The 248,655-nt window shown below is 41.4% G+C and overlaps 5 protein-coding genes across 14 annotated transcripts; 3 read left to right on the top strand and 2 right to left on the bottom strand.

The window, feature by feature from the left end:
• Positions 1-39,681: 39,681 nt before the first annotated feature.
• ZBTB11 (zinc finger and BTB domain containing 11) lies at positions 39,682-69,140 on the bottom strand. Its single transcript, XM_030801820.1, has 11 exons — positions 67,140-69,140; positions 62,213-62,448; positions 61,357-61,588; positions 55,182-56,026; positions 54,756-54,932; positions 50,024-50,269; positions 46,345-46,489; positions 44,932-45,049; positions 43,020-43,178; positions 42,735-42,910; positions 39,682-41,910 (listed from the first exon to the last, which is right to left on the bottom strand). The coding sequence occupies exons 1-11, from the start codon at positions 67,447-67,449 to the stop codon at positions 41,393-41,395; spliced, it is 3,162 nt and encodes a 1,053-aa protein (XP_030657680.1). The 5' UTR covers positions 67,450-69,140; the 3' UTR covers positions 39,682-41,392.
• A 2,235-nt stretch (positions 69,141-71,375) lies between these two features.
• RPL24 (ribosomal protein L24) lies at positions 71,376-77,027 on the bottom strand. Its single transcript, XM_003261750.4, has 6 exons — positions 76,921-77,027; positions 76,731-76,806; positions 76,079-76,189; positions 73,020-73,156; positions 72,678-72,741; positions 71,376-71,500 (listed from the first exon to the last, which is right to left on the bottom strand). The coding sequence occupies exons 1-6, from the start codon at positions 76,923-76,925 to the stop codon at positions 71,420-71,422; spliced, it is 474 nt and encodes a 157-aa protein (XP_003261798.1). The 5' UTR covers positions 76,926-77,027; the 3' UTR covers positions 71,376-71,419.
• Positions 77,028-102,684: 25,657 nt separating this feature from the next.
• CEP97 (centrosomal protein 97) lies at positions 102,685-143,068 on the top strand. 5 transcript variants are annotated; one of them, XM_003261756.3, is made up of 11 exons: positions 102,685-103,464; positions 105,335-105,477; positions 106,118-106,276; positions 107,560-107,661; positions 110,482-110,595; positions 111,143-111,309; positions 128,029-128,193; positions 129,645-129,778; positions 130,213-130,987; positions 135,027-135,102; positions 137,388-143,068. In XM_003261756.3, exons 1-11 carry the CDS (start codon positions 103,422-103,424, stop codon positions 138,090-138,092), a joined length of 2,583 nt encoding a protein of 860 aa, XP_003261804.1. In that variant the 5' UTR covers positions 102,685-103,421; the 3' UTR covers positions 138,093-143,068. The 5 variants fall into 5 exon arrangements, with proteins under 5 accessions (XP_003261804.1, XP_012356449.1, XP_030657705.1 ...); XM_012500995.2 differs by having other exon boundaries at positions 130,390-130,987; positions 137,388-143,066; XM_030801845.1 differs by having other exon boundaries at positions 102,685-105,477; positions 130,390-130,987; positions 137,388-140,270.
• An 11,289-nt stretch (positions 143,069-154,357) lies between these two features.
• NXPE3 (neurexophilin and PC-esterase domain family member 3) lies at positions 154,358-203,160 on the top strand. 6 transcript variants are annotated; one of them, XM_003261757.4, is made up of 8 exons: positions 154,358-154,497; positions 157,287-157,467; positions 157,832-157,949; positions 160,570-160,857; positions 175,640-176,394; positions 181,456-181,529; positions 191,178-191,384; positions 195,771-203,160. In XM_003261757.4, the coding sequence occupies exons 4-8, from the start codon at positions 160,765-160,767 to the stop codon at positions 196,319-196,321; spliced, it is 1,680 nt and encodes a 559-aa protein (XP_003261805.1). In that variant the 5' UTR covers positions 154,358-154,497; positions 157,287-157,467; positions 157,832-157,949; positions 160,570-160,764; the 3' UTR covers positions 196,322-203,160. The 6 variants fall into 6 exon arrangements, with proteins under 6 accessions (XP_003261805.1, XP_030657540.1, XP_030657538.1 ...); XM_030801678.1 differs by having other exon boundaries at positions 154,430-154,771; XM_030801677.1 differs by having other exon boundaries at positions 154,430-155,113.
• Positions 203,161-224,099: 20,939 nt separating this feature from the next.
• On the top strand, positions 224,100-235,815 carry NFKBIZ (NFKB inhibitor zeta). Its single transcript, XM_003261759.4, has 12 exons — positions 224,100-224,638; positions 226,818-226,957; positions 227,509-227,539; positions 227,658-227,761; positions 227,863-228,635; positions 229,351-229,456; positions 229,835-229,981; positions 230,168-230,231; positions 230,521-230,690; positions 231,861-231,971; positions 232,103-232,270; positions 234,103-235,815. The coding sequence occupies exons 1-12, from the start codon at positions 224,350-224,352 to the stop codon at positions 234,154-234,156; spliced, it is 2,157 nt and encodes a 718-aa protein (XP_003261807.1). The 5' UTR covers positions 224,100-224,349; the 3' UTR covers positions 234,157-235,815.
• Positions 235,816-248,655: the final 12,840 nt, after the last annotated feature.

The raw sequence follows: 248,655 nt of genomic DNA, 5'->3' as shown, positions 1-248,655 counted from the left end.
GGTGTTGTTTATCCATTCATCCACTGTATTAGTCCATTCTTGTACTGCTATAAAGAAATACCTGATACTGGGGAATTTACAAAGAAAAGAAGTTTAATTGGGTCACGGTTCCACAGGCTGTAGAGGAAGCATGGCTGGGGAGGCCTCAGGAAACTTACAATTATGGCCGAGGACAAAGGGGAAGCAGGCACGTCTTACATGGGCAGAGTAGGAGGAAGAGAGAGAAGAGAATGTTGCTACAACAACCAGATTTCGTGAGAACTCACTATCATGAGAAAAGCAGTGGGGAAATCTGCCCCATGATCTAAGCACCTCCCACCTGGCCCCTCCTCCAACATTGGGGATTACAATTTGACATGAGATTTGGGCAGGGACCCAAGTCCAAATCATATCAACCACTCTATGCCTTTTTTTTTTTTGAGACAGTCTCATGCTGTCACCCAGGCTGGAGTGCATTGGCACAATCTTGGCTCACTGCAACATCCTCCTCCCAGGTTCAAGCAATTCTCATGCCCCTGATTAGTGGGGATCACAGGCATTTGCCACCACACCCGGCTAATTTTTGTAGTTTTAGTAGAGACAGGGTTTCACCATGTTGGCCAGGCTGGTCTCAAGCTCCTGACCTCAAGTGATCCACCAGCCTCAGCCTCCTGAAGTGCTGGGATTACAGGCATGAGCCACCACACCCAGCCTCTATGCCTTTTAATTGAAGAACATTTACACTTGTTATTACTGATAGGTAAGAACTTACTAGCCACTTTGTTTTTGCTTTTCTGGTTGTTTTGAAACTCCTCTTTTCTGTTCTTATTGCCTTCCTTTGTGGTTGAGTTATTATCTCTGACAGTATGTTTTAATTTACTGCATTTTTTATTTTTGAGACAATGTCTCGTTTTGTTGCCCAGGCTGGAGTGCAGTGGCGCGATCTTGGCTCACTGCAACCTCTGCCTCCCAGGTTCAAGCCATTCTCCTGCCTCAGCCTCCCAAGTAACTGGTGTCACAGGTGCGTGCCACCACACCCAGTTAATTTTGTCTTTGTTTTTTTTATTTGAGACAGGGTCTTGCTCTGTCGCCAGGTGAAGTGTAGTGGCATGATCTCGGCTCATTGCAACCTCCACCTCCTGAGTTAAAGCGATTCTCCTGCTTCAGCCTCACAAGTAGCTGGGACTACAGGCACGCACCACCATGCCCAGCTAATTTTTGTATTTTTAGTAGAGATGGGATTTCACTGTGTTGGCCAGGATGATCTCGATCTCTTGACCTCATGATCTGCCCACCTTGGCCTCCCAAAGTGCTGGGATTAAAGGCGTAAGCCACCACGCCTGGCCCAATTTTTGTATTTTTAGTAGAGATGGGGTTTCATCATGTTAGCCAGGCTGGTCTTGAACTCCTGACCTCAGGTGATCCACCCACCTCAGCCTCCCAAAGTGCTTGGATTACAAGCGTGAGCCACAATGCCTGACCTACTACATTTATTTAGCGAATTTATTATTATTTTTTGCACTATGGTTACCATGAGGCTTATAAAAACGTCTTACGGTGGGGCACAGTGGCTCACGACTGTAATCCCAGCACTTTGGGAGGCCGAGACAGGTGGATCATCTGAGGTCAGGAGTTCAAGACCAACCTGGCCAACATGGCAAAACCCTGTCTCTACTAAAAATACAAAAACTGGCCAGGCATGGTGGTAGGTGCAGTAATCCCAGCTACTTGGAAGGCTGAGGCAGGAGAATTGTTTGAACCCGGGAGGTGGAGAGGTTGCAGTGACTTGAGATCGCACCTCTGTACTCCAGCCTCGGTGACAGAGTGAGACTCCATCTCCAAAAAAAAAAAAAGAGTGGATTATTGGAGTTTACAGCTATTTTTGTTGAATTCTCTATTTTTCTCTTCATTTCTCTTCATTGCTCCATGTACTTTGGCACTTTTTTTTTCAATAATACCTACTTTTTTATTATTATACTTAAAGTTCTCAGGTATATGTGCACAATGTGCAGGTTTGTTACATAGGTATACATGTGCCATGTTCGTTTGCTGCACCCATCAACTCGTCATTTACATTAGGTATGTCTCCTAATGCTATCCCTCCCCCAGCCCCCAACCCCCGACAGGCCCTGGTGTGTGATGTTCCCCGTCCTGAGTCCATGTGTTCTCATTGTTCAGTTCCCACCTATGAGTGAGAACATGCGGTGTTTGGTTTTCTGTCCTTGTGATAGTTTGCTGAGAATGATGGTTTCCAGCTTCATCCATGCCCTTGCTAAGGACATGAACTCATTCTTTTGTATGGCTGCATAGTATTCCATGGTGTATATGTGCCACATTTTCTTTATCCAGTCTATCATTGATGGGCATTTGGGTTGGTTTCAAGTCTTTGCTATTGTGAATAGTGCTGCAGTAAACATATGTGGTCTTTATAGTAGCGTAATTTATAATCCTTTGGGTATATACCCAGTAATGGGATCACTGGGTCAAATGGTATTTCTAGTTCTAGGTCCTTGAGGAATCGCCACTGTCTTCCACAATGTTTGAAACTAATTTACGCTCCCACCAACAGTGTAAAAGTGTTTGTATTTCTCCAAATCCTCTTCAGCATCTGTTGTTTCCTGACTTTTTAATGATGGCCATTCTAACTGGTGTGAGATGGTATCTCCTTGTGGTTTTGATTTGCATTTCTCTGATGGCCAGTGATGATGAGCATTTTTTCATGTGTTTTTTGGCTGCATAAATGTCTTCTTTTGAGAAGTGTCTGTTCATATCCTTCGCCCAGTTTTTGATGGGGTTCTTTGTTTTTTTCTGCCCAGTTTGAGCTTCCCAGCCCCTTTGTTTACCTACTCAAGGCTCAGCAATGGCAGACGCCCCTCCCCCAGCCAGGCTGCAGCCCGGCAGGTCAATCTCAGACTGCTGAGTTAGCAGTGAGCAAGGCTCTGTGGACATGGGATCCGCCAAGCAAGGCATGGGAGGGAATCTCCTGGTCTGCTGGTTGCTAAGACCATGGGAAAAGTGCAGTATTTGGGTGTGAGTGTACTGTTTTTCCAGGTACAGACTGTCATGGCTTCCCTTGGCTAGGAAAGAGAAATCCCCCAACCCCTTGCACTTCCCAAGTGAGGCAATGCCCCACCCTGCTTTGGCTCACCCTCCATGGGCTGCACCCACAGTCCAGCCAGTCCCAATGAGATGAACCAGGTACCTCAGTTGGAAATGCAGAAATCACCCATCTTCTGTGTCAATCTCCCTGGGAGCTGCAGACCAGAGCTGTTCCTATTCGGCCATCTTGGTCTCTTGTGGCACTCTATTCTTAGTGCATATATGTTTTTAATTGTTATGTCTTCCTGAGGAATTTAACATTTTATCATTATAAAATGTTTTTATCTCTAGTAACATTTTTTGTTTTAAAGACTATACTGTTTGACAGTTAGTATAGCCACTCCAGATTTCTTGTGGTTACTTTTTGCATGATATATCTTTTTCCATCCTTTTAATCTATTTTTATCTTTGAATCTAAATTGTGTCTCCTGTAGACAGCATATACTTGGGTCACTTGTTTTGTTTTTATCCGGCCTGACAATCTCTGCCTTTTGATTGGATTGTTTAATCCATTCACTTTATTTATTTATTTGAGATGGAATTTCACTCTTGTTGCCCAGGCTGGAATGTAATGGTGCAATCTCGGCTCACTGCAACCTCTATCTCGTGGGTTCAAGTGATTCTCCTGCCTCAGCCTCCTGAGTAGCTGGGATTACAGACACCTGCCACCACACCCAGCTAATTTTTTGTATTTTTAGTAGAGACGGGGTTTCACCATGTTGGCCAGGCTGGTCTTGATCACCTCAGGTGATCCACCTGCCTTGGCCTCCCAAAGTGCTGGGATTACAGGCATGAGCCACCATGCCCAGCCAATCTATTCACATTTAATGTTTTATTTATATAGTTGTATTTTTGTCTATTTTATTTTTTGTTATCTGTATGTCTCATGTCTTTTTTTGTTTCTCTGTTACTGCTTTTTATTGAGTGGATATTTTCTAATGTAGCATTTAAATTTAATCATTTTTTACTTCTTTTTTGAGTATTTTTTTTTTGTGATTGCACTAGGGTCTACCATAAATTTTTTTTAACCCCAACATAACATGAACATGCAACCTTCTGATCAAAATCAGTGTCAGATTTATACTTGCTTAATTTTTTATATATAGAAAGGTTATTTTTCTTATAGCTCTATTCCCTTTTCCTCACTTTTGTATTATTATTATTATTATTTGAGACAGAGTTTTGCTCTGTCACCCAGACTGGAGTGCAGTGGTACGATCTTCATTCTCTACAACCTTTGCCTGCTGGGTTCAAGAAATTCTCCTGCCTTAGCCTCTGGAGTAGCTAAGATTACAGGCACCTGCCACCACACCCAGCTAATTTTTGTATTTTTAGTATAGATGGGGTTTCACCATATTGGCCAGGCTGGTCTCAAACTCCTGACCTCAGGTGATCCACCCACCTCAGCCTCTGAAAGTGCTGGGATTATAGGCATGAGTCACTGCGCCCAGCCTGTAGTATTATTATTAAATGTATTATATCTATTAATGATACAACCCCAACAATATAGTATTATAATTATTACTTTACCATTACCATTTCCTTAGCCCAATATAGGTTTGCTGTCACTCACCTCTTTGTGCAGTTATTATATTACACATATTACATTATATGTATTATTGGCTCACCTGCACATTATATACACATTATTTTATACAATGCATGTTAAATTCGTTAAGAGAAGAAAGGAGAATGATTATACATTTAACCTGTCTGTTATAATTTCATTACTACTTTTACCTGTGCTTTTTTTTTTAATGTGGATTTGAATAATCATCTGTGGTGATTGCTTTCAGCCTGAAGAATTTCCTTTAGTATTTCATTAACACAGATCTGCTAACAACTTTTCACAGCATTTGTCTATCTGGTAGTCTTTATGTTATCTTATTTTTGAAAAATACCTTGCTGGATATAGGACTTCTCATAGACACTGTTTTGTTTTTTCCTTTGAGCATTTTGAATATGTAATCCTACTACTTTCTGCCCTTCATTGTTTCTGCTGAGAAGCCATCTGTTAATCTTATTGGGATTTCCCTGTAAGTGATGACTTGTCTTTCTCTTGCTTCTTTTAGAATTTGATTCTCTTTTTTTTTTTTTTTTTTTGAGATGGAGTCTCGCTCTGTCACCCAGGCTGGAGTGCAGTGGCGCGATCTTGGCTCACTGCAAGCTCCACCTCCCGGGTTCATACCATTCCCCCACTTCAGCCTCCCGAGTAACTGGGACTACGAGCACGTGCCGCCACACCCAGCTAATTTTTTGTATTTTTAATAGAGACGGGGTTTCACCATATTAGCCAGGATGGTCTCAATCTCCTGACCTCATGATCCACCCACCTTGGCCTCCCAAAGTTCTGGGATTACAGGCGTGAGCCACGGTGCCTGGACTAGAATTTTATTCTTATCTTTGCATTTCAGCATTTTTACCATGATGTCTTCTGGCATTTCTTTGTGTTTATCCTTTTTGGAGTTTGTTGAGCTTTTTGGATGTATAAGTTATTATTTTAAAATAAATTTTGCAAGTTTTCCGTTATTATTTTTACAAATATATTTTTCTGCCTTTTTTTCTCCCCTCCCTCTGGTATTCCTGTTATGCACATACAGTGATGTGCTGCATAATGACATGTTGGCCAACAATGGACCACATAAATGATGGTGGTCTCATAAGATTATAATGGAGTTGAAAAATGTCTAGCACCCAGTGATATCGCAATCATTGTAATGTCATAGCACAATGAATTATTCACGTTTGTGCTGATGCTAGTGTATGCTGCACTGCCACACCTATAAAAGTATAGCAATACAGGCTAGCTGCGGTGGCTCACGCCTGTAATCCCAGCACTTTGGGAGGCCGAGGCAGGTGGCTCACAAAGTCAGACTGGCCAAGATGGTGAAACCCCATCTCTACTAAAAATACAAAAAAAAAATTAGCCGGGTGCTGTGGCAGACACCTGTAATCACAGCTACTTGAGAGGCTAAGGCAGGAGAATCGCTTGAACCTGGGAGGCGGAGATTGCAGTGAGCTGAGATCGTGCCATTGCACTCTAGCCTGGGCAACAGAGCAAGACTCTGTCTCAAAAATAATAATAATAATATAAAAAAAATTAGCTGGGCATGGTGGTGGGTGCCTGTAATCCCAGCTACTCGGGAGGCAGAGGCAGGAGAATCACTTGAACCCGGGAAGCGGGGGTTGCAGTGAGCTGAGATCACACCACTGCACCCCAGCCTGGGCGACAGAACGAGACTCTGTCTCAAAAAAAACACAAATGGCTGGGTGCAGTGGCTTACACCTGTAATCCCAACACTTTGGGAGGCCGAGGCGGGTGGATCATGAGGTCAGGAGATCGAGACCATCCTGGCTAACACGGTGAAACCCTGTCTCTACTAAAAATACAAAAAATTAGCCAGATGTGGTGGCGGGCGCCTGTAATCTCAGCTACTCGGGAGGCTGAGGCAGGAGAATGGCCAGAACCCAGGAGGCGGAGCTTGCAGTGAGCCAAGATCGCACCACTGCACTCCAGCCTGGGCGACGGAGCAAGACTGTGTCTCAAAAATAAAAATAAAAATTACAGCAATACAATTATGTATAATTCATAATACTTGATAATAAATGACTATATTACTAGCTTATTTATTTACCATACTATTCTTTTTATTGTTGTTTTAGAGTGTACTCCCACTCATTAAAAAAATTAATTGTAATACCAGCCTCAGGTAGGTCCTTCAGGAAGTATTTCAGAAGGCATTTTTTTTTTAACATAGGAGATGACAGCTCCATGCCTGTCATTGTCCCTGAAAACCTTCCAATGAGAAAATATGTGGGGATGGAAGAGAGTGATGTTGATGATCTTGATCCCGCATTGGCCTAGGCTAATCTGTGTGTTTGTGTCTTCGTTTTTTTTTTTTGGTTTTTTTTTTTGAGACAGTCTCAAACCATTGCCCAGGCTGGAGTGCAGTGGCACGATCTCAGCTCACTGCAACGTCTGCCTCCCGGGTTCAAGTGATTCTCCCACCTCAGCCTCCTGAATACCTGGGATTACAGGTGCCAGTCACCACACTTGGCTAATTTTTTGTGTTTTTTTAGTAGAGACAGGGTTTCACTATGTTTGTTGGCCAGGCTGGTCTTGAACTCCTCACCTTGTGATCCACCCACTCAGCCTCCCAAAGTGCTGGGATTATAGGCATGAACCACCGTGCCTTGCCATGTCTTAGTTTTTGTTTGTTTGTTTAAGATGGAGTCTCGCTCAGCTGCCCAGGCTGGAGTACAGTGGCGCTATCTCGGCTCACTGCAACCTCTGCCCCCCAGGTTCAAGCGGTTCTCCTGCCTCAGCCTCCTAAGTATCTGGGACTACAGGTGCACGCCACCACACCCAGCTAATTTTTGTATTTTTAATAGAGACGGGGTTTCACTATGTTGGCCAGGATTGTCTGTATCTGTTGACCTCGTGATCCGCCCACCTCGGCCTCCCAAAGTGCTGGGATTATAGGCTTGAGCCACTGCGCCTGGCCCGTGTCTTAATTTTTAACCAAAAAAAGTTTAAAAAGTAAAACAAAGAAAAGTATAAAATTTCAAAAATAGGAAAAAGCTTATAGAATAAGGCTATAAAGAAGGAAAATATTTTTATACAGTTGTATAAGGTGTTTGTTTGTTTGTTTTAGACAGGGTCTTGCTCTGTCACCCAGGCTGGAGTGCAGTGGCACTATCTTGGCTCACTGCAGCCTCCACCTCCCGGGTTCAAGCGATTCTCTTGCCTCAGCTTCCCAAGTAGCTGGGACTACAGGCATGTGCCACCATGCCTGGCTGATTTTTTTTTTTTTTTTGGTAGAGACAGGGTTTCACCGTGTTAGCCAGGATGGTCTCCATCTCCTGACCTCGTGATCCGCCCACCTCCTCGGACTCCCAAAGTGCTGGGATTACAGGTGTGAGCCACCGTGCCCAGCTATGTGTTTATGTTTTAAGCTAAGTGTTATTACAAAGAATTTAAAAGTTTGAAAAATTAGTTTATAAAGTGAAGAAAACTGTAGTAAGCTAAGTTTATTATTGAAGAAAAGCAATTTTTAATAAATTAGTGAAGGCCTGGTGTGGTGGCTCACACCTCTAATATTAGCACTTTGGGAAGCTGAGGCAGGAGGATTGCTTGAGGCCAGTAGTTCAAGATCAGCCTGGGTGATATAGTGAGACACCATCTCTATTTATCAAAAAATAAATAAATAAATAAATTTAGTGTAGCCTAAATTTTATATATTTATATAAGACTTGCTTCTTTGCATGTCTTTAATTTTTATTGGAAACTGGACATTTTGGATAATATAATATTTATTGTAGCAACTCTGAGTGCTGGTCCCCTATCTTTCTCCCTCCAAGGTCTGGTTATCTTTATCTGCTTGTTCATGTGTCTAGTGACTGGCTGTGTTATTTTAGTGAAGTCTGTTTCCCCTTCCACGGTCTAAGGTGCAGCACTGAGTATGTTCACAGTCAACTTGAGATGATAGTGATTTCCGGAAACCTTCTTCCCTTTTCGCTGATCACCCCCAGCTGTTAAACTCTTCTCATTGATGGCTAATTGCTCAGTTGTTTTGAATAATACTAAGGGCATAAACAAATTGCTCTACAAACTAATTCATGGAGAGTTTCTGAGGTCAGTGTTTGATATTTATGCTGACTCTGGGAGGGCTTCTCCCAGGTTTTTGTTTTGTTTTGTTTTGTTTTTGTTTTTTTGAGATCGAGTTTCGCTCTGGTCGCCCAGGCTCGAGTGCAATGGCGCGATCTCAGCTCACTGCAACCTCTGCCTCACGGGTTCAACCGATTCTTCTGCCTCAGCCTCCCAAGTAGCTGGGACTACAGGCATGCTCCACCACGCCCGACTAATTTTGTATTTTTAGTAGAGACAGGGTTTCTCCATGTTGGTCAGGCTGGTCTCAAACTACCGACCTCAGGTGATCCGCCCACCTCAGCCTCCCAAAGTGTTGGGATTACAGGCGTGAGCCACTGCGCCCGACCTCTTTTCTCCTCTTTTAAAAAGCTGATAGAAGTCAGGTGCAGTGACTCATGCCTGTAATCCCAGCACTTTGGGAGGCTGAGGCGGGCAGTCACGAGGTCAGGAGATCGAGACCATCCTGGCCAACATGGTGAAACCCCATCTCTACTAAAAATACAAAAAATTAGCTGGGCATGGTGACTCGTGCCTGTAATCCCAGCTACTCGGGAGGCTGAGGCAGGAGAATCACTTGAACCAGGGAGTTGGAGGTTGCAGTGAGCCAAGGTCATGCTGCTGCACTCCAGCCTGGCAACAGAGCTAGACTCTGTCAAAAGAAAAAAAAAAAAAAAGCTAATACATAGGTCAGAAAGAATTATTTTTTTCTTTAGATGAATCAAGTATCCTGGCAAAGCCATCAAGGAATTTTTCATCCCTGAAATTATGACTTTTATTTCTAGCATTTCCATTGAATACTTCTTTATAGTTTCCATTGTTCTGCAGAAAATGTCCATGTGCTCAAGTAGGCTGGAAACCTTTTACACTGGATCCTTTAACATATTAACCATAATTATTCTAAAGTCCTGGTCAGAGTTTTTCAGTAACTGGTTCATCTCTCTGTCTGGTTCTATTAACTTCTTTGTCTCAGAATCAAAATTATTATTTTCTTTTTATTTATTTATTTATTTAAATTAGAGATGGAGTCTTGCTATGTTGACCAGGCTGATCTTGAACTCCTGGCCTTGAGTTATCCACCCATCTCGGCCTCTCAAAGTGCAGGGATTACAGGCATTAGCCACCATGCCTGGCCATTATTATTTCTTTCTTTCCCACTTTTATTTTAGGCTCAGGGGGTACATGTCCAGGTTTGTTACATGGATAAATTGCAGTCATGGAGGTTCGGTGTACAGATTATTTCATCACTCAGGTAATGAGTATAGTACTCGATAGGTAGTTTTTCTGTGAGTTTTTTGTTTTTGTTTTTTTTGAGATGGAGTCGTTTTCTGTCACCCAGGCTGGAGTGCAATGGCACAGTCTTGGCTCACTGCAACCACCCCCTCCCGAGTTCAAGCGATTCTCCTGCCTCAGCTTCCCAAGTAGCTGGGATTACAGGCACCCACTACCACGCCCAGCTAATTTTTGTATTTTTAGTAGAGGCGAAGTTTCACCATGTTGGCCAGGCTGGTCTCGAACTCCTGACCTCAGGTGATCCACCCACCTCAGCCTCCCAAAGTGCTGGGATTACAGGCATGAGCCACTACGCCAGGCCTGATAGGTAGTTTTTTAATTCTTACCCTCTTCCCAACCTCCACCCTCAAGTAGGCCTCGGTGTTACTGTCTCCTCCTTGGTGTCCATGTGTACTCAATATTTAGGTCCCACTTATAAGTGAGAACATGCGATATTTGGTTTTCTGTTCCTGTGTTAATTCGCTGGGGATGATGGCCTCCAGTTCCATCTGTATTGCTGCAAAGGCCAAGATTTTGTTCTTTTTTACAGCTGCATAGTGTTCCGTGGTGTATATGTATGACATTTTATTTCATTTTTACTCAGGGTCTCACTCTTTCACCCAGACTAGAGTGCATTGGTGAGATCACGGCTCACTGCAGCCTCAACCTCCCAGTTTCAAGTGATCCTCCCATCTCAGCCTCCCTAGTAACTAGGACCACAGGTGTGCGCCGTCATACCTACCTAATTTTAATTTTTTTTGTAAAGACAGGGTCCCACTATATTGCCCAGGCTGGTCTCAAACTCCTGGCCTCAAACGATCCTCCTGCTTTAGCCTCTCAAAGTGTTGGGATTATAGGCATGAGCCACCATGCCCAGATGACATTTTCTTTATCCAGTCCATCATTGATGGGCATCTAGGTTGATTTCATGTCTTTGCTATTGTGAATAGTGCTGCAATGAACATACATGTATATGCATTTCTATGGTTGAATGATTTATATTTTTTGGGTGTATACTCAGTAATAGGATTGCTGGATCAAATGGTAGTTTTGATCCAGAACTGTTTTTTTTTTTTTTTTTGAGACAGAGTCTCGCTCTGTCACCCAGGCTGGAGTGCGGTGGCGCGATCTCGGCTCACTGCAAGCTCCGCCTCCCGGGTTCACGCCATTCTCCTGCCTCAGCCTCTCCGAGTAGCTGGGACTACAGGCACCCGCCACCACACCAGGCTAATTTTTTTTGTATTTTTAGTAGAGACGGAGTTTCACTGTGGTCTCGATCTCCTGACCTCGTGATCCGCCCGCCTCGGCCTCCCAAAGTGCTGGGATTACAAGCGTGAGCCACGGCGCCCGGCCAGAACTGTTTTAATTTCTTTGAGAAATCTCTCAACTGCTTTCCACAGTGGCTGAACTAATTTACATTTCCACTAGCATTGTATAAGCATTCCCTTTTCTCTGCAGCCTCTTGCCAGCGTGTTATTTTTTGACTTTTTTTTTTTTTTAACTTTTATTTTAGGTTCAGGGCTACATGTCATGTGCAGATTTGTTATCCCTTTTTTTTTCAGACAAGGTCTCATCACTCTGTCGCCCAGGCTGGAGTGCAGTGGTGCAATCACAGCTCGCTTCAGCCTTGACCTCCTGGACTCAGGTGATCCTTCCACCTCAGCCTCCTGAGTTGCAGGGCCTAAAGGTTCATGCCACCATGCTCAGCTAATTTTTGTATTTTTTGTAGGGACAAGGTTTCACCATGTTGCCCAGGCTGGTCTTGAATTTCTGGGCTCAAGCAATTCACCTGCCTTGGCCTCCCAAAGTTCTGGGATTTCCTACCTGAAGGCGGGAAAGTCCTTGTTTGGCTGGGTCTGGGCCTTTTACGGACTCAGAATGTGGAGTGCAAGCTTGATTGGCATGAGCCACTGTGCCTGGCCTAGACTTTTTAATAATAGTCATCGTGACTGGTGTTGATGCAGTGCAGATGAGCCCCAAAATTGGGGCTTAGCCCAGGAGGGTGTGTGGCTTTGCCCAGGAAAGAATTCAAGGGTGAGCTGGTGGTGTTGGCAACTTTTATTGAAGTGGCAGAGGACAGCAGCAGCCGAGGTTCTGCTTCTTGTGGAGCAGGGCTACCCCCCAGGCAGTGTGCCCAGAGGAACAACTCCGAGGCAGTTCTGCAGTCATATTTATAACCATATTTTAAATCTAATTTTATTTTATTTTATGTTTAATTTTTCAAATTTTATAAAATAGAGACAGGGTGTAGCTGTGTTGACCAGGCTGGTCTTGAATTCCTGGCCTCAAGTGATCCTCCCACCTGGGCCTCCAGAAGTGCAGAGATTACAGGTGTGAGCCGCCATGCCCAGCCTTTACCCACTTTTAATTATATGGAAATTAAGGGGCAGATTATGCAGACATTTTTAGAAAAGGGGTGGTAACTTCCAGGTCACAGGGTCATTGCCATGCAAATGAGTGGTAACTTCTGGGTGTTGCCATGGTAATGGTAAACTGACATGGCACACTGGTGGGCATGTCTTATGGAAAGCTGCTTCCTCCCAGTCCCTGTTTTAGTTAGTCCTCAATTTGTTCTGGTGTCTGAGCCTCACCTCTGGAGTCAAGTCCCGCTTCCTACCTCAGTGTGACATAGAAACTCATTGTGGTTTTCAGATATCCTTAATATGTTTATGTATTTTATCTTCAGTTTAGGCAGCCAATCCTTATTGCCTCCAATCCTTATACTTCCCACATGGATACCCCCAACTCGATCTCTGCCACTCCAATCCAGACCAGCCCTCTACATGAATGCTATGTTTCGACACCAATTGTCTGACACGAACTGGGTGTCCTATGATTTAGTTCTGCCATTACCTGGAGTTAATGCAGACTCCACAAATTGAGGGTCTTTTCCACAAAACTGCTCCTGACTTCTGATGCCAGTGCAAGTCTTAGATATCCCAAAGCTACCTGTGCTTCTGACCACAGGTTTGGTAATTCACTAGAATGACTTACAGAATTCATTAAAAACACTACTTTTTTTTTTTTTTTTTTTTTTTTAATGACGTGGGGTCATTATTTTGCCCAGTCTTCTCTCAAACTCTTGGGCTCAAACAATCCTCCCACCTCAGCCTAGTAGCTGGGATTACAGATGTGCACCACTGCACCAGGCTACAAAAGTATTGTACTGTCCAGCCGCAGTGGCTTATGTCTGTAATCCCAGCACTTTGGGAGGCCGTGGTGGGCAGATCACGAGGTCAGGAGATTGAAACCATCCTGGCTAACATGGTGAAATTCCGTCTCTACTAAAAATACAACAAATGTGCCCATAGTCCCAGCTACTCAGGAGGGTGAGGCAGGAGAATCACTTGAATTTGGGAGGTGGAGGTTGCAGTGAGTTGAGATCGGGCCACTGCACTCCAGCCTAGGTGACAGAGTGAGACTCTGTCTCAAAAAAAAAAAAAAAAGTATTGTACTTAAAGTTTTATTATAAAGGATTCAGCTGAAGAACAGCCAAGTGAAAGAGATGCATAAGGCAAGGTGCGACAGGGAGGAGCACAGCTTCTGTCCTTGTGGAGTCACAGTGTGTCAGTACTGGCATGGGATTGGGGACCTCTGGCCAGTGATGCCCACTCAGGCCTCACTCGGCCACCCTACCTGCTGCAGGAGATGGCCCACCCACTCAGCCCACCCAGGCTGACTCTGGCTTGCACTCCAGTTCCCGAGTTCTTGTCCTGTGCCCAAGAAGAATGAGGATGCTCTGACAATCAAAGAGTGAGCAAGGCAAAGAATTTTACTGAGTGACGAAACAGCTTTCAGCAGAAAGGGAATGTCGGGGTGGTCCCCCTACCTGAAGGCAGGAAAGTCCCCCATGTGGCTGGATCCAGGGCCTTTTATGGACTCAGAATGATGAGTGTGTGCTGATTGGTTTGTGAGTATGCAAAAAAGGTTAAAGCAAAGACACTACTTAAAGGTGGCCATGACAGTGTAGAAAACCAATTAGGAAAAGGTAGGTATATGTAAAATAGGTGAAGGGTAGGGATCAATCAGAAGAAAGCATGCGAAATGGGAAGACAAGTTCTTAATCTGGTCTGAGGATTTAACTTGTAGCTTGGCTTTCAGGATTTAAACTATCTTTGGCTTGGAGATGGGGTTTCACTGGGGACCCGCCCCTGTCTGCCTAGCCATTTGACTGCCTTTTGTCACTATCAGTACCTCATATGTTCACCAACCAGGAAGTTCTCCTCTGATCCTTTTTTATCTTTTTTTTTTTTTTTTTGAGACAGAGTTTCATTCTTATTGCCCAGGCTGGAGTGCAGTGGCGTGATCTCAGCTCACCTCAACCTCCACCTCCCAGGTTCAAGCAATTCTCCTGCCTCAGCCTCCTGAGTAGCTGGGATAACAGGTATGCACCACCATGCCTGGCTAATTTTGTATTTTTAGCAGAGACAGGGTTTCTCCATGTTGGTCAGGCTGGTCTCAAACTCCCAACCTCAGGTGATCCGCCCACCTCAGCCTCCCAAAGTGCTGGGATTACAGGCATGAGCCACTGCACCCGGCCTTGATCCTCTTTAAGAGTTTTTCTAGAGGTTTCATTATGTGGCCACCTTTGATTTAATCTATGGTCATGATTGACCTCAATGTCCAGCCCCTACCTCCCCAGGAGGTCAGGGGGTGGGACTGAAATTTTCAATGTTTAGAAGGTTGGCTTTTCCTAAGATAAGCCCCCACTGTAGGGGCCATACCATGAGTCACCTGTTTGGCATAAACTCAGGTATCATCAATGAGAGAAAGGGGCTCATTGTGAATAACAAAAGACAGTTGGATCACTTAGGAAATTCCAAGGCTTTTAAAGCAGGGACAAAGATCAGATTTTTTAAAAAATTGTATTACAGATGTCCTCTTCTTCTGACTCAGGCTTTGATAACCCATGCTGTCCAGCCCTCCTACATAAGATAGACATCATCCTTACTTTACCTCAGTTTCAGAAACTCACTGTAGCCCACAGAATGCCTACTTCATTGTTTCATGGCTAATGGATTTAGGACTGTTCTGGAAAAGAAGATAACTTGACATTCAAAATATCTATTAAATTCATCACATTAATACAATGAGATGATAAAATTTATTTTATTATTTAAATCTGGGAGCCACCATGCCCAGCTAGTTTTTTTGTATTTTTGTAGAGATGAGGTTCTGCCATGTTTCCCAGGCTGGTCTTGAACTCCTGAGCTCAAGCAATCTGCCTGCCTTGGCCTCCCAAATTGATGAGATTACAGGCATGAGCCACCATGCCTGGCCTAATTTTTAAATTTTTTGTAGAGACAGGGTCTCACTATATTGGCCAAGCTGGTCTTGAACTCCTGGGCTGAAACGATCCTCCCATCTAGGTCTCCCAAATTGCTAGGATCGCAGGCATGAGCCACTGCGCCCAGCCTTGATAAATTTATGATAAACTTCAGCATGTACTTTTTTTTTAAATTTTTTTTTTGTAGAGACAGGGTCTTACTATGTTGCCCAGACTGGTCTTGAACTCCTCGGCTCAAGCAATCTGCCCGCTTTGGCCTCCCAAACTGTTGGTATTATAGGCGTGAGCCACTGCACCTGCCTACACTTATAATTTTAAAATATCCTCTCAGAAAGCTTAGAGACTTTTTTCATGTGACAAGAGATGTCTACAAAAACCCACAGCAAAACATTCTAAGTGGTAAAATGTTGAAAATTTTCACTCTGAAATTGGAAAAAAGACAAAATGACAATTATCACATCTATTTAATATTGTACTGGAAAATCCTATACAGAGAAAGATGGCAAGCTACAACAGGAATAGGAAGGCAATATAAAATTTCATTATTTGCAGATGACACAATTGGATATGTAAAAAATTCAAGCAATTTGAATAAGATAACTAAACAAGGTTGTTGTATAAAAGGTATTATTTCTCATCTCAGAGAAAATGTTAAACATTTCACCACTTAAGATCGTTTGAGTTAATACCGAATAAACTCCCCATATATACATATTCCCTTAGTTCTGTCTCTTTAGAAAACCCTGACTAATACAGAAGTCAAGCAGTGTCTGCCTGTGAGCTGACAAGTCTGAGTGTATCCTGGCCCAGTTGATCCGTCCTTTAACAAGCACAAGGTGAACCTGCCAGCCTGGGACTCAGGCTCCACAGGGCTTTGCTCTGCCTTCATCTTGGTTTGCCCACTCTGGAATCAGAGCTGGGACTTCTTCCTGCTGCCATTGTGAAGAAGTAGGCTCAGCCCAGCCCCCATGTAGGAGGTAGGATAAAAAACACCAACCCTGGAAGAAATACAGAGTCATCCTCCAGTTCTAGTCCCCAGATTAAATGAAACCAGAAATATTTCCTACGGTTGCCCGCTCCTCCTCTGCGATCTCTCCATCCCTGACTTTAGCATCAGTAATGTCAGAGATATGTCGTGACCTCTGTGGATATGATAATCTGGTGAAGACATGGGTGTTTTTCCACCATGAAAATATGTTTTTGAGGGGGCAGGGGTTGGGGATATGGCCATAGTAACTGTGTGTGTGGGTGTGTGTGTGTGCACCTCCAGTACTTCATATGTCTCTTCATATTTATTATTATGACTGAATGGGCAAAGCCTTCTAATGATTGTGCCTGTTTACAGGTAAATGTTTTCATTGTTGCTTTTCTGAAAACAAACAAACAAACAAACAAAAAAAACATTTCACCACTTAAAAAGGTTTGCAGAAAAAAAAAATCTTGTCAGCTTAGCTGACAATAAAAAAAAAAAAAAAAAAGAATGTTCTCAATCTGTCACCCAGGCTAGAGAGGAGTGGGCACAATCATGGCTCACTACAGCCTCAATCTCACGGCTTCAAGCAGTTTTCCCATCTCAGCCCCCTAAGTAGGTGGAACTACAGCTGTGCCCCGCAATGCCCGGCTATTTTTTTTTGTTGTTGTTTTAATATAGGGATGGGGTCTCCCTTTGCTGTCCAGGCTGGTCTTGAACTCCTGGGCTCAAGCAATCTTCTTGCCTCAGCCTCCCAAAGTGCCAAGAGTACAGGCATGAGCTACCACAGCCAGCCCAGACTTCTTTTAATAGATGAAGAAAGTTCTCTTCATATACTAAATTGTTTTGTCTTGATATATATATGATAATTGAAAAATAAAATTTAAAAGACAAACCTTAGGGAAGTTTTCAACTTTCCCTCTACTATAAAGTTGCAATAATTTAATATTTGTAAAGTTTTTGTAAAGTTTTAATATCTGTAAAGTTTCAATAATTTGAGTCTGGCCAGATGCAATGGCTCACGCCTGTAATCACAGCGCTGTGGGAGGCCTAGGCAGGCAGATTACCTGAGGTCAAGAGTTCAAGACCAGCCTGGTCAACATACTGAAACCCTGTCTCTACTAAAAATACAAAAATTTGCTGGGTGTGGTGGCGCTCACCTGTAATTCCAGCTACTTGGGAGGCTGAGGCACAAGAATCACTTGAATCTGGGAGATGAAAGTTGCAGTGAGCAAGATTGCTCCGCTGCACTCCAGCCTGGGGGACAGAATGAGACTCTGTCTCAAAATAATAACAACAATAATAATAGTAATTTGAGTTTGTGAAATACACTGACGGTGGACAAATTAGCAGGAGAAAAGGTATACGAGTTTTTAAAAGCCAGTCAAATTTAACAGTGACGAGTTTGTATACCAGTTTTAGTGGCACTAATGTTAATAAGTTCTGATAATCCACTGCCATTGGACAAGTGGCATGCAAATTTATGTATTTATTTATTTTATTGAGATGGAGTCTTGCTCTATCGCCCAGGCTGGAGTGGAGTGGCGCAATCTCAGCTCACTGCAAGCTCTGCCCCCCAGGTTCAAGTGATTCTCCTGCGTCAGCCTCCCAAGTAGCTGGGACTGCAGGCCTATGCCACCACGCCCAGCTAATTTTTTGTATTTTTAGTAGAGACAGGGTTTCGCTGTGTTAGCCAGGATGGTCTTGACCTCCTGACCTCATGATCTTCCCACCTCGGCCTCCCAAAATGTTGGGATTACAGGCGTGAGCTACCATGCCCAGCCGTGGCATGCAAATTTATTACATGCATGTGTACAGGAGTCCCACAAATCATGAGACATAAAGAAGGACCAGATGACTTAAGTTGTTCTAGTGTCATAACCTACAGGAAGAAATAGAGGCTTGGGGGCCAGGTGTGGTGGCTCATGCCTGTAATCCCAACACTTTGGGACGCCGAGGTAGGTGGATTACTTGAGGTCAGGAGTTCAAGACCAGCCTGGCCAACATGGTGAAACTCCGTCTCTACAAAAATACAAAAAAAATTAACTGGGCCTGTTGGCAGGCACCTGTAATCCCAGCTACTAGGGAGGCTGAGGCAGGAGAATCGCTTGAACCCAGGAGGCAGAGGTTGCAGTAAGCTGAGATTGTGCCACTGCACTCCAGCCTGGACGACAGTGACACTCTGTCTCAAAAGAAAAAAAAAAAGGAAAAATAGAAATAGGGGCTTGGGATTTCTGGGGAGAAGCAATGACAGGTTATGGGATGTTGAGGGGAACAAAGGCTATTTTATTATACAGGTAATGTCTCTTAGGTAGCAGTCCTCTATTATACAGGTAATGTCTCTTAGGCAGCAGTCCTCAGAATAGGTGGTGTTGACCTTTAGTCTTGCCGTGAGTTAATTTTCCCTATGCATGAGATTATTTGGGGGTTGGGGGTGGTGCTCACGGCAGTTGCATTTCTTCTGGAGGAACTTCCCTTAGTCAGATAAGGAAACTTCAGAGAAAGCCCCTTCCTGTGCTTAGGGAGGTAAAGAGGAGGAAGGACAGGGGAGCTGGAGGTCAAAGAGACCTTGATTCTTCTTTAGTTCAAAGCACTCAGCACACCCAAAGCACTGTATTTTGGGGCATATTATTATTTTTTGAGACGGAGTCTCACTTTGTCATCCAGGCTGGAGTGCAGTGGCATGATCTTGGCTCATTGCAACCTCTGTCTCCCAGGTTCAAACGATTATCCTGCCTCAGCCTCCTGAGTAGCTGGAACTACAAGTGCGTGCCACCACATCCAGCTAATTTTTTAAAATTTTTAGTAGAGACAGGGTTTCACCATGTTGGCCAGGCTGGTCTCGAACTCCTGACTTCAGGTGATCCACCTGCCTCAGCCTCCCAAAGTGCTGCGATTACAGGTGTGAGCCACCATGCCCAGCCTTATTTTCTGAGCCACAACAATACAACTCACAATTACATAAAAATGTAACTAAAAATAAATCTAACAAAAAATGTACACCTACAGACTATAAAACACTGTAAGACAAATTTAAAATAACCTAAATAAGTGGAGAAATATACAATATTCACATAAAACATTATACACAAAAATTCAGTATTATAAAGATATTGAGGACTAAACTCTAATTTTTTATATTGCCCAAGTTCCTGTCTAAGGGGTCTGGGGAGTCATGCCTACAAATCAAATTCTCATCAGATGGGTTGTATTTAACCCTATATGTCATGATTTTTTTTTTTTTTTTTTTTTTTTGAGACAGAGTCTCGCTCTGTCGCCCAGGCTGGAGTGCAGTGGCACAATCTTGGCTCACTGCAAGCTCCGCCTCCCGGGTTCACGCTATTCTCCTGCCTCAGCCTCTCCGAGTAGCTGGGACTACAGGCGCCTGCCACCACGCTCGGCTAATTTTTTTTTTGTATTTTTAGTAGAGACGGGGTTTCACCGTGGTCTCGATCTCCTGACCTCGTGATCTGCCCGCCTCGGCCTCCCAAAGTGCTAGGATTACAAGCGTGAGCCACCGTGCCCGGCCTATATGTCATGATTTACTTTCCAGCCTGACTCTGGCATAACATTACGAGACAGGAAGAAAATCAAAATATACCCCCAAACATATTTCTTTGCCATATTTTGAAATGGCCCTATAAAACTGTTCTTTGTGGGGGAAAATTTGCATCTGTAAAGAATCTCTATTAATATAGCTAGATCTTTTTCTTCCAGACCCTCCCAATCCTAAAGAGATTAGCTAAGGTCTGAATAGGAAACATTTGTCATCTATTGTCTCTAAGGGCAGCCACTATAAGACTTCAAAAGAACTTTGGTCTCCACAATTTTTATCTTAATTGAACATTCCCTTTCTATGAATCCCAGGTCTTTAGACAAACTCAACCAATTGTCAGCCAGAAAGTTTAAATTCATATATCGCCTGGAAGCCTCTGCTTTGAGTTGTCCTGTCTTTCTGGACCAAACCAATGTATTTCTTAAATGTGTTTGATTGATGTCTCATGCCTCTCTAAAATGTAAAAAACCAAGCTGCACCCCGACCACCTTGGGCACATGTTCTCAGGACCTCCTGAGGGCTGTGTCATGGGCCATGGTCGTTCATATTTGGCTCAGAATAAATATTTTCAAATATTTTACAGAGTTCGACTCTTTTCATCAACAATATCAATTCTCCCCAAATTGATTTATAGTGTCAATGCAATTCCAGTGAAAACCAAGCAGGTTTTTGCTATGAAAATTGAAAAGTAGGCCAGGTGTAGTGGCTCATGCCTGTAATCCCAGCACTTTGGGAGGCCAAGGTGAGCGGATCACCTGAGGTCAGGAGTTTGAGACCAGACTAGACAATATGTTGAAACCCTGTCGCTACTAAAAATACAAAAATTAGGTGGGTATGGTGCTGGGTTCTTGTAAACTCAGCTACTCAGGAGGCTGAGGCAGGAGAATCTTGAGGCAGAGACTGCAGTGAGCTGAGATCTCACCATTGCACTCCAGCCTGGGCGACAATAGTGAAACTCCATCTTAAAAAAAAAAAAGAAAGAAAGAAAAATTGACAATGTGATTCTAAAATTCACATGGAAAGAATATCCAAGACAAACTGCAATAAGAACAATGTGGGAGGACTTACTCTACCAGATGTCAAAATCATCATAAACCTACATTAATTAAGACAATGTGTTATTGGTGCAAGGATACAAAAATAGAGCAAAGAAGCAGAATAGAGAGTCTGGAATGAAACCCACATGTGTATGTACCCTAGCTTCATGACAAAGATGACATTGCTGAACAGTGATGAAATGTCAGTACATTTAAAAAATTATGTATGCACAATTGGGAATCTATACTCAAAAAAAGAAGCTTGGTCTCTAGCTCTATTCAAGATGGATTATAGATCTAAATATAAAAAGTAAGGCCAGGTGCAGTGGCTCACACCTGTAATACCAGCACTTTCGGAGGCTGAGGTGGGAGGATAGCTAGAAATCAGGAGCTCAAGACCGGCCTAGACAACAAAAAGAGATTCCCGTCTCTATGGAAAAAAGAAAAAAAAAAAAAAATAAGCCAGCATTGGTGGTGCCTATAGTCCCCACCTACTCAGAAGGCTGAAGTGAGAGGATCCCTTGAGTCCAGAAGTTCAAGGCTGCAGTGAGCTATGACTGAGTCACTGCACTCCATCCGGGGTGACAGAGCAAGAGCCCATCTCAAAAAAAAAAAAAGGTAAAATCATAAAATGTATATTTATTTTTATTTTTCATTTTTTTGAGACAGTCTTGCTCTGTCACCCAGGCTGGAGTGCAGTGGCATGACTTCGGCTCACTGCAACCTCCACCTCCCGAGTTCAAGCAATTCTCCTGCGGGCCTCCTGAGTAGCTGGGATTACAGGCATGCACCACTGTAATACCCTACCTTGTTTTATCCTGAATTGATTCTCCCTTAGCTAAGAGAGCCAGACAGACTCCATCTTGGTTCCTTCACTTGCAGCCCCTTACCCACCCCCTTCCTCAAGGACTTAACTTGTGCAGGCTGACTCCCAGCACATCCAAGAATGCAATTAACTGATAAGATACTGTGGTAAGCTATATCCGCAGTTCCCAGGAATTCGCCCGGTTAATAGCACCCAGAGCCCCCGCGTTTGTGTCCAGCTGATAACGCCCAAAGCCCCGCGTCTATCACCTTGTGATAGACTTAAAGCCCCTGCACCTGGAACTGTTTACTTTCCTGTAACCCTTTATTCTTTTAACTTTTTGCCTACTTTCTGTAAGATTGTTTTCACTAGACCCCCCCCCCCCCCCCCGCGGCTTTCTAAACCAAAGTATAAAAGAAAATCTAGCCCCTTCTTCAGGACCCAGTGAATTTTGAGCACTAACCGTCTCTCATTCGCTGGCTAATAAAGGACTCCTGAATTCGTCTCAGAGTGTGGCGTTTCTCTATAACTCACTCGGTTACAACATTTGGAGGCCCCAGCGAGATTTATCGCCACCAGGTGAGTGCCAGACTCACTCCTGGCTACCCCGGAAAGACGGGAGGCTTATAGCGGAGGCGCCACCTGAGACGTTCCAGGGCCCCATAGGCCCCCGTCTTCTAGAGGGGAACGGATCGACTGCTGGTGTGTGCCCACCAAAATCAACTTCTGAATCCTCCATTTCTGGTCCCAGGAAGGTAAGTCAGATCTCACTCTGTTTCTCTGGGAGGGAAGCGGCCCTGACAAGGGAGTCCCTCTGACTCTGTCCATATTCCAGGATGCTGGAGGAAAGAGTCCTGGTTTCTGGTTTCCGTCTGATTCTGTTTCTCTGGGAGGGGAGCGGCCCTGAACGAGGGTTTCCCTCTGACTCCTCCCATATTCCAGGACGCTGGAGGACAGAGTCCTGGTTTCTGTCTGATTCTGTTTCTCTGAGAGGGAAGGGACCCTGAACGAGGGCGTCCCTCTAACTCTGTTCATATTCTAGGATGCTGAAGGACAGAGTCCTGGTTTCTGTCAGGCTTCTCTGTAAGGCTAGTCAGTCTCTTTCTTTCTCTCTCCCTGTCTTCTCCTCTCGTTCAGGTCTCCAGGAGACCTCTGTTTTAGAACAGAAATAAGAATTGTAATAAACTGGCCGGGCGTGGTGGCTCAGGCTGGTAATCCCAGCACTTTGGGAGGCCGACGCGGGCGGATCACGAGGTCAGGAGATCGAGACCACGGTGAAACCCCGTCTCTACTAAAAATACAAAAAAAAATTAGCCGGGCGTGGTGGCGGGCACCTGTAGTCCCAGCTACTCGGAGAGGCTGAAGCAGGAGAATAGCGTGAACCCGGGAGGCGGAGCTTGCAGTGAGCCGAGATTGCGCCACTGCACTCCAGCCTGGGCGACAGAGCGAGACTCCGTCTCCAAAAAAAAAAAAAAAGAATTGTAATAAACTCTGTGTGAGTGAGTGTGTGAATGGGGAGTTCACGGGCTTGTGCTTGAATTTCCAGTTTGTAGCCCCACGGCGAAAGCTACGGAGTTTGAGAGGGCCCTCACCTGCAGTTCCGTGGTGACCTCATAAGGCTTAAGACAGCATCGGGCATAGTTCAATCCGAGCTGGGGGTTTATACTGGCCTGCCAATGCCAAGAGGAGCCTAAGTCCCCTCTGGAGGAGCGGCCAGGTGGGCATCTGACTGATCCCATCACAGGACCCCCTCCCCTTGTCTGTCTATAAAACTTGTCATAATTGTTTATATACCCCAGTGTCTCTTGTCCTGTCTGGTGTCTATCTAAGTTTCGTATGTCAGGTCATCAATACTGCCCAAGACGACTGGGCAAGGACTTCTTCAAAGTCCTGAGTACAGATTTTCTAACACAGGAGGTCAAATTTCTCATCAGTCGTTTGGGCTGGCCTTCCCGGTCCTGCCTTTTCTGTCAGAAACAAATCAGGTGTTGTTACAGGGAGGGATGTGGGAAACATTCGCCCATTTGGGATTTCTGGCACCATACAGATTGCTGGCATTTAGATTGCCATACCCCACGCCCCAACGACCAATCCATCTTCCTCTTAGACCCGTGGTGGATCCAAAATAGCCACCCTGCTGACCTCCTTGCTTACCTTTTCTGTCATCCCATAACTTTTCCTGTGCCCTTAAATAAGGCACTGTGCAGAGAAACCTACGCCCCTACTGCTGTACTCCATCTGGACTCTTATTTTACCCTCCGTGGCTACTCTCCAAACTTGGGAAGATCCGAGTGGACCTTTTCCTCCTCATCCCCATCCTTTACCCTGCACATCTCGTTTTCCTGTGTTGCAGCAAGTCCAGCGTCTGGAAGACTTGGCCCTGTCCTCCCTCTTTAAACCCTTAAAAGAAAGGGCCAAGTTTGAACTTTTTGCCTTCGAGTCGTGGAGACACCAAAGATATTTAGGCTATAGGTCAAAGAGGAGGGGGGGATCACATAGGTCCCACTGACCTCGGACCCGCGTCTTTTCCTCTCCCTAGATCTTGAAGTGTAAAAAACTGACCTTATGTGGCAAGAAGTGTTGGCTATAGTTGTTTTCCTACTTCTTCTGGTTATGATACTTCTGTTCTTCTGATACTACAGCCCTCCAGGTCGTGAATTTCTCTGTCCATGCTGGGTTTAATATTTCTGCTCAAACCTTGTTAAATTGCCTCCAGAATGGGAAACTCTCCTTCCCGACCTTGTAAAGGTTGGAGCCCTCTCCAATGTATGTTGCAAAATTTCTCTCTGGGCTTTTCAGATGATTACGGAGTCCACCCTAAAAAAAGGCAAACTCTGGACACTCTGTAAGTAGAATGGCCAAAGTTTGGATCCGGGTGGCCCCCAGAAGGGTCACTAAACCTCACAGCTGTTCAGGCTGTATGGAGGGTCATTGCTGGAACTCCTGGTCACCCCGATCAGTTTCCCTACATTGATCAATGGCTGAGCTTGGTCCGGAGCCCTCCCCCTGGGCTCTGCTCATGCGCCATTTGTAATCCAACCTCCAAGATCCTTTTAAGCCAGACCACACTTTTGTCCTGATCCTCAGCTCCCTTGGCTCCTCCTGTATTGCCTCCCTCCGAAGAAGAGGAGTTTTCCTCACACAGTTCCGCCTCCTTATAACCCTCCTGCTCCCTCAGAATCTTCCCTAGTCTCCTCGATTACATCCCCTGTGGGCTCTCCGCCTATAGCATCCCGAGACAGCCTTGGCAGGAGAAGGTAGCGCCCTTCCTCCCATTGAGGCACAAATCTCTCTGGGTGATGAGTGCTCAGCCCCGTTCTTAGTTTATGTCCCTTTCTCTACTTTTGACCTGTACAACTGGAAAGCTCATAATCCCCCCTTCTCTGAAAAGCCCCAGGTTTTGACCTCACTGATGGAGTCCGTGCTCTGGACTCACCAGCCCACCTGGGATGATTGTCAGCAACTCCTTTTAATCCTTTTCACCTCTGAAGAGAGGGATCCTATCTGAAGAGAAGCCAGAAAGTATTTCCTTACATCAGCCGGTAGACCAGAGGGGGAAGCCCAAAACCTCCTTGAGGAGGTTTTTCCCTCTACCTGGCCTGATTGGGATCCAAACTCCTCAGGTGGGAGGAGAGCTTTGGATGATTTTCACCCGTATCGCCTTGTGGGCATCAAGGGAGCTGCTCAAAAACCCATGAATCTGTCTAATACAACTGAAGTTGTCCAGGGGCCTGATGAGTCACCTGGAGCGTTTTTAGAATACCTCCAGTAGGCCTATCGAACTTACACCCCTTTTGACCCGGCGGCTCCCGAGAATAGCTGTGCTATTAATTTGGCATTTGTGGCTCAGGCAGCCCCTGATATTAACAGAAAACTGCAAAAACTGGAGGGATTTGCTGGAATGAACATTAGCCAGCTTTTAGAAGTAGCCCAGAAAGTTTGTGACAATCGAGAGTTTGAAAAACAAAAACAAGTAGCTCAGGCAGCTGAAAGGGCTCCTGATAAAGCACCCAAAAGACAAGCGAAAATCTTAGTGGCAGCCATCCAGGAAGCCAGAAAGGAAGGGCCCCCATTACAAAGCACTAGCCAGGGGACCCTGGTCCACACCAGAGAGGCCAGAAAAGTGAGCAGGTTTCCCTACAAAGAGACCAATGTGCTTATTGCAAGCAGACTGGACACTGGAAGAAGGAATGCCCATTAAAGCCAGAGGAAAAACCAGAAAAGAAAAAGGTCCTCACCCTCCCTGCAGCGGAGGAGTCTGATGACTGACGGGACTGGGGCTCCCTCTCTCTTGGCCCCTGGGAGCCCATGATGAGCGCTACAGTGGGGGGCCAGCCTGTACATTTCCTAATAGATACCGGGGCGGAACACTCGGTACTGCAGACACCTTTAGGCAGTGTCTCTAATAAAAGAGTGGCTGTACAGGGGGCCACCAGAGCTATTCAGGAATATCCTGTCACCCACTCACGAGAAGTGAGTTTGGGACAGAAAAGAGTAACCCACTCGTTTCTTGTAGTCCCAGAGTGCCCCTTTCCCCTTCTCGGACGAGACCTGCTCCATAAGTTATAGGCTTCTATCTCTTTCTCAGCCCAGCAGGCTGACCTCACATTAGGGGGACACAACGCCCCCTACTGCCCAACTCCTGCTAACTACCCCTCTGTCAGAGGAATATCTTTTGGTTTCACCATCACAACCCCTGGAGAATAAATCTAATTCTCTCCTATTGGATCTACAGACTCTCTTTTCTCGAGTCTGGGCCGAGTCAAACCCCCCGGGACTAGCAAAGCATCATCTGCCGGTAGTTGTAGAACTCCTGGCCACTGCCCTGCCAGTCCAGGTAAAACAGTATCCTATGAGTCAGTGGGCTAGAGAGGGGATCAATCTCCATATTCAGTGACTGTTACAAGCTGGCATACTCACACCATGTCAGTCCGCCTGGAATACTCCATTTTTGCCAGTCCAGAAACCCGGAACACATGATTACCGACCGGTGCAGGACTTGAGGGAAGTTAACAAGTGGACAGTTACTGTCCGTCCAACTGTCCCTAACCCTTATACTCTACTCAGCCTGCTCCCACCAGAACATACAGTATACACTGTCCTTGACTTAAAGGATGCCTTCTTGCTATTCCTCTGGCCCCCAAAAGCCAACCTATCTTTGCTTTTGAATGGACAGATCCTGGCTCAGGACACACCACCCAATTGACCTGGACTCGGTTACCTCAAGGTTTTAAAAATTGCGCCACCCTTTTTGGGGAAGCCCTCCAACAAGATCTTCTACCATTCTGAGCCAGTCACCCTGACTGTACTCTTCTTCAGTACGTGGATGACCTTTTACTGGCTACTGAAACTACTGACAGCTGCCTGCGACATATTAGGGACCTACTTTACCTCCTTCAGGAGCTCGGGTATCGGGTCTCGGCCAAGAAGGCCCAGCTTTGTCTTCCCAGAGTGTCCTACCTGGGGTATGAGATAAAGGAAAAAGGGCACTCACCGGTGCTCGGAAGGGAGCCATCCTGCAAATCCCCACTCCCACCACCAAGAGACAGGTGGGTGAATTCCTGGGGTCTGTGGGATACTATCACCTATGGATATTGGGGTTCACGGAAATTGCCAAGCCCCTGTACACCGCTACCGGATGGAATGGCCCACTAGTTTGGACTAACACTGAAGAACAGGCTTTTCAAAACCTAAAGAAAGAATTAACTGAGGCCCCTGCCCTAGCCCTCCCAAATATCTCAAAACCATTCCACCTTTTTTTCATGAAAGCCAAGGAGTCGCTAAAGGGGTACTCACTCAAACTTTGGGGCCATGGAAACGCCCAGTGGCCTGTTTGTCTAAAAGACTGGACCCTGTGGCATCTGGGTGGCCAACTTGTCTGGGAGCTGTAGCAGCCACAGCAAGCCTGGTTCAGGAGGCTGATAAACTGACTCTAGGTGAAAATTTAACCCTTACGGCTCCTCATGCCGTAGAGACTTTGCTGCGAAGTGCTTCTGGCAAATGGATGTCAAATGCTCGCATTTTGCAGTATCAGAGTTTACTGTTAGATCAGCCTCATTTAACTTTCTCTCCCACAATGTGTTTAAATCCAGCTACTTTGCTCCCAGATCCAGACTTCACCACACCTGTCCCTGACTGCCAAGAACTGTTAGAGACTACAGAAACTGGCCGACCTGATCTCCAAGATGTGCCTTTAAAGGAGGTGGACGCCACCGTGTTTACAGACAGTAGCAGCTTCCTTGAGCAGGGAGTTCAAAAGGCTGGTGCGGCCATCACTATGGAGACAGATATACTGTGGGCCCAGGCACTACCAGCAGGTACCTCGGCAAAGAGGGCTAAGTTGGTTGCCCTCGCTCAGGCCCTCTGATGGGGTAAGGACAAAGGTATTAACATTTACACAAAAGCAGGTATGCTTTTGCTGCTGTGCATGTGGACGGAGCCGTCTACCAAGAGCGTGGGCTACTCACCTCAGCAGGAAAGACTGTCAAGAACAAAGAAGAAATTTTAGCCCTGCTTGAAGCCGTTTGGCTCCCTCAGCAGGTGGCTGTAATTCACTGCAAAGGACATCAAAGACAGGACATGGCCATTGCTCGTGGTAACCAAAGAGCACACTCTGCAGCTCGGGAGGCAGCCCGGCTTCCAGTCGTGCCTCTGACCCTACTGCCTGCAGTGTCCTTTCCACAACCTGACTCACCAGATCACCCAGAATACTCCACAGAGGAAGAAAGACGGGCTTCCGATTTTCAGGCCAGTAAAAATCAGGAAGGTTGGTGGATTCTTCCTGATTCCAGAATCTTCATGCCCCGAGCCCTCGGGAAAACTGTAATCAGTTGTCTGCATTCTACCACCTGTTTGGGAGGAGTAAAACGGGCCCAGCTTCTGAGGAGCCATTTCAAGATCCCCCACCTTCAGGACTTAGCTAACCAAGCAGCTCTTCGGTGTACGGCTTGTGCTCAGGTAAACACCAAGCAGCGTCCTAAACCCAGCCCAGGCCACTGTATCCGGGGAGACTCACCAGGAGAAAGATGGGAAATTGACTTTACAGAGATAAAACCGCACCAGGCAGGGTACAAATACCTCCTGGTGCTAGTAGACACCTTCTCCGGATGGACCGAGGCATTTGCCACCAGAAACGAGACTGCCACCACAGTAGTTAGGCTTTTACTCAATGAGATCATCCCTCGACATGGGCTGCCTGCTGCCATAGGGTCTGATAACGGACCCGCCTTCACCTCGTCCATGGCTCAGTCAGTCAGTAAGGCACTAAACATTCAATGGAAGCTCCCTTGTGCCTATCGACCCCAGAGCTCTGGGCAGGTAGAACGCATGAACCGCACCCTAAAAAGTACTCTTACAAAATTATTCCTAGAAACTGGTGAAAACTGGGTAAAGCTCCTTCCTCTAGCCCTTCTTAGAGTAAGATGCACTCCTTACGTGGCTGGGTTTTCACCTTTTGAAATCATTTATGGGAGGGCTCTGCCTATCTTGCCTAAGCTAAGGGATACCCATTTAGCAGAAATCTCACAAGCTCATTTATTACAGTACCTGCAGTCTCTCCAACAGGTAACAAGACATCATCCAGCCACTTGTCCGGGGAGCTCATCCCAATCCATTTCCTGACTAGATGGGGCCCTGCCACTCTTTCCAGCCAGGTGACCTGGTGTACGTTAAAAAGTTCCAGAAAGAAGGACTCACTCCTGCCTAGAAAGGACCTCATACCGTCATCCTCACCACGCCGAAGGCTCTGAAATTGGATGGCATTCTGGCTTGGATTCATCACTCTCGCATCAAAAAGGCTAACAGAGCCCAACAAGAAACATAGGTCCCCAAGCCTGGGCCAGGCCCCTTAAAACTGCACCTAAGTCGAGTGAAGCCATCAGATTAATTCTTTTTATTTACCTCTATTGTCTGTTTCCGCCTATTATGTCCTCTGCTCCATCCTACCCTTTCCTCCTCACTTCTTTCATGATGGGACGTGCGTTTGCAAACACTACTTGGAAGGCAGGAACTTCCAAGGAAGTCTCTTTTGCAGTTGATTTATGTGCTCTGTTCCCAGAGCCTGCCCGTACCCACGAAGAACAACGCAATCTGCCGGTCATGGGAGCAGGGAGCGTCGGCCTTGCTGCGGGATTTGGACACTCCGGAAGCCAGACTGGATGTGGAAGCTCCAAAGGTGCAGAAAAAGGACTCCAGAACGTTGACTTTTACCTCTGTCCTGGAAATCACCCTGACTCTAGTTGTCAAGATTCTTACCAGTTTTTCTGCCCTGACTGGACATGTGTAACTTTGGCCACCTACTCTGGGGGATCAAGCCGATCTTCTACCCTTTCCATAGCTTGTGCTTCCTGATCTAAACTGTGTACTAAGAGAAATTGTAATCCCCTTACTAGAACTGTCCATAACCCTAATTTAGCTCAATGGTATTACGGCATGTCATGGGGATTAAGGCTTTATATCCCAGGATTTGATGTCGGAACTATGTTCACCATCCAGAAGAAAATCCTGGTCTCATGGAGCCCTCCTAAGCCAGTCGGGCCTCAGACTGCTTTAGGTGACCTATGTTCCCAAAACACCCAGACAGGGTCGATTTAACTGTCCCTCCACCATTCCTGGTTCCCAAACCTCAGCTGCAACGATAGCACCTGCAACCCAGCCTGATGTCCATTCTGGGCGGGTTATATCACCTCCTCAATCTCACCCAGCCTAAACTAGCCCAAGATTGTTGGTTGTGCCTAAAGAACAAACCCCCATATTATGTTGGATTAGGAGTAGAAGCCACGCTTAAAATTGACTTTCTTGTCATACATGCCCCCTGCCCTCACATTAGGAGACGTGTCTGGAAATGCTTCTTGTTTAATTAGCGCCAGATATAACTTATCTGCTTCTCCCTTTCAGGCTACCTGTAATCAGTCTCTACTTACTTCCTTAAGTGCCTCAGTCTCCTACTAGGCACCTAACAATACCTGGTTAGCCTACGCTTCAGGTCTCACATGCTGCATCAATGGGACTGAACCAGGACCTCTCCTGTGTATGTTGGTTCATGTGCTCCCCCAGGTCTACGTGTATAGTGGGCCAGAAGCACAACTTCTCATCGCTCCCCCTGAATTACATTCCAGGTTTCGCCTAGCAGCCCCACTCCTCGTACCCCTTCTGGCCAGCCTTAGTATAGCCGGATCAGCAGCCATTGGCACGGCTTCCCTGGTTCAGGGAGAAACTGGGCTAATGTCCCTATCTCAACAAATGGATGCTGATTTAAGCAATCTCCAATCAGCCATAAATATACTACATACCCAAGTAGAGTCTCTAGCTGAAGTAGCTCTTCAAAACCGCTGAGGCTTAGATCGCTATTTCTCTCCCAAGGAGGGTTATGCGCCACTCTGGGAGAGAGTTGTTGCTTCTATGCCAATCAGTCTGGGGTCATAAAAGATACTCTCCAAAAAGTTCGAGAGAATCTAGATAGATGCCAACAGGAACGGGAAAGTAACACCCCTGGTACCAAAGCATGTTTAACTGGAATCCGTGGCTAACCACTCTAATCACTGGGTTAGCTGGAACCCTTCTCCTCCTATTGTTAGGCTTAGTCTTTGGGCCTTATATATTAAATTGGTTTCTTAACTTTATAAAGCAACGCATAGCTTCTGTCAAGCTTATGTATCTTAAAACCCAATATAATCCCCTTGTTATAACTGAGGAATCAATGATTTGATTCCCCAAAAACACAAGTGGGGAATATGATATCCTACCTTGTGTTAACCTGAATTGATTCTCCCTTAGCTAAGAGAGCCAGACAGACTCCATCTTGGCTCCTTCACTTGCAGCCCCTTACCCACCCACTTCCTCAAGGACTTAACTTGTGCAGGCTGACTCCCAGCACATCCAAGAATGCAAGGAACTGATAAGATACTGTGGTAAGCTATATCCGCAGTTCCCAGGAATTCGCCTGGTTAATAGCACCCCAGGCCCCCGCGTTTGTGTCCAGTTGATAACGCCCAAAGCCCCGCGTCTATCACCTTGTGATAGACTTAAAGTGCCTGCACCTGGAACTGTTTACTTTCCTGTAACCGTTTATCGTTTTAACTTTTTGCCTACTTTACTTCTGTAAGATTGTTTTCACTAGACCCCCCCCTCCCCTTTCTAAACCAAAGTATAAAAGAAAATCTAGCCCCTTCGGGACCGAGAGAACTTTGAGCACTAGCCGTCTCTCGGTTGACAGCTAATAAAGGACTCCTGAATTCGTCTCAGAGTGTGGCGTTTCTCTGTAACTCACTCGGTTACAACACCACCACGTATGGCTAATTTTTGTATTTTTAGTAGAGATGGGGTTTCACCATGTTGGCCAGGCTGGTCTTAAACTCCTGACCTCAAGTGATCTGCCTGCCCCGGCCTCCCAAAATGCTGGGATTACAGGCATGAGGCTCTGCGCCTGGCATAATTTTTTTTTTTTTTTTTGAGGTGGAGTCTCACTCTGTCACCCACGCTGGACTACAGTGGTGTGATCCAACTCACCACAACCTCTGCCTCCCAGATTCAAGTGATTCTCCTGCCTCAGCCTCCCAAGTAGCTGCAACTACAGGTGCATGCCACCATGCCCGGCTAATTTTTGTATTTTTAGTAGAGATGGGATTTCACTATGTTGGCCAGGCTGGTCTCAAACTCCCAACCTTGTGATCCACCCGCCTTGGCCTCCCAAAGTGCTGGGATTACAGGTATGAACCACCGTGCCTGGCCCATAAAATTTTTAAAAAATAAGGTAATGTAATGATCTTCTGACAGGGAAAGTCTCTAAAAAGACAGATTTATAAACTGGGTGACATTAAAGTTAAGGACATTCATAAAAAGATACCATTAAGAGAATGAAAAGTCAAGCTCCGAAGTGGGAGGTGGAATTTGCAAAACATAAATGACAAAGAGTTTGCATTCAGAAAGAGAAAAAGATACAAAATCCCATTGGAAATTGGATATGATATTAAGAAATAATTACTTCACAAAAAGGATATCTGAATGGCCAATATGGTTTAGGTCTGTGTCTCCACCCAAATCTCATGTCAAATTGTTTTCCGCAGTGTCGGAGGTGGGGCCTGGTGGGACTTGATTGGAGTATGGGGGTGGATTTCCTCCTTTGGTACTATTCTCCTGACAAGAGTTCTCACAAGATCCCATTGTCTAAAAGTGTGTGGCACCTCTTCCCTCTCTCTCTTCCTCCTGCTCCGGCCATGTAAGATGTGACTACTTCTTCTTTGACTTCCACCATGATTGTAAGTTTGCTGAGGTCTCCCCAGCCATGCTTTCTGTACAGCCTTTGGAATTGTGAGCCAAATAAACCTCTTTTTACAATAAATTACCTAGTCTCAGATTTTTTTTTTTGAGACGGAGTCTTGGTCTGTCACCCAAGCTGGAGTGCAGTGGCGTGATCTCAGCTCGTGGCAACCTCCGCCTACCGGGTTCAAGCAATTCTCCCACCTCAGCCTCCCAAGTAGCTGAGATTACAGGCACGGCTAATTTTTGTATTTTTAGTAGAGATGAGGTTTCACTATGTTGGCCAGGCTAGTCTTGAACTCCTGACCTCAGGTGATCTGCCTGCCTCAGCCTCCCAAAGTGCTGGGATAACAGGCGCCACTACACCCAGCCTGAACATACTGTCTTACAAAAGTTGAACATTTGTAACCATCTGACTGGTTCTTTCTGTGCACTGCAAAAACAAAATAAATTCATTGCCTTGTAGTAAAGAGTTTAATTGATACGAGGCCAGTCATGCCACCACCTGGGAGACTGAGTTACTACTTCAATCAATCTCCTTGAAGGCTCATAGGTTAGAGATTTTTCAAAGGTAGTTCGGGGAAAGGGGTAGAGGTTTCTAAGCTATGGGTGCTTGCTGCTGATTTGTTAGTTCAGAGATGAAATCACAGGGAGTTGAAGTTGTCCTCTTGCCCTGAGTCACTTCTGGCTGGGGCCACAGGATCGTTGGTGGGTCCAGGTGAAGCTACTTGGGTAAGACATGTAAAAAACCTGAAAAGATATCTTGAAAGGCCAATCTTAGGTTCTACGTAGTGATGTTATCTTCAGGAGTAACTGAGGAAGTTGCATATCTTGTGACCTCTGGAATAACAGCTGGCATTCGCTTTTGTCCACACCTTAGCAGAATTCAGGCTCATCCATCCTCCTAACCTGGTGGTCTCTCATTAGCCTTACAAAGGCAGTTGTTTAGGGAAAGGGTGATTATCATTTAAACTATCTTAAACCCAGGAATAATTAGGACAGCTTGAAGGCTAAAGACAAGAGGGAAGTTGGCTAAATCAGATCTCCCAGACTACCATAATTTTCTCACGGGTATAATCTTTTGCCAAAGCAATTTCACAGTCACAAATCCAAATGACTCAGAAATTCCACTCTTAGTTATGTACCCAACAGAAATGCATGCACATATATACCAAGAGACATGACAAGGGTAAAAATGTTGTTTGCAGCATTCTTCTTGACAGCCCAAAGCTAGAAATAACCCAAATGCCCATCAGTGATGTCAGAGGTGTTAGAACCAGAGTGACTCCATCTTGAATAGGGGCTGGGTAAAATAAGTCTGAGACCTACTGGGCTGCATGCCCAGGAGATTAAGCATTCTTGGTCACAGGATGAGATAGAAGGTTGGCACAAGATACAGGTCATAAAAACTTTGCTGATAAAACAGGATGTGGTGAAGAGGCCGGCTAAAACACACCAAAACCAAGATGGTGCTGAAAGTGACCTCTGACCATCCTCACTGCTCATTATATGCTAATTATAATGTGTTATGCTAAAAAGACACTCCCACTGGTGCCATGACAGTTTACAAATGCCATGGCAATGTCAGGAAGTTACCCTATGTGGTCTAAAAAGTGGAGGAACTCTGTTCCGGGAATTGCCCACCTCTTTCCTGAAAAACCCATGAATAATCTACCCCTTGTTTAGCATATAATCAAGAAATAGCTAGAAGTATACTCAGTGGAGCAGCCCATAACACTGCTCTGCCTATGGCATAGCCATTCTTTTATTCTTTTATTTTCTTGTTTCTTTTTTGAGACAGAGTCTTGATCTGTTGCTCAGGCTAGAGTGCTGTGGCAAGGTCTTGGCTCACTGCAACCTCCGCCTCCCAGGTTCAAGTGATTCTCCTGTCTCAGCCTCCCAAGTAGCTGGGATTACAGGCACGTGCCACCATGCCCAGCTAATTTTTGTATTTTTAGTAGAGACGGGGTTTCACCATGTTGGCCAGGCTGGTCTGGAACTCCTGACCTCATGATTCGCCTGCCTCGGCCTCCCAAAGCGCTGGGGGTTACAGGCGTGAGCCACCGCACGGCCTTATTCCTTTATTTTCTTAATAAACTTGCTTTCACTATACTCTATGGACTCACTCTGAATTCGAAATCTTGTGCGAGGTCAAAGGACCCTCTCCTGGGGTCTGGATTGGGACTACTTTCCAGTAAAATGCTAGTATAACTTGTGATATATTCAAAGTAATAATTTTATAGCACAGCACATAGAACAGACACAATTTTTTTTTTTTTTTGAAACGGACTCTCCCTCTGTTGTCCAGGCTAGAGTGCAGTGGCGCCATCTCAGCTCACTGCAACCTCCACCCCCCGGGTTCAAGCGATTCGCCTGCCTCAGCTTCCTGAGTAGCTGGGAATTATAAGCATGTGCTACCATGCCCAGCCAATTTTTTTTTTTTTTTGAAGCAGAGTCTTGCTCTGTCGCCCAGCCTTGAGTGCAGTGGCACAATCTCAGCTCACTGCAACCTCTGCTTTCTGGGTTCAAGCAATTTTCCTGCCTCAGCCTCCCTAGTAGCTGGGATTATAGGCATCCACCACCACCCTCAGCTTTTTTTTTTTTTTTTTTTTTTTTTTGTATTTTTAGTAGAGACGGGGTTTTGCCATGTTGGCCAGACGGGTCTCGAACTCCTGACCTCAAGTGATCTGCCCACCACAGGGTCCCAAAGTGCTGGGATTACAGGCGTGAGCCACTGCACCTGGCTCAATAAGAATTTTAAATGAACATATGAATAAAATCAGCAAAGTAAGCTGAATGGAAATGGGAAGCAGAAATAAGCATCTATGAAGAAACGTGGAAATTCTGGCATAAAAATATAATTTTTGAAATAAAGAATTCAATAGATATTGAATAAAAACAGTTAAAAATCAGGTCAAGGGACTCTCATAGGTTATCAGGAAGGGAGAAGATGGAGAGAATGACAGACAAAGGTACAGAGAATAAAAAAAGAACTGCCAAAATATGTTCAATGCAAAGGAAGACTGCTAAAATACGACATCCCAAGAAAAAAGAGAGTAACTAGACGGTAAAAATATTTTTAAAAACAACACAACATGGTTTTCAGTATTTGGCAGACTAAGACACCTGAAAATTTCTGCTTAATAACATCCTTTGAAAGTCAAAGTACTTACTTTGTAAGAAAGGGAATGTCCTAGGGCTCCAAATATGAAACTGAATTGAATCTGCAGTAGCCTCTAGTAGATGAGATTGCCAGGCTCAAAGGGATTGGCTTTGGACAGCCAAACGGTGACAAGAGATCAGGATTTGGGTACACAAAAATAGAAACTGATAGCTCTACACAAAGCTGGGACCAATGAAGAGCTTTACTTTCAGCAAAAACACAAACCAGAAAAAAATCCATTCACCACCCCAGAGAGAAAAGGATATTGTCTCATGCTGAGCTTCAGGTGGGCCAAAAGCGTCCCCTGAAGATTTTTTTTTTTTTTTTTTTTTTTTTTTTGAGATGGAGTTTCGCCCTTGTTGCCCAGGCTGGAGTGCAATGGCATAATCTTGTCTCACTGCAACCTCCGCCTCCCAGGTTCAAGCCACTTTCCTGCCTCAGCCTCCTGAGTAGCTGGGATTATAGGCATGCACCACCATGCCTGGCTAATTTTGTATTTTAGTAGAGACAGGGTTTCTTCATGTTGGTCAGGCTGGTCTCGAACTCCTGACTTCAGGTGATCCGGCCACCTCAGCCTCCCAAAGTGCTGGGATTACAGGCGTAAGCCATGGCACCCTGAAGATTTACACAAAATAGCTTTGTTCTAATACTGGTTTAGAGTTCAAATTTACAATTATTCACCTGGGAAACAATATGCTGAGAAGTTAATGGAAATATAGTACCTAGGCACTGATACTCCTGCAGAAACCTCACAGAAGAAAACAAATTGGTCTGGAAGGAACTATCTTCAACCTAGATAGGTGGCATAAGATTCCCTAAAATAAGGTCAGTAGTCCATTTGGGCTGCTATAACAAAATAGCATAAACTGCATAATTTATAAATAACAAATTTATTTTGTCACAGTTCCGGAGGCTGGGAAGTTCAAGGCTCCGCTAGGCTCAGTGTTTGACGAGGGCTGCTCTCTGCTTCCAAAATGGAGCCTCGTTGCTGTGTTCGCACATGGCACAAGGCCATAAGGCAAAAGCTAGTAGCTTCCCGCCCTTTTGCAAGACACTAATATATTCATGAGGGCAAGGCCCTCATGATTCAATCACCTCCCAAAGTCATACCTCAATACTGCTGCATTAGGGATTAAGTTTCAACATGAATTCTGTAAGATACAAACATTTCAACCATAGCAGGCCCTATAGGAGTTGAACTCATACTCATATAAAACTCCTTGAAGGGCTGGGCACAGTGGCTCACACCTGTAATCCCAACACTTTAGGAGGCTGAGGTGGGTGGATCACTTGAGCAAGGAGTTCCAGACCAGCCTCCGTAACATGGTGAAACCCCATGTCTACTAGAAATACAAAAAATTAGCTGGATGTGGTGGCATACACCTGTAGTCCCAGCTACTCTGGGCGCTGAGGTGGGAGGATCACCTGAGCCCAGGAAGTCAAGGCTGCAGTGAACAATGATAGTGCCACTGCACTCCAGCCTGGGTGACAGGAGTGAGACCCTGTCCAACCCCCACCCACAAAAAAATCTAATAGCAGCAGTATTAAACTTCAAAACTTCAGATGGCTGGTAAGATTGCAGTGGTATTTATAACTCATTGGTCACAACCAGTTACAGATTTCTTTGTTCCTTCTCCATTCCCACTGCTTCACTTGACTAGCCAAAAAAAACCAAAACAAAATGAAATCTTCAAATAATAGACTACAAAATAAGTATGGCGTATTTTAAGTGATTAAAGAAATTATGTATCTTTGCTCCACACATTTCAACAACTAGTTCTGATAAATTTATAGGATTGGGGGAAGCAAAGGCTAACTTTTACTGCATATGTGCCAAGCATTGGATGTAAAACCTGTTAGGAACCTCCGAAAAGATTAGATTTGAAAGAAAGAATCAGGAACAGAAAGCATCATCAGCCCAAAAAGCATCATTGGCCCAGTGTAGTGGCTCACACCTGTAAGCCCAGCACTCTGGAAGGCTTAGGTGGGAGGATCAGTTGAGCCTAGGAGTTTGAGACCAGCCTAGGCAACATGGTGAGACCCCATCTCTACAAAAAAAGAAATTATCTAGCTGGGCATGGTGGTACACACCTGTGGTCCCCACTACCTGGGAGGCTGAGGCAGCAGTGCTTGAGCCCAGGAGGTCAAGGCTGTAGAGAGCCGTGTTTGCACCACTGCACTCTAGCCTGGGCAACAGAGACCCTGTCTCAAACAACAAACAACAAAAAATCATGCCCACACTAGTTTATACCAATGCTATAAAAACAACAACAGGGGGCAGAAAAAAAGCCTGAAGGTTTGGATTAGCTCTAAATCCAACAGTTTAAGTAACTTGGGTAATTATGCAAACCCCCATTGGCTTTTAGTAAAACGAACATATTAAAACCTGTCAGAGCATTACTTAATTCATTTCAATTGACAATACATGCATTTCAGGGAGTAACAACAGTGATTCAAATTGCTTCGTAGCAGTAGCATAACAAGTAGCCAAAAGTGCTTAAGCCCTCCTTATTTGATCGGGAGACACCCATTGTTTTTGGAAGTCATCTCATGACGGCAATATGCTTTATGTTTCTAAAAAGGAATTGTTATAAATTAACAATGCCCTCTTGGTAACATTAAAACTGCACTGAATTTTTGGAACCTTCTTAACATTTGTTTCTACATGGAATTTATATAATTTACAAATTTAAATTATTCAAAGCTGATGGTTGATGGCACAATATATAATCCTGTGACAAGATTATGAAATGGAAGAGTTCCCTGATATCCTCGCAGGACACGCGACAGGGGTGTGGCTCATCTGTTCAGCCAAACCCCTTACAGGAGGGGAACCACACAGTCGGGCAAGTGCAGGAGCCAGATTGAGTGCTTTTGGGCTCTGGCCCCACAGTAGCATCTGGTAGGGGGTGCCTGCAACTCCCAAAGCCCCAGTGGGCATGTTACAGTGCTCCTTTAGCTCTGCTGTCTACAGATGGCTTAAGTGTTAACTAGCTCAGTGCCCTCTTGGTACCTGGGTTCTTGTCCAGCGTCCAGGAAGAATCAGGTCACATGGACAAACTGAAGGATGGTAAATGTGGGGGATTTTATTGCTGGATAAAGGTGGCTCTCAGCGGGATGGATGGGGAGCTGGAAAGGGGATGGAGTGGGAAGATGATCTTCTCCTGGAGTTCAGCTGTCCCATGGCTGATCTCCTCTCTGACCGCCCTCAGCTAAACTCCTCTGGACGTTTAGACGCTCCTCTCTTCTCTGCCGCACCACTCTTCTGCTCATGGAGCCTGCGGTTTAGGGTTTATATGGGTACAGGATAGGGGGGCATGGTGGGCCAAAAAGCAACATTTGGGCATGAAAACAGGAATGCCTGTTCTCATTTAGGGCCATGGGTTTCCAGGCTTTTGCTGGGGAACTGCCCTCTTCTACCCATTATTTCCCTGCCTCTTGTCCATATCAATTATATTTAAGAGTAAGAAGTTTTAATATTGTGTTCCTCCAATTGTTACTTTTTAGTGTTTGATTTCCTTTCCCTTTAAAAATAAATTAACTTACTTAGTAACACATCAAGTAACAACTGATTTATGAACTGAAAATAGTAACAAGCTCAACTCCAAAGTTCATGCTTTTCAACAAGATTCAACATCTTTTATTTACATGTTTATGACATACATTAATGGTCATACACAATTTTTAAACTAAATCTAGTAACAACAGAGGATGGAACATAGAAGACACAATTCCAAATTTTAGTCCGGTTGAAATGCTTTTTCACTAACTGAAAGATAAGATAAATGAGCAGCCATTATAAAGTTATGGGCTGTATGTCAATTCACGTCTTAAAATTGAAAGTCAGCCACACAGCTGTTAAAACAATCGGAAATTTGCAAATGCAAACATATAATGCATGCACAGCTATCACATTTATTCTTTATCCTTAAAGCCATTTTTAAAGTAAACTGGGAGAGGCATCTTAGTAATATATGTACATCAAGGCACATTCTTTTCTTGTGCTTTATGAATGATTTACATGTGGTCTGCTTATATCTTAATTTTATACTTTATAACAGCTTCTAATACCTAAAAGCTTAATTTTTAACAATTATACTTTGAGTGGTAGTTTCCCAGAGAGAAATGTGGCATCTCTCATGGTTATTTTCAAAGTCAGAAAATTGGATAGCTTGAGGAGGTGGGATTTAAAAATCAAACATAGGAACTAATATAACTTAGTTTTCGTAACCTTTAAAAATAATTTATCTTCAACAATTTGGTGGAACTGTAATCAAATTCTTCAAGTATGATACTATAAGGGCTGCAATGAATAATTTTCAACATTCTGAAATTACCTGACAATTACATGGTATCCACAGGGCTGCTGTGAATGTCTATATTGCTATCCGATTTCTCAACTGCAGTTTTTCAACCAAATTAAATAATTAAACATGATACAAAAGCTGAAAACATACCAAACCTAGCTTGTTTGTTCATTAACTTGTTCATTCTTTGCAAATAATGAGAATTTTTTTTCCATTACTTGTCCTGTGTTATCAAGGAAAATTTTCCCATCAACAGTGTTTAATAACTGTTCTTTTCTCATGGTCAATTTACTTGCCTTGAAGAAATAGTATAGTAAAGTTTTAATAAGCATTTCATGCATTTTAATGGCATTTTAAAAATTAGCTATTCATTTATGGGTTCCTCATATAGATAAATATATTGTGCAAACTTGATTACAACATGTAACTCATTAAGTGCTTTAAAATAGAATAAAGAATCCCTGACCTAAAAGGGGATAAAATAAATAGTAAGTCAAGAATCACAGATCTAAAGCATTTTAAAAACGTAATACACCTATGCATCCTATTGAAATGCTTTATATTAGAATTTTCTTTTTAATCCATAAACAGGGCAAATAAATCACAGAATCTCTATATTTTGAGAATAAAACAGAAGAAAAGCCAACTGGTGCAGCCTTTTAAATGCAAAATGTATAATAAAGTAATGTCAAAATGCAAATGAAACTGTACAGTTTTAAATTCAGTAATTTATAAACATTAATTCATAAAAGGTATATCATGATAAACCACTGCCGTCAAAATATTAGGTTGGTACAAAAGTAATTGCACCAACCTAATAGATCTGTTTTCAATTTCTTTACACTAAATGGACTTTTCTATAGAACCCATTGGCCAGACAAAACGTTTGGAAATGTTACAGCCCAGAGCTTTGATATGTAAACTCCAAGCAGACAGTCACATAGAATTGTAAACAAATGTTCTGTGAGTTCAGTGTACAAGAGATGTCACTTCTTTTTATCTTCATTAACATACTCATTCTCCTTCTGAAATATGTGCTACCTCTACTTTAACAGTTTGAATAGCTTCTGCAACTTCAGATAGCTTCTGTCCTTGCTGTTGTGCTAATACATAATTAACCACTTGCATAATACTTTGGTCAGAAAGTGTAGATACTGATGGATACTCTTCAGTAGCTGCAACAGCTTCCAGAGCTTCCATAGTTTCTCCTGTCACTACCACAGTCTCAAGTTCTTGAGGACCACTGCTTTCTTGTTCCTGCATGCCTGCTGTTAAGATGCTAACAGCATGTGCCACTTGAGTTCCTTGGTTATGAAACTGAAGGGTGTCTTTTTCCAGCATAATTTTGCAAGGCACATAGTCTCTGTGGAATTTAGTCATATGTTTACGGAGTGTTCGAGCATCTATGTAGGCTTCGCTACATACAGGACAGACATAGGGCCGTTCACCGGTATGTGTTCTGACATGGCGTTTCAGAGATCGGGCATCAGCCCAAGCTACTCCACATGTTAAGCACTCAAATGGCTTAACTCCTAAAAAAAAAAAAAGCATGTGTAGTGAGGTGCAAGCACCAAAATATACTTAAACTGCCTACCAAACTTCCTTTTATTAAAAAGTACAGTAGCTCATAAGCCTTTCTATCTGGACTGTGGCAATCTTTTATTTAGGACTTTCCTTAGAATAAAGAAGATTCTTTGCCAGGCACGGTGGCTCACACCTGTAATCCCAGCACTTTGGGAGGCCAAGGCAGGTGGATCACCTGAGGTCAGCAGTTTGAGACTAGCCTGACTAACATGGTGAAACCCCATCTCTACTAAAAATACAAAAATTAGCCAGGCATAGTGGAGCATGCCTGTAATCCCAGCTACTCAGGAGGCTGAGGCATGACAATCACTTGAACCTGGGAGGCGGAGGTTACAGTAAGCCAGGATCGCGTCACTGCACTCCAGCCTGGGTGACAGAGCAAGACTCTGTCTCAAAAAAAAAAAAACAAATAATAATAATAAACAAGATTCTGAACTATAAATCTCTCTAAAGATCTTCCTGTGGACAGATGTGATTGAGACAAATTTTAGTTTCTGTGCATAATCTCATTTATTCTTTCATTCCTTCAAAGCAGAGGCTTCAAATAGTTTAGTTCAGCATAACAATGTGGATACAGAATTAAGTTCACTAAAAAAGGAATCTATTTATATACACAATAATTAGGTACTCAGGTTCAGGATCACCTCTGTCATTTGAATAAAGATATGAAATTAATCTCTTACCAAGGAAAGTGAAAGAGCTGGTAAAGGGAGAATCACTACTGGACTCGCTTTTATCCTATAAGGATCCATATAGTACAACGTATAGTTACCTTCATGGTTGTTCATGTGTCTCCTGTACTCTCTTAGCTGAGTGAATTTTCTTCCACATTTTTCACACACCCGTTCCAGGTTTTGCTTTGCTCTTCCTTTTTTCCCATGAGTAGCTTTCTTTACATGCCTTCTGAACAAAGCTTTTTCATAAAATTCTTTGCCACATATATTACACCTAAAATAGGGGAAAATACCCAATTATTTTGTCCAAAGTAGTAGTAGCCATAACAATCAGAGTACACACATGTATTAATTAAGTTCAGCTCCTTCTCAAATTTACTCACCTATAAGGCTCAGTGACAGAATGAGACTTCACATGGGAATACCAATCTTTCTTCCAACTATAGCACTTATCACAAAATTGGCACTGGAATGGCTTCACACCAAGATGTTTGTTCATGTGCTGGCGAAGATCTCTAGCTTCAAAGAAACTTTTTTCACATCTGCAATAAAGTTCAGTTACCCAATTGGATAATCTTATTCCTTTAAAACAAGTTTCCAAGAACTCAGTAACTATTTTTAGTTTTTTAGAACTCCAAAAGATGATCTCAACTTAAAAGAATTCCCTAATTTTCCAATCTTGCATAAAGGCTACAGGGTTTTAGGTTCTTTTCATCTTAAGACTACTAGAAATGTTTTAGAAAGAATCATGCATAGTTCCCAAAGGTTATTACAGAGGAAATTTACCATTCTCTCTCTCCTAAATTACCCCACTTTGAGATCCCTATTTCAACCCTCTCATTCTTAGTCCATGTGTTGAGGGTAGGCTTTACCTTTGACCCTAGGGATAGAGCAAATGACTTGGGCCTAAATTAATCACAACAAAGCATTCCCTTGGCCATAGTGATTGACTCAGGGATGACTGACTTAACTTGATATAACTGGAGTTAACCCTCAGGGCTTTGATGGAACTACCAGAAAAGAAGTTTGACAATTTGGAATTTGAGAGGATGTGAGACTGAAACCACTGCCATTGTCTTGCCCATATGGTGCCTCAGAGAAAACAAGTGCTAATGAATTTGAATCCAGTTTACATTAAACCACCCAGACTCCTAGACTTTATATTTAATTCAAGCCTGTTTGGGTTGGGTGTACTCTCATTAATAACTAAAAATGTATTGATAACAAACTATCTTTGTTTCAAAATAAGACTAATTAGAGTAACATCAACAAATATGCCAAGTAGGAAGCTCCAAAAGCCCATCTCTCCAAGAAAGCAGAGGACAAACTGGCAAACTGTTAGAATCAACCTTACCAGGAACTCTAAAAACTAATGAAAAGCTTATAGTGACCAGGCAAACGTTTAACAAAGAAAAAAAATTGTTGAATCTCTGTAAGAGAGCTTTCTGATGTACCCCTGAACCTAAAAGGTAAAAGAAAAGCAAGAGAGCTTCCTGGCTTTTTGTTTCCTAAGAGACAGGGTCTTGCTATGCTGCCTGCCCAGACTAGTTTTGAACTCCTGGACTTAAGCAATCCTCCCACCTGTCTCCCGGAGTGCTGGAATTACAGGCATGAGCCACTGTGCCTACCCTAAAATGACTTTTTTTTTTTTTTTGAGGCGGAGTCTCACTCTGTCGCCCAGGATGGAGTGCAGTGGTGTGATCTTGGCTCACTGCAACCTCCCACCTCCAGAGTTCAAGTGATTCTCCTGCCTCACCCTCCCAAGTAGCTGGGACTACAGTTGTGAACCACCACGACTGGCTGATTTTTGTATTCTTAGTAGAGACGGGGTTTTGCCACGTTGGCCAGGCTGGTCTCAAACTTCTGACTTCAGATGATCTGCCCGCCTTGGCCTCCCAAAGTGCTGGGATTACAGGCTTGAGCTGTTGTGCCTGGCCCGATTAATTTTACGTTATATGAATTTTACCTCGATTATAACAGAGATTTTAGGAGGATCTGGAAAATGAAGAGGAGGGGGGAAAAGAAACTGGCTGGCAGTGAGACTCTTTTTTCCCACAGTCCCCACTTCCAGGCAGTACATTTGAAAATCTTACATCACTTTAAATGAGTGATTTGTATGGTAAATAATTTACATCTCAAAGATGTTAAAAATAGTAACTCTTAGGCAAGAAAAAAAGGACATTAAAATCAAGAGTAAACTGAAGTTACAGTTTAATATTATCTTCAAACATTTTTTTGAAAACTGAGTAAAAACATAATTAAATTAACTGAATGTCTCACATACTGAATACTTACTGAGTACAATGATAGCCTCGAACCTCAGGCTTTGGTTGGTGTTTCTTGAAGTGCTTGCTGAGTCCAGAGCCCCTATGAAAAGACTTTCCACAAACTGAGCAAAGGTACTTGGACTCTCCTATTAGAAAAAATTAAAACCCTGTCACATATTCAGCAATCAGCCCTGTTTTAACAGAATTCTTTTTTTTTTTTTTTTTTTTTTTGAGATGGCATCTCACTCTGTTGCCCAGGCTGGATGGAGTGCAGTGGCGTGATCTCGGCTCATCGCAAATTCCGCCTCCCAGGTTCAAGTGATTCTCCTGCCTCAGCTTCCCGAGTAGCTGGGACTACAGGCACGTGCCACCACGCCCAGCTGATTTTTTGTATTTTTAGTAGAGACGGGTTTCACCATGTTAGCCAGGATCGTCTCAATGTCATGACCTCGTGATCTGCCTGCCTTGGCCTCCCAAAGTGCTGGGATTACAGGCGTGAGCCACCACGCCTGGCCTTTAATATACAGAATTCTTTATGTCATATTTTACAATTTACTTTACCAAGGGGACATGGAAGCTATAACATTTGGCAGACATCTAAGAATAACAATAAACCATGTCAAAATCCCCATTTCCTGTCAACAACTATAGTACTATCAGAGGGTATGACCCAAGGAATGTGATACAGTTGTATGATCTATGGATTGTAATAGTACTAGAGTTGAATACAAGTTGCAGCAGGTATCTACCCTACATTGGCTATTCCCACATTTTTGCTTTAAAACATCTAAAAATAAGTATGTATGGACAAAAAATATAAGCCAACTACTATGTTGACAATTATGTCTGCCTACCATTTAACTTTTTAAAAGCATGATCATTTCTTTATGCCTGGATTTAAATTATGCATGATTTTGACACTTAGCACACATTTTTCTACACTGAGGGAAACAATGAACATTCTATACATAAACATAGCTGTAAAACCAGATTTAAGAAAACGCTTTTTTTTTTTTTTGAGACAGAGTCTTGCTCTGTCACCAGGCTGGAGTGCAGTGGCGCAATCTCGGCTCACTGCAACCTCCGCCTCCCGGGTTCATGCCATTCTCCTGCCTCAGCCTCCCAAGTAGCTGGGACTACAGGCACCCGCCACCATGCCTGGCTAATGTTTTGTATTTTTAGTAAAGACGGGGTTTCACCATGTTAGCCAGGATGGTCTTGATCTCCTGACCTTGTGATCCGCCCGCCTCGGCCTCCCAAAGTGCTGGGATTACAGGTGTGAGCCACCGCACCCAGCCTACACTTTTAATTTAAAATACTGTCTCAATACAAAATTGAGCACACATGACTATCAGTTTATCAATATAATTTCTGGTATAATTAAAGCATAATCATTAATAGTTTATGAAATGTAACTATGTCAATATAAATTTCTCATTACCTGTGTGAATACTCATATGTTCTTGAAGACTCCGTTTGGTAACAAATGACTTAACACATAGTTCACACTGGAACTGCTTCTGTGATTGATGAAGACTCTGATGTAATTTTAGACCATGCTTATAGATAAAAGTCTTTCCACAGACCTAAGATAGAACAGGAGTGATTAAGTCAATAAAACAAAAAGGGAGATTGTTTCTGAATGAGGACAGAGAAAATGAATATATTATTTTAAATAAATATTTAAATTATTTAACTTATAATAAAACATAATGACAAAGTAAAAGTTGAAACCAACTTGAAAGTTGACCCCTCTTCTGATTCAGTATTCAACAAATATTGTTATCTTTCTTAAATCCATGTGATCACCAGAGATTCCCAAAACAGTAAAAATCAGACAAACCTCACGCTATCCTTGAGACTGGTAAATAGTATACCTTACATTAAGAGACATGGAAGCTTAATCAAGAACAATATACCATTTCCTGCTACACCAACTAGAACAGTGCTTTTCAAACTGTGATGAAGAACTAATTATTTTTTTTCCTTTTCCACAATCCACTAAGATAAATTTTTGTTAAACACAAAAATTTTTGTTAAAAATGATGTGACAATGCCAAATTGCTATGACAGTTTCCACATGCTTACTCTCTATTTCTGTACTTATCATCCACAGACCACACATTCTGAGTAGTGCCACATGGGAAGACCAGAGGCCCAACTAATATTTGGTATTTAAATTTATGGCCAGGTGTGGTAGTTCATGCCTGTAATCCCAGCACTTTGGGAGGCCGAGACAGGCAGATCATTTGAGGTCAGGACTTCGTGACCAGCCTGGTCAACATGGTGAAACCCTGTCTCTACTTAAAAAAAAAAAAAATACAAAAATTAGCCAGGTGTGGTGACAGGCATCTGTAATCCCAACTACTCGGGAGGCTGAGGTAGGAGAATCACTTGAACCCAGGAGGCGGAGGTTGCAGTGAGCCAAGATCACGCTACTGCACTCCAGCCTCAATGACAGAGCAAGAATCTGTCTCAAAAAAAAACAAAAAAACAAAAAAACATAAATTTACAAATAAAGTGATCCTTAGGACTTGGCTTCAAAATAACTGGCGGAGCTGGGCACAGTGACTCATGCCTGTAATCCCAACACTTTGGGAGGCTGAGGTGGTTGGATTGTCTGAGCTCAGGAGTTCGAGACTAGCCTGGGCAACATGGTGAAACTCCGTCTCTACCAAAATACAAAAAATTAGCCGGGTGTGGTGGCATGCGCCTGTAGTTCCAGCTACTCGGGAGGCTGAGGCAAGAGAATTGCTTGAACCCGGGAGGTGGAGGTTGCAGTGAGCTGAGATCGCACCACTGCACTCCAGCCTGGGCAACAGAGCCTCCAAAAAACAAAAAAACAAAAACCTGGTGGGGTGGGGGTGGGGGTGGGAGTAGGGTAGTGAATAAGAGTATACATAAAACACATGTACCACGAGCTGGTAACTACTGAAGTTGAGTGAAGGGTACATGAGAGTTCAACCCATTCTCTTCTAAAATAATAAAAAGGTACAAAAAAGAGAAATACAAAAAAATCTCACTCGAGGCCAGGCACAGTGGCTTATGCCTATAATCCCAGCACTTTGGGAGGCCCAGGTGGGAGAACAACTTGAGACCAGGAGTTCAAGACCAGCCTGGGCAATATAGCAAGACCTATAAAAGGCAGGGTCTCTATAAAAACTTAAAAAAAAAAAAATTTAGGTGGGTGTGGTGGCATGCACCTGAAGTCCTAGCTACTCGGGTGGCTGATGCAGGAGGATTGCTTGAAACCAGGAGTTCGAGCTTACTGTGAGTTAAGACAATGCCACTGTACTCCAGTCTGGATAATAAGAAAGACCCTGTCTTTAAAAAATCTCACTGATACATGAAAAAGATACTTGCACATGCATGTTTACAACAGCACAATTCAGTTGCAAAAATATGAAACCAGCCCCAATGCCCATAAATCAATGAGCAGATAAAGAAAATGTGGTATATATATACCATGGAATACCACTCAGTCATAAAAATGAACAAAATAATGGCATTTGCAGCAACCTGGATGGAACTGGAGACCACTACTCTTTTAAAAATTAATTAATTTTTTTTTTTTTTGAGACGGAGTTTCACTCTGTCGCCCAGGCTAGAGTGCAGTGGTGCGGTCTCGGCTCACTGCAACCTCTGCCTCCTAGGTTCAAGCGATTCTCCTGCCTCAGCCTCCAGAGTAGCTGGGATTATAGGTGTGTGCCACCATGCCTGGCTAATTTTTTGTATTTTTAGTAGAGACAGGGTTTCACCATGTTAGCCAGGATGGTCTCGATCTCCTGACCTTGTGATCCGCCTGCCTCAGCCTCCCAAAGTGCTGGGATTACAGGCGTGAGCCACTGTACCTGACCAATTAATTAATTTTTTTGAGATGGAATTTTGCTCTTGTTGTCCAGGCTGGAATGCAGTGGTGCCACCTTGACTCACTGCAACCACCACCTCCCAGGTTCAAATGATTGGAGACCACTACTCTAAATGAAGTAACTTAGGAATGGAAAACCAAACATCATATGTTCTCACTCACAATTGGGAGCTAAGCTATGAATGATACAACGGACTTTGGGGACTTTCGGGAAAGGGTGAGTTGGGGGTGAGGCATAAAAGACTACACCCTGGGTATAGTGTATACTGCTCAAGTAACGGGTACACCAAAATTTCAGAAAACACTACTAAAAAACGTACCCATGTAAACAAACACCACCTTTTCCCCAAAAACTATTAAAATACAGAAAGAAAAAAAATCTCATTGGTTCCAAAACTGTTTTTTAATAAAAATACTGAGTCAGGCCTGGCATAGTGGCTCACACCTATAATTCCAGTACTTTGGGAGCCTGAGGTAGGAAGACTACTTGAGCCCAGGAGTTTGAGGCCAGCCTGGGCAACACAGTTAGGCCCCATCTCTACAAAATTTAAAAAAATCAGCCAGGCGTGGTGGTGCACATCTGTAGTCCCAGCTACTTGGGAGGCTAAGGTGGGAGGATGGTTTAATCCTCTGGGAGATGAAGGCTGCAGTGAGCCGTGATCATGCTACTACATTCCAGCCTGAGAGATAGAACAAGACTTCGTCTCAAAACAGACAAAAAAAACCCAAACTGAGTCATACTCATATATAAGGCTACAGGTGCTACTAGAAATTTTTCACTGTTCAAAATAGCCCAAAGCTGGCTAATCAGAGGATTCATTTCCCTTGAGTCATATTTTGGCATTTAGGTACTCTCAATCCTTAGCTCTAGAGAAGAACACAGCTTAGGCAGGACTTTTACGGACCACAGAGATTTGTTTAAGCCATGGGTTCCTTTCTAGTCCTGGTTGGTCCAGTTGAAGGTTAAGGAACGACTGGGGTGATAAATTGGTTATTTTTCACCCTATACATCCTCTGGACCCTAGTAAGTTTTCACAAACATCTTAAATAGATTCAAATTACAACTTCAGAGAGCAAATTAAAAAACACAATAGGGAATCACCTTTGATCTAGGCAATAAAGAAGTCATAAATTTACCTGACATTTTACAAATATGAGAGTGACTTGAGAATACATATCCCACCAGTCTCTTTGGCACCCATAGTTAAGTTCTAATGTTCTTTAAATAGCAAAATAAACGCTTTAGCTTTACCTGGCATGCATGTGGCTTTACACCTGTGTGCTTTAACATATGTATTCGGAGAGAATATAATTTAGGTAATGTTCTTCCACATATGGAACATATAAATTCCCGCTTGGTTCTGCCCTTCTCAGATGATGTTCCCGATGCTTCATTAGATGTGGAATTGGACGAGGATGAAGAGGGTGCATCTTTTCTGGTATGACGAATAAGATGTGCTCGCAAAGAGGCACTGTACTGAAACTGTTTTTTACACAACTAAAAGAAAAATAAAATTCTCTCTAAATGTATTTCCATTACAAAATGTTAACTGAAACTCAACTCATATTTGGACTTTGTTTTTGTTACAATTATATAAATCAATAAACACACACACTATGTAAAAAACAATAGGTACTAGATTGTAAAGATAAAAGGGATAAGACTCAATCCCTATTCTACAGAGGCTAAAGTCTAACAACAGCACAAGATTTATATCAACAAGGTTAGGCTTGAAATGGGTCTTTCAGGAATGGTAAAACAAAGACAGAAGAATTCTCTCATTAGTATGAGTACTAATAGTTATCAGGTGGAACAGGAGTAGAAGCTGGAAATAGAAAGGTAAGGCTGTGATTGATGGTCCTTGGATTTTATCTCATAGTTGAAGACTCAAGAAAGTTTTGTTCTTTTTAAAATCAAAGTTATATATGCTTACCCTCTGCAAAACCTATTTTTTAAAACAATAAGTAAAACTGGTCTCCTGGCCAACCATCTCCACCATATTTTGCTTCTAGAGTTATCTCTGACTTTATTTTTAAGTGCAGCTGTGCTTGGATGACTCTCTCTTGATGCTTCTCTTTGTAACTCTATGTAACACACATAATGGAAGTTGATTTGCATTTTTACTCCTCTACTCCCTACTTAGATATGTAAATGATTTCCATTACCCCTCTTTATCAATATAGTTATATCATATTCTTGAGTAGACCAATTTCAAGGCTTACATTTCTAGGATGTAAATATTATTACCACTGGGCCACATACAGTACACTGTAATTCTTTTTCCTTTCTTGCTTTTTGTTTTATTTCTCTTTGCACTTACTAATTTGCCAAACCCTGCCCCCAACTGCACTGGGAGGAGATTTAAAACCCATCACCTTTTTGGAAATCTCTGTCAAATCATTATGTCCTGGGCTGGGTGTTGTGGCTTATGCCTGGAACCCCAGCATTTGGGAGCCTGAAGAGGGCGGATCACTTGAGTCCAGGAGTTTGAGACCAGCCTGGGCAACATGGTAAAACCCTGTCTCTACAAAAAAAATACAAAAATTAGCAGAGCATTGTGGTGCATGCCTGTGGTCCCAGCTATTTGGGAGGCTAAGACAGGAGGATTGTTTGAGCCTGGGAGGTGGAGGCTGCGGTGAGCTGTGATAGTGCCATTGCACTCCAGCCTGGGATGCAGAGCAAGACCCTGTCTCAAAAAAAAAAAAAAAAAAAAAAAAAAAAAAAAAAAAATTCATTATGTCCTGGGCTAACTGTTCCCTATGCCTGACACATAGCTTCATCCTGGGATCCCCTTCACTATTGTCTTGATGAATCCCTTGGACTCTGTTGAACTGGATGCCATGTTTTCCATTTAACATGTCTTGCTCATTTTAGTGAAACATGTCTGTCAACAGCTTCCTAAGAAAATTTGGGAAGTAATAATTTTGAGACCTGGCATGTCTGAAAATACTCTTATTCTACCATCATAAATAATTAAAAGTTTGACTGACTGGCTGTAAGAATTCAAGCCAGAAATCATTTCTCTTTAGATTTTAAACAAATGGTGGCTTTGTCTTCTAGTTTCTGTTGTTGAAAAACCTAAAGCCATTCTGATCCTTATCCTTTTTATGAGACTGACAATGTTATTGTTTGTCCTCTGGCAACTTATTTCTGTCCACTGATTCTGAAATTTTATAATGTACTTTAATATAGTTTTATTTTCATCCACTGTTCTGGGCATTCAGTGTACTCCTTTAACACAGAAACTTCTATCCTTAGGTTCTGAAATTTTTCTTTATATTGTTTTCCATGTTCTGTTTGAAAATAATACTTGTATACTGAGTATCTTAGACCAATTCTATTATTTTCTTTCACTCCCATTTCTAACTTGTCTTTTTGCTTTATTTTCTGGGAGATTTCATCAGTTATATTTTCCAACTTTTCTGAGATTTTTTATATGGTACTATATATTTTATTCCTAAAATACTCTTTAGTTATTTTAATGTGCCCTTTATATTAATAAAAATTTTTTTAGACTTTTTTTTTTTTACACTAGTCAAGTGCAGTAGTGAGAAGGTGGTAAAGAGTAGAACAAGGAGTTCGATCTGTAACTGTGAACAGTCAATTGAGATAACTAACTTCGGGCCAGCCAATATGACATTAAAAATTTTTTTTTTGTAGAGACAGGGTCTCGCTATATTGCCTGGTCTTGAACTGCTGGGCTCAAGTGATCCTCCCATCTCTGCCTCTCAAAGTGTTGGAGTGTTGGGATTACAGGTATAGGCCACCACGCTCAGCCTCAATGTGCCCTTTTAAAAACATAGTACCGCTGGGCGCAGTGGCTCATGCCTGTAATCCCAGCACTTTGGGAGGCTGAGGCAGGCAGATCACCTGAGGTCAGGAGTTCGAGACCAGCCTGACCAACACGCAGAAACCCCATCTCTACTAAAAATACAAAATTAGCCAGGTATGGTGGCCCATGCCTGTAATCCCAGCTACTTGGGAGGCTGAGGCAGAATTGCTTCAACCCGGGAAGCAGAGATCGTGCCACTGCACTCCAGCCTGGGCAACAAGAACAAAACTCCGTCTCGAGAAAAAAACAAACCAAAAAAACCACAGTACCTGGTTGTTTTGTAAATGTAATTTTTCATTTATCTCTTATATAAATCATACGTTCTTCAGTTTTTTTCATTTTAGTTTTCTCGCTAGTCTTGGATTCCTCAAAATTGTCTTTTTTTTTTTGGAGACAGGGTCTCACTTTGTCACACAGGCTGGGGTGCAGTAGGGCAATCTTGGCTCCCTGTAGCCTTGACCTCCTGGGTTCAAGCCATCCTCCTGCCTTAGCCCCCCACAAGTAGCTGGGACTACAGGTGTGTGCCACCATGCCCAGTTAATTTTTTTTTTTTTTTTTTTTTTTTTTTTTCTGAGACAGAGTCTCGCTCTGTTGCCCAGGCTGGAGTGCAGTGGCGCAATCTCGATCTCGGCTCACTGCAAGCTCCGCCTCCCAGGTTCAAGCCATTGTCCTGCCTCAGCCTCCCAAGTAGCTGGAACTACAAGTGCTCACCACCATGCCTGGCTAATTTTTTGTATTTTTAGTAGAGACGGGGTTTCACCATGTTAGCCAGGATAGTCTCTATCTCCTGACCTCGTGATCCACCCGCCTCGGCCTCCCAAAGTGCTGGGATTACAGGTGTGAGCCACCGCACCCGGCCAATTTTTGTATTTTTGTAGAGACAGGGTTTCACCATGTTGCCCAGGCTGGTCTTGAAATCTTGAGCTCAAGCAATCTGCCTGCCTTGGCCTCCTAAAATGTTACGATTATAGGTGTGAGCCACTGTGCCCAGCCAAAGTTGTTTTTCTTGAAATCTTTTGTCATGAGTCAATAATCCCTAATATCTGTTCATATTTCAGAATAAGACATTAAAAAATTCACTGGAATTTCCATGTAAGCGGGGAGGGGATTGTTGTCAACCATGAGCTTTTGTCAGTAGTTGTCTTTTGTTATTGGGCTTCAGATTTTTCATCTCTGAGAAATCTTTCTGCTTTACGGTTAAGGGTCTAGATGCCTATATCCTGGGACTTGAGTAAAGAAAGACCTTGGGCTGGGCATGGTAGCTCACGCCTGGTATCCCCTACCTTGGGGAGGCAGAGGCAGGCGGATCCTTAGAGCTCAGGAGTTTGAGACCAGCCTGGCCAACATGGTGAAACCCTGTATATACTAAAAATACAAAAAAATTAGCCAGGCATAGTGGCTGGTGCCTGTAGTCCCACCTACTCAGGAGGCTGAGGCAGGAGAATCGCCTGAACCTGGGAGGTGGAGGATGCAGTGAGCCAAGATTGCACCACTGCACTCTAGCCTGGGTGACAGAACGACTGTCTCAAAAAAAAAAAAAAAAAAAAAGAACTTAATATTCAGTATGCTTTTACTCTTCCCTGTTTTGAGTACAGTACATTTAGCTTCACTGTACATAGTACTACCCAGTGGAGTTATGGTTTTATCCTTTCCAGGGAGTAGAAGATGGATCTTTGGCTAAAGGGACAGGGGTAGTGATTTAATTGCTTCTGCTTTCAAGGTAGCTAGCACTACTAATTCCTGAGACATTTTGGTGGTTCTACAATTCAATTTGGGTTGATTCTTAGCTTTCCCCACTAAAAACCTGGAAGTGAACCCTTTCAAATCTGCTGAATAAGTTACTCCATCTATTTATTCGTATCCAGAATTTAGTTGTTTCAAGATTTCCTGTTCTCTCTGCCTTTTTATGAGTTACATTTTTAAAATGATCTTTTTACAGTTGTCTTACTACGGTATCAGGAGGAAGCAGAGATAAGGCTAAGTCACTGAGTATTTTTGGGAGGCAAGTAAATGACATGCACATTTAAATCAGAAGATGACTCTTATAGCCATATAAGACATAGAATACAAGCGAAAAGATAACCAAGCAGTAAGTTGGATTCTATATATTATGAATTAGAGTTATCTTCAATTAGCTTTCCAAATACTTACTGGACATTTATAATCTCTAGCTCTTTCATGTTTCAGTTTGTGCATTATAAGGGCGTATCGCCTCTGAAAAACCATTCCACATTCCCCACATTTATGAGATGCTTCTTCTGTGTTCTCTTTAGCATCTCTTTTTGGCTGTTTCATCTTTTTTCCTCTTTGAACTAACTTCTGAGCCACCTAATAAGGGATAGAAATCACAATCTAAGTAAATCTACTCAATTTTAATTTTTGAAGTCATGTTGTAAATTTCTAACAAAAAGATTTCAAATTCACATTATCTTATTAATACTGGCATTTAAAACATTAAGTTGCTACCTTGTACCCATCTCACCTCCCAAATAATTTTCACTATAGCCGTAAGTTCATCAATACAATGCTTTCAACCTAAAGCTAAAACTACACAGGTCAACCCTTCTTACATCATACCTGTTGAACTGCTGACTTGGGAACGGCTTTCCGTTTCTGCAGCTTTTTCTCCATTCCCTTGTGTAGTCGAATATATGCCCCTTCATTAACAGAACGTTGTCGAAGCCTGCTTCTGTAAGTATCATCATCAGGGCCAAAGTCTGTCTTTGCTGTTGATGCAACTAGATTTTCCTGATCTTTTAAAGGTTGGTCAATGTTCTGCCTATGTTTTGGAATGTCTTCGGCACAAATATCCTCAGCTGATATATCATTTCCCATACCACTACTCTCTGGCGAGCTACTAATTACATTCTCTTTTGAAAGTTTAGGGTGTATATTAAAAACTGTGTTATTTTCTCTGTTGTTTGAAGTTTCCAGTTCTGTCTGGTTGTTTTTTGTTATTAAATCAACAGACTCCATTTCAGGATGGGAATCAGCTATACATCCTACCGATGACAGGGCAGCTTCAGCCTCTGAAGAAACCTGGGGCTCAGGCTGTCGTCCTACCTCTCCATTCTGCTCCGCTTCTGGCAATTCTCCATTTACCAGTAGTACAATTTCACAATCCCCAAGTTCAGTAGATAAACTTGTTGTGGTTCCCTCACTGCTAGCCACAGGAGGTGCTGTACCTCCATTCTGTACTCGTAAGTCCTGGGTGGATGCAACTGTTTGTACTTCACCCTTCTTATATACTGTTAGCTGCTTCTCTTCCATTAGCTTATGTACACTTTCACAAATCTCTAAGACTTCTGACATGAAAAGATGACGAGCTAAGATGGCTACATCAGCCATGCTACAGAAATCAAAACTTAGTACAGAAGTATAGGCAAATTCCAGTAAAGGAAGGAAGCTGGCCTTACAAAAACCTGTATGAATACAAAGAAGGTAAAGACAAAAAAGTCAATTACCAATGAAACAATACAGAATTATGACAATACAAAATATAATTCAAAGGCAAATATGACCATTTGTTCTGTAACTAATCATCCCTGGATTTGCATTTTGTTCTGGTTTCTTATTAAGCCTTGACTAACTCATTTGTATGAGCTAAGCCTCAGTACCTAATATAGAAAATAGTATGACTTACTACCTCAAGAGTTGCTGTAAGGCAGTCATTTTCAAACTGTACTCCTCAGAACCCTGGGGATTCCTCAAATTCCCCTCAAGAAACAGCTGCTGGAGGATGGAGGGTTAAAAAAAAAAAGACGAAGACAGGCGAGTGGCAGGGTTCAACCAACTTGTCCCCTAATCGCACTTTAGTAAATATAGCTGTACTTCCAAGTAATAGTGGTCCATATAAAAACGTGATTGAACAAAGTATTCTATGACTAAAAGTAAAGTAAAAAAAACAATACCCAAGGGAGAGGTTAGCAACATTTTTCTGTTAAGAGTAAGATAATAAACATTGCAGGCCATGAGATGTCTGCTAAAACTGCTCAGCTTTGCCACTGTAGCTGCAAAGCAGATGTACACCAATGGACGCAGCTGTGTTCCAATACAATCTTCTTTACAAAAGGGGAAGGAGGGGAAGAGTGGTCCTTGGGCTACCAGGTGTAAGGAATGAAATAATTACTATACACGTGAGGTATTACATTCTTCTGTGGGAAAACAAGGTCAGTTTCTTTTCTAAAATTCTCAGTGATTCACTTTCAAAGCCATTTTTAATTAATATTCACATGAATCAAAAATCAGAAAAAAGATTACACAGTGATAATTCCATAACCAGAATGATTAAGAATTTGTATAGCTCTCCAGAATTTCGTTATACCGCCAAGCCAATATTTTTATTTATTTATTTATTTATTTTTTGAGATGGAGTCTCGCTCTGTGGCCAGGCTGCAGTGCAGTGGCGAAATCTTGGCTCACTGCAACCTCCCGACTCCCAGGTTCAAGCAATTCTCCTGTCTCAGCCTCCTGAGTAGCTGGGACTACAGGCACATGCCACCACGCCCAGCTAATTTTTGTATTTTTAGTAGAGACGGGGTTTCACCATATTGGCCAGGATGGTCTTGATCTCCTGACCTTGTGATACGCCTACCTCGGCCTCCCAAAAGTGCTGGGATTACAAGCATGAGCCACCGTACCCGGCCTTCTTTTTTTATTTAGGTACTTTGAGACAGGCCCTTGCTCTGTCATCCAGGCTGAAGTGCAGTGGATTGATCATGGCTCACTGTAACCTTGACCTCCCAGGCTCAAGTAGTCCTTCTGCTTCAGCCACCTGAGTAGCAGGGCAGGCGTACACCTGGTTATTTTTATATTCTGAAGAGATGGAGGTCTCTCCATGTTGTCTCAGCTGATCTTGACCTCCTGGCCTGAAGGGATACTCCTGCCTCGGCATCTCAAAGTCCTTGGATTACAGGTGTGAGCCACCACACCTAGACGGAGGCAATTATTCTAATTCCACCTTCTCACACTAGGTGTCATATTACACATACTTTTCTGCACTTCGCTTTTCTCATGCAATAATTTATCTTAGAGATTTTTAAATATACAATTGAGAGCCATATTTGCTGTAATTTTCAGTTCTGACTCAAGGTATGTAAAGTGTGGTACTTTATGCAAAAGAACCTATGAAGGATGAACAAACATAAAGAGAAGCCTTAAACTGTGAGATGTTAGGACATAGGCTGAAAAAAACTGAGGGGACTCCCCATTGACATTATCATTATGGTGAATTCAGCCACTCCTAGGAAAGCTAATTCCTTTTTTTTTTTTTTGAGACAGAGTTTCGATCTCGTTGCCCAGGCTGCAGTGCAATGGCGCGATCTTGGCTCACTGCAACCTCTGCCTTCCATTTGTTGGCAGAAATGTAAATTAGTACACCAGGATGAAAAACACTATGGAAGTGCCCCAAAAAACTAAAAATATAACTACTATATGATCCAGCAATCCCACTACTGGGTATCTACCCAAAGAAAAGAAATTATATCAAAGAGATACCTGCACCCCATGTTTATTGCAACACTACTCATAACAGCCAAGAAATGAAATCAACCTACATGTTCATCAACAGATGAATGGAAAAAATGTGGTAAATACACACAATGGAATACTATTCAGCCATAAAAAAGAATGAAATCCTGTCATTTGCAGCAACATGATAAACCTGGAGGACATTATGCTAAGTAAGTCAAGGAAAGAAAGATAAATACCAAATGTCCTCACTCATATGGGGGAGCTAAAAAAAAAACTTAGATCATCCAAGTAGAGAGAAGAGTTACGGTTATTAGAAGATGGGCAGGGTGACAGGAAGGGAGTATAGGAGGAGGTTGATTGATACAAAATTACAGCTAGATAGATAGAAGGAACAACTTCTAGTGTTCTATAGCACTGCAGGGTATATAGTTAACAACAGTTTATGGTATATGTTAAAAAAGCTACAAGAGGCCTGGCATGGTGGCTCACCCCCTGTAATCTCAGTGCTTTCAGAGACTGAGGCTGGAAGAGTCCAGGAGTTCAAGGCCAGCCTGGGCAACAAAGTGAGACTCCATCTCTATAAACAAACAAATGAAAAAATTAGTTGGACAAGGTGGTGTGCATCTGTGGTCCCACCTACACGGGAGGCTGAAGCAGGAAAATTGCTTGAGCCCAAAAATTGCTTGAGCCCAAAAATTGCTTGAGCTCATGACTGCACCACTGCACTCTAGCCTAGGGTGACAGAATGAGACTCTGTCAAAAAAAAAAAAAAGGGGGCTGAAAGAATTTTGAATGTTTTCAACACAAAGGTAAATGTTTGAGGTGATAGGTATTTCCTAATTACCCTCATTTGATCATTACTAATTGTATACATGCACCAAAATATCATTTTGTACACCATAAATATGTACAACTATTACATGTCAACTAAAAATAAAAGGAGAGAGCCTCTCTGAAACTATTCTGTTTCAGGGACTATCCGAAAATAAATAAAAGGGAAAAATCATTAAGAGGGCAAATTTTTTTTTTTTTACAATTCAAAAACTTTATAAAAATATCCTCTCTCTCAAATGAAATGGACAATTATAACAGAAGGAAAAATTATGGTGGGGACTTCAACATCTAGGGGTATGGCAGACCAAGATACCGTAAATGACAAACTTAAGATAAAATTATTTTTGTGGTTAAGACAGGGTCTTGCTCTGTTGCCCAGGCTGGAGCACAGTGGTGTGGTCTTGGCTCACTGCAACCTCCGCCTCCTGGGGTCAAGTGATCCTCCTACCTCAGCCTCCAAAGTAGCTGGGACTACAGGCATGTGACACCATGCCTGGCGAATTTTTGTAAATTTTGGTAGCCACAGGGCTTCACCATGTTGTCCAGGATGGTCTCGAACTTCTGAGCTCAAGCAATCCACCTGCCTCAAAGCTTTGAAAAGCTTTGGGATTATCGGTGTGAGCCATTGTGCCCGCCTTATCTACTTAATATTTAAATCAAACATATTTTTAAAATAATGTCTATTTCACCTATGATTGGCTTACATAATATTTGCTGAACAATATACAAAAATATGCATATGGAATGAAGATTAAATGATGTATTATGTTGGAATATTAGCATGCTGTGCCATAGTTTTTTTCAGGCAGACATTTCATTTGCTATAAACTGCTGAGAAACCAGAAAAGAGCAACACTCATGCTTTCAGATGCATGAAATATAGGGAAAAAATTCCAAAGCAAACACATCAAAAGAATAACTTGTGATGGGTTTTTATATTCAGATGGCTCAGTGTAAGACGTATTTTGTTCTTTGAGTCACAAAACCCAGAAAAAAAAAACAAATACCACTAATCTAGAATGTAATGCCAACTCTAAGCTCCAAAAAGTTTTTGCTCATATGTACACCCCACGAGCCTAGGCTAGTTCTTTGTATGCAGTGGATGCTTAATAAATATTTATTTATATAGAGAAAGCTATTAGTGCTTTTTTTTTTTTTTTTTTTGTCTGAGATGGAGTTTTGCTCTTGTCGCCCAGGCTGGAGTGCAATGGCGTGATCTCAGCTCACCGCAACCTCTACCTCCCAGGTTCAAGAGATTCTCCTGCCTCAGCCTCCCGAGTAGCTGGGATTACAGGCATGCGCCACCATGCCCAACTAATTTTGCATTTTTAGTAGAGACAGGGTTTCTCCGTGTTGGTCAGGCTGGTCTTGAACCCATAACCTCAGGTGATCCGCCTGCCTCAGCCTCCCAAAGTGCTGGGATTACAGGCATGAGCCACTGTGCCCGGCCATTATTATTGCTTTCTATAAACATAAAGCCACTGCTAAGGAAAAATGTATCTTCCCAGAAGAGGTTAAGACTAAAAACAATAAAGCATAAAAGGATCAGTGGTTAAATAATTAAGAATTTACATACCTGGATAAAGTCACTTTTTTGTTTCAAAAAGGAAAAAATATTTCAAAGTGATTTAAGTAATTCAAAAGTTACAGCAAGTTTTATATTAGAAAATGTATAAATAATGCTATTTTAATTCTTCCTAAATTTTCATTTGTTGACTCATAAGCCAATATATAAATTCTAGTGAAGCCAAAAGAAAGTCGAACTATTTATTTACAACAATAATATGATACAAACAAAACACAAACCTGGAATTTTGACTTTTCTATATTGATAATTCGATTATTGAACTTAATAAACTCTAAGGATTAATCTTTAATAAACAAAAGACTTATAAAATACTCTATAATTACATGTCCCACAAAGTAAGACATAAAAAGTCAATTTTTATTTACTTTTTATTTTTAGAGGCAGGGTCTTGTTATATTGCCCAGTCTGGAGAGCAGTGGGTATTCACAGGTACAATGACACACCACAGCCTGGAACTCCTGACCTTAAGCGATCCTCACATCCCAGCCTCCCGAGCAGGTGGGACTACAGGCGTGCACTACCACACCTAGCTTAAACAATCAATTTTTAAATAACATATTCATTTAATGTAATAATTTTGTTGCACTTATGGATTTCACTCAAACTGTTTTTAACGGTTTAAATCCCAGAAATTCTTTTTCTGCTATAATTGTCCTACTTAAGACATAGTATGACACCCTTTTCCATAACTCTACCACAGAAATCTTGCTAAAAAGAACCTTTTCACTACAGATTAGCCTACTGCTGTCAGTGGGCTTCTCTTACTTTGGCATAAAGTCTGTGTGTGGAAGACACACATATCTCCCTCTTCTAGAATGTCATTACAAACAAAAAGCAAGAGTAATAGGAAAGCCTTACCAGAAAGATCCACCACAGCCTCATGACTGGAAACAGCTCCTTTCTCAATAAAAAGATCTCGAAAATACTCGCTATTTGCTGACAAAACAGATTTATGAGCTTTGTACTCTTCTCCTTCAATTAACAAAGTAACATCACAGAACTGGTTGGAAAGTCTCTGTTCGTTCAGCTGTTTTAAGACAGCCTGACAATGTTTTGGAGAAGAACGTTTTACCACTCCTTTGGTGTCAACCTGTCAAAATAAGTTTGAGAGCAGGAGTAATATATTACCTGTATTTTTTTACCCTTAACAAACTTTAAAACAAGACACATTACATATTACCTTTTTACCAGGTATGAATAATTTGATATTTTCTTTGTTACCTATCTATTTAAATTAAAAGATATGTTGTCCTATCCTATCTTCTGCCATGTTCATTCTACCTCACCTAATGAAAATCTGTATCTCACTTCTGGCTGCCTCTTCTTACTGATCAGAAATATGATGATGTATGAAACTGATGCAGGTGAAAAACCAAGACCTAGTCAGATTAATTTTACCTTGGGGCGTAAACCCAGAGACTGCTTCCAGAAATGTAAATCTGTCTACTTGTACCAATATATCATCATAAAAGAAGGGGGGGAGGATAATTAACAACAAACCAACTGGTAATTATTAATAAGTTCATTCTGAAAAAATAACAGGAACATTTATGATAAATGAAGAGGCAGTTCAGCTTATATAACAACACAGTACATCGCCATTTTGTCTTGTTCAATAAGCAGTCTTAGTGGTTTAAGAAAAATAAGTCACCAAGGCTACAAATACTAGTACACTAGTTACAAATCTTAAAGCTGACTGGAGAGTACCACTTACAAACACAAGTTCATGTTTGGATACTGGCTTCTTTTTTGCAGGCTTGGACGCTGTAGTTGGAGATGAAGTAAAGTTGCTCAGGTCATCTTCTGATTCATTACTTTCTTCTCCAGATTCAAGGTCTAGTCCCAATTCTTCCAACATTTCTGAAACATCTGATATTGGACGGGATCGATCTAGTTTCTCCTGGCATTTGCTACACTGTTTAATGTAATCTTTGACTTGCTTCAATATACCTACAATGAAAATATTAACAAGTCAAATTTAATACTGTTAACTGAAAACAAAAGAATATATTATTTAGTCTGTGTACATAAACATGTTTCAGTACATATGTGCAGACATTCATATCCCATAAAATATGTAGAGTTTATTAAAATGCAAAATATGCTTTTTTTCCAAAAAATATAGGTTATAAATGATGTTCTGATGCTTGTTTCTCCAATCATAAGATGACTAGCTCCACCCATTTTCATGTGAGTTGCAATGTTTTCATGCAAGAGAAACTATATGAAACTGCCAATATTCACCTGTTTTTGACCTACACAAATTAAGAATTTAGGGCATGATGGCGCACGCCTGTAATCCCAGCTACTCTGGAGGCTGAGGCGGGAGACTCACTTATAACCTGGGAGGCGGAGGTTGCAGTGAGCTGAGATTGTGCCACTGCACTCCAGCCTGGGCGACAGAGCGAGACTCTGTCTCAAAACAAAACCAAACAAATTAACAATTTAATATGGCTCAAGCTAATACTTCTCCACTCCAGTGACATTAGGCTTGACCATGTGATTTGATTTGCACACATGTGATGTGTACCATATCTGAACAGAACCTTAAGAGGTACTGAGTATTTTGCACCAGTTCCCTGATCTTTGTCCCCTCTCACAAATAGCATCTCCCAGAGGGATGTTGTTCTTAAACCTGAATTTCAGATGAAAAAAGGTGAAACCAATCTGTAGCCTGGAACAGGACTACTACAAAACTTGTAATGAAAGTTTAAGATAAATCTTTTGTTTTTGAAAGTTATGAGATTTTAGGGTTGTGTGAAATAATAGCATATACAATCTAACAAAAGTTGATTATATAAAAGCTACTCACAAAAGATTTTGGATTTCAACTTCCAGCTCCTGGCATGCTGGAGTGGGGGTGAGGGGGCAGGGATAAGGCTTTATGTATATATTCACATATACACACACCCCACTATCATCCTTGCAAGAGAACAATTAATTCCCATTCTATACAAGAGAAAAATAAAGCTCTAAGAGGTATGTAACTTGTCCAAAGTCACATCTAGTAAAATAGGGCAGAGCTAGGCCTCCAGAAGTCATGGGATTTTTGGTATATTATTCTACTTAAACGAGAGCATGCTTGTCCATTCCTAGGGCAGAAAGTTACCCCCAAATCTTCAAATAAGTACAAATGAAAAGCTTATTAGGTAAAATGATAGAGGTATAGAGAATATTCCTGAAAAGCGTTTTGAAATGCCGAATTATACAAACCTCCTTACACATTTTTTTTTTTTTTTTTGAGATGGAGTCTCTTTCTGTTGCCCAGGCTGGAGTGCAGTGGTGGGATCTCGGCTCACTGCAACCTCCACCTCCTAGGTTCAAGCGATTCTCCCACCTCAGCCTCCTGAGTAGCTGGGATTACAGGCGCCCGCCACCACACCCGGCTGATTTTTTGTATTTTTAGTAGAGATGGGGTTTCACTATTTTGGCCAGGCTGGTCTCAAACTCCTGACGTCAAGTGATCTGCCCGCCTTGGCCTCCCAAAGTGCTGGGATTACTGGCATGAGCCACCTTGCCTGGCCACCAAGTTCCTTATACTTTCAATCTTCAAATAGTATTCAAGCAATATTTTCCAAATTGTATTATGTCCCACACTGATTATAAAAGTATACACTGAAGTCATAAATTCAGAAAAATTTTAGCTATATACAATTGACATTATCATATTAGAACCTCTGACTCCTACGGTGAAGAAACCTGTTTGACCTAAGACTGCCAAATTTACTGATTCACAGAGTTTTTTTTTTTTTTTTTTTTCCAGAACATAAACAATGGGGCTTGGGGCGTGGCTCACGCACTTTGGGAGGCTGAGGTGGGCGGACCATTTGAGGTAAGGAGTAAGCCTGGCCAACAGAGCAAAACCCCGTCTCTACTAAAAATATAAAAATTAGCTAGGTGTGGAGGCATGCGCCTGTAGTCCCAGCTACTCCAGAGGCTGAGGCACCAGAATCACATAAGCCTGGGAGGCGAAGGCTACAGTGAGCCGAGATCGCACCACTGTGCTCCGGCCTGGGTGACAGAACAAGACTCTGTCTCAAAAAGAAAAAAAAAAAAAAAGAAAGAAAAGAAAAAAGAAAAAGGAAAGAAACAATGGGTTCGAGTTAAATACGACTTTATCAAAAAAGCATTTATATGAGTGTAGATTTAGAGACCAAAAGAGGTTGTATTGGCCGGGCGCTGTGGCTTACACCTGTAATCCCAGCACTTTGGGAGGTCGAGGTGAGCAGATCACCTGAGGTCAGTAGTTCGAGCCCAGCCTGGCCAACATGGTGAAATCCTGTCGCTACTAAAAATAGAAAAATTAGCTGGGCTTCGTGGCGGGCACCTGTAATCCCAGCTACTCTGGAGACTGACGCACGAGAATCGTTTGAACCCGGGAGGCGGAGCTGCAGTGAGCCGATATCGCGCCATTGCACTCCAGCCTGGGCAACAGAGTGACTCTATCTCAATAAATAAATAAATAAATAAACAAACATCGTCTCAGGTTTTTGCCTTTTAAGACACTGCATACTAAAAAAAAAAAAAACTGGATTAGAATCACTCACAGATAATGAACTTAGAAAAAGAAAAATTCTGAACACAAAATACCACATAACACTGGGTTAAGAAAAGTATGAGATCAGGCTGGGCGCGGTGGCTCATGCCTGTAATCCCAGCACTGTGGGAGGCCGAGGCGGGCGGACCAGGAGGTCAGGAGATCGAGACCATCCTGGCCAACATGGTGAAACCCCATCTCTACTAAAAATACAAAAAATTAGCCGGGCGCGGTGGCGGGCGCCTGTAGTCCCAGCTACTCGCCGGGGCTGAGGCAGGAGAATAGCGTAAACCCGGGAGGCGGAGCTTGCAGTGAGCCGAGATTGCCCCACTGCGCTCCGGCCTGGGTGCTCAAAAAAGAAAAAAAAAAAAAAAAGAAAAGTGTGAGATCACAAAGGTCAGCTGTGTGACTTCTGTTGTGTTATTTAACATCCTAGTGCTTTCAGTTTTTTCATCTGTAAAACAGATAGAGGCTGAAATGGGAGGATCATCTGAGCCTAGGAGGTCGAGGCTACAGTGAGCTGTGATCGTGTCACTGCACCAAGCAAGCCCCCCTACACTCTGTCTCCAAAAAACGGAGATAAGTATTAAGGTTTTATGAAGGTTAAATAAATGCCAAGTACTAATGACTACATCCTGCATATATAAGCTTGATCAGTGTTACCTATAGTTACAATTATCTTTAACAAATCCTTAAGTATTAAATCTGAGACATTTGTTCAACTAACTAATGTCTACCCAAACCCATCCAAACAAAATGCACTGATTACTTCATTACCTCATAATTTAACTTTCGCATTTGTCTGTCCTTATAGGAATTTAATTCAGATATTGGTTTAAAGTGGAAAATAATTGAAGAATTTGATTACCCAATAGTTCGTAAACGAATAAACTTGATGACGTTTATAAACCGAAAAGAACCTTAGGAACTATTCAGTAATTTCTTTATTCACAGACGAAGTAACCAACACTTGAATGAATTAACTTTTCCGTAGCCATATGCAGAGTGACAGCACTGTTCCTAACAAAATTTCTTAAATGGGACTGTAAACTATTGCTAATTCTGACAGTTTGAATATTAATTAACTGTGGAGAGTGAAGATGGTTAAGAAGCCAAGGGCACTTGCTCTCCTCCCCTACAACTGGTTCCCAAGGAGTCAAGTTAACTTTAGAGCTATATTTTTGACAATCAAAAAGTCACAGTAATCATACCTTTTCTGCGTTTATACAATGCTACACAGTTCCCAAACGCGTTTTTCACATCATTAAGGGAAAGATTATTAAAACATTCAGAGTTACGAATATCAAGCTGGGCGCCGTGGCTCATGCCTGAAATCCCAACACTTTGGGAGGCCGAGGCGGGAGGATCGCTTGAGGCCAGATGGAGACCAACCTGGGGAACGTGGCAAGACCCGTGTCTACTCAAACAAACAACCCCTATCCCCCCGCAAAACCAAACAAACAAAGAGTATCTGATATCTTTTACATTTAATTCTTGTTCTTAAAAAAAAAACGCTCAAGGCGATTTGTCAATCACTCATCACTTCTGCAAATAATTGTATTATTCCTTATTCACGCGGTAGCGGCAAAATTTGAGGAACACTAGCGAATGTGTCCAGAGCAGCTCATACTCGCTCGCCAAAACCCAAGCGCAGCACTAAAGAAACGGGAGACCCGGCTTCGGGTGACTCGTCCCTTCCTCCAAACGTCAGCACAGGTGAAAACGTGCACCCCGCAGCCTCCACTGCCGCGAGCCAAACGCCACCTCCGGAGGGCCGGGGCCTCAGCCTCAAGGGGCCGCCCAAGGAGGCGGACCTGGCGCAGCCCAGGCGTCCGGCCCCTCCCCGCGGATGGCCCGGCCTCCGGGGAAGCCCCCTTGGTCCCACCCAGGGCCAGGGCCCGCCCCCAGCTTCGCCGGCCTCCTTCCTGTGGGAAGTGCGGCTCCTTTCGCGTCCCCCACCCTCTCGGCTCCGCCTGGCAGCAGCTCCGCCGCCCAGAGGCGTCCGAGACCCTCCGACTCGTGGGTGCGCAAACAGGCCTCGCCAGCGAGCCTTGCCCAGGCAACGAGTCGCCAGCCCGCCCCCTCGCCGCGGGCCAGGTCTCACCTCGCCACCAGTACGTCTTGGACAGGTAGTGCCAGGTCTGATGCCGGGTGTGGTGAGTGCCGCCGGGACCCAGGTGCGCCGCCTCGATGAGGTCCCGGCGTCTCTCCGGCTGCAGCACCACCTCCAGCTCCGCGAAGGTCTTGCGGTGCCGCTGCCGCCGCTGGTAATACAGAGTCCCGCCGCGCACCACGTAGCAGGCGGCAGCTTTTCGGATTTTACGCTTGACATTGCCCTCGGTGCCCGGCGCGTACGGCTCGCGCTCGTTCGTCAGGTAACGCAGGATGGCCCGGTAGCTTTCCTCGCTTGACATCGCGGACCGCGGCTCCCTGAGGGCGCCTGTCAGGCACAGGTGAGGAAAACGGCGCACTACCTACGGGCGGCTGCAGGAGGAGCGGCGGCACCGTAGGGAGAAACGGCTGCGCCTTTGGCGAGCGCTCTTCGACGGCTCCCTTAGTCCGAAGGAAAAGCGGACGAGTTGGTAACCAGGGGGAACTGCACTTCCCCAGCGCGCGGGATCCGCTGGCGACTGACAAAATGGCTGCTGCACCACCGGTAGTGACGCAAGCCAAGGGCGGGGACTGAGCCCTGATTGGAGCGCACTCGTTTTCTGGCTTGATGGAGCCGATCCAGTGACGTCAGGACTGCGGGTGGACATTTTGGAAGTGGGTAGACCCTTCATTGTAGTTCGAAGGGTCTTTAGGCAGACATCTTAAGTCCTGGCAGTTTCTCTTTTCATTTTTCCCTTTTCCACGGTTTCTAAGGAGCCACGTGTAGGGGGAGCTGGTGGACAGTTGTGAGTTCATCCGAGACATTCAAAGGGGTAAAGGAGTTCGTTTTTACGTTTACCTTGAGACTCCCGACATCATAAAAGCATATTTTCAGGCTTTTGGAAAAATATTAGTCTCTTGACACGGGACCAGAGACAGCGCATTCACATGGAAATTTAGATTCCAGTTAACAGTTATAAAATTTTCAGTGCCTCCCTCAGTGATGAGTTATCGCTTCTAAACTTGCACCTACTAGCTCCAGACTACTCAAGGAAGAGTCGAGACTTTTCTGGAATGATCAGCATATATAGTCAATCTTATTGCGAGTGGAAAAGGGGGTCGGTAACACTGTTTTAAAGCTTTATTTACATATATTTTTACACAAACGTAGGGGAAAAGGTTCTCCATTTTGCACCAAATATATATAAGGGCACAAAAAGGGGAGCGGACTTGAGCTGCGTCTCCTAGTGCGTGCTGAGGATGCTAATACAGATTATTTAGCTGGTAATCCCGGAGCAGCGACCCGGGGCAGCGATCCCGGTCACCCTTTCCTGGGACGAATCTGCAGCGCTCACAGGAGCCCAGGGCTGACATTCCTCCTCGGGGACTGGGGTTGGACACTGTTGCCGCTTTGCTAAAGCCAGAACATTTCAGGCCGAGGGCTCCAGCTGCAGACACGGCCTAGTACACTTATCCACCAGGGGATCTGTAGTCTCTGGGTGAGGCCCTTTGACGCTTGTAGAAGTAGCTGAGGGGCAGACGGTTGAATACAATAGGCTCGAAAACAATCATACACCCAGCCTCTGGTGTTAGGGGCGTGTTTTTATGTGTGTGCACACGCAGTAATTCCCAGATGGCCCGGACATCCTTGAAAGATTCCAGGTGAGGGGACATGAGCTCTCAAGGCCCAGAAAAAAAAAACTATCAGGCTTGGGATCTACTTAGTTGCTGAGTTTGCCACTGTAGCTCAAAGGAGGAATTTAAAAATGGAGATGCACCTCTTCCCTCATGGGGTGGGGCAGTGGGAGCAGAAGACCAAAATGCACCATCTGCGCACCCAGGAAGCTCGTCTACGTGTCCAGGCCAGCCCCACTCTCCTGTCATACTGTCTTTAAATATTTTGGCCGGGCGCGGTGACTCACGCCTGTAATCCCAGCACTTTGGGAGGCCGAGACGGGCAAATCACCAGGTCACGAGATTGAGACCACCCTGGCTAACACGGTGAAACCCTGTCTCTACTAAAAATATGAAAATTAGCTGGGCATGGTGGCACGCGCCTGAAGTCCCACCTACTTGGGAGGCTGAGGCAGGAGAATCGCTTGAACCCGGGAAGCGGAGGTTGAAGCGAGCCGAGATTGTGCCACTGCATTCCAGCCTGGTTGACAGAGGGAGACTCCGTCTCAAAAAAAATAAAAAAACTAAACATTTTAAGTTAATTGGTATTTAATATTAAACATTTAATATATTAAGTGAATACATTCAAATCTGTAAACAATACAGCTAGGATGTAGAAGAGTTAAAAGAATCCCTCCACTCGGTTCTTGCCCAAACACCATCCGTAAGCACTGAGAAGCCTACTGATGCACGCATTATCGTTTGGGCCACTAGAAACAAACGTTTTAATAAAATGCTTTCCCAGTGGTCAAATTGTCTTCCTGAGTAAAGCTAAACTTGCTGTAGTGAGAACAGGTAGTGTTTATTTCTAGCTTCTTCTGGGTCCCAGGTTACCTAAGACTCAAGGGTAATGACAATAGGCAGCTCCACTTTATTAAAAGCCAACATTTAGCCCAGAAAAGCAATACTTTAAGGGGACATTTTATTCTCCAAAAATTAGCAAGCATAGCTTTACATTCAAGTTGGGTATAATGACTTTATTTTTCCAGTAATTCCCTAAATAAAACATTATTACAAAAAAATGACTCTTCCCCATGCCAAATCTTAACATTTTGCTTTTATGAGCAAAAGCCTGTATTTTACGTATTTCTTATAATTTAGTTTACATTTTCAGGTTCTCAAAAGGACTTACTCATTTTACCTGTAACACTTGGACGTCTGAATGTAATATGCACTAGAAAAAAAAAATTCTATCACCTTGGATAGGATAGTGATGGAGGAAAATGTTGACATTGACTATATACCCTCACCTAATATTCTGTGTAAAATCATGTTTCCCTAAAGAGGACTGTGATTTGTCCACTTGTATCCTTGCAACTTGGCACAGGTTGGCAGGTAAAAATGACCTTTTTGTAGAAGTAGAAGCCTATTCTTCACATGCAAATTTTGATTTCTATTTTATCACATCTTAAATATATAAATCTCAGGCTGGGCATGGTGGTGCACGCCTGTAATCCCAGCACTTTGGGAGGCTGAGGCAGGCAGATCACCTGAGGTCGGGAGTTCGAGACCAGCCTGACCAACGTGAAGAAACCCTGTCTCTACTAAAAATACAAAATTAGCTGGGCATGGTGGCACGTGCCTGTAATCCCAGCTACTCGGGAGGCTGAGGCAGGAGAATCGCTTGAACCCAGGAGGCAGAAGCTGCGGTGAGCCGAGATCGTGCCATTGCACCCCAGCCTGGGCAACAAGAGAGACTCCATCTCAAAATCTCTTGAATATGTTTATTCAGACATTTTTGTAATTTCACACAGCTCTGGCAAACCCCCAGCTCAACAAACTACTCTGGGAATTTAGCTAAGGATACTCTTTATTCAAGCAGCAGTGCTTTTCATTTAGACATTACTTTCTGAAAGCAAGAGTGGATTAATACAGCTGATAGTTTTTAGCACCTTCAGCTATTAGCAAATGGTAGGCGAGATACCAATGACAACAAGGAAACCAATATAAACTAAATTTGTCTATCATGGGAAAAGGTAATTTAACAAGAAAATCATTTAAAAAGTACTTTTGTTTTTTGATATAGGGTCTTGCTGTTACCCAGGCTAGAGTGCAGTGGCACGATTTTAGCTCACTGCAGCCCCGACCTCCCTGGCTCAAGCGATCCTCTACCTTCCACACTCCCAGCTTCCCAGCTGGGACTATATACACTCTCCACCATGCCTGGCTCACTTTTGTATGTTTTTGTAGAGATGGGGTCACTCAGGTTGGTCTTGAACTCCTGAGCTCAAGTGATCACCTGGCTTTGGTCTTAGAAATGCTGGGATTACAGGCGTGAGCCACTGCACCAGCAACATCCTAATACAGCAATGTAACCAAAAAGTTAAGGCAATGAAGTTTTTATAATGTGCCCTATACACCCTAGCCAAGCCAAGGTAGCATCTGACCATACTCATCTTCTTACAACATTTTGCTTAACCTCTCTCCAAGGAAGAAGCTTACTTTATAGGATGCATTATTCCTGAGCAATAGACTTTTTAATAAAATACCTATGTCTTACATTCTTTACTAGTTCACCTGTGACCATGTAAAGTCCAACATGCCTGTTATAAGAAAAAAAAGATCCAGCACAACCTAGAGTTATAATCCAATCTTTATTTAAAAATCTAATCTGCCAGTTTAGCGTTTTCCACCAACTCGGGGAGCTGAAACTTTCACAGGCTTCACAATCTTTTGCTTAGGTGCTGCCTTTGTAGGTGCCTGTAAAAAGATAACGTGATATTACTCCACAAAACTTTTGTTACCCTATTATTACCCATCTCTCACATCCAGACTGTTTATGTAGGTTACATCACTTTCTTAGTAATTTAACTGCATTCCTAATGCCAATCTTTTAATGTGACTCCCCTTAAATATTTAAAGCCCATCTTTACAATGAAAGACAAAGATACCATGACAGATTGGAGGAAATAAAGAGACACAACCAAGTGCAGTGTAGGATCCTGAAATGCATCCTAACAGAAACTCACAGAAAAGTTCTCAGTTAACAGCACAGCTTTTCTCAATGTTATCAATGTAGATAACCACAGTAACTTTCAAAACCAGGCAGGGTGCAGGGGCTCATCCCAACACTTTGGGGCACTAAAGCAGGTGGATCACTTGAGCTCAGGAGTTTGAGGCCAGCCTGGGCAACATGGCGAAACCATCTCAACTAAAATACCTATTAGCTGGGCGTGGTAGCGCTTGCCTGTAGTCCCAGCTACTTAAGGGACTGAGTCAGGAGGATCACTTGAGCCCAGGAGGTTGAGGCTGCAGCAAGCCGTGACTGTGCCACTGCACTCCAGCTGGGCTACAGAGTGAGACCCTGTGTTGAAGGAAAAAAAAATAAAAAGCCAACCTTTATTTTTCCCAATTCCTAACAGTAACAGATGCTTTGGCTTATGGAGAGGACCACCTCTCTGGAGACCTGAACCACTGGCCAAGTAATTGGTTACAAACATCATTTCCAAATGAGTCTTGCATTCAATACTTTAAAACTGTGAAACTTTCATTTATCACAATTTAGACTGAAAATAAATTTTCCAGCTGTGCTCAGTGGCTCACACTTGTAATCCCAGCACTTTGGGAGGCTGAGGTGGGCAGATCACCTGAGGTCAAGAGTTCAAGACCAGCCTGTCCAACATGGTGAAACTCTAGTCTCTACTTTAAAAAAAAAAAAAAAAAAAAAATTAGCCAGGCGTGATGGCGCACACCCAGCTACTCGGGAGGCTGAGGCAGGAGTATCACTTGAACCCGGGAGGCAGAGGTTGCAGTGAGCCGAGATCAGATCATGCCACTGCACTCCATCCTGGGCAACAGAGCAAGACTCCGTCTCAAAAAAAGAAAAAGAAATGTTCCTGTGGTATTGTTCAAGAAAGTAAAGAAACCCCATAATTACCTTAGCAGCAGCCATTGCTGTCTTTTTAGATGCTTGCTTAGCCTTTTTTGCTTCCTTAGCAGCCCTGTGGGGTAAAAATAACTTAAGGCAAAAGCACTTTACTCCTTAGTGGTACAACTTCTTATTAGAGTTAGACTGTACTGGACAAGTACAATGACCATGTTCCTTCCTGCCCCACCTCCATTTATTTGTAGACTAAATCCAAAAAGTTTGTCAATAATTTTCATTAACCACCAAATCAGCTTAACATATATTAGACTATATGGTAACTTTAATTACTGAAGACCCAAACTTAAAATCCATCCCAATAAGTAAAATGCTCATAATGAAAGCATTCGTCACCTAATAGCTTGTTCTCGTTGAGCCTTTCTAACTTCAGGTTTCTGATTCCTCTTGGCCATTATATCAGCAAGAGATGCACCAGTAATGGCCCTCTGGAATTTGACTGCTCGGCGGGTTCTTTTCTTTTGAATTTCTTCCTGCAAAACAAAGATGGGGGGCACACTTAGGAACCTTCCTTCAAGAATTTAGAGGGAGGAAAAATTAAGTTTTTAAGACAGGGCAAATAAAGTATTTTAAGATTCATATTCAACAAAAAATAATTCATATGATTATTTGAAATAAAACATGTTTTCCACTTATGGATTAAGCCCTCTATTACAAATCCTAGCCATTTTTTTTTACTACCTTAAAAAGACACACAAAAAATTGAACTCTGAGGAAAATGGTTATTCCATTAAATGCACAGCAGTATAAATGAAGACTGTTTATACTTTTAATAATTTACTTATTGAAAAAATTATCAAATTCAGCTATTTTAACTCAAAGGACTGTCACTAGGAGAAATAAATTAGACAATGATTTGACAGGAGAGCCACCAAATGTTAGGTAGGATTTGTCTAAGAAGGTATTGTGGAATCTAACGCTTTCTGTAGATTATTGGAAACCTATACTACAGTATTTATAAGAAAAAGATCTTGCAGAGCACCTTTAAGTCCAAGAACAAAGTATATTTGAAAAGTTGTTTATTAAGGCACTGACATGCAAAATTATCTTAAAAGCTTTTAACAAAAATAAGGCACATTGGTGGTTTAGACATCCTAATTTTAAACTTTTTGGAAAGATGAAATCTTACTGTTTCTACAGTAAAATGGCAGTTTTTCTACAGTAAATGGCAGTATTTACCTGTTTAATATTTTTGTCTCAAACCAACACTTAAACATTGTTTTCATTGTGGTAAAAATGTAACGTTGACAATTTTAACCTTTTGGTTTTTCATTTTTCTTTTCTTTTCTTTCTTTTTTTTTTTTTTTTTTTTTAAAGACTGAGCCTTGCTCTGTTGCCCAGGCTGGAGTGCAATGGCATGATCTTGGCTCACTGCAACCTCCGCCTCCACCTCTGGGGTTCAAGCAATTCTGCCTCAGCCTCCTGAGTAGCTGGGATCACAGGTACCCGCCACCACACCCAGCTAATTTTTGTATTCTTAGTAGAAACCAGGTTTCACCATGTTGCCCAGGCTGGTCTCTAACTCCTGAGCTCAGGCAATCCGTCCGCCTTGGCCTCCCCAAGTGCTAGAATTACAGGTGTAAGCCACCATCCCCAGCGTTTTCTATTTTTTTAAGTAGAAACTGGGGTCTTTGCTACTATACTGCCAGGTTGGTTTCAAACTCCTGGGCTCAAGCTCAAGGGATCCTCTTGCCTGGGCCTCCCAAAGTGCTGGAATTACAGGCATAAGGCACTGTACTAGGCCCATTTTAACTTTTTTTTTTTTTTTTTTTTTTTTTTTTGAGACAGAGCCTCACCCCGTCACCCAGGCTGGAGTGCAGTGGTGCAATCTCAGCTCACTGCAACCTCCACCTCCTGGGTTCAAGCTATTCTCCTGCCTCAGCCTCCCAAGTAGCTGGGACTACAGGCGCCTGCCACCACACCCGGCTAATTTTTTTCTATTTTTAGTAGAGACGGGGTTTCATTCTGTGGGCCAGGCTGCTCTTGAACTCCTGACCTCATGATCCGCTCGTCTCGGCCTCCCAAAGTGCTGGGATTACAGGTGTGTGAGCCACCATGCCCAGCCTCATTGTAACTTTTAAAATTATAATTTAGCTTTGCAGGATGGCTCACGCCTGTAATGCCAGTACTTTGGGTGGCCAAGGCAGGAGGATTACTTGAGCCCAAGAATCTGAGACGAAATTGATCAACACCGCAAAGATTTCTGTCTCCTCAAAATATATTTAAAAAATAGCTGGGCCATGGTGGCATGTGCCTGTGGACCACGGGGTAGGCTGAGGTGGGAGGATCACTTGAGCCCAGAAGGTTGAGGTGGAGTGAGCTGTGATCCTGCCATTGCTCTCCAGCCTGGGCAACAGAGAACCCGTCTCAAAAAAAAAAAAAAAAAAAAAAAGTATAGTGGCCTTATGTACATTCATAGTGCTGTGTAGCTATCACCATTATCCATCTAAATAACTTTTTTTTTTTTTTTTAAAGGTCTCCTATGTTGCCTCAATCCTCCCACCTTGGCCTCCAGAGGAGCCAGAGTACAGCTGCTGCCACCAAGCCCGGATTTGCTATGACATTGATTGATGTACAAGTTATACAGTCCCTGCAGTCCCCCCTTCCAACTGTTTTAGGGTATAACTTAGAAGTGGAACTGCTGGGATAATTTTTATGTTTACCTTTTTGAGAAAACACCAAATGGTTTTTCACAGCTGCTGCATATTTAGCAATGCACAAAGGTTCCAATTTCTCCCCATCCTCACCAACACCTGTAATTCCTTTTTTTTCCTGAATAGTCACCCTAATAAGTGTGTCATACCCACTTTTAGGTTTCTCAATCCTCTGAACTTTCAATATATTTTATGTCTGATGGCATTTATTTCTCACAATACCTATAAGTCTTTCATTCAGAGGGTGCTCAGTAAGTATTCCCAAGCCTCCTGAATACTAGTCTTACCATAGCACTCAAAACTTTTTCTCATGTATAACCCAGCTAAAAGGACACTTAACAAGGACCAGAAAAACCATTGTCTTGAGAACGAACTAGTATGGTGGACTGGTTCATAGTCCACTGGCTATGTTAGGACTAATCCTGTAAATATTGCAATTAAAACCAAATTGTGGTAACTTCTCAATTTCCTCCCACTGGAAAACTAAGGCTTTCCACCCGGCCCTATAAAACAAAGGTGTTTAACGTAATTTATCTGACTTTAAAATTTCAACTCGGTATTGCTGCTAGCCTTAGATATATAGAGACAGTTTATAATATCTTTTTCATTTCGCTGATGCTTTACAGTTTAAGAGCTCTTTCGCATACAGTCTGATTTAATTTTACAGAGCAGAAAACCAACGTTCAGAGAGCTTAAACAACTTAAGAGATAGCCCCCAACCTCAAGACGTATTCCACTTACCGACTGTCCCTTTTTGTGCTTCCTTCTGTAGAGGACAGTCCAGTTTATCTGCCGAGGATTCCTCTTGGAAAGGAACGCCGACTCGCATTTCGCATTAAGAAACTGGAAAACCTAGAGTGACAAATGCAAAGGAATTGCTATTTAAACAAAGTATAAGAGGCTGAGTGAGCTTGGAATCCTTAGATCAATATGCTAGTTCTGGCTTATCATTTTACAAAACTGAGGCCCACGAGGACCAAAAGGCTGTCACATAACTGGCAGGTAACTGTGTCACACTATGAAGGTCCTTGCGTTTAGTCTTTTCTCGAGAGCAGGAAATCTAGCTCATAGCAAAGGACAGTGTGGTACGTCCTTCTGGGAAACATTCTGCTGTTGTCCGTCCCGGGATTCCAAGGGGTACCTGGGTACCTCAGTTATTTCCCTTACACCGGGACATCAGTTACATAAACCCCTCCTGATGTCCGACCTGGCTCACAGTAAATAACGCTGGTTCACTTAGAGGTTTCTGGTCCTAACGACCAGTCCACAGAGCGTCCACGAAGACTTCCAGAGGCCAATGGTGATGTGGGGAATAAACCCGCCTAAACCGAATTCGACCAGCCTTTCCTCCTCGGAGTACAAGAAGCTAGGTGAAGCCGACGCCGCTTTTTACCTTCCCGTCGGTCCTGGCGTAGCGCCTCCCGTGTCCGGGGTAGATCTTGTAACCGCTAAAACTGCACAGCTCGACCCTGCAACAAAAAGTGAAAGTCCATCAGGGAGGGTGGCTACAGCCATGCCAGGGACGACAGAGAGGCGTTCTGCCCGAGGATGTAAGCCGATTGGGAACCACGGGTCGTGCTTACTTCATGGCGACAGCTCCACGGAAAGAGAAAAGATGGCGAAAAGAAAGAGAGAATTATGGGAAGAGACCTTATAAGGTCGTGACCAGGATTGGGGGCCGGAAATCTCCTCCCCCAATATCCTTCGATGTTCCTGGCGCTCCTTGATGACGTAATCATCGCGAGGCGAAAGATCTCTTTTTCCGTGACAACTGATTTTCTCTGGCGGAATTCTTCCAGAGGCTGCTGGAGGATTCTCGGGCCCAGAGGGCGTGCCAAAAAGGCAGGCAGACGGTTGGTTTATGAGTCATTCTGTCTCTCTCTCTCTCTCTCTCTTTTTTTTTTCTTGAGACGGAGTTTCGCTCTTGTTACCCAGGCTGGGGTGCAATGGCGCGATCTCGGCTCACAGCAACTTCCGCCTCCCAGGTTCAAGCGATTCTCCTGCGTCACCCTCCCTAGTAGCTGGGATTACAGGCATGTGCCACCACGTCCGGCTAATTTTGTATTTTTAGTAGAGACGGAGTTTCTCCATGTTGGTCAGGCTGGTCTCGAACTCCTGACCTCAGGTGATCCGCCCTCCTCGGCCTCCCAAAATGTTGGGATTACAGGCGTGAGCTACTGCGCCCGGCCCATTCTGTCTCTCCTACAGCCAAGTATTCTAGAGCTATCTTCCGGCTGCGGGGAATGTGAACTGAAGAGAAAGGTGTCCTCTCTTCTCATGAAGAGACCCAAAGACGAATGCCCCGCAGGTAAAACAAGTCACATTTTGCCTTCCCTGTTGGCCCATTTCCTCAACCAAACAAATTAATAGTTTAACAATTTATAAGAAAGTAATGACAACCGAACCGTTTCTCAGGCTGTGCGAATCGAACAGTGCACGTTGGCGCTTTGCATTAATTATAATTAACATTCTTTGAGCGCTTTCTCTGTGCCGGGAATTATGCCAAAGGCTTTGCAAACACGAGCTCATTCAGTTTCCAAAATTCCTATTAAGTTACCCGCCTAAGAACTACAATTCGGAGTTGCTGCCTAGTGAAGTTGAGGGGGTCGGTGGAGCCCCGCTGGGAGGCCAAGGGCTCAATCTGTTGAGCCCTCCTATGATGCTACATATTTCATCGTATGACGAGGAGTGGCCACAGGCAATTCATGAATTCTGTGGGAGGCTGCAGTATATGACTAGGAAACTAATGATTGATTTCTGCTTTCTATGTATGCAACTCATCCTAAAAAGGTTTTATAAGATAGCTGGTTGAAGATATTTGGAATGTCTAACAAGTTGGCTGACTAATATTATGAAAACTGTACAATTGTGTTGGAACTAGTCTTTTTTTTTTTTTTTTTTTCTTGAGACAGTTTCGCTGTTTCACCCAGGCTGGAGTGAAGTGGCGCGGTGTCGGCTCACTGCAACCTCCGCCCCCCGGGTTCAAACGATTCTCCTGCCTCAGCCTCCCCAGTAGCTGGGATTACAGGCGCCTGCCACCACACTCGGCTAATTTTTGTATTTTTAGTAGAGATGGGGTTTCACCATGTTGTCCAGGCTGGTCCCAAACTTTTTTTTTTTTTTTTTTTTTTTTTTTTTTGAGACGGAGTCTCACTCTGTCGCCCAGGCTGGAGTGCAGTGGCGCAATCTCGGCTCACTGCAAGCTCCGCCTCCCGGGTTCAAGCCATATCTTCTGCCTCAGCCTCTCCGAGTAGCTGGGACTACAGGCGCCCGCCACCACGCCTGGCTAATTTTTTGTATTTTTTTAGTAGAGACGGGGTTTCACCGTGGTCTCGATCTCCTGACCTCGTGATCCGCCCGCCTCGGCCTCCCAAAGTGCTGGGATTACAAGCATGAGCCACCGCGCCCGGCCGGTCCCAAAGTCTTGACCTCAGGTGATCCACTCGGTCTCCCAAAGTGCTAGGATTACAGGCGTGAGCCACTGCGCCCGGCCCGTAACCAGTCTTAAGAATGATGTTAGGTGGCCAGACGTGGCGGCTCACGCCTGTAATCCTGGCACTTTGGGAGGCCGAGGTGGGCAGATCACCTGAGGTCAGGAGTTCCAGCCCAGCCTGGCCAAAATGGCGAAACCCCTTCTCTACTAAAAATACAAAAATTAGCTGGGCGTGGTGGCGCACGCCTGTAATCCCAGCTCCTTGGGAGGCTGAGGCAGGAGAATCGCTTGAACCCGGGAGGCAGAGGTTGCATTTAGCCAAGATCGTGCCACTGCACTCCAGCCTGGGCAAGAAGAGCAAAACTCCGTATCAGGAAAAAAAAAAAAAAAAAAAAAAAGGCGGCCGGGTGCAGCGGCTCAAGTCTGTAATCCCAGCACTGTGAGAGGCCGAGGTGGGCGGATCACGAGGTCAGGAGTGTGAGACCAGCCTGGGTAACACAGTGAAACCCCGCCTCTACTAAAAATACAAAAATTAGCCGAGTGTGGTGGCGCGTGCCTGTAGTCCCACCTACTCGGGAGGCTGAGGCAGGAGAATCGCTTGAACCCAGGAAGTGGAGGTTGCAGTGAGCCGAGATCGCACCACTGCACTCCAGCCTGGGCGACAGAGCAAGACTGCGTCTCAAAACAAACAAACAACAACAATAAGAAAAACAAAACATCTTTCACAAATAGTCCTGGCTTCTACAAGATCCAAGGCACAGCTGAGTTTAGGCAGCCAGTGGAACCAAGATCCACCTGAAAGAATGCAGTCCTTTTTGCTCCACAGAACCTCAGAATTTATAGTCCCTTCCCAATGTTTTAGAAAGATTTTGTTTTATTGTTCTTTAAAATTATGTTTGGCCTGACTGGTTCTGTGGAAGAAATGCAGGAAACTGGACCTTAGGGATTTTGGCTGTATTTCACTCTTTACTGGAGGGCCTTCTTGAGTTGGTATGTCAGGATTCCTTGTAACACACTCCCATAACCAACAAATTGTGCTCCAAATGCTCTTAGTATAGGGAGAAATTTTGCAGAGAGAGACCTCTAAATGAATTTATATTATACAGTGTCATAAAGTAGAGCTTCTGACACTATCCAGAAATTATTGCTGACTTTATCCATGCTTTCTCTTTTGTCATAGGCAAAAGGTTCAGCTACACTCTATTCTCTTTTTATTCATTTATGGAGCAATACTGAACCAAACTTGGTGCCCTTTTCAGCCTCTGTCCCTCTGAGAACAGTGTGTGCTTCCCTTCAGTTTCTTCACCCATTTGTACATATTTCCCTGTTATATTAGTTTCCTGTAGTTGCTGTAAGAAATTACTATGGGCTTGGTAACAACACAGATACATATTTTCTCACAGTTCTGGAGGAAGTAAGTTCAAAATCAGTATCACTAGGCTGAAATCAAGGTATCTCTGTGCCCTCTGGATCAAGGATTTAAGGGAGAACATGTTCCTTGCTCTTCCAATTTCCACTCATCTAAACCACTCTTGAATTCCTAACCCATAGAAACTGTTAGATCATAAATGTGTGTTGTTTTAAACTATGTTTTGGGGAGTAATTTGTTAATATAGAAATAGGTAATATAGGAGGTAAGGAAAAATTGACAATGAGGACTTGGTGAGTGGTGGTATCATTTGTCAAGAGTGGATAGATAAGAGGAAGGGAGTATGTTTGTCAGGGAAAGGGTTAATTTTTTTTTTTTTTTGAGACTTGTTGCCCAGGCTGGAGTGCAATGGCATGATCTTGGCTTACCACAACTTCCGCCTCCTGGGTTCAAGTGATTCTCCTGCCTCAGCCTCCCGAGTAGCTGGGATTACAGGCATGCGCCACCACGCCCAGCTAATTTTGTATTGTTAGTAGAGATGGGGTTTCACCATGTTGGTCAGGCTGATCTCGAACTCCTGACCTCAGGTGATCCACCCGCCTTGGCCTCCCAAAGTGCTGGGATTATAGGCATGAACCGCTGCGCTCAGCCCGAAAGGGTTAATTTTGAAAAGGCTGAATTCAAGATGCTGATAGGTATATTAAGGTACAACTGTGTAGTGGGAAGTTAAACATGTTCAGAAGAGTGTTTGTAATATGATTTATTTTATTTTTTAATTTTTTTTGAGATAGGGTCTCACTTTGTCTCCCAGGCTGAAGTACAGTGGATGATCAGGGTTCACTGCAGTCTCTACTTCCTGGGCTCAAGTGATCATCCCACCTCAGCCCCGTGAATAGCTGGGACTATAGGCGTTTGCCACAATGGCCAGCTAATTTTTTGTATTTTTAGTGGAGATGGGGTTTCACCATGTTGCCCAGGCAGGTCTTGAACTGGACTGAAGCGAGCAGCCCACCTCAGCCTTCCAAAGTGCTGGGATTACAAGCGTGAGCCACCATGCCTAGCCAAGGATATATTTTAGTAGTAATGAACTTATGGTGACAGAATATGTGGGATAATATCTCCTACTGTCACAAGCTGGCTTCTCTGGAAACAGTTACTGAGACTGACTTTGGGGTTCAAGATATTTGTTACAGATCAAGTCTTGTGAAAGGCAGTGGGAGAAAACAGTGTTAGGCAGAGCAAGAAGTTGCATACGTTATAGGCCCAACTAAACCTCAGTCAGGCTGTGTGCGGTGGCTTATGCCTGTTAATTCCAGCACTTTGGGAGGCCGAGGCGGGAGGATTGCTTGAGCACAGGAGTTTGAGGCTGAAGTGAGCTATGATCACGCCACTGCAATCAATCAATCAGTAAACCTCAGTCAACCCTGCCAGGAGCTATGGAACAATTATTGTTTGTTGGAGTGTTCTGTGTTGGACTAAATGGTGAAGGCTCTTTATACTTCTACCTTACTCAGTCACCACATGGGGGCTGCCCCAGAGAGGTCATGACCTCAAGTGAGGAGGTACTCAGCAGCTGAGCCAGGCCCTACTGATAGCTGGAGGATGCTGCTGCCCATGCTGCCCACTGTGAGGCAGCAAGCCCTTGCTTGAAGGGGGATCTGGATAGTATGTTTCTGTGTCTACCACCCCTAGAAATGGTGCCTGGAGTGAGTCATCAAAAAAAGAATCAGATAGCTGGGTGTAGTGGCGGGTGCCTATAATCCCAGCTACTCAGGAGACTGTGGCAGGAGAATGACTTAAACCAGGGAGTTGGAGGTTGCAGTGAGGTCACACGACTGCACTCCAGACTGGGTGACAGAGTGAGACACCATCTCAAAAAAAAAAAAAAGAAAAAGAAAAAGAAAAAGAATCAGGAAATACTAATATTTAAAGAATAGGTGAATGGAGGAAAATAATCAATTGAAGGAGGCTGAGCAGATGAGGTCAAAGAAGATAGAGATCCATAACAGTAACCTCATAGAAGTTTATGGAAGCATTTTGACAGTGCTAAAAGCCACAAAGTTCAAGTAAGACAGTTTCAGAGATGTATAAACATGAATGCCTTTGCAGTGACTTAAGTGTGATTCTGGTGTTTCCTTCTAAAAATACTGCCTTCTCAGGTGTGGGAAGGATTCTATCTTTTTAGACTTTACCATCATAGTTCTCTGCAGGCTTGCAATCCTGAATCAGGCTTGACTTCAGAAAGTGCTTTAAAAGGGAGGCTGGATGTGGTGGCTCATGCCTGTAATCCCAGCACTTTGGGAGGCCAAGATGGGTGGATCACCTGAGGTCAGGAGTTCAAGACAAGCCTGGCCAACATGGTGAAACCCCATCTCTACTAAAAATTCAAAAAAATTAGCAAGGCGTGGTGGCGGGTGCCTGTAATCTCAGCTACTTGGGAAGCTGAGGCAGGAGAATCACTTGAACCCAGGAGGCGGAGGTTGCAGTGAGCCAAGATCGGCCACTGAACTCCAGGCTGGGTGACAAGAGTGAGACTCCATCTCAAAAATAAATAAATAAATAAATCTAAATCTAATCAAGCCTTTATATCTAACTACTACATTAACTTTCCTTGTAGGAAATACAGGGGACAGAGGAACATGTGAAATGACCCCAGAGGGATGCAGTTGGCAAAATCTAGTGTGTGAGAAACAGAATAACTAAATTTTTCCAACAACATGTGAATTGAAAGGAGAGAGAGATATTAAAACATAGAGACAAGGGGTGGGTACAGTGGCTCATGCCTGTAATGAGGGATCCAGGGGCCATAGGTGATTTGACGCACCCACATGGCCCACCAGCTGTTGAGTTCCGCCTCCAGCCAGCCACTGGACCAACATGCAGTGCCCTGGCTGGGGGCAGGAAAGTCTAACAAACCATTTCATTCCACTGTCCTCCTGGCCAAACCCACAGAGGACAGGTAACCAACACCCCTTGGATGTGTTTTGTACTTGGATCTGGGGTGGGCATCAAATCACTTGCAGAATGTATGATGGTGCTGCCAGCTTGGGGGAAGGAGGAGGGCAGCAGTAGTATTGGAGGGGAGGGGAAAGATAGGCCATTGTCAGGGAACTGCATACTCAACCTGTGGAGGCAGCTGGGGAAGCAGCAGAAAGCGGGACTGCACATTAGCGGAGACACCAAGCCCTAGGCACATGCTCTGTTATTCTCTTGTACTACTTCACTGATAAAACACAAAATTAAAGATAGAATTAGACTTTCAAGACAGCAACAGCAGAAAATTAAACCCCAAGTATGGGACCCTCCTTAGCACAGTGCCCTATGCAACTGCACTGGTCACACAACTTGAAGCTGGCTCTGCCTTTAGACTACAAGAAATTTGGGCAGGGTGTTGCAGTTCATGCCTGTAATCCCAGCACTTTGAGAGGACAAGGCCAGAGGATAGCTTGAGGCCAGAAATTTGAGACCAGACTGGTCAACCTAGAGAGACCCTGTTTCTACAAAATCTAAAAAAAAAATTAGCTGGGTATGGTGGTGCATGCCTGTAGTCCCAGCTACTTGGGAGGCTGAGGTGGGAGGATCGCTTGAGCTCAGGAGTTTGAGGCTGCAGTGAGATGTGATTGTACCACTGCACTCCAGCCTGGGTGACACAGCGAGATCCTGTCTCAGAAAAAAAAAAAAAAAAATTTTAGTGACTTTGTTAACCAGTTACAATGTATGGATTTTATTTAAGCCCTGCTAAAATAAGCTGGACAGACCTGGGGTAATTAGAGTACTTACTGAATTTTTGTTATTAAGATTTACTGTTAATTTTTTAGGTTTTATGATTGTACTGTGGTTATTTTTTAGTTATTTTTTCAAGGTACATACTAAGTATATTTACAGATGAAATAACATGTCTGAGTCGGGCATGATGGCTCACGCTTGTAATGTCAGCACTTTGGGAGGCTGAGGTGGCTGGATCACTTCAGGTCAGGAGTTCGAGACCAGCCTGACCAACATGGTGAATCCCCGTCTCTACTAAAAAAATACAAAATTAGCCAGGTGTGATGATGCATACCTGTAATCTCAGCTACTTGGGAGGCTGGGGCAGGAGAATTGCTTGAACCCAGGAGGTGGAGGTTGCAGTGAGCCGTGATCACGCCATTGTACTCCAGCCTGGGCAACAAGCGAAACTCCGTCTCAAAAAAAAAAAAAAAAAAAAAAGAAACAACATACCTGAGATTTGCCTTAAAATAATCTGAAGGCAGAGTTAGTGGGTGTGATAATTAATATTAGATATCAAATTGATTGGATTGACAGATGCCTAGATGCTGAATCATTGTTACTAGGTATGTCTGTGAGGGTGTTTCCGGAGGAGATTGACTTGTGAGTCAGTGGACTGAGAGGGAAAGGCTCACCCTGAAGGTGGGCAGGCACCATCCAATCAGCTGGCCCAACTAGGACAAAGCAGGCAGAAGAAGGGGGATACTCAGCTCATACTGCTTTCTTTCTCTTGCTCCCTTCTCGAGTGGGATGCCATCTTGCTTCTGCCCTTGCACATCATACTCCAGGTTCTTTGGGTTTTGGACTCTGGAACTTGCACCAGCAGCCTCTCAGGGATTCTCAGGCCTTCAGCCACAGATTGGGGACTACACTTTTGTCTTTCCTAGTTCTAAGGCTTTTGGACTGGAATGAACCCACCAGCTTTTCTGGTTCTCCAGTTTGTGGACACCCTGTTAGACTTCTTCACCTTTGTGATTGTGTAAGCCAATTCCCCCTAATAAAATCTATCTATCTATCTATCTATCTATCTATCTATCTATCTATCTATCATCTATCTATCTATCTATCTCCTATTGGTTCTGTCCCTCTGGAGAACCCTCACTAATACTGTGTGTAAGTCATTTATGAAAAATGATTCATGGGTAGGGTAGCTCATTCCTGTAATCCCAGTGCTTTGGGAGGCTGAGGTGGGAGAACTGCTTGAAGCCAGGAGTTCAAGACCAGCCTGGGCAACATGGTGAGACCCATCTCTACAAAAAATTTTAAAAATTAGCTGGGCATGGTGGTACACTCATGTAGTCCTAGGCATTTGGGAGGCTGAGGTGGGAGGATTGCTTGAGCCCAAGAACTGCGGGCTGCTCTGGAGCTATGATCATACACTCTAGCTTAGACAACAGAATGAGACCTTGTCTCTAAAAATAAATAAATAAATAAATAAATAAATAAATAAATAAAGGGCTAGGCATGGTGGCTCACACCTGTAATCCTAGCACTTTGGGAGGCCGAGGCGGGCGGATCACTTGAGGTCAGGAGTTTGAGACCAGCATGGCCAACAGGGTGAAACCTCATCTCTACTAAAAGTACAAAAATTAGCTGGGCATGGTGGCACACGCCTGTCATCCCAGCTACTTGGGAGGCTAAGGCAGGAGAATTGCTTGAACCGGTGGGTGGAGGTTGCAGTGAGCCGAAATCGCACCATTGCACTCCAGCCTGGGCAACAAGAGTGAAACTCTGTCTCAAAAAAAAAAAAAAAAAAAAAAAAAAGAAAGATGGTGGCCAGAATTGGGTAATGGTTGAAGCTGGATATTAGGTACCAGGGTTCATCAAAATAGTCTCTATATTATTATATACTTTTAAATTACTTTTCCATGATGAAAAGTTTCAAACAATTATTATGTATCTTGGGATTAATTTATGTCCCACAATTCAGTCCTGAAAAATAAAGTAAGCACCAATTGTATTACTTTGTAATTAAAAAAATACTTTACGGGGGAAAAAAATCCCTGTACTTTATACAAGGAATGCTTATAGCAGCTGTATTCATAATAGACAAATACAGGGAACAGCTTAGGTGTCCGTCAATAGGTGAATATATAGGCAAACTATAATACATATCAATGTACTACTACTTAACAATAAAGTAGAATGAACTGTTGATTTACACAACATGGATGAGTCTCAGACATTATATTAATTGAAAGACTTACATTTAAAGTACATACCATATGATTCCATATATATCAAGTTCTACATCACGCAAAATAACCTATGGTGGGGGAAAAAATCAGAACACTGGTTGCCTCTATATGGGAGGGGAAGGACTAACTGGAAGGGGGTAGGAGGGAACTTTCCATGTGAATAATAATTTTCTATATCCTTTTTTTTTTCAGAAGGAGTTTCGCTCTTGTTGCCCAAGCTGGAGTGCAATGGTGCAGTCGTGACTCACTGCAACCTCTGTCCCCCAGGTTCAAGTGATTGTCCTGCCTCAGCCTCCCAAGTTGCTGGGATAACAGGTGCCAACCACCATGCCTGGTTAATTTTTGTATTTTTAGTAGGGACTGGGTTTCACCATATTGGCCAGGCTGGTCTCAAACTCCTAGCCTCATGTGATCCACCAGCCTCGGCCTCTCGAAGTGCTGGGATTACAGGTGTGAGCCACTGCGCCCAGCCAGTTTTCTATATCTTGATGAGCTTTCGTTTAATAATACAGTTTGTCAAACTCAGGGGATGCTAATTTAAGATTTGAAAATTTCAGTGTATGTAAATTTTACTTCAGCAGAAAGGAAACTAAATAAATATTGAACACTAGTTAATGAAATACATGCTGAAGTATTCAGGGAGCGATGTACTTGTCCACTAAAAAACATCATGGGCCCAGTGCGGTGCCTCACACTTCTAATCCCAGCAGTTTGGGAGGCTGAGGTGGGTGGATGGCTTGAGTCCAGGAGTTGGGAGACCAGCCTGAGGAACATGATGAAACCTTATCTCTACAAAAAATACAAAAATTAGCCAGGTGTGGTGGTACATACCTATAGTCCCAGCTACTTGGGAGGCTGAGGTGGGAGGATGGCTTGAGCCCAGAAGAGGAGGTTGCAGTGAGCCAAGATGGCAAGATCGTGCCACTGCACTCCAGCCTGGGTGACAGAGCCAGACCCTGTGTCAAAAAAAAAAACCAAAAACCCATAATAGACTGATGGATGGATAGAGGGATACAAAAATTAGCTGAGTGTGGGCTGGGCACGGTGGCTCATGCCTGTAATGCCAGCACTTTGGGAGGCCGAGGCAGGTGGATCACGAGGTCAGGAGATCGAGACCATCCTGGCTAACATGTGAAACCCCATCGCTACTAAAAATACAAAAAATTAGCCAGGCGTGGTGGCGGGTTCCTGTAGTCCCAGCTACTCTGGAGGCTGATGCAGGAGAATGGTGTGAACCTGGGAGGCGGAGCTTGCGGAGCCGAGATCGCGCCACTGCACTCCAGCCTGGGCAACAGAACGAGACTCCGTCTCAAAAAAAAAAATTAGCTGTGTGTGATGGTGTGCTCCCTGTCGTCCTAGCTACTTAGGAGCCTGATTTGGGAGGATCACTTCAGCCCAGGAGGCAGAAGTTGCAGTGAGCCTTAATCACACCACTGCACTCCAGCCTGGGTGATAGAGCCAGACCCTGTCTCCCCGATCGCCCCCAAAAAATAGAATCAAAGTGTAGGTAAATGAATGTTCACTGCACAATTGTTTGAATTTTTATGTACGTTTTAAATTTTTCCTATTATTTAGGGAAAATAAAGGGAGACATCTTCTGGAAGAAATTGGTATTACTGATTGGCTCAGAAAGGCAAGTGCAAGAAAACATTTTTTTTTTTTTTTTGGTTTGTTTTTGTTGTTGTTTTGAGACAGCATCTCCCTCTGTTGCCCAGGCTGGAGTGCAGTGGAGAGATCACAGGTCATTGCAGCGTCAAATTCTTGGGCTCAAGTGATCCTCCCACCTCAGCCTCTCAAGTAGCTGGGACTACAGGCATGTGCCTGGCTAATTATTTTTATTTTTTGTAGAGGTGAGGGTTTAGCTTTGTTGCTCAGGCTGGTTTCGAACTCCTGGCTTCAAGCGATCCTCCCACCTCAGCCTCCCAGTGTTGGGATTACAGATGTCAGCCACTGTGCCTGGCCAAAATATGGTTTAAAAACATGATTTGGTATGGAATGATTGCTTATTTTTTACATACCCCATTGGTTCTTTCTCTTATGCCCAAGCTGAAAATCTTTCTTCTCTTCCACTGTCTAACTTCTTACTTAGATTTTACTTTCTGCAGAATAAGAATCAGTAAACTTTTTCTGTAAAGGGCCAGAGGGTAAATATTTTAGGCTCTATGGGCTAAGGGGCAAAATTGAAGATATTGTGTAGATACTTGTAGAAAAACAGGGAAAACTAATTTCCACAACATTTTCACTGACGAAATTCAAAATATAATAATATCGAGTACAAGTTTTTGTAAATCAGGTATGCTAATCAGAAAAATGAAATTCTTTTTGTGGGGAGATGGAGAATAACATTTTTCTTAATTAGGTTTCAAAGTTCTTATTCCCTATCAAAATCTGTTGCAAATGTCATCTGTCAATCATGATCTGTAATGAAATTTTACAGATTTTATCTTTGAAAAATATATTTTCATACATACAGGCACTGCCCAATATGATGTCAATCCAAGGACATATGATTTAAATTAAGTATCTTATACTCTTGGAAAACAATTACAGAAACACATTATTCTCTTTATATCTGCCTTTTAGCATGTCAGATGAATCATTTCTAACTGATGGTTAGGTGGAAGCTCCTCAATTGCACAGTTAAATGGATTTTGAAATATGGAAATTTCCTTTGTGTTTGTGTTTGCAGAGATCCGTAAAACACCACTAAAACTGTAGTTTGAGCTTGAAAAATATAACCACTGCAAACTTGTGTGAGGATAGAGAGCTTGCTTTTCGTTTTAACTTGTGACTCAAATAATGTTAGTTGTCAAAATGACTTCATCATAATAAGTTTTGCATGTCAGTACTGTTTATTAGGATGCATCATCAAATGATCAAAATTAGCAAACTAGCAAAAATGAATTTCAAAGTCATTCAGTCAGTGGTGTAAAATAAATAAAATCCTGAGCCCTCTACCAACTTCATGAACATACCCTCATGGCCAAGGGGACCCCAGAAAAACCTTTAAAACAGAGTTCCTGATCATAACAGGACAGGAAGTCAGACATGCCTGATTACACTCCCTCCCTTTTGGAGTTTAGACACAACAACCGAACAGCATTGATGTTAAAGAAGAGATCCCAAGACCGACAGAATGGACTTTTTGTGGCAATAAGATATCAAATGATACACAAGACCCAAGGCCATGCCAGGTAAGGGTTAACTCATATACCCCCTACACTTAAAGAATAAACTGGGTTCTAACTGCCCCAGGGTTTTTCTTTTTCTCTAACAGCTAAACCATCACTGGCCTAGAGATAAGCAATATTAAAACAACTGTAGCTCACCGTCAGACACTGAATAACTGATCCCCGTTCCACCAGCTTTGATTGGATAAGAGACTGATTTCAGTAACTTTCTCCTGATAGGAAGACTGCCAACCACGGACTGATTCTGGCAGGCTTGCAGAGGCTGCACACTTGCATGACTTCGTGTCTTGAAAAGAGCTTTTGATGTATAGGACCTAATTATAATACATTTAAGTATTAAATATCCACTCCAAAGTGAACATCGGTCATATATTACATGCATGTTTGTTCAATACCTGTGTGTCAGGATCACCTTTATGAATATTCAGAGTTTCTCCAGTAACCTGTTGAATGTGTATGTTTAACCAAACTGTTCAGCATAAAGCTCCTACCCCAACCACTCCTCCTTTGAAGTGCCCGTCTCTAGTCTCTATGGAGGCTATTCTTCTCAGCCTATGGGATGGACACCTTGCAGGCTGTAAACCTTTTTTTTTTTTTTGAGACGGAGTTTTGTTCTTGTTGCCCGGGCTGCAGTGCAATGGCACAATCTCAGCTCACTGCAACCTCCTCTTCCCAGTTTCAAGCGATTCTCCTGCCTCAGCCTTCCATGTAGCTGGGATTACAGGCGCCCGCCACCATGCCCAGCTAATTTTTTTTTTTTTTTTTTTTTTTTTGTATTTTTAGTAGAGATGGGATTTCACCATGTTGGCCAGGCTGGTCTGGAACTCCTGACCTCAGGTGATCCACCCGCTTTGGCCTCCCAAAGTGCTGGGATTACAGGTGTGAGCCACCACACCTGGCTGGCTGTAAGCCTTTATAAGACATAAAATCTTCTTTCCAAATTTATAGGTCTCATGATTTGTAAAGGTAACAGTGGTTAAGAGAAATTCTTTTCATTTAGAAAAATTTCAATCTTGGCTTTAAAAAAACATGACAATAAAATGTTATCACTGCTAAGTCATCAAATGCTATGTGGCAGGGCAAGGTAGGATATTCTGCTATTTTGACCAAAAATTCACGGACTAACAACAGTTAAGTCCATGAGGATGAATGAATTTTATCACTGATACTGCAGATTCAATAATACCTGTACGTGGTAAGTTCAAATGTTTTCCACAAACTGTTTTTCAATAATCAAATGATGTTATAACTATAGGATTTAAACACCTTACATTTTCATAAGCATTGTAAATCTGTCAAACTAAGCCTTTCTCTTTTTATATCATCAGTTGCAATATAGCAAAGAAATTCTACTTCAGGTGTACTTAATTAGTGTTTTTTCACCTTCTTTAAAAATATTCTCATCTGTTTCATGCAGCTGTTTCTGGAGCTAATTCTTCAGTCCATTCAATACTCCTTGAATATATAGGAACAAATGAGCAACATCAATAACACCTATCAATTCAGTACAAGCTAAGGAAAACCATTCAAAATCACTTGCGTAGCTTTTTTTTTTTCTAATTAAAAAAAAATTTTTTTTAGAGATGGGATCTCTGTTGTTGCCTAGGCTGGATTTGAACTCCTGGGCTGACTCAGTTCCCTGAGTAGCTAGGACTACAGGGATAGGCCACCTCATGTGGCTAACTTGCCTTGTTTTACTATTGATGTTGTTTCCTGTGTCCTTAACACTTTAAGCAGCTGTTCTTAATGGTTTTAAGCAAGTTTCTTTTTCTTTTTTTAATTTAAAAATTTAAAAAAATTTTTTAATCAACATTTTTTTAAATTTAAAAAAATTTATTAATTCTTTTTAATAGACAGGGTCTTGCTATGTTGTCTAGGCTGGTCTTGAACTTCTGGTCTCAAGTGATCCTCCTGCGTTGGTCTCCCAAAGTGCTGAGATTACAGGCATGAGTCACTGCATCTGGCCAAGTTTATTTTTTCTGCATGCATTTCTTCAGCCACTTCAATCAAACATTTAATTAACATGCTATAATGAATGACTTTTCTTGCTAGGCTAACAAATGAGGCACTTGGAAACTTTAGTTGCAGCCTCACTTTCATTTTTTTGTGAGGAAATTCTGTGTTGACATAGTCTTTAATTTCTTTTTACCTTTTCTAACTGATTTTCTGTAATTTGGGAATATTATGATGACTGCTTATTCTAAGAATATTAACATATAGCATTCTTTTAGCACATAAATAGTTTCATTTGCATAATAAGCACCAGGCTTTGCCATCGAATTTGATAAAATAATCCATGCTTCAGGGTACCTTAGAGATGGGATATTTTAAGTCCAATTCTCTCTGTCTCATTTTTTTCTTTTTAGAAACAAGGCCTGGAGTTACCCATGCTGGAGTGCAGTGGTGTGACTGTAGCTCCCTGCAGCCTCGAACTCCTGGCCTCAATTGATCCTGCCACCTTACCTTCTGAGTAACTGGGACTACAGTGTGTGCCACCACACCTATCATTTTTTTTTTTTTGACATGAGAGGTATATGCTGGTAATAAAAATAAAATTTTGGGGTATGGCAATATGCATGCTACTCAAAATGCTGCCAAGTTACAAAGTGTAACTATGATTTGTAATGGATAGCAGCAGTGGCAAGTGATAAGAATGGTCTCTTGTCATGACTACTCTGTTATAATGTAAAAGCAGCCATAGACAGTAGATAAATGAGTAAGTATGGCTGTATTCCAATAAAGTTTTACTCATGGACACTGAAATATGAATTTCATATGATTTTGTGTCACAAAATATTAAATTTTTTTTCTAGCCATTAAAAATGTACAAAGCATAATTAGCTGTGGACTGTACAAAAGCAGGAAGCAGGTTGGACATGCTTTCGGGCCATAGTTGGCCAACTCCTGCTAGAGAACATTTATACGTAGCAGCCTTTTGAGTAGTTTTCTTCATTTGAGGTCATGAAAAGGAATTAGTATTGGCAGGGCACGGTGGCTCACGCCTGTAATCCCAGCACTTTGGGAGGCAAAGGCGGGCAGATCACCTGAGGTCAGGAGTTCGAGACCAGCCTGACCAACATGGTGAAACCCCATTTCTACAAAAAATTAGCCGGGTGTGGTGGCACATGTCTGTAATCCCAGCTACTGGGGAGGCTGAGGCAGGAGAATAGCTTGAACCCAGGATGCAGAGGTTGCAGTGAGCTGAGATCGTGCATTGCACTCCAGGCCTGTGCAACAGGAGCGAAACTGTCTCAAAAAAAAAAAGAAGAAAAGGAATTAGTATTTTAAAAGAGATTATTCATAATCCTTCTGTGCTGTAGGTTTCGTATTGTAGTTAAATACAAAACTCAGTGATTTCAAAGTTTTAAAAATCCAATTTCTAAAGATAAAAGCACATTTGCATTTCACAGCATACTCAGTATATCAATATACATTACATACATATTTCTGTGTTTGATATTATCTTCTCTTCACTGGAAAGGTAAAATTTTTTGGTTTGTTTTGAGAAGGAGTCTCGCTCTGTTGCCCAGGCTGGAGTGCAGCGGCGCGATCTCGGCTCACTGCAACCTCCGCCTCCAAGGTTCAAGTGATTCTCCTGCCTCAGCCTCCTGAGTAGCTGGGATTACAGGCGTGTGCCACCACACCCGGCTGATTTTTGTATTTTTAGTAGAGATGGGGTTTCAGCATGTTGGCCAGGCTAGTCTTGAACTCCTGACCTCAGGTGATCCACCCACCTCGGCCTCCCAAAGTGCTGGGATTACAGGCATGAACCACTGTGCCCAGCCAGAACTGGCTCACATTATTGTAGAGGTTGGCAAATTCAAAAACTTCAGGATGGACCAGCAGGCTAGAGACCCACACAAGAGCCAATGCTTTGATTCAAATCTGAAGGGCTGTCTGTTGCAGAATTCCTTTTGGCTCAGGAGAGGTCAGTCTTCTACTCAGTTCAACTGATTGGATGAGGCACACCCACATTATCGCAAGACCACCCTCACAGAGACATTCAGAATAACGTTTGACCTCATATATGGACACTGTGGCCCAGCCAAGTTCACCCATAAATTTACCATCATAGCTCCTCATTAAAAAAAAAAGGGCTGGGCTAGCGGTGGCTTACGCCTGTAATCCCAGTACTGTGGGAGGCCAAGGTGGGTGGATCACCTAAGATTGGGAGTTCGAAACCAGCCTGACCAACATGGAGAAACCACATCTCTACTAAAAGTACAAAATTAGCTGGGCATGGTGGTGCATGTCTGTAATCCCAGCTACTTGGGAGGCTGGGGCAGGATAATCACTTGAACCCGGGAGGCAGAGGTTGTGGTGGGTGAGATCACACCATTGCACTGCAGCCTGGCAACAGGGCAACAAGAGCAAAACTCTGTCTCAAAAGAAAAGAAAAAAAATCGCCCAAGCGTGATAGCTCACACCTGTAATCCCAGCACTTTAGGAGACTGAGGCAGGAGGATTGCTTGAGGCCAGGAGTTAAAGACCCGCCTGGGCAACATAGTGAGACCCTGTTTCTGTAAAAATAATAAATTAAAAAATGAAAACAATTTTAATTAAAAAAAGGAGTCAAGTCAAAGTTGGGAGGAAAGAGCAAAACTACCACTCTTACAATGTTCCGAAGCTTCTAAGCACTAGAAATCTTCCAGGTAGAAATTAAAGTTAGAATTTAAAAAATACATTGTTCTGTAAAAAATAAAGAACTTATTCACTTAATTTTCTTTTTTGTTTTTCTTTTCTGTTTTTTTGAGACAGAGTTTCGTTCTGTCGCCCAGGCTGGAGTGCAATAGCGAAATCTCGGCTCACTCCCCTCCCACACCCCGCGCCGGGTTCAAGCGATTCTCCTGTCTCAGCCTCCCAAATAGCTGTGATTTTATTTTATTTTATTGAGGGAGGGTCTTTCTCTGTTGCCCAGGCTGGAGTGCAGTGGCCCGATCTCAGCTTACTGCAGCCTCAACTTCCTGGGCTCAAGCAATCCTCCCACCTGCCTCCTGAGTGGCTGGGGCTACAGGCACACACCACCATGTCCAGCTAGTTTTTGTATTTTTACTAGAGACGGAGTTTTGCCATGTTGCCCAGGCTTGCATTCTTATTTTTAAGTAAGTCTTCGAAATCCAGTGTGTATTTTACACTTATAGCACATCTCATTTAGGACTAGCCACATTTCCAATGCTCAGTAGCCAAATATGGATATTAGCTGCCATATTAGACAATGCATCTCTAAGGGGTGAGATTATCACAACTTTCGCTTTGTATTTTACATATTATTTTGTTTTCCTGAATGTTAAAAAAACCATATATTGCTCAATCAGAAACCATAATAAAATAAAAAGTCAATTGCTCTGAAGTCAGAAAGAATTATGCTTTTGAGTAGGTGTTACACAATAGTAAAAACCAAACAGTAGAAAAGGCTATATACTGACAGTTTTATGTGTGTTCTCTGTGCACTTGTCTAGAAGATGGGCCACAACTTTTGTAGATTATGGTCTTTCAGAAGAGTCAGTAAACCAAAAAGAAATTTAAAACCAAAGTCAAAGAATTTCAACAACAAAATTCCACAGTATTTAGACAGAGGGTTAATTACTTTGCCATGTTATAATGAGGTTCTATCCAGGCTTCTTGCCAGGAATTAGTGCTAGACAAATAGGAAGCTCTTTGAGGGAGAGAAAAACAACACAGGTTGGGGGACCAGTGAATAATTGCTTCCACTACCCTTCTAGAGGTAAACTACCAACCTATCATCCCTGAAACCAATGAGAGTTCAGGAGGATGGACAGAACTTTTTTTTAAATTTTGAGACAGGATCTCACTCTGTCACCAAGGCTGAACTGCAATGGCATGATCACAGCCCATTGCAGCCTCAAACTCCGGCCTGAGCAATCCTCCCACCACAGCCTCCCCAGTAGCTGGGCCCACAGGCTCGTGCCACCATACTCGGCGAATTCATTTTAATTTTTGCAGAGACAGGATCTCTCTATATTGCGCAGGCTGGCCTTGAATTCCTGGGCTTAAACGATCCCCTGCCTCGGCCTCCGAAAGTGCTGGAATTATAGGCATGGGCCACCACATCCTGCCTAGTCAGAACATGCTTAAAGCAGGAATCTTAAAAAGAATGCAATGTCAGCTGGGCACGGTGGCTCATGCCTGTAGTGCTAGCACCTTGGGAGGCCGAGGCGGGCAGATCACCTGAGGCTAGGAATTCGAGACCAGCCCGGCCAACATGGTGAAGCCCCATCTCTACTGAAAATACAAAAAAATAGCTGGGAGTGGTGGCTCGCACCTGTAGTCCCAGCTACTTTGGAGGCTGAAAGGAGGATCGCTTGAGCCTGGGAAGCGGAGGTTGCAGTGAGCCGAGATCGTGCCACTGCACTCCAGCCTGGGCGACAGAGGGAGACTGTCTCAAAAAAAAAAAAAAAAAAAGAATGCAATGTCAGGGCCAGAAAAATGAAAAATTAACTAACTCAAGATGAGATTCTAAAATATTCATTTTATTTTCCCCCTTGGATATCAGCTAAATATGAGGAAAAAAAGAGGTGGAAGTATAAATTAATTTCAAGAATATTTTTCAGGTTATTTAGGTAAATAAATAATAAAGTAAACCAGAAGAAGTTGTGTTTTGTTTAAAAGAGTAGTAAAGAAGTCCTTGACGTTTCTATTTCATCTCTTTTGAAGTTTTTCTGAAAGGCAGTAGAACTTTTATAAAAATGATTCATTATATTCTCAATTGAAAATTTAGGGGCTGGGCGCAGTGGCTCATGCCTGTAATCCCAGGACTTTGGGAGGTTGAGGCAGGCAGATAACTTGAGGTCAGGAGTTAGAGACCAGCCTGGCCAACATGGTGAAACCCCGTCTCTACTAAAAATACAAAAATTAGCCGCGCGCGGTGGCTCACGCTTGTAATCCCAGCACTTTGGGAGGCCGAGGCGGGCGGATCACGAGGTCAGGAGATCGAGACCACGGAGAAACCCCGTCTCTACTAAAAACAAAAAAAATTAGCCGGGCGTGGTGGTGGGCGCCTGTAGTCCCAGCTACTCGGAGAGGCTGGGGCAGGAGAATGGCGTGAACTCGGAAGGCGGAGCTTGCAGTGAGCCGAGATTGCGCCACTGCACTCCAGCCTGGGCGACAGAACGAGACTCCGTCTCAAAAAAAAAAAAACACACACACAAAAAAACAAAAATTAGCTGGGTGTGGTGGCGCACAGCCTGTAATCCCAGCTACTCGGGAGGCTGAGGCAAGAGAATGGCTTGAACCTGCGGGGTGGGGACAGAGGTTGCAGTGAGCCGAGATTGCGCCATTGTACTCTAGCCTGGGCAACAAGAGTGAAACTCCATCACAAAAAAAAAAAAAAAAAAGAAAGAAAAAAAATTAAAAGAATGCAAAATATCTCATTTTTACATTGTTTATATGTTGAAATGCTAATATAAATAAATATATTTGTCTTTTTAAAATATGGCTGTTAGCTAACTTAAAATTTCATATGAGGTACACCTATTTCTATTGGACTGTGCCACCTTAGTAACAATTTAAAAATCAGTACCTTTTGCCGGGCACAGTGGCTCACGCCTGTAATCCCAGCACTTTGGGAGGCCGAGGTGGGAGGATCACCTGAGGTTGGGAGTTCAAGACCAGCCTGACCAACATGGTGAAACCCCATCTCTACTGAAAATACAAAATTAGTCGGGCGTATTGTATGCCTGTAATCCCAGCTACTCGCAAGGCAGAGGCAGGAGAATCGTTTGAACCTGGGAGGCAGAGGTTGTGGTGAGCCGAGATCACGCCATTGCACTCCAGCCTGTGCAACAAGACCGAAACTCTGTCTCAACAACAACAACAACAAAAAATCAATATCTTTTATTGAGTATTTACCACGTGTTAGGCACTATTTGGATTTCTAACGTGATTTAATTTATTAGATTATCACAATAGTGATATGGATTGGGAATTATTAATATTACCATTTTTCACAGGGCAGACCACAGAGTTTAAATTACAAGTCAAGATTATGCTGCTGGCAAGTGACAATAATGGGATTCTTCCATGGTCTAGCTTTGGAGCCTGGTGCTCCTTCAGTATGCTAAACAGGCTCTGTGTCTGGGGTCGCCATGGTTCAGACTTTGTTAAATTTTTTCACACATTACTGATATATAATTTTTTTAAAAAACTAGAATCATAGTATACTTATGTATTGCAATTTGCTGGAAAATTAAAAAAGACAAAAAACCTTACACCTTGGTTATCTTCCAATTAACCAGGTGTGCTAGTTGGTACCCAGCAAAACATCACCATTCCCATTCTGACTCAAACATAACTGTTCACAAGCATTTCTTATATTGTGGTTTCTTTCTATTGTCATGGATTTTGGGCTCTAGTTTCTCTGGGGCCTTTTGTTAGCCACAGACACTGCAGTGATAATTTTTTGTCTGCTGCCATTATGAAAAGCTGATTTAAAAAAAATTATTATTTTTAGAGAGAAGGTCTTGCTACTTCTAGTACCATTCAGTTTTTCCTAATCATTTGCAGGACAAGAATGAAGATGAGATTTAATCTATGATCGGAGAAGCAGAAGTTGTAGCTTCATGCTATGTGATTCAGGCCACATAGGCATATTCCTCTCAAGGCTGAAAATATTTTAAACTTCCAACAGTTTTAAGTTTAAATTATTTAATTTCACATCATGTTGCGTAGGACATAGTGCAGGGGCTATTCACAGGCATGATCATAGGGCTGTACAGCCTCAAACTCCTGGGCTCAGGTGTTCTTCTTGCTTCAGCCTCCAGAGGAGCTGGGACTATGGTTGCATGCCACTGCACCCGGCTTGCAAAACTGATTTTTATTTTCTTTTAAAATGTAGTATTTTGAATAGGCAAAACATTAATATGATTTTAAAATATGTAAATACATTCAGTGAAAAATTTCTCCCCAGCTCTGTTCCTCATCAATCCCTCTGTCCTGTTTCCATTTCACCCTTCCCTTAGGCAACTACATAGTTAATAGTTTTCTTGTGGCTCCTTCCAGAATTCTTTCTAAACACAAATATGAATATATACATGTCTATAAACATATTCATTAAGGCTGTAATTATGAAAATACAATGTGCATTTGGCCAGGTGTGGTGGCTCACACCTGTAATCCTAGCACTTTGAGAGGCTGAAGCAGGAGGATTGCTTGAGCCCAGAAGTTTGAGACCGGCCTGGGCAACATAGTGAGACCTCATGTCTATTAAAAAGTTAAGAAATTTAAAAAAATGCAGCTAATAATATTTTTAAATCAGTCATTGGAAAGTTTATTTCTTTTGTTTATTGTTTGTTTTTGAGACAGAGTCTCGCTCTGTTACCCGGGCTGGAGTGCAGTGGCAGGATCTCAGCTCACTGCAAACTGCCTCTCGGGTTCAAGCGATTCTCTTGCTTCAGCCTCCCGAGTAGCTGGGATTACAGGCGCCTACCACTATGCTCGGCTGATTTTTGTATTTTTCGTAGAGACAGGATTTCACCATGTTGGCCAGGCTAGTCTCAAACTTCTGACCTCCGGTGATCCATCCACCTCGGCCTTCCAATGTGTTGAGATTACAGGTATGAGCCACTGCGCCTCGCCGAAAAGTTTAATATGTAGTTGAACATGGATTCAAAATTATGGCTGGGCATGGGGTGGCTCATGCCTGTAATCCCAGCTACTTAAGAGGCTGAGGCTGGAGAATTGCTTGAACCCGGGAGCCGGAGGTTGCGGTGAGCTGAGATCACGCCACTGCACTCCAGTCTGGGTGACAGAGTGAGACCCTGTCTCAACAAAACAAAACAAAACAACAGAACAGAACACAACAAAACGTTACCCGGGCATGGTGGTGGGCACCTGTAGGCAGAGGTTGCAGTGAGCTGAGATTGCGCCACTGCACTCCAGCCTGGGGTATGGAGCAAGACTCCATCTCAAAAAACAAACAAAACCAAAATTCTGTCTGTCCTTTTTAGGTTGCTGGAAATTAACAAAATAAACATAAATGCAAATAAAAATATGACACCAGTTGAATTTGAATTTTGGATAAACAACACTTTTTTATGTATAGCTATGTCCTAAATATTGCATGTAAGTATTGCATAAGATGTAAATTGCAACATGAATACTTGGGACATACTTATACTAAAACATTCTTCATTGTTATCTGAAATTCAAGTTTAACTGGGTGTCCTATATTGTTTCCAACAACTGTAACATAACCTCTTGGCATCTACTTGTAGGAATTTTGTGAAATTTAGAGCCAATATATGTAAACTAGTTATCACAAAGCCTACCACATAGCAGGAGATAAACAATAATAATAATAACTAATAATGAGGAAAGTTAATCTCATTTGGGGCATCTGGATAACCTGTGAATATTGGCAATCTCTCTTTCCATGCCATAGGTCATAGATAAGGAAGCAGGACCGGAAGAGTCTACACATGAATATTAATCAAGGAAGGAGATATTTACAATTTTATGCACCTAAACCTTTGCATGAAGATTTTTTATTGTTAAACAGGCATGGTGGCCGCCTATAATCCCAGCACTTTGGGAGGCCAAGGCAGGAGGATTGCAACATGGTGAGACCTCTACAAAAAAAAAAAAACAAAAACAAAATTAGCCAGGTGTGGTGGTGTGCACCTGTAGTCTCAGCTACTCAAGAAGGCTGAAGTGGGAGGATTGTTTAAGCCCAGGAGGTCGAGGCTGCAGTGAGCCAGGACTGCACCACTGCACTCGAGTCTGGGCAACAAAGCAAGACCCTGTGTCAAAAAAAAAGATTTTTTTATTGTTAAAATACTCGCATATTTTCCAAATCTTTACAGTGTCAAAATTCTTTACATTAGTAACTTCTTCATTTTAAAACTTGAAAGAAAACTTCAAAGTTATATTTACTTCTTTCAAATATGATTTCAATCCTAATTAGAAAACCACCTTCATTTTCTCAAGGTAAATTGCACCATCCACAAATGTTCCAGTTTCTTGTCTACCTAGTCTCTTAACTTTGTGTTATCTAAACTTGTTTATAATACTCTACTGAAACCGCTGTTGAAGGTTACCAGGCCCTATTACAACAATCTCCTTCCTGCCTTCTTTGTTTCAGTTCTATTATTCCTTTCAATTCATCCTTGTTATATGAGTTTAACCTTTCTACAACACAAGTATCATTATATCAATCCCTCACTCAAAAACACCAAACGAAAACGAGTGGGATGAAAGGTGGGAGGTAGGGTGAAGCCAGATTATGGTGGCCCTTGCAAGCTGAACTTCAAGTGAGAAGTTTTTGAGAGGGGAATAACATGCTAAAAGGCATTGTTTTACTTAGATCATGCCAGTAACTGTGGGCAGATGAATTAGAGATGGCAAAGATCGGGGTAATCAGCGGTCGTAGGGATTAAGTATACTGTGCTGATAGGAAAGTCTTTCTCATAGGGCCTGGGCTTGCCAGAGAAACATTACCTTACCGAGAGGTTCATAGTTTTAATTAGTAGAATCCTAATTTGGTTTGAGCTTAGAGGGTTTAACATATATACAAAATGAGGCAGTTTAAAGTATAGCAATTTGATTTTAGGCGTAAAAGCTATTATTTGAAGCACAAAAGAGTTTCTGTGCAGTAATTTTAAAGGATTGCTGAGTCACTTGGGCATGTGAGACCTTGCCCAGGAACATCTGGCTACTTACTTTAAAAGCCGTGACTATACTTAGCTGCATATAAAAAGTCCTTTGGTCCTTTCCTCTGGATTCCAGGGCAGATGAACCAGGCAAACAATGTTTCAGCTATTGCTGTAAACTTGCAGGAACCTCTGCTTCTTAAGTACCTTTTAAGCTTCCAGGACCTCCCTACCAAGTAATTACCTTGCTAAATTGTAAAGAACTGTAAACCCTTTCTCCCAGATCCCTATGGCCTATTCCAGGGAATAAGGGTTAGCAGAGGCAGTATTCAGGCTTGCTTTGTTCTTTTTCTTTTTGTTTCTTTTGTTCTTTTCGTTCTTTTTCTTTTCTCTTTCTTTCCTTCCTTCCTTTTTTTTTTGACAGAGTTTTGCTCTTGTTGCCCAGGCTGGCACGATCTCGGCTCACTGCAACCACTGCCTCCTAGATTCAAGAGATTCTCCTGCCTCAGCCTCCCAAGTAGTTGGGATTACAGGCATGTGCAACTATGCCTGGCTAATTTTGTATTTTTAGTAGAGATGGGGTTTCGCCATGTTGACCAGGCTGGTTTTGAACCCCTGACCTCAGGTGATCCTCCTGCCTCGGCCTCCCAAAGTGCTGGGATTACAGGCGTGAGCCACTGCGCCCGGCCTTTGTTCTTACACATATAGTAAGATTGTATTCTCTAGGTAAGGAGTTTCTTGGTTAAAAGGAAAAAAATCCTAGTCTTAATTGCCCTTTAGAACTAGGAAATTTGTCTTTAGACCAAAACAGCAGGAAACAAGAATCGAAAGGAGTTAAAACAAGTGTAGAGAGATAAGAGAACCCAGGAAAGAGGGAATGCTCAGAGAATTCAGTGCCTGGAAATCTAGAAGCATGAATTACTAGATTTTCCCAACCAAAAATGATGAGACTTTGCAGATTGCTGTTTCAGAAAGAGGGGAGTTCAGAATAAAGGTTGTAAGAGGAAATGGGAGAGCTGGTAGTAGAAAGCAGAAGTTTTTTGTATACTCTGTTTTGTTTCTCACTTCCTGTGAGCACAACTTCGTTACCACCTGCAGCCTGTGCTGTCTTTTCACCTTTTACTTTTGAACAGTTCAGTCTACCCATCAAAAGATGGGTACATTTACTTCCTGCAAGTCTTCACTGAAGATTTCAGATTCTATTTCTTTCTCCATTCCCTGAAATATTAGTGAGTTCAGTCACAATCACACCATTTAGCATATAATAGTTGTATCAAAAGAAGGCTCGTCGCCGTTGCTCACGCCTGTAATCCCAGCACTTTGCGGGGCTGAGGCAGAAGGATCACTTGAGCTCAGGAGTTCAAGGCCAGCCTGGGCAAAAAAAATTGTCTCTAAAAAAAAAAGAAAAAAGAAAAAAGTGTGAGCCTAGGCAATGTAATTCTTGAATTTGGAGACTATATAAAAATATATTTATATAAGAAATCTATATTTATATAAAATATATAACATAAATATATAAAATATAAATATATAAAATATATAATATTATATATAATATCTATATAAAATATATAATATTATATATAATATCTATATAAAATATATATATTTTTTGAGACATAGTTTTGCTCTTGTTGCCCAGGCTGGAGTGCAATGGCACGATATCGGCTCACTGCAACCTCTGCCTCCCGGGTTCAAGAGATTCTCCTGCCTCAGCCTCCCAAGTACCTGGGATTACAGGCATGCGCCGCCACGCCAGGCTAATTTTTTTGTATTTTTACTACAGACGGGGTTTCTTCATGTTGGCCAGGCGGGTCTCAAATTCCCGACCTCAGGTGATCAGCCTGCCTTGACCTCCCAAAGTGCTGGGATTACAGGCGTGAGCCACTGCGCCTGGCCTGGAGATTATATTTTAAAGTTATTTTGAATACTCCCTGGAAAAGTTCTTGTTCATACTTATACCCCTAAGTCAAAAGATTTGTCAAATATTCAAGAACAATCAATCACTTAAAAATACTGTATAAAAGTTTCTATTTCGGCATACTTTACTTTTACTTAACTAAATTTTCAAATAAAATGTAGCCACTTTTATGATCTCAACAAGATCGGTCATTCCTATAGCGGAGTTGAAAACTTTCAACTTATTCACAATTATCAGAAGAATGGGGCAGCCCCCACAGAGACTCCCAGCAATGAGTTGTAAAATTCAGTCTGCATTAAGTAGCTTCCTTACAATCATCCCGATGGTAAAAGTGTCAAATTTCGCAAACACCTGGACAAGGAAGTGAAATGATCATCTAATAACGCAGTTGACTCATCTGTCAAGCGAGTGGGCCAGGGTCCCTGAGCTCACTACCCTCAGATTCTAACTCCAGCTTCACATCATTAGGCGTAAGCAGCCAATTGGGCCGTCTGGGAGCCGTGCATCCTGGGAGTTATAGTTTCCGGCTCCCTCCTTCAGACTACAAGCTCCACAGAGCCGCGGGAGGACGGTTAGCTGGTATTATTAGCAAGCAGCAAATATGGCGGTGGCGCGCGTGGACGCGGCTTTGCCTCTCGGAGAAGGTAAGGCGATCCCTACCCCTGAGTCCTAAGGTTTACTTCATGGAGCTGAATTAAATAGTGGAGAGCAGAAAGCGTAGGTTTAGATGTGCGGTTCTGGACCAGCTCTTTGGATGCGGATCTGTGGTCGTCGCGGAGGCGTGCTACCCTCTGGGAGTTGTAGTTCACCTGCTGTGCCCAGCTCTCCGGCGTCGCGGTGAGGGCCGAGCGGGGGACTACAGCCCCCAGAAGCCTTCGCGCGGCCTGGCGCCCTGGCTCCCGCGCTCCCAATGCTGAGGAGGCGGTGGATTTCGGAATGCGATGACCTTTCTTGACCATTTACTTTGAGTCCTGGGTGCCTAAGCGAAATGTTCGGGATCTCCCTCTTTCGCTTCACACATCCCCCTCTCTTCTTGGTTCCTGGAACGATCAGAAAACCTTCCCTCAGAGACCGCTGCCTAGTCTGGCTTTGAACCCTTCCTCGGAGGTGGCCAGTGGCCGTGATAAAATCTAAGGGATGTTCCAGAGCCCTCAGTTCTGTACTCCTTGTTCTTGCACACGGGTCCTAGGATCGATTTTGGTCGCTGCCCAGTAGAGCACAGGACTGTGGGTGCTTCTGTGGCCTGAAGATACCTACCTCTTTGGGGCGCCGGACGCGAGCTCCTTTTGTTTTGGTTACAGCTCCGAGGCTTGGCAGCAGTCAGTCCTCTAAATCGGAGACAGGGCCCAGGGGTCGAAGCCCTTCTTCATGGCTTAGGCCAGGAGTGCATTTTATGGGAGCCGTAAATTCTTGGGGGGAGAGTTGGTGGATGGTTCTCAGACCTCTCTGTCGACCCCTTGGAATTGTGTACAAAGGCTGTGCACTTTTATGAGACAGCACACCCCTTAAATCAAATTTTCAGAGGGACTCACGACTCCTCTCATGCTAAGAGCCATTAGACAACGGGAAAACGTTGAAATCCTCCAGGAGAGCAATCTGGCATAATTATTTCCTGCAGTAGTCCTAATCTGGGTGTAAATTTGAAATTGGCCCTTTCTCTGGCCCCGCCCTCTCTGGAGATCGGCTTTTCTTAAACCACACCTCTCAAGCCCACTAGGGCTACTTAACTGTTAACAGCAGTTAACATTTCCAGAGCACTTTGTATGACCCAGACGATGTTCTAAGTCTTTTTTTTTTTTTTTTTTTTTTACATTATCTCATTTTCTCTGTAGAACTACATTTATAAGGCAGGCATTATCCCCACTTTACAGAGTAGAAAAGTGAGCCCAAAAGAAATCAATAATTTGCCTAATATACCACAATGGTTAACTGGTGGAGCCAGGGTTTGAACGTCTGTGTTATACTAAAGTGCTTTATTGAGTGCCCTGTGGCAGGAACGGGGCTAAGTACTATTCACATGGTTTCTCTTTTAATTCTCATATCAAGCTAGCGAAATGGGTGTATTATCCTATTTTATGGGAGAATTAGTTGAACTATACTTTGATTTTCAAAATCACAGTTTGGGCACTTTAGGATATATTGGTAGTTAGGCTGTAAGCTGGTGGATCGCAGTCAAAAGTTTAGTAACATTTAAACAATAGTATCATTACTTAGGCACAACAAATGGAAGTAATCGTTCATATTTAAATGTGAAGATTTCCAAAGTATTTCTTAGCAACTTGAGGAGAATATCACACATCTAGTTTTAATTTGATATTTCTGAAGAAAAATGAGTAATTCAATCTGGTCATTTAGAACTCAAGATTGCTTTAATTTTACAATGTTGATATTTATTATGCTCTACTGTTTTTTAACTTGAAATGGTATAGAGATTTTATAATTCCACCCCTATGCTCAGCTGTTGTACATGTTTTATTTTATTTGTGTTTTCTAACATTTCCGTTTCTTTTCAAGGATCAGTGGTCAATTGGTCAGGGCAGGGACTACAGAAATTAGGTCCAAATTTACCCTGTGAAGCTGATATTCACACTTTGATTCTGGATAAAAATCAGATTATTAAATTGGAAAATCTGGAGAAATGCAAACGATTAATACAGGTAGGTATTGCAATCTGGGAAATAGTTACATAGGATCAATTTATTATTAAACAAAACAATAAAATGACCTGACAAAAAGTAACTGTGCAGGCCTAGAAAGCAGTCATTGTTGCCTTAAATTTTTACATGACAGTTTCTTCTGAAGATGAACATACATGTACTACATTGAGAGTAGATTAGAAAAAAAAAAAAGCATTGTTAAGAAAAGGAAGCATTTTATGTTGGCAAAATACTGTGTTACTAAGGTAACCTTTTACCTCATGATGGGGTAAAGAGTTCATTCATTCCTTCATTCAAGAAATGGTTACTGAGTCCCTCTTGTATGTCTGGCACTGTATTAAGTTTTAACTGAGTTTAACACTATTCTTGTGGAACTTACATTCTCAAGTTGTTACTGTGTTAAAAATGTCTTAGTAGTTGGAGGAGGTCTGATCACTCAGCTTTATCTGTATTTTCTATTGCCCAGGAACAATAACAAAAAACTGATAGTCATACTGTAGAATATTTAGACAATATATGTGAAATGTACAAAAGGAGTTTGTGAGTGTTTGGCTGTCTAAATAAACCTTTTAAATCACTTTAATGTGAAATATTTTATATATATTATTCCTAAAAATAACAATATGTTTCCTTTTTACAGTTATCAGTGGCTAATAATCGGCTGGTTCGGATGATGGGTGTGGCCAAGCTGACGTTGCTTCGTGTATTAAATTTGCCTCATAATAGCATTGGCTGTGTGGAAGGGCTAAAGGAACTAGTACATCTGGAATGGCTGAATTTGGCAGGAAATAATCTTAAGGTGAATGGTTTATTTTTGTTTACAAAACTATTCTGCATAAAAAAAATTCAAGCAGTGTAGAAATAAGTCAAATTAAAAAGTGAAAGTACCCACCCACTCTCCAGGGATAATCTCTGTTAAAATAAACTAAAAATAAATCTCATTTTGAAACATATAATATGACATAATATTCTTTTAAATGTGAACAAAGAATCTATATTGTACTTAGAAAAAAGTAGATCAAACCATAGAGTGTTTAGGAGGGAGACTATATCATGCTGAATTAAGCTTTAAGTAAATGTTTAATGCTGTAAGTGAGAATATACAGTTTTAAAAGTTAGGAGATCTGAATTCTAGTCCTACTTCCACTACTTAGTAACTATGTAATTTTGGGTAAATTAATACATATTTCTGTGTCTTATTTTTTGGCATGCTAGCTGAGAGGACTAGATTTACCAATAGTTGCCTTTTATTGAGCCATTAATGTATATGAGCTACTGTTCTAAGCATTTATCTGTATTAACTTATTCAATCTCATGGCAGCCTGTGAAGTAGATATAGACATTATGCGTGTTATAAAGGTGAAGAAACTGAAGCACAGAGAAGTAACTTGCTCAAGGTCACACATCTAGGAAGTCTCAGGGCCAGAATGTAAATCCAGGCTGTTCGGTTTTAATCTGAACTTGTAAACTCTGTTCTATACCACTGTCATATATTATTACTGTGGTTTCTGTTGTTTTTTTTTTTCGACGGAGTTTTGCTCTTATTGCCCAGGCTGGAGTGCAGTGGCACGATCTTGGCTCACTGCAACCTCTGCCTCCTGGGTTTAAGCGATTCTCCTGCCTCAGCCTCAAGAGTAACTGGAATTACAGGCGCCCGCCCACCATGCCTGGCCAATTTTTTGTAGTTTTTTAGTAGAGACAGGGTTTCGCCATGTTGGCCAGGCTGGTCTTGAACTCCTGACTTCAGGCTGTCCACTCACCTTGGCCTCCCAAAGTGCTGGGATTACATGTGTGAGCCATAGCGCCTGGCCATTACTATGGTTTCTTCAAGCTGTAAAGATCTTGGATGGTATGAACTACTTGGTAGCCCTCTACTCATAGAGAGATAATGAAAATGTACATTTACAACCTGACAATCTACTAAATTCTGTTAGTACTGCCCCTTTTCTCTTGCTAAGTTCTTCTACTCTGCTTCTGATAATAAGAGGAGGCAAGACACTCTTTCAGCTGCAAAGAACTAGGGAATAATTTTATTTTTTGATTTTGTTTTCATTAAATAATGTGATGCTTTTCTTGTGATAGGCCATGGAACAGATCAATAGCTGCACAGCTCTACAGCATCTCGATTTATCAGACAATAACATATCCCAGATAGGTGATCTATCTAAATTGGTATCTCTGAAAGTAAGTATGTTTTCTTTGTCATTTGTGAAGTTTTATAGCAAAATACCAAGAGAAAGTAATCTTATTGACCTAAAGTTAGCCTGTGGTGTATGAGCAGATTGCTTTCTTTATGATAAGAATTATGGGCTGGGTATGGTGGGTCATGCCTGTAATCCCAGCACTTTGAGAGGCTGAGGCAAGTGGATGGCTTGAGCTCAGAAGTTCAAGACCAGCCTGGGCAACGTGGCAAAGCCCCATCTCTACTAAAAATACCAAAAATTAGTGGGGCATAGTGGTGTGAACCTGTAGTCCCAGCTACTCAGCTAAAGCAGGATTAGTTGAACCCAGGAGGTGGAGGTTGCAGTGACCCGAGACTGGGTTACTGCACTCTAGCCTGGGCAACAGAGTGAGACTCAGTCTCAAAAAAAAAAAAAAAAAAAAAAGGAATTATGTTAGAATACCAGAAATTAAGTATGAAACTTTTTGTTGTTCGTTCTATAACTCATTTATTTGATGTGAAACTGGTCATTGTAGTTAAGGTTTATTTACTATTCTCTGAACATGATGGAATTCCCTCTATGCCCAACCAACCAATGCTAGTAGCTTCAGTTATTACGTAGTACATAATCTTTGGTGTGGTTGAGATTAATCATTCCTGAATTTGAGTCTGTCTTTATTTTTTTTTGAGACAGAGTCTTGCTCTGTCACCCAGGCTGGAGTGTAGTAGTACAATCTCACTCGACCTCCCAGGCTCAAGTGATCCTCTCACCTCAGTGTCCCGAGTAGCTAGGACCATAGGCATGTGTACATCACCACACCCAGCTAATTTTTTGAGTGTTTGTAGAGATGAGATCTTTCTCTTTTCTTTTTTTTTTTTAGATGGAGTTTTGCTCTGTCACCCAAGCTGGAGTGCAGTAGTGCAATCTTGGCTCACTGCAACCTCTGCCTCCTGTGTTCAAGTGATACTTCTGTCTCAGCCTCCCGAGTAGCTGGGATTATAGGCGCCCACCACCACACCTGGCTAATTTTTTGTATTTTTAGTAGAGACAGGGTTTCACCACGTTGGCCCGGCTGATTTTGAACTCCTGACCTCACATGATCCTCCTGCCTTGGCCTCCCAAAGTGTTGGGATTACAAGCATGAGCCAGTGCACCAGAGATGAGCTCTTACTATGTTGTGTAGACTGGTCTCAAACTCCTGGACTTTAGCAGTCCTCCTGCCTCAGTCTCTCAAAGTGCTAGATTTACAGGCATGAGCCACTGACCTGGCCGAGTCTGTTTTTTTGTTTTGTTTTGTTTTGTTTTTTTGAGACAGAGTTTTGCTCTGTTGGCCAGGCTGGAGTGCAGTGGCGCAATCTCGGCTCACTGCATCCTCTGCCTCCCAGGTTCAAGTGATCCTCCTGCCTCAGCCTCCCGAGTAGCTGGGACTACAGGTGCATGCCACCACGCCCAGCTAATTTTTGTATTTTTAGTAGAGATGGCATTTCACCATGTTGGCCAGGCTGGTCTCGAACTCCTGACCTTGTGATCCACCCGCCTTGGCCTCCCAAAGTGTTGGGATTACAGGCATGAGCCACCGCGCCGGGTCCCAAGTCTGTTTTTTTTTTTGACATTCAGAATTGCTGTTTTTAGAGTAATAGGTATTAGTTAATTGTCAAAATTAATTTCACTTAGAAAAAAACATGTAGCATATAGCACTTTTTATGGAGGGGAATGTATCACGCAGTCAAATAAGTAACAGTTGAAATCACAGTCTTGAAAAACATGTAGAACATTTTAAATATTGTTGCCTCATTGGATATTATTACCATCAGATATATTCATTAAACCCTAGAAGCAGTATCTTAGTTCACTTTTTCCCAGATCTTCAGCAGAAATCATTTTTAGCAATAATTATTCTAAACAATTTGATGTAGCCAAATGCTGTCCTAATAGATGCTAAGAGAATTCAAATGAACCAAAGATGATTGAATTTTTTTTTTTTTTTTTTGCTGGAATAGAAGCCTATTTATCTGATCAGAATCCTGGGTGTTCAGTTTTGGGTTTATTCTTGGTTGTTGCTGACTTAATGTGAGTCAGCTTTATCTGCAAGTAACACATTCTACCTCCCTTTATTTTTTAGTTACCTAGAGAATACAGTTGCAATTATGGATGTAGGTTATCACTCCCTCTTTTGGAAAATTTGCTTTATATGTGGTTGTTTTAATTACTTTTTTTTAAAATTTGAGACACCAGAGTCTTGCTGTCACCCAGGCTCGAGTGCAGTGGTGCAGTCATGGCTTACTGTAGCCTCGACCTCCTGGGCTCAAGCGATCCCCCTACCTCAGCCTCCCCAGTAGCTGGAACTACAGGTGCACCCCATCATGCCTGGCTAATTTTTTGATTTTTAGTAGAGGTCAGGTCTCACTATGTTGCCCAGGCTGGTCTCAAACCCCTGGGCTCAAGCAATCCTCCCTCCCTGGCCTCCCAAAATGCTGGGATTACAGGCATGAGCCACCACACGTGGCCTCTATTTTGATATTTTAAAAGAAAATGAACAAGTGTGTTAGAAATTGCTCAGTGTCTTGTAACTTAAATCTCACAGCATGCTTAGTTGCTATGCCAAGCATGTGTTTTTGGACAAGTCTTTAAAATATTGTGAGCTTAGGATGTTGGTATGAAAACAGAGAGTTGGACCAGAAGATCATCGAGGACCCTTGTAGCATTAACAGTCTTTGATTTGTGTGTGTTGAGAAATATAATAGATTCCTTTATTCTTATATGTACCATTTTGGTGTTGTCACAATAGGCCAATTTATTTGTAATCTTTTCATTTGTAATTCATACTGTTTTTACTTTCAAGACCCTGCTTTTACATGGAAACATCATCACCTCTCTTAGAATGGCACCTGCTTACCTACCCAGAAGTCTTGCTATACTTTCTTTGGCAGAAAATGAAATCCGAGACTTAAATGAGGTAAAATTTGAGGGCATTTTGTGAGATTCAGGAAGCTGGAAATCCTAGGAAAGACACAGGAGAGGGTTGTGAGCTTACTTTTATACTGTGAGCATCTTGGAAGAAACTGCCATTCAGATGAAATGCTTGGCTCTAGATGATCATTATTTTTCTTTCCATTTTTCCTTAGTGTCAGTGGGTCATTAAGGTCTAATTTGCTTTGTAAAGCTGTAATTGTGATTCCACTGGGAGGCGATTGGTGGTAGAGGGACATCTACGTTATAAGGGTTTATAAGACTCCCTGTCCACCTTTCCTGGCTGCTGTGATGTTTTCAAAATAGGGTTATTTCTGCTAGGAAACAGTGCTGATACTTGCCAGGGGATTTTGTGCAGCAGGGACAGATGGCTATACTGTTGAAATTTTGGAAGTCAATGGACACTTGTCACTTTTCAGAACAAGAGGGAAATTATCACATTCTCAAATGCTGCCAAAGATGTGTAATCAGTGGAAACCTTGTGCTTGACACTGAATAGTCCTTTTGTTCAACAAAGATATCTTTTGTTCCAGATCTCTTTTTTGGCATCCTTAACTGAATTGGAACAGTTGTCGATTATGAACAATCCTTGTGTGATGGCAACACCATCCATCCCAGGATTTGACTATCGGCCGTACATCGTCAGCTGGTGCTTAAACCTCAGAGTCCTAGATGGATATGTGATTTCTCAGAAGGAAAGGTAAACATGCGCTCTTTAACATCACAAATGTTACTGAAAAGACCATTTCTAGTTTACTACAGATTAATAGAGTATTTCTTAAAATGTGCATTTAGAAATCAAGAGTATTAGTGCAGTCATATAGCAGACTATGTGCTGGTCATTTAGGATTTTCTGTCATTTCTAAAAAAGGATAAGAAATAAATATTGGCCTGGTGCAGTGGCTCATGCCTGTAATCCTTGCGCTTTGGAAAGCCGAGGCAGGGGATCGCTTGAGCCCAGGAGTCTGAGACCAGCCTGGGCAATATAGGGAGACCGCATCTCTAAAAAAAAAAAAAAAAAAAATTAGCTGGGCGTGGTGGTACATACCTGTAGTCCTAGCTACTTAGGAAGCTGAGGTGGGAGGATTGCTTGAGCCCAGGAATTTAAGGTTACAGTGAGCTATGGTTGTGTCATTGCATTCTACCTTGGGTGACAGAGTGAGACTCTGTCTCTGAAAAAAAAAAAAAAAAAAAAAAAGAAATCTTGGCCCCAGAGGTTGGAGCTAGTAGTCTTAGTGCCCTACGTACAACAATTTGATTTCTAAAAGTTCTTTTTTTAATCAGTTGTTTGGAGCTTGGAAGACTTTTGCTTAGAAACCATCACGTTATAGATGCTGTGTAGGATCTCAGATCAGTCTCACAAAAGCTTGTAATATATTAATCTATCACATATACAAGGGCCGTATTTTTTATTCATTTTATTTTCTATTTATCATCCAGCCCCAAATGTCATGTAAGGGCAGTATTAGTAATATCTTACAATTCTCCAAATACTCATTATAATGATAATTTTGGGAAAATGCAGAGTTTTAATTTGGAACTAGTAGCAGATGTGGTGATTGGTCCTCCTCTTTTTTTTATTTTATTTTTTTTGAGACCGAGTTTCACTCTTGTTGCCCAGGCTGGAGTGCAGTGGCGTGATCTCTGCTCATCACAACCTCTACCTTCTGGGTTCAAGCTATTCTTCTGCCTCAGCCTCCCAAGTAGCTGGAATTACAGGCATGTGCCACCATGCCCAGCTAATTTTGTATTTTTAGTAGAGACAGGGTTTCTCCATGTCGTTTAGGCTGGTCTCAAACTCCTGACCTCAAGTGATCCGCCTGCCTCAGCCTCCCAAAGTGTTGGGATTACAGGCATGAGCCAATGCACCTGGCCAGGTTCTCCCCTTCTTATACCTGTGAAGCAGCAGAAGCAAGAATTCCCCCACCTGTCGATCATTAATAGTTTCTGTGGCTTGGAGCTGGGATCCCTGCAGAATGGAGTCTTCTGGACCGTGGTACATGATCAGTGGAATGAGAGCTTTAGGGGAGGTAAGGAACTACGATATGGGAAGGAGGGAGTGGAATTGGGATAGTGAGAGTTGAGATGACTTTATTCTGTCTACTGTGCTTCATTTAACTTTTTTCTCTCAGTACATACACACATGCATTATGGACTCAACACATACATTCTCCCTCGCCTTTTTTTGTTCTTCTCTACTACAGACAGTAGTTACTTCAGCAGTTTCCTGATGGGAGGATGGGTGGTAGAATACAGACAGCGTCTCCCTTCTGTCTCTCTGCTGTTTTGTATAGTTTCTGAGTAAAGCAGGGGGCCGTGAGGAATGGCAGCCAAGAGCTAGATAGTGGTGGTGGTGGCGTAGGGTGAGGGACATACGTCAGGTCTAGTTTGCCTACAGGAAAGGGTGGCTTTTCTTTTTCCTGTTGTGAATGTTGCTCTGAGAATAAACCTTATTTTGTTTCAAACTGTGACTGGTTCTAGATTTGGAATATGGGTTTACTTGGATAATCCTCTCTACAGTTGTTGACTTTTTCTATGGGAGTAGGGCTGGCAACATTTTCATGTCTGAGAGGCAGCATGGTGATGTGGGCAGAGATAAAGGTTTGGTGTAAAGAGAGACCCACAAAGGGAGATGAGACCTGGTTATGAGAAACAGGGGAAGGCTTCACTTTTTTCTCTGCTATCTATTAGCTGTGTGGCCTTGTCAAGTTCCTTAGGGCTTTTCTGAGCCTAAGTTTCCTCATCTGTAAAATGTGAATAGTGGTACTACCTAGCTTTCATGGATAGTAGGATTAAGGATGATGTATAGAACATAGGACTGGTCATATAGTAGGTGCTTAATAAATGATATTATTATATAGGGATAGAGACTAAAGGTTGAAGAGTTTGTTGAAACTAAAGAGAGTGTTAAGACAAAATATTTGTTGATTGGATAAATAATGATAAAAAAGTCTGTGTTTCTGTACTGTGGAAATGGTTTTATTCCAAGTGACTTTAAGGTGAATCTGAATATTTTTTGAGCTTTCTCCTAATGCTTTGCAAACATTTAATTTCAGAGACTTCAGGAGATAGGGAAGAGTGGGCTCCCACCTGGGGTAGCCTCTCTCTCTGGGGTTGTCCTACACTTAAGTGTGGGGGGGTGGCTGGCAAGATGGCTGAATAGCAACAGCTCTGGTCTGCAGCTCCCAGTGAGATTAGCGCAGAAGGCGGGTGATTTCTACATTTCCACCTGAGGTACCTGGCTCATCTCATTGGGACTAGTTAGACAGTGGGTGCAGCCCACGGAGGGTGAGCAGAAGCAGGGTGCGGCGTTGCCTCACCTGGGAAGCGCAAGGGGTCAGGGAACTCCCTCCCCTAGCCGGGGGAAGCCGTGAGGGACTGTGCTGGGAGGAACAGTGTACTCTGGCCCAGATACTACGCTTTTCCCATGGTCTTCGCAACCCCACACACCAGGAGATTCCCTCCGGTGCCTATGCCACCAGGGCCCTGGGTTTCAAGCACAAAAGTGGGCGGCCGTTGGGCAGACACCAAGCTGGCTGTAGGAGTTTTTTTTCATATCCCAGTGGCGCCTGGAACACCAGTGAGACAGAACTGTTCACTCCTCTGGAAAGGGGGCTGAAGCCAGCAAGCCAAGTGGTCTAGCGCAGAGGATCCCACCCCTACAGAGCCCAGCAAGCTAAGATACACAGGGTTGAAATTCTTGCTGCCAGTACGGCAGTGTGAAGTCGACCTGGGATGCTCGAGCTTGCAGGGGGAGGGACATCTGCCTTTACCGAGGCGCGAATAGGTGGTTTTCCCCTCACAGTGTAAACAAAACCTCCCACAAGTTCAAACTGGGCAGAGCCCACCACAGCTCAGCAAAGCTGCTGTAGCCAGACTGCTTCTCTAGATTCCTCCTCTCTGGGCAGGACATCTCTGAAAGAAAGGCAGCAGCCCCAATCAGGGGGCTTATAGATAAAACTCCCCATCTCCCAGGGACAGAGCACCTGGGGGAAGGGGCAGCTGTGGACACAGCTTCAGCAGGCTTAAACGTTCCTGCCTCCTGGCTCTGAAGAGAGTGGCGGATCTCCCAACACAGCCCTTGAGCTCTGCTAAGGGACAGACTGTCTCCTCAAGTGGGTCCCTGATCCCCATGCCTCCTGAGTGGGAGACATCTCCCAGCAACAGTTGACAGACACCAGCTCCGGCTGGCATTTGGTGAGTGCCCCTCTAGGATGAAGCTTCCAGGGGAAGGAACAGGCAGCAATCTTTGCTGTTCTGCAGCCTCTGCTGGTAATACCCAGGAAAACAGGTAGTGGATGTCCAGCAAACTCTAGCAGACCTGCAGCAGAGGGGCATGACTTAGAAGGAAAACTAACAAACAGAAAGGAATAGCATCAACATCAACAAAAAGGACGTCCACACAGAAACCCCATCCAAAGGTCACCAACATCAAAGACCAATGGTAGATAAATCCACGAAGATGGGAAAAACCAGTGCAAAAAGGCTGAAAATTCCAAAAACCAGAGCGCTTCTTCTCCCGCAAAGGATCACAACTCCCAGCAAAAGAACAAAACTGGACAGAGAATGAGTTTCACAAATTGACAGAAGTAGGCTTCAGAATAATAACAAACTCTGTTGAGCTAAAGGAGCATGTTCTAACCTAATGCAAGGAAGCTAAGAACCTTGAAAAAAGGTTAGAGGAATTGCTAACTAGAAAAACCAGTATAGAGAAGAACATAAATGACCTGATGGAGCTGCAAAACACAGCACGAGAACTTTGTGAAGCATACACAAGTATCAATAGTCGAATTGATGAAGAGGAAGAAAGGATATCAGAGATTGAAGATCAACTTAATGAAATAAACCATGAAGACAAGATTAGAGAAAAAAGAATGAAAAGGGATGAACAAAGCCTCCAAGAAATATGGGATTATGTGAAAAGACCAAACCTACGTTTGATTGGTGTACCTGAAAATGACAGGGAGAATGGAACCAAGTTAGAAAACACTCTTCAGGATATTATCCAGGAGAACGTCCCCAACCTAGCAAGACAGGCCAACATTCAAATTCAGGAAATAAAGAGAACACCACAAAGATACTCCTCGAGAAGAGCAACCCCAAGACACATAATTGCCAGATTTGCCAAGGTCGAAATGAAGGAAAAAATGTTAAGGGCAACCAGTGAGTAAAGTCAGGTTACAAAGGGAAGCCCATCAGACTTAACAGCAGATCTCTCTGCAGAAACCCCACAAGCCAGAGAGAGTGGGGGCATATTCAACATTTTTTTTTTTTTTTTTTTTTTTTTTTTTTTTTTTTTTTTTTTTTTTTTTTGAGAGGAGTCTGCTCTGTCACCCAGGCTGAGCAGTGCGCATCCCGGCTCCTGCAGCTCCCCCCGAGTTCACCCATCCTCCGCCTCAGCCTCCCAAGTAGGGGACTAGGCCCGCTACCCCCGGCTAATTTTTGTATTTTTTTTTAGTAGAGACGGGTTCACGTGTTAGCCAGGATGTCTCGATCCTGACTCGTGATCCACCGCTCGGCCCCAAGTGCTGGATTACACGTACCCCGCCCCTCAACATTCTTAAAGAGAAGAATTTTCAACCCAGAATTTCATATCCAGCCAAACTAAGCTTCATAAGTGAAGGAGAAATAAAATCCTTTACACACAAGCAAAGGCTGAGAGATTTTGTTACCACCAGGCCTGCCTTACAAGAACCACTGAAGGAAGCACTACACGTGGAAAGGAAAAACCGGTACCAGCCACTGCAAAAACATACCAAATTGTAAAGATCATCAACACTACGAAGAAACTGCATCAACTAACGAGCGAAATAACCAGCTAGCATCAAAATGACAGGATCAAATTCACGTATAACAATATTAACCTTAAATGTAAATGGGCTATTAGCCCCAATTAAAAGACATAGACTGGCAAATTGGATAAAGAATCAAGAACCATTGGTGTGCTGCACTCAGGAGATGCATCTCACATGTAAAGACACACATAGATTCAAAGGGATGGAGGAATATTTACCAAACAAATGGAAAGCAAAAAAAAAAAAAAAAAAAAAAAAAAAAAAGCGGGGGTTACAATTGTAGTCTCTGATAAAACAGACTTTAAACCAACATATATCAAAAAGACAAAGAAGGACATTACATAATGGTAAAGGGATCAATGGAACAAGAAGAGCTAACTAGCCTAAATATATTTGCACCCAATACAGGAGCACCCAGATTCATAAAGCAAGTTCTTGGAGACCTACAAAGAGACTTAGACTCCCACACAATAATAGTGGGAGACTTTAACACCCCACTGTCAAAATTAGATCAATGAGAGAAAATTAACAAGGGTATTTAGGACTTGAAGTCAGCTTTGGACCAAGCAGACCTAATAGATATCTACTGAACTCTCCACACCAAATCAACAGAATATACATTCTTTTCAACACCACATCACACTTATTCTAAAATTGACCACATAATTGGAAATAAAACACTCCTCAGCAAATGCAAAAGAACAGAAATCATAACAGTCTCTCAGACCACAGTGCAATCAAATTAGAACTCAAGATTAAGAAACTTAAAACCGCACAACTGCATGGAAACTGAACAACCTCCTCCTGAATAACTACTGGGTACATAACGAAATTATGGCAGAAATAAATAAGTTTTTTGAAACCAATGAGAACAAAGACACAATATCCCAGAATCTCTGGTACACATTTAAAGCAGTGTGTAGAGGGAAATTTATGGCACCAAATGCCCACAGGAGAAAGCAGGAAAGATCTGAAATCAACACCGTAACATCACAATTAAAAGAACTAGAGAAGGAAGAACAAACAAATTCAAAACTAGCAGAAAACAGGAAATAACAAAGATCAGAGCAGAACTGAAGGAGATAGAGACATGAAAAACCCTTCAAAAAATCAATGAATTCAGGAGCTGGTTTTTTGAAAAGATCAACAAAATAGACTGCTAGCCAGACTAATAAGAAAAGAGAGAAGAATCAAATAGACACAATAAAAAATGACAAAGAACATATCACCATTGATCCCACAGAAATACAAACTACCATCAGAGAATAAATACCTCTACACAAATAAACTAGAAAATCTAGAAGAAATCGATACATTTCTGGACACATACACCCACCCAAGACTAAACCAGGAAGAAGGCAGAGCCCTGAATAGACCAATAACAAGTTCTGATATTGAGGCAGTAATTAATAGCCTACCAACCAAAAGAAGCCCAGGACCAGACGGATTCACAGCTGAATTCTACCAGAGATACAAAGAAGAGCTGGTACTATTCCTTCTGAAACTATTCCAAACAAGAGAAAAAGAGGGACTCCTCCCTAACTTATTTATGAGGTCAGCAACATCCTGATACCAAAACCTGGCAGAGACACACACAAAAAAGAAAATTTCAGGCCAATATCCCTGATGAACCTTAATGCAAAAGTCCTCAATAAAATACTGGCTAACCGAATCCAGCAGCACATCAAAAAGCTTATCCACCACGATCAAGTTGGCTTCATCCCTGGGATGCAAGGCTGGTTCATCATAGGCAAATCAATAATCGTAATCCATCACATAAACAGAACCAATGATAAAAACCACATGATTATCTCAATAGATGCAGGAAAGGCCTTCGATAAAATTCAACACCCCTGGCGGGGTGCAGTGGCTCATGCCTGTAATCCCAGCACTTTGGGAGGCCGAGGTGGGTGGATCACGAGGTCAGGCGTTAAAGACTAGCCTGGCCAAAATGGTAAAACCCCGTCTCTACTAAAAATATAAAAATTAGCCAGAGGTGGTGGTGGGCACTTGTAATCCCAGTTAGGAGGCTGAGGCAGAGAATTGCTTGAACCCGGGAGACGTAGGTTGCAGTGAGCTGAGATCACGCCACTGCACTCCAGCCCGGGCGACAGAGCAAGACTCCATCTAAAAAAAAAAAAAAAAAAAAATCAACACCCCCTTCATGCTAAAAACTCTCAATAAACTAGGTATTGATGGAACATATCTCAAAATAATAAGAGCTATTTATGACAGACCCACAGCTAATATCATACTGAATGGGCAAAAGCTGGAAGCATTCCCTTTGAAAACTGGCATAAGACAGGGATGCCCTCTCTTACCACTCCTGTTCAACATAGTATTGGAAGTTTTGGCTAAGGCAGTCAGGCAAGAGAAAGAAATAAAGGGTATTCAGACAGGAAGAGAGGAAGTCAAATTGTCTCTGTTTGCAGATGACATGATTGTATATTTGGAAAACCCCATCATTCCAGCCCAAAATCTCCTTAAGCTGATAAGCAACTTCAGCAAAGTCTCAGGATACAAAATCAGGGTGCAAAAATCACAAGCATTCCTATACAACAATAATAGAGAGCCAAATCATGAGTGAACTTCCATTCACAATTGCTACAAAGAGACTAAAATACCTAGGAATACAACTTACAAGGGATGTGAAGGACCTCTTCAAGGAGAACTACAAACCAGTGCTCAAGGAAATAAGAGAGGACACAAACAAATGGAAAAACATTCCATGCTCATGCACAAGAAGAATCAATATTGTGAAAATGGCCATACTGCCCAAAGTAATGTATAGATTCAGTGCTGTCCCCATCAAGCTACCATTGACTTTCTTTTTTTTTTTTTTTGAGACAGAGTTTCACTCTTATTGCCCAGGCTGGAGTGCAATGGCATGATCTCGGCTCACTGTACTCCACCTCCCGGGTTCAAGCGATTCTCCTGCCTCAGCCTCCCTAGTAGCTGGGATTACAGGCATGTGCCACCACGCCTGGCTAATTTTGTATTTTTAGTAGAGATGGGGTTTCTCCATGTTGGTCAGGCTGGTCTTGAACTCCCTACCTCAGGTGATCTGCCCGCCTCGGCCTCCCAAAGTGTGGGGATTACAGGCATGAGCCAACGCACCTGGTCGCATTGACTTTCTTCACAGAATTAGAAAAAAATACTTGAAATTGCGTGTGGAACCAAGAAAGAGCCTGTATAGCCAAGACAATCCTAAGCAAAAAGAACAAAGCTGGAGGTATCACACCACCTGACTTCAAACTACACTACAAAGCTACAGTAACCAAAACAGTATAGTACTGGTACCAAAACAGTTATATAGACCAATGGAACAGAACAGAGGCCTCAGAAATAACACCACACATCTACAACCCTCTGATCTTTGACAAACCTGACAAAAACAAGCAAAGGGGAAAGGATTCCTTATTGAATAAATGGTGTTGGGAAAACTGGCTAGCCATATGCAGAAAACTGAAATTGTACCCCTTCCTTACACCTTATACAAAAATTAACCCAAGATGGATTAAAGACTTAAATGTAAGACCTAAAACTGTAAAAACCCTAAAAGAAAACCAAGACAATTCCATTCAGGACATAGGCATGGGCAAAGACTTCATGACTAAAACATCAAAAGCAATGGCAACAAACGCCAAAATTGACAAATGGGATCTAATTAAACTAAAGAGCTTCTGCACAGCAAAAGAAACTGTCATCAGAGTGAACAGGCAATCTACAGAATGGGAGAAAATTTTTGCAATCTATCCATCTGTCAAAGGGCCAATATCCAGAATCTACAAAGAACTTAAACAAATTTACAAGAAAAAACCCCATCAAAAAGTGGGCAAAGGATATGAACAGACATTTCTCAAAAGAAGACATTTATGTGGCCAGCAATCGTATGAAAAAAAGCTCATCATCACTGGTCATTAGAGAAATGCAAATCAAAACCACAATGAGATACCATCTCATACCAGTTAGAATGGTGATCATTAAAAAGTCAGGAAACAGGCTGGGTGTGGTGGCTTACGCCTGTAATCCCAGCACTTTGGGAGTCCCAGGCAGGTGGATCATGAGGTCAGAAGTTCGAGAGCAGCCTGACCAACATGGTGAAACCCCGTCTCTACTAAAAATAGAAAAAAATTAGCTGGGTGTGGTGGCGCGCACCTGTAATCCCAGCTACTCAGGGGGCTGAGGCAGGAGAGTCACTTGAGCCCAGGAGGTGGAGGTTGCAGTGAGCCGAGATTGTGCCATTGCAGCACTCCAGCCTGGGTGACTGAGTGAGACTCTGTCTCAAAAAAAAAAAGTCAGGAAACAACAGATGCTAGAGAGGATGTTAAGAAATAGGAACACTTTTACACTGTTGGTGGGAGTGTAAGTTCAATTATTGTGGAAGACAGTGTGGCAATTCCTCAAGGATCTAGAACCAGAAATACCATTTGACCCAGCAATCTCATTACCGAGTATATACCCAAAGGATTATAAATCATTCTACTATAAGGACACATGCACATGTATGTTTATTGTGGCACTTTTCACAATAGCAAAGACTTGGAACCAACCCAAATGCCCATCAGTGATAGAGTGGATAAAGAAAATGTGGCACATATTCACAATGGAATACTATGGAGCTATAAAAATGGATCAGTTCATGTCCTTTGCAGAGACATGGATGAAGCTGGAAACTATCATTCTTAGCAAACTAACACAGGAACAGAAAACCAAACACTGCATGTTCTCAGTCATAAGTGGGAGTTGAACAATGAGAACACATAGACACAGGGAGGGGAACATCACACACCAGGGCCTGTTGGGTGGGGGGCTAGGGGAGTGATAGCATTAGGAGAAATACTTAATGTAGATGATGAGTTGATGGGTGCAGCAAACCACCATGGCATGTGTATACCTATGTAACAAACCTGCACATGCTGCACATGTATCCCAGAACTTAAAGTATAAAAAAAAAAAAAAAAGTGTGGGAAGAAGGAAGAGATGGGAGGGTAGCTCAATAGCAAATTTTTTTCCAGACACATTTTTAAGAATTGTAGAAGTACAGAGTGAGACTCCGTCTCAAAAAAAAAAAAAAAATTGTAAAAGTATCACATAATTAAGATATAGTTTTAAAATAATATTTTAAAATATCCTTATAATCACTTCAGAGAACAGGAAGAGAGCATGGCCGCACATGGTGGCTCACACTTGTAGTCCCATTACTTGGGAGGCCAAGGTGGGTGGATTGCTTGAGCCCAGGAGTTTGAGACCAGTCTGGGCAATATGGTGAAACCCTGTCTCTACAAAAAAATACAAAAAATTTGCTGGGTGTGGTGGTGTGTGCCTGTAGTCCCAGCTACTCAGGAGGCTGAAGTGGGAGGATTGCTTGAGCCAGGGAGGCGGATGTTGCAGTGAGATGAAATTGCACCACTGCACTCCAGCCTGGGCAACAAAGTGGAAAAAAAAAATACAACCAGCATCCAGAGATCCCCTTTGTTTCCCTCTGGTGGTAACTCCCCTCCTCACTAGAAGTAACTATTATGGTAACTTTTTAATAATTCAGAAAGATTTTTTTTTCCTGGTTATTATGGCATCTTCAACCAGCTTCTGCTAGAATATATATTTTGAAGACAGAGTGTCGCTGTGTTTCCCAGGCTAGAGTGTGGTGGCGTGATCATAGCTCATTGCAACCTCCGCCTCCTATGCTGAAGGGACCATCCTGTCTCAGCCTTCCAAGTAGCTGGGACTATAGGCACACACCACTGTGCCCAGCTCATTTTAAAATTTTTAGTTTAGATAAGGTTTTGCTATGTTGCCCGGGCTGGTCTTGAATTCCTGGGCTAGAGCAGTCCTCTTACCTCAGCCTCCCAAAATGCTGGGATTATACATTTGAGCTACTGCACCCAGCTAGAATAACCAGAATTAAAAGACTGATGGCCGGGTGCGGTGGCTCATACCTGTAATCCTAGCACTTTGGGAGGCTGAGGCGGGAGGATCACTGAGGTTGGGAGTTCGAGACCAGCCTGACCAACATAGAGAAACCCCGCTCTATTAAAAATACAAAAAAATTAGCTGGGTATGGTTGCACATGCCTGTAATCCCAGCTACTCGGGAGGCTGAGGCAGGAGAATCACTTGAAACCGAGAGGCAGAGATTACAGTGAGCTGAGATCGTGCCATTGCACTCTAGCCTGGGCAACAAGAGTGAAACTCCATCTCAAAAAAAAAAAAAAAAGACTGATAATACTAAGGGTATGGTGCAATTGGAAAGCTCATAAACCACTCTAGGGAACTATAAATGGTACAACTACTTTGAAAAACTAGAAGTATCTACTGGAGCTAAATGTACATATATACTCTGTTACCCAGCAATTTTACTTCACATGTATACTGTATAGAAATAGCTACTTAGGTCTTCCAAAAGACATGTACATGCATGTTCACAGCAGCCCTATTCATAATAGCATGTCAGCCTATACAAGAATGGATAGAGTTCTCAAAAAAAAAGAAAAAAAAAAGCGTCGGCACATTGGTTCACACCTGTAATCCTAGCACTTTGGGAGGCCAAGGTGGTGGATCACCTGAGGCCAGAAGTTCAAGACCAGCCTGACCAACATGGTGAAACCCCGTCTCTACTAAAAATACAAAATTAGCTGGGTGTGGTAGCACATGCCTGTAATTCTAGCTACTTGGGAGGCTGAGGCAGGAAAATCACTTGAACCCAGGCAGCAGAGGTTGCAGTGAGCTGAGATTGCACCATTGCACTCCAGCCTGGGCAACAAGAGCAAAACTCTGTCTCAAAAAAAAAAAAAAAAAAAAAAAGGATAGAGTTACACTCAAACTAGGAACCTAGATGGTTGGTGCTGTGCTAGAGACAAAATGCTGTTGCAGTTGTAGTCTGTCAACAGTGCTCCCATGCTTTAAAACAACTCTGGAAGTATTGTGTTCAGGAAGGAGGCATTATTCTAAGGGAGAGCTATTACCTTAAAAATTGGTATTTAGCCTGAGCAGTGTTGAAAATATTTTCCTGGTCAACATTGAGAATTGCCCTGAAGGACAGGAAGGAATTTTCAGTTTTTAAAGTCTGCCCATTCTGGTTGTTACTTGCTAAGAACACCCAGGTTAAAGTTCTCCATTATGAAATGTATCCTAGATTCTTTGATAACATCAGGTAGCTAGATCTTGATTTGAGTGTATGTGTTACCCAAAAGAGTAACTTGAGCAGTAACCAAACCTTGTGGTGCTTTGGCTGAGCCATTTCTCAGAGTTAAGCATACCTGTGGAAAGACGAGCATCTTTGTGTGGCACCTCAGTGTTTGGAGTTCTTTCTGAATGTGCTTAGATCTCTGTTTTGCTACTGACAGGAACTTGCACAAAGCTATAACTCTGTTGCTTAGTTAGAGATCTTATGGGAGCAGAACCTTGGAGAAAGTTAATATTCCTTTTTAAAATTATTTAAGTTGAAATTCCTAGTGCTAGATATTTTTCTTTTTAATTTTTAGAGATGGGGTCTCGCATTGTCTAGGCTGGAATGCAGTGACAGGGTCACAGCTTACTGCAGCCTCAACCTCCCAGGCTCAAATGATTCTTCTGCTTCAGCCTCCCTAGTAGCTGGGAATAGATGCATGCCACCAAAAAAAATTAGCCTGACTAATTTTTTAAACTTTTTTGTAGGGAAGAGTTCTTGCTATGTTGCCCAGTCAGGTCTGGAACTCCTGGGCTCATTGGATCCTCCCGCCTCAGCCTCCCAAAGTGCTGGGATTACAGATATGAGCCACTGCACCTAGCCAGTATCCTTTTTTTTAAAGGGATATTTCAAATATATAGAAAGTTAGAGAGAATAACATAATGAACATCTATGTACCCACCATGCAGCTTCAACAATTGTCAATATTTTGCCAGTCTTGTTTCATTCCACATTTTTTGTTGGAGTATTTTAAAAGCAAATATCAGATATCCTTTTATTCAGTACTCCTTTTTTTTTTTTTTTTTTTTTGAGACGGAATCTCGCTGTGTCGCCCAGGTTGGAGTGCAGTGGCATGATCTCAGCTCACTGCAAGCTCTGCCTCCCGGGTTCTGGCCATTCTCCTGCCTCAGCCTCCCAAGTAGCTGGGACTATAGGCGCCCGCCACCACACCCGGCTAATTTTTTGTATTTTTAGTAGAGACGGGGTTTCACCATGTTAGCCAGGAATGGTCTCGATCTCCTGACCTTGTGATCCGCCCCGCCTTGGCCTCCCAGAGTGTTGGGATTACAGGCGTGTAGTAGCTGGTATTACATTTTTTGTTTTTAAAGAGACAGAGCAAGTTGTTTTAAGTTCCCTTTCTTTTTTTTTTTTTTTTTTTTTTTTGAGACGGAGTCTCGCTCTGTCACCCAGGCTGGAGTGCAGTGGCGCGATCTCGGCTCACTGCAAGCTCCGCCTCCCGGGTTCACGCCATTCTCCTGCCTCAGCCTCTCCGAGTAGCTGGGACTACAGGCGCCTGCCACCACGCCCGGCTAATTTTTTTTTTTTTTTTTTTTAATATTTTTAGTAGAGATGGGGTTTCACCCTGGTCTCGATCTCATGACCTCGTGATCCACCCGCCTCGGCCTCCCAAAGTGCTGGGATTACAAGCGTGAGCCACCGCGCCCGGCCTAAGTTCCCTTTCTTAATAGTTATTACTTCTCTTGTTTTAAGTAAACAGTTCCTTCACTTTCAAGAGTGGAATCATACTCCAATGACTTGAAATTAATATGTGAGAGGCCAGGCATGGTGGCTTATGCCTGTAATCTTAGTGCCTGGGAAGGTCAACATAGGAGGATCACTTGAAGTCAGCAGTTCAAGACCAGACTGGGCAACATAGTGAGTCCCCATCTCTAAAAAAAAATAAAAAATGAAAAAATTAGCTGGGTATGGTGGTGCATACCTGTAGCTTCAGCTACTTGGGAGGCTGAGGTGGGAGGACTGAGTGAGCCCAGCAGTTTGAGGCTGCAGTGAGCCATAATAGTGCCATTGCACTCCAGCCTGGGTGGCAGAGAGACCTTGTCTCAAAAAAAAAAAAAAGATTAATATGTTAGAGCTGAATGAGTCTTAATTTTGCTTTTTTTTTTTAATTGAAAATGGTATTTTAATTGACAGGGAGTTTTTTTTTTGTTTTTTTTTTTTTTTTTTTACCAAGGATTTAATATAATTTGTGTAGGGATATGTTTATTGATGAATTCATGTGAAGCAAAGTGGAAAATCAGATCTTATAGCAGTTGACGATCTACATTTTGTGTTTTTTTTTTTTCACAAAAACTTAAACTGTGGGATATTCAAGCTTGAGCTCTTTCCTCTAGCCTCTTAGTTTCACTTTTCTGTCTTCCCAAAGTACAGATCATCTATAACTTAGAAATATTGCTTGCTGGGAAATATTAAAGTTGGTGATTGTCTTCTACTCTGGAACTATTTTTGTACAACCTTTCAACATGCCATTTGTTTGTCAGGAGAATGTATGGAAACTTAGAGCAGATTTCATGAAGATTCTCAATGATTTTGATTTAGTCCACAGGGATGTTTCCATGGAAGGAATACTTCTTTTTTTTTTTGAGATGGAGTCTCACTCTATTGCCCAGGCTGGAGTGCAGTGGCGTGATCTCGGCTTACTGCAAGCTCCACCTCCCAGGTTCACACCCTTCTCCTGCCTCAGTCTCCCGACTAACTGGGACTACAGGTGCATGCTGCCACGCCTGGCTAATTTTTTGTATTTTTAGTAGAGAAGGGGTTTCACTGTGTTAGCCAGGATGGTCTCAATCTCCTGACCTCGTGATCTGCCCACCTCGGCCTCCCAAAGTGCTGGGATTACAGGTGTGAGCCACTGCACCCGGCCCATGGAAGGAATACTTCTAATTATTTTTATTAAATAAACTAAACTGTTTTTTTTTTTTTTTTTTTTTTTTTTTTTTTAAGAAACAGAATCTTGCTTTGTTGTCCAGGCTGGCTTCAAACTCCTGGGCTCAAGCAGTCCTCCCACCTCGGCCCCACAAAGCGCTGGGATTACAAGCATAAGCCACCGCATCCGGCCCTTGCTTCATCTTGTACCTTCACTCACTCTCCCTTCTTCTATACTATTTTGAAGCCGATCTCAGATTACATATCATTTCACCTGTTAGTATTTCAGTCTATGTCTCTAAAAGAGAAGAACTCTTAAAGAAACAACCACAATGCTATTATCACATCTTAAAAAAAAATTAACAAAGTGCCCTAATATCAGATATTCAGTGCTTACATTTTCAATCCTTATAAATGAATTTTGTATCTTAGAAACAGAATTCAAATAATTACGGCCTTATGTCACAGTTGGTTGATATATTTCTTAAGTTTCTTTCTTCCTCTGTTTAGTGTCTTAAAGCAGTGGTATCTTACTATGGCATGCTCTGTAGGTTTGCTGTGCTGACTGAGCGGTTCTTTCTTGGGGCCTCCTGGGCTTGCACTCAGATCACAGATGGGGCTAGAGTCATCTGAAGGCTTAACTTGGCTAGATGTCCAAGATGACTCTCTTGAATGTCTCAATCTATCTGTCTCTCTTCTCTTTTATTTTCTTTGCTTTCTTTTCTCTCTTTCTCTCCCTTTCTTTTCTTTTTTTCTTTTGGTTGTAGTTGAAGAAGTCAGAATATTTGTCCTATAGAGTTTCCCATTATCTGCTCATTTTACCAACTGCATCCCTGTGTCCTTTGACATATTCCTCTCCCTTCTGTATTTTCTGTAAATTGGATATGGATGTTTGTTCAGATTCAGGTTTGATTTTTTTTTTTTTTTTTTGAGGGGAGGACTATAAGGTTGGTGCAAAAGTAATTGCAGTTTTTACTTAGTGGGTTCTGTTGGGAGGCATACAGTGTCTAGTTTTCTCTTGTGTTATTAGTAGCTATTAATGATCAATGCCTAAATCTGCTAATTCATTAAGGGTTGCAAAATGGTGAAATTCTAACTCTATCACTCTTTTTTTTATTAGTTGGAATACTATGAAGTAACTATCTGGTTATGCATTGGCATAGTTTGTATAGAAAAGATAGAATTAATGGTAAGGAGTTAGTGGTTCACTAGTATCCTCCAACTGTGACCAGTTCACTTTTGTTTTTGTTTTTGTTTTTTTTTATGGAGATGAGGGTCTTGCTATGTTGCCCAGGCTAGAGTGCAGTGACTGTTGACAGGTATGATTATAGTGCACTATAGCCTCAAACACCTGACCTCAAGTGATCCTCCTACCCCAACCTCCTGAGTAGCTGAGATTACACATGCCACCATGCCCGGCTAGTTTTTTTTTCTTTTAACTGTTATTATGAACTAATGGATTTAAATGCAGTTCATCTATTTAGGCATTTCAGTGTGACAGAATGAATGGAGAGAATACTCATTGCTTCCTTGAAAATGATTTAAAAATATTTGGCACCATTAGTCCAAGCTCAATGGAAGTGCCCCTAAGCAAGAAAAAGGGTTTGAAACATTATTAGAATGAGGAATATGAGTCAGAATGATAGATTTAAAAAAAAATTGAATGAATTTTATTTATGAAAAGCATCCAGTGGTGCTATAAAGGTAAGTTAAGAAGGAAGATCATTGTTGCCTGACCATGTGTATTGACTATTCTCATGCCATCTCCTCTTTTTTATGTTCCTCAATTCCAGTTTGAAAGCTGAATGGCTCTATAGTCAAGGCAAGGGGAGAGCATATCGGCCTGGCCAGCACATCCAGCTTGTCCAATATCTGGCTACAGTCTGCCCCCTCACTTCTACGCTAGGTCTTCAAACTGCAGAGGATGCCAAACTAGAGAAGATTTTGAGCAAACAGAGGTGAGCCCATTTATTTCTAACAACTGATGAATTCACAAGTTAAAATACCTCTGAGTCTTTGCTATGGTGATAGTAAGCCTGAGGCAAGTGCTGCGGCCCACATTTCTGGACACTCAGTCCCCTTGTCACTGCAGCAGTTCCTTCAGGGAAGCTGAATTGTGCACTGCAAACAGCCAAACAATATGGTATGGAGGAATAGAGGGGGTTTTTTTGTTTTAAAGACAGGGTCTTGGTCTCTTGGTCACTGCAGCTGCAACTACAGGTGCATGCCACCATGGTTGGCTAATTTTTTGTAGAGATGAGGTCTCACTTTGTTACTCAGGCTGATTTTAAACTCTTGGCTTCAAGCAGTTCTCCTGCTTCGGCCTCCTAAAGTGCTAGGATAATAGGTATGAGCTACTACACCAGGAAACGGGATAGGATTTTTTAAAAATATATTTGTTCTTTTTTTTTTTTTTTTCCCTTAAGACATAGTGTCACTCTGTTGTCCAGGCTGGAGTGCTGTGGCGTGATCTTGGCTCACTGCAACCTCCACCTCCCAGTTCAAACGATTCTCAGGTCTCAGCCTCCTGAGTAGCTGGGATTACAGGCATGCGCCACCACACCTAGCTAATATTTTATTTTTAGTAGAGATGGGTTTTTGCCATGTTAGCCAGGCTGGTCTTGAACTCCTAACCTCAGGTGATCTGCCCGCCTTGGCCTCCCAAAGTGCTGGGATTACAGTCATTAGCTACTGCATCCGCCACCCCTCCCCCCCTTTTTTTTTTTTTTGAGGCAGGGGCTCACTTTGTCACCAGGTTGGAGTGCAGTGGTGTGATCTCAGCTCCCTGCATCCTCAGTCTCCTGGCCTCAAATGATCCTCCCTCTTCAGACCCCCTGCTGTCTGTGCCTGTAGCTGCGACTACAGGCACGCACCACCATGCCCCGGCTAATTTTTTATATTTTTTGTAGAGATGGGGTTTCATCATGTTGCCCAGGCTGATCTTGAACTCCTGAGTTCCAGTGATCCACCTGCCTTGGCCTCCCAAAGTGCTGGGATTACAGGTGTGTGACACTGTGCCCGACCTATTTGTTCTTTAATGTAGGTGTTTCTTGTGGATTTTTGAATACTTAAGAGGTATATCTGCCTTCAAAGGGTACAGTAAAAAAAAGAGAAAAAGTATTGCCAGAAGCATTTAATATTTACTTTCTTTATCAGAGATCCTGCCTTTAAATGTTTTTGTATGTGTGTATGTGTGCAAGTAGGGTGTCTGTCTTTGCAATTACAAAATAAGCTTCTTAACTGTCTTTATCCAGTGCTTTCAAATGAGGATTTATAATTTGGCAGTAATTAAAAGTACCTACTTTGAGAACTTGTAAACTTCTGCCTTTTTGACATTGTTACCTAGGAAGCAGAAAATCTTTCTCTTTTTGGTTTGTGTTAAATCAGACCAGATGTTATTGATTTTTAGGTTTCACCAGAGGCAGTTGATGAACCAAAGCCAAAATGAAGAGTTGTCTCCTCTTGTTCCTGTTGAAACAAGGGCATCCCTTATTCCTGAGCATTCAAGCCCTGTTCAAGATTGCCAGATATCCCAGGAAAGTGGTAAGAAATTAATTTATCTCTGATCCCTTTACTCCAAGTTGTTTAATTTGTCGGGTATCATAAAGCAGAAAAAGGTGCATATTTTCATAATTTTTTGTTAGTTTGCTAACTTCAGTAATCATTTAGATCTTATACATATCTATGTATATACACACTTATATATGTATGTATATTATAACTGCTATATTTCTAATTTTAAGAAACATTTCAAGGACTACTACCTTTTGAATAGACATGATGCTTTGATTATTATGATTATCACAAGAATTCATTTTCTTAAAAATGTTTGGTTCGATGTTTTAGGCATATTGGAAGAAGTCACTGAGGGGATTTTTTTGCATTTTACTCTATTTCAAGGAATAGATTTCATTAAAGGGACATAACTAAAATGTAAATATTTAGTGGTTTAAATGATACTCTGTTGATTCTTCTAGAACCCATCATTCAAGTCAATTCTTGGGTTGGGATAAACAGTAATGATGATCAGTTATTTGCGGTTAAGAATAATTTTCCAGCCTCTGTACACACTACGAGATATTCTCGAAATGATCTGCACCTGGAAGACATACAGACGGATGAGGACAAGTTAAACTGTAGTCTTCTCTCTTCAGAGTCTACTTTTATGCCAGTTGCATCAGGACTATCTCCACTATCACCTACAGTTGAGCTGAGGCTGCAGGGCATTAACTTGGGCCTAGAAGATGATGGTGTTGCAGATGAATCTGTGAAAGGGCTGGAAAGCCAGATGTTGGATAAGGAAGAGGAAAAGCCTTTATGGGCTGCAAATGAGAATTCTGTTCAAATGATGAGAAGTGAAATCAATACAGAGGTAAATGAGAAAGCTGGGCTATTACCTTGTCCTGAGCCAACAATAATCAGCACTATCTTGAAGGATGATAACCACAGTCTTACATTTTTTCCTGAGTCAGCTGAACAGAAACAACCAGACATAAAGAAACCAGAAAATACACAACCAGAAAATAAAGAAACTTCAGAGAAACTTCCCATGATTTTAACCCAGAGATCTGTTGCTTTGGGACAAGACAAAGTTGCCCTTCAGAAGTTAAATGATGCAGCCACCAAGCTTCAGGCCTGTTGGCGGGGATTTTATGCCAGAAACTACAACCCTCAAGCCAAAGATGTGCGTTACGAAATCCGGCTACGCAGAATGCAAGAGCACATTGTCTGCTTAACTGATGAAATAAGGAGGTGGGTCAGAAGTCCTTTTGATGCACTGTTTTGTTGGTTTGAGGGTGTTAGATTCTTACAGTTGATTCAGAACACTGTGCTTCTGTGATTATAACACTTTTCACACAATGTAGCCACTGTTGGTTTGGTTGTCTCCTACAGTGTACCGAAAGCATCTGGAGAGCAGACACTATCTGCTCTATCTCCTCATCTCCATCCCCAGCAAAGCACTTGATACATAGATGCAGTGTAGTGATAAATGTTCAATGAACATGAGCTTTATAGGGATCTGTAATTCTAAACATAGAAAGGTACAGAAAACATTGAAAAACCAAGTATAAAAATGATAAGATGATGAAGTCTACATGGAATTCAGTACATGAAATAAGAATTAAAGAAAATAGCAGGGATTCAGAAGGGGCTAAAATTCTATAGGACTACAATAGGAATTATTTCTTAATCCCATGGCTCATATGTTTTACTGACTGCTAACCCAGGAAAGTTAGGATTTCATTAATATTGCAACTGGTAATACTTACTGGTATTGTCAGGTAGAAGAGGAAGAGGCAGCAAAGGATACTGAGAAGGGACAGCCAGAGTGGTAGGAAAACTAGGAGAGTTCCACCTTCAACAGGAGAAAGTGTTTCAGGAGAGATGAGAGGTGCCATAAAGAGGACAGAGGCATTAGACTTGGCAGTTGGAGGCTATTGGTGACTGTGTTGGTGATTCTCCAGACTATCCTCCGGTTGGATGATTTGCTAAAAGGACTCACAGAACTCGGGAAAATACTATTCTGTTCATCATTATGGTTCATTACAGCAAAAGGATACAGATTAGAATCAGTAAAGAAAAAAGATGCCTAGGGCAGAGTCTAGGAGAGATGAGGTGCAAGCTTCCAGTTGTTCTCTTTCAGTGGAGTTGTACAGACAGGGCTTAATTCTCTCAGCAATGATGTATAACACATATGAAGTATTGCCAACTGGCGAAAGTTACCTCATCTTTGGTGTCCAGGGTTTTTATTGTGGGCCAGTCACATAGGTATTGAGTACCCATGTAACTGATCTTAACTATTTGGACCTCAGGCCACATAGAGGTCACACTGATACTCCATGTGCCAGGACCCCAGGCAAACAAAACAGATGTTGACTAGAAATCATTGATTGCCTAAACTATCTGATGTGGACCAAGACCCCAGGGGTATAAAGATACTCCTTTTCAGTCAGGATATTCCAAGGGCTTGGAGATTATCTCCAAGGAGTCAGTCAAGGGCCAGTCTTATCTTTGCAATGTACAGTGTTTGAACATCCCTGTCCTGCTGAGTTAACTCTTTACTGCACAATGACCTTCCCAAGAGCAGCTTCAGTGGTGTAGAGGGACAAAGGCCATTTTGGAATGGGTTGAATAGTGAATGAGAGGTAAAGAGTTTGAAGGATGAGTGTAGCCAATTCTTGGAAAGAGTTGTTTTGAGGTAAACAAGAGAAAAGAGAGTTAAGTGGTGTCTGGAGGAGAATCTAGATTAAAGGAATATTCTCTTTTGGAGATGAGAGATATAGTTTGTTCATGTGTTGATGGAATGAATAAATAAGGAGGGAAAAACTGATGGTGCAGCAAAAAAAAAAAAAAAGGAAGAGCAGGATTGCAGTTCTTGAGAAGGTAAGAGAGGAAGAAATGTAGTGTCGAAGTAGAGGAAGTGGCCTGAGATGGGAGCAGGAGCAGGTAAGGTGGTAGGTTTGATGGTGGGAGATGGGAAAAAGTCCTATCTGATGCTGCTTCTTTTTCAATAATGTATAAGATGTGGTCAACGCCTGAAAATGAGGAGGGGGTGAAGGAGGTGTAAGGAGAGAAGTATGAGGTGTGAGGTAGTCATCTTAAACATGACCTTATGAGGAAAATGGAGGAGGGTTGCTGGACAATGTGAGAAAATGCTTAAAAGTGCAAAACAATAGGTCAGGTTGTATGATTTTCATCAGCAATTCTTAGCTGTTCTGTTCTGATTCAGGCATGGTTAATTTGGTTCAGCCAGGAATGATTTTTTTTCCTAGGTGATATTGTAGAGAGAGAGGGGGAAGGGCAAGAGAGCTGAAGATATTTGAGAGGGAGTAATAATGATAGATCTTAGATTTTATATATTTTTTGAGACGGGGTCTTGCCCTGTTGCTGAGGCTGGAGTGTAGTGGCGTGATCATAGCTCACTGTAACCTTGAACTCCTGGGTTCAAGTGATTCTCCCACTTGAGGCTCCCAAGTAGCTGGGACTATAGGCATGCACCACCATGCCCAGCTAATTAAAAAAAAATTTTTTTAAAGAGATGAAGTCTATGTTGCCCAGGCTGGTCTTGAACTCCTGGCCTCAAGCAATCCTCCTGCCTTAGCCTCCTAAAGTTCTGGGATTACAGATGTGAATTACCTTGCTGATTGGAATTTTATTTTTATTTTTTATTTAAAAAATTTTTTTTGAGATGGAGTCTCCCTCTTGTCACCCAGGCTGGAGTGCAATGGCATGATCTCGGCTTATTGCAACCTCTGCCTCCCAGGTTAAGGTGATCCTCCTGCCTCAGCCTCCCAAGTAGCTGGGATCACAGGCACCCGCCACATGCCTGGCTAATTTTTTTTTTTGCAGTTTTAGTAGAGACAGGGTTTCACCAGGTAGGCCAGGCTAGTCTCAAACTCCTGACCTCAGGTGATCCGCCTGCCTGGGCCTCCCAAAGTGCTGGGATTACAGGTGTGAGCCACTGTGCCCAGCCTGGCTGGAATTTTAAATGAGGTAAAAGGGAAGTGAAGGCAGGAGGGAAGGATCATTGGACTGGAGGTCTAGACTGTTGCAGTAGGGTACTACAGCAAGTGAACTGGGAGGATAGGAAGTAGTGGTTGGTGTTGGGTGCTTAGAACCATGTCTGAAAGTGGTATAGTCAAAATGATTTGGTTTAGGGTGAAACTATGAGAATGGGTGACTGACATGGGGTGGATTATTTTTAGATTATCCATGTGAATGTTGAGGTCTCCAAAAATGATGACAGGTATGGGGCAAAGAGAAAGCGTGGTGCTGAGACTTCAGTGAATGGGACCAGATGGTGGGAGGTCAGTACTTGACAAAGAATTTTGGAAAATTTAGCAGGATGGCAGTAGTTAAAGGAGGGAGATGAAGAATCATTTGAAAACAACAGTGAGAAGCAATCTTTCAACCCTGATGTGTGAGAGGGAAAAATAGCGTCCACTTCAGAGGGCTATAGTGCTCTCAGAAGTGGGTCTGCTTTGGACAAGGAAAAGTTCAGAGAGAGATGGATATATAAGGGAGTTTGCTGATTGTAATTCAGGAGTTCTGGATGGCACAGGAGAAAGGCTTGGGGGACTAGAGAAAGTGGAGAATTGGGTCAGAGGTGTGGAACAAAATGGTGTTGACAGTTTGGGTGATAATGGATCACTAAAGGAGGAGCCTTAGGTTTGTGATAGGCCTAAGTATGGAGAGAACAGCAGTGACCCCAGAGCTAAGACTTGAATGAATGAATGAATGAGGAATAATGGATGGGAGGTCTCTTGTTAGCAAGGCGTAGGTCAGAGACCTGGGCAAACAGAATAGTAAAGTTTGATGGGATTAGTCTTTAGGAGAGGGTGTTTCAAGTTGTGATCATGAGTACTTAAGTGTGACCCTTAATTGTTTTGGAGGCTTTGGATAGCCACTCCTTTTTTGCACTTTCTGTTCCTTTGGTTTGTTTGGCTGAGAAATTGAAGCCTGACGAAGAGCCATTTAACATTTTATTTTATTTCTTACTACTGGAAATACTTTGTTGAACTAATACCTGTATTTCAGTCATATCTCCTTTGGCTTCTACTTTGAGTCACAGTTCAAAATTAAGGTTTATGATGTCACTTATAAAACTGTTCCATTTTGTTTCTGAGGTTAAAAAAATAAAAATAAGGTTTTAATTTGGATATTCTAAAAGTGGGAAAGACAACTATTAGATTATTAATCTCTTTACAATGCATGTGTTTATGAGTTGTAACAGGAAGTCTGAGTCAAAGCACCCTTCCTTATGTCAATAATGTGTTTTGAATTATTGTAGATTACGAAAAGAAAGAGATGAAGAACGTATTAAAAAATTTGTACAAGAAGAAGCTTTCAGATTCCTTTGGAACCAGGTAAAACTCCCTCCTGCTGATTTACCTCATATATGATCAAATAAAAATTCTATATTCATTGAGATAATCATAGAGTACTCAGGTGTATTAAGCACTCTTGTTCAAGATTAAGGGTATGGCTTGTGTTCTTCACCACTAACTGTGAACTAGGACAGTGAATTTTGTTGCATTTTATTTAATCTGAAGAAAAATATTCCGACAATTTTGACAAGAAAAGCAAAATAGTATAAAGCAGGAGGAAACTGGCTTAACTGAAGGCTGTTAGAGCTTTCCAATAGATACAACAACCCCAGTTTGAAGTTTCATGTAGCTATCGATCTATCTTTTGGGAATATTTGAATGAATGGTGATTAAGATGGTATATGACTACAATATGCATGTCCTAAAAAGTATACATAACTGTATAGGAGAGTATTTGAATCCTATAATAGCACACTTTAGGGACAATTTAGGCAGTTGGTTTTACTAGCATTGTATCACATCAAATACTTCTTGATGATAATTCCTTGAAAATATTTTAATAAAATTTTCATTTCTTCTTTTTTATAGAAATGGGGTCTTGCCATATTGCCCAGGCTGGTGTCAAACTTCTGGGCTCAAGCAATCTTCCCTCCTCAGCCTCCCAAAGTGAGCCACATCACCTGGCCAAATTTGTTATAATAGGATTTGACCTATAAAATGAAAAAATAATTATTGATTTGTAAAGTTTTGTAGTTACCAACAATAGAGGAATGGTTAAATTATAGAATAATAATACTGTGGAATACCATGGAACAGTTAAAAAGAATAAGGTAATAGTATTCACCAACATGGAAAGATCTCCAAAATAATACTGTTTAGTAAAAAAAAGCAGCACTAGCGCATTACAGCCTTGAACTCCTCAAGTGATCCTTCTGCTGTAGCCTCCCAAGCAGTTGGGACTGTAGGCACACACCAGTGTGCTCAGCTTCCCTGTGTGTTTGAAAATACTACCTAGAAAAAAGTCTGGAAGGATATGCATCAAGTTGCTGTCAGTAATTACCTTGGAGGGGGGTTAAAGGGAAACTAAAAACTGTACATACTGCTTTCCTGTTTGCAGTTTTTACAGTAAAATTTTGGAATTTTTGTTATACTTTAGAAATGTAGAGGTTAGATTATCAAGAATTTGGTATGTTTTTAGGTATTCTAGAAAGTTGCATATACTATATTGTTAGCTAATACTTAAAAACTCTAATCTCTACCTGGGTATCTGAAATGAGACTTATTTTACAAGATCTACTTATATCAAGGGCTCTAACCTGTCTTATTGAATAGATCTCAGTATATCTTGAATACATTATTGACCCCTTAGTCAGCTAGGCATGTACTGTTGTGCATTATTGACCCCTTAGTCAGCTAGACATGTACTGTTGTGCTTCTTGCTGTTTTTCTAGTAGAAGCAAGAGAATTGCTTTGGCCCATTCCCACTCCTGGTGAGGGCCTTTTGTTACCAGGGACGTGTACCATTTGTGCCAGTCTGGTTTTAGGCTTGGGATGCTATGGAAAAGATAAAGGGAGTCAGCAGTTTCTAGCTCCAGTTCTGCCATTTGCCAGCTTCATGACTGCTGGAGAAAATAGCTCAAAGGAAAATTGTAAAATAGATAGGTGGCTTGTGCCCATAATCCCAGCACTTGGGAGGCCAAGGCAGGAGGAGTGCTTGAGCCCAGGAGTTCAAGACCATCCTGGGCAACAAAGTGAGACCCAATCGCTACAAAAAAAATTTTTTAAATTAGCCAGATGGACGGACACGGTGGCTCACACCTGTAATGCCAGCACTTTGGGAGGCTGAGGTGGGCTGACTACCTGAGGTCAGGAGTTTGAGACCAGCCTGACCAACATGGGGAAACCCTGTCTCTACTAAAAATAGAAAATTAGCTGGGTATGGTGGTGGGCACCTGTAATCCCAGCTACTTGGGAAGCTGAGGCAGGAGAATTGCTTGAACTTGGGAGGTGGAGGTTGCGGTGAGCCGAGATTGTGCCATTGCACTCCAGCCTGGGTAACAAGAGCGAAACTCCATCTCAAAAAAAAAAAAAAAAAAAAAAAAAAAAAAATTAGCCAGACATGGTGGTGGGCATCTGGAGTCCTAGCTGCTTAGGAGGCAGAGGTGGGGTGGGAGGATCACTTGAGCCCAGGAGGTTGATGTTGCAGTGAGCCGTGATTGTGCTGCTCCACTCCAGCCTGGGTGACAGAGCAAGACCCTGTCTCAAAAACAAACAAAAAAAGACACTTTTAATTTTATAATACAAATGTACTCTCTGGTTTATAGGTAAGGTCTCTACAGGTTTGGCAACAGACGGTGGACCAGCGTCTAAGTTCCTGGCATACTGATGTTCCTCCTATATCAAGTACTCTTGCGCCATCGAAACCTCCATTATTTACCCAAAGCCAGGAGTCCTCTTCTGATCAAAATGCTGATTGTTTCATTGCTTCTGATGTAGCTCCTCAAGAGAAATCATTACCAGAATTTCCAGACTCTGGTTTTCATTCCTCTCTAACAGAACAAGTTCATTCTTTGCCGCATTCTTTGGATTTTGAGAAAAGTTCCACAGAAGGCAGTGAAAGCTCTATAATGGGGAATTCCATTGACACAGTCAGATATGGCAAAGAATCAGATTTAGGGGATGTTAGTGAAGAACATGGTGAATGGAATAAGGAAAGCTCAAATAACGAGCAGGACAATAGTCTGCTTGAACAGTATTTAACATCAGTTCAACAGCTGGAAGATGCTGATGAGAGGACCAATTTCGATAAAGAGATAAGAGATAGTAAACTTCACATTGCTTGTTTCCCATTACAGTTAGATACCTTGTCTGACGGTGCTTCTGTAGATGAGAGTCATGGCATATCTCCTCCTTTGCAAGGTGAAATTAGCCAGACACAAGAGAATGCTAAATTAAATGCAGAAGTTCAAGGGCAGCAGCCAGAATGTGATTCTACATTTCAGCTATTGCATGTTGGTGTTACTGTGTAGCATATTGTGGTCTTTTGGGAGGCAGATATCCACTTAACTTTTCTTAAAAATATTCAGTTGCCTTTTTTTTTTTTTTGGAGGGGAGTACTCCCTACCCCTAATTTTGTTACTATTTATGTAGAATTTGTATTCATGTCTCATATTTTTCAGATTCTAGATATTGAGCTGAGTTTTCATTTTGATTTTGTTAGCTTTTTACTTAGCTGTAAGGTACCAAACTATTTATATTGAAAGCTATATGCACTTATTTCTTAACTGAATTGCATCAGCAATGTTCCTGTTTCTTTCATGTACTCATTTACTTTAAAAAATAAGCTAGAATATATTAAAGAAAATAGAAAAAATTACCTTAAATATATAAATAAGAGAATTTTGGCCCTTCTTTGTCTGCGAAAATTAATTATATAGTAAGGAATGAAATTTGATAAAGCAAATATAAATGAGAAATATGAGGATTGTGAATTATTGAAATTTGCCAGTCTCCCTCGTGTAAAATGTTTTTTTAGAGCCTTTTTTCCTCCTTTCAGAGTCAAGGAAAGCCTTTCTATAAGCAAATTAAGGAAGAAAAGGTAGGATTATAAGATTTCTCAATGGGGATGATTAAATTGTCTCGTGGAAAACTTCAGTTAATGTCACGCATCAGTTTTAACATATGAAGTAAAGTGTTCTATCCAGGATTAAAGTCAAGTTTACTTAGGCAACATAAGAATATTTCACTTAGATATGAAGAAAGGAAACACTAGTCTCCATATACTTGAAATACTGTCATGGCAAATATTTATCCTTTCATTAAGTGCTTTTTCACCCTATAGATAAGCATTTATGTGCCAACATGTTGTCGGAAATTAATGTATGTTCATCTCCTCTGTTCCTGCTTATATTTACTTGTGTATTTCAACAGAAGGTCCATGGCCATTCACTTCAATTTTGACCTCTGTCCCATAGTGAAGAACATTTAAAGTAATACTAATGGTCGAATATAAATGACTTTTTAGGAACTGCTTTTTGTCTAACCTGAGAAAGTGCCACATTTGGAAGACAATTTAGTGATGGTGAAGAAATAATAAACCTCACTTTACTTGTTAAAAGGGATATATATATATACGTCTGCAACTTCAGGGAGAAATAAGATTGTGTTTGAATATTGTAGGTAGATGCATTTGTAATTAAGGATAATATCATTGAACAACATGTATTTGGTTTCCCTCAACTTACAGACATACAGCTATTTAAAACTATGGCAATACTTAAGTGTTCTCTAAATTTAGGTGCTAAATATCTATCATTCTGTTGTAGTCATTAGGTGCCCTTCTCTGAAGTTATATAAAATAAAAGCATCTGATCCTTCAAGGATAAAGTTGAGGATCACGTGGTACGTGGCGTTTTTTGTTGTTGTTTTTTAAAGAGATGGAGTCTGGCTCTGTTGGTGTAGTGCCATGATCATAGTTCACTATAACCTTGAACTCCTGGCTCAAGTGATCTCCCACTTCAGCCTCCTGAGTATCTGGGATTATAAGCAGGAGCCACTGCTCCCAGCTCATGGTATTTGTTGATAGTCATAACATTTTTCCTGTATGGTAAGATATATTTTTCTCAGTTTATAAATACGTAGCACTCAGGTTGAGACGACTTGGATTTTATTCTTAGAAATCCAGAATCCCTTGAAAAGGAAATATTTTCTGTTTCTTATAAATAAAACAGTAATCTTACTTTCAGAAGGATTTTCCTTAGTGAAACATGTGTAACATTGAATGCATGTTAAATAAAAATGGAATTTCTAACTTTTTTCAATAGTGCTAATTATCTTTTCTGAATGATTTTGAATGTCTTCTTAAATATACCCTATTTTTCTATTTTACAGTTAAGTGCCTCACTTGCTGTCCATAGTTAGACAAAGAAAAACCAATTTGCACTGCACTAGTACCAAAATACTACTTTATACATTAGTTTTTCATAAAAGCTGCTGGAATGTCATGATTCAGTATTACCTAAATAGATTTCTGCTAAAACCCTCTCCCTCCTGTCTTTTTTAAGTTATGGCAAAACACAACTAAATTCATTTGATCATCAGCACTTGTTAGCAGGATTTCCTTTTTTACCTTTGCCTTGTTTCTCTAGCCCACAAATAGTACTCAGCATACTTTCATTAAAAATTTGGCACAATATGATAATTATTAATATTCTGTTCTTCGTCTGTGTTTTATTTAACTTTTACTAGTGTTTAGAAGTGCAAGAATATTAAATAGTCCCTTAACTGTACATATTATCTTGAATGTAGATAAAATGAAAATATTGTAAATTAGAATGTAGGAAAACTAGCATAGACTTAATATATTTTAATGGGTTTATATTATACTTTAAAAGTAATTTATATAATTAAAATATTTGGTTTTAACTCTACGGGCTATTCTTTGGTTGGCTGAAGAGGGAATGGGTCTAGTAAGGTTTGGAAAGTTGAGCTTTGAACATGCTCTTTGTGTTTTTTTCCTAACAAGGAGAGGTTTAGTTCAGCTGTGCTATTTTAGTACACATCAGTTCTCTTGATTTATGGAAGATTCAGTTTATCAATTAAGAATTCCTGCAGAAGCACAGAATCATACCATGTAAGACTTGGAAGGAAGCTTAAGAGATTTCTGTTCGAATCTCTTTGTTTCAAAGATGAAACTAAAGCACAGCATGTTAAATGAGTTGTCTAAGTTATAGCTAGTTAGTAGTAAATAAACTGTGAAAACCTATATGCTACTGTAGTCCAAAATTTTATTATGTCCTCTTAATCTTTACATTTAGTGAGTCAGTAAAGAAATCTCTGCATATTTCTCATTCTCTTTGAAAGAGGAAAAAAACTTCTAAGAGAGCTACAACTCTATCACTCATGACAGAGTTGCTTGTAGAAAATAACTAATTCCTTCAGAACCTTGAGTGAATTTTCTCCAAGAAATGTGACTTGATTAAAATGGTTTCAAAAGAGCAATAGTGGAAATTAAAGTTTTAGAAAAGATACCTGGTGTGGTGGTTGACGACTGTAATCCCACTGCTTTGGGAGGCCGAGGCCGGCGGATCACTTGAGGCCAGGAGTTCAAGACCAGCCTGGATAACATAGCAAGACCCCCTTCTCTACAAAAAAAATTTTTTCTGGAAAGAGTAAGTACATTTTAGAGTCCCTTTATTTTATGACAGGCAGTATGACAGGTTGCTGAGGTATATAAAATTTTCTAGAGAAATGCTGAGTTTGATGACATTTTATCTTCAGTTTTGTAGAACAACAGATGTTAAAATGTTAACTTTCCTGGTGTGCAGAAAGCTGTAATCACAACAGTTGATAATATGCAATTTAGTTTGATTTTATAGGTTTAATTATAAAAGGCTTCACAATATGCATGTTTTAGGAAAATGTTCATTTATTTAGTCATATAATTGTTTGTATATATGTAAATAACTTTATTCTGGAATAATGTGGGTGCCATCTTGAGTGTTTGTTTTTGTTTTGGATTATTTTTTGTATACAAACACCATAATACTGTATTTTCCTGTTATCTACTTAAGTCTAGTTCTACTTTTTACCAATAATTTCAGGAAAATACAAGCTTGAGATATTATACTATCTCCCTTGGTATTTTTTTGTGTGCAAAGTCTTAGAATTGGATTTATAACATTGATAATAAAAATATAAAACGTTTTTCCTCAAGAATTAAGACAGTAAAAAGAAAAAATAGAATGAATATGATCATTTCCCCATCATAAAGGAAAGAAGAGACTTCATTTTTTTTTTTTTTTGAGCTAGAGTTTCACTGTTGTCACCCAGGCTGGTCTCAGCTCACTGCAACCTCCACTTCCTGGATACAAGCGATTCTCCTGCCTCAGCTTCCTGTGTAGCTGGGATTACAGGTGTGCAACCACAAGGCTCGGCTAATTTTTTTGTATGTTTAGTAGAGATGGGGTTTCACCATGTTGGCCAGGCTGGTCTCAAACTCCTGACCTCAAGTGATCCACCCGCCTCGGCCTCCGAAAGTGCTGAGATTACAGGTGTGAGCCACTGCGCCCAGCCAAGACTTCATTGTTTAATGTATATTTTTATTTTTTCCAAACACCAGCTCGAATCAGAGTATATTTTTATTTTGCCACATACCTTTAAAAGGTATTTATTGTGTCATAATGTTTTAAATGTTAAATATATGATATCCTCATTCATGAAGTGAAGCAGAAAGGGTCTGTAAGGAACATTCTAAACATTTTTAATAATATTGCTTTTACTGATCAAGCTTGTTGTGCCATATTAAAATTAAAAGTCAAATCAACAAAGCAGTCTTCACAGCCTTGGAAAGAAATAGATAACTGTCTTCTTAAAATGAGGTGCTTTTTATCTGTGGATGAATGGAAATCATACTGAATTTTAATTCTTATTTATTTTAGTGGATAGCAGGAATCACTCTGTAGTAGTTTTGTTCATTTTCTTTTCTTTTTTTTTTTTTGAGACAGTCTCGCTCTGTCACCAGGCTGGAGTGCAGTGGCGTGATCTTGGCTCACTGCAGCCTCCACCTCCCGGTTCAAGTGATTCTCCTGCCTCATCCTCCCGAGTAGCTAAGACCACAGGCACACGCCACCATGCCCAGCTAATTTTTATATTTTTAGTAGAGATGGTGTTTCACCATGTTGGCCAGGGATCTCAATCTCTTGACCTCGTGATCCACCCACTTTGGCCTCCCAAAGTGCTGGGATTACAGGCGTGAGCCACTGCACCTGGCCTTGTTCATCTTCTAATTAAATCTCTTTGAATGTTTTGTAATAATTTTAATGTTGACAAGAGTTTAAAAATAATTTGATTTTGGACTGTATTTAGATTTCTCTTTAATTTTGTTGTAGAAATAGTATGATTTAAAGTGGTTATGATCTGTTTTATGAAGGCTTACTATTTTATATTGTACTTATTTAATTTGTATTCGAGTCTCTAATTTTAAATAAAAGGTTTATACATTTGAGTGCTTCATCTGTTTATTTTAGTGATTAGTAGTAATTATTATTCACTGTACTTGTAATTAATGGATAAAGTTCAGAATAAATTGCAAATAGAACCCTACTAAGCAATGTCCAGAGTATTCTCATTATGTAAGTGAATTTACAATAAAACAGCTCTTGCCTTATGAAAATGGATATGAAGTGGAAGGAATGCTAATTCAGTTTTATTCAGTATAGATTTCATTACCTCTAGATACTCACTAGAATTCTCTAGACAGAGAAGAGCGGACATCCTTCAAAGAGCATAGATGACATTGTCCGGGACTAGTGAAGATAGTAAGTGTTGTGGGGTAAGTTGAGTAGAAGCCCTCTCATTTGACACTATTGGAACCTGTAGTTGGTGAGTAAAAAAATTACAGCAGGGAATCATAAAAGATTATACGTATATGATATAGATATGTATCTATACATCATAAACTTTAAAATATTTTTTATTGAAATAGAATTGGCATAAAGTGGACATTTAAAGGCATAATTATTTATTTTTAATTTTTATTTCCTTTTTTAAAATTCTTAAGGCATATTTAAAGTTGCATATTTAAAGTGGACAATTTGGCCGGGCTTGATGGCTCATGCCTGTAATCCCAGCGCTTTGGGAAGCCGAAGCGGGTGGATTACTTGAGGTCAAGAGTTCGAGACCAGCCTGGCCAACATGGCGAAACCCCATCTTTACTAAAAATACAAAAAAATTAGCTGGGCATTGGTGGTGGGTGCCTGTGATCCCAGCTACTCGGGAGGCTGAGGTAGGAGAATCACTTGAACCCAGGAGGCGGAGGTTGCAGTGAACCAAGATTGCACCATTGTACTCCAGCCTGGGTGACAGAACGAGACTCCGTTTCAAAAAAAAAAAAAAGTAAAAAAAAATAAAGTGGGCCGGGCACCGTGGCTCACGCCTGTAATCCCAGCACTTTGGGAGGCCAAGGTGGGCGGATCACGAGGTCAGGAGATCAAGACCATCCTGGCTAACACTGTGAAACCCTGTCTCTACTAAAAATACAAAACATTAGCTGGGCATGGTGGCGGGCGCCTGTAGTCCCAGCTACTCGGGAGGCTGAGGCAGGAGAATGGCGTGAACCCAGGAGGCGGAGCTTGCAGTGAACCAAGATCACGCCACTGCAGTCCAGCCTGGGCGACAGAGCGAGACTCTGTCTCAAAAAAAAAAAGAAAAATAAAAATAAAGCAGACAATTTGATAAATTTTGACACATTGTGCCCATAATACATCACAACAATCAAGATGGCAAACGTATCTATTCCAAGAGATTCCTCATCCCCTTCATGACACGTCCTATTTTACCTGGTTTCTTTTACTCAGCATGATTATTTGAGATTCGTCTGATTGCTTTCTGAGTAGCATTTCATTGTATGTATTTGCCAATATTTGTTTATCCATTAATCTGCTGATGGACATTTGGGTTATTGGTACATTTTGGCTATTCGAACTGAAGCTGGTGTGAGCATTTGTGACTAAGTCTTTGTATGAACATGTGTTTTCATTTATTTTGGGTAACCACCTAAGAGTGGAATGATTGGATCTTACAGGAGGTATATGTCTTAACTTTTTAAGAAACTGCCAAGCCAGTTTTGTTTTCCAAAGTGGTTGTAGCATTTTGCATTCCCACTAGCAGTATATGATGGTTCTGGTTTTTTTACATCCTCACTAACATTTGGTATGGTCAGTCTTTTTAATTTTGTCCATTCTAGTGGATACATAGTAGTATTTCAGTGTGTTTAATTTACATTTCCCTAATGACTAACGATGTTCAGTATCTTTTAATTTATTTGCTGTGTGTATATCTTTGGTTAAGTGTCCCTAAATTTGAAGTATTCAAAAAATTTACCCATTTAAAAAAAATGGGGACCAGGCACAGTGCGTCACACCTGTAATCCCAGCACTTTGGGAGGCTGAGGCAGGCGGATCACTTGAGGTCAGGAGTTTGAGACTAGCCTGGCCAACATGATGAAACCCCGTCTCTACTAAAAATACAAAAATTAGCTGGGCGTGGTGGTGTACACCTGTAATCCCAGCTACTCTAGAGGCAGAGACAGGAGAATCGTCTGAACCCGTGAGGTGGAGGTTGCAATGAGCCAAGATCGCACCACTGTACTCTAGCCTGGGCAACAGAGTGAGACTCCGTGTAAAAAAAAAAAAAAAAATTAAATTGGGTTGTCTTATTTTGAGTTGTGAGAATTATTTAGGCCGGGCACGGTGGCTCATGCCTATAATCCCAGCACTTTGGGAGGCCAAAGCGGGCGTATCACGAGGTCAGGAGATCGAGACCATCCTGGCTAACACTGTGAAACCCCGTCTCTACTAAAAATACAAAAAATTAGCCAGGTGTGGTGGCATGTGCCTGTAGTCCCAGCTACTCAGGAGGCTGAGGCAGGAGAATCGCTTGAACCCAGGAGGTGGAGGTTGCAGTGAGCCAAGATCACACCATTGCACTCCAGCCTGGGCGACAGAGGACAGAGCAAGACTTGGTCTCAGAAAAAAAAAAAAAAAGATTTATATAGTCTAGGCACAAGTCCTTGAACAAATATAAAATATTTTGTCTCAGTCTGTGGGTTGCCTTTTCATGTTCATGATCATGGTTTTTGAAGAGAAAAGGGTTAAGATTTTGATGAAGTCTAATATGTTGATTTTTAAATAGTTTGTGCTTTTGGTGTTGTGTTTAAGAAATCTTTGCCAAACCCAAGGCCACAAAGATATTCTAAGTTTTTTTCTAGAGGTTTTGTAGTTCTGGCTCTTACACTGAAACCTATGATCCATTTCATGTTAAATTTTTACACGGTACGAGATGAAGTTTATGGTTTCTTTATTTTTTACATATGATTATCCAGGTATCCAGCATCATTTGTTGAAAAAGATTGTCCTTTCCCCATTTAACTGCCTTGTCGTCTTTGCAAAAATCAACTGGCCATATATGTATGAATCTATTTCTGGATTGTCTTCTGTTCCAGTGGTTTATTTGTTTATATTTCAATACTACACTGTCTTCATTACTGTAGCTTTATACTAAGTCTTGAAATCAGGTAGTGTTTGAGTCCTTTGTTTTTTTCTAATGTTGTTTTCTTTGAGTATAGATGCTCTGCAGTTCTGTGTCTAAATTTTACCTATAATGCACCATTTCCATTTTTAGTTTCTCTAAAATAGAGTAAGAATTTAAAAACATGTATAAAGCCATCAGAATGCAGAATACTTCTAGGTTTTTATAATTTCTCCATCTGATTTTTGACACATTTCTTGCCCATACCTAACTCAATTGCAGTTTTTTTTACCTTTTTAAGCAATTCACTTTTGAGTCTTTCTGAAACACTCAACTTTGTTTTCCTTGAATATTTTTTCTTTTTACACTAGATTTCAAAGGTTCACATAATAAGTGCTTAGATTGCCAGGCGCGGTGGCTCACGCCTGTAATCCCAGCACTTTGGGAGGCCGAGGCGGGCAGATCACGAGGTCAGGAGATCGAGACCATCCTGGCTAACACAGTGAAACCCCATCTACTAAAAATACAAAAAATTAGCCGGGCGTGGTTGCAGGCGCCTGTAGTCCCAGCTACTCGGGAGGTTGAGGCAGGAGAATGGCCTGAACCCGGGAGGCGGAGCTTGCAGTGAGCTAAGATTGCGCCCCTGCACTCCAGCCTGGGTGACAGAGCGAGACTCCGTCTCAAAAAAAAAAAAAAAAAAGTGCTTAGATTATATTATGATAATCACATTATAACTGGAATAAACTGGTTTAGAAACAAATGCGACTCAAATTGGTGGGAGTGGAAGTCCATATTCTGGAGAGGGAGTAGGATAGCAAAGCTTTTCTTGTATTGTTTCATCTATCTTTGAAGGAAAAGAAAACCTTTTTGCCCCTCAAACAATTGAAGCTGATTCCCAGTTTGGTGATGAAGTGGATGTTGGTGCTTCATCAGATAGTATCTGAATTAGCAAGAGTATTGGTTCCCAAACTTTCTGGTAATCATAATCTGGGGAGTACATATTGTATGATCCTGTTTTTATGAAATTCTGGAAAAAGCAACACTATAGGGAGAGAAAATAGATAAGTGTTGTCAGAGATTGAGGAAGAGATTGACTATAAAGGGCTTGCATGTGGGAATTTTTAGGGTGAAACTATTTTGTATGGCACTGTGATGGTGGATACGTATGTCTACAAACTTGTCAAAATCCGTAGAACAATACATCACAAAGTCTGAACTTTTTTCAAGTTTTGCCAAAAAATAAATCTCTACCAAGGATGTCAAGGGGATCTCAGAATAGAATGTGGACTATGACAAATGACAACAACTGTATTAGAAATTTATGACATAACCTCACTGAGCTAGAGACAAAAAGAACTGTATAGGAACACTGTACTCTGGTTGGTAAATGTTTCTTACAGGGGTACAGGTTGTCTATTCTGTAACTGCATCTATACAAGGCTTAAACAAATAAGTAAATATGGATAATCATGGCTAGGTATCTCACTGTTAGAAAAATAAATTACAAATATGCAAAGGAGAAATGCAGGAATGAACCCTGTGGTGCTGGATTGGAGTTGGAGATATCACTATGAACTCATGTCTACATAGGTAGTTATGGAAGTAAATGTAGACATGTATGTCTATATTAATATAAATGTATGTATAAAGATACAGTGCATATGTTTATACATGGGTTAGTATACACATGTACATTTTTAGCTCTGTACAGGCCTAGAAAGAATGATCCTTCAGTAGCAACAAGCATACATAGCACTCATTTCTTGGTCTCTACAATTCTTCAATAAAAGGGAACAAGGCTCTTTGGAGAAATGGTTGATTCCAGTGGTGAGACAAAGAAAAAAAAATGATCCCAGAACATCTTAAGTGTCAGAAAGTGAGGAAGTGATAAGCAAACAAATGATCAAGCATGTAAAAAAAACACATGAACCAACCTGAAAGAGGTCCCAATGGCAAAAGCTGAAACAATTTGAGCAGCAAAATAATAACAGATTATAAATCAAGGAATAAAATAAATATCGATGAGTGCACCCTGATGTAAATTATTGAATAAATAGCTGGAGAAGAAGGGGCAACTCTTTCATTTTTTTTCTAAGTTTTTAGTCCTTTCAGAGAGGGTACAGAAGGACAACTCTTAGAGAAGACTTCCAAATAATGCAGAAAGAATGAAGGAAATAGGAAAATCACCATTAGAAAACCACTATAATAATTGCTACAACAGAAATCCACTGATGAATGCCAAAATTAGAGGGCAAAACTGTAAGAAGAGATAGAATATTTGTGTAGCTTCAAAATATCTTCCCTTAAATATATTTTGATTATTATAGTGGTTTAAACATGTACCCAAAAGTTCACTGATACTCCTTCCTTCATAAGATAAAGCTTAATTTCCCTCTCCTGAGTGTGAGCTGGATTTAGTGACTTGCTACTAACAGATGGAGTATGGAAAAAGAAAATTAGCAGCTCTATTGCGGAGAAACATAGCATATAACATCTCAATCAAATGATCAAGGTTAACATCACCAGTAATAAATCATGTCACATGTTCCTTAATCTGAGGCAGTGAAGACATTTCATTCTGGTATTCTTCCCCTAAGTCTAACCATGAGTAAACAAACACCAGGCAAATCCAAGTTGAGGGATAGTCTACAAAATGCCTGATCAATATATATATATATTTTTTTGAGATGTCTCACTCTTTCTCCCAGGCTGGAGTGCGGTGGCGCAGTCTCGGCTCACTGCAACCTCCATCTTCCAGGTTCAAGCGATTCTCCTGCCTCAGCCTCCTGAGTAGCTAGGACTACAGGCGTGTGCCACTATGCCTTGCTAACTTTTGTATTTTTAGTAGATATGAGGTTTTGCCGTATTGGCCAGGCTGCTCTCGAACTCCTGACCTCATGATGCACCTGCCTCGGCCTCCCAAAGTTCTCACGCCTGTAATTCCAGCACTTTGGGAGGCCCAGGCAGGTGGATCACTTGAGGCCAGGAGTTTGAGACCAACCTGGCCAACGTAGTAAAAAACCCCATCTCTACTAAAAATTAAAAAAATTAGCTGGGCGTGGTGGTGCACGCCTGTAATCCTAGCTACTCTCAAGGCTGAGGCAGAAGAATCGCTTGAACCCGGGAGGCGGAGGTTGCGGTGAGCCAAGATTGTGCCACCTCACTCCAGCCTGAGCAACAGAGCAAGACTCCATCTCAAAAAAAAAAAAAAGCTACTGATGTTATTTTGATTATCAGTGGAATTTGATTTGAGGACTACTGAACTGGAGAAATCAAGAGTGGAGGAAAAAAAATCGATCTCATTTTTCCCAAAACTATGCATGTGAGATTAGCTATCATTAATTATAACTTTTTTTTTTTTTTTGAGGCAGAGTTTCACTCTTGTCCAGGCTGGAGTGCAATGGCGTGCTCTCGGCTCACTGCAACCTCCGCCACCCGAGTTCAAGCGATTCTCCTGTCTCAGCTTCCTGAGTAGCTGGGATTACAGGTGCCTGCCACTACACCTGGATAATTTTTTGTATCTTTAGTAGAGACAGTGTTTCACCATGTTGGCCAGGCTGGTCTCAAACTCCTGACCTCAGGTGATCCACTTGCCTCAGCCTCCCAAAGTGTTGGGATTACAGGCGAGAGCACTGTGCCCAGCCAATTATGACTTTTAAAAGGAAAATATATCCATTAATTTGAGAGCATGGACCAACGCAGTAGTGACAGCAACTACCTCTCTCCTTTTTAGTCTCTTACCCTTGGCAGCCTCCTCCAATTGTTCATGGTGTTTTGGAACAGAGTGGTTGGTACCTAATGTGACAGTGGTCACTTAATTTTCAGTAGGTAGATGGCCTTGGGGCCCAAATTTCAGTGACTTGTTCAAAGGGAGGAAGCAAAGGAACTGAATGAGGAACTGACTTGGGCTCAGGAGTATGCATGTAGGCCTCTGTGAAAACATCTGAATGAACACAGAGTCCACTATGGTCAAGAAATATAAAAATACTTAATGAGCTTGTGCCTCAAGCTTCTGCCATCAGGGACAGGTTTATTTGCTTTTATTTGTCTACTCTTAAGATCTATGCTTTGTTTTGCTTCGAGAATCAAGTTTAGCATTAATAAACACTAGTGTCTAAACCACTTTTTCAGATGGGGCAGAAATGACCAGTTCCTTTGGTTTCATATCATCATATAAACTTTTTTTTTTTTGAGATAGGGCCTCGCTCTGTCACCCAGGCTGGAGTGCAGTGGCACAATCACAGCTTACTATAGCCTCAACCTCTCAGGCTCAAGCTATCCTTCCACCTCAGCCTCCTAAGTAGCTGGGACTACAAGCATGCACCACCATGCCTGGTAAATTTTTTTTTTTTTTTTTTTGAGATGCAGTCTTGCCCAGGCTGGAGTGCAGTGGCACGATCTCAGCTCCTGGGTTCCAGTGATTTGCCTGTCTCAGCCTCCTGAATAGCTGGGATTGCAGGCGTGCACCACCATGCCCAGCTAATTTTTATATTTTTAGTAGAGACAGGGTTTCATCATGTTGGCCAGGCTGGTCTCAAACTTCTGACCTCAGGTGATCCTCCCACCTCGGCCTCCCAAAGTGCTGGGATAACAGGTGTGAGCCACCATGCCTGGCCCTGGTTAATTTTTGTATTTTTTGTAGAGATGGGGTTTCACTACGTTGCCCAGGCTGGTCTCAAACTCCTAAGCTCAAGCCATCTGCCTCCCTCTGCAGCGGAACAATTTAGGAATCAGAGAGACCGAGGGGTTGAGGCAGATACTTATTGTTTATTATTTAGGTGCACCAGCCCAGTCAGATTAACATCCAAAAAGACTGAGCCCCAAACAAAGAGTCCGGTTACCTTTTAAGCATTTTGTGGGGCGGGGGGAGATCTGTGCACTGGGAAGCATATTACAGAAGTGAGAAACAAAGACAGTTATTCAATTGAGACATGCATTACATCATTTCTTACTTTTTAAGGAACAGCATGTTTTACGACTTGAGCTTATCTGCCTAGTGACCTTGCAGCTGCACAGCTAGAGAAGCAGAGTCTTCACAATGCCTGGGAAAAGGGGAGATAAGGCTCACTGGCCACAGAAAAACAGGCAGTTAATTTTTAAAGGACTCCACTTGTTTCTCTTTCTCAGGGGGAATTGGGTTTTCTTACATACAAATGAGTTTTTGATTACACATTCTTTAATTTCTTTTAATTCCTGTTTCACCTCGGCCTCCCAAAGTACTGGGATTACAGGTGTGAACCATCATGCTGGGCTGTGAGATGATCATAAATGAACATTCAGTGGTGTTGCCCCCAATTTACACTAGAGGAAATGAGTGCAGAGAAGTTAAGTAATTTGCCTAGGATGGCACTACTAGCAAGAAGCAAAGCTATGGTCCAGACCCAGGGGGCCTAGGATCCAAAGTGCATACTCTTTGCGTGACAGTATTCTTCATTGAATGTGCTGAGTTGGGAGTGTGGGGACTTTGCAGTGGGAAATCTTTTGAGAAACTGGTAGTGATGGATGGGCTTCTCTGGTCGGGGCTGCTCTTATTTGTGGTTATGACTGTAAAATATAGGTAAGATCACTCAAATGCCTCAGGGTTATGAGTGCTTGGGGGAGAATGGGGTCAATGAGGTCCAAAACCATGACCTAGAAGTCATCTTGTCCTAAGTATTTTACCACTTGTAAGACAGCCAAGCTGTACGTGAGGTGGGGGATCCTACTGGGAGATAAAGCATAATCAGAGCAGAGGTCTAGTATATGGGGCTCTTCTTCGATAGCAGAAGAAAGCTACCTTTTATGTCCTCAAAAGATCCCAGAGTGCTGTATTTCCTTGAGGAAGAAGGAGTATCAGATGATTACTACAATGGTTACTAGTTTACAGTCCCACCAACAGTGTAAAAGTGTTCCTACTTCTCCACATCCTCTCCAGCACCTGTTGTTTCCTGACTTTTTAATGATGGCCATTCTAACTGGTGTTAGACGGTGTCTCATTGTGGTTTTGATTTGCATTTCTCTGATGGCCAGTGATGATGAGCATTTTTTCATGTGTCTGTTGGCTGCATAAATGAACACTTGGACACAGGAAGGGGAACATCACACACCGGGGCCTGTTGTGGGGTGGGGGAAGGGGGAGGGAAAGCATTAGGATATATACCTAATGTAAATGACGAGTTAATGGGTGCAGCACACCAACATGACACATGTATACATAAATAACAAACCTGCACGTTGTGCACATGTACCCTAGAACTTAAAGTATACATATTAAAAAAAAAGATCATTACTACAGAAGAGATCTTCCACCCTGTGGCAGAACTTCCTTTTTTTTTTTTTCATTCTTAATTTTTTTTTTTATTATTATACTTTAGGTTTTAGGGTACATGTGCACAATGTGCAGGTTTGTTACATGTGTAACCATATGCCATGTTGATTTCCTGCACCCATTAAGTCGTCATTTAGTATTAGGTATATCTCCTAATACTGTCCCTCCCCCCTCCCCCCACCCCACAACAGTCCCCGGAGTGTGATGTTCCCCTTCCTGTGTCCATGGGTTCTAATTGTTCAATTCCCACCTATGAGTGAGAACATGCGGTGTTTGGTTTTTTGTCCTTGCGATAGTTTACTGAGAATGATGTTTTCCAGTTTCATCCATGTCCTTACAAAGGACATGAACTCATCATTTTTTATGGCTGCATAGTATTCCATAGTGTATATGTGCCACATTTTCTTAATCCAGTCTATCATTGTTGGACATTTGGGTTGGTTCCAACTCTTTGCTATTGTGAATAGTGCCACAATAAACATACGTGTGCATGTGTCTTTATAGCAGCATGATTTATAGTCCTTTGGGTATATACCCAGTAATGGAATGGCTGGGTCAAATGGTATTTCTAGTTCTAGATCCCTGAGGAATCGCCACACTGACTTCCACAATGGTTGAACTAGTTTACAGTCCCACCAACAGTGTAAAAGTGTTCCTATTTCTCCCCATCCTCTCCAGCACCTGTTGTTTCCTGATTTTTTAATGATGGCCATTCTAACTGGTGTGAGATGGTATCTCACCGTGGTTTTGATTTGCATTTCTCTGATGGCCACCGCTCCTATTCAACATAGTTCTGGAAGTTCTGGCCAGAGCAATCAGGCAGGAGAAGGAAATAAAGGGTATTCAATTAGGAAAAGAGGAAGTCAAATTGTCCCTGTTTGCAGATGACATGATTGTATATCTAGAAAACCCCATTGTCTCAGCCCAAAATCTCCTTAAGCTGATTAGCAACTTCAGCAAAGTCTCAGGATACAAAATCAATGTACAAAAATCAGAAGCATTCTTGTACACTAATCAGAGACAAAGAGAGAGCCAAATCATGAGTGAACTCCCATTCACAATTGCTTCAAAGAGAATAAAATACCTAGGAATCCAGAACTTCCTTTTATCCCATTCACGGATCTGGTTGCCCATGATGCAGGCCTGCCATGAAAACATCTGAATGAGCATGCAGAGTCCATTATGGTCAAGAAATGGAAAAATACTTAGTTGTCATGTATATTAATTATTTTTTTTAAACCTTGGGATAATAGTCCGGGGGCAGGCCTGCTTTTGGGGCCTGTGTTAACCCCACTGTGCTCCAAGCACAGAGAAACACGGTGCAGCCCACAATCCCTTCTGGTTTCTTGAACAAGTGTCTTCTCAGGACTCCTCTTATTTCCTGAATTTCACATAACTGCTACCGACGTTTTACCAGTTAGAAAAATGTCCAAAATAGGATAACCCAGAATTGGGGATGGTAGAGGGTGAGGAAAGTATGCTTTGCCAAGAGACCGACATCATGTACAGTGAGAGTAAAAGGGGAACGGGCTGTTTTACTGGCGAATAGAAGTTGTTGACTAATTTCAAAGCAAGGAAAAGATTCAAGGATCCGCTGTATCCGTGCTCATACTTGGCAAATCGCATTTCTCCGGTTTAGGGCACAATAAATTCCATCACTGCACAGGAAAGACTGCCCTACTAGAGTCAACTGCGGTTGTGGGCACTTTCGCTGACAAGCGAAAAGCCTTAAGGTAGGTGGATGTTCCCAGGAAACTCTGATATCCGAAGGTCACGAGGAGTTGGGTCGCGAGAGGGGCGAGACCTCGGGCCGCGGGGCGACAGCTGCAGTGTCGCGTCGCGAGCAGGAGCTAGGCGGCGTGGGGCGCCAAGGTGCCAACTTCGCTTCCAGGCCCGTGGGTTCCGCACGGCGCGTGCTGCTGTCAGTCAACGCCCTCGGCCCGCCCCCGCCGAAGCTCCACCAATCGTAGCCGGGGGTCGGAGGTGAGGAGACGTCGCCGGGTGAGGAAGAGGGGGGTTAGCGGCCTGGCGCAGCGGCGACCTACCGGGGCGTCAGGATCCCTGGCTCCCGGAGAGCGAAGGGCGGGCGGGTCCGGGAGGTGAGTGCGGCATGTGGTCTGTGTGCTGACGTCGGGAGGAGCCGCTGCGGGCGGAGCGACCCATTGCTCGGCTCGTCTAGCGCGCTCCTTGACTGCGAAGCCCCTCCCTCCGCGCGCATCTGCTCTCGAGTCCCTAGCCCTGTGCTGAGGGGTGCAGCCTCCGGGGTCGTGGCTAGGGGCACAGGGGCCAGGGATGGGAGGCCTGGGTCGAAGGCATAGGCAGAATTGGAGCTCTGGGTTGCCAAAGCGTCGCAGCTGAGAAGCCGGAGCCGAGGTTAGTACCGGCGGGGCGGGGCGGGGCGGGGCGGGGCCGGGAGCGCACATCTCCATCCTCAGTTTCCTCGACTTGCGGCAACGCCGCAGCTCGGTGCGGTTCGGACCTACACGCCACAGCGAAAGACTTCTGTGCCCCAGGCACCTTCACTAACGCGGTGCGGAGCACTTGGCGACCTCTCCCTGCCCATCTCATGTCTCTCGGCTCATCGCTGCTTCTGGGCACCAGCTGCCTCTTGGCTGGCGCTGCTGTCACACGGTGGACTGTTCTGGCCTTACTGAGCTGCCGTTTAGGGACATCAGATTCAGGTTGTATGGGGAGAAACGAGTGTAACTTTACAAGGTGTGATATGGAGACCCTGGCCTGTTGCCCATTTCTGCCTGATCAAAGGCCACTAGGGCGGTAATAAGAGGGGTTCCGAGGCAGGATTTATGCAACATTTGTGCAAAATTGTAAATTTTCTTTGCTTTTCATTATTTACATTAAAGGGGGATTGTTGCCACATTTCCTAAAGATAAAGAATCACACTGCTCTGGTGGGCCTCCCCCCTCCTCACTGTGGTTAATTATCATTTGGAACATCAGGATGTATTTGAAACTGGCAGGACTCCCAGACCCTGATAATTGTTTGGAGGCAGCAGCATACTGTTTCTCCATAGTGTTTGGGTTCTGCTTTTCTTTGACTTTGTTTAGTATTTTTTTTTCCATGTCTGTTATCCTCACAATCTCTTTGGGGCCGATAGAGTGCTGTTATTTGTTACCGAAAAAGGAAACGAAGGGATAAATCACTGAAGTGGGGTTAGCCGTCCCCATTGCCTGGAATTGGGTTGTCCTGACCCGACAATTTAAGTTACAATCCAAACATCATTTTGAAAAGGCCATCCTTTTACCAACTGAAACGAATAACAGTCCCTGGTCACTCTATACTAGTGGTTCTCCCACTTGGCTGTATGTTGTAATCATCTAGGGATCTTTTTAAAAAAAGCTGCTTCTTGGGCCTATTCCTACAGATTCTGATTTAATTGGTTGAGTGGGGCCCAGTTGTTTGTATTTTAAAAAGCTTCCACGATGGTTATTAATGTTCATGCAGGGTTGAGGACCACAACCTATCAATGTGTTCAGTATTTAAAAAATAGCACTTAGTACAGTGTGACTTATATAACTGATTTTATTACTTCTCCACTTGCTATGTAACCTCCATGAATACATGGGGCCCTGCTTTGGAAGAAGGGCAAGGGAAGGTCCAGATGAATCAGCACTTTGGGCATGTGAGGCTGCGGGACACGAAGGAGAAATGGAATCTGTGGAAACAAGTCCTGCAGACTACTGCCCCTGCTTCATCTTTTTTCAAGGATTGACCCTATTTGGTTAATCCATCATTGTTGGGGTCCTGGGTGGGTCTCCAGTTCTTCATTCTGTAGATCCTGCCCTGTTTCAAGGTCTTACTCAGCATCCTATGAGATACAGCTACTCTTTGCAAAGTTTGAAATGTATGCATTTAAGTGTAGATATTTTCCATGTAAATCTGTGCTTTTGTCTCTTACTATTGTTCTGAACTATATATTCTGAACTAAAGTTCCAGACACTTGCTGTGACTAGTACAGTTAACATTTATGTGGCTAACAGGTCAGAGTATTTAGGATAGGGACTGCCTCAGAAACTGGACAGTTTCTATGCAGTTGTCCTATAATATATTATCTTTGTGGAATGGTTGCCTGAGAACATTAGCTCCCCAGAGGATAGGGTTGCTGTCTGATTTTCTTTGTTTAGTATTGAACTCAGGAATTTCATTTGTGTTACTGACAATTGTAATTCCAAATGATGTAAGCGACTACTTTGTAATTCTCTTGTGAGATGGGGGTAGGAACCCTAATGGCAGTCTGGGGTTGTTGTCACAGGCCATAAAGAAGTTAGATTGGCCAATATGAGTCTTGGATATGGAAGTAGGCTTAATAAAAATTTGGCAGAACACTTCCAACAAATATTGGGTTCCACATGTAAGGCAGAGCATGCATTTAACTTTTTGCTTGTTCTTTGTGCATATTATAAAAATAAAGCATAAGTAAGTGGTGGTCTGACATTTGAAAACAGGATCACTCAAGTTTAGATTCCTTGAATAATAACTTTTAGATCTGTACAGATACCCCTTTTTTCTGTAGGGGAAACAAGATCATTGGATCATTGAAGTACATAATTATAATAGTTTTTAAGAAAAATAACATTTGGAGCTTTTATCTTTGGTTTGTATTTTTTCCACTTATATCGCTGTTTATAAAGTTTTGACCTTCAGCCAAGGTCTGAGAGTTATTTGCCAGGTTGAAGTTCATGTATTTAATAGACTATTTAAATTGCTGTTTTTTATTAGTAAGGAAAAGGACACGTTCCTGTGCCCACTCCTCCCACTATATCATGTATAACTCTCTTCCTGTAAAATTGTACTCTTCATTTCTAATGTTTTTCTTTACTTCATTTTCAGTATCTTTAACCTTTATGTCATATGCATATTTTTGTTTCAGCAAGAAGAATTGTATAAAAATGTAAAAAGCATTTATGTGTGCTTCAAATGTGGCATGAAAAAAATGAGGACCTCTGGTCAAAATTGCCTGAGTTCAGAATTTCGTGCTGGAAGGAAAGTTAGACGTAACTTCTAATTTCTAGTTCCAGTAAGCATCTCTTCTTGGAAAACTTCCAAAAATGGTAAATTACATTGAATTATATATTTTTATTTTTTTGGTTAATCTGAGGAACTTTTTTCTAGAATCATTCCGTGCCAACACTGTTGTTCTTACTTGATTTTAAGGCTCCTTGCAAATAGCTTTCCTGTTATTGCATAGGTTTTATGTTTATAGGAAAATACCAGAAACCTGTTACAGTTTTTTTTACACTACAGTTACCTCATGCCGTGAAATAGTTTTCTTCTTTTACTTAAAAATCTTTCAGTTTAAGTTGAATTGATTTCACAGATATGATTTAATGCTTTGTTTCTGCTGTGTCTCATCTTTAATTTTTACTTTTAGAAATTGGTTTTCTTCTTTATTTTATTTTATTTTTTTTGAGACAGAGTCCTGCTCTGTTGCCCAGGCCAGAGTACATTGGTGTGATCATGGTTCACTGCAGCCTCGACCTCCCAGGCTCAAGCAATTCTCCTACCCCAGCCTCCTGAGTAACTGGGACTATAGGTGTCTACTACCTTGCCCAGCTAATTAAAAAAAAATTTTTTTTTTTTTTTTTTTTTTGTGGAGTTGAGGGTCTCATTATCTTGCTTCGGCTAGTCTCAAACTCCTGGTCTCAAGCAAACCGCCTGCCTTGGCCTCCCAAAGTGTTGGGATTATTGGCGTGAGCCACCATGCCTGGCCCAGCTTTATTCTTTGTATTTGTGATTTTTATTTCCTGGTGAAAAATTAGGACATACAGATAAAGGAGAAAACAAAAACTGCCCAGAGGTGACAACTATTAAAATTTTAGTATATATCTTTTCTTTTTTTTTGAGATGGAGTCTCACTCTGTCACCCAGGCTGGAGTGCGGTGGTGTGATCTCGGCTCACTGCAAGCTCCGCCTCCCAGGTTCACGCTGTTCTCCTGCCTCAGCCTCCTGAGTAGCTGGGACTACAGGCACCCGCCACCATGCCCGGCTAATTTTTTGTATTTTTAGCAGAGACGGGGTTTCACCATGTTAGCCAGGATGGTCCCGATCTGACCTTGTGATCTGCCCGCCTTGGCCTCCCAAAGTGCTGGGATTACAGGCATAAGCCACCGCACCCGGCCTGGTATATATATCTTTTCAAAGAGAGGTCTGTCTAGTGTGCCTCACGCAACGTCTATTTAGGTGTACAAATGGGTCTCTCAAATGTCAGTGCTCTACTTATAGCACAAAGTCAGGTCTTTCCTGGCATGATCCTCCTAAATTATTGTCAGTAGAAGCCTCTAGCTGGGAGGGGCTTCTTGCATTGCTGCCTCTAGTCCTGTAGTTCTTTTGCTTTAGAGTCTCCTGCCCTTGCCTTCTTTCTGCATCACTGACAGCTGTGTGCTGCTGCTGCCTGGCTGAACCACACTGATGTCCTTTAAATGGCTAGTGTCCACACAACGCATGACCACACCTGCCTATGGTGCAACTAAATTCCTGTGGAATACCATCTTTGGTCCTTTCCCTCTCTGGCCATCATGGAAACCTTATTTTTTTTTTTATGGACAACTTTTTGAGAAGGATTTCAATGGCAGAACAGTTGGGACCCTGATGACGGAGTTATCCTCTATTTTATAGCCAGTTTCTTCCAAGAAGTTATAGACAGTTTAAGGTGGATGAGTGCCTGGATATTGGAGAGAGGAGGTGTCAGGAAATGGAGACGCACAGTCATTCACAGTTCCTGGCATCCCTGTGGAGGTGGCCAGGACTGGTGGATTTATTTCTCCTTAAGAAGGGACTGACATCTTGTCTAATATGAGTGTAAGTTTTTCAAGGGGAATTTCTGGCACTTAGTACAGTATGTGGTACAGCATAGGCCTCCATAATTATTTGTTGCATAGATTGTTGAATCATTGTGTACCATGTAAAGAACTAAGTACCTTGAGCAAATCAGAAAAGTATGATGCAGTATCATTAAGTTGCTTTTCTCTGATATATGGTTTTTTAAAAAAATATAGTCATAATTGGTATAATCTAGTTTGAGAGATAAGACATATAGAGGGAGCGTGAGGGAAAAAAATACAAATAGAGATCAGCGGAGAAGTGAAAATAATAAGTGCTATGGGAACTCTGAGGATGGAGAGCTTGCTGGAATGGCTCACCCTTGTCTCCTTTGTGAAGCTGATTGGCATTGTCATTATGGTTGGGACTGGTTCAGACAGGTGAGGCAGAGGAGTGAGAGAATGGGGGCTTGCCAGGTCCAACACAAAGTGGAGGGGAGAGTTGATGCAGCTGAGCTATTCTGAGATACTCTGCACCATGATTTTGTACCCTTTCTGCCTTTATTTCTGTGTCCTGCCCTTCATGGAAAGTCTCCCTGGGGATAGAATACTAGGACATTTTCTGTTTACCTGTATCAAAATGGCAAGTGGAAAGAGCATTTGAATTTGTTACGTGGGAGAACAGTTAGGCATGGCTGACTCTGAAGTCCTCTGGCTCTAGCAGGTGTGATGAAGGATTTTGGGATCCTGTTACCCATTTTTCAAGCTTGACTTTCCTCTCCCACATCTTCCAGGCAGGTATGTGTCTCCCTGTGCCTTACTACGTAGCTGAGGGAGCATCAGGACCACAAATGTGGGGAGAGCTGGAAACCTAAAGAGTATGTTGTGCCTCCTGCCATACCTCTGTATGAGAGGGGTAGCACTTCTTGTTTGCCAGAGAACGTCAGGATGCTTTGCACAGTGTCCCAGAGCTCTTCATGAAAACAGTTTCCTCTTCACGTTCTTTAAGTGTAATTAATGTAGCAGTGTTACATAACTTAAAGGGAAGGGGAAGGGAAGTGATTTTATTGACTGAGGTCTCTGTAGAAATTTAACAGGTACTTTTATTTCACAATTTCTGAGTTTGAAGACATACTTCCTTGCTTTCTTAAAAGTTAAAACCTAAATAGGCAATAGGGGAAATATTGTATTTACACAGAAGCCTGACACCGGGAAAGGAAACTTTGAGGAGATTGTCTGGAAATGAAAAGACATTACTGTGCTCTGGTTCTTTGCTTTCTCCTTGTGACTTTGGGCCTTAGATAAGGTTAAGGAAGAGGAAATGTGATGTTTTTCCTCTCATCCCACCCTAGGCCATTGCAATTGGTGATGTTCTCTCATCTCTCCTCTTTGAAGGAGTTCTTTGAAGAAAAATGTGCTTCTTGAATCAACTGCAGTCTCTCCTCTATATAAGAGCTCTTAAGGGTACTAGCAGGATAGAAGCAAATGAAACTGAAAGCTCATCTGCAGCTCAGAAAAACAAAGACATGGAATTTTAAAGAGTGAAGGTAGCATGGTGTCGGCCATGGGTGAACAAGACACAGCCAGACAATGTGGACCAATTTCTTCAAACTACGGCTTTTCTGCTGTCTGCTTGCAGTGTTGATGGTGGTGGTGCTGGTCATCAATGTTACTCAGGTAGAGGTGAGTACCCAGTATAATCCCTCATAACTAAGGGAGCCAAGTCTGGGGATTTGGGGCTAACTAGCCTGGGAAAACGTTGGTTATTGGAAGCTTATCATAGTCACAGTTCTTGTTTTCATTTATTCGGTAAGTATTTGCGTGCTCACAATGGTTATATACTGTGCTAGTCACTGAGGATACAGTGAAGACATTTCTTCACTTAGGGGCCTTTCTTTCTAGAGCTCACATTATGAGTGTGCATGGAAGAAAAGTAGTAGTAATCATAATCACATAATAATAGTAATGATAATTGGAGATTGTGAAAAGTGCAATAAGGAAAGGGAGCTATTCTAGGATAGCTTTAGAGTGATGAAGGAAAAACCTCTTCAAGGAGGGGACCTTTCAGTCAACCCATGGAAAAAAGCTGAAGGAGTATTTCAAGGGAGGGAGTAGATGAGTCTGTGTTGCAGATGACTAGATGGTACTCAGGGACCATGTCTTATCGAACCCCTCACAAGGGCCTGTCACTAAGAAGGTACTTAGTAGTGTTCCTTCTTCCCTGTTCCCAGCCCCAACATGAACTCATATAATCAAAATTTATGGTGGAGTTTCTGTATAAAGGATGCTGTCCTTTTGTTTTGTTGGCTTGTGGTACTTCTCAGATTACATATCCAACTTAATTATGGCATTTCTTTTCTTATTGGGTTTTATTGGCATAAGATGCTCTAAAAGCTAAGCCATAGGCTTTTAAAAAAAATTTCTCCTGCTGGAATCAACTTTGTGGTTTTTAGCCGAACACCTAATCTCTCTGTGAAATGGGCACACTAAGGTCCTACAGATCTTTTTCTGTGCGCTATAAGTAAAATTTGTTTGGTACTTTGGAGAATGTGAAGTAATTCTGTTAAAGATTCTGTTAAAGATTTCCTATTAGAAATAGGCTTAAGGCATAAAAGCTAGGTATTTCTTCTTTTTCTTTGCTTAAACTGTTCTTGCATGTTTTACTATGTAAGATACTACCAATCCTACACTGATAGTTCCTTTTACCTGGAAATTGTTGATGATGTGTCTAGATATTTTAGAAACTCCTCTTTTTTTTAAAGTATTTTTTGTGGTAAATAGCATAACATAAAATTTGTCATTTTAACCATTTTTAAGCATACAATTGAGTAGCATTAAGTACATTCACATTGTTGTGCAATCACCACCACCATCTATGTCTAGAACGTTTTCATCTTCCCAAACTGCAGCTCTTTACCCATTAAATAGTGATTACCTAGGTCAGGCTCAGTGGCTCACACCTGTAATCCCAGCACTTTGGGAGGCTGAGATGGGAGGATCCCTTGAGGTCAGGAGTTCAAGACCAGCCTGGTCAATGCGGTGAAACCCCGTCTCTACTAAAAATACAAAAATTAGCTGAGCGTGGCAGTGCACACCTGTAATCCCAGCTATTTGGGAGGCTGAAGCATGAGACTCACTTGGACCTGGGAGGCAGAGGTTGCTGTGAGCCGAGATCATGCCACTACACTCCAGCTTGGGCTACAGAGGGAGACTGTCTCAAAAAAAAAAAAAAAAAAAAAAAAAAAAAAAAAAAACCAAAAAACAATGATTACCCATTCCTGCCTATCCCCTGCCTCTGGCATTCACTCTTCTACTTTGTGTCTCTATGAACTTGACAACTCTAAGTACCTTATACCAGTGGAATCATATGATATTTGTCCTTTTTTTGTTTGCTTGTTTGTTTGAGACAGAGTCTCGCTCTGTTGCCCAGGCTGGAGTGCGATGGCATGATCTTGGCTCACTGCAACCTCTGCCTCCTGGGTTCAAGCGATTCTCATGCCTCAGCCTTCCGAGTAGCTGGGATTACAGGCGTGTGCCACCACGCTTAGCTAATTTTTGTATTTTTAGTAGAGATGGGGTTATGCCATTTGACCAGGCTGGTCTTGAACTCCTGACCTCAAGCGATCCTCCCACCTTGGCCTTCCAAAGTTCTGGGATCACAGGTGTGAGCCATGAAGCCTGGCCTGGTATTTGTCTTTGTGTGATTGGCTTATTTCTGTTAGCAGAATGTCCCTAAGGTTCACTCGTGTAGCATGTATCAGAATTTCTTTTCTTTTTAAGGCTGAGTAATACTTCTCTGTCTACACATAGAGGGAGGAATATTATTCAACCTTAAAAAGGAAGGAAATTCTGATACATGCTACAGCATGTACATACATACCACATTTTGTTTATCCATTCATCTGACATTTGGGTTGTTTCTACCTTTTGGCTGTAATGGGTAACAAGTATTTCTTCAAGACTCTGCTTTTAATTCTTTGGAATAGGTACCCGCAACTGGAATTGCTGGATTATATGATAATTTTAATTTTTTGAGGAACCACCATATTGTTTTCCATAATAGCTGCATCATTTTTTATCCTCATCAACAGTACACAAGGGTTCCAATTTCTTTGCATCCTTGCTAGTACTTGTTATTTTGTTTTTTTTTTTTTTGATAGTAGCCTTCTTTGTGGATGTGAGGTAATGTGTAACAGTAGTTTTAATTTGCATTGCCATAATTATTAATGATGTTGAGCATCTTTCTATCATGTGCTTTTGGATAAATATCCAATTCCCGTACTCATTGTTTAATGGAGTTGTTTGTTTGTTTTTTGTTGTTGTTGAGTTGTAGGAGTTCTTTATATGTTCTGGATATTCACTCCTTATCAGGCATATGATTTGCAAATATTTTCTCCCATTCCACAGGTTGCTTTTTCACTCTGATTTTGTCCTCTGATACATAAAAATTTTTACTTTGGATGTAGTCCAGTTTATCTGTTTTGACTTTTGTTGCCTGTGTATTTGGTGTCATATCCAAGAAATCATCACCAAATTCAATGTTGTGAGACCTTTCCTCTGTGTTTTCTTCTAAGAGTTTTATAGTTTTAGCTCTTATGTTTAGGTCTTTGATCTACTTTGTTATCCTTTAAAAAAATTGTGATAAAAACACATAAAATTTGGTATCTTAGTTATTTTTAGGTGTACAGGTCAGTAGCATTAAGTCTTTTTTTTGAGATGGAGTCTTGCTCTGTTGCCCAGGTTGGAGTGCAGTGGCGTGATCTCGGCTCACCGCAACCTCCTCCTGCCAGGTTCAAGTGATTCTCTTGCTTCAGCCTCCCAAGTAGCTGGGATTACAGGCGTCTGCCACCATGCCCAGCTAATTTTTGTATTTTTAGTAGAAATGGGGTTTTGCCATGTTGGCCAGGCTGGTCTTGAACTCCTGACCTCAGGTGATCCACCCACCTCGGCCTCCCAAAGTGCTAGGATTACAAGCATGAGCCACCATGCCTGGCCTCAGTAGCATTAAGTCTTATTTACATTGTCTTGAAATAGATTTCTAAAACCCCTTTTATCTTTTTAATATCTGTAGAATTGTGTTTATCTTGTTACTCCTGATCACTCTGACCAAAGATTTGTGTTCTACTGATCTTTTTGAAGAACCAGCTTTTGATTTCATTTTCTGTATTTTTTGTTTTTTTGTTTGATCAATTTCCATTCTGATCTTTTATTATTTCCCTTCTTCTGTTTACTTTGGATTTAATTGTCTCTTCCTAGTTTCTTAAAGTGGTAGCTAAGTCATTGTTTTGAGATCTTTCTTTTCTAATTAAATGTTTAATGCTATAAATTTTCTTCTACAGGGCTGGGTGTGGTGGCTTAGGCCTGTAATCCCAGCACTTTGGGAGGCTGAGATGGGAGGATCACCTGAGGCCAGAAGTTTGAGACCAGCCTGGGCAACATAGTGAGACCCCATCTCTACAAAAAATTTTGAAAAATTAGCTGAGCGTAGTGGTGTGCACCTGTTGTCCTAGCTACTTGGGAAGCTGCAACGGGAGAATCCCTTGAGCCCAAGAGTTTGACTTTATGGTGAGCTGTGATCATGTCCACTGCACTTCAGCTTGGGCAACAGGGTGAGACCCTGTCTCTAAAAAAATAAAAATAAAAATAATGAAAAATTTATTTCTATATACCGCTCTAATGTATACCACACATTTAGATATTGTTCTCATTTTCATTTTCATTCAGCTGAACTACATTCTAATTTCCTTTTTTCTTTTCTTTAACCCATGTGTTATTTAGGTTTTTTTTGTGACAAGTTTTCACTCTGTCACCTAGGCTGGAGTGCAGTGGCATGCTAATGGCTCACTGCAGCCACAACCTTTGGGCTCAAGTGATCCTCCCACCTCCCCTTCCCAAGTAACTGGGACTACAGGTGTCTGCAACCATGCCCAGCTAACTTTTTACATTTTTGCGGAGATGGGGTCTCACTATGTTGTCCAGGCTATTTTCAAACTTCTGGACTCAAGCGATCCTCCTGCCTAAGCCTCCCAAAGTGCTGTGATTACAGGTGTGAGCCACTGCATCCAGCCCCATATATTATTTAGAAGTGTTATTGAACTTTCAAATATTTGGATATTTTGCAAATACCTTTCTGTTATTGATTCCTCATTTAATTCCTCTGAGAGCATACTTTGTATGACTTGAATTCTTTTAAAACATTATTGAGAATTGTTTATGGCACAAAATATGGTCTATTTTGGTATGTATTCTATGTGTACTGGAAAGGAATGCATTCTGCTTTTATTGCGTGGAGTATTCTATAAATGTCAGTTAGATCAACATGGTTCATGGTGTTGGTCGTCTTCTGTATGTCCTTACTATTTTCTGTCTACATGCTCTATCAGTTATTGAAAGGAGAATATTGAAATCTCTCACTATAATTGTGAGTTTGTCTATTTCACCTTGCATTTCTGTCAGTTTTCACTTCATGTGTTGTGAAATTCTGTTCTTAGGTACATAAATGTTTAGAATTGTGTCCTCTTGAATTTAGTTGCTTTATCATCATGAGTTGACCTTCTTCATGCTTGGTAAAATTCTTTGCTCCAAAATGTACTCTATATGATATTATATAACCACTCTAGCTTTCCTTTGTTTGCTGTTAGCAAGTATATCTTTTTCCATAATTTTATTATTTTTTATTTTTTTGACACAGGGTCATGCTCTGTTGCCCAGGCTGGAGTGCAGTGGCACGACCGTGGCTCACCACAACCTCTGTCTCCCGGGCTCAAGTGATCCTTTCCTCTCAGCCTTCTGAGTAGCTGGCACAACAGGTGTGCACCACCACGTCTGGCTAATTTTTTGTATTTTCTTTTTAGATACGGGGTTTCGCCACATTGCTCAGGCTGGTCTTGCACTCCTGGGCTCAAGTGATCCGGCTGCCTTGGCCTTCCAAAGTGCTGGGACTGCAGGTGTGAGTCACCACACCCAGCCAGTTATTATTTTTTAAACCTATTTGTGTTTTTATATTTATTTATTGAATTGTATTTTTTTTTTAAACTTTTATTTTAGGTTTGGGGGTACATGTGAAGGTTTGTTACATAGGAAAGCATATGTCATGGGGGTTTGTGTACATATTATTTCATCACCCAATTATTAAGCCCAGTACCCTCTCTGCTCCTCTCTCTCCTCCCACTCTCCCCGCTCAAGTAAATCCCAGTGTCTATTGTTTCCTTCTTTGTGTTCATAAGTTCTTATCATTTAGTTCCCACTTACACGTGAGTACATGCCGTATTTGGTTTTCTGTTCCTGTGTTAGTTTGCTAAGGATAACAGCCTACAGCTCCATCCATGTTCCCACAAAAGGTACGATCTTGTTTGTTCTTATGGCTGCATAGTATTCTATGCTGTATCTGTAATATAAGATTTTCTTGCATTGTCTTATATTTTTTATGGAACATAAGATTTTCTTAATCCAATCTGTTATTTATTTATTTATTTTTGGGTCAGAGTCTTGCACTGTCACCTGGGCTGGAGTGCAATGGCGCGATCTCTGCTCACTGCAACCTCCGCCTCCCGGGTTCAAGTTATTCTCCTGCCTCAGCCTCCCGAGTAACTGGGATTACAGGTGCCCGCCACCACACCTGGCTAGTTTTTGTATTTTTAGTAGAGACATGGTTTCACTATGTCGGCCAGGCTGATCTCGAACTCGTGATCTTGTGTTCTGCCTCCCTCAGCCTCCCAAAGTGCTGAGATTACAGGTGTGAGCCACTGCGCCCGGCCTTATCCAGTCTGTTATTGATGGGCGTTTAGGTTGATTACATGTCTCTGCTATTGTGAATAGTGCTGCAGTGAACATTTGCATGCATGTGTCTTTGTGGTAGAATGATTTCTATTCCTCTAGGTATATACTCTGTAATAAGATTGCCAGGTGGAATGGTAGTTCTGCTTTTAAGTCTTTGAGGAATTGCCATAATGCTTTCCACAATCGTTGAACTAATTTACACTCACACCAACACTGTATAAGTGTTCCCTTTCCTCTTCAATGTTGCCAGCATCTGTTATTTTTTGACTTTTTAATAGTAGCTATTCTGACTGGTGTGAGATCTCGCTATGGTTTTGATTTGCATTTCTCTAATGATCAGTGATATTGAGCTCTTTGGCCGCATGTGTGTCTTCTTTTGAGAAGTTTCTGTTCATGTCCTTTGCCCGTCTTTTAATGGGGTTGTTTCTCTCTTGTAAATTTGTTTAAGTTCCTTATAGATACTGGATGTTAGACCTTTGTCAGATGCATAGTTTGCAAATATTTTCTACCATTCTGCAGGTTGTGTGTTTACTCTGTTGATAGTATCTTTTGTTGTGGCCAAAGCTCTTAAGTTTAATTAGATCCCAGTTGTCAATTTCTGCTTTTGTTGCAATTGCTTTTGGTGTTTTTGTCATGAAATCTTTGCCCATTCCTATGTCTGGCATGGTATTGCCTAGGTTGTCTTCTAGGGTTTTTACAGTTTTGGATTTTACATTTAAATCTTTAATCCATCTTGAGTTGATTTTTGTATGTAGTGTAAGGAAGGGGTCCAGTTTCAATTTTTTGCATATTGCTAGCCATTTATTCCAGCACCGTTTATTGAATAAGGAGTCTTTTCCTCATTGCTTGTTTTTGTCAGCTTTGTTGAAGATCAGATTGGTCATAAACGTGTGGCCTTGTTTCTGGATTCTCTATTCTGTTTTGTTGGTCTCTGTGCCTGTTTTTGTACCAATACTATTCTGTTTTGATTACTGTAGCCTTGTAGTATAGTTTGAAGTCAGATAACATGATGACTCCAGCTTTGTTCTTTTTGCTTAGGATTGCCTTGGCTATTTGGGCTCTTTTTGGTTCCATACGAATTTTATTTTTTTTTTTATTTTTATTTTTATTTTTTTGTTTTTTTTTTTTCATATTTGGAACTGATTTTAATGAGTAAAAAGTATACAGCCATTCATAGATCCCAGTGCACAATTACTATATAAATAACATAAGAAATAAACATCAAGGAATAAAATGGTGATTATATTTAATATCTCGAAATAATGGTTCCATACGAATTTTAAAATAGTTTTTTCTGGTTTTGTGAAGAATGTTGTCGGTAGTTTGATAGGAATAGCATTGAATCTGTAAATTGCTTTGGGCAGTATAGCCATTTTAATTATATTGATTCTTCTTATTAATGAGCATGGAATGTTCTTCCGTTTGTGTCTTCTCTGATTTATTTGAGTTGTGTTTTGTAATTCTCATTTTAGAGCTCTTTCACCTCCCTTGTTAGCTGTATTCATGAGTATTTTATTCTTTTTGTGGCAACTGTGAATGGGATTGCCTTTCTGATTTGGCTCTCAGTTTGGCTGTTATTGATGTATAGGAATGCTGGTGATTTTTGTACATTGTTTTTGTATTCTGAAACTTTCTGAAGTTGCTTATTAACTGGAGGAGCTTTTGGGCTGAGGTTATGGGTTTTTCTAGTTATAGAATCATGTCGTCTGCAAACAGAGATAGTTTGATTTCCTCTCTTCCTATTTGGATGCCCTTTATTTCTTTCTCTTGCCTGATCCTCTGGCTAGGATTTCCAATGTTGAATATAAGTGGTGAGAGGTGACATCCTCTTCTTGTGCTGGTTTTCGTGGGGAATGCTTCCAGCTTTTGCTCATTTATATGATGTTGTATGTGGTGTTTTTATATTTAAAACAGGTTTCTTCTAGCTAGTATGTAATTGGATCTTGTTTTTTATCTAATCTGACAATCTCTGCCTTTCAGTTGGGGTGCTTAGCTTGTTTACATTTAACATATTTTTTGAAAGCATTATGGTTACATCTACCATTTTGCTGTTTGTTTTATATTTGTCCCACCTCTTCTTTATTCACTTCTTCCTTTTTTTCTGCCTTTTTTTTTGTATTAATTGACAAGGTTTTGTTTTGTTTTTTTTTTATCTGTGCTTTTCCATTCTGGCTTGTAGGAAGTACTATTCCTATATAAACTCAGGTTATTGTTTTTATTTTTATTTTTGCTTTCAGGTAGTTCTTTCCCCAGCCTCCAATAGTTTCCTTATACACATATGCTTATCATCGCTTTGTTGAATACTTGAGTGGGACTGTCTGTAGATCTCCTGAGTTACTTTTCTTCACAGTTGTTCTGCTTTCCTGTGAATTATAATCACCATGGTCTTTAAGACTCTCAGCCTCATCTCCTTGCCTTGGGTGCTTTGCCATGCTCCACTGGGGCTCCTCTTCCTGTGCTGCAGCCTGGAAACTCTCTCAAGACACTAAGCCAAGGACAGTCCTTGGGCTCACTTCGTTTGTTTACTGTCTCTCAGGCATCACTGTGTTTTATTTTTTGATGCCTAGTGTCTGGAAAACCATTGTTTCATGTATTTTGCCTTTTTTTTTCAGTTGTTTCATGTGGGAGGCTAAATTGCATTACTGTTTCTCTATCTTCGCTGGAAGTGGAAGTTTGAGGGACTTGAATTTGTGGGGAAAGAGATTATAGAGAAGCTGAAGAGGGGGAGGAGAGGATGTGATCTAGAGCACAGATGGAGCATATAACCTTTTATAGGATAAGGAGCATGAGTATATTGTGAGTATTCTTTGTTATTTTATTAACTATATAGGAGGAGCTGTGTTCCTTCCTCTGACCTAAGAGGGAAAGATATCCTGATGGTTGGCAATGCAGATACATTTGCTCAGAGAGTAGGACATTCAGGGAGTTTGTGGCTGTGAAGAAGATGGAAGGTAGAAGGAGGGTAGAGCCCAGGAGGTTTGTGTACAGGGATTTGAAATAATGGTTTTCTAGATGGAGTTCGAAATAATGGATTTCTAGATGGAGTAGGATGACAGAGGGACAATAAATTTCAAGACCTTAAGTGTGCATGGCACTTACCTGCATTGGTTTTGTGAATGTGTGTGTTAATTTTATCATATTCAACACACGAAGTATTATAATAGACAAAAAAAGATAGTTGCGTAGGTCTTGGGTAGAGAAGGAGGAAGGTAAAGGGAGAGACAGAGAGACTTGAGAGGGTAGGCCACAGTCCCACATCAGTAATATTATAACAGTCAAGAAGGAATTTTAGAAAATTATTCTTTTGTTCTACTTTAGTTCTTGGAAACTTCCATACTTAATGCCAGCTAAAGGCTCTAATTATTTGAACGAACTAACTCTTCTCTACTGAATGGAGAAAGCAGGTATTAATATTGAATAAACAGTTGCGATATTGAAAATCAGATGCGTCTTTTAGTGGAGTGAGCTATAAGCATTTTCACCTGTCTGAAGAGGTCATCTTGTCCAGCATGATACTGTTGTCATGAGTTTTAAGCTGCTTATTACTGTGATGATAATTGATAAGGAAGCTTGGAGTAAATGGGGAAAAGGCTCTGGCTCTGAAATTTGGCAGTCTCTCACTCCCTAATCCTTGTCCATACTATGCTTCTGACACTCACTATGCTCTTATGATTGGAGTATCTTATCAGTTTCTAAAAAGCAGACTCAATTTTAATTAAAAATATTACATAAGCTGGGCACAATGGCTCATGCCTGGATTCCTAGCACATTGGGAGGCCCAGGTGGGCGGATCATCTGAGGTCAGGAGTTTGAGACCAGCCTGGCCAACATGGCGAAACCCCCATCTCTACTAAAAATACAAAAAAGCTGGGCGTAGTAGCAGGTGCCTATAATCCTAGCTACTCGGGAGGCTGAGACATGAGAATCACTTGAATGTGGGTGTCAGAGGTTGCACTGAGCTGAGATTGCACCACTGCACTTCAGCCTGGGCAACAAAGTGACACTTATCTTAAAAAAAAAAAAAAAGGCAGCCCATAATATGAGAAGGGGGTATTTGTAGCAATATCTAGCAAAAGATTGGAGGGAGAATTGCAGTCTTTTATTTCTCCGATAAGCTGTCATTGAGCAAGTTCTGTATTTTTTTCTTTTGCCTTATTCATTGATATTTTAGATATGTATTATAACACCTGTGTATTAGGGCTTTGGGCTTCAAGTACAGATGCCTGATTCAAGCTAATGGTAATATATATTACTCATTTGAATAGAAGTCAGTAGGTACGTTGGGCATAGTTCTTTTGAGAATCAGCCTCTGTTTATCTGTAAGCCTCTTAACTGTGCCTTCTTTTGTGTGTTACCTTTTATCTGTGGCATCCTCCTTCATGGTTGATTGTAGGATGGCTACCAGAGCAATGGCGTTTTTGCTTTCTTGTACATGCCCACCTGAAGAAACAGTTGTTCTCCTGAAATGATCTCAAGATACTGTGGTTTTTCATTTGCAAGTAAAATTCAAATAGCTGTTACCAAGGGGAATTAGTGGTGCCTGGATTTGGCTGCATGCAAGCATAAGCCTCCAGCAACCTCTTCTGGTTCTCATAGTCCAGAATTGGGTCACATGCCTATTCCTGAACCAGCCGTTTACCTGGGACTATCCCTCCATCAGTTAGGCCCACCCCTGGGCTAACAGGTCAGCAAACAGCATTGCTGTGGGTCAGTAGGCCAGGAGTGAAATGGATGTGGGACAGGCAATCACCATGTTCACTCCAGCCCATAGGTTATGATGGCTTGAGGAGTGAGCCATCTGTTTGGTATTTCCTCTTAGCTCTAAACCTAAAAAGATGGCGGGCGTGAAGTTGCCCTTGTCTTTAGGAAAATTAAGCAAATTGACATTTTTGCATTTTTGTCATTTGCAAGTAAAATTCAGGGCAATTACCACCAAATGTGTGGTGATTTCTGGATTGGGTTGCATGTATCAGTCAGTTGGGCGAGGAAGAGAGGAAAAGGTTAGGAAGAGGAGCTATGCTGTAAGCACATGGTGCATGATTTGGTCCTTAATAGTGTGTCACAGACTTACAACAACTAAAAAGGAGAGGGCGGCTGGAACATTTCCTGAAAGGTAATCAGTAAGGTAATAAAGGGAATTTTTTCTAAGTCAGTTTTGTTTTCCCCATGCCATTTTTTAAATGAACAAATACTGCCATATACCCCTTCAAAATGAAGCCTCCTAAATGAGATTCTTTAAAATGAAAATGTGTGTATGTTAGTATAAAATCAGAGGGGAAAAATACAGAATCTAAGAAGAGCATTAAACATTCTTGTATCTTGAGATTATTTTTACCTTATGTAGGATTTTGAAGTGGTTTGTTATAGGTGGGGATCCTGAGGTCTTGTTTAAGTGTTTTACTAGAAACAAGGAAATGCTATGGCTATTGAGGAGATTTTTGGTTTTGCTTTGTTGTTGTTTATTCCCCTGCAGTTTAACTAATTGCATAACGTAAGATGTAGTTTTCTACATCTTAGGTAGATTAGTTATATGCCTCAGGTTAGGTATATAACTTTTTTCCTGCTCATTTGTTCCTGTATCCTGTTTACTAATAAAGTAATTGATGGAATGGATGGAAATTTCAAAGAATGGAGAATGGTATTAAGTACACAGCTGGATCCCCTCCCCATTCTTTACTCTGAGTGAATGTAGTTGCTTATTTTTAATTATTTGGGTGGTTAGCACTAATTATACATTACATACTTGTAACTTTACGAGGTATCTCCTGACTTGTTCATATGAGGCAGTGTATCATGGGTGGTTAAGAACACAGGTCTCAATTCAGACAGCTTGGCTTCTAATCCTCTGCTGCTTCTAACCTACATGGCCTTGAGCAAATTATTAAGCTATTCTTTGCCTCAGTTTCCTTGTCTATAAAATGGACATAATAACAGGACTTACCACATGTGATAATTTGAACATTGAATTTAAAGATTCATGTAAACTGTTTACAAGAGTATCCAGCACATAAGTGCTCACAATAAATGTTGGCTGTTTCTGCTACTGCTGTTTTTTTCTTTTTCATTTTTTTAAGCACAGGGTCTCACTCTGTTGCCCAGGCTAGAGTGCAGTGGCACAGTCATTGTTCACTGTAACCTCTAACTCCTGGGCTCAAGCAATTCTCGTGCTTCAGCCTCCTGAGTAGCTGAGATTACAGGTGTGCACCACCATACCCAGCTAAATTTCTGTATTTTTAGTAGAGACAGGGTTTCACCATGTTGCCCAGACTAGTCTTGAACTCTTGAGCTCAAGTGATCCCGATCTGCCCACTTCTGCCTCCCAAAATGCTGGGATTACAGGCGTGAGCCACTGTGCCCAGCCTAGTTTTAATTTATGTTTATTTATTTGTTAGAGACAAGGTCTTGCTCTGTTGCTCAGGCTGGAGTTTCATGGTATGATATGGTATGATCATAGCTCACTACAACCTGGAGCTCCTGGGTTCAGTGATCCTCCCAGCTCAGCCTTTTGTGTAGCTAGGACTACAGGCATATGCCACCACGCTTGGCTAACTTTAAAAAAAAAATTCTTGTAGAGATGGGGTCTTGCTATGTTGCCCAGGCTGGTCTTGAACCCCTGGCCTCAAGCAGTTCTTCTGCCTCAGCCTCCCAAAGTGTTGGAATTACAGGCATGAGCCACTGTACCCGATCTACTGCTGTTAACATAATGAAAGATAAGGCCTCTGCTTACTTCATTCTCCTTCCACAATTTGTAAAATTAATTTTATTTCTCTATATAACATTAAATAATGTATCTAGACCTTTTATTTCTCCAACAGCATAAGATATCTTAACTTCCTGCTCTAAGTGATGAAGAAAGCACTACTCATTCTTACTTTTTATTTACTATTTTTTTTTGAGACAGAGTCTCATTCTGTCGCCCAGCCTGGAGTGCAGTGGCATGATCTTGGCTCACTGCAACCTCTGCCTCCCGGGTTCAAGCAGTTCTCTGCCTCAGCCTTCTGAGTAGCTGGGATTACAGGCGCCTGCCACCATGCTCTGCTAATCTTTGTATTTTTAGTAGAGATGGGGTTTCAGCATGTTGGCCAGGCTGGTCTTGAACTCCTGACCTCGTGATCCATCTGCCTCGGCCTCCCAAAGTGCTGGGATTACAGGTGTGAGCCACCGCATCTGGCCTACTTCATTCTTTTATATTTGATTTCCACTAGTTATAATGTACTTTTGCATCATTAGGTGCATTCTTTATGGATTGTGTCCTTCAAGGAATTGGTCCATTTCATCTGGGTTATCAAATTTATGGGCATAGAATTGTTCATAATGTTCCTTTATTCCTTTAATGTCCATGGGATCTGTAGTGTGGTCTCTCTTTCATTTCTGATATTAATAATTTGTGTCCTCCCTCTTTTTTTCTTAGCCTGGCTAGAGGCTTATCAATTTTATCAATCTTTTAAAAAACCAGCTTTGGGTTTCATTGATTTTTCTTTATTGATTTCCTGTTTTCAAGTTCATTGATTTCTGCTATTGTATTTATTATTTTTTCTTCTGCTTATTTTGGATATTGTTTGCTCTTCTTTTTCTAGTTTGCTAAGATGTAAGGTTAGATTATTGATTTTAGGTCATTTTTCTTTCCTGAAATATGTATAGTACTATGAATTTCCCTCTAAGCACTTCTCTTGCTTCATCCTATAGTGTTTAATAAATTATATTTTCACCTTCACCTAGTTAACATATTTTTAAATTTCTCATGAGATTTTGTATGTTACCCATTTGTATACCATTTTGGGATTTTTCCAGCTCTCTATTATTGATTTCTAGTTTAATTTCATTATGGCTTAAGAGAAGACACTGTATGATTTTTATTTAAAAAAATTTTTAAGGTACATTTTATGGCCCAGAATGTGGTCCGTTTTGGTGAATGTTCCATGTGAGCTTGATATGAAGTAGTTTACAGATGTCAACTATATCCAGTTTATTGATAGTGCTGTTGAATTCAACTATGTCTTTAACTGATTTTCTGCCTACTAGATCTGTGTGTTTCTGATAGAGGAGTGTTGAAGTCTCAGACTATAATGTAGATTCATCTATTTCTTTATTAGTTTTTGCCTCACATGTTTTGATACTCATTGGTTAGGTACATACGTGTTAAGGGTTGTTTTTTTTTTTTTGGAGAATTGACTCCTTTATTAATTATGTAATGACCCTCTTTATCTTTGCTAACTTTCCTTGCTTTGAAATCTGCTGTCTGAAATTAATATAGCTACTACTGGTTTCTTTGGATTAGTGTTAGCATGGTATATCTATCTCCATTCCTTTACTTTACTTTTTCCTTGGTGTTTCTCCATCTTAGGTTGGACTGGGTGGCTCGAGTGGGCTGGAGTTGGATATTTCCCTTCTCTCAGGTTGGTTAGGCTCTGATAAAACTCCAATGGGCTAGGTTCTGATAAAGTCATTTCTCTTGAGCAACAGCTTTGTTAAGAACAACACAGTGCTCTGCATACTTCAAAATGGGTCCTTTTCCCTTTCCCTTCCCGGAAGCCAAAGGAGATTTTTCTTTGATATTCACTGTGAGAATCTGATTGAGCTCCTGGAGCTAAAACTCACAGAAGTGTGGGGAGCCCTCTGAATTTATGCCGAAAATACAGAAACCTGTTATAGTGGTAATTTCTGTTGTTTGTGTCTTCTTCTTCAGTACTTGGACCATGAGACTGTTTCAGCCACATTCATCGACAGCAGTGGACAGTTTGTTTCCTCCCAGGTGACAGGAATTAGCCGAAATCCCTACTGTGGCTATGATCAGCAGACCCTGTCCAGCCAGGAGCGCATGGAGGAGGACTCCTTGCTGGCTGCCTTGCACCGGCAGGTCCCTGATGTGGGCCCAGTCCCCTTTGTGAAGAGCACTGACCCTTCTTCCAGCTACTTTGTCATCTTGAACTCTGCTGCCTTCTTTAAGGTGGGAAGCCAGCTGGAGGTGCTGGTTCATGTACAGGATTTTCAAAGAAAGCCCAAGAAGTATGGTGGAGACTACCTGCAGGCCAGAATTCACTCCCCCAAGCTGCAGGCCGGGGCTGTGGGCAGGGTGGTGGATTACCAGAATGGGTTTTACAAGGTTTTCTTTACTTTGCTATGGCCAGGCAAAGTTAAAGTGTCCGTATCTCTGGTCCACCCCAGTGAAGGGATCAGAGTTCTTCAGCGCTTACAGGAAGATAAACCAGACAGGGTCTATTTCAAGAGTCTCTTCCGTTCAGGAAGATTTTCTGAAACTACTGAGTGCAACGTGTGTCTTCCTGGGAATCTGCCCCTGTGTAACTTTACAGACCTCTACACTGGGGAGCCCTGGTTCTGCTTCAAACCAAAGAAGCTCCCTTGCAGCAGCAGAATTACCCATTTCAAAGGTGGATACCTGAAGGGTCTCCTAACTGCTGCAGAGAGTGCTTTCTTCCAGAGGTATGTACTGCTTTTTCTTGGGGATAATTTGAAGAGTTCTTTTCTGCTGTCCTTGTCCCATTTAGGAGACTTTCTGGTATTGGGTATGTGTTTCTTACCTCTCTCTCAACTTGGCCCAATTCAGAAGAGGTAGTGAATAAAAAAAAAACCCATAGATTTGTATTTTTCATTAGTGTTTTTAAAGTGAATCTTTGTGCTTATCTAAGTCCAAATTAAAGACCTTTTACCCTTGAATTTTTGTTCTTTACCCTCATATCGGTGTTTTCCTTTAGAACCACATAGCATGTTTACACAGTAGCTGTGTAAGTAAAATCCCTTATTCACAGAACAGATAGAAGTTATCCAAGGGCCTGGTGTGGTGGTGACTCATGCTTGTAATCCCAGCACTTTGGGAGGCTGAAACGGGAGGATCGCTTGAGCCCAGGAGTCTGAGACCAGCCTGGGCAACATAGCAAGACTCCATCTATTTTATGTAAAGAAAAAGATAACCCAAGAACAGGGCTGGTAGGGCTAGCAGTCAGGCTGGTGTTTTATCTTTGTATCTAATGAACTGAAACTTTAAAAAATAACATAACAGTTTTTAAAATCATTTGAACCTACTGATTAAAAACTATGAATATGGCAACATTGCTGGGTTGACTTAATAAGCATAGGAAGTCAGGAATACCACAGAAAACTGTATTTTTTAAGCTAAATAGTTGTTGAAATTATTGCAGTATTGTGTTCAAATTTCTATTTCAAATGTAAGCATAAAATATTTTCAGCATGCTGATAAATACATGGAATAATGTGCAGAAAGGAATATGGAACCAGTATGAATTAAAATTTATGTTTTCTTCAACATTCCATAACATCACTAAGAAATAAAAAATTATAAAAGCTACATGGTTAAAAAGTACCATTCTGGCCAAGCATGGTGGCTCATGACTGTAATCCCAGCACTTTGGGAGGCTGAGGTGGGAGGAAGGCTGGAGCCCAGGAGTTTGAGGTTGCAGTGAGCTGTGATCACAGTTGCACTACAGCCTGGACAACAGAGTGAGACCCTGTCTCAACAAAAAAGTGCAGTTGTTTGAAAGAATATATACATGTTTTTTACTTTTTAGTGAAATATATTGTTTTTAAACATTCCTTGGTAGAGAGAATTTTTTTATTGGATAAAAGGGAGGTATTTTTGTTAAGGATATCTGGGCACCCTAAAAAATTTCATACTTTATGTCCACTCATTACCGTATGGGAGAAAAGTTGCTACCATAAAGTATGTGGTTTGTAGGAGCTCCTAAAATAAAACCCTTCAGTTTTCCACCCTGAAGTCAGCTTTTGGTCATTCTTATGTACATCATGTAGTGGATTCATGCCATACTTTTAGAAGGCCAGCAGAGGGAGCACTACTCAATGTACAGTGTTTACTGTACTGCTGAGAAGACTAGTATTTTCTATGGCTCAGTACAAAATGAAAACAAAATTAAATTTCACAACTCCAAAACAAAAGCAAAACAAAATTTTTCATTTTATTCCTGGGTTCAGGTTTCAGACATGCTATTTATTAGTGACTGAGCAGATTATTTTATTTCTGTGTACTTTTTTGCCTATATATGAAGACTGCTCAGTTACCCTATTTTAGAGGGTTGGTTGGTTTGTTTTGCAACAGGGTCTCACTTTGTCATCCAGGCTGGAGTGCAGTGGCATGATTGCAGCTCGCTGCAGCCTCAACGTCCTGGGTTCAAGGGATTCTCCCACCTCAGCCTCCTGAGTAGTTCAGATTACAGGTGTGCGCCACCACACCCAGCTAATTTTTGTATGTTTTGTAGAAATGTGGTTTCACTATGTTGCCCAGGCTGGTCTTGAACCCCTGGGCTCAAGTAGTCCTCCTGCTTTGTCCTCCCAAAGGGCTGGAATTACAGATATGAGCCACCATACCCCGTTAGAGTTGTGTTTTTAGATTTTTAAGTGATTATGAATACATCCTAGTTGCACATATTTTTGAGGTAGATGTGATATTTTGATACAAGCATATAATATGTAATGACCAAATCAGGGTAATTGGAGTATCCCTTGCCTGAAGCATTTATCATTTCTTTGTGTTGGGAACATTCCAATTCCACTGTCATAATTGTTTTGAAATATATAGTAAATGATTGTTAACTATAATTGCCCTATAGAGTTATGTTGTCAGTCTACTTAGTGGCCTAGCAAAGAGGAAGAAGCATAGTAATTTACTCAAATTCCATGTGGAAAATAGAGAAAGTTTAGAGAACTAAATTAGTGTAAAACTTAAAAGTATTTCTGACTGTAAATTCTACCATTAAAAACAAAAAAACACCCGTGAACCCACAAGGATAAAATAATGTGTTTGTCCCTGCCCTTGCTTGCATGTCCTGGGTGAGGCTGGTTGATGGTACATTGTTGTAGAATAATTGCAGAATTTTATTTACCTGGAAGTTTGCTGAGAAAACAATGTTTGAGGTGGTGTAAGTTTTTGGAAAGCAAACATTTGACACAGTCCTCATAATTGATTTTCATTTTCCATCCTTTATTCTGTTAAAGTTCTGAAATATTGCATAAGGCCATCTGAAAAGGAAAAGAAAAAGATTGAAATTGATTTTTTGGGGGATCTTTGGGTGTACTGTTTTGAGCTCATGGCCCAAGTATGTTGAGCTGATAACCTTTTTTACTTCTCTTCCTTGGTAACTCATAACCTTGCTTAAACCAGAAAGAATTAAGAAGCTTAGCCTTGGTATTTGGTTCCCTAAATGACAACTGAACAATTAAAATATGTCATCTTTGTTCTTTATCTATAAGAGAATAAAAGTGTTACTTTTGCAAAGGACAACAGGGGTTTCCTTAAAGATCCTATTAATAGAAGGGAAGGCCTTTTGAAAGAATGGGCTTATCACCTACAACATTTCCGTTTTATTTTAGCATGATTGCTACTTTTTTCTTTCTAACTTTGTATTTAAAAAATTGAATCTTTAGAAACATTGCAGGAATAATAACAATGAACTCATATACCTTTAACTTAGATTCACTATTATTGTTTTGCCACATTTTGCTTTATCTTTCTCTGTGTTTATATGTATCTGTGTATAATTTTTTCCCCTGAACCATCTGAGAGTATGTTGCAGACGTCATGGCACTGCACTCCATAAATATGCCTCTCCTAAGAAAATGGACTTTCTCTAACATATAACCATAATGATCACATTTGGGACATTTGTCATTGTTACAGTACTATTATTTAATATGCAGTTCATATTAGATATTCAAGTTTCTTCAGTTGTCCCAATAATGACTTCTATAGCTATCTTTTTAATTTTAACTAATCTAATCTATGCTTACACAGTGTGTTTGGTTGTCTCTTTAATCCAAAAGAATTCTTTAGCCTATTTTGTTTTGTATGACATTGGCAATTTTGATGTTGCTGTTTTGTAGAATGTCCGTTACTTTTTTTTTTTTTTTTTTTTTTTTTGAGATAGAGTGTCGCTCTGTCACCCAGGCTGGGGTGCAGTGCAGTGATCTCGGCTCACTGCAACCTTCAGCTCACTTGACTTCCTGGGGTCAAGTGATTCTTGTGCCTCACTCTCCCGAGTAGCTGGGACTACTAGGCACGCACCACCATAGCTGGCTAATTTTTGTATTTTTAGTAGAGATGGAGTTTTGCCATGTTGGCCAGGCTGGTCTCAAACTCCTGGCCTCAAGGATATCTGCCCGTCTTGGCCTCCCAAAGTGCTGGGATTACAGGCGTGAGCCACCACGCCTGGTCTACTTTGGATTTGCTTTATTGTTTTCACTTTCCATGTGATTAGATTGAGGCTAAATATTTTGGCAGGAAAATTATAGAAGAAATTTTCCTGCAAATATTTTTACAGGAAATTATGTTTTTGCAAGAAAATTATTATTGTACAATAATAATTATATTATTATAACTATAGACAAGTAAATTGTATATTTTTTTCTTACCATAAAACTCTAAACTCATGAAAGTAGTTTATATGTGCTCTCTTAAAAATCACTTTATTTAAGCTATGAAATTCGATTATGCTGTAATGTGGCCAGGCCTGTACACTTCCTTCATTACTTGTTTTTTGTCTGTCTCCATGTAGCTCCATGAAGAAGGAGATGCTGTGTGTTTTGCTTACTGTAGTAGCCCTGGATTCTAGGACAGTACCTGGCTTAAGAAGCTTAAGAATTATTTGTTGAATAAACAATTTTTTCTGAAATTGATGAAATAATAAAAAATGACCACACATTCCCCTATCAAGAGTTTGGGAAGTTAACATTTTATTTTTTTGTTTTTGGTCTAAGTACAAGAGGCCTAGTTTTATTGTGACTCAGTTTCTGGAATAGTTGCCCCAGATTTCCAGTGCTTTTCTCCTTACCTCCACCCTCCCCCACGTTTTAATGCAGCCCTCCAAAAATATTTACTGAGCGTGGACTTTAGACCAGGGCCTGTGTTAGGATACAGGGATGAATGAGGCACCACCCTTGTCTTCGAGTAGTATATGTTTTATTTTATTTTTTTCCCCTGCTGCCTCCCTTGAGTAGTACATGTTTAAGTAAGGGGAACAGACACTAAAGAGTCCTGGTAATGATGAGCAAAATACTGCATGAGTAAGTATCTGGAGGGCAAATGTCCCTGCTAGGACTCCTCTCAGATCTGGAAAAGGCCTGAGGAATCTGATACATGACTTAATGCAGCGTATACTTGCAGCCTGAAAACTAGGTAATGAAAAAATAGACATTCTTGTCAGTGTGAGCCATTCTCTGAGTCCAAGGGGGGTACATAATTCAAACCAGAATTGGTCATTTTGGAGTTTGCACTCTTAGCAGTATACAGTGGAGTGAAATTTAAGAATCAATTTAATTTCTTTTCAGTTTTTATGTACATAAAACCTGCTTACTACAAGAGACCCAGTTTATTATTTGTGTTGGTTAACATTCATAAATATATTTCATCATAACAAGGCTCCGTGAAATTAGTCATTTTGCATTTGCCAATAAAGACATATATCTGAAAATAAATATTCCTGAACCTGAGCTTGTGCTTTTTTATTCCTCTTAAAGTGGTGTCAATATCAAAATGCCAATCAACTCCAGTGGACCTGATTGGGTAACTGTGATTCCCAGGAGAATAAAAGGTAAAAAAAAAAAGAATAAGCTTGATGATTTGTTGTTTTTCTTACTAAGTGGGTTGAGGCTCTGTCGTTTCATTTGTGTTGCAAAAACTTATATGCCATAGTTACTTCTGGGCACAATTGAAAATATTAAAAGTACTGTTTGATTAAAAAAATCAGATCTTATGTGCGTAATTCTGAGTTTTGCTATTTATTGTTATTTTATTTTATTTTTTGAGACAGGGTCTTGCTCTGTTACCTAGGCTGGAGTGCAGTGGCGCAATCTTGACTCACTGCAACCTTGATCTCCTGGGCTCAATTGATCCTCCCGTTTCAGCCTCCCAAGTAGCTGGGACTACCACCACACCTGGCTGATTTTTGCATTTTTTTTTGCAGAGACAAATTTTTGCCATGTTGCCCAGGATGGTCTTGAATTCTTGAGCTCAAGCAGTCCTCCCACCTTGGCCTCCCAAAGTGCTGGGATTACAGACATGTGCACGGCCGAGTTTTGCTATTTAAGCTCATGTAAAAGTTTTCTTCTCTTGCCAGCCCTCTTCTGTTTGGCTCCTCAAGAGTCTTTTGAACAACCTTGTCCAATATGATAGCAACTAGTCACTTGTAGTGATTCAAATTTAAATCAATTAAGGTTAAATAAAATTCAAAATCTAGTTATTTAATCACACATGCCCAATAACTATATGTAGACAGCATTTTATGTAGAATTTATCCATCATCACAAAAAGTCGTGTTGGACATTGCTGCTGTAGAGATATGGGTAAAATTATCATGGAAATGTTCAAATCATCACAAAAAGTTGTGTTGGACATTGCTGCTCTAGAGATATGGGTAAAATTATCATGGAAATGTTTAAAATAAAGAACATTGGGTTGGAGAATAGCAGCTGTTCTCAAAGTGTGATCTGTGGATCAGTGGCATCAGCATTACCAGGCAACCTGATAGAATTGCAAATTCTCAGGTCTTATCTCAGACTGAAACAGAAACCCTGGCTGGTGGGGCCCAGCAAAAAAGTTTTAACAAACTTTTCGGGGGACTCTGATTTATTGGTGTAGAATATTAATAAAGAACAAAATTCAGAGCAGTAAATGTAAATTTTGCAGAATAGATATAATTAGCTATCGTGATTTTTAGAAAGAAGGGATGAATGTTACTAGTGAGGCTTATGCAGACAGCAGGCAAGGTCCTTCTAGCTTTTAAAAGTATATTAACTAATAGTACTCCACTCTGCAGATGTTGCAAAACCCTTTTGCTGCAGGGGCTCGATATTTAATACCTGTGGATCAAGCAGAGTGGATATTAGCCACGAGCCTTGTATGAGTAGTGGGGAAGGAACTGAAGAGCAAGGACCATCTCAAGGGGCAGCCTCTTTTCAGTTTCTGCTGGTTTGTTACCATGTAGAAACAAACCCTGTATGGCCAGCTCCATAGATTTGTTTTTTTCCAAGAGAAACCAGAAACTTTGATTTTTTAACTGTGTTATCTCCATATTTTAGAACATCGACATCCAATTCAAGACTTTGAAAATACTGTATGGCCTAAAGAAAATCTGTTTGGCCCATATGCAGCCAGGGCACTGCCAGTTTATATCTCTTGTCTCTAGTATCGTATGCCACAAGAATTCCCAGTCTTTTTCTGATGAAGAGCTGTTTTTGATTTACTTGAACCAAATGAATTACTAATTTTAGAGGATATATATATGAGACATCAATAATGGAAATATTTATCTTTTATCTGTTTGGGCCTCAACCCTGAGGTCAAGATGTCAGTAGACAAGGTGTCCTTCAGTAGTACTGCACTCTAAACACTCCAATGTCCGACATCCTTAGGAGGCCCTGCCTCCCACTACTGGATCTGTCCTTCTTCATCACAGACTCGACTGGCTTGCCCTTATTGTGATGTCCCTAGGTGTCCCGGGGATGGTCAGTGGGAGGAACTTTGGAAAGTTTACCTGTACCTAACAAGTCTTGAGGATCAGCCAGGAAGTGGCTGTGGGTTTATGATGTGCTCTTCTGGTTAGAGGGAAGATAGATTTGGTAATTAGTGAGCCTTTTGATATATTTTTAGAGGAAGAAAGTAACTATGAATTAGTAGGAGCAGAATATCCTGGTTTTGAATAGGAAAACCATCTTGTAACAGGTATATAACTGGAAAGAAAAGAGAAGGGCAGTTGCTTTATGGACTATGGAAGGAACCCAGCTTGGCAGAACTTCATTGAATTTCACTCTATGGACCAGCAGGGGGCATTCAAAGATCCTAAATCAGGGGCTCATAATTTTCTTTCCTTCTTTTGCTTCATTCTATGCAAACATTCTGTTTCTGCTTAAACTTTCACCAACTAATTTTAGCATTCATCAAGGTTCATCAGATCTTGCCTGTGGCATTCTAATTGTGACTTTTAATGTCTCTCATTTTTTCAACATTTATTAGTTGGAATTCTTTTGCAAAGAAGAGTTGTCCCTTCTTCATTTTAAGTATTTATATCAGTGTAGACTCATGATAATTTCATTCCTTGGGTTATAATCCAATCCAATTCAATCATTATTTTATTTTCTTTTATTTTTGCTCAAATTGTTCCAGTTTTGGCAGTTGGGGAACACTTTCAGTTTGGCTTCTTTGTGCCCTTTTGTCATCCTGTGTGCTGTCATCCTTTTGTTTGTTTTGAGCACTTCCTTAGTTTCTGACACCACAAGATATTTGAGGCTTGTCTTGTATTTTCTTTGCCTTAGCCTTAGAAGGGGTTTATAGTATTTCTACTTTATTTCACTTATGAATCCTATATTTTGAAGTTTTTTCCCTGTGAAATTGTATTTATTAGCTAATTAATATTCTTACAAGGTAAAATTATTGTTAAGATTCGTATTTAGATTGCCTGAGATTGCCAGTGCTACTGCTACTTGTGGGCATAATCCCAGTCAAAAGCAAGGAAAAACAGTTTTTAGTTGTAGCTGACTACCTTATTAAGAGCAAGCATCTGGTTTATGTCAGGTTTTCCCAGTGCCAGAATTACTGCTGAGTTTTCATTAGTACCTGTAATGTAGTCCCCAGATTATCACAGCTAAGTGGCTCAGGGACCTTGACAGATTCTGACCTCATCAACAACTTGAGGTTATATTTTTTGGGGGAACTTACTGAGAGTTTAGGATAAGACTCGATCTAATAGCAACAGTATAGATAAGAACAATGAAGTTTTACATTTGTGTGTATCTTTGTAGCTATGGTAGGTTGAATACTAAGATGACTTCCAGTAATCTATGCTCTTACATAATCTCCTTCCCCTTAAGTGTGGCAGGGACATGTAAATATGATGGTATATCATTCCTATGATTTGATTATATTATATGACAAAGTCGACTTTAAGAGAGTGACATTATCCTAGGTAGACCTGACCTTAGATCAGGTAAGCACTTAACAGGGGCCATGTTCTTCCTGAAGAAAGAGATTCAAAGTGTAAGAAGGATTCCATGTGAGGGAGATTCTTTGTTGCTGGATTTAAAGATGAAGGGGGCCACATGGCTAGGAATATAGGCAACTTCTAGTAGCTGGAGAGCATCTCCTGGCTGATAACCATCAAGGAAATGGGAAACTCAGCCTTACAACCACAAGTAACTGAATTCTGGCAGCAACTTGAATGAACTTTTTTTTGTTTGTTTGTTTGTTTGAGACAGAGTCTTGCTCTGTCGCCCAGGCTGGAGCACAGTGGTGCGATCCTGGCTCACTGCAAACCTCTGCCTCCTGTGTTCAAGCGATTCTCGTGCCTCAGCCTCCCAAGTACCTGGGATTACAGGCGTGCGCCACCACACCCAGCTAATTTTTCTATTTTTAGTAGAGACGGGGTTTCACCATGTTGGCCAGTCTGGTCTCGAACTCCTGAGCTCAAGCGATCTACCCACCTTGCCCTCCCAAAGTGCTGGGATTACATGCGTGATCCATGTGCCCGGCCTTGAATGACCTTTTTGAAGGCTTTTCTCCAGAGAACACAGCCCTGATAACATCCTGATTCAACTTGTGAGACTCTGAGGAGAGAACACAGTTATGCTATGTCCCAAACTCCTGACCTGCAGATCTGCGGGTTAATAAATATCCCTTGTTTTTAAGCCACTAAGTTTGTGGTGATGTGTTACACAGCAATAGAAAACTAATAAAATAACTACCATCTAGATCAAGTTATTGAGCATTTAGAACATATAGGATGTTTCCAGGACCCTAGCATGTGCTTTACTATTCACACTATTACAGTATTGAATTTTCACAATAACCCTTCAAAATAACTAGTAGTTGACCCAGTTTATGGATGATGTGACCAAAGTCCAGAGATTTCACTTATTGTGTCATCATTTTGAGTCCTTCTCTGTTAGGCTAGATTCTGAGGGTATAGTTAGGGAATAAGATGAAAATTTAAATGATTTCTGAAGTCTCAAAAGTTGGAAATGTGGAGTCAGACTTAGAGTAGGTCCCGTGACTCTTCATCTAGCATTTTCCCTACTGCCCCTTAACCATGTTTAGGAGGTATGGCCAATGATGTCTTGATGCTTTGGTTTGCCTGCAGTAGTTAATTTTTTTTTTTTTTTTTTTTTTTTTTTTTTTTTTTTTTTTTTTGAGAAGGTGTCTCGCTCTGTCACCCAGGCTGGAGTGCAGTAGTGTGATCTCGGCACTAAAACCTCTGCTTCCTGGGTTCAAGCAATTCTTCTGCCTCAGCTTCCCAAGTAGCTACGATTACAGGCACAATGCCACCATGCCTGGCTAATTTTTGTATTTGTAGTAAAGATGTGGTTTTGCATGTTGGCCAGGCTGGTTTCAAACTCCTGACCTCAAGTGATCAGCCTGCCTTGGTCTCCTAAAGTGTTGGGATTACAGGTGTGAGCCACCACTGTACCTGGCCTGCAGTAGTGAAATTTATCAACCCTCTAGTATACAAATGATGAAATGAATGATAGTGTTTCATGTTATGCAGTAAAAACGAAACTAGTCATTTTGTGGATGAGACCTCATCTGATGTTGATTTCTAGAAAATGGCAGATAAATGTTATAACAAATTGGACAAAGCTATTTTATTTTTTTAAAAATTTAACTATCTGGATGCAGATGTCAAAGGGACAAAGCTATTTTAAAGACAACTACTTTCCAACTACTGGAAAAAATAATTTGATATAGAATATCTTTAGTTAACTGGGAAAATCAAAGGGCTCATGTTCTGTATATAAAACTACTAACTGACAGCATTTGAGGGAAGGAAGCCTCCTCAATACATCAGCAAAATGTATTTCTTTGTAAATGGTACCACCTCTACCACTACCTGCCTCTACACTTATTGAGAAACTTTGTCAAGTCACTCTGTGACTTGCTTTCTTCATCTTTAAAAGATATTTGGACAGCCGGGCGCGGTGGCTCATGCCTGTAATCCCAGGACTTTGGGAGGCCGAGGCTGGTGGGTCACGAGGTCAGGAGATGAGACCATTCTGGCTAACACGGTGAAACCCCATCTCTACTAAAAATACAAAAAATTAGCCGGGCGTGGTGGCAGGCGCCTGTAGTCCCAGCTACTTGGGAGGCTGAGGCAGGAGAATGGCGTGAACCCGGGAGGTGGAGGTTGCAGTGAGCCGAGATTGCACCACTGCACTCCAGTCTGGGCGACAGAGTGAGACTCCGTCTCAAAAAAAATAAATAAATAAAAAAAGATATTTGGACTAGCTACTCTCTAAGGTCCCATTCAACAGTCTATGAATTTATAGAATTTCTATCTATATAGCATTCTTAGCTTACCTCTGTAAAATGCAGAGGTTTTAGGGGACTAAAATATATAGGAAAGAAAATTAAATTTCCAAGGTTTCATAGGGGGAATTCAAGGAGTAAACTCAAACTCAAGCCATTACAATTACTGTGTAGCTGGGCCCTTCTCATATTCCCAGCACTTGACAGAGTGTTCCTAACCAGTTCAATATACACTATCCCCGTTCCTCATCCTGCCGAGGGCTATCCCTCCCTACTGACCTTATCCCAAGTTTCCTATGCTCATGGCAGTCTCTGGTGCAGGGAATTGGTTGGTCCCATTTCTTCTGTCTTGTTTTCCCCCTTATAAACTGTGTACTGCCCTTTGTCCTGCCTTTTACTGTTCTTAATTCTGCAGACAATTCCATACCATAAAATTAAGGGACAGGTTTGCCGCACATCTCACCCCGCGGCCCTCCCCGCCCCGCCCCACCTCAATTCACATTGTGTCATTTTTGTCCAGCTCTTTCTGAATGATTTAGGGAAATTTATCTCTCTGCCTTTTTCTCTTTCGTTTTGTTCCATCTTTGGCCCAGACAGCCCTCATTATGGCTAACGGATTACATGGCATGACACCCTTTGGAGGAAAATGCAAACCATGGGCTTTAAAGAGAAGCCAAGAAATTTTAGAGATACAGGGACATTACTTTCAAATAATAAAAAATATCCCTTCTGGTTTTGCCCAAATCTTCATACCTGCTTTTACAACCACCTCTGTTTAAACTTTTTCCTTCACCAGCAATTTTCAAGATAACCATAAAGTTGAGTAGTAACTGATTTTTATTTTTTTGTTTTAATTATTTTTATTCCATGTGAATAGTACATTAGGGGTTATATCATCTATTTAGGAGACTTTCATATCTCAGTTATCTTATATGAAATACATTCTGAGTTCCAAAAAACACCATTTAAACAGCCACAGACTGCTTAAAAATCATATTAAAATTGTCAGGAAATGTTTTTGTCCCAGTTGACCATAAGGGGGCAACATAGGTATGTGCATTTCATTTAAAAAAATAGGATTTTTTTCTCATGCAGCATGCAGCTTGTTTAAAGAATGTCAGAGTTAGTAATTGATTTGCTTTCCTTGACTTAGCTCTGGTAGTAAACATAATTAACATTTGAATGGAAATGGTAATTGTTTCCTGTGTGACATATACTTTTCTTTATAGCACATATTTGACACAGAATAACCGAGTCTACCGAATTAACAGTGGTAAAAAATTGTAACATCAAAATTACTTTTAATTCTCATTCTAGTAAATGTTTTCTGTGGGCCCTAGGTGTCGTCTCTGGAGCTCCCTAGCTATGCAGCCTCGATGTACTGATATAATGAGGGAGCTTTGCACAAGGTGCAGTAACATGTTAAAGCTACACTTGATAACATGTTGAGAAATTATTTTTGAACAAGCCAAGGAAATATTTACCCTACACCCCCCCCCCCGCCACAATTTTTCTTTGATAATCGCATTTGCCAAATAAAGCTTTTAAAATCAGCGTTCAGTTTCCTTTTCTACTTGGGCTCTGAACCTGCAAAGAATTAGCAGATGCCGAACAAAAAAAGATTAGATATGCACTCTCTGTCAAATAGAGCGTCTTCTTTGGAGGGATAAAAACCAAAATAATTTGGAGTAACACAGATAATGTCAAGTCAAATAAGCCAAAAGTAGTCACAAATAGTGGAGTCACTTAAATTTAAATTTCTGAGTTGTGTAAGCATTTAGATTCCAAATTGTGGCTTAATAGGTGACTATAGAATGACTGGATTTTGATAAAGGTTGTGTAAGAAAATGATATAACCTGGTGGTTTCTTGAAGACTGTAGGTTTGAATAATTGTTAGAAATGAATAAATATATACCTTCAAGAAAAAAAAAGAAGTGGCTAACATCTATAAACATATGTTTTTGAGAAGTGATCTGGCACACGGTGGTTAAGATCATGGGCTTCGGGCTCACTTGCTTGGGCGAGGTGCTGGCTTTGCTCCTTACTAGCTCAGCTCTGGGACCTTGGTCAAGTTGTTTAGCTGTTCTGAAAGGCAGGGATAGTGATAGGACCTACTTCAAAGAGTTACTGTGAGCACATGAGATAATACGTTTGCTCAGAATAGTGTCTGATGCAGAGTAAACTTGCAAGAAATATTAGCCATCACAGTCTGTTGTAAAGCATGTAATGTGTGTTGTTTCCACAGTGGCATTTTCTGCAGGAGGTGTTAGGGCAGAAGGATGTTGACTCTCCCTCTGAAAGGTGTCGTTTTGCTTGTGTTACCATGTGTAGCTAGGTTACAACCAGGAGGTACACATTGGTGATGTGTTTTTAGCATTGTTCATTATGTATGAAGACTTTCTGAACCTTTTGTATTATGGAGAATAATCCGTTAGATTGTCTGCCATTAGTTTGTTCTCCATATTAAGGGGTGTTTTTTTAAAATTAAAATTTGAAGGTAGGATTCATGGATTCTAACTTTGCTTTTAATGGGCTGAAAACAGTGAACTCATACTACTCTGTATGTGTGAAGTATTAGTCTAAGTTGTTAACTTGCCTCACAGGCATGTGGGTGAGAAACTGTTCTGTTCTGGGAGAATGCTGGGTAAATGCTAATGTCCACACATTTCCTTTGGTTTTGTCTTCTTGTATATTTGGCTTTGATAAAAACATACGTAATCAGGCTGGGCATGGTGGCTCATGCCTGTAATTCTAGCACTTTGGGAGGTCGAGGCGGGCAGATCACTTGAGATCAGGAGTTCGAGATCAGCCTGGCCAACATGGTGAAACCCCATCTCTGCTAAAAGTGCAAAAATTGGCCAGGCGTGGTGGCTCACGCCTGTAATCCCAGCACTTTTGGAGGCCGAGGCGAGTGATCACAAGGTCAAGAGATTGAAACCATCTTGGCCAACATGATGAAACCCTATCTCTACTAAAAATACAAAAATTAGCTGGGTGTGGTGGTGCCTGCCTGTAGTCCCAGCTACTCGGGAGGCTGAGGCAGGAGAATCGCTTGAACCCAGGAGGCAGAGGTTGCAGTGAGCTGAGATCACGCCACTGCACTCCAGCCTGGCGACAGAGCGAGACTCTGTCTCAAAAAAAAAAAAAAAAAAAAAAAAAAAGCAAAACTTAGCCAGGCATGGTAGTGCATGCCTGTAATCCCAGCTACTTGGGAGGCTGGGGCAGGAGAATCGCTTGAACCAAGGAGGCGGAGGTTGCAGTGAGTGGAGATTGTGCCACTGCACTCCAGCCTGGGCAAAAAGAGTGAGACTCCATCTCAGAAAAAATGTAAGCAGAGGGAATGCTGAAAGTCCCTCCTTTCCTTTCTGTCCACCAATACCCTCATGCCCATTTCAGATCTTCCCATTTTTGTACAAAGGAAAACCTGTTTTTTAAATTTTACTTTTAAGTTCTGGGATACATGTGCAGAATGTGCAGGTTTGTTACATAGGTATACATGTAGTTTGCTGCACCTGTCAACCCGTCATCTAGGTTTTAAGCCTTGCATTTGTCCTAATGCTCTCCCTCCCCTTCCCCGCAACCCTCCAACAGGCCCCGGTGTGTGATGTTCCTCTCCCTGTGTCCATGTATTCTCATTGTTCAACTCCTACTTATGAGCGAGAACATGTGGTGTTTGGTTTTCTGTTCCTGTGTTAGTTTGCTAAGAATGATGGTTTCCAGCTTCATCCGTGTCCCTGCAAAGGACATGAACTCATTCTTTTTTATGGCTGTAGAAAACCTTTTTTTAATCAGGAGAAAAGTCTGGGATTTGAGATCTGACAGTAGGAAATGTTTCCCACATGCCATCAGGCTACCAAATACAAGGGCATAATTGTTTCTTGGGACATTTTTCATCTATTGTTGGAGGAGAATATTAAAATATTTGTTTTTCTTTTTTATTTGCAGAAACTAGCAATCTAGAACTATCTCAAGGCTCAGGAACTTTTCCTTCTGGGTATTATTATAAAGACCAGTGGAGGCCCAGAAAGTTTAAGATGCGTCAGTTTAATGACCCTGACAACATTACAGAGTGCTTACAAAGAAAAGTGGTGCATTTATTTGGTGACTCAACAATCAGGCAATGGTTCGAATACCTTACTACATTTGTTCCAGGTTGGTACTTTGCCTTTTGTTTCATAACTCTTTCCTACATCAGCTTTGAAATAAGCAGACTCACTCAGGTGCCTGAAGAAAGGTTATCAGGTGAGGAAACATGTATTTCTCTGTAGGACTAAAGAGGTACCCAAACCCTGGAGAGATGTGTCACAGTTTCTGATCAATAGCTGTGTTGTGTTATACTCATGGAAGTACTGGGTTCTCATTGAGGTTTATGTCACTGATGAGCTGTATGACTTTGGACAAGTCATTTACTTTTTAGGGTTTCATTTCTCCATGTGTGAGATGAGACAGCTGGACCATGTCACCTCACAGGTGTCTTTCACTTCTAATATTCTGGGTTGTAAAATAGAGGTGGGCACTTCCAGTTGTTTCTCCCCTAGTTCTGTCTCATCCAACTCCAAGTTTATAGTAGCTTTGAGTAGAAAGAAGCAGCCAGACCTATGGTGGTCCATATTGCATCCTTGCAGCAAAGCCATCCCTGTGTCATCCATTGGGCCTACCATTGGTGTGACTCTGATGTGGAGTTGGCTCCCCCTGAGGGAGTCTGGGTAAGTTCCAGCATTCTTAGCTTCTTGATTTCTCTGCTTGGCTCTGGGGCTGTTCTCCAGACTCAGAACAAAACCCCAATGGCTGGAGGCCCACCCCTTAAGGGCATTCTTTTCTTTCTGGAAGGGGTATGGATGAGGTAAGGAAGGAGGGATCCTGAAGGAGCAGAAATAAAGACCCTGCTTACAATTTAGAGAGCTGATAAATAGTTTTGTGGGAACTGTTTTTAGTGGCTATGTGTAGGCAAGGCTTTTAATAAAGTAAAGCCTGATGGTTTGTTGTGAGTTGTTTGTGATTGTTTTTATCACCGCTTTTCTTTATTATGTCAACTTAGTTTTATTGATTGATTGGTTGAGACGAGGTCTCACTCTCTCACCCAGGCTGGAGTGCAGTGGTGTGATCATGGCTCACTGCAGCCTCAACCTCCTGGGCTCAAGCTATCCTCCCACCTCAGCCTCCCAAGCATTTGGGACCACAGGTGTGAGCCACTGCACTCGGCTAATTTTTTTGTATTTTTTGTAGAGACATGGTCTCACTGTGTTGCTCAGGCTAGTCTCGAATTCTCATGCTTAAGCAGTCCGCCCACCTCAACCTCCCAAAGTGCTGGTGGCTCACACCTGGCCTCAACTTAGTTTTAAATTTAATTTTTGGAAGGAAAGGGGAAGTAGATATTGTCCCCAAAAGTGTAAAGTTAATTCCGCTTTTTGTTTTGCTTGTTTTTTAAATTGAAACAGATACAACTAAGCTTTGTTTGATAAAGTATAAGCTATACATTAGGAGAAGGGAAATACTTTGTATGGCATGATGCTAGACAAGTTTTGATGTGATGCTGACCAGTGAGGGCCTTCTTAGGTGTCTGTAGTTGCTTGCCTCTTAAATTCTAATGATGTAGCTTGGTATTTCCTTTGATAGCAAGGATCACACTGACTGTTTTCATCACTTCCCACCATATACTTTACAGACATATCTTCACCTGATAAAAATAAAGCCTGTGTCAGTGCTTGATCTAATCAAAAGAAAGTGGTAGCTTGAGCTTTTTATTCAGTTAAAATGGGGCTGAATGCTAAGTAGTAGTTAGGTAGGAAAATCTAGAAGAGAAGCCTGGAAATGCAAGGAGAAAAAAGTGAAACCTACTTTAATCCTTAAGAAGAATATATGACAATTTTATATATATATATATATATATATTTTTTTTTTTTTTTTTTTTTTTTTTTTTGAGACAGACTCTCACTCTGTCACCCAGGCTGGAGTGCAGTGGTGTGATCTCGACTCACTAACACCTCTGCCTCGCAGGTTCATGTGATTCTCCTGCCTCAGCCTTCCAAGTAGCTGAGATTACAGGCACCTGCCACCACGCCTGGCTAATTTTTGTATTTTTAGTAGAGACGGGGTTTCACCATGTTGGCCAGGCTGGTCTCAAACTTCTGACCTCAAGTGATCTGCCTGCCTTGACCTCCAAAAGTGCTGGGATTATGGGCATGAGCCACCTTGCCCATCCTATAGGACAATTTTATTCTGACGTTCCTTCTTCAAAATTGACCGTGAACTCCCTGAGGGCAAGGACTATAGCTTATCCATCTGAGCATTGCTGGCTTGTAGCACCTATAGTAGTGGGCACTAAGTAGGTGCTTAGGAAATATTAGTTGAATCGGATTGTCAACATTTATTTAAGGCACTTAAGGGAATATTTAGGGATATGAGACACATCTTCTTTCCTCACGGGTGCACGTACTAAGTGATGAATTATACAGAGTTTTTTAGGAATAACAAGGACTCCCACTGATTCCTAGGACCTTCAGAATGTCTCCAGGCAACTGGACCTTGAAATACAACTTAGAGGGAGAAAAGGGAATTTTTAACTTGCGATGCTATCTGTGTTATTCTCATGATAGAGATGGAAGTTTTTCTTTAGGACATTAACATGATTTTTCATCTACAGGCTAAAATTGAAAGTCAAAAGAAACAGGGTTGCTTATTTCTTTTGCTTATTGCAAAAAGAGGTGTTTGTTTTCATTTTTCAAAATTACATTTGAACTTGCTTTAATTTTATTTTTAAAAACATTCATTTTTAATCAACAGATAAATATATTTATGGGGTACAATGTGATATTTTATATATATACATTGTGGAATTAGTATATCAAGTAAATTAACATATCCATCACCTCACATACTTACTTTTTTATAGTGAGAACATTTAAAATCTCTTCTTTTAGCAGTTTTGAAATATATGATACATTATTATTTACTGTGGTTACCATGTTGTGCAATAGATCTCTAAAACATTTTCCTTCTGAGACCTTGATTAACATTTCCCCATTGCACCTACCCCTCTAGCAGCCCTCTGGTAACCACTATTCTACTCTCTACTTCAACTTTTTTAAGTTCCACATATAAGTCAGTATAAGGCAAATATTGCATGAGGTTACACATCAAAGACATCTGTGTGTGACTTATTTCACTTAGCATAATGTCCTCTAGTTTCATCTATGTTGTTACAAATGACGGAATTTCCCAAAAGAAGTATTTGGTTACTAATACGTGCTCATAAAACAGAAGTTAAAGCCCATGTCTTGAGAGAAATAATATTTATCTGTTAGGAGAATAAAATGTAAATGCCAATTTGATTTTTATAAATTAAAAGATCATGAACAGACACTTCTCAAAAGAAGACATACATATAGCCAACAAACATATGAAGAAAAAGCTCAATATCACTGATCATTAGAGTAATGCAAATCAAAACCACAATGAAATTGTGGTTCTCACACCAATCCGAATGGCTATCAATAAAAAGCCAAAAAACAGATGCTGGCGAGGTTGCAGAGAAGAGGTAACAATTTTACACTGTTGGTGGAAGTGTAAATTAGTTCGATCATTGTGGAAAGCAGTATGGCGATTCCTCAAAGAGCTAAAAGCAGAACTACCATTCGACCCAGCAATCCCATTACTAGGTATGTACCCAGAGGAATGTAAATCATTCTGCCATAAATACACATGCAAGCAAATGTTCATTGCAGCACTGTTCACAATAGCAAAGGCATGGAATCAACCTAAATGCCAATCAGTGACAGACTGGATAAAGAAAATGTGGTACATATATGTACCATGGAATACTATGCAGCCATAAAAATGAGATAATGTCTTTGTGGGAGCATGGATGGAGCTGGAGGCTATTGTCTTCAGCAAACTAACACAGGAACAGAAAACCAAATATTGCATGTTGTCACTTATAAGCAGGAGCTAAATGATAAGAACTTATGAACACACAGAGGGAAACAATAGACACTGGGGTCTACTTGAGTCGGGGAGTTGGGAGGAAGGAGAGGAGCAGAAAAGATAACTATTGGGTACTGGGCTTAAAACCTGGGTGATGAAATAATATGTGACACATTTTCCTATGTAACAAACCTTTACATGCACTCTTAAACCTAAGATAAGAGTAAAAAAACCCAAACTTTTTAGACATAGATAAAAAAGATTGCAGTGATCAGTGCAAATAGCAACATTTCTTGGCCTAATAATTAGAGAAAAATGGGTTATTTTGTTTTTCAAGCATAGACAGGTGTAGTGTAGAGTCTGTCACTGATGGTGTTATTTATAATGCGTGTTATGTTTATGTAATAATTTAAATAATAAACATGTTAGAATAAAGGCCCATTGATACAAAGGGGGCAGAGTTCAGTGAAATAGGTATTCCCTTTCATTTACATTGTACCTTTTTGTTGTACTTAAAAAAAAAAACTTGTTATTTGAAGCCACTTAATAAGGTATAATCAAAATATATGTGCTTGGTTTGAAGGTTTTTATGAACTTCAGTTTTCCTTGTTTCAGATTTAGTGGAGTTTAACTTGGGTAGTCCCAAGAATGTGGGTCCCTTCCTTGCAGTGGACCAGAAGCACAACATCCTGCTCAAATACCGCTGCCATGGTCCACCCATCCGCTTCACGACCGTCTTTAGCAATGAGCTCCATTATGTGGCGAATGAGCTGAATGGCATTGTGGGAGGGAAGAACACAGTGGTTGCCATAGCTATATGGTCTCACTTCAGCACCTTCCCTTTGGAAGTGTACATCCGGCGGCTCAGGAACATCCGTCGAGCAGTGGTTCGGCTCCTCGATCGAAGCCCTAAGACCGTGGTGGTCATCCGGGCGGCCAACGCCCAAGAGCTGGGACCTGAAGTGAGCCTTTTCAACAGCGACTGGTACAACTTTCAGCTGGACACCATCCTTCGGAGGATGTTCTCAGGGGTTGGAGTATATCTCGTCGATGCCTGGGAAATGACCCTGGCCCATTATCTACCGCACAAGCTGCATCCAGATGAAGTTATTGTGAAGAACCAGCTGGACATGTTCTTGTCCTTTGTGTGCCCCTTGGAGACCTAGCCTGTCTTGGAAGGGACTAGAGGAATCATATTCAATGACCTTCTCAATTGACCTGAGTTACAGAAAGTGGCCCCAGGGAGAGATGACTGCCATTAATAAGTATAAAATTTCAAAAAGATCTGGACTTAATATGATGACTTATAAGGAGCTTAGAAAATGCAGGTTACATTTATATCTACCTATAGGATTTTATCCAATCTTGACTTAGCCATGGTAGAACTCTTAACAGCATCTACACACCATATTGCTCTTGTAACCAAAGATGCTAATGAGTGTATTTGAATTAGCTTCTCCTGGGAGGGGTGACTACTTTGCTAAAGAGTATGAAAAATATTCTGATGAAGGGACAAGTTTGGTTGGTAGTAGAGTGTTTGTAGCTTATCTGGTAAAGGAAATTGAGTGCATCTGCATGCATAGCACAAGTAGTTCATCTTCTGGTGGTTAACTAGAGAAAGCTTATAGTCAGAGGCTCTTGTGAATGCACTGAAGACTGCTGTGTCTCAGGAGTTTCTCTTGATGATCTACCTTTTCTGAATTACTTGAAAAGGCCAATGTGCTTGGTTCGAGTTTTTTAGTGAGAATATTTACAATTTCCTGCTTTTATCTAGAAAAGAAGCAAAAGGGAAATATGAAAGCAGTATATATAAAATCTGGGCTTTGGAATTGATATTTGCATTTGGTGATTGTTTTTTATTTGATTCAGCTAAATTTTATGTGTTGAATACTTACTCTAGAATAACTACTTTTGGAACTGGAAGGGGGAAATCTGTAAATGGAAATTTATTTTTATGTTCTGAAATTTGAGGGTTTAAGAATTGACTTTTGTGTAAAGAATGCTGTTGTATTATAAAGCTATGGAAGTTTTTCCCACTAGTTTCAGGTGTTTTTTTTTTTTTTTGTTGTTGTTGTTGTTATTTTGAACTACTTACCAAAATTAGAAGTTAAAATCTAATTAGAAATTAATAAGATATTAAAATTCATGACAGGTTTTTTTTGTTTGTTTGTTTTTTTGATATTTCTTGATTTGGGCATAAAAGGCACACCCATTCTCTCATGCTTGGAAGAAGCCGCTATTCCTACTGGCTATCTAAGAAGAATGGAATTATTAATTTTATTTGACATATTAATTTTAAATGAGTTTAATTTGGGATCATTTAGTAAGTACTCTTTTCTTTATGAGCTGTGATAGATTATAGTCTAGTTTAAGTTGCTCCTAAGAAGACAGGTTAAGAAACGAGGGAGGCTTTAGAGAGGAAGACAGATGCTTGAAGTATGAACGATACATAACCTTAGAAGGATGGGTCAAATAATTTGGATTTTTAATTTAAAATAGGAGGGCCCCAGATCTTACTTTCCTATCCTTGAGGAACACCTTCAAGTTTTTAAAGTATTTTATGGGGAAAGAAGATTTTTAATTGTTTCTGAGTTTAATGAGGTAATAAAATATATTAAAATAGTTTAATTTTAATGGTTCTTACGCTTTACAGTACCTAAGGATCACTTGCAGTATCTGACAAAAATGCAGTCATGGCAGGGTGTGGTAGCTCAAGCCTGTAATCCCAGCACTTTGGGAGGCCAGGCAGGAGGATTGCTTGAGGCCAGGAGTTTGAGACCAGCCTGGGCAATACAGTAAGACCTCGTCTCTACAAAAAATAAAAAATTATCCAGGCGTGGGCTGACAGTCCCAGCTACTAGGGAGGCTAAGGCAGGGTGATTGATTGAGCCCAGTAGTTTGAGGCTGCAGTGAGTTATGATTGCGCCACTACACTCCCGCCTGGGCAACAGACAAGAGATCTTATCTCTAAAAAATTTTTGTTAAATAATAAAAGAATTAAGGCCAGGTGTGGTGGCTCACACCTGTAATCCCAGCAGGGATTACAGTCTTGGGAGGCTGAGGTGGGCGGATTGCTTGAGCCCGGAAGGTCGACTAGCCTGGGTGCTATGGTGAAACCCCATCTCTACAAAAAAATACAAAAACTAGCCGAGTGTGGTGGCACCCACCTGTAGTTCCAGCTCCTTAGGAGGCTGAGGTGGGAGGATTGCTTGAGCCCAGGAGGCAGAAGGTTGCAGATGTTGCAGTGAACCTTGATTATGCCACTGTACTCCAGTCTGGGCAACAGGGCAAGACCCTGTCTCTAAAAAAAAAAAAAAAAAGAAAAAAAGAAAAAAAAAGAGGGACCATGATGCCTCTGGGATTTATGGAACCAACCTTTGTGGTGAGTGCTCAGTGATTCCGATGCAATGGTGGTATTCCACACTTTGAGAAACACTAAGAGAAGAGATAAGATAGAATGAGGGAATAAACATGGCTTGTTTATTATTTCGGGGGATTTACCAATAACTGGTTTAATTCTGTTCATGATCCAGTAGTATTGGTGATATTAGCTCCATTTTATAGAAGGGGAACTCAAGTTTAGATTTGAAATAAGGTATGTGAGAGTCCATATCCCTTTTCAGCTAAACTTGTGAGACTTTCATAAAGAAGGGTTTGTATTTATTTATTTGTTTTTGAGACAGGGTCTTGCTCTTTTGCCCAGGCTGGAGTGCAGTGGCATGATATGGCTCACTGCAGCCTTGACTTCCTGGGCTCAAGCGATCCTTCTACCTCAGCCTCCTGAGTAGCTGGGACTGTATGTATGTATGTACCACCATGCCCAGCTAATTTTTGTATCTTTTTGTAGAGACTAGGTTTTGCCATGTTGTCCAGGCTGGTCTTAAACTCCTGAGCTCAAGCCATCTGCCCACCTTGGCTTCCCAAAGTGCTGGGATTACAGGTTGACCACTGTGCCCAGTTGAGAGTTTTTCTTTTCATGAAAGAACTTGACATTTCCTCAAGGATTTATAAAGGAGGCTGAGGAGTAATTTTCCCAAGAGAATTTTAAAAAGAAAGAGGGCATTTCTCCTCCAGTGGTTTGGAATGATGCCACTTGATTGTGCAAATGATTTCTTACGATCTTGTCTAGTTTTCTGTTATTTTTTGATTTGGTGACATAGCTCTTAAAGATTTGGTGACACAGCTTCTTGAGTCACTTTCATCTCTCTTTAGAAAAATTTTTTTTAACAGCTTTTAAGTTCAGGGGTACATGTGCCAGTTTGTTTCATAGGTAAACTTATGTCATGGGGGTTTGTTGTGCAGATGATTTCATCACCCAGGTGTTAAGCCTAGTACCCATTAGTAATTTTTCCTGATTCTCTCCCTCCTCCTACTCTCCACCCTCCAGTAGACCCCGGTGTGTGTTGTTCCCCTTTATGTGTCCATGTGTTCTCATCATTTAGCTCTCACTTATCAGTGAGAACAACTTTCATCTCACATCTAATTTGTCTTTCTTCACTCTGGTGTGGAAATTTTCATAGCGATTCCAATATCACTTAAATGTTTCCCAGAATATTTAGATAGAATAATTTAGTTTCTTCTGAAAAGTTTATTTTAGGCTAGTGCCACATGGTTGTGAATATTAGCATGGTAGCCAAATAATAGTTTGTTTTAAATATATATTTCCCAATATAAATATAAGGGGCATCATAATTTTTAAAAACTATAAAATCTAGAAGAAAAATCTATGGATAAAATCCATAATTCTATCATCTGAATGCAATGAACGTTAGCATTTAGGTATATTTTCTTGCAGGTTTTTAAACCATATACTTATAGAGAATATGTAATTTGGATCTGTGTTTTTTACATATAAATATTTTTCTATGTTAAATAGTCTTCATAAGTTAATTATAAAGATCTGCTTAATAGTTCTGCTACTGCAGTTTTCATTATTAGATAAGTTGGTCGTTATGGTTGGACATTTAGTTTTACAATATTAAAGCAGTGGTTTATATCAATTTCAGTGGTTTAAAATATGAATTTCTATTTTGGAATGACAGTATTAATTTCATGTAGTGAATCTCATATTCCAGAACTGAGATGATGGATTTGATGCTATTTGTGACAGAACCCATAATAAAGCCTTTCTATGCAAATTACATTTTATAGAATTATCCTACTAAAAGTAACCTTTCTTCAGTGAATGCAAAACAGAACTTTGGTGTTCCAGTATGATTCATCTTGCCATTCTGAACAACTATCATTTTAATTAAGACCACTTAACTGACACTTCCTGGATTCAATTATTAAGTTTCAGATTGAAACTTAATCCAGTTTAATAACTGAATCCAGTTTCACATTTATCAATCTGAAAACTTAGTTGGCAGATTGGTAAATCAGGGCACTTGACAAGAATAAATATGGTAAGCCTAATTTATATATTCATGTGTTACATGCCAGAAATGAGTCCGTTTCTGGACCCTGTTCAAGGAAGTAGTGATGACTGAGAGAGGTACAGGGAAATAAACACCCAAGGGAAACAACAGAAATAAGCCTCCCCAACTTTCTAAAAAACTGCTCAGCATTATCTCTGTGGGTTCTGGGTAAATTCAGCTTTTTAACATCAGCTAGTCACTAATGCCAGAAATTCCACTTAAAGTGTATTTATTTTCTTGTGTTAAGCATTATTCTACCTGGTTTATGTCTACAATGTAGTATTAGTGTACTTAGGATTCTTGACACCTCAGTGTGCAATAAATAAAATTTTGAAGTTGTTGTTTTTCATTTGAACGTGAGACCACAGCCCCTGAGTACTAAGGGGACCTGGGAATCCTAGGGGAATGGAGGTGGTGGAAGATAAGAGGATGGTTGAGGGCAGGAGTTTAAAGGACACAGAAGCTAGGAGGGCACGAAATGTATTCCACCAACTTCAGTCTTGTCTCTTAAAAGTGCTTTTACATTTTAACTTTTTTTAAAAATGTGGGCCGGGCATGGTGGCTTATGCCTGTAATCCCAGCACTTTGGGTGGCCGAAGTGGGCGGATCACCTGAGGTCAAGAGTTCAAGACAAGCCTGACCAATATGGTGAAACCCCGTCTCTACTAAAAATACAAAAATAGCCGGGCGTGGTGGCACATGCCTGTCATCCCAGCTACTCGGGAGGCTGAGGCAAGAGAATCGCTTGAACCCGGGAGGTGGAGGTTGTAGTGAGCTGAGATCATGCCATTGCACTCTAGCCTGGGCAACAAGAGTGAAACTCTATCTCAATAAATAAATAAAAAATAAAAAATTGAACTTAAATATATTTATATGTGTGTACATATATTTTCTAATATTCTGGTTAAATGAGAGGCCATCGGGCCTCTTTTAGTTTTAAGAATCTAATGATGTGTACATCTAATGCCCATTCCAACTGGATTGTAACACTGCTTGGGGAAGATAACTTAAAAAAAAGTAGTACTGAGATTATAGCAGCTAGTGTCCTAAATGGAAAGGAAGTGAAACTAAATGTCATAGGAGAAATCCTTTCAGTTCTGTGCAGTGGTTCATTTGCTGTTAAATCTACCCCATTACCCCTTGAAAATAAAGTGATCTTCATGTTACAGGACCATTGCTTTATTTATGTCATAGATTCCTTGTCCTTTAATTAGTCAGTGAAGGCACATGGTTGCGATACTACTTTTTGATTGCCGTATTGTAAAAGCTGTATTGTGAAAGGTAACTCCCTCCACCTGCCCACTGCACCCCCACGTTTAGGGGCCACACAGAAAAAGCGAAATAAGATGAGGTGAATCTAATGAGAAGGCAACTCTAATGCCCATCAGGAGATTCACTAGGGCATTTTAAAAGGATGTCTTTAAGGAAAAAGTTTTGTTCGTAGATGTTGCCTCTGATTCCTCCCTGCGGCTCCAGTCCAGGTCTTGGAACCGGCCCTCGAGGGGAATGTCCGGGACTCGGGTCGGTACCTTTTTGGTCTGGGAATTTCCAGTGTGCAGAAAAAAATCCACAAATCTAGGCCTCGCTGCCCCCTCCCTGCCTCCTCTGGCCCTCCTCAGTGCCCACGCCACCCGGTTCGAACGAGAGGATGACCGTATTCTGTATTTTAGAAAACAGGCTCTTAGCTTCCCCCGCCCCCGTCCTCACTTGAGTGGAGAACTGAAAGCGAACGCTATAAAGGGCGCCAGTGAGAGGGGCTGGCCTCCTCTTGCCACGAGGTCAGACGGCGAGTTCTTAGAGAAAAAGGCTGCTTAGCTGCTGCTTATCATGTAACCTCAAAAGGAAACTGACCGTCTTTCTCATGCTGTCACGTACTTGGGTTATTATCGCTGATTACAGCTGGAAACCATTGATTTGCTCTTACGTATTTGTGTGACTTGACTCTTCAAACACAAAGGTACATTTTTATTATTTGATATTTTATTAAAATATCTTAAATGGTAAGATTTTTTTTTTCTTTTTCTTTCCTATTCGTATAGTCAGATTCTTAACTTTGGAGTCACTCTCTTGTGTTTGAGTAGCCATACTTGCTTTGGGGCAAAATATTGGGGGATAGTTTTTGGAGAAAGAAAATCTGGGATGTTTTTGTAGTTTAGTAATAGCAAGAATCATGTCTGTTTGCTTTAAAGGCCCAGGAAGGACTGAGATACTAATGGAGGAGATCGATAGAATGGGTGATGAAGTATCATAAATCTAATGTAACACTTTATCTTCTGTCAGTGACCTAGAACTATGATATCCCGAGGCAGAAGTCTCCCAGGAGATTTGATGTGTGGGTTTAGAGGTGTACTTTCCCACCAAGCGTAGGCATGAAACTATATCTTTATGGGAAAATATATCAGAGTAAATTGAAATACTTTATAGCATGCCCTCATTCATTCTTACATCTGTAAAATTAAAATGTGTGAATGGCCATTTTATGAATGAGGAAAACCTGAAATTTGATGATTTGGCTGGATCCCCAGATTCATGATAATCTGTATATGTTAAGGGGTTTTGTTTGAATAAAAGCACATTTCTAAATAGAATGGATTAGAGATTCTCTTCATTGGGATTAGTGAATTTGCTGTAGTGGCTGAAGGTGCTGTCCCAAAGAGGATGTAAATTTTAAGCATTTGGTAATATATATTTCCTCTATTTAAATCTGACATCTAAAGAAATATCTGGCTGGGTGGAATATTTTTTTGCTTCTGTTAGACAGTAGGTTGTTTAGACAATAAAAGGAGAGAAAAGTTTCCAAGTCTCATTCACCACCCCGCATAATCCCTGATGGAGCAGGGCATCAGCCACACAGATCATCTAAACAGGCAGATAACCCTGCAGTCTTTATATTTGGCCTCAGAATACAATGTATGGTCCACTACCCCTCTCCACCATCTTTCTAACATCATCCTGCTGAGGCCAAAGACACAGTTGGGCGGGGTACAGGCGTGGAGCACTGCGGTGGCAGAGGAGTCAGTCTGAGAGGAGTTAGCACATGACATCAGTGCACAGCGCAGATGACGGAAACGTTTGGCAGCATCCTCTCCAGTGTGGAGGTGATGACCGAGGTCAGCATAATCCAGCTGTTCAGATACAGACTTTTCCTCACTGAGGAAGAGGAGGCAACCCTTCTCTTTCTTGTCTTGTAACAGACAAGACAAGAAAGCTCTCAGAGAGCAAAAGAAACCCTTTCAGAAGCTACAGAGCCATGGAAAGCATTACTGAGGGGAAAGAATTTCTAATTGTTCTGAGACCAACAATGAATTGCTCCTGAAAACACCATTTTCTTTTAGCTCATAGCTGACACTGATCTGGAGGCCTCTTGATTTTTTTCTCCCAGGTTAACAGGAAGATCTCGAGGGCCCTGGCTGTACTTCACCTTTTGGCTTTCTTGGCCTGATGCTGAACTCTCGAGGGTGAGAAGGGCTGATATTTCTAAACAGGCAGCATCCAGGTGTTACCTAGCCCCTGGCTGATGTCGAAAAGGGCGGTGGGATTTTTCTAAGATTTTTCTCTTAAATTAGCCATTTTTTTGAAGTTGCTGCAAAATTACTATGAATTTTACTTATAGGCATTTTACTGTGATTTCATGAGAACTAAGATTTGTGTGTGTGTGTGTGTGTGTGTGTGTGTGGTTTAGCAGTATTTTTTTCAACCAATTTGTTGAATTTCCTTTATTTTCCCCAGCAGGAGGACATATGAATACATCTAAGAGGGGAATTCAGCTCTCTGCTTACTGACAGTTTCAGGGTTATGTAATCTTTAACAGGCTTGGAGAGCATCATGCCCCCTCACAGTTTTGGTGAAGAGGCTCCTTAAAACTAGCATATGTGGTTTCTGATTAAAGCACTTTCTGTTCCTTTAATTTGGGATTGTCTGTGAAGTAAAATACCTTCCTTTCAAACGTAGTGAATGAAAATATTTACTGCTTCTGATGGAGTTAGTGGATTGGGAATTAACACTTATTAAACACTTGTTTTGGGAGCTTACCAGCAAGATCTCATTTAGCCCTACAGCATTTTTTAGGTAGCTGTAATTAGCTTTATTTTATTTATTTATTTTTGTAACTTCAACTTTTATTTTAGATTCAGGGGGTGCATGTATAGGTTTGTTACCTGGGTATATTGCGTGACGTTGAGGTTTGGGGTACAACTGATCCCATCACCCAGGTACTGATCATAGTTATTTTTCAACCCTTGCTTGCCTCCCTTTCTCCCCCCTCTAGCAGTCCTCAGTGTCTTTGTTGCCATCTTTATGTCCTTGAGTATCCAATGTTTAGCTCCCACTTACAAATGAGAACATGTGGTGTTTGGTTTTCTATTCCTGTGTTAATTCACTTGTGATAATGGCCTCCAGCTGCATCCATGTTGCTGCGAAGGACATGATTCTATTCTTTTTTATGGCTATGTAGATTTCCACAGTGTATACGTACCACATTTCCTTTATCTAGTCCACTGTTGATGGGCTTCTAGGTTGATTCCGTGTGTTTGCTATTGTGAGTAAGTGCTGCAGTGAACATACAGGTGCATGTGTCTTTTTGATAGAATGGGAAATATAACCACGACAAATGGTGAATTCTCTCATGGTTATATTAAACAATAATCACAATGCTACATTCTCTATACATGATACCAAATATCTGAATTAAACTTATCAAAATACTGTTAATTACCTATATGTTATATCTATAAAATGGCAACCTCCAGATATTTGGAGACATTAAAAATGATTTTTTCACTGTTCAGATATTTAGCAACATGCAGGCACTTTTAATATTGGTAGAAGACTTTTGGATACATTTTAGCATTGAGTAGTTTATGTGCATCCCCAGTCCTCTGATTGTTTCAGTCAAGTTTGCTAGACAGCCTAGTACTGTGAATCTGTAGAGGGTCTAATACTGTAAATCATGAATTCTTAGAGAGGGTGATATTATCTCCAAGAGGGCAAAAATTGGTTCTTCAGGGAAAAATCTTAGCTATTACAATAGTTTGTGGCCCCCAAAGGGGGCATAGTGCATAATAGATATACAGTATATCTGTGGTATTAAACTTTCATCAGGGGATGATTAGGGGAAAGATGTCTAAAAAGACCCCGTAGTGGGTCTAATACTGAAAGGAAGGTTGAGACATGCAGTTGTAAATGCTCCACCTGTACTTACTCAACTGAGGTCAAAAGATTTTTCTGTGGTTTGTTGTCTTTTTGTGTCTTGCTTTGTGTCTACATCCTCATTTTTCATGGATTTTAAAAGTACTGGTTTCCAGAGGGGGAACAACGTTTTTAGTTTCTTTTCTTTTCTCTTTTCTCCTCCTCCTCCTTTTTCTCCTTCTCCTTCTCCTCCTCCTTCTCCTCTTCTTCTTTTTCCTCTCTCTCTCCTTTCTTTTTTTTTTTTTTTTTGATACAGAGTCTCCCTCTGTTGCCCATGGTTGGAGTGCAGTAGCCCCTTCGTGGCTCACTGCAAACTCCGCCTTCCGAGTTCAAGTGATTCTTGTGCCTCAACCTCCTGAGTAGCTGGGACTACAGGCACATGCCACTACGCCCAACTAATTTTTGTATTTTTAGTAGAGATGGAGTTTCACCATGTTTGCCAGGCTAGTCTTGAACTCCTGACCTCAAGTGATCCATCTGCCTCAGCCTCCCAAAGTTTTGCTTTTTTTTGAGACAGAGTTTTGCTCTGCCACCCAAGCTGGAGTGCAGTGGCATGATCATAGCTCACGGTATCCTCTACCTTCTGGACTCAAGTGATCCTCCTGCCTCAGCCTCATCAGTAGCTGGGACTACTACAGGTGCATGCCAACATGCCAAGCTTCTTTGTTCTTTTTTCTTTTTCTTTCTTTCTTTCTTTCTTTCTTTCTTTCTTTCTTTCTTTCTTTCTTTCTTTCTTCTTTCTTTCTTTCTTTCTTTTTTCTTTCTGTCTTTCTGTCTTTCTGTCTTTTATTGTAGAGATGGGGCCTTGCTATGTTACCCAGACTGGTCTCAAACTCCTGGCCTCAAGGGATCTGCCCACCTTGGACCCCAAAGTGCTGGGATACAGGTGTGAGCCACCATGCCTGGCTTTATATTTCTTTATTTCAGGAAAGTTTTATTCATTATATCCTTAAATGCTTTAAATATATATTTTTAAATTGTGATAAAAGATACATAAAAGTTGCCATCTTATCCATTTTTAAGTGTACAGTTCAGTGCCACTAAGTACTTTTCATATTACAACTTTTACCACCAGCCATTTCCAGAACTTTTTCATCTTCCCAAACTAAAACTTCATATCCATTAAACAATAATTCTACATTTCTCCCTCCCCCAAGTCCCTAGCAACCACCTTCTACTTTTTGTCTCTATGAATTTGATGACTCTACATACCTTATATAAGTGGAATCATATCATACCTATCTTTTTATGACTGGTTTATTTCATGTAGCGTAATATTTTCAAGGTTCATTCATGTTGTACAAATGTCAACATTTCCTTCCTTGTTAAGGCCAAATAATATTCCAGTGTGTGTGTAGGTGTGCATACCACACTTTGTTTATCCGTTCATCTGTCCATGGACACTTGGATTGTTTCTATCTTTTGGCTATCATGAATAATGCTGCTGTGAACATATGTGTAAAAGTATCTGTTTGAATCCTTGCTTTCTTTACTTTTGGGGATATATCAAGTCATTCTATGTTTAATTGTTTTAGGAACTGCCATACTATTCTACACAGTGGATGCACCATGATGGATTTCTTTTTAATTCATTTTGTGCAGTATTTGGCACAGTGCAGTGAATAAGTGTGTACACCATGAATATGTGACAGAAAGTGACACAAAGTTCTGAGTAAATCTGCTCAGTGATTCGGCACCACTCTTAAAACAATGTCTCCTATTTATTCACCCTTGCATATCCACATACTACAGTGCACACACTTACGAAGATGTGCATGGTTGGGAATAATTCCTATGAGAATCATTGAGGTAATGCACTTAGATTCCATGTGGGTCAGATCTTTTTGGAAATTTGGACCACTGGCAGTGGAGGTCCACATCTTAAACCTAGGGAGGCTTGCTGGAGGTTTAAAAGGGCCAGAGCTACAAAGGTGATCCATAGATGTGGGGATTAGGTCTTGTGAATGAAGATGAACTGAGGACACTTTGAAGATAGGAATTGTGTGAGTTCTGATTTTTACCCTTCTCCTCCCCTTCCACACCCATTCCCTCACCTCTGTAGCATAGCACAGGGTGACTTCATAAATTTTGATTGAACAAATAACCCAGGGTGGAAAAAAAAATGAAAGGATGATTTATTTTTTAATCATAACAGCTGTGAAAAGTTGTTTGAAGGCCGTAAGAATTTTCTATGCTGTATTTTTGCTATGGGAAAGGAGGTGCATTTAATTTGAGGTGGAAGATAAGAGTTTGGAAACTGAAAGTGATCACTGGGCAAGGCTGCCAAATTTACCCTTGGCATTTCTAGTATCTTGAGAGATGAGCTGTATGAAAGATGGCAGAGGCTGATATATCATGGACCTTCCCACCCTGCTCTTCTGTGGTAAGGTTTCATATCTTGTAAACAGCCAGTGAAAACAGTTGTGTGTGTTTACCTCTAGTATTGAACAGTATCAGCATTTAGATAAGAAAGGGATTGTTAAACCCAACACTAATGTCAAAATCTAGGGCAGAGTGACAGATTGCAGCCAAATTGTAGCAGGCAGGAGGTGGACTGGGTGGTGATAACAATGTTAAAGGACATGCTTTCTCCACCCCATACCTCACTTAGGTTTGTCGGCTCTCCAAACTTCATGGTTGTTCATTTTTGGGGGCCTCTCTTAAAATGCAAATAACCTTTAAGAAGGGTTACTGTTGATGCCTTGGTGTGAATTAATTTTTAGATTCTTTCTTGAAATTTTACTGGATGAGTAGGGCACAGAGACTGCCCCAATCAGAGTGCAGATAAGGGGTGAGGTAGAGTGGCAGGAGCATTGCAGGGAACCGAATGTGAAGGTTAAAATCAGACTTGGTGTCTCCCCCTCTCTCCTTCAGTTGGCTGTCCTGTCTCTGTTTTTTTTTTTTTTTGAGACGGAGTCTCACTGTCTTCCAGGCCGGTCTCCTGTTTCTGTTCTTGGTGCCACCACTATCATCCTCAAGGCCTTGGAGTTACCTCTGACCCTCATCTCTCTTTTCCCTGCCCTGCCCTGCCCTTCCCTTCTCTCCTTCTCTCTCTCTCTCTCCTTCTCTTTCCTTCCTTTCCCTTTCCCTTTCCCTTTCCCTTTCCTTTCCTGTCTCACTCTGTTACCCAGGCTGGAGTGCAGTGGCTCTATCTCGGCTCACTACAATCTCTGCCTCCGGGGTTCAAGTAATTCTCCTGCCTCAGCCTCCAGAGTAGCTGGGACTACAGGCACCCACCACCACGCCCAGCTAATTTTTGTATTTTTAGAAGAGATGGGGTTTCACCATGTTGGCCAGGCTGGCCTCGAACTCCTGACCTCAGGTGATCCACCCGCCTCAGCCTCCCAAAGTGCTGGGATCACAGGCGTGAGCCACCACACCTGGCCCCTCCCCTGTCTTTCTGTGTTCAGTCTCTTGCCTATAGATTAAATGTGTGAAATCTCTAAACAGTTCCCCTCTTTCCATACCCAGGAGCACCACTTCAGTTCAGACCTTCATGACCTGTCGCATTGACTGTTGCAGAGTCTTTCCTGATCACTTACACACAGCTGCCACTCTGATCGTGTTTTTATCTTGTTCGAAACCCCTGAATGGCTCCCCATCACATCTGCTGCCCACTGTTTGCAGGCAGCGTCAGGGCCCTGAAGGGTTCCAGACTTGACTCTGTGGTCCTCCTCTTCTCCTATGTTCTCTTCAAGTTGGGCCGATGGTCCAAAGAGGCCAAAATGCTTAACAATGAAGTATTAATTAGAACTTTGAAAAATGAATAATAATTGTAACTACCATCATTGAGTGTATATTATGTGCCAGGAGTTGTGCTAGGCATCTCATGACACTACCACCTTTAACCTACATACTGGCTGAATGCAGTTAATATACCCATTTTATGGATGAGAAAACAGTCCTAGAGAAGTTAATTAAAGCTGGATGGTTATTAAGTGAATGGAGCTTGGATTTGAACTCAGGTTTGTTTGACTTCAGAACCCCATGCTTTTAATCAAGGGAAGAAGAATATTACAGGCAAGAATTCTAGCTTGGGTAAAAATTTGGGGGCAAGAATTAGTGTGCTATTTTAGAAGATATTCTTAAGGACTGCATGTTGAAGAATAGAGATAGAAGTATGATGGGATAATGTTTTAGTTTGCTAGGGCTGCCGTAACACAATACCACAGGCTGGGTGGCTTAAACAACAGAAATCTGTTTCTCACTGTTCTGGGAGATTGGAAGTTCAAGATAAGGTGTTGGCAGGTTTGGTTTCTCCCGAGGCCTCTCTCCTGACTTGTACATGGTTGCCTTCTTACTACGTCCTCACATGTGGCGTTTTATCTGTGCATGGGCATCCCTGGTGTCTCTACCCTCTTATAAGGATACCAGTCAGATTAGATGAGGACTCACCCCGACAGCCCATTTTAACTTACACTCTTTAAAGGCCCCGTCTCCAAACGTAGCCACATTCTGCGGTACGGGGGGTTAGGACTTCAACATGTGAATTTTGGGGGGACACCATTCAGTCCATAACAGATAGGTTTGATGTAGCTTGATTTTAGAGGGTGTGAAAACCAGGCACAGACATTTAGTTTTGATGTGGAAGGTCATAAGGTCCAATTGTGGTTCAGCAGGGGAAAACATGAATATCATTGCTTCCTCAAGCAAACTTCTAGCTACTCTTAAACATAAAGGTAGTTAGAATGAGTAGAGTACTAAGGGATGAATGGGGACCATTTCGGAGAGGGAACTATTAACACTTTTCTATAGTGGAATGAAAGAGTAGAAACAGTCAAATCTTTAATTCCTCTAGAGGTTTCTGGAAAAATGAAGATAATCTTTTGGTGAGGGTAGAGGGACAGAGTGGGGTGTCAGTGGCAAGTTTCATTTCAGACTTGATTATACTCTTGGCAACATGGAATTAGAACTCAGAGAAAAGGTCAGAGCTAGTAATAGGCATCAACTCTGGACAGGTCAGAATTGAACGTGTGGAAGTGGATAAGATTGCTCAGACTTCAAAAAGGACAAGAGACAAGAATTCTCAGATCTGAAACTGCTTTGTTGTCACACTGGTTTGGAGGATAGTAGGGAGGCTCTCCGGGAACTCTCTAGGTAAAATAGCATCTCTGGCTTTCTTCCTTGACCTTGCTTTGCTTTTCTTCTTAGCACATCATGGCCACCTGGCATTATCTTATATAGCTTTTTGATTATTGTCTGTCTTTCCCAGTAGAATGTAAGCTCTGTAAGGGCATTGGTGGCCTTTCTGTTCACTACTGTATTCATAGTATCTGGAAGCGTGTCCGGAACATTGTAGGTGCTCAATAAATATTTACTGAGTGAATCCCTGAATACGTGAATTTCTATAATCAATATAATTTAATTTGATAATTAGATTGCTGGATATTTCCCTTTTATCTTTTCTTAAAGTAAAAATTTGTTCTTTAACAAATGTATTTTAATAAATGAACGTACAGACACATGTGTTTGAGAATCTCTAAATATCCAACCTAAAAACTTGGGTTTGTTTCTGTGTTTTCCCTTAACTTGTTCTTTCCCCAAACCAAGATCACCTGGTCTCTTCTCTGCTACATCATTTCTTTATGAGAAAGTAGTTATGACTCTTTTTAAAAAGCCAGGCATTTCAGCACTCTGGTTACTTTGATCAGATTATCTATTCGTATCTACTTTTATATTTTTTGTAACTTTCATAGGTTATTTGTGGAGTCCTTGGTTTCTGTGAGGTCTCTTTTCCCTTTGCTCGCCATACCTGTATTTAAAGATTCCCATCTCATTGTACCTATGTGGGTGCCAGATCATATGAACATAAGAAATCTGTTTACACCATTCTCCATTATTTCTCTGGGAGTACTGCCAATTATGGGATGGCATAATGAAGCATAAAATACAACCTTAGGTAGGATAGGCGTTTAAACCAAGTCCACTATCTTTCCTTTTTCTAAGGGATCATAATCAAAGGTAAATGTGAATCTACTTGTATTTCATACAGGTGAAGACTCAGCAAATCTAGCTCTTCTTTTTCGCTAGTCTGAGTGGTATACTTGGCACTAGAATTATTGTGTTAAGTCATTTAAAGCAGTGACTCTTTAGCAGATGGGGAATTCCTCCTTAAAGGACTATTAAAAAATCACTGAGGAAATGTTTTCAAGGGCCACACATCCCCTTTTTGAAAATCATAGTAGGTGATTGAGCCACAGCACTTAGCTTGAGCAACAGAGTGAGACCCTGTCTCAAAAAAAAAAAAAAAAAAAAAGAAAAAAAAGAAAAACATACAGGCCACAGAGCACCTTTCTGATGGGGCATGCCATACCTGTCAGGTGGAAAACACCAGGTGGAAAATCACAGTTTCAGAATAGAGTTAAACTGAACAGAGAACATGTAAAACTAAAGGGTGACTTTGTTGGTTTCCATCCTCTCCTCTTTACTGCCAAATTAACTTTTGGTCCCCCAGACCCTTGTTTGCTAGAATTTTATGGAACTTTAACACTGTATGGAATGACGTAGGCTGATGGGAAGAGGACACTCTGCAGGGCAACAGGACAAGTCTATAAAATCCAGAATCAGATTAGGAGATGAAATTCTGAGCATGCTTGTTGGAAACAGAAAAAGAGAAGGACGTCGACAAGAGAACCTGTTTACTGAACCTATGGCCAGTTTAGTACATCTTTAGGAACTGTTCACTATAATAGTTGTCTGACTTACAAATTCTACAATTATGATATTTTTATAATTATGCTCTTTTGTAATCAGTTTGATTGCATACGTGTGTGAAAGTGCTCTGGGGGAAAAATTCAATGTAGATGCAAGGTATGACTAACAGGTTTTGTCCAACCTGTAATCTATCATTTTCCACTCCCTGTGGCCATATGCACACAAATAAGAGGGAGATTTACTCAATGGTCATAATAATTTATGGGAACAGGAATGGAACTAACACTTATTAAGTGTCTAGGATGTGTCGAGTACTTGACATACATTGCACATTATCTCATGCCATATTAGAAATTTGATTTAGATACTAGTATCTCAATTTATAGGCAAGTAAACTGAGGCTCAGAGATTAAGAGATTTGCCCAAGGTCACATAGCTGGTAAATGCTACAGATAGGTATGCAGGCTTCAAAGCCATGACACTGCAGTGCCTCTAAACACTTTTGTTTAAAGCAGGGGTTGGCAGACTTTTTCTGTAATGGGCCAAATAGTAAACATTTTAGGTTTTGTGGGCCAAGAGACAAGATGGAGGATATTATGCAGGCACTTATATAAATGTTTAAAATGTAATCATTTTAAAATGTAAAAACCATTTTTAGGTGACAGCTGTGCAATAGGTTAGATTTGGCCTGCAGGCTGTAGTTGCCAACTCCTGGCCTAAAGTATCCAGAAAATGTAAGCAAAAGCAATTTTGGGGAGGTAAGGTGATTGTTTGAATAAATAATTGTCATCAACTTTGTATTAAATTTGCATAGTCTTTTAGTAACTGAGAATTTAGATTTCCTCACTAATTCCAGTATTAAATTATCTCTTCATAAAATTCTTCCTGTTGATAGCTATGCATGTTTGATGTATTTTGTCTGTTAGTATGCATTGTGTTTGGCAAGATTTCATAACTGCGTATTTTACCTTGATCTTTGACCATTCTCCCAGCTGTTACATACATTAGAGACAGTGTATGTATATAAAGTACATAGTATCCCACATATGGCAGGTATTAAATAGTGGTAGTTATTATAAACATTATCAGTGTTCCAAAGTAGTATTATATTATGGATCTATAACTTATTATTTTGTTGGTATTAATATATGTTACACATGATGTAAGCTGATTTCTTCTTCTCAGATCTTAAACATTTTTATAACTAGTCTTTCTGTCTGGCACAAACTATTGTCCTTGTTTACAGAAATTCAATATAAATCCCTAGAGACTTATAAAAACAAACAAAAATTTCCTAAAATCCCCCAAAACAAAAAACCTCAAGTTTTAAATTCTGAATTAAAAGTTCCAGAATTAAAATTCTTCTTGAAAAAATGTGGCATATAAGGCATTCATGCCTTTAAATAAGACATAAAATTATATTCTTATCCCTCATTCAGTTTGACAAATATGTGTTATCTGTGTTAAAAAGGGAAGGCGGAAGAAGATTTTGGATATGAAAGTTTTGCAAAACATAAATTCTAATCAACATGTTTATGAAGCAACTATGTATTGAACATTTACAAGTACTGTGCTCCATTTCTATATTAGTGAGCTCAATTTAAGCTCAATTTAACTCACCTTCCAAATTTAGCCTTTTCTTTGGGGGAAAAGAGAAGGTTTAAGTCAAAATATAAAAGAAAAGTATAATGGTTAGAAGTTTCTTAGCTTTAGGCCTTTGCAGATCCATGTAGGCCAAAGCCTCATACAAAGGAATGGTGAAGGGTCTTTTGGTCAAAAATTTTCTTTACTTAATTTCTGTGGATCCTAAAATTCAACTATAAAATATTCAGTTCTTTGGGGTTAATTGCCTTCAGATTTTTTTTCTCCTTAAAAAGTAAATATTACCAGGAAAAGTAACAAGTTATCATTTATTTATAGTACAATGTAAATTAGCCCATTAGTTTTCTTCCTGAAAACTGAGATCCCTTCCCAGAGCATATACATTTTTTACAGTAGAAGGGTACAGGGATGGGTAATTTTGAACTATGTATTACTGTCTAGAATCTGCGGATTTGTGTAGGAAAGCGTGTCACAAAGAAGAATGGAGAGGAAAAAAGGAGAGAGAAAGGGGAGTTGGGATTAGAAGATACTTTTTGGTCCTTCACCATTCTGTTTTAAGGCAGTTCAGATTTTAGTGTCCTTTAAAGCAGGCAAGAGTTGACAGTATTCCCATATTCGGTGTTTAGGAGGATGCTTTCATTCATATGTGTGGAAATGAAACTTTTGGAGTTGTCAACAAGTCAGAGAAAGCAGAAGAAACCATGGAACTTGTAATGCTCTCTGCCTTTTTGGACAAAGCTCACCTACCTCATTTTTATCTCTTGGTGTCTATAGTGGATAAAGTTCATCATTCTAAATAGAAACCAGAAAACACCCTCATGAGCTAAGAACCATTTACAGGGTAAAAGTTAGGAAAGTGCACTTGTTTCATATGGATGTTTTGTGTGAGTTTTGATTATTACTATTAGAGAGTGTGGTACACAGGTAGCCCTTCAGACGAACACCAAACATCACTCCATCATATATATGATTTTGTGTGAACCATATGCATTTTATAGTATGTGGATATTTTCTGAAATCAAATGGAAAAACTTCTCATTTCTTTAGAAATGAAATGTTAAAGGGGAAGAAAAATTTGTTTTGTTTTAAGTTTAAACACTTGGATTTCTGCTGGGCTAGAAGGATGGGATGCTGAAAAGGTATTTCAGGGAACTGCAGCATTGCTGTGATTCAGGGTCTGTTTATAAGGCATCTGTTTATTGGGATGTTCAACTGTGTGACCTGACTTTGTGCAAGGTGCCTCTCTGGCTGCCCATCAGATGACAGACCTTGTGTACCTGCTGGGAAGCAGTGGAGTTACTTTACATAGTGGATGACTCACTCACACATAGTGGGTGCTCAGAAAATATTTGTGAAGAGGACAAAGTGGTATATGGCATCTCCTTTGATGCTTTCATATAAAAGGAAGTTGCAGAGAGCTGTCTCCAGGGACACTATTAATTTTATCTTCACACAATCAGTCCGTAATATGCAAAGTTGTACACACTATACATACAGTACTTAACGGGGCATCAAGTTTATTCTCTTAGCACTGAGCAGGATGTTCTGAGATGTGCAAACCTTTTGCTAATTCATCTGTATGATGATTAGGTTACTGGTTGGAGAAATTTCCTCAATATGGTATACTGTGCTTTGATATCAGATGCTAATAATTTGCTGCAAACAGAACCTAGAGAATTATTTTTAAAGACAACCTTTTGATCTTTTATCCCTTCATAAAATTCTTCCTGTTGATAGCTATGCATGTTTGATGTATTTTGTCTGTAAGTATGCATTGTGTTTGGCAAGATTTCATAACTGCGTATTTTACCTCGATCTTTGACCGTTCTCCCAGCCGTTACATACATTAGAGATAGTGTATGTATATAAAGTACATAGTATCCCGCATATGGCAGATATTAAATAGTGGTAGTTATTATAAACATTATCAGTGTTCCAAAGTAGTATTATATTATGGATCTATAACTTATTATTTTGTTGATATTAATATATGTTACACATGATGTAAGCTGATTTCTTCTTGTATGTATCTTAAAACATACAAAAGAATAGGTTACACCATTGTAAGGAAACAGCTTATAGAACTTGCTAACTACAGCTGTCTGTGCCATAGCCTGGTTGGTCAGGTGGCCTATTGGGAAGTATATGAGTGCCAGTAGAACTGAGTTCATATATCTCAGAAATAGTAATTGTTTCTATTATATGGATACCATATGGACCAGAATGTTCATACAGCCAGGTATAAGCTCCACAAAGACAGAGATTAGTGTTTGTCTGATGTACAGCTGTGCCCCAGTACTTAGAAAAGTACCTGACATTTATAAAGCACTACCATATTGAAGAATAACTAGAATTTGAAAATATGTGGTCTGATTTACTCATCTGCATTAGAAAAATCTGTTAGAACACCCTGAAGTTTAAATGTTTCTTGAGATGTTGAAGTATGTTTTACATTGCTATGGGGATAATAACAAATTATTATTTTTAAGGAAAAGCATTCAACAAATCAACACATAAGATGATATCAGTTTTGAAAGCTCCTGAAAGATTTTATGTTCTTTACAAAGAATTCCAGGCAAAAGGCAGCTGGGTTTTTATATTTACAAGATAGATGAAAATAGTTTTATAATAATCCAAGTGCAGAGAATGAGGAAATTCTAATTCAAGGGGCCAAAGTATTTGTTTTGATGTCTGTACGGTATTGACATAAAATAATTTTGGAAGCATTTCCACTTGTTTCTACCATCCAGTTAAATATGTACCAAGTAACTACCTACTAAGTAACAGGTACTTGGCTATTGACAAGGGATACCTGTCTTGGGAGCTTATAGTGGAATAGAGGAGACAGACTCATAAATGGTTAATTTTAGCACATCCTAAGAGCTATGATAGAAGTCTGTGTGGGGACTGAGAGGAAGGGCCCTTAGTCCAGAAGTGGGGTTGAGAGTTGGGGTCAGGGGAGGAAGGGAGGGTCAGGAAAGGCCCCAGAAGTGTTGGATATTAAGTGAGTCTTGAGTGAATGTTGGGTATTAAGTGAGCATGAGATTTTGGTTGAGGAAGAGGAGAGAAGAACAGCAAGAGCAAAGTCTCAGAGCTGTGGGAAACTATACTCAGTTTCATGTTACTAAAGGTAATGAGGAAGATGAAGCTTGTGAGGAAGGCAGGACTTGGACATCTGTCATTCTAAGAAGACTGGACTCCATGCTAAAAGCAATAGAGAGTCACTGAAGGATTTTTAAATAGTGTACAGAAAGCTTGTCCAACCTGTGGCCCATGGGCTGCATGTGGCCCAGGACAGCTTTGAATGTGGCCCAACACAAATTGAAAAACTCCTTAAAACATTATGAGATTCTTTTGTGATTTTTTTTCTTTTTCTTTTCTTTTCTTTTCTTTTTTTAGCTCATCAGCTGCCATTAGTGTTAGTGTATTTTATGTGTGGCCCAAGACAATTCTTCTTCCACTGTGGCCCAGGGAAGCCAAAAGATTGAACATCCCTGGTGTGGAGGAATTCTTAGAAGAATTCCTGGCATTCCAGCATTCCATTGGCATGCTGATGGCAGTCTGGAGGATGGGTTTTAAGTGGGCAAGGCTGGATGGGTGATCATTTGCATCAGGTAAGAGATAAAGGCCTGTCTTGGATAGTGGAAATTAGAGATGGAGAAGAGAGGAGGGTTTCAGAAACAGGTGTTCAACAATTATGAGTCCAATCTGGAACTATTGAGTTGACTGATAGGACACTGCCTACATTCGATCCCTAAAAATTATTTAAATCTTTACTTACTAATTTATTTTTAAAAACCATATTTTCTTAAAAAAGAAAACTTCCTGCAAACAGTATTGTTTCACATCTTTGCAAATTTCTTAACGTCTGGTTTTACAGAAGACAGATTTTCATATTTGCTTCTGCATTTAATTTGTTGCAGTTGACCAGGTGCGGGGGTTTATGCTTGTAATCCTAGTGACTTGGAAGGCTGAGGTGGGAGGATCACTTGAAGCTAGGAGTTCCAGACAAGCCTAGGCAACACAGCCAGACCCCATCTCTACAAAACATGAAAAATAAAAACAATTAGCCAGGCCTGGTGGGGCATGCCTATAGTCCTAGCTACTGGGGAGACTGAGGTGGGAGGAGAGCTTGAGCCCAGGAGTTAGAGGTTACAGTGAGCCATAATCATGCCATTGCACTCCAGCCTGAGTGACAGAGTGAAACCCTGTCTCTTAAAAAAGAAACGTGTCACAATGTTATGTTGGTGAAAATATAAAGAAAGTCTGATCTCATACACATATGTAGTTGGAAGAGGAAGAAATAGCTTAATAGTCTTTTCAGGTAATTTGGATATTCTAATTTAACGTTATACCAAAACAAGTGGTAGTTCCTTAAAGGAGAGATGCAAAATGGAACTTGAAACCATATCAATGAACTTTTTATATTCTGATACATTAAAATCCATTGGCCACTCTCGCACTTTGAATGGCTCTTTCACCTATGTGTGATTTTATAATGTCTTGCATTGTTCATTTGGAAATTATTAGTTAATTGAGTTATGCAAATTTTCTAAATGTTGCCACATTTCATTATATAATATAAAAAAATCACATTTGTTAATAGCACATCACCACTGGGCTCATCAAAAAAGTCTTCTAGAACTAGGAAGCTATCAAGCTCAAGGTGTCCAACAGAAGTTTCCCAAAATTGTAATTTTTATTTAAAAACTTGAATTTTATTATTGGCAACAAATACTGTTATTTTCCTTGACATGACAGGCTCACTTTGTTCATTAAAAAACCAAACCAAACCAAACCAAAAACTGACAAATACCTGAGTCTGAAACATAGTTTCTCAGTCAAGTATAATTGGTGTTCCATGGAAAACAGAGGGCAGCTCAACTCACAACTCAAACCGTATTTGATTAGAACAAATGGCAATGACATATTGTTCAAGCTAATAGACAAGTGCATTTCCTTGAGACAATTGTCATATTTCAGGATGCAGCACAAACTTCTATGCATATTTCCCGTTTTGCCACATAAAATATTAAAATGATGTATACAAGAGTCAATACTGTTACTGCTTCATCCAGGACTTTTCAGGTGAAACTCGCTTTTTTTTTCTTTTTCTTTCTGCAAGTAGACAGTGGTGAAGAATACAACAATTACTAGTTCATTTTGTTGCCACTGCCTTGATTTGTTTTAAGGCACCATTAGTTATACCCATTGCTTTTGTACCATCATTTCAAATGTAAACACAATTGTTTCAGGATAAATGATGAGATTCGAAAAGTTATTGTACATTTTGAATGTTTCAGCATTCCTTGTGTTTGTTGTCATGCATTCAAATAAAAGACCTTTGATGACTGCCAGTGCTAGAAATGAATATAACCGAAATAGCAAGTCCAGACAGTCCGTAGATCTATCCATTTCTAAGGCAAAAGTGTAATTCTGCAGACAAAACCAGTCTGCAGTTAAGTCTTTAATTCAGTGAGCTACTGTATTGTTGCAAAGTGGCAGTGCTGTGATTTCTTTTGCTAACTTTTCATCTAGAAAGCATTCAGCAAAATAAACTCTACCAGGCTTTATTGGTCTTTCACCTATGATGTTCATTTCTTCAGCCAAAGCAATACAATAACTTATCCTGTAAGATACTGGCTTTTTCATCTCAAGTTTGAAAAGCTGTTCCAAGTTGTCTTTGGCTTTTCAAAAGTTCATTACATCTACACTTAAAAATCCAATTCTGGCTGGGTGAGCTGGCTCACTCCTGTAATCTCAGCACTTTGGGAGGCCAGGGAGCGGGGGATCATGAGGTCAGGAGATTGAGACCATCCTGGCTAACATGGTGAAACCCCGTCTCTATTTAAAATACAAAAAATTAGCCGGGCGTGGTGGCGGGCACCTGTAGTCCCAGCTACTTGGGAGGCTGAGGCAGGAGAATGGTGTGAACCTGGGAGGTGGAGCTTGCAGTGATCTGAGATCGTGCCACTGCATTCCAGCCTGGGTGACAGAGCAAGACTCCATCTCAAAAAATAAAAATAAAAAAATCCAATTCCTTTTTTTTTTTTTTTTTGAGACAAGGTCTTGCTTTGTCACCCAGGCTGGAGTGCAGTTGTATGATCATAGCCTACTGCAGCCTTGACTTCTTGGGCTCAAGTGGTCCTCCCACTTCAGCCCTCCAAGTAGCTGGGACCACAAGCATGTGTCACCATGCCCAGCTGATTTTTTAATTTTTTATTTTATGTAGAGATGGGGTCTCATTATATTGCCCAGGCTGGTCTTGAACTTCTGGGCTCAAGCAATACCTCCTGCCGTGGCCTCCCGAATTGCTGGGATTACAGGCATGAGCCACTGCACCCAGCCCAGCCCTCAATTCCTTTTTTGAAACTCTGGATTATTGGTCTCAAGATAGTGTTACAATGTTAATTGACACCATAAAACTAAAAAATGTTCTATTGCATAAGATACAATAAGGTCAATTATTAACATTTATAAAGCCTGGGGAAAGATAGCGTTCTCATATTTTTATTTCTTCTTTACAGTTTCTTCCAGTAGCTTTGGATTAGATTTCTCCCCTCTATGAGTTGTCACAGAACTCTCTGATATATCATTTCATGTTTTTCAGTATCTTTAGATGTAGACAGTACATCTGAGCCTGGAGGAAATGAATCCTCTAATCTCATTTTTTGAAGCGAAAGATGAGGCTCCAGAGTCAGTTAGATGAAGATTTTAATATCTTCTTTGCTTTTGATGGAGCAGTGTAACTGGACAAATTCTCAAGGCCCCATATTTCGTATACAGTTTTTGTGCATCAGAAATCTCTGAGTGTTTTTGAGGGTTCTGGCTCAAAGTCTCTCATAAGACTACAGTCAAGATGTTGGCCAGAGCTGCAGTCATCTGAAGCCCCGATGTGCGGCTGGAGAATCTACTTTCAAAGTAGCTCACTCACATGGCCGGCATATTGGTGCTGGCTGTTGGCCTCAGTTGACTTTTCCAGACAGTGTCCTCGTAACATGGTGGCTGTCTCCCACAGCATGAGTGTTCAACTATATTTGATTAGAACAATGGCAGCATCCTATCATTCGACTTAATAGATCAAACTGAAAAGCAAAGTGCATTTCAGTTTTTTTTTTTGCAGCGATATTAACCATTTTTCATGTGTGTGGGAGAGCTTCTGGGCATTGGGGGTTGTGGTCTTGTCAAACAGTACTATTGCTTTGGCATTGCACAGAAAACTTCGTTTTGAAACATTAGTCTTTTGTTGACCACCTTGGTCTAGATTCAGTTCTCCAGAGGCCATGAATTTGTGGCTTGAATTTCCATATCTCATGTAAAATGGGAAGATAACTAATTAAATCAGGAGGATAATTAATTTTGTAAAAAATTACTTTCTATGGATTTATTTGAATGGGCATTTAAATCCTTTATTATACATAAAATATTAGTGGGTAGAAAACAAAATTCAAATAGATTTTATTGAGAAACTCTAATGTATTAGGGTTCTCCAGAGAAACAGAACCAATAGGGTACATATAAATATGTAGAGATTTATTATGAAGGATTGGCTTACACAATTATGGAGGCCAAGAAGTCCCACCATCTGCCATCCATAAAGCTGAAGAACCAGAAGAGCTGGTGATGCAGTTCTAGGTCAAGCCTGAAGGCCTGAGAACCAGGCAAGCTGGTGGTGTAAGTCCTAGTCAGAGTCTGAAGGCCCAAGAACCAGGAGTGCTGATGTCAAGGGTAGGAAAGGATGGATGTCCTAGCTCAAGAAGATAGCTTCAGCCTTTTTGTTCTATTCTGGCCCTCAGTGGATTGCAGGATGCCTCCCCACATTGGCGAGGGGGGATCTTCTTTACTCTTGTCTACTGATTCAAATGCAAATATCTGCCAGAAACACTCTCACAGACATACCCCAAAATGATGTTTTTCCAGCTGCCTGGGCATGCCTTAATCCAGTCGAATTGACACATCAAATTAACCATCACACTCAACATCTTATTTGGAGCATCTTTTAAATGATTTTGGTTTCCAAGGAATTGCAATTACTGAAGTCTTGTATTTTCCACAAATACACCAAGGGATTTGTTTTCTTTTTTATTTATTTATTTTTTAAAGTTATCAAAAAGTTAGAGGGAGAGGCAGCAAGAAGTTTTAGGGAAATACACTTGTGAGAAACAAGGAAATACAGTCATGCATTGCTTAACGATGGAACTACATTCTGAGAAATGTGTCGTTAAGTGGTTTTGTCGTTGTTCGAACATTATGGAATGTACTTGCACAAACCTAGATAGTCTAGCCTACTAGTCACCTAGGCTCTATTGCTCCTGGTCTATAAACCTGCACAGCATGTTACTGTACTGAACACTGTAGGCAACTGTGACACAGAGGTATTTGTCTATCTAAACATATGGAAACATAGAAAACAAACAGTAAAAATATGGTATTACAGTCTTACAGGACCGCCATTGTACATGGAGTTCATTGTTGACTTAAACATCATTTTGTGGGGCATGGCTGTTATTTACTTTGGACCTACCCTCACCAGGGTCTTATGCCACTTACTAACACCGAGTAACAATCCAAACTCATCTTGTCCCCCCCTTCGTCCGAAAACCCGAACATTCTGCTTTGTGATCCCTTGTGATCTGGAGCTGGCGGCCCTGTTCACCTGGTCATGGCTCCAAGCCATGGCCTGACTGGGGACTCTTTTATTGCTCCCCACCTCCAGAAGAGCCAGACCTGTAGGTTCTGCCCTAGCAATGCTGCCCAGCTCTGCTTTCTGTCCATTTACTTTCTCCTTTCGCACTGTATCTGCCCCAGTGCCCAGTCATTTCTCTCCTGGGCTACTGCAGTGGATCCTAATGGCCTCTGGGCTCCTCCTCTTCTCTCAGCTGCTTGCAGATTAATTTTGCCTACCTAAAATTCATGTTTTCTCAATGTTTATTAAATAAAATTCCAGTGTCTCAGCTGCTGGAGGTGCTCCACCCATAGACACCAAGTTATCTTTTATATTTAATGTCATCATCTTCTCTTGACAATCGTAAAAGGGGACTGTACACTCTAATATGAACCCTCTCCTTAATTCTTTGCTCTTATTCTTTCTGTAAATGCTGTGGGCCCCAATCCCACCCATCCTTTAGGACCTATCTTAAATGCCACCACCCCTGCAAAGATTTTCCTCCTGACCTCCTTTTTCCTCTACCAGACCTGTTGTTTCTCTTTTTAGGTGGCTCACTGAACTTTGTATCCCTCGTGTTATTTAATCATAATCGGTTTATTTAAACATAGCATGTGTGTACTTAACCTTATCATTCCCGCATTTTTTGCTAGTTGGACTTGAACAAATAGTTGTATAAATCCATTGGAAAAAAGTATTCAAGATAGGAAAGGTCAAAATTACTGTTAGTTTATCAGATACAATGTAAAGCTATGCAGAATTTTAAAAATTACATCTACATAGAATACAGCACCTACATGTTTGTGTATTTATTATTTTGCTAAGATGGCTTTGTTCTAGTATTGAAGGATACAGAAGTGTGGCATTACTTTTTATTCATGGCTGCACCTAAAACATTATTTCCGTCCCAGCAGATAATTTGAGAACATAAAAATGCTCCAACATCTCTTTCAGTTCGGGATGTTGCCTAAAAACGTCGACAAACGCTATGTTTGAGAAGGGAGGCTACACTGGGGCGCCGGAGGAGACAGGCCCTTAAGAACCTTCCAGAGATGCCTTAACTGGGCTAACAGCCCGCCGCGCTGGGGCAGGCAGAGGGGTGCGGGGCGCGCTCCTTCCAGGACTTGCCAGTCCCCAAGAACCAGGCCGACTGGTTCCCTCCACTGACTCCCGCCTCCCTCTGCAGGCCCAGCCCTGCGCCGCACGCCCTCTCCCCCGGCGCCCAGGCCCGGCGGGGGCCTAGAGGGAAGGGCTGGCCCGGGTGAGGGTCGGGGTCCCGGAGGCGGGAGGCGGGAGTCCGCGCGCTGTGGGGGCTTCCAGGTGAAGGGCAGGCAAACAACCGGTCGGTCTGGGCGGAGCCGGACGGGCGGGGCGAGGGCGGAGGGCGGAGGGCGGAGGGCGTATTGCCTCATCCTGTGCATTTTACTGGAAATCGGACGCATCCGGAGGAGGGGCTGGGAGGCGGCCCGGGCACCGCCAATGGCCGGGCCGGGCGCCGGGGAGGTCGGCGAACGCGGCGGCCGGTTAAATACCCTGGCGCCCCGCGCCGCGCCCGTACCGGCCCGCGCAGTCCGCCCGCCTACAGCTCCCTGAGCCCGCCCGGGAGGCAGCCGCGCGCAGCGAGCCGGTGGCGCAGGTGTCGGGGTCCCCGAGCGCCCAGCCTGGGAGCATGATTGTGGACAAGCTGCTGGACGACAGCCGCGGCGGAGAGGGGCTGCGGGACGCGGCGGGCGGCTGCGGCCTCATGACCAGCCCGCTCAACTTGAGCTACTTCTACGGCGCGTCGCCGCCCGCCGCCGCCCCGGGCGCCTGCGACGCCAGCTGCTCGGTCTCGGGCCCCTCGGCGCCCGGCTCGCCCGGCTCCGACTCCTCCGACTTCTCCTCTGCCTCGTCGGTGTCCTCCTGCGGCGCCGTGGAGTCCCGGCCGAGAGGCGGCGCCCGCGCCGAGCGCCTGCCAGGTACCCGCCGGCCCCGCACTTCTGCGTCCTCGGGGCGCGCACGCCTAGGAGGTTGGGAGCGGGACTCCCCAGGTGGAGGGTGGCCCCTGCGCCCTCCTTAGAGCTAGGACGTACGCACCTTAGCCATCAATTACCACTCCCCGCCTTGCCGGGCCGGGCGCCTGCCAGACCTACAGGCCCTTCGCCGGCCCGGGGAACCGGCGCCCTCCCGCGGGCCTCGGGGCTTCAGAAACCGCTCAGCCGAGCTCTGACTGCCGGGCGAGTGACCAGGAGATCGCTCGCTAAGAAGCAGCTTTGTTGAGTCATAATTAATATACTATGATGAGATTTGGGGTCTGATGTAGGTGTAATTTTCTTCGTGACTATTTTAGTGAAAAGCTGTAGCAGAGGATAAGGGTTTGGAAATTGCGTTAAAGGTCATGACTTATTTCTCAGTTTTTACGGAATTTTTCAGTAAAAAGACTTGACCGTCAAAGAAAAGGAAACTGCTGTTATCAAGGTGAAGCCGGGCTGAAAACCAACTCAAGTTATGCCTTCAGTTTGGCGAGTTTCGGAAGTCTGCCCGGAATTTTTGCGGTCTTGTTTTTGTTGTGTGTGCCTTAAAAAAATGGATAAGCCATATCTAGCAGAGAAAGACGTAATGTTATCTTTCATCGGCTGCGAATTGGTTTCCTTTCTTAGTGAACCGAATTGCATAATTTGGGGGAAAACAGGATGCCCCTGTGGGTAGGCTAGAAAAACGCCTCGATAGTTGAACGTTGAGAGTAATTAGCATGATTTTAAAGAACGTCTCTTTCCGGTGTTTCCCACTCTTAGCCACTCCTGTTTTGGTTGTCATTTATTTTAAAAAGTGATTTCTCATTTTCATTTTAAGTCATTTAAAATCATCCGAAAAGCGATTTAAACCACTGTGTAGCAGATCCAGAAAGAATGTGTGTTTAGGACCTTTTCTTCCCCATTTGGCCTTCATCTGGCTGAAACTGTTTTGCTGGTCCCTTGGTTTACCACACAGCCACAGGGGATTTCTGAAACTGCATTTTTTTCTCTCTGTGACGTTGGATTATTAACTGCTGTCATTCCAGAAAAATGCTGTGTTAGATTCTGGCAATTCTGGTATCTCTTGAAATCCAGAACTTTTTTTTGATCTCTTGAAATCAAAAACTTACAAATAATGCCAACTAATGTTTCACTTACCCTATCATTGAACTGTTTATCTCATGTATTTATGATAGATACGTATGTTCAAATTATGCGTTGTTTCTTGCCCCATCTTATTTTTGTACACTTGATGGAGCGGCTGAATTATTCATTTCCTGACTTTGTGAATTTGTGTTCAGCACACATACTAAGAGGTTGTGACATAATAGTGATCAGAAGTGGAGTACTGTACTTGTATACCAAATGCTAAAGTGTATTTCAAAGTTTAAAAGTGAAACAAGCATATTTCCTTTTTACTTAGAAGACCTGTGTAAGTAATTCCAAAAACAGTCAATGAGGGGAAATCCTGTGTGCATATGTAGAAATGTGTTTAAGCTCAGTGAATTTAAGCAGCTTTTTTGGCACAGTTGAATTGAAGGAAATAATAAGACATAAATCTAAGACATTGTTAATTGTCAGGTTCTGGTACGTTGAGATCTTTAAAAGAAGTTGTTTTGTGCCTTCTTAGGTAAGCGGAATTGATAGGCCTTAAAATTTCTATGTGAACATAAAACCATTGGTTTAAAAAGCTAGAAGTGCATCATTTATCACTTGCTTCCCAAAGTTTTTCCAAAGTCAAGAATAATTACAGAACTATGAGAGTCAGGATGGCAAAATCTGTGATCCATTCTCATGGGTGGTTAGGGCTGAGAAAAAAATGTGATCCATTCTCATGGGTGTTTAGAGCTGAGAGAGAGCCTTAATTTGCGTTTACCTATTGGCTCTGAGGATCCTTGACCAAATTTTTATGAGCTTTAATTTCTTAGGGTACCCAGTAGAGAAGGGTATCAGGCAACTTAGGACCCTTGAGCAGAGATCGGGACTCACAAGGCCATTGATTGACCAGAGCAAGTTGGAAAGGTTTTGCCATCTGCTGCTTGGGGACTTTATACATTAGGCAACAGCTATACTTTTGGGATTATTAACGTTTATGTCTGTGAAGATATTTAACCAGGAATATGTTTTGTTTTCTTCTGAACAGTTGAGCCCCATATGGGGGTTGGCAGGCAGCAGAGAGGCCCCTTTCAAGGTGTTCGGGTAAAGAACTCGGTGAAGGAACTCCTGTTGCACATCCGAAGTCATAAACAGAAGGCTTCTGGCCAAGCTGTGGATGATTTTAAGGTGACATCTATTTTTCTGTTTTGAGTACAGAGTTCGGGAGAGGGGTTAGTCTGTCAGGGTTATTATGATGACCTAGGTCCAGTCATCAAGTAAGTCACTTGAAATTTTTCATAGATGACAAAGTCCATAGGACAGAGACCATATTTGTCTGGTCTGTTGTATCCTACTTAGCCCAGTGCCAGACACCTGGTAGGTGGGCAAGAGAAACTTAATGAATGAATAAATGAAGGCAAGTTCAGAGACTCAACTGAAGTGGAACATTTTAACTAGAAAGGGAAAAATCAAATGGTCTTATTAATTTCATCTTGACCTGCCTTGAGCTAAGGTGAAAGTGAAAATGAGGAAGTTGCAAGATAGAATAAAAATTGACATAGAGAATAAATATTGATAGAAAAACCATATCAGAGATTTATGGTATAAATCTTACCATAAATCTACCACCCTATAGATTACCATAAATCTAAAGGGTGGTAGAGATAAGCCTACTTATTGATGTATATTAAGAGGAAGTCATTTTGTATACACTAAATTGGAAACTTTTTTCTTTATAGACACAAGGTGTGAACATAGAACAGTTCAGAGGTAAGAGTTACTTGTATTTGTAATTTTTTCTGGGCTTTGGAGTAAAATAATAGAGTGTAATTATGGGTAACATTTATAAAATAAAATGATGACAGAGGCTGTATTCCTTTGGGTACAGAATTGAAGAACACAGTATCATATAGTGGGAAAAGGAAAGGGCCTGATTCGTTGTCTGATGGACCAGCTTGCAAAAGGCCAGCTCTGTTGCATTCCCAATTTTTGGTAAGTATCTTACCATTTTCCTCTGACTATCCTTTGGAAATTATTCCTGGGATAATTTTAGAAGGAAGTGAGTGTGCAAGTTGCATTTTCCTTCTTTCCAGACACCACCTCAAACACCAACGCCTGGGGAGAGCATGGAAGATGTTCATCTCAATGAACCCAAACAGGACAGCGGTGCTGATCTGCTTCAGAACATTATCAACATTAAGAATGAATGCAGCCCCGTTTCCCTGAACACAGTTCAAGTTAGCTGGGTGAACCCCGCCGTGGTTCCTCAGAGCTCCCCCGCAGAGCAGTGTCAGGACTTCCATGGAGGGCAGGTGTTTTCTCCACCTCAGAAATGCCAACCATTCCAAGTCAGGGGCTCCCAACAAATGATAGACCAGGTTTCCCTGTACCAGTATTCTCCACAGAACCAGCATGTAGAGCAGCAGCCACACTACACCCACAAACCAACTCTGGAATACAGTCCTTTTTCCATACCTCCCCAGTCCCCCGCTTACGAACCAAACCTCTTTGATGGTCAAGAATCACAGTTTTGCCCAAACCAAAGCTTAGTTTCCCTTCTTAATGATCAAAGGGAATCTGAGAATATTGCTAATCCCATTCAGACTTCCTCCAGTGTTCAGCAGCAAAATGATGCTCACTTGCACAGCTTCAGCATGATGCCCAACAGCGCCTGTGAGGCCATGGCAGGGCAGGAGATGGCCTCTGACTCTTCAAACACTTCACTGCCATTCTCAAATGTGGGAAATCCAATGAACACCATACAGTTAGGGAAATCATTTTTTCAGTGGCAAGTGGAGCAGGAAGAAAGCAAATTGGCAAATATTTCCCAAGACCAGTTTCTTTCAAAGGATGCAGATGGTGACACGTGAGTATCCTTTTATCTCATGTTCTTAATTAGGTAAGTCACACTTGTTGGACTAGTGAGTGTAGAATTTTTCTAGGGTGTACCAAGGTATACCTTAGTTAGTGGTTGGCTAACCAAGATGACTAGTGTAGATAGAAACCGCCACTCAGTGATAGCTAGTATGTCAAGAAAGGGTTTTCCTTCAAAAAATTTTTTTGGCTGAACAAATAATCTGTTCTAAATTGATAAAAATATCTGTGTCTTCTTGATTAGTTGAGTTTGGAAGACCAGCGTAGACTATGTAGAACAGAAACAATTAGATCATGATTAGGGATAAACTGTGAGTTGGTTTGTAGATTGATCTTAATCTGTCCTGATGCCTTTGTGGCCTTGGGCAAGTTATTTAACCTCCTTATGTCTCAGTTCCTTGACATGTAAAATGATAATACCTCTTGTATAGGGGTTTTATGAGTATTAAAAATAATAGATTTAAGGTGATAGCATGGTGCTTGACATTCTTCTTTTTCTTTTATTTCTGATAGCCTAACCCATCCTGTTCCAGCTGGGGTGTATTATCAGTATAGCAGAAAAGACAAATTATGCTTTGTAATGTTTCATTTGAGTGTACCAATATATAAAAAGGGGGCTAAAGGAAGATTTTTTTTTTTTTTTTTCCAAAAGAACAACTTAGTGAAATCAGAAGTAATTCACCCGCTTTCCTTTCCGTGTTCCCCAGGTTCCTTCATATCGCTGTTGCCCAAGGGAGAAGGGCACTTTCCTATGTTCTTGCAAGAAAGATGAATGCACTTCACATGCTGGATATTAAAGAGCACAATGGACAGGTGAGGACCTTGACAGAGTCTGAAATGGCAAAGAGGGGGTCATGGTGAAGGGAATGATGACCAGCCTTATGTGCGGATCATCTTAGAGCTCAAGATCAAGAGAGTTTAGTTAATATTAACTTTGAGATGTTGACTTTTTGCTACCATCAACCTTGAAGTTATTAACGTTAACTTTGTAGCTGTTTGACCAAACACTGAGAGTAATAAAGTCACACCCTAGGCTTACTTTAGTTTCCTTGTCTTACAGTATCTGATTGCTTATTCAAAGGATTTATTTTCTCTATGTGGGTTTTTCCCTCAGTCATAGTTTAGTTTCATATTCCTTGTTATGATAACATTGTATGTTTAAAATATCTTTTTTCCTCTCGATATCCACAGAGTGCCTTTCAGGTGGCAGTGGCTGCCAATCAGCATCTCATTGTGCAGGATCTGGTGAACCTTGGGGCACAGGTGAACACCACAGACTGCTGGGGAAGAACACCTCTGCATGTCTGTGCTGAGAAGGGCCACTCCCAGGTGCTTCAGGTAAGAGGCAGCAAACCAGGCTTCCATCATTGCAAGGCCAGAGAGATAGAGTTGGATATTAGAAGTTGGATATAGGTTGCCTGTTGGAATAATCTATTTTGAGTTAACTTACTCATTTCTTGGGGATTCTAATAGGTATATGCGCAGCTTGTGTTGCTAACAGATGTCTGTTTTTAAAATCTGCAGGCGATTCAGAAGGGAGCAGTGGGAAGTAATCAGTTTGTGGATCTTGAGGCAACTAACTACGATGGTAAGCAACTGAAACTTTTATTAGATTCAGAGCCACTTAGAGAGGGGGACCCATAAGGTCTAAGGGTGCTAAGTAGCATACTAAGAAGGAAGGTAATTAAAGCTAAAATATTCTGTAGGTAAAATTAGCACTGAGACCCAAAAAGAGACTATATTCAGATTACCTTACTAGTTCTTGTGGAGCCCATTTGTAGGTTAAATTAGAGGCCATCCTCAACATTTGTCATTATAGAAGGACCAAAAGACCTGATGGGATGCTCAACCACTGCTTGATTATACTTTTCTTCTAGGCCTGACTCCCCTTCACTGTGCAGTCATAGCCCACAATGCTGTGGTCCATGAACTCCAGAGAAATCAACAGCCTCATTCACCTGAAGTTCAGGAGCTTTTACTGAAGAATAAGAGTCTGGTTGATACCATTAAGTGCCTAATTCAAATGGGAGCAGCGGTGGAAGCGAAGGTAAATTCACAGAAAAGGTTTAAGATAGGGTAGGGGAGAAACTGGTTATAGCAAAAGACCTTGCTTCCAAGTACGGATTCAAACTTCCTTTTTTTTTTTTTTGAAATTGATGGTGTGAGTAGCAATGTATGAGTGGTTAAGAAGCCCAGATTTTTTTTTTTTTTTTGAGGCGGAGTCTCACTCTGTCGCCCAGGCTGGAGTGCAGTGGTGTGATCTTGGCTCACTGCAACCTCCGACTCCCCGGTTCAGGCGATTCTCCTGCCTCAGCCTCCCGAGTAGCTGGGACTACAGGCGCCCACCATCACACCCAGCTAATTTTTTTATTTTTAGTAGAGACGGGGTTTCACTGTGTTAGCCAGGATGGTCTCGATCTCCTGACCTCGTGATCCGCCCGCCTCGGCCTCCCAAAGTTCTGGGATTACAGGCGTGAGCCACTGTGCCCAGCCAAGAAGCCCAGATTTTAACAGATCATTTCATGTGTTTTCTTGATTTGCTTTAAATCCGTGAATTATTATCCGAAAGGTCATTTAGGTATAAAATAAATAGTCTTTGAAAGGTAAAGAAAATGCTTGAAATTGATATTGTCATTTTGGCTTCCATTTTCATACACTGAGAATAAAGGTAGTGCTTTTTGTAAGGGTTTCTTCATTGCTGTAGGATGTGGAATTCATCTTCTGGTTTTTAAGCTGGAAAATAGTTTATTCTTTTAAAATTTTGGTTTTATTCACTGAGTATATAGGGGAAAAATGCCTAAGTCATAAACCGTTTGGACCCTTGAGGCTTACTGACTAGTAAAAGAGGTGAGAGATATAGCTAAATATAACTCTACAGAGAGGCTACCAAGTCTGGAAATGCAGGTGAATACATAATAAATGGTTTACTGATATGTTATGACATAGGATTTAAAAATATCATTTATTTTTCTACATTTTCTGGTCACTCTGTATAAAAAGGTACATTGTGACAAGAGGCATATAGGCAAATTAATAGGAAATTTAAGAGGAATAAAAGATTCCATTTAGCTTGGGATTAAGGCATTGTGGAGAAGGGAGCATTCAAAGTGAGTCTCTGAAGCTGAATCAGACATTCAAGAGACTGGGTGAAAAGTGTATTCTGAGGCATGGTATCTGGATTTTCTTTTCTTTTTTCCTCCCTCTTGCGTTTGACAAGGATCGCAAAAGTGGCCGCACAGCCCTGCATTTGGCAGCTGAAGAAGCAAATCTGGAACTCATTCGCCTCTTTTTGGAGCTGCCCAGTTGCCTGTCTTTTGTGAATGCAAAGGTACTTTTAGAAAGCTTTAATAACCACACCAGAGTTGGAATGGCCTTCTGTACACCCTCTCAAAGTTTTCGAGCTCCTTTCATGAAATTTCCCCCTTCCTGATGTCTGTTAATTCATTTCTTCATCTTCAGGCTTACAATGGCAACACTGCCCTCCATGTTGCTGCCAGCCTGCAGTATCGGTTGACACAATTAGATGCTGTCCGCCTGTTGATGAGGAAGGGAGCAGACCCAAGTACTCGGAACTTGGAGAACGAACAGCCAGTGCATTTGGTTCCCGATGGCCCTGTGGGAGAACAGGTGAGAGGCACAGGAGGGAGAGGAAGTACTTTTTGGCACTCCAGTCTGAAACATAAAGGGAGATGAGGCTGTGCAGGGTGAAGGCCAGCTGTTGCTCTTCAGGTGGACTCTATCAGTGTCTGTGTCTCCTGGTAGCCGTCATAGCATTGTGGAGTTACTCTTCCTTTGGAAACAGCAATTAAGAAATTTGAGGGTTTATCCATAGACTCAAAATGGTTAGAGGTCAGGTAGTATTCTGTGACACACACTTAGGGTTAGAGTAAGTCAGAATGGCTTAAGGTTCGGAAAGAGAAGGTACCAAGGTTCCTGCAGATACCAAGGAAAGAGAATCTTAGTCTTGTAAGGTATGAGCCTTCAAATATTGTGGATATTAAATGAGTTGTTATATATGTGGAGTGCTCACAATAGTCCCAGGTACAGAGTAAGAGCTCAGTGAACATCAATAGTTGGAATTATTTCTGTCTACGAAGTGATACCGAACAAAAAATGGAAAAATTACTTATGTAATTTCAAACCTAGAAATATTTTGTACTTTAAACAGAATTAATGCTTTATTCATCAAATATGGTTATATATTATCATTGAGGATTGAATAGTTTCATGAGTAAACTTTTTAGATAACAAGAACTTAAAGTGTTTTTGATGGAACTCTTTTCCTGGGAGGAATGAGGGGGATTGTGGCTGTGGGTAGGTCATTACATACTTTACTAATCACAAAATAAAATATGTGGAATGCAGTTTAGCTTTTTCTTTGATTCTGAGCTGTCATTATGACCATAATGTTATAGTAGCCCCTATTTATACAGCTCTTTGTAATTTAGAAAGAATCTTTCCATAGTTTGTAAAAAGTTTTCATGTATATCATTTAATAGAAGAACTTTGCAAGTTTCAACTGAGAAAATTGATATTCAGAGAGGTTCCAAGGACCAGAACCATCATTAATTGTAAAAGGCAGAGTCCTAAGCCCAGTATTTGCTTCTACTTCACTGTTTGTGGTGTGCAGTCATATAACTATGCTCTCAGGGATTATTGAGGTATTAAGCCATTTAGCTCTTCATTAAATGTTCTCAGATTATCTCCTTTTTGCTTTGGTATTTTGTGTGTGTTGGGCAGGCAGAGGCTCTTTCCCCTGGCTTTTATTGTCTTAGTGTGGTCGTGTGTTTCCTCTTAGCAGCTGTCAATTGTATCCCCTACCCCAATCTCCTTTCTTCTAAATTGTTGCTTCTAATCTGCTGGAGGCTGAGAGATAGAAAATAAAATGTGTCAGACTGGGATGTAAAATGAATCACTCTGAATGAGCCGGGATCTTTTCTGTGATCCATGAAGTTACGTGTAGATGCTTTAATACTTGGATATCGTGACAGCTGTTTTGACTTGAATGGTATTAAGGATTTACTTGTGTGTGTATCATAAAATGTGGGTTTTGTGTTCCTGTTAGTTGAGGCTGACTTCGAGATAAGTGAGATATTATAATATGCCTTAATTACTGCCTTATATTAAATGTTCTCACAAATAGCAAGAGTAAAGATCAGGAAAAGAATATAGGGGTCAAGTTTATGGAGATTTTCAACTTCAGATAATTTTTAATGGAGATGTTTTACTTTCTTGAACCCAAAGATTATTATAAGATATCTGAAATAAGCTTTAAAAGAAGTTTACTATTTTTAAAAGTCACCTCAAAATCTTGAGAAGTATTGTGTGTATTTCTTCGTATACTTACAAGTTAATAGGAGTAGTGTAGATTGTATAAGAAAGGAATGAAACTCAGAAGGAAATACACCACATTGGCCATGAGAAATAAACCTCACAAATTTTATTTGTTTCTCTTCCAGATCCGACGTGTCCTGAAAGGAAAGTCCATTCAGCAGAGAGCTCCACCGTATTAGCTCCATTAGCATGGAGCCTGGCTAGCAACACTCACTGTCAGTTAGGCAGTCCTGATGTATCTGTACATAGACCATTTGCCTTATATTGGCAAATGTAAGTTGTTTCTATGAAACAAACATATTTAGTTCACTATTATATAGTGGGTTATCTTAAAAGAAAAGAAGAAAAATATCTAATTTCTCTTGGCAGATTTGCATATTTCATACCCAGGTATCTGGGATCTAGACATCTGAATTTGATCTCAATGGTAACATTGCCTTCAATTAACAGTAGCTTTTGAGTAGGAAAGGACTTTGATTTGTGGCACAAAACATTATTAATGTAGCTATTGACAGTTTCAAAGCAGGTATATTGTAAATGTTTCTTTAAGAAAAATGAAAGCATGTGAAAGGAAAAAGGTAAATACAGCATTGAGGCTTCATTTGGCCCTAGGCAGTCCCTGGGAGTTACTGGCATGGGACAGGCTTCAGTCACTGGACTAGATGAAAGGTGTCCATGGTTAGAATTTGATCTTTGCAAACTGTATATAATTGTTATTTTTGTCCTTAAAAATATTGTACATACTTGGTCATTAACATGGTCATATTTGAAATGTATAAGTCAATAAAATAGAAAAGAAACAAGTGAATTGTTGCTATTTTAAAAAATTTTTACAATTCTAAGGAGTTTTTATTGTGTAATCACTAAGTCTTTGTAGATAAAGCAGATGGGGAGTTACGGAGTTGTTCCTTTACTGGCTGAAAGATATATTTGAATTGTAAAGATGCTTTTTCTCATGCATTGAAATTAGACATTATTTGTAGGGAATTGCATGCTTTTTTTTTTTTTTTTTTCTCCCTAGACAGGGTCTTGCTCTAGCGCCCAGGCTGGAGTGCAGTGGCGTGATGTTGGCTCACTTCAGCCTTGACCTGGGCTCAAGTGATCCTCCTGCCTGAGCCTTCTGAGGAGCTGGGACTACAGGTGTGCACCCCTCGCCTGGCTAATTTTTTATTTTTGGTAGAAGCAGGATCTTGCCACCTTGCTCAGGCTGGTCTTGAACTCTTGAGCTCATGCCATCTGCCTGCCATAGCCTCCCAAAGTGCTGGGATTATAGGAGTGAGCCACCATGCCCGGCTGGCAGTTGCATGGAAGAGAACACCTCTTTATGGCTTACCCTCTAGAATTTGTAATTTATGTGTTCTGTTGAAATTTTTATTTTTTTTACCTTTATAGAAACAACAAAAAGTCAATATTGAAACATGTCTTCCTGTTTTCTATTGTTAAATGATGATAATGTGCCATGATGTTTTATATATATCATTCAGAAAAAGTTTTATTTTTTAATAACATTCTATTTACATTATTTTGCTTGCCGCTGGCATGCCTGAGGAATGCATTTGGCTTTGATTACACACTAAGTTTTTGTAATAAATTTGACTCATTAAAAACCTTTTTTTTTTTTAAAAAGAAATCTCATTAGTGACTAACTTATCTTTGCAGCTGAGTACTTACATTCTTTTTAAAAAGATACCCTTGGATTGATCACATTGTTTGACCCAGTATGTCTTGTAGACACGTTGGTTATAATCACCTTGTATCTCTAAATATGGTGTGATATGAACCAGTCCATTCACATTGGAAAAACTGATGGTTTTAAATAAACTAATTCACTAATATTATTTGTCTTACGTGCATTTTCTTTTCCTAGTGCCTTATGTCCCTAGATAGAAAAAGTACTATTGACGATTTTAAATACCTTTGAGTTAGTTAATTTGTTAATTTGGGCTTTTTGGAGAACATGTTTCCTGAAAGTATAGAAGATTTAACATCAAAATCTATTTGCTAAGTTTACTAGGAGAAGTGTGTTAGGTTTTGAAATTATCATGGAAGTTTAATAGATGCTGTCGATCATTCACATGTTTAGATGCTAAAAAAAAAAAAAAAAAGCCAAGTGGAAGCAGTGAATCATAGGAATAACAGTTTGGAGATTACCAGGATCATCCTTAGATGTAAACTTGGGAAAGGTTCTTCCCTTTGCCAGCAAGCCATTTTGACATGTGTGAGAACAAACACATCAATATCTGTCAGTATGTCATTACAATTACTGCACGTATATTCTAGTTCTTATAGCTGTTTTGAGAATCTGGTGAAAGCTATGAATCCTTTTCCTGGAAAATGCAAATACATGTATACACACAAATGCTGTGTACAATATATGGGGCTTCACAACCTTCAGAAGACCATGACTCACAAGAATCAACTTTAGTTTCATTTCTGCACATAAATATTTTTCTTCTTTCATATAACAAAATCTTCAGTAATTTGCTTTGCAAATGCAACCTGTTAACCAGAACAGCAGAAATGATGTACTCCCACTGAACGTAGCTCTACAGTGAGCTTTACCCAAGTGAGCTTCTATGTTCTCTCTTAATCCCAAATTCTCTCATAGTTCAACCAGTATCTAGCAAGTATGTTTGTTTGTGTGTGTGTGTGTGTGTGCAAAGATGTAAATAATTTGAGGCTAAGACATATATAAGACGTTTCTTAGCCTTAAGATGTTTACGTGAGAGATATGGCATGTACTTGATTAGGTAAACTATGTTAAATAGCATTAAAAAAGGAAGAAGAGATTCAGAAGGGACATTTCTTTCTGACTGGGGAGGATTCAAGGTAGAGCATTTGAACTGTATCTTCTGAATAGTTGATTTGGATGTTCATATAAAGGGAGGAGAGGCAGATGAAAGAAACAGCATAAACCAAGGAGAGGCAGATGAAAGAAACAGCATAAACCAAGGCATAGGCGTCTGTGGGAATAGCAGGTGATTTTAATATAGTTAGTTAGACTCTGGAGTGGCCAATAAGGTTCATCTTGTGTTCCACCTCTGACTGGTAATATTCTCGAGTGTCAAGTTGAAAAGATCCTCAGGCTCGTAGGCGCTTGTCAGGAGAGGCTGCTGTGATTGATGTGTGATATCTGCCACAGGAATATGGGAAATGGCTCTTGATTGAATACGTTTTAAAGCCTCACAGAAGCCAAGACTGTGTGCTCGTTGCTGCAACTTCAGTGCCTAGCACAGTTCCTGGCACATGGAAATAGTTCATAAAATATTGGTTGAGTGGACGAATGTATGCCAATCCTGGTTAGTCACTGGTGGTGTTGGGGGAGGTGATGTTTTGAGCCAGAGTTATACTATTAATTACTAATGAATTATTGACTATCATGGTTCTGCATTTAATTCTGCCACATGATTTCACAGTGACATGGATGATATGTTAATGAAAATGGGCATGGGCATAGTTGGACTCATTAAAGAAAAAAATCAGGCAGTCTGTCTTTGCAAAGGACTGTTAGTGCTGTAATTTGATATTGACTAAGGAATCCCTACAAGAGTCAGAGACCAAATCTTCCAGCTCAATTTGTTAGTCAAATCAGTAACATTTAATATCCTTTCTATATTTTTACTTAATCAGGACAGGAAAATTTCCTCAAAGGTCTCTGACTTTTAACAAATGTCAACTTAAACATACTGCCACTAACTTCCATTTTCTGGTAACCTCAGTTGCTCTGTATTGAATATGACCTCAGAGAGAAATCAGCTTCAGTCACTGGCTAAGTTTGTGATGGTTCCCTGAGATCAGGCCTGGGTACAAGGTTTGAGATTACTTGTTTTTTTTTTTTTTCTTTTTTTTTCTTTTTATTATACTTTAGGGTTTTAGGGTACATGTGCACAATGTGCAGGTTTGTTACATATGTATCCATGTGCCATGTTGATTTCCTGCACCCATTAACTCGTCATTTAGCATTAGGTGTATCTCCTAATGCTGTCCCTCCCCCCTCCCACCACCCCACAACAGTCCCCGGAGTGTGATGTTCCCCTTCCTGTGTCCGTGAGTTCTCATTGTTCTATTCCCACCTATGAGAGAGAACATGCGGTGTTTGGTTTTTTGTCCTTGCGATAGTTTACTGAGAATGATGTTTTCCAGTTTCATCCATGTCCCTACAAAGGACACGAACTCATCATTTTTTATGGCTGCATAGTATTCCATGGTGTATATGTGCCACATTTTCTTAATCCAGTCTATCATTGTTGGACATTTGGGTTGGTTCCAACTCTTTGCTATTGTGAATAGTGCCGCAATAAACATACGTGTGCATGTGTCTTTATAGCAGCATGATTTATAGTCCTTTGGGTATATACCCAGTAATGGGATGGCTGGGTCAAATGGTATTTCTAGTTCGAGATCCCTGAGGAATCGCCACACTGACTTCCACAATGGTTGAACTAGTTTACAGTCCCACCAACAGTGTAAAAGTGTTCCTATTTCTCCACATCCTCTCCAGCACCTGTTGTTTCCTGATTTTTTAATGATGGTGTGAGATGGTATCTCACTGTGGTTTTGATTTGCATTTCTCTGATGGCCAGTGATGATGAGCATTTCTTCATGTGTTTTCTGGCTGCATAAATGTCTTCTTTTGAGAAGTGTCTGTTCATGTCCTCTGCCCACGTTTTGATGGGGTTGTTTGTTTTTTTCTTGTAAATTTGTTTGAGTTCATTGTAGATTCTGGATATTAGCCCTTTGTCAGATGAGTAGGTTGCAAAAATTTTCTCCCATTCTGTAGGTTGCCTGTTCATTCTGATGATAGTTTCTTTTGCTGTGCAGAAGCTCTTTAGTTTAATGAGATCCCATTTGTCGATTTTGGCTTTTGTTGCCATTGCTTTTGGTGTTTTAGACATGAAGTCCTTGCCCACGCCTATGTCCTGAATGGTATTGCCTAGGTTTTCTTGTAGGATTTTAATGGTTTTAGGTCTAACATATAAGTCTTTAATCCATCTTGAATTAATTTTTGTATAAGGTGTAAGGAAGGGATCCAGTTGCAGCTTTCTACATATGGCTAGCCAGTTTTCCCAGCACCATTTATTAAATAGGGAATCCTTTCCCCATTGCTTGTTTTTGTCAGGTTTGTCAAAGATCAGATAGTTGTAGCCATGCGGCATCATTTCTGAGGGCTCTGTTCTGTTCCATTGATCTATGTCTCTGTTGTGGTACCAGTACCATGCTGTTTTGGTTACTGTAGCCTTGTAATATAGTTTAAAGTCAGGTAGTGTGATGCCTCCAGCTTTGTTCTTTTGGCTTAGGATTGACTTGGCGATGCGGGCTCTTTTTTGGTTCCATATGAACTTTAAAGTAGTTTTTTCCAATTCTGTGAAGAAAGTCATTGGTAGCTTGATGGGGATGGCATTGAATCTATAAATTACCTTGGGCAGTATGGCCATTTTCACGATATTGATTCTTCCAACCCATGAGCATGGAATGTTCTTCCATTTGTTTGTATCCTCTTTTATTTCATTGAGCAGTGGTTTGTAGTTCTCCTTGAAGAGGTCCTGGTTTGAGATTACTTGTAACCATGCTACTAGGTTTTGGCTATACCTGCTGGTGCCCTGGATAAATCCTTGAGAGAAGGGGAGACACTGCCTTATTAGTCATCAGAGGCCTGCACCTAGCGCAGTATCTGACACACTGTAGACATTCAATAAATAGTTCCTAAGTTGAATTTAATTTCAAGACTTTGTAAAATTTTTTTTTCTTGGCATATTTTATTCTTCAGTGTGTAAATACTTTTATTATCTACATAGAGTTTATGACTTAATCCAGTACTTTTATGCTTCAAGCCTTTGGAGTCTGTGCAGACCCAGAAACACTGCATGGGTGGCACATTTCTAGGAGGAGTAAGATTGGTTGTTTTGTTTGTGTGTTTGTTTTTTTTTTTGAGACGGAGTCTCGCTCTGTCGCCCAGGCTGGAGTCAGTGGCAAGATCTTGGCTCACTGCGGCCTCCACCTCCCAGGTTCAAGCAACTCTTGTGCCTCAGCCTCTTGAGTAGCTGAAATTACAGGCATGCACCACCACACCTGGCTAATGTTTTTGTATTTTTAATAGAGATGGGGTTTCACCATGTTGGCCAGGCTGGTCTTGAACTCCTGGTCTCAACTGATCTGCCCACCTCAGCCTCCCAAAGTGCTGGGATTACAGGCATGAGCCATCACGCCCAGCTGATTGTAGATTCCTCTCAAAATGTGTCTTGCTTTCTTCTTTGTACTCCTTGTCCTCTGGCCTGTCTTCCCTGCTCTCTCCATCACACCATTCCCCGTGGCTGTCAGCTGAAGAGGGTTTGGGGATGAGATAGTGCAGCTGCTGAGTGCCCTAGGTTCAAGGTTTCAGTCTTTGGTCGACATTAGTATCTTATGTGAAGCTTGTTAAACATGCAAATACCTAGGCCCCACCCCAGGCTTCCTGAATCAGAATCTCCAGGGTTTTCAGGGCTTCTGGCAGGTTATACGTGGTGATTCTAGTGCAGTTTTAGTCTAAATTAATTAGGAAATGCAGACTTTGGAGAGTAGCCGTGGTTGGGCAGTAGCCATATGGTGGTAACAGAATGGGTTTCTGGAATGCGTATGGGGATGAAGTAGCAACTGATGATGTGCAGTGTGCCAGGCACGTTGGATCCTATGGTATAGAAACTAGCTTTGAAGATATAATCATGAGTCACCTTATTTTTTTTTTCCTGCTTTCAGAAATCACTTTTCTAAGGTGATTCTGGTGTTTAAGTTTCTCAAGTATATTAGTTTCCCAGGACTGTCTAACAAATAACCACAAACTTGGTGGCTTAACTCGGAGAAATTCATTTTGTCACAGTTCTGGAGGCCAGAATTCTGAAACCAAGGTGTTGGCAGAACCATGTGCCCTCCAAAGGCTCTAGGTGGAATTCATGCCTTCTATTCCAGCTTCTAGTGGCTCTAGGTGTTCCTTGCCTTGTGGCAATATAACTCCAGTGTCTGCTCCATCTCCACATGGCCTTCTCCTCTTCTCCCTGTGCCTCCTCTCTGTATATCTCTTACAAGGACTCTTACCGCTGAATTTAGGGGCCACCTGAGTAATCCAGGATGACCTCATCTCAATTTTATTTATTTATTTTTGAAGGGGAGTGCAATGGTGCCATCTTGGCTCGCTACAACCTCCACCTCCTGGATTCAAGTGATTCTCCTTCCTCAGCCTCCTGAGTAGCTGGGATTACAGGCATGCACCACCACACCTGGCTAATTTTGTATTTTTAATAGGGACAGGGTTTCACCATGTTGGTCAGGCTGGTCTCAAACTCCTGGCCTCAGATTATCCGCCCACCTCGGCCTCCCAAAATGCTGGGATTACAGGTGTAAGCCACGGCACCCGACCTTTTTTTTTTTTTTTTTTTTTGAGACGGAGTCTCACTCTGTCACCCAGGCTGGAGTGCAGTGGCACGATCTCAGTTCACTGTAACCTCTGCCTCCCAGCTTCAAGCAATCCTCCTGCCTCAGCCTCCCAAGTTGCTGGGATTACAAGCGTGCTCCACCATGTCCAGCTAATTTTTGTATTTTTAGTAAAGACGAGGTTTCATCATTTTGGCCACTACGGTCTCGAACTCCTGACCTCAAGTGATCTGTCAGCCTCGGCCTCCCAAAGTGCTGGGATTATAGATGTGAGCCACCACGCCCGGCCTCAATATTCTAAATTGTACAAAGACTCTTTTTCCAAATAGGTCACATTCACAGGTTCTGAGGATTAGGATGTGGACATACCTTTTGGGTGGCCTTAATTTAAAACTTACTACACCAGGAAAGAGGATTTATAATAATTTCTGTTATCATTATTTCTCTTAAAACTGAGTAAGATTAATATTTCCTTTTTTAAAAAAATATTTTATCATGGTAAGAACATTCTGCCGGGCGCGGTGGCTCACGCCTGTAATCCCAGCACTTTGGGAGGCCGAGGCGGGCGGATCACGAGGTCAGGAGATCGAGACCATCCTAGCTAACACGGTGAAACCCCGTCTCTACTAAAAAATACAAAAAATTAGCTGGGCGAGGTGGCGGGCGCCTGTAGTCCCAGATACTCAGGAGGCTGAGGCAGGAGAATGGCGTGAACCCCGGGGGGCGGAGCCTGCAGTGAGCCGAGATTGCAACACTGCACTCCAGCCTGGGCGACAGCGAGACTCCGTCTCAAAAAAAAAAAAAAAAAAAAGGAACATTCTATTTTCTTACGAAATTGTAAAGTGTACAGTAATAGGGACAATGTTGTACAATAGATCTCTAGAACTTATGAGTATTTCTTTCTGAGCAATCCTATAGCCTGTCTTCAGAATCTATGAGTACCTTTTACATATTATTAGTGATCTAACGTATGGTAAAATATCTTCATTTCATTTATTAGCTATAATACTAAACATTGACCAGGAAACTCATTTACCATTGATAAACTTTAAGAGAAACAAAAATATTTATTGAGCTGTAACTCAAAAATTATGATAATGATTAAAAGAGCTTTAAGTATCTTAAACTTCCAACAAAGCTTTTATAATTATCACTTGTCATTTTGCTCCCTGGTACACATGTGAATGAATCTGCTGCTCTTCGCCTTGGATCACACTACCTAGAGCTGACTGTGTGAGAAGCAACATGATCCCGAATCAAATTAAAATACTATGCTTTACAGCATCTGATCTTGTAATGATAACAGTAGAATAGTCACTGAAAACTGCAAATGTTTAAAAGTCAAGGGTCAAATCCAGTTTCATACAATAACAGTTTATTCCACTTTGCTAAAACTCAATTGAAATAGACCGTTTTAAGTCTAGATATTATCTTTTTTTTTTTTTTTTTTTTGAGACGGAGTCTTGCTCTCTCACCCAGGCTGGAGTGCAGTGGCGCGATCTCCGCTCGCTGCAAGCTCCGCCTCCCGGGTTCACGCCATTCTCTTGCCTCAGCCTCTCCGAGTAGCTGGGACTACAGGCGCCCGCCGCCATTCCCGGCTATTTTTTTTTTATTTTTAGTAGAGACGGGGTTTCATCGTGGTCTCGATCACCTGACCTTGTGATCCGCCCGCCTCGGCCTCCCAAAGTGCTGGGATTACAAGCGTGAGCCACCGCGCCCGGCCTAGATATTATCTTTTTAAGTGATAGGATTCTGGCTTTTGCTCCAGAAATAAACATTTCAGCAGCTCTGGGAACTTGGTAGCTGGATCCAGCATGTGTTTACCTGTTGGATCAGCATAGTTCCTGTAGGCTTGACAATCGGGACAAATTTCAGATTGTGAAACAACACTAGATTCCTTAGCTTAATTAATCTGGGGTTTAAGTTTCAAATTATGATTTATTTTCATTAATTCGTGGTATCTTAATTCACATGGCCTGCTCTCCCTATTTGCAGCCAAACGTCTCTCAGGCAGGACTTTAATTTCAAGTGATTGCGTAAGACTGTAGGGTACTTCCCGATTGGCCTTCGTGGAAGCCCCAGGTGTCGACTGCTCTGGAGGCGAACTGCTCTTTTCTTCCAGCACTTGAGGGTTAGTTCTGGTGTTTGCCTCAGGGAGTGTGTCCGGTGGGAGTCTGCGTTTCTGAATTGGTGCCAGAGGTGTTTTTTTTTTTTTTTTTACATTAGATATCATTTTTCTTTTGTCTTTAAAAAAGGTATCCTTTTCTTTTTGCTCCCAAGAAGTATTCCTTCCAGAATACTTTAAAATTTTCAAAAAGTTCTCCTTTTTTAGGCTCTCACAGATATGGAAGAATTGGTCGTCTTCAGGATAGCAATTTTGTCTGGTGTAACTTCTTATACATATGTAAGGAAAATTCAAAATATATCATTTGGGAAAACAAGCAAGCATTTGGATGGTGCCTCTCCTCAAAATATTCCTGGAAAATTTTTTTTAACGATACATTTTTAGCCAGGTGTGGTGGCACATGCCTGTAGTGTCTGCTACTTGGAGGCTGAGGAGGGAGGACTGTTTGGGCCCAGGAGCTCTGGGCTGCAGTGAGCCATCCATGATCCTGCCAATGTGGTGTAATAAGAAGATGTATAGACAGAAGTTTAATTTACACAGGTTATTAATTTCTATACACATTCTAATCATACAGGCTAATGAGGTACATCATTTAAAGTGCAGGACTTATAGACAGCTGACAAGTTTCGCTTTTATGACATTATTCTATTTCCCTGTCTATCTAAATCAATCAGTTTTGTTTCTTCCCTCAGCTAAAGTTACATCAAATCTGTTATCGAGGTCAAAATGTCTATTAATCAGTTAATAGGGTAGCTAAAAAAAGTCTGTTAAATTTTTTTTTTCGATTTTCTCCCCCACCACCCACATCTAGGTTTTCAAGACTTTATTCTTGAATTACCACAAAAGACAGAAACCTGACTTTTTATTATGGAAACATTCAAACACACATACAAGTAGGCAGAATAGTATATTGAACACATATATCTATCATGAAACTTCATCAATTATAAACATTTTGCCATTTTTGTTTCTTCTTCCCCCCATATTTTTTTCTAGAATAAGTTAAAGCCCACTCCAAGCATTATAGATTGTCAGTAAGAATCGCTAACAGATAAGTAACTTGTGTCCCCAGTAAATAGCTTTCTAATTATTTTTCCTCCAATCTTCCTGCTTTTCTTACCAATCCAAAAATTTCCACTAGTTGGCATACTGTTAAAGAAACATAGAAAGTTTTTCAGAGGTTCAGTGCTGCCTGTTGAATCAGATGCAAACTCTTGTCCTGGTTTACAAAGCTGTGTTGACCTTAGCTTGACCCTGCCTGTCTAATCTCATCTCATTTTTCCCCAGCGGGCTATCAGGTGGGTCTCTTCACTGTATCAGCTGATGCTCTGTTTATTCCTGTCTCTTGAGGTGTCCTCACCTCCCCAAATTCTGTGCATCCTAGAAAGCCCTGCTTGGGTGCCACTTTCTCTATTAAGCTTTTTCCAGCTCTTACTGACTGCTCCTTTCCCTGAACTCCTGGGATTAAAACACAATTCCTCTAACTTTCAGATCTGGTATTTTCTGTCATATTCCAGACTTAATTATTGCAATCAGGAAAGTGAGCTCTGAATCTGAATTTTCTCTTCCTTCCTTCCTTTTATCCTTCCTTCCTACCCTTCTCTCTCCTGTCTTTCCTTCCTTCCTTCCTTTTCTCTCTTTCTTTCCTTTCTTTCTGCTCCCCTGTCCCCCTCCCCCTCCCCTTCTCCCCTCCTCTCCCCTCCCCTCTCTTTGTCACACTCTATCATCCAGGCTGGAGTGCAGTGCATGATCATAGCTCACTGCAGCTTTGACCTCCCGGGGTCAAGTGATTCTTCCTCCTCAGCCTCCTGAGTAGCTGGGACTACAGGTGCACACTACCATGCCCGGCTGATTTATTTTTGTTGTAGAGATGGGGGTCTCACTATATTGCCCAGGCCAGACTCCTGGCCTCAAGCAATGCTCCCTTCTCAGCCTCCCAAAGTGCGGAGATTACAGGTGTGTGCCACTGCAGCATTTACTTTTTAAATACAACTTAAAAATGTCTGGGTGAGTGGTATTTTTGAGGACACAAAGAAGGTGAGTGGTGCTGGATAGAATCTAGCATTGGAATCGTAGGCAGAATTCTAAGATGGTCCTAGGGCTATCTTTGCCCCAGGTGTTACTCCTGTGATTCTGTTAGGTTACATTGCAAAACTGATATTGCAAAGGTAAATAAAGTAATTATCAACCAGCTGACCTTAAGATAGGGAAACTACTCATCTAATCACACGGGCCCTTTAAAAGCAGAGCGTTTTCTTTGGCTGGAGGCAGAAGAGGAAATCTTAGAGATTCCAAGCCTGAGAAGGACTCAACCCACAATTACTGGCTTTGAGGATGGAGCAAGGGGGCAATGAGCCAAGGAATACAGGTATTTTGTAAATATCCAAACAGAAAATGGAATCTCAGGCCTACATCCACAAGGAATTGACTTCTGCCAACAACCTGATTAAGCTTAGAAGCAGATTCTCGCTCAGAGCCTCCAGATAAGAGCCCAGCCCTGCTGACACCTTGAGTTTGGCGTTGTGTTACTTCATGCAGAGAATCAAGCCAACCCCGCCCAGACTCTGACCTGCTGAACTGTGAGGTAACACATGGGTGGTGTTCTGAGCTGCTAAATTTAGGGGTAATTTGTTACACAGCAATAGAAAGTGAATACAATATATAACATAGGGTTTGAGCTTATAGTGCAATTTTATGCGTTTCCTGCTATTTTAATTGAGGCTCCAAATCAGCAAGAGAGGTTTTCCAATCAGTGGGGGCACTGGTCTTAGGATGTGTGGTCATTATACAGGCTAGCAGTGTCTTTAGTTTATGATATCTCACTTTTGTCCATCACTTCCTCATTCCAGATGGGAAACTTTCTTTTTTTTCTTTTTCTTTCTTTTTTTTTTTTTCTTTTTTGAGATGGAGTCTCGCCCTGTCACCCAGGCTGGAGTGCAGTGACATGATCGCGGCTCACTGCAACCTCCACATCCCGGGTTCAAGCGATTCTTCTGCCTCAGCCTCCCGAGTAGCCGGAACCACACGTGCATGCCACCATGCCCTGCTAATTTTTGTAGTTTTTAGCAGAGACGGGGTTTCACCAAGTTGGCCAGGCCGATCTTGAACTCCTGACCTCGTGATCCACCTGCCTTGGCCTCCCAAAGTGCTGGGATTACAGGCATGAGCCACCGTGCCCGGCCTGGAAAATTTCAAGGAAAGGAAAGTGTAGCTTCCCTATTGCCAGTGTTTTCGAAAGAATCTATAAAAGGGTCCTGGAGCAGGGGAAGGTGATGAGGACAGCATAACTGACCAGTAGTAGCATCAGCTTACTGTGTTGCCAGACTCTAGCCATTTACCTCTACTGTGAGAGTGGGGCATATTTTGTAGGGCAGCGGTCTCCAACCTTTTTGGCACCAGGGACCAGTTTCATGGAAGACAATTTTTCCATGGATGGGCTGTGGGTGGTGGATGATTTCAGGATGAAACTGTTCCACCTCATATCATCAGGCATTAGATTCATATAAGGAGGATGCAACCTAGATTCCTTGCATGCACGGTTCACAATAGGGTTCACGCTTCTATGAGAATCTAATGCCGGAGGCTGATCTGACAGGAGGCGGAGCTCAGGCGGTAATGCTGGCTCGCCCATCGCTGGTACCAGCTCATGGCCCGGTAGTTGGGGAACCCTGTTGTAGGGAAAGAACCCCTTAGCTCTGCAGCAGCCAAGATTTCAGATGGTACAACTTGTTTAAAATAAATAGACACACTCACTTCAGAGACTGGTCAAGAAATAGTTGCTGAGAGCTCTTGGAACCAAGATGAGAACTTACATTACAGTTTCTTGTGCAGCCTAGGATCACAGATGACGGGCAGGGGCTTTATTAGTTTAACCGGCATCTGTTTCTCCAGTCGTGCACGCAGAAATGAATGAATGATTAGACATTCATTTGGGGTGCCTTTGTGTGATTCATAAATAACTTGTTCCTTATAAAATTTATTGCTGAATGACTCATTAAAGAATGATGATGAAGATAATAAGCCTCCTAAAGGGTTATGCAAGTGTTCTTTTAAAAATCAACTTTGCGAGGTGTAATTAATGCATAAATTTTAAGTGTACAGTTTAACAAATGTATACACCTATGTAACCACCACCCAGTCAAGATACAGAACATTTTTGACATCCCAGAAATTTCCTTCATGCCCCTTTGCAGTCAATCTCTCCTTCCACATAGCTATTGATCTGATTTCTATTATATCATTGTAGATTAGTTTTTGTCTCTTCAAGAAAGTCATATAAATAGAATCATACAGTCTGTACTATCTTCTGGGTTTCTTTCACTTAGCATGATTTTTTTTTTTTTTTTTTTTTGAGACGGAGTCTTGCTCTGTCGCCCAGGCTGGAGTTCAGTGGCGCGATCTTGGCTCACAGCAAGCTCCGCCTCCTGGGTTCACACCATTCTCCTGCCTCACCCTCCCGAGTAGCTGGGACTACAGGCTCCTGCCACCACACCCGGCTAATTTTTTTTTTTTGTATTTTTAGTAGAGACGGGGTCTCACCCTGTTAGCTAGGATGGTCTCTATCTCCTGACCTTGTGATCCACCTGCCTTGGCCTCCCAAAGTTCTGGGATTACAGGCATGAGCTACTGTGCCCGGCCTCTGCATGATATTTTTGAGATTAATCCACATCGGTGCATTGATCACTAAAGTATATTTCTATTGCTGAGTAGAATTCCATTGCACTAATAACACAATTGGTTAGCCATTCACCTAATACTGGACATTTCGGTTGTTTCCAGTTTGGGACTATTATTGAATAAAGTTGATATGAACAGTATTTGTGTGGACATATGTTCTCATTTCATTTTAAATTCTTAGGAGTGAAGTACCTGGTTCATGTAAGTGTATGTTTAGCCTTAAAAGAAATGGTCAAACTCTTTTTAAAAGTGATTGTGTCATTTTTCTCTTCTAATAGCAATGCAGAAGAGATTTCTCAATCTTCCTTCAAACTTGGTATTGCCAGTCTTTTTAATAGCAGCCCTTCTAATGGATGTGTAGTATTACCTTATAGATTTAATTTCCAGGGTGACTAATGATGTTGAGCATCTCTTCTTGTGCTTACTTACCATTCATATATCTTGTTAGTGAAGCATCTGTTCAAGTTTTTGT

Source organism: Nomascus leucogenys, chromosome 21 (genome assembly GCF_006542625.1).
Source record: "Nomascus leucogenys isolate Asia chromosome 21, Asia_NLE_v1, whole genome shotgun sequence".
In the NCBI taxonomy this organism is placed as follows: Eukaryota; Metazoa; Chordata; class Mammalia; order Primates; family Hylobatidae; genus Nomascus; species Nomascus leucogenys.
This window is presented reverse-complemented; position numbering and strand designations above follow the sequence as displayed.

Excerpts from the sequence above, each read along its gene's own strand:
- CEP97 (XM_030801844.1), top strand. The coding sequence starts at position 105,271 with ATGCTCAGCTGTTGTACATGTTTTATTTTATTTGTGTTTTCTAACATT. Across the intron at positions 107,662-110,481 it reads CTAAATTGGTATCTCTGAAA|ACCCTGCTTTTACATGGAAA; the intron begins GTAAGTATGTTT and ends TTTACTTTCAAG. Across the intron at positions 129,779-130,212 it reads CCAGATATCCCAGGAAAGTG|AACCCATCATTCAAGTCAAT; the intron begins GTAAGAAATTAA and ends TGATTCTTCTAG.
- NFKBIZ (XM_003261759.4), top strand. The coding sequence starts at position 224,350 with ATGATTGTGGACAAGCTGCTGGACGACAGCCGCGGCGGAGAGGGGCTG. Across the intron at positions 227,540-227,657 it reads GAACATAGAACAGTTCAGAG|AATTGAAGAACACAGTATCA; the intron begins GTAAGAGTTACT and ends CTTTGGGTACAG. Across the intron at positions 229,982-230,167 it reads GCCACTCCCAGGTGCTTCAG|GCGATTCAGAAGGGAGCAGT; the intron begins GTAAGAGGCAGC and ends TAAAATCTGCAG.
- ZBTB11 (XM_030801820.1), bottom strand. The coding sequence starts at position 67,449 with ATGTCAAGCGAGGAAAGCTACCGGGCCATCCTGCGTTACCTGACGAAC. Across the intron at positions 62,449-67,139 it reads CAAGACGTACTGGTGGCGAG|GTATATTGAAGCAAGTCAAA; the intron begins GTGAGACCTGGC and ends TTTTCATTGTAG. Across the intron at positions 43,179-44,931 it reads CGAGGCTATCATTGTACTCA|ATGTGAAAAAAGTTTCTTTG; the intron begins GTAAGTATTCAG and ends ACTTTATTGCAG.
- NXPE3 (XM_003261757.4), top strand. The coding sequence starts at position 160,765 with ATGTGGACCAATTTCTTCAAACTACGGCTTTTCTGCTGTCTGCTTGCA. Across the intron at positions 181,530-191,177 it reads GATTCCCAGGAGAATAAAAG|AAACTAGCAATCTAGAACTA; the intron begins GTAAAAAAAAAA and ends TTTTATTTGCAG. Across the intron at positions 191,385-195,770 it reads CCTTACTACATTTGTTCCAG|ATTTAGTGGAGTTTAACTTG; the intron begins GTTGGTACTTTG and ends TCCTTGTTTCAG.
- RPL24 (XM_003261750.4), bottom strand. Across the intron at positions 73,157-76,078 it reads AGCACAAAAAGGGACAGTCG|GAAGAAATTCAAAAGAAAAG; the intron begins GTAAGTGGAATA and ends TTTGTTTTGCAG. Across the intron at positions 71,501-72,677 it reads CAGCAATGGCTGCTGCTAAG|GCACCTACAAAGGCAGCACC; the intron begins GTAATTATGGGG and ends ATCTTTTTACAG.